Genomic DNA, 288,358 nt, shown 5'->3' on the forward strand with positions numbered 1-288,358 from the left:
TGCACCTCCTGCTACCCATTTTACCCTACAAACAACCCTGTGAGGAAGGTTTGGCTGGGCGATGGTGACTGTCCCAAAGCCACAATATGAGCTTCATGACTGAGTGGAGATTGAAAACAGAGTCTGCCCAAGTTGTGGCCTGCATGTCCGAAGTGCGGCTTCAAAAATGACGTCCTTCCCCCATTATATAGCAAGTGATATCATGCTGAGTTGGGATGCCCTGGGATTTCCTGATGCAGCACATTCTACAGACGATAGATGGGAATGAATACCTGAAGCAGCCTTCCTTAACATGGGGACCTCCAGATGTTTTGGACAACAACCCCACCAGCCCCAGAATTGTAGTTCAAAACAACTGGAGGTTAGGTAAAAGGTCCTGGATGATTAAGTCCGGTCAAAGGTGACTATGGGGTTGTGGTGCTCGTCTTGCTTTCAGGCTAAGGGAGCTGGTGTTTGCCCAGCATGACTAAGGTGCTACTGGCACAACAGAACACCGTGACGGAAGCCAGAGCGCACGAAAACACTGTTTACCTTTCCACCACAGTGGTACCTATTTATCTACTTGCACTGGTGTGCTTTCGAACAGCTAGGTTGGCAGGAGCAATGGCAGCTCACTCCATCGCAGGGATTCGAATCACTGACCTTCTGACTGGCAAGTCCAAGAGGCTCAGTGGTTTAGACCACAGTGCCACCCGTGGGGAAGGCTGTTCAAAATAATCACCATTGCTGGGAAAGGAAGGGAAGGTCTCCATCCATCTCTGAGACCTTACAGATGGCCAAGAGGAAAGTGAGTCACTGAGAGGTGAAATTAACCAGGAGCAGATCTACACTCATGGTTTTTAATGTTAAGCAAGGGTCAAGGTTTTTAATGTTAAGCAAGTAGGACACATGACGTCCTACTTTTAACGTTCATAATGTGTTATTAAAATGTGACATTAGAGGGCGCTGCAGAGCAACCAGGAGGAGGGAGACAGTGTTTCGATGGAAAAAACCCCAAAGGTAAGAAACACTTTAATTTGCAGGTATGCCCTGTGACATTTTAGAACAATATAGCCCAGGATATCTTATGGTAACAAGTAGGAAGTCTGGTCACAGTTCTGGGAGTTTATAGAGAAAACATATATTTTGGGGTTAAAGACTGAAGTGCATCTCTAATAATTGTTCAAAACTGGAGACGCGTTTAAATCTTTTCAAATATTCGAGACTTTTGTTTTACCACAATAGAAAAGTTCAGAATTTGGGCTTTGGCTGAATCTGGTGCACAGTCCTAGGATTTACATGCAAGCAAGTATATCTGCATAGGATTTACTATGTAAACATAATCCCCTACAACTCCAGAACAGTCAGTATTTACAATGCCGGAGGAAAGGGCGTATGGGGGATGCGGGCCGCTCTGGGTGTCATCACTGAGAAGGTGACAAAATGACAAAAATATGAGTTTTTAACCAGATTAAGCAAACCCAGGAGATGAACCACCAGAATTGGACAAGCTGCAAGAACCTTTGCAACTTTGGGGCATCTCTGCCAGATGTGGAAGAACATTCCTCCCACTTCTTCCAGCACTTAAATGCTCTTGTATACTGGTCTTCAACCGGTGGGTCTAGATGGACTACAACTTTCATGCACTATATAATGTAATGCATACATAAAGCCAGGAGATGGGCGGATATGATAAATTGTTCATCTGGGCAGTTAATCAAAAGCCAAGATCTTTAGCAAGCGTCTAACACAAATGGCGTTTTTCCATTTCCAAAGGGAAAAAAACAAAAACACTACATGTTTACTGTATCAATGAACCCGTGGGAAAAAATGAACAACTTGACCCACAAGCCTTCAGCTGTGCATTTACACACCTTTGTGCAAAACATCCAGTAATAAGCTTTCCACCTCCTTTTCATGTTAACTTCAAGCACTTGCCTCTTGGCCATCACTGAACCCATCGCCCTTCTAGGGACCACTTGTTTTATGCAGGTCTAGTCCCCATGAGCTCTCTCTCTCTATGGGCAACAGGCATATTTAGCAGTTTCCTTATTGCTTTTAAATGTGCTTTAATGGGCCCTGAAACATATATATATATATATATGCGCGGAGCTGTTTACTGTGCAGCTATGATAGATATACAGTGGTACCTTGGTTTAAGAACAGTTTAGTTTATAAACAACTTGGATTAAGAACGCTGCAAACCCGGAAGTAGGTGTTTTGGTTTGTGAACTTTGCCTTGGAAGCAGAACATGTTTCGTTTCCTGTTGAGTGTGTTCCATTTGTAAATTGAGTCTCCCGCTGCTATCGGAAAGCATGCCTTGGTTTAAGAACGCTTTGGTTTAAGAGCAGACTTCTGGAACGGATGTTCTATTGAGAGTGCGTGATGGTGGGAAGTGGAGAGGGCCAAACAGTGGATCATGAGCTACGTGCAGCTCCCGGAAACAATGGTCCATCTAGCTCAGAACTGGTCGAGGGGACGGAGCATCTCCACTTTGTGGTTTTTTCGTTCAGAAAAAGAGATGATTAAGACGCAACACCACAGAAGTGCATACAATTATGCCTGGCATGGAGAAAATGGATAGAGGAAAGTTTTTCTCCCTCTCTCAGATCACTAGAACTTAGAGACATCCAGTGAAGCTGAATGAATGTTGAAGGATTCTGGGCAGACGAAAGAAAGCACTTTTCCACACAGCACAGGAGGCAGCAGATTCACTCAGCCTGCTTTTTGCAACAGACCAAGCTGATCTTACACTCCCAAACTTGTTTGTGGATCAGAATGCAGGTTTGAGTCAGACTATAGACTCCTCTGGATTTTGCCATGCATTTTTGCTGTTGCAAAGACTGTGCACAAAGACGTCTGTAAAAGAGGCACACAAAACGCCTCTGGCAAATGCATTGAGAAGTCCCTATCAAATCCAAAAAAGTGAACAAAATGAGTATGATGGGATGGAAAGAGAAACCAGAGGATTGATGGAATGAGATAGAAAGGGACAGAATGGAGCGATGACTGAATGCCTGTGAGACTGGAATTTATTTATTATTTATTTATCCCATTACTATACCAGTTTATAAAAAATATCTCTAAGTGGGGTACAGAAAATCAAAGCAGCACCAGCATCCCCTTAAAAAATTAATAATTATTATTACTAATAAATATAAACCCGTATCAATTATTTTGCCTTTAGATACCCCCTCTCAGTGGTCCACCCATCCACTTTGGATCTCACCCAGGAGCCAAACAACTCTCAGATCACCTGCAAAAGCCTCACAGAGAAGAATCACTGCTGACACCACCTTGTTCTCTCACTACAGGCTTGCTTAGAGGGCTGAAGTATGAAGAGCAAAACCTCTATCCCAGGCTTCCTCAACCTTGGCCCTCCAGATGTTTTAAGCCTACAATCCTCATCATCCCTGACCAGTGGTCCTGCTAGCTAGGGATCATGGGAGTTGTAGGCCAAAAACATCTGGAGGGCCGAGGTTGAGAAAGCCTGCTCTATCCATTTTCCTGCAAATTATACACCGTTGTTGTCCAGTTTCCTCTGTAAAAAGCTGTTAAGATTTTTCTTTCTGCATTGTTTAAGTGACTTTGCTAACAGTTTGAATATTTAAAAACCCTACTCTGTTAGCTGCCTTGTATAGAAAGCCTCTGTAGACATTTCTTTTATAAAATAAACATTAAAAAATGAGTGCCTTTTGGAGATATTTATGAAAATGTAAGGTACCTTATAATTTTGAAAAACCAAAGGCTGTCATTGTTAGAAGGAAAGCCTTGTCTTTGTCTTTTATTTTTCTTTCTTTCACACACCAAAAGCAAAATACAGTCAATAAATAAACAACTTGCAGCTCTCCTAAGTAAAAATGAATTTTCGCAGATTAAGATTGGTTACTATTTATTACCAGCTCAACTTGCCCATAAAACAGATCTTCAGATGCAACCTGATTAAAAGATAGCTCATTATTATTGTAAAATATCTAAAATTCCAATGAAATCCAACATTCTGCTCTCAGAAAGCCCTTGCTATAAATTGTTGGGTGATTATAGTGACATTTGCTGCATATACTATTGAAGCATATTCTTTCCCTCAAAGAATTCTGGGCATTGTAGTTTGTTAAGTGTTGCTGGGAATTATAACTGTGAGGGCTAAACTAAAGTGCCCAGAATTCTTTGAGGAAAAGATTGTGCTTCAAATGTATGTATGTAAAAAGTGTGTATGCAGCCTTAGTTTTAGTTTATTCTTTTAATTATATTTTGCATTTTGCATATGCTAACCTTCTCTGGTTAATGGGTAGTATAGACATGTCATAAGTAAGTGAATATGCACACGGTCTTTTCATTTGTTCTTCTCTGGTTTTAATTGCTTTCGTGTGTCCTAACCTCTCTGGAATAAAAGTTTCCTTAGCAACTGCCTTTTCCTCTTGCACGTCTTTGTGGGACGAGCGGGTGACGTCCACACTGTGCAAGGATGCTGAAAAGGACAGCATCCCATAAAAAAACAAACAGTGAAGGCCATCTTGCTTCCTTAAGCAAACATCACAACATCCCATGGAACTAATGTATGCAAGCTTTCACATTTATGAGGAGGAGGTGATTTCCCCCATCTCCCCCTCCTCCATGCTTCCAGCTTTTCAAAGGTCAACAAGAAAATACCTTGGCATTCTTATTTTTTCCAGGGGCGTCTGCAGTGCCAACGCATGCCGGCATTGATGAGGTCACAAGGGGGGGGGGGAGAGAGAGATGCTTACGGGAATCTCTGACTCTTCAGGCACAAGACGGGATTTGTTACCAGAGTACCAAAAGCAAGTGCTTTGATTTTACACTGCTTTGTGCATTCTTGACGGGAAAGGAGTTTCCTGGATGTTGTTTTTTAAAAACACACACCTGGTAGATGATGTGATTGATTAGCACTATTACAGACCTTTTCCCATTTGACATGCAGGCCATAGTGTGTGTTGTGTAAAGGGTACCCATTTAGTTGCAAACCCTCCCTCTTTCTAAAAACAAACAAACAGAGATGGGTGACGTTGATATGAATGAGGGAGTGTCTGGGCCTCTGTGTGAAAAGTGGACAGGCGTTTCCATTTAAAGGGACTCCAGGGAGTCATAGTATTGGAAGAGGTTACAATCAGGATGCAGCCTCCAATGTTGGAGGCAGTATGCCCACAAACGTCCACTGCTGTGTATCACAATGCAGGGGGTGGGGTGGGGGTGGGGAGTGCCCTTGTGCTCCTGTTCTGCTTGCAGGTTTCCCACAGCTTTCTGGCTGGCCACTGTGAGAACGGGTTGTGGGACTAGATGGGTCACTGGCCTGGATCAGATGAAAAGTCCATGTAGTTCTGCATCCTGTTCTCACAGTGGCAGAGGCAGAGTCAGAGGAGCACAACTACCGGTAGTTTGGTTGCACAGGTCATGGAGCCCAGTGTATGCGCATGCATGCCGAATTTTGGGGTTGCACAGGGTGCTGCTGGAATTTGACACCCCAAGGTCCACCCCTGACAATGACCAATCAGGTGCCCATGTAAGGCTTACAACCGGGATCTGAGTGCAACAGCATTCTCCACCCTGGCTCCTGCCAAAAACCAAAGACTTACTTGCAAGTAAAAAGGTGAAAAAAGTGAACTTTTATCATAGCAGCCAACAGTACAGATACAGTCCCAAGGAAAGAGCAGAATCTAGTCCAGGCACTCTTAAAGGCCAGATGGCTAGATGGTGAGGATTTATCATAAGTCAATAAGTCTGGTCCAAGAGCAAAGGACACAGAGTCTGAGATTAGTAACATGAGCTCCAAAACTGCACTGGGGATGTGAGGTTGCTCCAATGATTTCCTTGTGTATCTGCCAAGCAGAAGTGGAGAATGCCCAGCTGCTTGTGAGAACTCTTGGCCTGCTCCAACTAGAGGGCAGAGCCTGGGGAGAGTGAGATGGCCACCACAGGCAGCAAATGCTGGGTGGGGGTGGGGGATAAAAGGGAGGATAACACATTGTGCTCCTTGCATTGTTATTACTACTACTACTACTACTACTACTACTACTACTACTACTACTGTAGCCACTACTACTACTACTACTATTTATTGAATTTATATACCACCCTATACCTGGAGGTCTCAGGGAGGTTCTCAGAATAAAATCAAAATATAAAAACACAAAATAAGCTAGCCTGCTGTCCTCATGTGCAGTAGACCTTTATCAATGCACATTATCAATGCACATGTGCACAATGATTTAAAGGAAGTAGCGACAAATGATCCACAGGGGCTGAAAGCTGCTGCAAATTACACTCCATGCAAACGTCAGATGAGTGTTGGAGGATTCCTAATACATCCCCTCATCAATGCAAGCAGACCCAGGTCATGACATCAACATCTGTGGAGAAACGTGAATGACAAGGACTTCAGAAGCATCTCTAGGGACTAACCCGTTTCCCCATTTTGTTGATTCATTAATGCACAGCAAAATGAAGGTGTTATAATGACTTTACAGGAAGTGGGTGAACTCCAAGTGCAGGGTGACCTCACTGTGGTGGCAGCAAGGAAAGCCTGGCTGATGCTTCTGCCAGTGGCTGCCAGCTGCAAGTCACCATTTGTATTCTTATACAAAAAGATTATTTTCATAAAGCATATCTAAGCTCTGGTTAGCATGCTTTGAGTCAGGGACCTGCTCGACCAATACAGCAAGGTCAATGCTAAATGCAAATCTTTGGCCATGACTTATAGATTTCCTTTCTTTTGCGAAGGAACATGTGATATAAAACATACACAATGGCAAACATACAACCCCCGGTTCTAATCTTTGGATAGAATCGTGCCTCTTAGATTTTTTCCACCATGGAGCATTTATGAGAAAGTTTATTTGATTATTTTAGATAAGATTTCCAAGCTTGTATAAAAAGGTCATTTGAAAACTCACCGTTTAGCTTTAATAATAAACACAGCTTCAGGGAAAGAGAGAGAGGGTGGTGAAAATGTTTGACTCAAGCAATGAGGGGCAATTGTGAAGTGGGGGGTGGGGATCCATTTGTGTTTGATGGATACATAAGAATCATTTCACATGCATACCAAACAGCATGTGTCTAGTAACACAGAACTTTGGAAGCTTATAACAGAGGGATGCCTGTTGCACAGGTGGGCAAAGGTCTTCTCACATAGCTTTAATTTGTGAATAGAAATGTTTCGACTTCTCATGGATATGCGGATACATACTTGAGACCAGGGTTGCCATATTTCAAAAACTAAAATTTCTGACACTCGCACGGTTGTTGAGCTTTTTTTAGGAAGGCCACTAAGATTCCCCAATGCCATTTTTACACCCACAGAAACCAGGACATGTCAGGGCGTATGGCAAGTCTACTTGAGATCTATGGTATCAGAATCATAAAACAAGGAAGCAAAATGCATTTCTTTACTCAACTGATAATGTTTATATATTCAGGTTTTTCAAAGCCTGGTTTTCTGGTTACTGCTTTAGAGGTGAAAATTCTATAGAATATAGCTCCTTAGATTGTATTCAGTTAAGTCCTGGACCTACTGAAATTAATGAAGCTATGTTATCCAGGTCCATTAACTTTAATGGGTCTACTCTGAGTAGATCTAGCACTGAATACCATTCCTTTTTAGTACTTAATGCATCCCCACCTCTGAGCATTTCAGAGAAGGCACTGTCTCCTGGAGAGAACTGCATCAGCTCTTAACAGTGACTTGGCACGATCCCTTATTAATGGGGCATGACCACCAACACATAGATAATTTTTTTCAACTTGTGAAAAATGCACAATGCTGTATGCTTGTGGTGGCCTTGCAGCCACTGCAGTAGTGCTACTGCAGCCTTGGTTACTGAATCTTGCACTGAGACTCAGCTAGTTGCTTCCTTAAGTCTCAGACGGAAGCCAAGAGAGGGGAATGGGCAAGCAGAAAGCTGTGCCTGGCAGAAGAGTTTGCACGTGTGTGTGTGTGTGTGTGTGTGTGTGTGTGTGTGTGTGTGACCATTCATTATGAAAAAGTTCTGCCTGTTTAAAGGAGGGTTCTCTCATTGGTAGGCCAGCTCCTCAAAGGTCTGGAAGGACTTCTGAGGCTACTCTGAGGCTTTGAGAAGAGGCATAAGATCATAACAACCAAGTGCCCATGGGAAGCCCATAAGCAGAAGAACTCTCATCAGTGTATTATTGTGTAAGATGTACACTACACTGTGACTTCCAGTTGGAGCGAGGTTTATTTTTCTCTGCACCCTCCAATGACTGCAGTTCCAGGGCAGTCCTGGATGCAAATATGCTATCTGAAACTGTCTACTTCTGGTAGGAGCAATGCTCCCCCCCCCCCATGAAAGAGGGCCAGGGCTGGTGTCAGTGGTGAGTCCTGCCATGGCATTGGGGCCCTGGAAACAGCCAATGATCCTGATCAGTAAATCCATCTGAGTGTATGCACACAGCTGTTCTTTAATATTTACGTTGTACTCCTGATGACCCTCTCACTGACAGCTGTGAAGACTGCTGTGAACTGCTTGACCAGAATGCCAAAGGAATCAGCAATTAACTTCTCTATTTGATGCGGATGGCGCTGTGCTCTAAAGCCCAGAGCCTAGGACTTGCCGATCAGAAGGTTGGCGGTTTGAATCCTCGCAACGGGGTGAGCTCCCGTTGCTCGGTCCTAGCTCCTGCCAACCTAGCAGTTCGAAAGCATGCCAAAAGTGCAAGTAGATAAATAGGTGCCGCTCCGGCGGGAAGGTAAACGGCATTTCCGTGAGCTGCTCTGGTTCACCAGAAGCGGCTTAGTCATGCTGGCCACATGACCTGAATAACTGTCTGCGGACAAATGCCGGCTCCCTCGGCCAGTAAAGCGAGATGAGCACCGCAACCCCAGAGTCGTCCGCGACTGGACTTAACGGTCAGGGGTCCCTTTACCTTTTATTTGAGTAAAGTGCTTATCTTCACTGTTTCTTGCAATTGTTTAATGTGGTCATTGCCCTCTTCCCAGCTGCCAATCCAGCTCTAAAGCTCTCTTTTTGGTCTGGAACGCATATTGGAGTGAGCCTTTGAATTTCCTAATGGCTTTTCTGCATTGCTGGCATCATGGGGAGAGTGCAGCCAATAAACACTTCGAAACATGATGACATGCACAGCACTATCAGTGTACATGACTCAACATTACAACCAGAATAAAATCTGCAGAAAGCAGAGAGGCAGCTTCCTGAGGAAGCTCATAAATACTAAGCTGATTCTGAATCAAGCTGAAGGGAGGTTGTCCACCAACAGAAGTGTTTTTCAATCTTTGGGCTTGAATCAAATTCATCAAACATGCCTCAGATATGTTATCTTGCCCCATACGGCTTGTTTTCCCAAGTGCTTGGTTTATGGCCAATGCCTTAAAGGAGAAAGACAGCCCAGCAATAAGGTTGGCCATTTCCAATTCTTATCTCTATGTTACTATTGCAAACCAAAACTTGCAAGGGCTGGCTTCTTATTTGATTTGTGCCTAGTCCAAATCTCCCCTCTGCTATAAACTCCTTAGGTTGCTATTTTTTTCTCAGGCCCAGACCCCTCACCCTTCTATAATATAGGGACAATACGGATTGAGGGAAAAGTGGCAGCCTTACAGGGTGGTTGTGAGAATTACAAGATAATGTGACACACTAAATAGAAATACTCATGTGTTTTTACACTTATAAACTGATTTTCCATAGACTGAAGCAGTTAAGAAATTATTTAAAGAATGCTGTTATTGTTGTTTGGAAATTTGCTTATTATTATTTTAATGAAATGTTTGGTGTCTTTTACAACCACTAGAGAGCAAGGTGGGGAAGGACAGAGAGAGGTTAACCTTCTGTCACAAGGGAAGTGGCATTTAATTCAGAAGGCCCAATTTGTGCTGGGTGAAAGGGCATTGTTTTATATGGTCATCCCTCTTTACTAATCAGATGACTCTGTCAGATGGAGCTCACTGGAGAGGGGAAAAAGAAATTTGTTATTAATCATAAGGGTACAGCACAGTGAAGATTAGTCCCTGGGGCAGTTTTCCCCCAGTGCATGTTCCCTCAGTAGCCTGCCAGCCACCCACAGACACTCAATCAGATAACCCAGAAATTGATGCCAACATTTTGCCCACAAGCCAGCAAAGCTTTTGGGTTTATGAAGGAGGGATGGATCTGTCGATTTTGGTTTCTCTTCCTTCCTTAATCTTCCAGGCTTTAATTCACGCCTCCACAATTCTGCATCAGTTTGCGCCTTTTTTTAATTAAAAAGACCTCAAGACAGTTAATCAGTATTTTAGTGCATTTTTCTCCTCACACAAATGTTTGTATGCAATTTTGCCTGATAGCCATAAGCATTTTTGTACAAATTGTTTGGTTGGAGAACTGCATAATTCAGGGAAGGGTGAATTTTAAAGGAGAGCTCTATTTTGGTACACAGATGGTTTTTGGAAAGTGCAGATTAGGTGGGTTTGCCCTAAGATATGAACCAAATGAAACCCCACCCCCCATACCTAACCATCTTCCATGCAATTTCCTCCTCTCATGCTTCCACATCCACCAGATGATCTGCTGACTGAGTATTCATCCGGATTTGCTTGCAGAAAGCCTCTGTGGAGGCTAGATTGCATCAGGTCTTTATTGAGCTTCCATCCTGATTTGCTGGTGGACTGCATATACATCTCACTATTAATCATTTGTTCACCCCACACTTTTCAATACATATACCTGTCCCTTTCCCAACAGCAAAAATGTCTGTTTCTTTCCCCCCCGAAGTGAATTTGGTAGGGCAACAGAGTGCTTTCATCCACCTGAAACGTCAAATCCATCCCACAAAACACTGACAGCCTTAAGGCATCCAGAGTTTCTATTGATGTATGGACCTCCGCACCTTCATCACCTCCTGATAGGGATGGATGAATCTGTCAAATTCCATTTTTCTGAGCATCCAGTTTTTCTAATTTTCAGTTCACTTGACCATGTTTCTGCATCAGTTTGCTCTTTGTAGTCGTTGGAAAAAATGTCCTCACAAAAATTGGCACATTTCTCCTAGTATGCATCTTTTCAAGAAATTTCCCTTATAAAATGCATTTTTGTATGTTATTTTCACTAGTGTATTCTTTTTATTTACACTTTCCCTTAATATATGAGAAGAGCAAATTAGGAAGATTTGCAGTAAAATGCAAACTGAGCTGAATTTCTTCCTCATCCCTACACTTGGCAGCTGTCCTATCCCCCACCCACAAGAAACCCAGGAGGCATTACAGTGGTACCTCGGGTTGAGAATTTAATTCGTTCTGGAGGTCCGTTCTTAACCTGAAACTGTTCTTAACCTGAGGTACCACTTTAGCTAATGGGGCTTCCTGCTGCCGCCGTACAATTTCTGTTCTCATCCTGAAGCAAAGTTCTTAACCCAAGGTACTATTTCTGGGTTAGTGGAGTCTGTAACATGAAGCGTATGTAACCTGAAGCATCTGTAACCCAAAGTACCACTGTACATGCATTGCAAATTAAAGATTAAAAACATCGAGTACAAATGCTAAATGAAGTGGAAAAAGAAAAAAGCTTTATCTAAACAATTAACAAAACAAATGTAATCTTTATGGTTAAATGAAATGCAGTCTTGAACAAAGCACACAGACACACAAACAAACAAACAAACAAACAAACACGCAAATGGAATAAGAAAACAAAAGAACCTGGCATATGCTTTGCTGGAAGTAGGTTTACAAAGTTTCACTGATTCATTGATCAGTGGTTGAAAAATAGTTCCTTAAAGCATTCTTAATATATTTAAGAGCATCCCATGCTATTATTTTTTATTCCTGCTGCTGAGTTGATGGAAGGTTGGGGAGGTAGAGGAAGGATATGGTGGTCTTCAGAGCTGAGACATAGGATCACTAGCCTTACAGAAAATTGTGTATTTAAATCCTTTGTTTGAACTGCAACAGGCATAATGTGGTCATTTGGAATGAATTAAGTCCTGGCATGAGGGAAATGATTCCATAAAATTGACTAGGGAAAAGAAAACAGCCACCACTGCTTTAAAGTGTCACTGAACCTGAAAGTCTAGATTTTCTCAGGATCACTGTTCCATGATTCCATTTTAAGTGATTGAGAGACTGATGTAAATCCCAGTGGTTAAAGCTAAGGGCCAGACTAAAAGTTCGTGTGAAAGCTTTCATTTCAGATGATGGGGACTGGAGGCAGAGAGATTCCCTGGAACCACCCAGCTTATCTTTTCCGCCCTTGCCACCTGCTTCCCTGGCCTGGAAGGGGCTGTACTGCTGGGGGTTGACAACCACCATTATGTTTTCACAACATGCCCATCAGAGTGAGGGCAGATGCATTGCCCACATTCTGATTGGCTCCAGAAAGTTGCTCCATCATAGCCCTTTTTGGGCTGCTCACATGTAAGTACTATAAACCAACAGAGGAGAACATGCCTCACTGCAGCAGAACCAGCATGACCTTTGCAAGAGCAAGTTCTGCCTCTTGAATCTGTTATTTTAGAGTGTCAACAAGTGATACAGTTGACATAGTGTAGTGGGACTTTCTAAAATTTTAACAAAGTCCCTCACCCAAGACTCCTGAATAAGCTTAGCAGTCAAGGAGGAAGAGGAGAGGTCTTCCTGGGGATCAGGAATTGGTTAAGTAGCAAGAAGCAAAGAGTAGGAACAAACAGAGAATTTCTCCAAATGGAGAAAGTGGAATCACCCAAGGATTGATATTGGAACACGTGCTTTTTGAATTGTTCACAAATGATCTACAGTTAGGAGAGAGCAGTGAGGTGGTCAAGTTTGCTGATGATACTAAATTGTTCAGGATCATCAAAACATGTAAAGGTGAACCTCCCAAATTTGCACTGTTCAAAACAAAACACAAACTGAAACACAAGCCATTCTTTGAGAGTAAGCTTCTTGTGTGGCTGAATGGACGATAGAGAGGTGTGTGGGTGTGGGTGTGTGGGTGGGTGGGTGTGTGTGTTTTGAAGCTAGCCTACTGTACAAATGTAAAATCCACATTTGTTGATCTGTCTACTTTTGCTTGTGGCCCCACCCACACTTGGCATGTGGCCCCCAGAATCTTGCCCAAAATGGAATGCAGCCCTTGGGCTGAAAAGGCCCCCACCTTAATCTATACTGCACAATTTTCAAACAGGAAATAGTTATCCACCAGCCCCAGCCCTACATGGATATAACTCTCACTTTATCCATTCATTTATGCATTGAATGCTACAGTCTCTCACATGTGCCAGCTAGTGATGCCTGCAAAGTTTGATAATAGCTGGCTAGTTTGCACAACGCAAATGTATTTCAAGACTCTTCCTTTTGTCCATGAAAATGATCATCTGCTTGCAATTTAAAAACAAGAATATGATGATCTTACAGTAAATGCTTATTTTGCACCTTGACAATCTGCACCCATCAAACCAGGCACTCAAAAGGCAGCTGTTGTGTTGACGGTTGCTGCAGTTTAGTTCACTGCTAAAATTGATTTGAACTTTTCAGAATGGGTCTGTGATTGCAGAACAATACTGTGACTCCTCACGTACTCCCCAAGGGCAGGGCAGGCATCAAGGAAATGTGACCTTTATAAAAAGCAGATCACGCAAAGTCCAGCTGTTGGTGAAAAAACTATGACTGTTTGGGGAAAACAAAGGGCAAGAATACCGTGTCTCCATTATAAAACATTCACAAAGATAGCATGAGTTGAAATGTCTTTCCTCACCCAATGAAATTGCAAATATATGCCTCCTTTCTTTACAAAATGAGCCCCCAGGATCAAAGCTAAAGAAGTTAATGGAATACAGGTGGGGTGACCTCAGGGACTCCTGCAGGATTGCCCTTCTTTCTGCGCTCTGCTATTTTCTCCTGAAACTGGGGACAACCCAAGACATTTGGCTGCTTGAGGCAATGGACAAGGTGGCATCCTTGTCACCTCTTTCAGGTACAGAAGCTGAGTAGAATGGAAGATAGACACATACATAATTTTATTTGCATGCTGCTTTTCCAGAGTTCAAACCATGCCCAAGGCACCTTGCAACCTGAGAAAATAAATAACTATAACATAACAAATGTAGTGATAAACAATAAACAGAACATTAAAAAATACACAACCAAACTGAAAAATTTCCACATAAACCACAACATCATCTAAAACTCAAAGATACAGAATCCCAACAGTATCAACCCCCCCAACCAACACCCCAGCCCAAGAGTCTTGGCAGCCCCAGCTTTTGTAGCAGGAATCAGTCAGGTGGGGAAATGCCTGCAAAGCAGGGAGCAGGTCTTCCAGAAATCACAGCCAAATATCATCTTTTAGCAAAACTTTCTCTGCACTTGCAGGACACACCAGGCACAAATTCAAGAAAATTTCTAACTTCTTGCTGTGTCCTCTGTCTTCCTCCTCTGCCTCCTACCTCAGTTGGGGCTGGCCAAGCACTCAGTGCATCTGAGGCCCAGCCAAAGGGAGCCTCCTTGATGGCTGGCCAGGCCTTCTGCCCCCCCCCCCTCACAGCCAGATGATAGATAGATACTGCAACCAGCCATTGCAATTGAACTAGAAGTTGAATTTGAGTTCAACACTGGCAATGGATAGTGGTGTCAGAGAAGCAGGAATTGTCATTGTTTGCTTATTTGTCCCATGTCCAGAGTGGAAATCAATTTAGTGAATGTGAATAGTATTTGATGCAGTTGCTTTCAGTCCACAAATGAGATGTAATTCATTATGCCCCCTCAACTGTACTGTATTGCGTTTCCTTTGGACTGAAATGAATGGAGTGGAATAATGTAATGAAGACATCATTATATAATGTACACAATTAATTACGTACTTAGATTACACAAGTTACATCATTTCACCACAGTAGACAGCAAGACGAATAATGTAGGTTTTGAGAAAAGGTGAACTACAGGGGAACAGAAGCAGTGCTGCATGTGATGAGTACAGAGCAGAACAGAAAGTGATGCCTTCTTAAATCCCTCGGGATGGGACAGTGTCCCCACACTTGTGTGACACACATAGTTCTGTGTGTAGGAATCCCCTCCTCCTGAATGCCATCATAATCAAATGAGATCCTGTCCACTATCAGGTGGAGGTGCTGTCCTAGCTCACAGGCTGTCCTACCTGCAGTAGGAAGATAATGTTTTACTTGTAAGAAACTATAGATTCTGGCAAGACATTACCATGAAAATAGTGTTGAAGAGAGTTAAGGTTACAGCAAAGCCACTGGAGCCCTAGTGAGAACAACGGATTGGGAAGAGTATGTTTTAACAGAAGGCAAATTATGACGCTAAAATGTTGTAAACTGCTTTGAGGGCCTGCTAGTTGGAATGTTAAATATATAAATGTTAAAAAATTCAAACTGCAGCACTTGTGAAGGGCACTATATTTCCCCTCAAATCATAGGGGAGACCGGGGCTGGGGGACCTGTGGCTGAACTACAACTCCCATCATCTCTGACCATTGACCAGGTTGGCTAGAGCTGTTGGGAACTGAAGTTCAACAACATCTGGAAGTCCACGGATTCTCCAGCTGCAATCCCATGCCCACTTATCTGGCCAAGAGGCCCTTTGAGCTTGGTGGAACTTCTATTTCAGGAGACACATAGGTTTGCAATGTTAGTGAATCAAAGCTTGCAATGCAGTTTGGCACTGTGATCATCAGCTTGGATGTAGGTTTTTTTGGAGCGTGGGAGTTTGGCAGGCTGAGCACACAATATATCCCCTTCTGACAAATTTAGTAGCATGATTTTGAAGAGCTTGAGAAAACACCAACTGTGAGCTAAATCAGTGGGCAGTTGACACCAGTGAATCACAGGAAGTGCTGCTATTTCAGAGGCTTTACACATTTTGAGGTTTCTCACAAATGCTGAGCAATCCTCTCTCTGCCAGTGTCCATTTGGGGAAAAAACCCACCCTAAAACTTGTTTGTCCACTTACTTCCCCAATGTAAATCTGATATTTGCACCAACCTTTTGTGCAGAAAGAACCATTTCACGTTTTGGAGGGGGGTGGGAGGGATTTCCAAAAGTGTGTGAACATTTGTGCAACAGTAGCCTAGGTTTCTTACTTAGGAGCCAAACAAGGTAACAGAAGAGTAAGTTAAACACACACATTTCCATAGATGCCCCTTTTCACACAATTTCTTTTATCTAACTAAAGCAACAGACTGGGGTGGGGAGAAGTGTGGTGTTCCTTGGGAGTAGGAATGGAAGGATATGTCAATTTCACTTCTCTTTTTTTCTGGCTTAAATTCAGTTCTCCACATCTCTGAAGCAATGTCCTTAAAAATAAAAAACTCACAAAAATTCACCAGTATTTCTCCTACATTTTTTGTATGCTGTTTTGACACATTTTTTGTATTGCTGTTTTACCCATTTTAGGGAATTTTCAAGCAAACAATTTTCCTTAATGTAATACCTTTTTGTGTGGTATCTTCACTAATATATATAATCATAGAATGATAGAATTGTAGAGTTGGAAGGGACTCCCAGGGTCATCTAGTCCAACCACCTGGATTGCAGTAACTAATATAATTTTTAATATGCACTTTCTCCTTATATATGTGTCAGGCGTGGAGAGTCCTCCTCTCCCTTCCATAACTTCACAGATAAGAATTAATGAGCAGTTGATATATTTATAATCCTTTTATTACAGCATCATGTTTCAAGCACAAATACACAGCTCTCTGCAAGGAGGGCAGTTGGCTGCTCTAAATCCGACTTCCGCAGCATTTTAAGTTCCAACGGGAAGTTCCTCCCTCCCCCGACTCCTTTGCTCTCTGATATGTTCAGACTGCCAAGTCCATGGTGAGGGGCCCCCCTACTCTCAAGTGACGTCTCAACTAGCTGCCCCCTTCCTTCTGGTTCCCTTGTCATGATCTCGTAGCTGGGTAACTCCTCTGTAAGCTGCTCAGCTTCTGTCTCTCTCTCTGCTTCTGAACATGCTGTGGACAAGGGGGGGCACTCCCCCCCCATCTCTCCATCAGAGAGAAGCTGGTCTGCCATAGAATGCACTGCCCAGTCCTCGTCTTCAGACCATTCCCTGACAATCTGCATCCTTGTAAACATTGGTTGGATTGCAAAATTTGACTATGTGTGAATTTTGAAGGAAGACTGCAATTCCCTTCTCATGCTGTTAGGGCTGCCATATTCCAAATAGTGAAAATCTGGGCAGAAAAGCTGTTGAGCTTTTTTGGCAAATTTGCCAAAAACAGAAGTTTTTGAGCTATTTTTAAGGGAAATCGCCAAAAACAACACTGCCAACATGTTTCCCCAGACATTTTAGTGATTTCCATCCAGACACTGCTTCTGACTACAGTATTCCAGATATATAGGGAATTCCAGACATACTGTTGCAGAAAATGCAGATTTCATAGATTTGCCTTTAAATGAGAACTGAATTTAATTCTTCGCTTCTTGGGAGAAATCAAAACTGCTAGGCTGCGTGTTCCTTTTATTTTTAAAGTAAGGCTTCCACCTTCTACTTCAGATGTGAAAGAGTTGGTCATGTGGACAAATTTGGTCCCAAGGTACAAAAATATTTCAGAAGTTGGTCATTGGTAATTAGAGAACTTTGGTCTCCAGTATTCCTGGCAGGAATGTACTTTTGCCATTATTTTGAAGGGGGAGACTACTTCTGCCAGATTCTATATCCTCCAACATTTCTCTGATGAAAATAGGGATGTCCTATTTCATAATAATAATTTTATTATTTATACTCTACCCATAAGACTGGTTTGCCCCGGTCACCCTGGACAGTTTCCAACATATATAAAAACATAGTAAAACCTTAAACATTTCAAAACGTTCCTATACAGGGTTGCCTTCAGATGTCTTCTAAAGGTTATATAGTTACTTATCTCCTTGGCTCGGTGGTCACATAACTCCATACCCAACATTTCTTCAATGAAAATAGGGGTGTCCTGAGGAAAAGCATGACATTCCAGGATCCAATGAAAAACCAGGATGGTTTCTGTAAATCGGGCTGTCCCTGGAAAATTGGGACACTTGGAGGGTCTGAGATTGCCTTCTTCTGAGTTGACTCATAGAATCATAGAGTTGGAAGAGACCACAAGGGCCATCGAGTCCAACCCCCTGCCAAGCAGGAAACTCAAATGTCTGTTGGCTGAAGCCATTCTTGGAGGAGACAGGGGTGAGTGTGATCTGTTTTGGCTAGTTTCCTCATTGCATAAATGTCTCTCCAAATATGTTGCAGAAAGCTAGAGTGAAGGGAGACTGGCTGTACATGCCGCAGACGGGATTTTCCCTCTGTAGTTGAGTCACTGACCAGATGTGCCAACATCTGGATCACATGGAGAATGCAAAGGGGTCATTTGATGTCTATAGACTTAAAATAACTTGGATTCCACCCGAGAATCTTTGAAACCAGAAAGCTTTTCTGTTCAGCCAACCTCCCATTGAGTTCTTTGACTGTTTTGCTGTGTCCTCGAGATAGCTCTCGTGAATGCTAACATTGGTTGCTGTCACCACAGCGCCAAGTCAGCCAAAACACTTGGCGCCAAAGTGAGGTGGAACCTAAAATGAAACAGTATAATTGGCAATTCTGTTTCTGCAATGGCTTTTCACATCACGCTTTGGTCCACACCAGAACAACACAAAGCATGCAAAGCGAATGCAGACTTTCTGGAACTGTCGCTCCAACGTGTTTTATAACTGTGGTCAGGAGATATGATCATGTATGAATGTTTCCTGACATGGCATCATGGATGCCATTGGAAGCTCAGGTGACAGAAAGCAGGAGAAATGCCTTGCTTATATTAGGTAGTGGTGACTGCCTACTGCTCTGCCTGCTGACCTATGCCTTATTGAAGCCCTTTCCGATTCTCTTAATATCTCACAGATGTTCCTTGGGAGCAGAAATCTTTGAGTTTGATTCAAGATAAAAGCCAGTGACATTGAAACTGGGAACAGCATTGGTTAATAAGCCTTCCTTATGAGAAAGGAAATCTGCATTCAATTTCCTGTATCTTTCACTATCTCCCTCGCATTTTGCTTGCCTTCTCTCCCCCGCTATTTGTAAGGCCTCATTGGACAGCCACTTTGCTCTCTTGCATTTCCCAATGAAATTGATTGAGGGCTCAAGAAGAAGGGGACAACAGAGGACGAGATGGTGGGACAGTGTTCTTGAAGCTACAAACATGAGTCTGACCAAACTGCGGGAGGCAGTGGAAGACAGGAGTGCCTGGTGTGCTCTGGTCCAGGGGGTCACGAAGAGTCGGACACGACTAAACGACTAAACAACAACAACAACAACATGAGAAAGGACTCAACTCTTAAGAAGAAGAAGTTTGTTGCACTGAGATACTACTACTGCTATTACTAATTATAACAACAACTACCGTACCACATGGTCTGTCTTGCCCAATTCTACCTTATGAGGGAAATTTCAGAAAGGTTGATATTTAAGTTACTAATTTTCAGTGGGTATGATTTTTCTTTTAATCCTGTCCTATTGCTTTTCCATTAACAAAAGCCTTGGTAATCCTGCTGGAATCAGCAATATCTAAACAAATGAAGACATCCTAGTGAAACAAATTTGATTATTAAATGTCTCCTTCATGAGATGTTTGAATCTCCAAAGCCCCCATGTGACTCCCCCAGTATTTCTTACTCTATTTTACTCTGGCCACAGATTCAGCTCCTGAAAGCCCTCTAGGCCAGTGGTTTTCTAGGGGTGCTAGCGCAGCTGTTTGTTGCAGCAGCTCTGGCTACAAGCTCCCAGGCGAATGGTGCTTCTGGGGCTGGCCAGGGGGGTCTGGTTGCCAGGAGCTGAGGCAACCTTGGAGCCCAGCCAGCCAGTCCACCAGCCCTTGCTCTTGGGAATGGACAGACATGTGGGAGGCTGGGCAGGCAGGCAGGCAGGCAGGCAGGTGCCATGCTGGCCTTTCTTGTGCTTGCTCACATTCACCTTGGACCAGTTTCTGTTGGGCCACTATGTCTGCAGGCATCCTCTTCCCAGGCCCTTGGGAGGCGGCTGGGGGGGGGGGGCTCAGAGTCCAGGGGTGGTGGTGGCTGCTGCCTGGAGGACTCTCAAGGAAGGGGAGTGGCAAGGAGGCTGAGGGAACGCTCCACAAGGGAGGGTGTTTGAAAAGGGGTGAGGGGCTGCTGGCTCTGCAGGCAAGGGGTGACCTAACTGGGCTCCTGAGCCCCACAGAGGAGCCACAGAAAGAATGTAGTTGTTTGATAGGAAAGCAGATCCTGGAGGAGTGGGTCATAGTCCCCCTAGAGCGAGAGGCCCTCTGCTTGTCTTGGGTGGCGGGGTTTGTTCACACTCCACACCCAGCCCCTGCTCCTGCCTGGTCCATGTGTGCGTGCCCACCCTGAATGCCAATAAAGGATGCGGTGCAACTATCTGGAGATGACAGAGATGGAGCCTACAGCCTTCTGCACGCACAGCAGATGCTCTTTCCCTTTACCTGAGAGGAACTGAGAGTCAACCATTTGTTAGGAAATTGTGATAATGTCCTGTATTTTTTTAAGTACAACTTTTTGTTCTGCAGTGTCCAAGGGGCTGAGAGTCCCCTACAATGGGATAGAAGTATGTGGAGAAAGAACATAGCAAAAACTCTGTGGTTTTCTGAGCTTGGTGGACCTGAGACCAGCCAAGTTGGACAGCAGTTGCACAAAATTTGGAGTTTGGGAGGGTAGTTCTTGGCAGCTTACAATTTTCCATTGCAAAAAATGAAATAGAAGGATGGGAAGCCAAGGTGTACTTCTGACCTTAAGGAGGGTTAGCATGGGTAAATTTTCCCCTGAATTGTAGTCAGCACTAGGGAAGGGAGAGACTTTCAGTTCAGTTTCCAATTTAATGTGAATTGACCTAATACATGATACAGAGATGCAGATGTCTATCAAAATGTTCATTTCTCTGAATTTTGAAATGCAGTTCTCCAACACAAAAGTGTAGAAAAATGTGCTTTAAATGTTTACATTTTTCAAAATGAATTGTTTTTTGTTGCGTGCTACCCTGGACTGCTTTGGGAGGAAGGATGGCAGAGGAGAACAGCAACAATTGCATATACCAGTGAAAAGAGCATAACATCCATTATATTAAGGAAATTGCTTGCAGAAATGTGTATAAAGCAAAACTGCATTTAAAAATGTTTATATTAGGGAAAATGTGAGTTAAAATGCTGGCAAATGTCTGTGGGGACTTCTGAAGCAAAGTTCTTAACCTGAAGCACTATTTCTGGGTTAGCGGAGTCTGTAACCTGAAGCATCTGTAACCTGAGGTACCACTGTATTGTGTTTTTACTAAAAAAAAAAAATTGTTGGGAGCTGCCCAGAGTGGCTGGGGCAACCCAGTCAGATGGGCAGCATATAAATAAATTATTATTATTATTATTATTATTATTATTATTATTATTAGTGACCAAATATTTTGCATTGTATGTCATGATCTGTCAGGACATCTAAAATGAGCTTCCATTTGTAAACCATCCTTTTTAATTGACACTTAAGTGATATCCTTAGTGATGTATAGAAGTGAGAGCTGGACCATCAAGAAGGCTGATCGCTGAAGAATTGATGCTTTTGAATTATGGTGCTGGAGGAGACTCTTGAGAGTCCCATGGACTGCAAGAAGATCAAACCTATCCATTCTTAAGGAAATCAGCCCTGACTGCTCACTGGAAGGACAGATCCTGAAGCTGAGGCTCCAATACTTTGGCCACCTCATGAGAAGAGAAGACTCCCTGGAAAAGACCCTGATGTTGGGAAAGATGGAGGGCCCAAGGAGAAGGGACGACAGAGGACGAGATGGTTGGATAGTGTTCTCGAAGCTACAAACATGAGCCTGACCAAACTGCGGGAGGCAGTGGAAGACAGGAGGGCCTGGCGTGCTCTGGTCCAGGGGGTCACGAAGAGTCGGACACGACTAAACGACTAAACAACAACAAGTGATATCCTTGCTTGTCTACAGAGAACCCTCATCTGTACAAAGTCTATGCCTTTCTTTTGACAACCAAACAGTTTCATTTTGATTCTCAATGTTGAAATCCAGCCTTTCTAGTGATTTCTGTCACATCTGCTCAACAGGTAAGAAAAATGTAAGAGACGAGAACATTACAGAGTGGTACTTACCCCCATGCAACTCTCTGGTCATGATAACAGGGCCTGTCTATAAGGGCCTATCTAGAGTATAAGAGGTTTTGGAGTAACAGATCCCTCGTCCCCTTTCCCCTTTCCTCTCTTTACTTCACCTGCAGTGACTGGAGAGGAATCTAACACTCAAGTCCTGAACTGCATGTTGAATGCAGCTCACCCAAAGGAATGAACTACTTTTTCTTAGCCTGGGGACCAGGAGTCCAAGAGAGCTGCTCCCCCTCCCCCACTTTCTGTTTTCATTTTTAATCAGCAACAGTGAATGTCGTCCTCTTTCCTTTAAGCCATTGATTTGATGGCTTCTGTCCACAGTCGCCTAGCTAAACTCATAGCTAATAGATTGATGCTGGTGTGTCACTGCCCAGATTCAATAAGCAGTCCATGATGCAAACACTACCCTGTATGTTCCCAGATTTAGGATGGCTAAATCTAGTTATCCCTGGGGAAAATAGCCTTTCTAAAGGGTGAATTACTCAGACTGTACCTCTTCAGATGCAGATGAAAATGCACCTTTAGTGGTTTTTAATGTAATGACGCCAGCATTTGCAACCGCTGTCAGAGCCAGCTCCTGTGCAGCTGAGGGGTGGCAAAGATTCTCTAGCACAGGAGTGGGAAGCCTCTGGCATAGGGGCCAAATGTGGCCCTTCAGGACCCTCCCCAGGTCACACCCTTCACCAGAGAGGATAGAGAGGAGTGTATGAGTGTGTGCAGAAACTATCCTGTTATACAGACCCTCACAGAGAGGAGCTCTTTGACTTATCCTCTGTTCAGAATGGAAAGAAGGGTGACTGTCCACTTCTGTCATCCCATGAAATGTTGCCATATTTGGAGTGTCAGTGTGTGGTGTGTGTGTGTGTGTGTGTGTGTGTGTGTGTGTGTGTGAGAGAGAGAGAGAGAGAGAGAGAGAGAGAGAGAGAGATCAGTCTAGGAGAGACTGACCCAGTGCACACAAGAGCTGAGCAGAAAGAGCAAATACACATTTTCACACTGTGGATTTTCGAAGAGCTATCTACTAAGACCTTTCATGGCGACCACAGGAGGTGCTGCTGGGCCCACTGGCAGTTGCAAGCACCACATTGTCAACCCTTAGTCTAAGCTGGGCTAATAGTCAGCCTCCAGAGCAGGAAAACAAGGGAGAGATAAGAGAGTTCTTCTAGGAGGCCTTCAGGGCCCCTTTTGGATTCACAGATCACCTGACTCCTTCTGAGATGACTGGCTGCAGTTTTACTTCCAGCTCCTGTGATGTGTGTCCTTAGGAGGAGCAAAGTTCAGGTCAGTCACTCGCAAGAAGATAAGGGCCCTGCTGGGTCAGGCAAAAGCCTGTTTTGTCCAGCAACCTGTTCTCCAGTGGTGAACCTATGGGAAGCCCACAAACAAGACCTGTGTGCAATAGCAACTCTCCGCACCTGTGATTACCAGCAAGTGCTAGACAGAGACATGCAGCCTCCAAAAGTGGAGGTAGAACCAGTCCTTGTGTATGCAAGCAGTCTTGGCAGCACAGAGAGTGAAGTGTGAGAGCTCCATTGCCAAATTCGCTCCTTTGAGTGAGCTGGCATTTTACCCTAGTGTAGCTGGGTTCCTCCCTGTTTGACCAGAGCTGGGGAGCCATGCACAGGCTGGCTCTCCACTTGACATCCATCAGGTCCCCAGTTTCAGTGCCAGTCTGGAGAATGGGCTATTTTGTAGGGAATCCAGTGGACATCTGATAACCATTCTCTCTCATCATTCTTTCTGGAAGTCTATGGCAGCTTTGCCTATCACTAGTGCCCGAGCACAGAAGGGAAAGTGAAGATGCCAAAAAGGGTGGAGTGGGACACACACACACACACACACACACAGAGAGAGAGAGAGAGAGAGAGAGAGAGAGAGAGAGAGAGAGAGAGGGAGGTTAGAGAGAGGGAGGTTAGAGAGAGAGAGAGGTTAGAGAGAGAGAGAAGTTAAAGCCTGTTAAAGGGCATGTGAACTGATCGTTCCCATTTGGTGTTTGCTAGACTTGGATTGTTCTTGGGGGGAAAACCCAGTGGCTTCTTCTCCACACACAAGCTTTCATGTGTTTGGGACTTGCATGTAACTGATGTTTTTGCCTTTGGGGATGTTCCTTAGAAAGGAAAGGTCTTTTCTAGTGTGTTCTCCTCCTCCTCCTCCTCCTCCTCTCTGATTCCTGCTTTTGATTAGCAGGGATATTTGGGTTGCATGCAGGATGCATGCCCATTAACCAAGTCATGGAGCAAATTCAAAGCTGTTGTGTTTTCTGAGAAAATCATAAAAAATAGTGGCATTTATAAATGTTTAATCTGCCTGTAGAACATAGTGTGTCCTCTGAGCAAAAGGGAAAATGTTGCTCTTTGCAAAATGCAGAGACGGGGGTGCCAGCGGTGGTGAGGTGAAGACATACAGCTGAACAGAAGAGATCCTGAAGCCAGTTTGACAGCATTTAATTGTGATCAATAGGAATAAACGAAATTAAAAGTAGGTACAGTGGTACCTCGGGTTAAGTACTTAATTCGTTCCGGAGGTCCGTTCTTAACCTGAAACTGTTCTCAACCTGAAGCACCACTTTAGCCAATGGGGCCTCCTGCTGCTGCTGCACTGCCGGAGCACGATTTCTGCTCTCATCCTGAAGCAAAGTTCTTAACCCGAGGTACTATTTCTGGGTTAGTGGAGTCTGTAACCTGAAGCGTATGTAACCTGAAGCATATGTAACCCGAGGTACCACTGTACAGTAAATGAAGGCTGGAACATAGCAACATTGGGAGCTGCCTTCTACAGAGCCAGACCTATGGGCCATCCAGTGTGTTGTCTATACTGACTCAATATCAATGTTTATTATTACGGAAAACAACCAGCATATCTGACTGGCAGCAACTCTACACAATTTCAGACCGGGGTCTCTCCCAGTCCTACCTAGGAATGCCAGGGATTGAACATGGAACCTTCTACATGCGAAGAAGGGACTCTACTCTTGAGCTATGTGAGCTGTTTGACTAGAAAGCTTCGATTTAGCCAAAATTTTGACTTTAATGAAGAGGCAGTGCTCTCCAGCTGATGAAAACTTACATGAATGGCTTTGGACCAGGCCTGGCATCACTATTGGGCATACATGGGCAGCTGCTGGGGACTGCTGCTTCCAATAATGCCTGCCCAGACCTCTGCCACTATGTTTCTGTTGGTTTGAGTTTCCCTACAATGCAGGGCACTAAAAGCTCCACCATTGAGTGGCATTGTGGATGAAGAAAAGTTTCATAGTGTGTGGTGCTGCCATTTATTTTTATTTATTTTTCATTGATGTGGCTGGATGCCTGTCTTTGCTCCTCCCACTTCATGCCACTTCTGGTTATGGGAGATGGGGGGGGGGAGTGGAGTTTGTCACAGCAGGAGAGGGAGACATCCATGACTCTTCATCAGACAGATTTCTCTCTGCCTCTTGGCTGCCCTCCTTTCCTGCTTCAGCTTCTGATTCGGGACTTCTCTCTGCCACAGACTCTTCCAGCTCACTAAGCCCTGTAACATCTTCAGCTTTGGACACCTCCCCCAGTCTTCTCCCTCTTACCACTCATCATCGTCCCACCACCAATTCGCAGACTCTGAGCTTCTTCCCTTGGGGGTTCCCCAGTTGGTTCCTCCCACCATTCCTCTGTGTCCAACCAGTTCCTGACAGTGAGGCTGTAGGCGGCAGGTGTCAGGGAACAGAAGCTGGATTTCCCTTTGTTGCAAGATGGAGGTGAGGACTCCAAACCTAAAAGGGATGCAGAGCTAGCCCCATAGGTACTGCTATCAGATGAACCTGTGAAGCAAGTCCCCCCCCCCCAACTTGCCTTTCTGAGGATCATAGAATCATAGAATCATAGAGTTGGAAGAGACCACAAGGGCCATCGAGTCCAACCCCCAGCCAAGCAGGAAACACCATCAGAGCACTCCTGACATATGGTTGTCAAGCCTCTGCTTAAAGACCTCCAAAGAAGGAGACTCCACCACACTCCTTGGCAGCAAATTCCACTGTGGCACTGACATCAGTTTCCTCTTGTTCCTTGCTGAAGGAACTTCAGAGCTCTAGGGAACACCTAGCCCAGCCTGAGTCTTGTATCAAGCCTGAACCCTGCCTTGCCCTACATCCTGGTTGTTTTTTGCTTCGTTGCACTGTACTGCACCACAGAACAGAAGAAGAATGCAGGGTGTGGTGTGATTGCAGCTACCTGAGCTCACAGGAGAGCTTCAACACTGGCCTACAGCTGGCCTGACAAGTCCCAAAGGATGGAGTGGGCAATGATGAAGAACAGGGAGAGATGGGGAAAGTCCGGACCTTATGCACCCCGGGACATCCCAGATTAGGCATATCTGGCCCAATTCCCTAGAATGTGCTGGCAAAGTGCAGCGAAATGCAAGTTTGGCAGCTGAGTCAGGACCATGGAGAGCTCCTTGTGGAACAGGCTTCAGGATTAGGCCATATACCAGACTTACTGAGGGCCTATCTTAATTATGCAGCATGTATCTTTCCCTGCGTTTTAAAATGTAAATAAAATTTAATACTAAGTTCAGGATTTTTACTAGAACCTTCTCTTCCCCGCCAGAATCCCAGGGAGCTTGGGAGTATAGGGAATGAATGAGAGGGGAAAGATTGGCTATATCCTTCCCTGCAATGATGCATGAGGCTACTACTCTTTCCTAGGAATGGGCAAATCTGTACATTTCAGCTTCTTGTTTTTCCATTCTTAAGTTCACCTTGCCATATTTCCATATATGTAGTATGCATTTCTTGTAATATTCAAACTTGTCTGTGCAATTGTGCCTAATAAGTTTTTTGTAAACAGTGTTCACCGTATATCAAAAAACAAAATATGAGATGATCTTTTAGATATTCTGGTCCCATGCTGTATAGGGCTTTGTATACCAGTGCCAGCACCTTGAATTTAGCTTGGTAATTAATGTTCTAATTAAAGACATGGGAAATGCAAAGCCAGGTTTAAACACTTCTAGGTACAGCTAAAGTGAAACACACACACACACACACACACACACACACACACGCACACACACATCTTTATTCCTTCCTGAAGGCTCTGTTCTCCAAATTCCCTTCGGTACCTTTCAACTCCCCTAGAGGCCCAGTATTGTAACAAGAGCTGTATTTGAATTGTTATTGCCCTAAGAACCCAAAGACCCTCAAGTTATCAACAGAATCAAGTCACTGGATCAGCAGCTTCTTGCTAATTAAGTGGCATTTCCGTCATTGGTGACGGTTATTTTTAGCATCCTGGGGCTATTTTTAGACTTCATTTAAATACTGATGCACAATCTGAGAGGAAGTAAACCCAGGAGTGAGGGTCAACAAATGAAAAATCCAGTGCTGGGTCATGAATGGATGGAAACCATTCTATGTTTCCTCCATCTTTACACATTTTGCCATTTTGGAAAACAAAAGTCTTTTAAAGATTTCCATCATTTGAGACATGAATACTTTAGGAACCTAGATTAAGATTAGGAATGGTATATAAATGCTTCCTTGTCCTTTGCTGAAAAAGAAAAAGGTCAACTCAACAAAGACTATTTACAAGATATTGTAGAAGCTTTTCTCTGAAAGGTTTGTCCAATCCCCACTGCACCCCATTCAATAAACTGTTAGAGTTGAAAATCAAATTTATTTTTTTTTTTTTATAATAATATTTTATTAGAATTTTTCAAAAATTTAACATCAACAAAAATAAGCAGAAAGCCAAGCAAAAAAGCAATAAAAACAACAACAACGACAACAACAAAAAAACAAAAAACAGAAAACAAACAAAAAAAATACAAAGATAAAAGAGCATAAAAAGAACACTTTTTTATATTAATAACTTTCCAAACCTTATTCTCTTTACTTCCACCCGCCTTCCCTTCTTGTATTCTACTTTAAGAAATTTGATCAGCAAGATCGTTCATTATTCGTTTTAAACCTTTATCCCTCCCTTTTCAATCTAATTTATCTTAGCCGCTAGAACCCCTTCATTTCATTTTCAGAGCCTTCAACATTCATAAATTTTACAATATTTTTGTAGATAAACTTTAAACTTCTTCCAGTCCTCTTCCATCTGCTCCTCTCCTTGATCTCGGATTCTGCCGGTCATCTCTGCCAGTTCCATGTAGTCTATCACTTGTGTCTGCCACTCTTCCAAGGTGGGTAAATCTTGCGTCTTCCAATGCTTTGCAATAAGTATTCTTGCTGCTGCTGTAGCATACATGAAAAAAGTTCTATCCTTCTTTGGCACCAATTGGCCGACTATGCCCAGGAGAAAGGCCTCTGGTTTCTTCAAAAAAGTATACTTAAATACCTTTTTCAGTTCATTATAGATCATTTCCCAGAACGCCTTAATCCTTGGGCACGTCCACCAAAGGTGAAAGAATGTTCCTTCAGTTTCTTTACATTTCCAACATTTATTATCAGGCAAGTGATAGATTTTTGCAAGCTTGACTGGTGTCATGTACCACCTGTAAACCATTTTCATGATATTTTCTCTTAAGGCATTACACGCCGTAAATTTCATACCGGTGGTCCACAACCGTTCCCAGTCAGCAGACATAATATTATGACCAATGTCTTGTGCCCATTTTATCATAGCAGATTTAACCATTTCCTCCTCCGTATTCCATTGAAAATCAAATTTATAACTCCCCTTTCTAATGGCCAAAGGAACAAAAGCAATCTTTGTAAGCTCTCTCTCTGATGGAGCACTAACTTGTGCAATGTATTCCAGGAGGACTTTGGGGCTATAAAGGATTGTGGCTGCATGTCCTATTAAAGATTCTTTGATAAATTATTGAGCGTGTATCATAAATATGTCACACAGGGTGTGTTTATGAGACTAATGAGCACAGGGAGCTATACACGGCAATAAATGTTTGTAGTAAAGGATGACTTGCCAATTTCTATAGGCAATACAGGAAGACAGCTGCCCATTATCCATCATTTTAAGCCCCCCAATATCTTCTAGAGCTCACTACTCACAATTTTCCACTAAAGTTTTAGCAATGCCAAAATGGTTATTTTTTTCTAGTACCCTTTATGAAATTGTTTGCTTACTCCTATAAAAGCTGGGCTGAATTTCCACCCCTGGTTTACTTAATTTTTTCTCTTCCTATAAAAACAGGGGCTGATTTTCTGCTGCCTTCCTCCAAAATGATCTGAAGGGGGTTGCCATTTATCTTACCAGGAAGTATAGCTTTTAGCAAACTGGGGAGAGTGGTGTATGTTCTTCCTATCAGCCATGCTTCCCAGAATGGCTCAGGAGTGACAGCATCATTCCCAAAGCATTCTAGGAGGTGCTGAGTGAGTCTTTTGAAGTTAAAAAAGCAAAGAAGGAAAAAAAATCTTTGGCCAGTTTGTAAGGTTAAGTAAGGTAAATGGCAGTCACCCCTCCAAAAATTTAGATAAATTTCTCCCCCTCCCTATTATTTTTTGGGGGATGGTTTGGTTTCACCTCCACCCATCTAATGAATGGTTGAAAAAGGACTCTTTGCTATGGCTCTAATTCCTTTACATTGCCCTCAGCAAGCTTGTTTTACAGTCAAACCACACTGATTACATGGTGTCACATCACTGTGTGATTTCTAACTGAGCTGCTATCTCATAGAAACATAAAAAAGCCCTGCTGGATCAGGCCAGTGACACATACAGTGCAACATTCTCTTCTCATACTGGCCAACTTGATGCCCACCAGAAGGACCTGCCCACAAGAGCCCTCTTCCTTCTGGCGATTGGAAGCAGACTGCCTCTGACAGTGGAGGTAGAGGAGAACCACCATGCCTTATCCTCCATGAATTTGTCTTATCCTCCTTTTAAGCCATCCATGTTTGTGGCCACCACAACATCATGTGGAAGTGATCTCCATGTGGAAGTGAGTGCCATAATTTAAATCTGCCATGAAGAAATACAGTCTTTTATTTGTCCTGAATCTTCCAACGTTCAGCTAAAATGGATGTCTGTGAGTTCTAGCGCCGAGAGGCCATTTCTCTATCCATTTTACCTATTGTTGTTGTTTAGTTGTTTAGTCATGTCCAACTCTTCATGACCCCCTGGACCAAAGCACGCCAGGCACTTCTGTCTTCCACTGCCTCCCGCAGTTTGGTCAAACTCATGCTGGTAGCTTCGAGAACACTATCCAACCGATACTGTTCTCAAAGCCAGAGGACGAGATGGTTGGATTTTACCCATACCATGCACCTTTCATGTGACTAATCCAGGAAGGAGGAAGCAGCAGTGGAATCCCAGGGTAGTGGTGACCAGGAGTTGCCATGGGAAATAACTGTGTTAAACAGTACCTGAGATGGTCTATATTCACAGGAGCTGGGCCTTTTGCGTGTACAAGTGCATGTGGAGAGATTTTTCTCTATTGAAAGTTCCTACCCACCCCCAAATAAAATTGTTGAGTAGTTAGTGCAGCTGTAGTATTTTCAAAAGTGCAGAGCATTCAGTTGGCAACTGGCCATTATAGGATGGCAGGGCTCAGGGTTAAATCTTTTGGAGCCTCCTTGTTTACCCCAGACTGCTCACCACATCTCTTGTGCTTAGTGCTCATTTGTCTTTTTGCCTGCAATGCAACCCTTCTCTGATCATCTCTGACTTGCATGATAATTTGCTTAATGCAAGTGGGCTAGTGCACTTGGGCCATTCTGCTTATTTTGCTACATTTAAAAAATATCCTGGGTGTTCTGCCATAGCTTGCTGGCTTACAACATTGCTGCTGCACAGAGTCATAGGACAATGGAAGCTGCCTTATATTGAGTCAGGCCATTGATCCATTTAGCTTGTTATTCCACCTAGTTGATCTGTATCATCCACACTGACTGGCAGTGTCTCTCTGGGTTGCAGACAAGGTCTTTGTCAGCCCTTTGTTGATATGTGGGAGATTTCACTTGGGATCTTCTGGGTGCCAAACATGTTATACCCCTTTTACCTTGCAAAGCAGGCTAGTGGATCAGGCTCTGAAAAACCTCTGCCTCTCCAATTCAGCCAGCAAAAGGTCACATGGTTCCTATTCAGGTGAGTTGTGAGTGAACGGCTTGTGAATTTCAGATACCAAGTTTTTAAAGCTTGCATTGCAGGGCATACCAACAAAACTGAAGTTTAAAATGCATGCAGGTGGGGATGTTGAGGACCCATCAAGAGGAATGCTAGAAGGTTCACCCTATAATTTCAGTGATGGAAGGTGGTTATCTTGAATTAGCTTCCCCTGCAAAATGGCTTGCATTCCTAAATGACTGCTCAGTTCCCCCTGGAACATATTGCAGCTTTGCCAACAATGAATGATAAATGGGGTGGCTCAGCCTCTCAGTTGTTCTTAAACCTAATTATCAGCTCAAGAAGCCTAGGCTCCAGATACTTCTGCCAAGCATTCAACCCCTCTAATTAGATAATGTCACAAATGCATAGGAATCTTTCTGAGAGGATATTAAGGATGCATGGAGGCCTTGCCTATGTTTGGCATCATCAGGAATATCTTTACTTCCTGTGCTAACAGCTCATCTCCAATGGGTACATTGCTTCAGGAAGCATCTGATTGCTTTCATGAGCCTCTTTCATATGTCAGACGGCATATCTTAGAGTTCTTAACAGTTAGTCTCAAAGGACCTTTTACTGCCCTCAGTTGCACTTGCAACCCAGAGTGGTTCAAAAAAAAGACACTATGCTATTTATTTGGCAGTTATTGCTTTATTATACCATTGATACAGCCCACCTTTCCTCCAATTAACTCAAGGTGGCAGACATGATTATCCCTTTCCCCAATTGTATCCTTAAAATCTGCTGAGAGAGAGGGAGTGTGCTATTGGTCCAAAGTCACCCAACAAGTTTCATAGCTGATTGGCAATTTGAACCCACATCTCCCAGATTCCAGTTCAGCACTACAACACACTGACTCTCTAGTTAACAGATCTGTGCCCACTGGAACTGGTAAGGTGGAGGGCAGTGAGGGCAACAGGAGGTGGAGCTGGACCCAATGGCAGATGGAGTCAATACCATCTAGTGTTGTCCCCAACCTGCTGAATTCTACAAGGGTTAAGGGGGAGGAAGTGGATGGCCAGTGTCATCCCCTAGGCTGTTTGTAAATAAGAAAGCCGACATGTGGTCTGGCTGAAGGCAGACTGAGACTGATAGAGCAGTGCTCCATTTACACTAATGGAGCAACTTCCATTGAAGATAATACTGAGTTAGATGGACCAATGGTCTGACTCAGTATAAGGCAGCTTCCTAGGTTTGCTTATTCCTAACTTCTACATGCAGAGCATATGACATGGAGTGTACCTCTGGGGATGAAATCAAATTGCTGAGTTAGAAGTATTGAAATGATCTCCCGGGGCGCAAGCCTGGGCAGAGTGTCTGGCTGTCCTGGGCTGTCTGGATAACAAGATCACCCTCTCTGCCTTGCTGATGTGGTCCAGGGGGAAGCAGGGCAAAACATTTGGCACCAGCTTGGCTGCAGGAGTTGCTGAAACAAGGCGTAAAGGCACCATCCAACCATCTTTGTATACCACCCTTCATCCAAAGATCTCAGGGCTGTTCAAAGCATAAAAATACAAAATAAAAACACAAAATACATAATAGAAACAAGAACAAACAAGAACAAACAAACCCCACAACCCACCCCCCAATAGTTGTGATTACAGCCATATTCCTACGGCACACAGTGGAGGCTGGACCATATGGGTAAGGCAGGTGCTGCCCCACCAACGTCAGTCTCCACCAGCCAGCCATCACCTGCCTGCCCTCCTTCTTACATCCAGAGGAAGGCACTATCTGTCAGCACTATCTGTCAGCTTCCTTTTCCTCAGTCTCTGCTTCCCCTCTGCCAGGAGGGAGGAGGATGGGGGCAAGGCTAGAATTAATTGTCACTGACCCTGGCTCCACCAACTCCTGGGCTCTCTGCCTTCCACCCCACCAGTCCCAAAGGGCCCCAGCCACCACTGAGCATGCTCATCCCTAAAGTGAAGGGTAACATTTGGAAACCCTGAATTGATGAGGGAACCTTAATGCTGTCAGTGGGAGGAGAAAGGAAGAAGTAAGAGCTTGGCAAATCAAAACAGGGCTATGATAGCTACAAATCAAAACAGGGCTATGATAGGATACATGCAGACCATTGATTTCTAGGAGGCCAAGTTGTAATGTCAGAGCGTGATGTTTCTGCCTCTTTGGTCATCAAGCCAAAACGGCAATTCAAACAGAAATTTCCCTTGTTTGCATAGTGTAGGCACTATTTAGTGAAGGAAATATTTTGTATGGAAACCACAAAGGATTGCTTGCATGTGTGAAACTTGGAAAAATTAAACAGCCCAATGCTTGGGTTTAAAACCGTAGCAGCTTGATGTGCGGTAGAATGTAGGCAGTTCTGGCTTTGGCTCTGGTTCATCCTGCCACAAGGCATGGGGAAAGGACAGTGGACATGTGGTGGGACAAGGAAGGTTTGTCTGTCCCCTAAAAAGGTGAAGGAGACTCTTGTATTGGCCCATGATGGACCCCTACTTGCTATCTTGATCCATCCACTATGGTCTAGGGGCTGAACCTTCTGTCCTTTGAGACCTATTGTCTTCCTTCCTTCCTTCCTTCCTTCCTTCCTTCCTTCCTTCCTTCCTTCCTTCCGAAGGAGTACTGTCAAATAATGCAAAGTTAGGCCATTTTGTGCAAAGAAACATAATTTCCATAATTTAGTTTGATTTTCTTTGAAGCAATTGTACCCAAAACATTCTACCACACATCAAGCTGCTACGATTTTAAACCCAAGCATTGGGCTGTTTAATTTTTCCAAGTTTCACACATGCAAGCAATCCTTTGTGGTTTCCATACAAAATATTTCCTTCACTAAATAGTGCCTACACTATGCAAACAAGGGAAATTTCTGTTTGAATTGCCGTTTTCTCTGGTTTCTTGGATTTTCTGGGGAATTCAATAAAAGAAGTTGTGACAGCCTTGAACTGGCATTTCATCAGGTCTGCATGACACAGCAACATCAAAGACTCTGAAATATTTCAAGATTCCTTTCAATCCCCTGTTCTGTTCTAATAATCTGGAAATTGGTTAAAGGCAGTCTTTGGCACTGTTCAATGCATTTCTGGGTCTCCAATCCTGCATTGTATTACATCTGCATTGATCCCACAACAAAGGCCAACCCTTTGTGGCTAGGATTGTTACTGTGGATATTTATTTTTTTAAGTGAACTTTACTGCTTTTCAAAGGCAGTTTTAAATCTGCTGCTCAGGAGTTTGGGCCATCATTGAGAAGAGGCTGCTGATAATCAGCTGTGGCTGACCTTGCCTGGCCATGAGGCTGAAGTAGTTGCTGCAAGATACAGTTATTGAAAAGGATGAGTTGATGTGGAATGTTGGCGGTAGAGAAATATACATTGAAAATAAAAATCAAGTAAAGATAAAATCAGAATTCAGTTAAAATGTGTGCAGGAATAAAAAAAACCACACGTCTTCAACAGGCACCAGACTTTGGAAAGGGTTCCTTTGACAACTTTTACTGGGTATTACCCTTTGGAGCATTAGATACGAAAAAGGATAAAAGTCCTGTCGTTTTCCTGTCCGTCATCTGAGGTGATAGAAGAGAGAATGGATAACCACTGAGGGAATGGGTGGAAGAAGCTCCCCCTGTGTAGATGTGCAGTCCACTCCCTTTCCCACACTTCTGTGGTCTTGCTGCTTAGTCAATCTACAGTGAACAACTGAGCAGTGAGAGAGGGGGAGCCACACTTTCCCTCCCCCACTGCTCATTTGATTGGTCGGAAGAGACAGCACAAATTACATAAAATGAGACAGTGGGCTGTGCGAAGCCTATGGGCAATGAACTGCCCCCTTCTGAAGTAGAGATGGATGCAAGGGGCATATTTCCTTAAGAATATGCATATTGACCAAAGAGGAAACCAAGACCATAGAAGACAGGATTGGGATTCAAGGTGACCTTAACAGGTTGGAGAACTGGGCCAAAAGTAAGAAAATGAACGTCAATAGGAACAAATGTAAAGGTCTGCACTTAGGCAGGAAGAACCAAATTCACAAACACAGGATGGGGGACATTTGGCTTACTAGCAGTACATCTGAAAAAGGATCTAGGGGACTTAGTGGACCACAAGCTTAACATGAGTCAACAGTGTGATGCAGCAGCAAAAAAGCTACTGCTATTCTAGGCTGCATCAACTTAGGTATAGTGTCTCAATCAAGGTAAGCAATATTCTGCCGTGGTCAGACCACGCATGGGAATACTGTGTCCAGTTCTGAGCACCACAATTTAACAAAGATATTGACAAGCTGGAACATTTAAAGGACTGTCACATGGAAGATGGAGCAAGCTTGTTTCTCCTGCTCCTAAGGGTAGGACCAGAACCAATCAATTCAGGTTACAAGAAAGGAGATTCAGGAAAAACTTTCCGACAGTAAAAACTGTTCGACAGTGGAACAGACTCCCTTGGAAGGTAGTAAACTCTCCAACACTGGAGGTTTTTAAGCAGAGGTTGAATGGCCATCTGTCATGGAAGTTTTACTTGAGATTTCTGTATTGCAGGGGGTTGGACTAGATGACCCTGGGGATCTCTTCTAATTCTACAATTCTATGATTCTATAATGTACAAAATGCTGGGGAGATATGCACATTTCCTGTCACAAGTCCTAATGGAGATGATGCATAATGCCCAGTGAATGTACTACATCTTCTCAAGATATGCACATTCCCCAAAGCCTGCTGGACAGTAAGTCTAACCCAGGGCTTGTCAACCTGGTCCCTACTGCCCACTAGTGGCCGTTTCAGGATTCTTGGTGGGAGGTAGGAGGTTCTTCGGCCCAAGCTGAATCCTCCTTCCATCGAGCACTGGTGGGAGGTAAAGAAATTTTAGCAACAGGAAAGATGCATTAGCGGGTGGTAGGTATAAAAAGGTTGACTACCCCTGGCCTAATGCCTAGAGAATGTACAAAATGCAATCAAGATAGGCATAGTCCACAAGGCCTGTTGGACGGTATGTATATTGGCTGGGAAATGTGCACAATTTCCTATACATGGACAGATTCTGTACACACTCTTCATGAGCTGTGGTAGATGTGCACTATCACTGGTTGGTATTGCACATTAACCCACATTACACCTAATGCATATATGTATGGTTTCCCTCCAGCTGTACTTTCTATTTGAGAAACAACAGTACACCAGAACTAATCACAAATCTCCCTAATTGCATCCTGAAATCCTCTTTGGGGCAGACATCCCATTTGCCCAAGGGATTGAGTATGGCTGAATTATTTTCCTAATTGCATATGGCAGTGTAGTTTCCTTGATCTACTGAATAATCTTTAATTCTAATGCCATAGTCTGAAACTGGTATATTCTCTGTGCTACCTTAGTCGTAGCTACACATGCTTTCAATCTGAGCTTTCAGTATTTCTCAAAACTCCCAGCACTTAACCACAAAAATGCTACATTTATTTTTCCTTTATTCTCCGCTTAATCCACCCAATCTGATTTTATATCTTGGATTTCCTTTCTCATTTCTACATCATGCCTCCATCCCACAAAATACATTGCCGGCTAGTGCTAATCCCATAGAAATGAACTGGGATTGTTCCAGGGAAGTGGCTCAAGGATCAGACTTGTCTGTGCTTTAATGGAATAAACGGGAAAGAGCATGAATGATCTGGGAAATCTAAGAGCCTCCTTTTATTCCCAGTCTGCTTCCACTTTAGAATATTAAGCCATATTAAAGGACTGATTAACTGTGGATTCCTAGTCATAGTTATTGCAACAGCCACCTGTGAATTTATTCCATTCTGAGGGGGAGAAGGGGGGGATACCTAGGGTAAGATTTATGTAGCACAGAGGTGGCCCCACAACTTGCATCAGACATAACCAGCACAGTGAATGGTCAGGTACGATGGGAGCAATGTTTGGAGACCATCATGTTGGCCAACCCTGAGGTTGTGCTTTTGAGTTTTCAGAATGCTCCAAATGTATGATCTCAGTACTCGATACAACAACCCTGCAAAACACCCCGGAATTATAAACTCTGTAAAGGAGACTAGTGTTACAATGTAGTGAGGTAATTCAACAGTCAGTCTGGAGCACTTAGAAAAGGATACTATGATTATTAATACCCAGCATGGGTTTCTCAAAAACAAGTCAGACTTCAAGGAATTGGCTTCCCCCTTTTGGCTGTAGATAAACAGAACAAAGAGAAAACTCTCTTACCAGTTAGAATAGTCACCCATGTCACTACCGCGTCTTGTAACCTGATCTCGCAACTACTGTGCTTTCTGTGCTGCCACCTTATCTGTTCTTCTTGACCTTGGGCTGAGCGGATGAATACTTTCCAGTGACAGTGCGTCTGTTAACTCTCTCTCTCCCAGTTCTTCTCCTCCCAGCTGTTCACCACCCAGTTCTTCCCAACTTTGTCTTCTGAACTATGTCCCTCTGCAAACCACGGATCCAAATCTATACTGTCCTCCTGCTCCAGGGAAGATTCAGGATCCTGATCGGCAACAGGGGGAGGCTCCCACCATTCCTCCTCCTCCTCAGCACGGTCCCTGAAATCATGCCAGAGAAATCTCATTTCTTTTTTTGATGGAGTTACAAGCTTGGTGGATCAGGGGAATGTTGTGGACATAGTGTATCTTGTCTACAGTAAATTCTTGAAAGGAAGATGCTAAAATGTGGGCTTCCTCGCAATAATTGGGCTTCCTCTCAAGAAGGTAAATGTTAGGTGGATTTGTAGCTGGTTAACTGACTGAACCCAAATAGTATGCATTAATGGTTCCTTGTCATTCTGGGGGGGGGAGGAGTGACAAGTAGGCTACCACAGTGTCCTGTCCTGGGCCCAGTGTTGTTCAACATCTTTATAAATGACTTGGACGAAGGAATTTTTTTTGGGGGGGGGCGCTCATCAAATTTGCAGATGACATCAAACTTGGAGGAGTAGCTAATTCCGCAAAAGACAGAATCGGGATTCAGAATGACCTTAACAAATTGGAGAACCTTGCCGAAACTGAGAAGATGGGACAAACATAAGGTTCTGCACTTAGGCAGGTAGAATCAGATGCACAAATATAAGATGGGGGACACCAGGCTTACTAGTAGCACATGTGAAAAGATGTAGGGGTCTTGGTGGATCTCAAGGTTAACATGAGTCAACAGTGTGGTGCAGCAGCAGAAAAGCTAATACTATTCTAGGCTGCATCAACAGAAGTATAGTGTCCAGATCAAGCGAAGTTATAGTCCCACTCTATTCTGCCTTGATCAAATCACACCTGGAATACTGTGTCCAGTTCTGGGCACCAGAATTTAAGAAGGATGTTGACAAGCTGGAACGTGTGCAGAGGAGTGCAACTAAGATGATCAAGGGTCTAGAAGCCAGGCCTTATGAGGAACGGTTGAAGGAGTTGGGTATGCTTAGCCTGAAAAAGAGGAGACTAAGAGGAGATATGAGAGCCATATTCAAATATCTTCAAATGTCACATGGAAAATGGAGAAAGCTTGTTTTCTCCTGCTCTGGACACGGACCAATGGTTGAAGTTACAAAAAAGGAGATTCTGAGTAAACATCAGGAAGAACTTTCTGACAGTAAGAACTGTCTGACAGTGGCATGCTTACCTTTTCTATGGCAAAATCAAAGGATTCCTAAACCACGTTATAAGGTTTAGGACCTCATAATGGACAAGATACAAAGACCACCTAGAAAGGAACCCCCCCTCCCCAATTGGATATCCCCTACCAAGGCTGGGGCAGTGAAAAAATTAAATTTGGTTAAGAATTGGGGTACTTATAAGGATCTCCTTGATTTTAAAGAGTGCACTAAAAGATTTTATAAAGGAAAGAGATTCCAAATTGGGTCACAGATTGGTTTCAATATTTTCAACTGAATGAGGTCTTTAAAAAGAACAAAGAAAAAGGATTTATAGAAGGAGGATCAGAATTTGGAAAAACTGTATTGGGGAACAAGAAAAATATATATACCATATTGTTAGAATGGGAGAGCAGAGATGAAATGGTTAAGGCCACAATGACACACTGGGGAAGAGACACTGAACATAACATTGAAATTTCATGGAGGAAAAGCATGAGTTTTTCAGCCTGCTATTTGATAAAAGAAAACATGCAAAAATGCTCTATAGGTGGTACTTGACACACAGTAAATTGGTTAAAATGTAAAAAAGAGGATCCAATTTGTGTTAGAAATGTTCAGAGGTGGTGGGACCTTTTGTACACATGTGGTGGTTGTCTAAATATGCCAAAGAATGCCAGGAGGTGGTCTATGATGAGCCAAAAAAAATCTTCAAATTTACATTCTCCCCCCTCTAAACCTGAAGCCTCCTTGTTGGCTATAATTGGAGATGAGAAGGCTTGTAATCTCTTCCTTTATGCAACAGCCAGAATAGTATAGTATATGCTAGAAATGGGAAAGAAAGGGGAATTCCTATAAAAGAACAATGGCTGTATAAATTGACAGAATTTGCAGAAGTAGCAAACATGACAGCCAAAATAAGGAACCAGAACGACAAACAGACTAGGGGCCAGTGGGAATGCTTTGGGGAGTATTTAAAAAGACATGAAAAAGACTTTGTTACAGCTAACTGTAACAAAGGAATGAAAGAGGAAGAATAGGGTGGATAAAGTAACTGATATGCAGGAAAACAAGGTATAACTCAGAGTGTTGGGTTGGGAAGTCTGTATAGAAACAACGAATGATGGAAAACATGATGTGTAATCAGAAAACTGGAAAAGCGTAAAAAATAAGTTTGAGAAAGAACTGTTCAAAAGTGGAATGGACTCCCTTGGGAGGTGGTGGAGTCTCCTTCCTTGGAGGTTTCTAAGCAGAGGTTGGGTGGCCACCTGTCACGGATGCTTGAGCTGAGATTCCTGCATTGCAGGGGGCTGGACTAGATGACCCTTGGGGTCCCTTCCAGCTCTATGAGTCTATGATTCTATTTCACTTATGTTGATATTGCACCTCATATCTTCCAAGGAGATCAAGGTGGCGCACATGGTTCTCCCTCTTCTCACAGCACCACTGTGAAGAAGGTTATGCTGAGAGACGGTGACTGGCACAAGGTCACCCAGGGAGCTTCATGGCCAGGTGGGGATGTGAACCCTGGGTGGTCTAGGTCCTAATCCAGCACTCTACTAGAGTACACTGATATGAACTGTAGTTCAACAGCATCTGAAGGTCACTGGGATGGGGCACACTGCTGATTTACTTCTGTGTAAATGTTCAGAAAGTGTGTTATCTTTCACTGTTCCCCCTTACACACTTATCTTCCACAAGAGTCACTCTTTTGTTTTAGTTTAACTTGATGGAAATTATTATTATTATTATTATTATTATTATTATTATTATTACTACTACTACTACTACTACTACTACTACTACTACCCTTTTCCCCTGACAGGTTAAGTCACTTGTACCCAAAAGGGAATATAGAATGGGGCTTCCCCATCAAATCTAAATGAACAGAAAGTTACTTTGATTAACCTTCACTTGCTGTTTCATTGAAACCTAGATGAACTGTGGTGAAGCTTAGCTATGGTTAGTAGTAACAAGCCAACTTCAAACCATGGTTTATGAAGCTGGCTACTTTTCACTATTCACAATCAAACTTAACCAGACAGGATTTTCGACTAAATGAGAACAGAAAAATGGCAACAGAAGCTTTTGATTTCCTCTTCATGGCCATGTTGAAGGAGGAGCAGGGAGGAGTGGGAGTGGGAGAGCCCTGAGAGAACATGGACTCATTTTCACAATGCTAAACAATGGTTTAGTGTTACGTCCAAATGCAGCCAATATGGGGCATTTTCTTCTGTTTTTGGCTTCCAGTGACGAGAGTACTGCAGTTTTGCTTTTCTTTAGTTAACACACTTCGGTTAACTAGGTTTTCAAAATACTTTCCTCATGGGAATGTGACATTCCTCTTTTCATATGGAACAATGCAAGTGTTTGCTTTTCTCTTTACAATTAAACAAATGAATTGCAGGCAGCATATGCTGCTGTCATGTTCAAATAACAAACATCTCCTCCCCATCTTTCCACTCCCCCAGTTGTACAAACAACTCTCAGAGTAAATGTTCCTTTGGCATGTTCGGATGTAAATCCTAACAGGATGAGGTAGATGTGTGAATAGATGTTTCCTTGGGATTTGTCTGCTGAATTGGGATGGTTGCTGTCCCCCACATTCTCTCCCAGCCAAGAGAGAGAATCGGCAAAGCTCCATCTAGGAATGAGTGATGGGATGGTTTTTTGGTGACAGTTCCCTTCAGACCCAACGGAATGGATGGAAGTGTTCCAGCTTTATATATTAGCTAGGGAGGGGTGGGGGGCTGAAGCTAAAACAAATGGCTTATGTCAGGCAGAAGGCAGGGGCTAGTAACTGACATTCAACTCTCAAGTTTCCTCCCCCCCCAGCCTCCACCATCACTGCCAGCATTACCTGAGATCTCACCACAGATGCACTATGTATTGGCCTTCACTTGGACTTACCTTGAATGAATATGAATAGAAATCTATTTTATTTACAATCCTACAACCATCAATAAAAAGTTACAGAGTGTTATGCATTGTTGTACTTTATATTGTAAACTGCCTCATCTTCAGGTGAAGGGCAGTGTGTGTGTGGGGGGGAATCCAGTAAGTAATAATAGATTATCTAAGGGAAATTGCATTTTAAAAAGACATTTTGCAACTTGCTTAATAATGAAAAAATTAAGGGCACTCTAATAAAATGACTGACAGAGACTTTGAAGATCATCCTGGGAAGCACTGAGTAATGGGATATATCAGAATTCCTCTACCCTCCTGAAAAAAACCCTACATTTAAAAAGAATCTGTGACACTGACTTTGTTGAAATCAAAATAATGACCAATTGCTAAGCTGAAGTTCTCTAGACAAGCAGCTCACAATGTTGGGAAAGAAGTGCAGCTCCGTGGAAGAGCATCTGCTCTGCATGCAGAAGATTGTGGGGTCAGTTCTTGGCAGCTCCAGGCAGCGCTTGGAAAAGACAGCAAGCAGCCTGAAACCCTGGAGAGCCACTGCCAGCCAGTGATCCCGAGTTAGATGGACCAATGGTCTGGCTGAGCATAAGGCAGTGTCCTCAGTCCCTGACATGGAAAAAGTAATCCTAGTCAGAGCAGATACAGCTGGCATCAAGATCCATGATGGGGGAGAGTTTCCATTCACAAGTAAAGGTGAATCTCCTCAATTTTTATTTTTATTTTTTAAAAAACCTTTTGCCTCTTGAAACATGTACTGAGACATAGCCATCCTTCAAAATTCACTCTTTGAATTTTGCAATACAGTTCCCCAACCAAATAATCTGTGCAAAGAAGCACATATTTGACTAAGGGAAAGTGTGTGTATATGCATATATTAGGGGAAATAGCATACCAAAAAATGCATTCTATTAGTATAAATGGCTTGCAAAAATATTTATGTTAGGCCAACCTTCATACAAAAAATGTGTCTATTAGGAGAAAGTCAAACTGAAATACTAATGAATATTCATGAGGTTGTGTGTGTGTGTGTGTATACATGTAAATTGAAGAGTATCAGACTTTTAGAAGACATCTGAAGGCAGCCCTGTTAGGGAAGATTTTAATATTTGATGAATCATTGTATTTTAATATTCTGCTGGAGGATGCCCAGAGTGGCTGGAGGAACCCAGCCAGATGGGCGGGGTATAAATAAATAAAGTTATTATTATTATTATTAGGTGTGGAAATGTGGAGACCCCGCCCCCAACCACCAGCCCATAGCCTTCAAAGATTACAGGCTGCCCAGAAGGTATGGGATGTTTGGTAACTTGCAGCTGTCCAAGCCATTAAGTGACCCAACAGGGTCACACTCTTCAGTCCATGTCCTCTTATCCCTTGTGTGTAATCATGGCCACCTCAGTCCCAAATCCTGGTGGGGATCCAGACTGAGGAAGATCAAGATAGTCATGTCCATTCAGGGTGGGGGAATTGAAGATGAACTTGCACAACTCCTGATCCTTTCAATGGAGCTTGGTCAAGACCATGTCCCAGTGGATCACCCTTTGCCTGTTTATGGCTGACCTAGAGAATTGTTCACATTGGGCTGGTCGGTTGAAGAAACCTTCCGCCTCCAGCTTTGTGCTTGAGTAAATATGACCCAATGAATGATATTGATTAGCTGGGTTGGGGAAGGAGGTGGGGAGGGGAGGAAAGTGAGCCAAATTTTAAAGTCCTGGCACCCTTTAAAAATGTGTGAGAAATCATAAGAGGAAAAATATGAATATTAACTCACACCAAAAGAGAAAGGAATTCATTTTTTAAAGGGGAAAACATTGTAATGTTTTGCATGGAATGCCTTTGTTGCCCCCTGCCCCAGCCTTGGAGCTGTTAGGAATTACATACTGTAATTGGTCACTTGTTCTTATGTGTGTGTGTGTGTGTGTGTGTGTGTGTGTGTGTGTGCTCCATAATTCTGTTTATTCCTCTCTCTTTTATTTTCTTATTGTTGATCAAATAATTCTCAGCAATAGCATTTGTTCCCACATTTAAATGCTGCTGCTCTTTATGATGATGATGATTTGGGGAGGTGGGATGTTTTCCATCTATGTAGCGTCTTCCACTGGGAATCATGAAAAGGAAAGAATGGGAGGGTGAGGGAGAAATTAGATTCAGTTCACATTCAAAGACAAATCTGCATAATGCACACTTTCTGAAACAAGACGAGAACCGAAATACGGTCAGCCTTTAAAATTTGCAATTCTCTTAATTACGTTCTCTGGTTCTCCAACCATATACTAAAGAAAAGCATGCATAGAAATGCACATATTTCTAAATTAATAATAGGCAAAAGTACATGACTTCATAAAAATGTATGTATTGGGAACAATTGCATACAGAAATGCTGATGGATTTTCATATTAGCAATAAAATGCTGAGGATTTTTTAACCCCCCCCCCTGTGGAAATGTCAAGAACTGAAACTGAGATTGTGAGAAACTGAGAGAAAATGAAATCGACAGTTTTGCTAATCCTTATGTAAAGTGCCTGAAGAGGAGGTTTCCCCCAGCTCATGTTACATTTTCCACATGTAGAATTCATTCTCCTTCTACGGCTGGACCATTGAGATCTATTTAGGGCTTATTCACACTTACCTTTTGCCCAGCTCTTTCTGGGCACAGGTCCATGCTTGAAAGGTCCTTGTCCAAGTGCCTTTTCTTTCTTTCCCATGCATTGCCATTCCATGGATTGCTATTTGTCCAATTCAGCAGCAAAGAATGGGTTTTCAAGGGAAAAGCTCGGGAGTGAAAAGACAGAACCCTCAGACACAGAGCTTTGAAGTGCAAACCGTGCCTTGAAAGTGTGGAGGAAAGATAAGTGTGGACAAGCCCTTAGAGAAGCCTCCTTCAACTCAGTGCCCTCTTGCTGCCTGGGATCACAATTCCCATCGGTCTCAGCCAGCCACTTGCTCCTCTTGGACTCAATGAGGCTTACACCCAGGCAAGGGTGATTGGATTACAGGCCTACTTGGAAAGGCCAGCAAACAGGTACTGGATGACACAGCTAGACTCTGGCCAGTTGGGCAACATGGCAGTCCTAATGATGTATTTATTTATTCATTTATTGATTTGCTTGATACCTTCTATGAATCACTTCCCATAACCTTTAACAATTCTGAGGATTCTCCATGACTGTTAAAGTGGTGTAAGTGTGTTCAAACTATATGGTGTGGCTGTGACCTCAGTTGGCTCCACGGACCCCCTAAAAGGAAATAGTTTTTAAACTTGGAGGCCAGCAGCAAGAGGATAGGTCTTGTGTTGCATAGGCACCAGATCCAAAACCTTGGCACCACCATGGAGATGCCCCTCTTCTCAGTAACCTCCCATTGCACCTTGAGCAGCAAAGGCACCTGACACAAGGCCTCAGAGGCACGGAATGGGCTGAACTACATTTGGGCTTGCATTAATTAGCTGCTTTAATTGATTTTAATCAATCTAATAGATTATTATTGTAAAAATTTTGTTTGTGACCATGGTACATCAGGTGAGATTCAAATGATTGGAAAGCCCAAGAATTTCCATGCTTCAGTAACCTTAACAAGCCTTTCTTCTGCCTGCTTTCACAGACACCAAGAGTAGGCAGGGAAGATTCACAACGAAATCTGCCTTCTCAAGGTGAGTAACAGAGTAACAGGAGAGCTGCTCACTCGTGTGTAGGGCTGGGGGAGAAATTAGAGTCAGTTTACATTTAAAGGTGAAGCTTCTTAACATGTACTTTTTGAAAAATTATGTGAACTGAAACACAACCATCCTTGAAAATTCTTCCTTATCCTATTTTTGCAATGCCACTATCCAGACAAGTAATGCATTGTATTAGGAAACACTGTTTTGCATAAAAATATGTATTAGGGGAAATTGCATACAAATATATGTCTATAAGGAGAAATTTGCAGTAAAATGCTGGTGAATTTGCATGAGAATTTATTTTAAAATTGGGAACTGGTATGAAAGTGTGGGGAATTAAAATGAGAGAGAGAGAGAAACTGAGAGAAATTGATATTGACAGATTCACTCATCCATATGCTGTGTAATAAGTGCCTAAACTGGAGGTTTCTCCTTGCTGAGGTTATATTTTCCTTGTGTGAAAATTATCCTCCTTCTTTGGCTGGACTTAAGTAATGTATTTGGTGCCCTCCTGTGGTTAGTAATATTTATTTCTTCCTTTACCAAAGGTGGGATCTGAGGAGTCAGTTGGCCAGGTAGCCATGCCTTTTTCCAAGATCCTACCATTCTTTTCATACATTTTGGCTAAATTTCAAATATTGAACTAGGCTGACAGTTTCATAAGTGCCCTGCTTCTAGTATACATCTCCTGCTATGGAACCAGCCAAGTTGTTGTGAGTTGTGGGTTCTATTTCATGTTGCTCATGATGATGAAATATATACATGCACTACAGAGAAGTGATCAATAATGTCAGACATTGTGTGATTCAACAAGCAGCTGATGTGTGACATCCTAAGCCCCATATATTAATGTGTCCATAGCACCAGTTTTCAGGAAGTTCACTTTTAAAAGGGACTAGTTCTAGTTCAACATGTCCAAAAATGAACTAGTTCATCCCTTTACAAAATGAACTAGTTCAGTTCATGTTCAGTTCACTGTTCCCCCAGCATGTTCTTTAAGGTTAAAGGCCCAAAAAGTGGAAGTGTAAAAATTGTTTAAAGTTTAACCTCAAAATGAACTTAAGTCACATTTAGTTCACTCAGCAATTATGGGAACTTCATTCAGGCATAGTTCAGATTTTTTTTAATTGGTTCAGTAAATGTTGTTGGACGCGGGTGGCGCTGTGGGTTAAACCACAGAGCCTAGGACTTGCTGATCAGAAGGTCAGCGGTTCGAATCCTTGCCACGGGGTGAGCTCCCATTGCTCGGTCCCTGCTCCTGCCAACCTAGCAGTTCGAAAGCACGTCAAAGTGCAAGTAGGTAAATAGGTAGCGCTCCGGCGGGAAGGTACATGACCCAGAAGCTGTCTGTGGACAAACGCCGACTCCCTCGGCCTATAGAGCAAGATGAGCGCGCAACCCCAGAGTCGGTCACGACTGGACCTAATGGTCAGGGGTCCTTTTACCTTTTATATGTTGTTAAATCAAACCAGTTTGTTTTGAGCACAGCGGAAGAGTATTTTTGATAAAGGATGACTTGGTGAATATGAACCACATATCCATACATGAGCATGTGTCCTTTTTGGTAGTGTGAAGTCAATTCATTCAATGGTTGAGAGAGCAAATCCTGACTTCATTAATGCACAATTGATAAGGACAGCGCCTTCCACTATTGTAGGATAACTGACTGAAAGAGGTTCTGCCCATCTTGGCCTCCCCTTCATCTAACACTGTTTGAAAAGAAAATAACTTTAAAAATGCATTTTTCATTGCAAGAAATTCTGGGAGAATAGCTCTAGAATCCTGCTTTACTACCCATGTCACCCTAATATTATTGCTTCAAGTATTTGGTTTGCTTAGTTTATAGTTGGTGCGGTATTGCAGAACAGGACTGGAATGTAGACTGGTGGTGAAGTGACCTTGTGACCACCTAGTTGGTGACAAAGCATCTAAGAAGGTCAGCAGTGACACAGCAAATAGTCATCTTGCATTAGAACATGCCGTGGGACTTGTGGGACTGTTTTATGTTGTTGTTGTTTAGTTGTTTAGTCGTGTCCGACTCTTCGTGACCCCCTGGACCAGAGCACGCCAGGCACTCCTGTCTTCCCCTGCCTCCCGCAGTCTGGTCAAACTCATGCTGGTGGACTGTTTTATAGCATCCCACAAACAGAACCCACATGCCATCATCTGTGTGGAGAATTCTCTGCAGCTAATATTTCTGTGGAAATGTTTCCATTCTTAAAAATGCATCTCATAAAATTAATTAGTGACACAATGAATTTTTACAATGTAGGTAAAACTGAACATCTGGTATGGATGTAACATCAGCTATATTTACTTTTCATCAGGTGGCTGCCTTTACGAAGCAGTGCTGACTGGTGCCCACTGGCGCTGGTAGGACAGAAGGCAGGGAGGCCAAGTGCCAGGGACAGGGGTAGCCAGAGTCAAGGCCCACCAGAGTAACTAGTTCTACTTTTGACCCCTTCCTCCTCCATGCTGACTGAGGAAGAGGTAGTGTCACCCGCTAGACTCGTTGCAAGTAGGAAGGCAGGCAGGCCGGCAGGCCGGCAGGCCGGCAGGGGGCAGGCTGAGGTGGATGGGGAAGTTCTGCATTCACATGAATGGGTTTACTTTGCTCCACATGTGAGAGGGCACCCAAGGCTCCCCAGCCCTGGGGGGTGGGGGTGGGAGGATGATTACCCCCATCTCACCCTCAAAATATCCCATGCGAAACGGCTCAGATGTAATCAACAGCCTCTGCCATGGCAAGCCAAACCGGAAGTCTTGAATCCTTAAATATTAGTTTCTTTATGTTTCTCATTTTTCCTGTCTTTCCACATCACTTTGCATTTGTTTTTCATATGCTGTGTTGTTTGATATACTGTCATGCTCCACCAGACTGCAATTTCAGGACTGACCCTAGGATTCCAACCCTGGGTCTTTTTCAGATGGGAACCTGCCTTATGGTTTAACTTTGAACCTTTCTCATGGCATTAGACTCGAACCTGTATTTGATCATTGGACTGTCTGACTCCTCTCTAGGATTGCCTTTGGAACTGTTGTCAACAGCACTTCCTGCTTAGACTACGCTGCTCACTGTGTGTGCTATCAGGACTTGCCTCAGAATACGCTGGGGTTCAGGCAGATCCTCATTTGTTGGAGAGAGACACTAATATACAACCTCCCCTGTGCAACATGACGCTCCTCACTGATGACTCTCAGTAATAATAATAATAATAATAATAATAATAATAATAATAATAATAATTTATTTATTCCCCGTCCATCTGGCTGGGTTTCCAGCAGCTGGTATCCAGGGGCTACTGCCTCCAACAGTGAGGGAGAACGTAGCCATGGTGGCTTCTGTCCATTGCAACCTTATAAACCTGAAAGTACAGGTAATATCCCATTTGTGTGGGGATTACAGCCTCCCCACCCCACCCCTTTTTGGGGTCACTTCTGTGTTCAAGGAGATGGGCATGTATCAGATACGCCTGAAAAGGTTGCTGCCTGTAACAACTATTAAAACACAGTTTAGAGCCGTGGCACGCCACCTGCAGGGGTGTGGCACGCATTCTGGGGGCAGGGCACGCTGCCTGCAGGTGCATGGCGCCCAGTGTGGGCAGGGGGCAGCCGCGATGGCACCCTACTGGGATCGCGCTGCCGGGGGCAGTGCGCTCCCCTGCACTCTTCTTCCTCCCCCAGTGAATGGAACCTGGAAGCCGCAGCTGTTTGACCCCAGTAAGGGGGAGTGTCAAGGGGGAGGGGCATGGCACACTTGCAGGGGGGCACATTCTCATTTTGCCTCAGGAGGCAAAACAGGATGGGCCACCCCTCCATTCTCCTCTGTTTCAACCAGCCTTGGGAATTTTGTGATCTTATGCTAGTTAAAAATAAATGGTGGCAGTTTCATTGTCCAGTGCTGCTGCAGCTAATATACTGAGGTTCAAACAGCTTATACAACAGTCTGGGGTTTAACGGTTGCTACTGAGAACATCTCTCTCTCTCTCTCTCTCTGAGTGAGAAAGTAGCTGGGTGACTGGTAATGTAGAGTTCTCAAATGGCAGGAAGAGAAATGGTTAAGCAGGATCTCCACCTGCCCTTCCTGCTCTCAGCTGAACCTCCAACGCCACTTGTGGTTTCAGCCTAACTAGCAAAAGGCTATTTCTTTTTTCCCCTTTCCCTTTTCCTATTTTAAAAAAGCAATATTATGTGCACTTTGGCCAATGACCACTGGGTGGCAAAACTCTACCGCAGGGCATATTGAATAGGGGCATATTCCCTCAGCTGGCTGATCCCATTGTCATCTCAGTCTCCTGAAGGCCTTGCTGCTGAAGCGCCTCTTGAGGCCTCGTGCCACCTATTGAGAACTGGAACCCATTAAGTCAGAGCAGTGTTCAGGGATTACCATTCTTGATTATTGGGTGGCAAAGTTTATGGATTCTCAAACTGAGATTGGTAAAAATACATAGGAAGATACCTTATACTGAATCACAGCTCCATCCAGCTGAGTTCTGTCTATGCCAAGGGTGGGGAATCTCAGGGCCAGGGGCCAAATTCACCTTCCCTGAGTTTTGCCTGGAATGTGTCCTTGAGCTCTGATAATGCCTCATATTCGTCTGGATGGAACAGAGAAAAGGCTGAAGAAATACAACCTGTGCCATTGATTGCGCAACCTCTACAGCACATAGGCGACAATTATTCACACAATTAATATTCCTGTTCAAAAACAATTTTTCACCATTTATCAGACAAATGGGTCCTTCCTTACAGGAAAGCATTCTGGACAAGGCATCTGAAAGTGCCTGTGCAATAGTTTGCCATGATGGCTGGACATTCTCTACCTGGCTCTCAACTAGCCTCACGAAAGGACTGGCCCGGCTTAGCTGCCTTTTCTCACAAATCCTGCAGAGGTGCTCTGGATCGGCACTGAGTCCAAACAAAGCCTTCACTTTTTAGCTTATGATCTCCCCTATTGAGATCCTCTGTGCTTCCTTCTTTTTCAAGGAATTCCAGACTTTGATAGCCCCTGATGCCACTGTTATATAATTGCTCCTATGAAAAGACACCCATCCTACAGCCCCCAAATTGGTAGAGCTGGATATGTATAAAACAAGGCAGCCCAAATAATCAGCATGTTGGGGCATGTTCCATGGATTGCTTGATTGCAATTACAGTGGTACCTCGCAAGACGAATGCCTCACAAGACGAAAAACGCGCAAGACGAAAGAGTTTTCCGTTTTTTGAGTCGTTCCGCAAGACGAATTTCCCTATGGGCTTGCTTCGCAAGACAAAACGTCTTGCGAGTTCTTGCGAGTTTGTTTCCTTTTTCTTAAAGCCGCTAAGCCGTTAATAGCCGTGCTTCGCAAGACGAAAAAACCGCAAGACGGAGAAACTCGCGGAATGGATTAATTTCGTCTTGCGAGGCACCACTGTATCTCCCACCTTTTTCCCAAGGAGCTCAAGGTGGTATACCTAGTTTGAGGCAAGGCAAACACATTTGGGGCTTTTTAGTTAAGAAACAGAAAGTTGACTCAGGCTGCAAACCAAAACCCACTTACCTCTCGGGGTTCACATTAAATTCAGTTCACATTTAAAAGCAAACTTTACAAATTCACATTTTCTGAAACAATATTATTGTTATAGTTATCATCGCGCTTTCCCTCCAGAACCCAGACTCAAGGTAGCTCACAAAAATAAAGACAAACACGGATAAAAAACCACAGATGGTTAAAAACATATAAAAGATAATACAGTGGTACCTCGGGTTACAGACGTTTCAGGTTACAGACTCTGCTAACCCAAAAATATTACCTCGGGTTAAGAACTTTGCTTCAGGATGAGAACAGAAATTCACGCAGCAGCGGCGCAGCAGGCCCCATCCGCTAAAGTGGTGCGTCAGGTTAAGAACAGTTTCAGGTTAAGAACGGACCTCCGGAACGAATTAAGTTCTTAACCTGAGGTACCACCTGAGGTAACCTGAGGTAAAGTAATTAAACTCCAATAGAATTAGTAATGATATATATTTTAATTTCATTTATTAAATTTGGATACTGTCCTTCATCCATAGATCTAAGGGCCGTTCGCAACATAAAGTACAATACAAAAACACAAAATGCATGGTAAAAACAAGAACAAAAACACAAACTGATAAACCTCCCTCCCTTCCCCCACCTCTCCCCCAAACACATTTAAAGGGGTATAAGATGTTACTCAGCCCAAGGCCTGGTTGAAGAGGAATGTTTTTGCCTAATGAAGGCTCCCTGTTTGTGAACCTCCCGGGGGAGAGCATTTCACAAACAGGGAGCCAGTGAGGAAAACAACCCTTCTTGGGTTGCCGTCCTCTGGACCGCTCATAGGGCAGGCAGGCCAAGAAGGGCCTCAGAGGATGATCTCAGGGCCCAGCTTGGTTTATGTGGGGAGAGGCGCTCCTTGAGGTATTGCGGTCCTCAGCCATTTGGGGCTTTATTGTTGAAAACCAGTACTCTGAATTGGGCCTGGAAACTAATTGGTAGCCAGTGCAGTTGGACCAAGATCACTGTAATATGATCAAACCTACGACTTGGCCAACAAATTCTGTACCATCTGAAGTTTCTGATGTCAGTTTGCATTTTTTGCATTTTTTGGGGGGGGGGGTTTACAGAAAGCATTGGTTTAAAGTGTAGAGATCTTTTCTATTCTAATTAATTCAACAGGGTTCTGGAAGATTCTCTGTGTGATACAAGCTGGTAGCAAGCTTCTATTCTGCCTAGAAACAAGCAGAAGGTTCCTGATGTTTGGTTTATTCCTTCAGAGAAGCTAAACCGCTGGTTTAAACTGCTTTTCTTATCTCTTTCTGTCAAGGTCATGCTGACTATAATAGCAGGTCAAAAGGATCCTGAGTTTCACTTTCTGTCTCTCCTTCCTTCTGGTGTGGTGTTCTGTACACACAGTGGAACCTCAGGTTACACACCATCCTCCTTACGAATGCTTTGGGTAACGAGCTCCGCTAACCCAGAAGTAGATGCCCCTAGTTGCGAACTTTGCTCCGGGATGCGGCCCGGCAGCAGCAGGAGGCCCCATTAGCAAAAGCTAATGTTAAGAACGGTTTCGGGTTAAGAACAGACCTCCGGTAAAGTTATTCCTTCAAACTCAGCCTGATTTATTTGCTAAATTGTAACAGTTCCTCACCTGGCTCCAAAGGGCAGTGCTACTGCAGTGTGCCAGTAAGATGCAGTTAATTTACTGGTGTCAGATTGGGACCAGGGAGACAAGGGTATCGCTTCTGTTTTGCTTTCCTGGCAAAGGAGCAAAGGTCAGGTTGGCAGGGCTTGTGCAGTTGAGCCACCTAGAAGCTTAGTTTCACCAATGCCTCTGAATTCACTTCAGGATTTAAAATCTTGCAGGGGAACTTTTAATCTTGGAGCTTGGGTTTGTTGAGAGGGTTGCTGTCATACTTTGATCAAGTATGACAAGTAGAGCTTTCTTTAATGGCTGACGACACAGATAAGGAAACCACAGTGATGATGAAAGTGAAGAGAACAAAGGATATGCCAGGAAGAGAGGCGGGGTGGTGGTGGGAGGAATCTACCTTCAAATGGGGTGTCTTAAGTGGAACATTTGGTGTATCATTGAAAAAGATAAACATATCTTTTTCACACAATCTCTTCGTTTATTTATTGTTCTAAATCTTCTATTGCTATTTCCTCTATCCCTGCATTTAAAGAATCCTTTCTCATACTAGGTTCTCAGGTTAGCTGTCTATAAGTTTCTGCATGCGATTCAGAATTCTTGCCTTTGCCCTTCAGTGTGGTTTCCCATCTGTGTTCTTGCAAGTTCCTCAGAAGCTTGTGAGAGGTTTGCCAGTGAGATGATGAGCAGTAATGGTGGACAAAGTTCCTTAAAAGGACAGCTTGCCCAACACCAATGATCTTCTGCAATGTGCCACTGCAGGACTAAAGAACCTGGAGTTCCCATGATGCTCTTGGGGTTCAACTCCCATGAGCCACAGCCGGCGCCAGGGATGGTGAGAGCTGTAGTCAAGCAACATTCGGAGAGCCATAGGCTCCCCAGCCCTGCTATAAATGGCTTTGGACTGGAACAATGCAAGGGTCACTGGAACCTATCATGTTTCATTCGTCTTTACGGGACTGCCTCTCCTGGTCTGCCCTGCAGAGGACCTTAAGGTCCATGAATAATCATAGCTTAGAGGTCCCTGGCCCTAAGGAAGTCAGATTATCCTCCACCAGGGTCAGGGCCTTCTCAGTGATGGCTCCGACCTGGTGGAATGCTCTGTCCCATGAGACCAGGGCCTGATCTTTTATTCCTCTTCCTTCCCTTCCCCCCTTTTATGAAGATTATCCATTCTGGGATCCCACAGCTAATTCTCCCCTGGCATCCTTGCTGGCCCAAGTAGGACTAATTTAGCCAGCTAGCCCTGGTGATCATCTATTGGATGAATTTCCCCCCTAAATTGATTTTTGAATTCTGAATTTATTGTTATTCACGTTTTGTACTGTATTTTATGCTGTTTTTTGTTGCATCAACTAAGTGTTTTAAATTTGTTGTTAGCCGCCTTGAGCCCAGTTTTCTGAACCGGGAAGGGTGGGGTATAAATACAATTTTATTATTTATTATAATTATTCTGCTATGGTGGGGCTTTAGGGCTAGGAGTGGTTATGTGGCTCTGCCCTGTGCATGCATAGAGAGACTTTTGTAAGGCACTGACTGATGGCTGTTTTTTAAAAAGTCAGACAAATCTATTATACAGTAGTTTCTCTTGTGTTCAATGTGTTCACCTTTTAAAAAGTCTTTAAGAATCATACTTTACAATTGTGTCATTCAGTTTTGGAAAGCAATTTGCCACCAGGCTGATCATATTTGTAATGTGTTTATTTAGCCTAGCCTCTTGGTTGTTTGTTTCTGGATTGAACCTGCTTAAGAACATTCCGTGTTCACAAGCATTTTATTGATTACAGGACATTCAAGATGGTTTTGACATATGCAGCCGGGAGCTTCACTGATGAAGCTCATTGGGTGATCTTATATGTCTCAGCCCAAGCTACTTCATTGGGTTGTTCTGAGGATAAAACATGGGGACAGAAGAACTAGACGCACCACCCCGACCTCCTTAGAGGAAGGACATACAGCTCACAGCTTCCCAACCAAGGAAAAGCAGCAATAAATACCTGGTGTGGATTTTATTTAACGGAGCCTGAATCTAGAATTCCAGAACTCATTCACAAGGTGCTCCAGTCACAGAAAGGAGAGGAAGCAATTTTTGCCCCCCTCTGCACCTCACAAGATATGCTTTAGAGCAGGAGTCAAATTTGGCCCTCCAGTCATCAAACCTCTCCCTAGGCCACCCCCTTCAGTGCCCCTAATCTGTACCCTCCTCAAACGTGACTGGAATGTCTGCTTGGACTGTGTTAATTCATCTCACATGTTGGGGTAGAGGATGAAGAGAGGGTTGTGCACGTAGTAGGATATAGCCTATTATACAAAGATAGTGGTCACATCCACTCCATCTACTATTGCCTTGGGCCCCATCCACCACTGGCATGTGGCCCCCATAATAATAATAATAATTTTATTTATTAATTTTGTATACCACCTTTCATCTGCAGATCTCAGGGTGGTTCAGAAGGTTGTCCATGAGGGAATGTGACCCTTTGGATCCCCCATCCCTGCTCTAGTCTGTTTCAGACACTCTGGAACAGTGTGGGAGGTAGTGAGGGGGGGGGGCTGCAGAAACCTCTACTCCTCTTGTAAAAGCCTCCATTGGATTTTAGTCCCTTCCGTGAATGGAAGGATCCCTTCTGTTTTGTGGAAGGGCAAGTCTGAATCCAACCATATGCCATTAAGGTATTTGTATGCAGCCTTTCTGCCCAGCAACAGGCCTCAGTTAACAGGAAAAGGAAAAGGAAAAGGAAAAGGACCCCTGACAGTTAAGTCCAGTCACGAATGACTCTGGGGTTGTGGTGCTCATCTCGCTTTACTGCCCAAGAGAAACAATGTTTGTCCGCAGACAGTTTTTTTCGGGTCATGTGACCAGCATGACTAAGCTGCTTCTGGTGAAACCAGAGCAGCACACGGAAATGCCGTTTACCTTCCCACTGGAGCAGTACCTATTTATCTACTTGCACTTTGAGGTCCTTTCAAACTGCTAGGTTGGCAGGAGCAGGGACCGAGCAACGGGAGCTCACCCCATCGTGGGGATTCGAACCGCCGACCTTCTGATCAGCAAGCCCTAGGCTCTGTGGTTTTGCCCACAGCACCACCATCAGTTAACAGGTAGATGACAATAAAGGGCAAAACACATTAAAACAATGTGTGTGGTTGTTTTTTTTAAAAAAATGTTATGGCAACTGATGAAGTTCTCAGATCAGGGGGCCAGGAACCAGTGACCCCCCAGATGTTCTCATTATGGAGGCCTCAAAAAGTGAGCCTGGGGAAGCTGAGCAGGCGACTCCTCCTTCCAGCCGCCGTCCACGGCCATTTCAGAACATCTTGTTCTTGGTGTTATTGTTTTGTCCTTTAAAGAATGTGTGTATTCCTTCCAAGACCAAAGAAATGCAATGAATGTTCTATGTGCAGTAGCACAGTATAGCAAAGCTGGTGGTAATTGCCACTGGTTGCGTGCCGATCATGCACCCAGGTGAACTTTGGGAACATCCTTTTGTTTATATATAACCTTTCCCCATAGGTGCCAGGCCAAATGTGACTCATAGATGACAGGCTTTAAGGATCCACACACAGGCGCTATTATTATTTTTAAAGAAAATACTTGTTTCATTACTGACATCTAAGCATTGCTTAATGATGGTTGATGAGAGAAGAAGAGACACTCCAGGCTATGTGCCGTGGCGTCTGTTTGTATTCAGTTCCCCCCAAACATATTCTTGAAGTGCAGAGAGGTATGTTGAGTGGAGAGATTTTTACTTCCAGTTCACTGGCATTTCCTTAAAGCTGGGAAAAAAATATGCTAGTCAATATGTCCATATGAGAAAAATATCCATTGTCACTGGCTGATTGGACAGGGCCTCCAAACATTCTTCACACTATTTATGGGTGGAGAAATAGAAATAATAATAATAATAATAATAATAATAATAATAATAATAATAATTTTTATTTATACCCTGCCCTCCCAGCCAAGGCCGGGCTCAGGGCGGCTAACAACCAATAATAAAAACGAGTTGAATGAATACAACTTAAAAACAAGATTAAAATACAACATTTAAACATTAAACAATTACAAAAACAATTAATAAAAATTAATTTTTAAAAATTAATTTTTTTAAAAAAAATTGGGGTTGGTGGGTCTTTCACTGATTAGTCTCCAGGGGAGGCTTGGATTTCTTCAATAGCTAAGGAGTAGGAATGTAAGAAGGCAGAGATTACCATTCCAAATTGTAATTATTACAATCAGCATTGTTTAATCTTAAATGCTGATTCATTATTTTTAATCACAAATTGCTGCAGAAATGTGAACTGAATTTAAGACTGGAAAAATGAGAAACTGAAATAACAGAAAGAAAATAAATGGACAGTTTTGTGATGTGTACCAAACAGATCCTTAAGTTCATAGGACTTTTTCTTTCCCACTTCTCAGGCCAAAACACAAGTTTCCTCCCACCATCCCACCCACCCACCCACAGTAGCTTCCTCTTCATCTCCCTGCCTTCCTTTGTAAAGAAACAGGAAGGCATTTTTCTAAGTAATCAAAGGCCTTTTTTTCTTTTGCAGGCCAGTCAGATTCAGTTCCTGAGTGTGAATAATCTTTCCTCTGAGCAAGTGGGTGACCTCAGCAGACAATCATCAGAAACGTAGTCTTTGAGATTAATTAATTAAGCAAAAGCAGTCACTTGAAATGTATTGTGATAAGAGTACTTTCTAAAAGTGCCTGCTGTGCTCTCATTCATTTCCTCCTTGTCTTGGTGTTCAGTTGGACTTTGAGAATCTAGTAATGCATGAAAAACTAACATCCTAGTACTGCCTGATCTTGCCTTGTGTCCATTGTACATGTGTGTGCGTGTATGCTTATGTGTTTTTGTGTGTGCATTTAATTATATTTTTATTTGACAAGATTTATGGGTCAGATAAAAATATATAGTCATTAAAAATACTGATAAAATAAAATGTTGAAAACAAAGTCCCATAAACGTGATCAAAATTTATATTAGGGGCTCTACCATTTCTCACATTACTTGCTTTTTTTGACCAAATAAATTGTGTATTAGTTTCCCAGTATTTCCCCAATAATAGACCAATTATAGCAATACCAATTAATTTCCAATTAATACACTTTAGTTAAAGTGGCTCCCCGTGTGGTGACTTTGATGCATTCCCGATTTTACATTTCTGTGTTCCATAGTCTTATTAATTTCAGTTACATTCCAGTTAAAATAGTAATCTCTTATACAGTAGTTGCATTCTTAATTATTTCTGTTTGTGTTATTATATTATATAAATTTATAAAACTTCAAGTGGGAAGCTCTGTTATCATTGGTTGGTCCTATGTGTGAAAGCTGTTATGTCCTGTCAGGCGTGGAGAGTCCTCCTCTCCCTTCCATAACTTCACAGATAAGAATTAACAAGCAGCTGATATATTTCTAGTCCTTTTATTACAGCATCATGTTTCAAGCACAAATACACAGCTCTCCGCAAGGAGGGCGGTTGGCTGCTCTAAATCCTCCTTCTGACTTCTGCAGCATTTTAGGTTCCAACGGGAAGTTCCTCCCTCCCCCGACTCCTTTGCTCTCTGATACCTTCGGACCTCCGAGTCCATGGTGAGGGGGGTCCCCCCCTACTCTCAAGTGACGTCTCAACTAGCTGCCCCCTTCCTTCTGGTTCCCTTGTCATTATCTTGTAGCTGGGTAACTCCTCTCTAAGCTGCTCAGCTTCTGTCTCTCTCTCTCTGCTTCTGAACACGCTGTGGACAAGGGGGGGCACTCTCCCCCCCATCTCTCCATCAGAGAGAAGCTGGTCTGCCATAGAACGCATTGCCCAGTCCTCGTCTTCAGACCATTCCCTGACATGTCCATGGAGGGGGAAGAGCCCCCCCCCTTGTCCACAGCATGTTTAGAAGCAGAGAGAGAGAGATACAAAGGCTGGAAGCTCCCTATCAGGGATGCTATACTGAAATGCAGGTGTTGCATTGAACTGTGGGATGGGCCCAATGACCCCCAAGATCCCACAGCAATCTCAAAGGCAGATTCTGTTATGCCCCCTGTCTTTTTTTCTTTTTTCAAAAAATATTTTTATTAAGCAATTCCAACATAACAAATTATCAAACCATATAATCATGTACTTCCCCCCCACCCCTCTTCCATCCCTCCCTCCCCCCCAACCAGGGACTTCCCTCAGCTCCTCTCTCTGATTTCTCTGCACATATTATTCTCTGCATGTTATAAAATTATACATATCCTTGCGTTGTCTATCTATCATGTTATCAACCAATAAATTTGTGTATGTTTATTCAAAACCTGCCAAGGAGTCCAGTTCATTTTGTTGTCTGTCTTTTTTTTTTAAGTTGTTAATCAGCCCATCTGGTATGCAGATGCTCATTTTGTTGTTCTGCCTGAGGTCTCAAGTGAGTAGCCAGATGATTCAAGGCTCCTTGCAACAGCCTTCTGATAATTTAGAGTGAATAAGCATCTCCAAATAGACTCTCCTTATTGAAGCCTCTTTTTAAAAGCTCTCTGCCCACTCATCCTCTTTGTTTTCCAAAGCTTATGAACAGCTAAAGCTACTAAGTATGTCTTGTAAAATGAAGTCACTGGTGGATGGAATGGATTGCAAACAAAAACTGTCCGAAACTGTAACCCAGCTGAGCCCAATAAATTGGGACAGTAGTGACACAAAAGGTACCAGACAACATCACAAAGGACTGATATTTCAACAGCAATGAGAAAGCAATGAGCATCACTGATGCTGATGTAATTATCATTGGGTTGTCTCCAAGTAAGTCCTATTCAGAATAGACTAATAATAATAATAATAATAATAATAATAATAATAATAATAATAAATTGAATTTGCCATTCTTCCTTTTTAAATACAGTGGTGCCTCAGGTTACATACGCTTCAGGTTACAGACTCCGCTAACCCAGAAATAGTACCTCGGGTTAAAAACTTTGCTTCAGGATGAGAACAGAAATCATGCTTCGGCGGCGCAGCAGCAGCAGGAGGCCCCATTAGCTAAAGTGGTGCTTCAGGTTAAGAACAGTTTCAGGTTAAGAACGGGCCTCCAGAACGAATTAAGTACTTAACCCGAGGTACCACTGTACTCGATCTCATAAGAATGGAAATAGAATCATAGAATCATAGAGTTGGAATAGACCACAAGGGCCATCGAGTCCAACCCCCTGCCAAGCAGGAAACACCACCAGAGCACTCCTGGCATATGGTTGTCAAGCCTCTGCTTAAAGACCTCCAAAGTAGGAGACTCCACCACACTCCTTGGCAGCAAATTCCACTGTCGAACAGCTCTTACTGTCAGGAAGTTCCTCCTAATGTTTAGGTGGAATCTTCTTTCTTGTAGTTTGGATCCATTGCTCCGTGTCCGCTTCTCTGGAGCAGAAGAAAACAACTTTTCTCCCTCCTCTATGTGACATCCTTTTATATATTTGAACATGGCTATCATATCACCCCTTAAATAAAGAGAGACAAAATATCAGGAAACAAAATAAGATCTGAGATCTCAACATAGTACTGAAAAAATGAATATCATCAAGTAACAATAATAATGGTGAGAATAAAGGGGAGATGTTGTAAAACAATGAAGCGAGAAAGGGTACAGATGCTTATGGGGCCCACCTGATCCCAGGGGATGGCACCTATAGACATACCTGGTGGCCACACAAAGGAATCATCAGTAGGGATGTGATGGGGTGACGGTGGAGAGAAAATATCTGAAGCTCCTACTTCCCCAAAGAATAAGCAAACTGAAAGTCGCCTTTCCTTCTAAATTTGCACTTCTCTGAATTTTGCGATGCAGTTCCTCAACCAAGGAAAGTCTACCAAGAATGCATACACAGTGATACCTCGGTTGTCAAACGTAATGCATTCTGGAAGACTGTTCAATCTCCAAAACGTTTGACAACCGAGGCGCAAAGGGCGGTCGACAAACTCAATGGAGAAAAAAGAAGAAAAAGCAGCAGAAGCCATTCGACTTCCAAGGAGTGTTCAAAAACGGAAGCAATTACTTCCAGGTTTTCGGCATTCAGGTTCGATTTCCAAGACGCTTGAAAACGGAGGTACCACTGTACTAGGAGAAGGTTCACATAAAAATGCATATATTAATATACATGTGTGTGTGTATGTGAATTTGTACAAATGCATTACGTTAGGGGAAGTTGCTTGCAAAAATGTATGTTTGGAGGAATGCAGGCTAAAATGCTCCCAAATTTTTATGAGGATTTTTAAAAAGCAGTTTGCAAACTGATGGGGATATGTGGCAAACTGAATTCAAGAAATTGAAATTGGCAGATTTATCCATCCTTAACTGTCAACTAATTTCTTCCCAAAGTCTCCTGATGAAGTGTTTCTACAAAGCAGAACAATATTTATTTATTATTAAATTTATATACCACCCGTCATCAAGAGATCTCAGGGAGGTTCACACATTGGAAATCCCCCCCTCTCAATTCTCCTTGAGCACCAAGAGGAGCTCTGAGCGGTTGCAGCTAGCAATCAATCAATCAATCAATCAATCAATCAATAATTTAAAACCATCTCTCTGATCCTTCCTCAATGTTACTGATATAGCATCACTCTGAAGCAATGCCAAGTAGGGGGCACTGGGAAATTTAAAGGGCAGCTTGCTCACTGCAGCAGTGCAGCACTCCTCTCAGTCACCACCCACATTGCAGCTGCCCCCTTGCTACCCTCATTTCCCAGTATGTTCTCCAGAGAAAGGGACATTTGGAGGGGATCTGGGACACTTTGCTGACAGCCAGTCTAAAACTGATCTAGGAAATGCTCATCTCTACCTACTTCCTCCTCCTTGACATGCAAGCTGTGCATGTGGTCAAGAACCATTTACTGTGGAGGAAGTATCCAAACAGTCAATCTCCTCCCTCTAGCAGTCTGCATTTGTAGAGCATTTCAGATATAGCACATTATGTAGGGATTCTGCATGTCTGTCTTAGCTTTCATCTCCATAAATAATAGTGGCAGCTCCAGGTTTTAGAGAGACCTTGGGAAAGATACTCACTGGGCCCTTGTCCTTTGGGAAAGGACCATAGCCCAACCATAGAGAATCTTCCGTGCATGCAGAAGGGTCTCCAGATAGAGCTAGGAAGACCCTGGAGGGCCACTGCCAGTCAGAGTAGACAATACTGAGCCAGATGAAGAAATTGTCTGACTCATGAGCTGCATGAGGCAGCTTCTTATGTTCCTGTTTCCTGAGTGGACCCACCACCCCTTCATTTTTGCTCTCACTGTCCATGCACTTGATCTCTCCCCCCTGGAATCAACCTGTAGAATCACCCAAAGAAGAAGGGCATGGTAAGCAAAAGATGTTCTTCCCACCATGCTTAGGTGAATGACTCAAAGAGGAGGAGCAGAACCAGAAGGCTCCTGGTTTGGTTTGGTTTGGTTTTGATTGACAAGACATAAGGGATCAGGTGGTCCCTCACATATGCTGGACCCAAGTTTTTAAGGGCCTTACAACCTTAAAACTGGCCTGGGAGCTTATTCCAGTGGGTCTCCTGCAGTGGAGTGGGCCTTGCCAGGTGCCCAGTGATGTCTGCAACCCCTTTTCTCTCTCCCTCTTTCCCCACATTTAATATAATTTCCTGGTATGCACCATGTGAAAGTCTGTCACACTGAACGGTTCTTCATTACAGATATTTGACACAGATGGAATTTGCCATGGTAGATTATCTCTATCCATTCTTCCAGGATTAGAGCTGCCCCATTAGTGGAACTCTTGGCTCTTCAAGAGGTGGTGATTAGATTATAAAAAGAGGTTGTGACAATGATAAGTAAAGGTTTCATGTGATTACATAAGGCCACAGTGCAGCGGAAACACCATGGCCTGGCCTGTTTCCCCCCCAACAGGCAAGGTTGTGAACGCTACATCTGGCAAGGATGCCTTGTAATTATGTGATGGATGAGCGAACTTCAGTTTATTTTGCTCCAAAATGTGGTTTCAATCACCCAGAGAAGGCCAAACCAGATATGCACCCCAAAGTTGATCTTTGAGGAAAAGCTGTAGAGGAAACGTCCATTGGCCTGTCCCTCATTGCCATGGTCCTTATCCAAATTGCTGAGCATGTGTGCAGCTGCTATTTAACCACCTTTAAAAGTAAAAGACCCAATATATGAATCTTCCATTTCAGATACACATACTGGTCTGCCCTTATGATATGTTTGGTTGCAGCTTTAGGGAACAGCAGGCATTGGGCAGAAGGATTCTATTTCCCTCCCCCAGTGCCTTGGTCTCAACTGACTTGGGTGTTACTACAACTGCTGGCAGGAACTAGTGGGAATTCCAGTCCAAAACAGCTGAATGACACCAGGATAGGGATGACTGACTGAGACAGTGAATGTTGATTTGGTGGGTAAACACTGGGGAGCCCTGTTACCCAGAGATTAACTGCAGAACTGCTGGGTGCATGTGAGGAAGTGATGGGAAACCTGTGGCCATTGAGTTGTTCTTGCACTCCAAATCCCATCATCAGCATCTAGCATTGGTCAGAGATGATGGGACATAAAAGCCAACTCCAGGGGGCTATGGGTGCTTGGGCAATCGCAATAATATAGTTTCAACATCTGAAAGGTCACAGGCAGGTATGGATGAACCTTTCAACTTCAGTCTATCTTAGCTTCTCATTTTACTTTAGTTCAATTCACTACATTTTCACATCATTTTCCAATTAAAAAAATAATAATCAATGTCCCGATGAAAATTTATCAGCATTTGTTCTATTTTGCCTAAAATGCATATGTTTGCAAGCAGTTTTATCTAATGCAGTGCATTTTGAACATTATTTCCCTTCACATTTTTAACATGTTCTTTGGCCGGAGAACTGTGTAATATCCAGTGCTGGCCCACCCATGAGGCAAGGTGAGGTGAGTGCCTCAGGTGGCAGGACCCATTAGTTAGATCTGGTGTCTAACTAATGCATTGCCTGCTGCTACTTCTTCTTCTTCTTCTTCTGCTGCTGTGGTAGCAGTGTCATCTGCAGCATGCTTCTTGGAGGCCAGATCTGTCATCTCCTTGGCAGCCCCTTCCAATGCCACCAGTACAGCCACCTCTTGGTGAATAGCTGGTCTCCTCTCACCCTTGTTCCTGATGTAGATCTTCACTCACCCCTTATTCCTTGGTGGAGAGGCACTGTTTTGTGGTTCACCACAGCTGCCCAAATGTCTTGTGTTGGCCCTGGTGATGAAATATCATGTACGAAATGAAAACAGAAGAAGAGAAGAAGAAGAAGAAGAAGAAGAAGAAGAAGAAGAAGAAGAAGAAGAAGAAGAAGAAGAGTAGTCGTAGTAGTAGTAGTAGTAGTAGTAGTAGTAGTTTGGATTTGATATCCCACCTTATCACTACCCGAAGGAGTCTCAAAGCGACTAACATTCTCCTTTCCCTTCCTCCCCCACAACAAACACTCTGTGAGGTGAGTGGGGCTGAGAGACTTCAGAGAAGTGTGACTGGCCCAAGGTCACCCAGCAGCTGCATGTGGAGGAGCGGAGACGCGAACCTGGTTCACCAGATTACGAGACTACCACTCCTAACCACTACACCACACTGGCTCTGTCCAATCCTCTTTTAAAGCTACCCAAGTAGGTGGTCATCACCACATCTTAGGGAAGGCAGGCAGGCAGGTGGGCAGGACAAGGAATAAGGCAAAAGACAGAACCATTTAAACATCATTGAAATGTCTTTGAAATAAAAAAGTTCATCTGCAGATGGAAAGCCAGTAGGAAGAGAAGCAAACAAAGCACTCTGGACAGAGAGTTCCACCCAGCTTGGACTCCGTCACATTACATGCTGTTCATGCCAACTCAGTTGCAATGAAGGAACACTTGTATTGCTGTATTATTTCCTCTTAGTTGCAGGAAAGAAGCTTATGTGTTCCTAAGGCTTATTCTTGGCAAATCAATTCAACTCTTGCTCAAAGCTGGGTGTGTAACTAAACTACCCACTAAGCTCAGAGAATGTCCTTCCGTCCTAAAGGGGGTGACAGGGTCTCCCAATTAGGGATTACTCTGAAGCAGGGGTCAGTCCTGGGACACGTGAAGAAATATAGATTGGGAGTGCCTGTAGCTTTGTGAAGAGGACATTTCCTTCAAAGCATGAACAAGAATGAACAAGAATGCCAAATATTAAAGATTAAGGAACAGGATGCAACTGGCCCCAGTTTCAGCATGGGCTTTTAGCAGTTAATCACTAGTCCTCACATCAAGCCCACAGCTAGGAGCAACCTTTCCTTCTCAGAAACCTGGGGGGGGGGGCATATGCCAGTGGTGGCTGGGGCTAGAGGCAAAAGTGGGCAGATCAATGAATGTGAATTTTTCCTTTGTACAGTACAGTGGATTGATTTACACACACACACACACACACACACACACACACACACACACACACCCTTCTCTATCTTCCATCCATCCATCTAGGCAAGCAAGCAGCACTGTTTGTGTACAAGGGCACATTCCAGGCAGGCAAAGCAAGTCTGGTGAGGGTTGTGGCTGAGGAGGGTGTGTAGCCTGAGGAGAATCCCAAAGGCCAGATCGGAAGGCATGTAGGACCAAATTAGTCTCTTGGACCTGAATGATAGTATCATAGAATGATAGGGAAGGGACCCCAAAGGCAATCTAGAATGCCTGACAGATGGAAGTTTTTAATATGTAACGCTGTACTGTTTTTAACACTGATTGGGAGCCGCCCAGAGTGGCTGGGGAAACTCAGCCAGATGGGCGGGGTATAAATAATAAATTATTATTATTATTATTATTATTATTATTATTATTATGGCCATCCAACCACTGTTTAAAACCTCCAGTGAAGAAGTTCACACTGTCTGATGGACTAGATCAAAGGAGAGCTGGGTCCAAATTGCCATGCTCACTTCTTCATTTCCCCCTATCATAACTTCAGTTCTCCACATTTCTGCAGCAATTTATGGTTTGTTCATTGTTGTTTTTTTTAAAAAAATCCTCATGAAAATACACCATCAAATTTCTCCTAATGTGACTAATGTCCACATTTTTCAAGAAATGTCTCCTACTACAATGCATTTTTCTGTGTTATTTTCAATAATGCATTCATTTTTATGTAGACTTTCTCCCAGCCTATATATTTTTGTAAACACTGGCTGCCTTTCAGAGTTCAGAGAAATGGGAATTTGGAAGGGTGGCTGTGTGTTTTGGTAGCCATATTGTTCCAAAAATTGTGAATTTGATAGTTTTGGCTTTAAATGCAAACTGAATTGAATCCCCCTCACCCCGATACCTACACCAAACGAAAGGCCCTGGTCTTAGTGGGCATAAGACAAACCGTAAGACAGGGGTACAGAAAGTCAGGTGTTCATCTTTTGCAAGGTGAAAGGAGGGCAGTGCCATGCTGATCTGTTTTGCAGTGTTTGAAGAAGGCCATTAATAAGGCAAAGCAGACACCTAGCTGTCAGGGATGTCTTCTTCATCGAATATAGTGTTCTGGTTTGCTGCCCTGGGTGTGGGCTGCTCATCCCTCGCAATGCAATCGAGACCTGGTCACAGAGGCCACTTGAAATGGGGACAGGTCAGAATGGGATGCAAACACACTGTTCAGGTATGAATGTTCCAGGGAGAGTGATCTGTGTGATGCAGCCAAGAGCAGGGGGGTAACTTCAGGGAGATGTTTTTGAGGTACTTTGAGGGGTTTGATTAAGGACAATGAAAATTAATCAAGCTTGCTGACATGTGTCCCATATATCATTCTTTGTACAGCTCTGGGGTTCCTGTGAATCATGGAGAGTAAACAGGTTCAGAAAAGATGGACCAAATAAGAGCTCTGAGATTAATATGTAGGAAGAGAGATGCTGGTCATTTATTTAAGTTTAAGTTTTCTCTGTTGTTATCATTATTGATAAATTTATATATATATACCGGTACATATAAAAGATTTCATACATATTGTTACAATATCACAGCACCAGCCTGTTCCTTAAAAGCAAGTGGCCTAAGAGAGAAGCAAGATACAAAGGTTCACCCTATCTATACTTAAAAACACTTACAATACCAAGAAGAATGACAAGATAATAAAATAATCTTAATAATCATAGAAAATTGTGTTGTTTTTTTAAGAATGAGTGACATAAAATTTATGCCATGTTTGCTACAACTATATTTATTATTTTCATTGATGAAGGGACTTTGGGAATTTTAACTTCATGAGGGAAATGTTGTTGTTGTTTAGTTGTTTAGTTGTGTCCGACTCTTCGTGACCCCATGGACCAGAGCACGCCAGGCACTCCTGTCTTCCACTGCCTCCCGCAGTTTGGTCAGACTCATGTTTGTAGCTTCGAGGACACTGTCCAACCATCTCATCCTCGGTCATCTCCTTCTCCTTGTGCCCTCCATCTTTCCCAACATCTGGGTCTTTTCCAGGGAGTCTTCTCTTCTCATGAGGTGGCCAAAATATTGGAGCCTCAGCTTCACGATCTGTCCTTCCAGTGAGCACTCAGGGCTGATTTCCTTCAGAATGGAGAGGTTTGATCTTCTTGCAGTCCATGGGACTCTCAAGAGTCTCCTCCAGCACCATAATTCAAAAGCATCAATTCTTCGGCGATCAGCTTTCTTTATGGTCCAGCTCTCACTTCCATACATCACTACTGGGAAAACCATAGCTTTTCATGAGGGAAATAGGGGTCGCCTAACAACTCTCAGGGACACGGGTGGTGCTGTGGGTTAAACCACAGAGCCTAGGGCTTGCCGATTAGAAGGTCGGTGGTTCAAATCCCCGTGACGACTCTGGGGTTGCAGCGTTCATCTTGCTTTACTGGCCAAGGGAGCCGGCATACAGCTTCCAGGGTGTGGGGCACAGAGTCTTGCAATGCACTGTGCTAAATCCTGTATGGTTTTTAATTGCATTTTAATTGCATTATATTATATTATATTATATTATATTATATTATATTATATTATAATATTGAATTGTATTCTATCATATAATAATTTGAATTTCATAGAATTCACATAGAATTCAAATTGTAACATAATGAAATATAAGAAGGAATACAAATACCATGAACAATCAATATTTAATCCAATAGATGTGCCATCACCTGTCTTCAACCACAAATCCACAGACATGCCACAGACTACCTGAATGAAGCTTGTGGTCCACTGATGGCATACAAACCACAGTTTGGGAACCTCTGGCTTAGGATCTGGACTTCCTTTTTGTTTGTGGTCCTCCGTCTCTCTGCACTCCTGATAATGATTTGAGGCCCTGCCTCAAATTCCTCAACGGCAAGAGGCAAGACTGGAGTCAACCAGGGACAGGACATTTCTATTGAGGCACCTACCTTGTGCATTGCCAGGCTCCATCACTGTGTGCTTCAGGTGAGTGGTGAAGACCTGGATTTTAAAAAAGATCATGCAATTTTTTCTGGCTCAGGCTGATATTAAAAGACCCCACACAGACCTACTATTTCCAGAATTCACTGGAAAGAGAGGTTAAAGGTTAAACCACTATGAAAATCGTAGTTGTATGAGGGGAATAGGAGTCACCTTGCATCTCTCAGCACTCTTAACAAACAACTTGCTCTAGATCTTTGAGGGAAACAATGACTGGTATGATACAGCTTTCAATGTATGGAGTGGATGTAGCCTTATTACATGTCATTGCCAGTTGGCTGACTTTTGTACATGCAATGGTAGAAGACAGTGTGCCAGATTAATCCCTGGGGATAACCCTAGGCAGTCCAAATTTTTTGGGGGGTGTCTTGCAAATTATATGCTAACATGTTTTTGTAATTTTTTTTCAAGATCAAAGAAATATTATTTTGATCTGTTGTTGTCAGGCCCCTAAAAGGCTGGTGCCGACTCTGCCTCTTTGGTAATCCGGCACTGGAGACACTACCTTGTTCTTTGCCTCAGGCAGCAAAATGTCTTGAGCTGGCCCTCCAGTGCTGGCTTTCTTTAGACAAAAACATTTTTGTGTTTGAGGTATGGGTGTGCACACAGAAGATGTATTAGGTATTAAAAGAAGGTGCTGATCTCAGTACTGTAATATAATAGCCTTTCAAGGAGAAAGGTTGCATCCTTAAGAAGGGAACCCATAATAATAATTCACTTCAGCGAAAGCTTGATAATTGTTTCATAATTGTTTTGCTTGGCCTCCTGCCAAGATCTGATTCTGAACTCAAAGCAACAGACAAAAGGAGAGTCATGCCAAGTAGATTTATGTGTGTGATATCAGGAATGTTTGAAACCACATTTCACTCATGTTTTCACTTGTTTCTGGTATCTTCCTCAGCTGTCTAAAGTTGGCCCAAGGCTTATGTAGCATTAATGTTGTATCAAAACACTTTGGAGTCAGCCAGTCGGGGGCCAATTACTTTGGTCCCAACTGGACTAAAGTTATCTGCAACAAAATCTCATGGCAATCAACAGGAGCCAGAACTCACTACAGCCCCATTTTGATTTCACGGGAATCCAAACAAGGCTAACTTTAGCTGGATGGGGTCCTTTAGGTTCCATACTTTTCATCCTTTTTCTACCATTGATATTCTCCATCACTTGATGGAAGAAAATCATCATCATCAAACCTTTATTGACATGACTTACAAACATTCAGAATAAATAGGCCAATGTGATCTCATCGCCATTTCAACAGTACAGTCATTTGCCAAAGAGAAAAAGAGGCGAGCAATCTATTTCACCTCTGTGGGACTCCAGCAAGGGCAGGGTCCTGTAGCGTACTTATGTGGCAGAAAATCAAATAGAGGAACTTAGCTACTGTCTTGGTGAGCTTCTGGTCTCTCCCCTGTAATAAGAAGCGTATAACCTCTGTCTCTGGTTTCCATGTATGCTCGTTAGTTTGAATCTTTATGTACTGAGGATGTGGTACCTGGGGGAGTGGATTGATTATATATTCTGGCACTCTCGCTGGAAAGGCAAATTTACATTGAAGGGGGAGATGGTCACTAAGCATAGGATCACCCGTGTGGAACTCTGCCACGAGGGGCAGCAATTTAGTGGGGACCAGAATATAGTCTACCACACTATCTCCTTGTGGGGAGAGGAAAGTAAAATTCCCAGAGCCTTCCCAGTCTGGCAGCCCATTAAGCCACACCAAAGCCTTGGTGGTAGTCAGCTTGGTGAGCCGTAAGCCAGCCAGGTAGATTTCTAAGTCCCGTGATTCTTGTTCCCATAAGCGGAAGAGCAGTAGAGTCCAAGATCTCCCAAGCTTTTGTATATACTTCTTGCCCTTGGCCTAGGCGGGCATTACAATCCCCTGTCAGGACAATGGGTAAATTGGGGCAAATGGTGTCCAGATTCTCGAGCATGTGTGCAAGGAGATCCCATTGATGGTTCTTGGCTGTGACAGTAGAGGAGGGAGAAATATACACATTGACCAGTAACATGACCTGGCTTTCCATCTCTATCTTTGTTGCTAAAAGTTTGCAATTTGCATTGGCCGAGAGAATGTGTTCACATTTTATATGGGGAGCCACCAGGGTTAGCAAGCCACCCGAGGGGCTGCCTTGCTTGTGGAGTTTGACTGCCAGAACCGCAAAGGTGTTATAGCCGGCAAAGTCAATGTGCCTTGTCGACCAAGTTTCTTGTAAACAAACTATGTCGTGCTCTCTTATTAACTGTCCTCAAGTAGCCAGTTTGGGAGGCGAGATCGCTAGGATTGAGAGCATCAACAGGAATGTGCGTCCCAGAAATTGTTCCCGGGGGTTCTTCTTCTGTTGAGGTGTCCTCTAGTGCTGGCATAGCCAAGTCAGCATTTGCAAGGCAAGATGAAGGTTGATGTACTAAGATATTAACTTCTTGCAGATGGGCTTTGAGGCAGTCCTGGAACACAGGTGGGAGAATAGGTTGCTTTGTACTTTGTTAGGCATTATGTTACCTAGCGAAAATGTTTCTGGTTGGTCCTCGGCTGGAGGCAATTGCAGCTCAGCACTCGGGGCGATCAGCTTCCCAGTGTGTGTCTCCTGATCGAGTTCAGACAATCCCCCAGACATCTGTGTAGTTTCTGATCTTGCTTGCTCGTCCTCTGTAACTGTGGTCAAAGTCTGTTCTATGGACAGAAGTGTGGATGAAATATCTATAGTGTCATACATGTTGATTCGGCGTATAGTTGGATCCAGTCCCTTGGTCTGCAAATGCCTTTCTTGGTTGGGTGAGCATCTCCTCTTTGATGGAGGAAAACGTTACAAGTGTATTTTTCTCAAGTACACCGGAATTATACAGGAATTATATTAATGAGGTGAGGTGTTGTGTTCCATCAAAAACATTTCAAAGCAAGAATGTGGCCTCCGGGTCTCTCTATTCAGTCCTTGTGACTCTCCCAGGGCCCCTCAACTCCCCAGCCCACACCCTCTTTGGCCTTGTCTGCACCCTTCTTGAGTGCTTGGGGTTGGAATGTGCCCTTATAGGATGATAATGCCTTTGCCTTTTGCTGGCCTGGTTGTAGTGATGTGGGTGCGGGAGAGTGTGTGTGGAAACCTCTGACTTTTGCATAACTGGAACATAGCTTACGGTACAAAAGGAAGAGCCACATCCATTACACCACGCACTTCTGCCACACCCACCACAGCCCTCCATCTGAGAAAGGGGTCCCACCTCTGTTTTAAATGAACCATCTGTACACTTTTTCTAAGCAAGTGCCACTAAAATGGCTGGGAGCTGTGAAATATATTTTGATTATCTGCATGAATGGGTGAGGGGGCACTGGTGGTGGCAGAAGCAAAGGAATCAGAGGCATAAGATGACATTGTACACGTGTCTACTCAGAAGCAAGTCTCACTTATTTACTCCCTGATAATGGTGCTTAGGATTGTAGTCTCATGAAGGGATTTATTCCATGGAAAGTAAAACCTTGAAAACTGTTAAACAACAAACGAATGAGGTATATTTTTGACACCTTCATACTCAACACATTCATCCAGAAGATAGTATTTCACTGGACAGCTCTAGCAATAGCATCCTTCTCATGAAGCTTCTGTAGAAGACAATACAGTATCAAGTAAATGATTTCAATTTTGTTTTTCATTTATTGTTCTTCTTTATAAAGGCAGAAAAGCTATTTTGTATACAGTGGTACCTCGGGTTACATACGCTTCAGGTTACATATGCTTCAGGTTAGAGACTCCGCTAACCCAGAAATAGTGCTTCAGGTTAAGAACTTTGCTTCAGGATGAGAACAGAAATCCTGCTCCGGCGGCATGGTGGCAGCAGGAAGCCCCATTAGCTAAAGTGGTACCTCAGGTTAAGAACAGTTTCATGGTTAAGAACGGACCTCCGGAACGAATTAAGTACTTAACCCGAAGTACCACTGTACTTGTGCGCCTTGCTTCATTAATCACGGGCACATATTACTCAAATTCCATTGAAGGGCAGGTGGAGTATGGAGTAACCGATAAATGAAGTACTTTCTCTAGTTCTGATTTATAATGGCACACAGGAGTCAGACCATTGATCCATCTAGCTCAGTATTCTTTACTCTGACTGGCAACAACTGTCCAAGGTTTCTTGCCTTACCTAGAAATGCTGGGAATGGAAGCAGAAACAGAAGCTCTGCCCTTCCCAAATAATGGAGGGAGTACTTGGCGGATGTGCTTTTCTGTGTTATGTAATATGCTAAGCATTCTATGAATTTTATCTCTCTTCCTGGTTTCAGTAAGATAGGCTTGTACTGTTAGAGCAATACTGCAGTTGTGGGAGCTGAGTCAGAGAGAACGGCGGCTTGGCTAAGGCCACTTCATGAGCTCATAGCTGGGGTGAGATTTTTGCTAGTGCTGAGCTACAGACGCTACCCCATTCCAGTGGGTCCATTCACCTGCCACAGAATGAGGGACATCCATGGGAATCCTAAAATAAATATGCTTATGGGGGCTGACTTTGACAGGGGACAGCAGCTTCTCCTCCTTCTTCAAACTGAGAGACAGAGTGGAGCAACCGCCTCAGGTGGCAGAGGCTAAGGAGCAGTGGTGGAAGCCCCCCACCCCATTTCTCCTGAACCCCACGACTATTCCTCCAAATTAGTTTGTTGCTCTCAAGTGTAAAAGAGGACATGATCCCACCACCAGAGATGCAGTAAGATTTAACTGTCAATCCTGTTGCCTTCTGTATACAGTGTAGAGGTTAGAATGAGCCAATGTGGTATGGTGGTTAGAGTGTTACACTACAACCTGGTATACTAGATCTCAAATTCCCACTTGGCCATGAAACACCATCAGTCTATCTTACTGCAAAGGTTTGTTGTGATTTTTGATGATAGAAGGCAGCTATTTCCATTCTGACCTGTATTTGTCACTATCAGCACTGTTTCCATTCTGCAATAATTCAGCTACAGTGGTGCCTCGGGTTACATACGCTTCAGGTTACAGACTCCACTAACCCAGAGATAGTACCTCAGGTTAAGAACTTTGCTTCAGGATGAGAACAGAAATCATGCTGCAGCGGCCCAGCAGCAGCAGGAGGCCCCATTAGCTAAAGTGGTGCTTCAGGTTAAGAACAGTTTCAGGTTAAGAATGGACCTCCGGAACGAATTAAGTACTTAACCCGAGGTACCACTGTACCACTGTAATGGGGTAGGAGAGCTGAAAATAATGTCAATATATTTCACATCTGGCAACCAATGCACCCCTTCAGTTTCAGATAGTACATGGGTAGACAAGTCTAAAAAGCCCGGGACACAAATTTTCACAGCTCTCTTGCCAGACATAATGTATTGGAAGTGTATACTCAATTCTGACCAAACTAAGCCTCCTAGTGTTTATTTTACTCTGGGGGGCTTATGATAAAGCCCCCTCAAATAGCAGGGGCACAAGGGATGGGTGGATCTATTTGTATTCAGCATATCTTTTAAATGCACTCATTCATAAATCAATCCGATCCCAGTTCTGCATTAGTCTCTGGAGAGAGAGAGAGATTCCATTCAAACATGAATGTTTTTGAACATATATGATCACAAAACACACATTTCTAAAGGCATTTTATGGAGAAAATCCCCCAAACCCATGCATTTAAGTTGATCCCTTTTTGAGCTCAGAGCAGCACTGCAGAATTTCCAACCCACACATTAGCATGTGAGCTACAGATCAGGAGAGTTCATACTGGAATTTGCACAGAACAGATTTCTCCAGCATTGTGCGTAGAAGGGTCTCCAAAATGCATCTCATTGTGGCAGCAGGTTATTCTGAGAACAGGCATTCCTTCAGATGCTTAGGTTCCGAACAATGAATGGCTACAAGCACCGGCACGTCATGCTTCATGTACAATAAGAGAGATCTAAATGGCCACAGCCGGATCTGGAATGCTGTGATTTGATGAGGCAGAAATACTTCCTCAAGAGCTGCAAGAAGTCATTCATTTATACAGTAGAATCTTCTTGAAGCCTTCAGATATATCCAAGGGTGTGTTACATAAGTTGCTTTGTTCCTTGCTCTTGCTCTTTGGGATTCAGCTGTGACTGTGGCCAACAGCATGCAATTTCTGTGCCCACACAGAATTGTTAAGGTCTCTTTGACTTGGAGTAAAGTTTACCTTGGTTGCACAGTTGGGGAGTTGGGTCCAGAGGACTCTGCCTTCCAGAAAAAAATGTGGCACTCCCTAGACTTTCCCCCTGTGCTCACCTCCTTAGGAAAACTGCAGGAAGAGAGAGTGATCCAGCAACATTTGAGCATTTTGCATTATCTTTGGTTCTTCCCAACTTCCTATCCTTTAGAGCAGCCAGATGCAAAAGTGCAAGGCTGCAGAATCTATAAGTGTTCTGTAGAAGAGGCCATTTCAGCAGGTAGAATCACAGACACTTAGGTTGGCAACTAAGTGACTATTTTAATCACAGAGTATCCAGAACCTTCTTTTAATACCTAATGGTTTGTAACACCACACAAGTCTCCTTCCACTGGCAGTAAAACAAAGATGTAAAAAGATTTCAAATGACTTAAAATAAAAGTACTTGATTTTTCTAAAAAGGATTGTGCATTATTGGGTTAATGAAGATGTAGGCTGCAAAATCTTTCTTTTGGAGAAATTAAGTTCACTTGATTTTTCTTGCAGCTGGGAGGCATCAGCCACATGACTCCTTCTTGCTTGTTCCAGGAAGCATGAAGAGAAGAAGTAAGAAGCAGGTGCTGCTGAGAGCCTGCAAAGCCACACCCACTTGCAACCTGAGCTCTGGGTCAGGTTAACTCTTTTGTGCATGCAAGTGTGAGTCAGTAACTGTATATTTCAACACTTTTTATATCAGCTGTGCAGAAGTGAGATAACCAGATCAAAATGTTCAGTGTATAAACTAGTGGGTTGGGAAATAATGTGATCTATCAAAGAGGACATTTTGACAAGCCAGCTGGTTAAAAATATTTGTTTCTCTCTTTGTGGGAATTGGATTAGAAGCAGCTTTACCTGTGAGAATAATTAGGGAGCAGGGCATTAAGGGGGAATGTGTGTGTGTGTGTGTGTGTGTACATTAAGCTAGGAGAAGGAAATCAGGCTTCCAAGGTGAATGTGAAAAAGCAGAAAGGGTAAATCTACATGAGTGATCGCAGTGCTGGTATATCTCCTAGTGCATTGTTAAAGATAGCAAATGAAGTTGCTGGATTGGGACCTACAGCAAAACTGGAAAAAGCAAAGCTGGGGTGGGGGAAGATAATGGTATGAATGAATGGGTGCAATTTACCCATTATATTCAGAGATCCAGTGTGTTGTAGTGTTTGAAGTGTCGGTCTAGGAGCTGAGAAACAAGGGATCAAACCCCACTCAGCTATGAAGCTCACTGGATGATCTTAGGCCATCATTGTTGCTCAGCCTAATCTACCTCACAGGGTTGTTGTGAGGGTAAAATGGAGGGAGGAGAAATATATACACACCATTTTGAGCTCATTGGAGAAAGATAAGTACAGCCATACCTCGGGTTAAATATGCTTCAGGTTGAGCGTTTTCAGGTTACGCTCCATGGCGACCCAGAAGTAACGCGTTCCGTTACTTCCGGGTTTCGCCACTCGTGCATGTGCAGACGCTTAAAATGACATCACACGCATGTGCAGAAGCGGCAAATCACGAACTGCGCAGGTGCAGACGCGCAGTCGCGGGTTGCATTCTACTCAGGATGTGAACGGTGCTCTGGAACGGATCCCGTTTGCATCCAGAGGTACCACTGTAAAAAAAAAAAAGCAACAATTGATTGTCTAAAGAAAATTGAAATGTTTAGAAGTTTTGCAACTTGTTTAGAAATTGCAAAAACATCTGTAGGATACCAGGATGGTGAAAGCTTCTCTAACCATGATTTTTGCTCTATCCATAGCTGAGATTATTTGTGTGTGTAATTTATTATTTATTTCAGTTTTCAAACTATAACAACATGCAGATAAACAACTGAACAGAGTATGTGACGTTACAGCTTATGAGTCTACTGAACTCTTCACACCTGCTAAGATCATGCTGCTTTTTGTATTTTTTCTTTGTTACAGGTTGTGTTTCTGGAGTGAGGTATACAGTGCCATATAGTCGGCCGGGGGGGGGGGGGGACTAGTTCTCTCAGACTTTCATGCAGTTCAAATTCTTGGACTGATTGCCAATTAGCTACTGGGTGCTACTTTGGGTGTATAAAGCCATGCACAGCTTGGAACCGGGATATCTGAAAGATCGCCCAGCTGATTATTCTGCAGGTGAGGACCACTTGCTTGTGGCACCTTATCAGAAGTTCCATTGTGAACAGTATGAGAACCAGTCCTTCCATGTCATTGCACGTTCCCCTTGGAATTCCCTCTCGTTTAATATTAGACAAGCACCACCTCTGTTGTCTTTTCAGACCTTCTGAAGAACTTCCTCCTTCAACAAGCCTTTTAAGCTGAGATCTATCCCAGTCTGCATCCATATTGGAATTCTGTTTAGGATATTTCAAATATGCTTATATTGCTTTATCACTTGTTGTTTGCTGACTGAGCACTTTTGGGAGAAAGGGCAGGACATAAATTCAAATCACCACCACCACAAATTGGGTTGGTCTTTGTAAAGTAAAATTGTGAATATGCAGTCAAAACAAAAAAAGCCAAATAATACCAGTCAACAGGGGGAGGATGTGTGGGCAAGTGAAGCTGTCTTGGAGGAGCAGGTATTTGGGGCCAACCTCTACTCTAGGAGTGGGAAACCTTCTCAGTCTGAGGTCTGCATGCCAGTGCTGGGCAAGATCAGGCACAAAAAAGTAGGTATGGCTACAAGTGTACAATTTTGCCCTTAAACAGGATGGTGTGTCCTCCATCCAGGTGAGCAAAAGCCTTCCCCACAAGGACACATCCCACCCAGGCAAAACTGCTCAAAGAGGATGCAAAGCTGGAGTGGTAAAGGACACGGCCTGAGGGCCAGATAGAGAGGGTGGGGGAGGGGCTGCTGCATTTGGCCTCTGGGTCAAATGGGGTGAGATCCCCACCCCTGCTTATTCTGTTGCAGGCTTCAAAAATCATTATGTGCAGCCATAGCTACAGCTTTGTTTTGTGCCAGAGGTTCATGATATTAGTTCCCCATTGCTTATCTCTTTAAGAACTGAGATTTCTGCACCTTTCTGCAAGGAGTGCCAAGCAGGACCTTGAGGCAAGATTTAGCTAGGCCTGTGACCTGTATGTAGCTGGGCACAACTCCCACCATCCCAGAAAGGGTTTTATTAAAGATTTCCTTGGTTTACAAAAGTATGTGCAATGTCTCTCTCTTTTCAAGTAACATTTTTTTACAGATCAGTTTTGTTTGTTGAGACATTAGGAGGAAAAGGGGGAGAGAGGTGGAGGTGGGGAGGTGGGGTGGTGATGTTTCTATTTTATATAATATATGTGAGGGTTTGTGTCAGCCTGTTCACTTGTGTTCCTTTGGTGGTGAGAGAGGTTGGGGTTGGCCTAGGGTGTGGTTGTTCATTTGTGATTGGTGTGGTGATCTTTGCTTTCATGTGTGAGTGGGGTGGGTGGGTGTTTTGGATCAGGTTAGCCATATTTATTTGTATGCTGTTGGTGGATTTTTGTCATTGTCTGTGTTGGGCTGTGTGTGTGATGAAGGGGAGCCATACCAGGGTGAAGGCATCTTCTTCTATTTGTCCCCGTGTCAGTTTCAGTTTAACCATCCCAGAAAGATGTCCATGCTGACTGGGGCTGATAAGACTTGGAGTCCAACAGCTGGAGGGTTCTCCATCTGTGGCTTAGACCTTCCTTTCCAGACTCAAGGCCTTTAGAATAGGTTTTAGCACATAGTGCAGCTATGTGGATACAAGATGTTTTGTTCCAGCAGTGCAATGGACATATGATGTAACAGGCAGATGGGAACTAATGACGTGAGTGGTTTGCAAAATTACCTAATCCTTACGCTATGTCTTGGATCAGCTGTACTGCTAGTTCCAGTAAGGAGGACAACGGAACCAACAAGGAAGACAATAAACATTGTTACCATCACTATCTTCATTCAAGGAAGAATGGCAGAAAGTTTTATTAATGAAGTACTGTGGTGTCCAAAATGGACACGAATGAAAGGAGAGGGAGGAATGGGAACATGTCATGTAGATTTACATCATTTTTACAAGAAATCAAATGAGGAAAATGACAGATATTATGAAAGGTGTCAATATGTATCAGCCTTCCCTGATTCTGAGTCAGGACATACAAAGAGAAGTATTTCTTTATAAAATGCATAACAAATGTCTGAAATTTAGTACTAGATGATGTGGCAATTGCTTATCAGATTAAAAAATCAGGCAAATTCATATACAATAAGTCTATCAATGGATATTAGCCATGAGTCAAAATGATGACTGCAGGATAGGAAATGGACATGGGACTAATATAGGAGGGAGGGACTGGATCTGGTACATGGGCCTGATCTTTCTCCCACCCTCAGGGGGCCAAATTGGAAAGGTGAATAGATCAAAGTGAGCAGAGCAGTGAATGTGGGCTTGTCATTTTGGCCCAGCTCTAGACCCCCCCCTAAATATAATTATTAACAGCTACTAGTAAACAATCGTTGCATTTATCTGGAACCCCTTCTTTACAAAAATTGTGTACTGAACATACAGTAGAAAATGTTTCTGATCCTGAAGAGTTCACATCCAATTCTCAAACCCTCTTCAGGTGTTCTTACTCAGGCAATGAAAGGAGGGGATTGAAATGAGAAGTTTGGCCCTGCTCCCTTTGTCCATCCTTGTTACCTGTCTCATCACCTTTCACATGTTGGGAAGGGAATGTCAGCAGTGGAGAGCTTTCACTACTCATGCACTTAGAGCTCCCCATGCAGTTCAGACCCATAGAAGGTCAAGGTTCTAAATCTCATGGGGAACGCACACAAATGAAGCAAGCTCCCAGCTTCAGAAATCCAGGCTTCAACACATTGAACGTGATAGAGTCAGTGATGAGAACATGACTGAGGGGGTGGTGCCAATGGTCTCATTCCTGCTGTCCTCCTTCCTTGATGATAATCATGGGGATGAGTGTCAGGATTCTGGACAGGAGAATAAACAGCTGTTGATGGCTTAAATGTGTGCTGCAAGTAAGGTTGGCTAGAACACACTCCTGACAATTTTATTTTATTTTTTAAGTTTTTATATCATTTGATTTCTTTAAAAAATAAAACACCTATGAAAATAAAATATTAACTTTATTAATAAAAACTGTTTTAAAAATATTCAAAAGATGATTAAAATCAACAGCAGCTAAAAAGAAATAAAGCACATGTCTAGACAGTCTTGCCAAAACAATGTTTTTTAAAAGAAGGCACCAAAAATAGTGCAGCAAAGGTGCCTGCCTGATGTCAACAGGCAAAGAGTTCAAAGTGTAGTTGCTACCACACTAAAAGGTTGTTTTCTTGCAAATGTAGAATAAGTATGACATGGCACCTGCAACAGTGCCAGTCCTGCAATTCGTGTGAGCATACATAGGTTAAGGGGAATCTGCAGGTAAACTGGTCCTAAGCTGTGAGTAGCACCTTGAACTTGTCCTGGTAGCAAACAGACAACCAGTGCAGCTCTCTAGGCAGAGGGTCTCACTCCTGCCATCAACCAGGCTGCAGCCTTCCGCACAAAGTATAGCTCACCAGTCCAGTGCAAGGATAGCCCCGCATTGCTGTAATCCAATGTTTAAGTCACCAGTGCCTGGAGTACTGTAGTTAATTCCATCTAGTGGCATCCTAAGTGTATAGGGGACTCAATGGGAAATTTCTCAAGTCTCCTTAAAATTCCTTTGGATTTTCCTTGAAATTTGTCAGACATTTTGTCTAAGAAACCCCTACATTTGATTTTTGCTCTTGGTGACATGTTGGTGGCAAATCAGGAATTATTTGGCATGTTATCTCAACCTCACAGCTGTGACTGCAAAGTTTCCTTAGATATATATTCGCCAAACAAAATGGCAGAGCCACGTGACCCAACATGGAGATACAGCACCAAAAGGGATAAGTGAATTATCTATGCACATTTGATTGATTTTCTTTTTATGTATTTAGGTCACATTACATAAACAGGGAAATTCAGCTAGATGTAAAACCAATGAAATTTTTAATGGGGAGCAAAATGCAAATCCTTAGATTATCTTGATAGATTGCAAAAACAAATATTGTTTACAACCTTCCAAAGATTCTCCATTTCAGTTCTAGTAATGTCTTGTTTTATGTAAGAGAGTGATATCAAAACAACATTCCATTGCATCAAAGCTCTTTGTTGCAACATGTTCTTCTGTGGTTTCCAGATCTGCTCCTTTTTTTATCAGCGCACCAGACACTTTCAAGTTCCCCCCTTTAGCTTGTGAAAGTACAGTTTGTTGCTGTTTTAAATTACAAGAAATAATTATGAGGCCAGCATGGACATTGCAGCAATAATGATGGCAATGATTCAAATACATTGATTTTTTTTTAATGACCCTGGAATCATCTATGCATCTTTATGCAAGACAGTTCATATTATGGTAATATCAAATATTTGCCCAAGAAGTTGACCTAAGAATAGAATTGGAAGGAACAAGGGGTCATACCAAATTTTAACTCCATGGATATACAGGAAAGCCTGACCTGTGATTAAAGGTTTGCGGATGGTCTGGTGACTCGGTTTGTTACCTGTAGGTCATCTTTGTTTATGGGTCATGGGATGCAGCAGGCAATACTATTTCAAAGCAAACTTACAAAAGACGTAGCAGATGGAGCTCGAGAGGATGACAGATGCAAAAAGCTTGCATGGGTAGAATAGGTGGAAGGAACTTGTTTGGCTAGAGCGGGAGAGAGAGTCTTAAGTTAGTGGGTAGATGTGGTGGGGTGTTTTTTTAGCACCCCCACATGTGAAAGGCAGTAGCAGGAAGTCATCTAGTCCAAGAGCAGAAATATCTAGTAAATGGTCTTCACTGCTGTTGGATATGATGTCTGTGTATATGATGTCCTCCAGTATTTGAAGTGGTCTGCTTCTGAGAATACCAGGTGTGGGAAATGCATATGAAAAGAATGAAGATTGAAGTGTTGAGTGCACAGAGCAACTTAGAAACAGATCCCAACTTTTTAAATGCATGGATACAAGGTGAATCACGAGGGCCATGCACACTGCTAATCCTCTGCATGTTTACCCAAAAGGAAGTTCCCCAGTAGTCCATACTTACATGTTGCTTTATTCACGTTTGCATGGCATGACACTGTTATCAAAGAAAGCATTATTGGTTCCAGGTCCCAAGTTCTGGAAATATGGGGATTTGTGAGCACATTCATAATGCCTTCACGTAGTAACAACAGTCAACCCACACAGATCTGAGATTCTAGGTGATCCAACACCTCTTCATTTAGTAAACTATACATCCAGAATTTCAGCAGTGTGGATTATATCTGCTGAATTACAAAGAAAATACAGATAACTTGTGCTCCTGAATGCTACACCCTGTATGTTCTACACTTATGGTACATTTATGCTATATAAAAATGAATAAAGTTGGAATTCCTTCCCTCTCTCTCTCTCTCTCTGTCTGTGTGTGTGTGTGTGTGGATGCATGACAGAAACCATTTGAAGATACTTAGTCTGTATGACAATAAACTTTCTGCGTCATCTGGATAGAAAGTCTCAATGTACTCACCTACAAAGATTGTTCCTATCCCAGGGGAGTCATGTTACAAGACTGGGATGATGAAAGTTCATTCTTTTTTATCTACTGCAGGAATAAACCCTGTCACTCACAGCATGGACGTATGTCATCTTTTAGAGTATTATATCTGTAAATAAAGTGACACATAGCTGTCGTTTCAGTTACAAAAAATACATTTTTGTTAGCATCTGTCTGTCTCAAGAGACAATGGAGTGCTTACAGGGAGGAAGATAAGGTTGGCATGGTGCAATCAGACCAGAAGGAATGCTGCATTGGCTCTGCTGGTGCATTTGCACTGCACCAGCCTCACTGCTGCCTCACTCTTCTCCCTCTACCTTCCAGGAAGCAGCAGTGATGTAACCAACCAAAGGTCAGGTGAGCGGTGACACCCCACCATGCTGTCTACAGTTGGAAACATTTCCCCTCAGACACTTTGATTGTCAGAATATTCACCTTTTCCCAATCTTGTTAGCTGTCCTTTCCTCCCAAACTGTTCTTGTCTCTGTGCGATATCAACACACACCCTTCCTAGCGACCGCTTCTTCCTCCTTCTTCAAGGAATTAGTGAAATGGACAATCCCAGGCAATTATTGATCACGTACTGAAAGAATACCATGATGCTACATATTCAGTCAAGTGCATTTATATGATGATGTCACTGGGAATGACAAATATAGTTAGGGCCACAGCGTCCTGTTTTACTGCTTGAGGCAAAACATTAAGTACCACCCCCCCTCCACTGCCACGCTGGCCTGCTCCCACACCATTTGCCCTGTTGCCTCCATCACTGGCAAAGAAGTGGCATGACATCTCTCACACTATGAGATCTTGTGAGATTTTGCTAGAAATTGGCGCTGATGCTGCTGGTGGGGGAGCAGTCATGGGGGCTTCTGCTGCCCGAGAAGGCTGCTTCTTCCCAGCTCATGAGTGGACCAGGCCTGAATATAGTTATATGGAAGTGAAAGCCCTGCTCAACTGATCAGTCATATGACTGATTCCAGCTGATCAGGGATAATAACACTACATTACTCAATGAATCAGATTTATTCATGTTTTGAAATCACTAATGAAAATCAAAGCCAACTGAGAGCAAAATCGGGCAATCGAAATGAATAGCTGAACATTTTTGAAGACATTTTTGAAACATCATCAAAGTGGAAAGGGAGTGTTTTTCTGATAATGTTTCAAAATAAAATGAAGAGCTGTGGGCACTCCTTATAAGAACTCAACCATAGTATATAATTCTGGGTTTCAAACCCTAGTTTTATCAATGCACAGATTCTATTTAATCATGCAATGCTGAATTTTCTCTGTGTTTAAAACCATGGATCTAATTCCCCCCTCTCCACAGTGCATTTTCTGGTATTGTTCATTAGCTGAGAAGCACAATGGTGAACAGCCCAGCATGGGTGGTTAGAGAAAAGAAATTATGCAGAGACGTCTGGAAATGGGGGGTTGGATAGACCCCCCTATGCAGGGATGTTTGGACTTTTCAAATCTGGCAATGGGCCGGGAGATGTTTGGAGTTGTGGGGGCTCTTAATTTTGGAGGGACTTTGAAACATGTTCTTAAATACCACATGGAGTTTAGTGTGGACCATGGAAAAGGGGCTGATTTGTCGAGAAGGGTCAAAAACATTGTTAAGCTGGAGTTCCCATGAGTGAAAGGAGCAGGAGACAAAGGAAAATATAGCTATAAATATGAAGAAGAGCCGCGGAAGGGACATGGAAGGGACTTAAGGGCCTCGGATATAAGGCTACCAGGTTCATACGCTAGATCGATGGGACAAAAAGGACTGACAAAACCCGGGACCAAGAGGAAGGGACGCTGGATGAAGATTAGATTCGGTTTTTTTCCTTTTTTTATTATTAGGATTGTTTTATAAAATGGATGAATGTTAGAAAAATGTTGGAATGAAATTATTTGGCTTTAGTAAAAATGTTTAAAGAATTATGCAAGAATATTATGGTTATGAGAATAATAATTTAATTTATTGCATTAGCATACAGCCATAGCAAAATAAGACAATACAAAAATACTAGAGACAAGCAACCAAGCAAAATTCAAGGCGATATTGCTGGCGTAATGACATTTAAATTACCCTAAGACAATAATACAGAGATTTAGTTGCCAGCGCCAAAAAATCTAATATGCGGATATATATAAAGCATAAATGGCCCCAAAATAGGCTCAGCACATTGAGTTAAAAAAAAAGGTAATAAAAGAATTAAAACAGGTCCAGGACTAGGACACACTACCCTGTCAGAGTAGCCCTGAGTTTCAGAGCCTGCACTATGAAGATTGCCACCCCACGTGAAATTTGGGGATTTGCGTCTACAAGAAGTGCTTTCAAACAGTCTTCCTTAGATGTAATGGTGGACAGGATCAAGAGGAGGAGCTTAGATCCTATTGGCTCATAAATAGGGCAGTAGAAAAAGAAATGTATGAAGTCCTCTACTTCATTCATTGTGCATGGACATAGACGCTGAGTAATAGGGGTCTTACAGTAAATCCCCTGCAGGAAGGCCGTGGGTATAGAATGGAAACGGGCCATAGTAAACGCTCTTCTCAAATTGGGCTCCGTCAGGTCTATCAAGTAGTTGGCAAGTGATCTTACCACTTTCACTTTAGGGGGCCACATGGAGAGGCGAGCTGTGGTGGACTGTGCCCGGTCCATGGCCTCATCTCTTGTAAGAATCCAGGCCCGGATTTTATGTTGGTCCCAAGATGACAGCGTGTCGAGATCTGGGAGGGAGTAGCGTGCAGTAATAGTCTCCATGGCCTTGGACCATTTGTTGGTATGAGAACAAGTTAAAAAGGCTTTCCTGGCTAGTAGGGAACCTGGGGCATTGATTAATTTACAATAAAAACTAATAATTCTAATGTGGGCTCTCGCAACAATGGAGGGGAGGCCCAGTTCTGTTCTTAACTGTGCAGCAACCGAGCCCTTGGGGAGACCCAGTATCTTTCGTGCAACAGAGTTTTGTAGAATCTCCAGCCGTTGTAGTGTTTTTAAATTTCAACCAGATTTCAACCCCATACATTAACATCGGGAGGACTTTGCTGATAAATGCTTTTCTGATTGGTGGAACAAACTGGCCGCCTTTTGCATAGAAGAATTTCTCCAAGGCTTTGATGGTTCTACGGGCAGCCAGGATGGTCATATTTAGGTGAGCTGACCAGCTAAGCCCATGCTGAAAAGTGATGCCCAAATACTTGAATGCTGAACAATATTCAATAGAGTGGCCCTCAAAATTCCAGAATGACTTCCGAGTTTTCGTGCCAAAAGTAAGAATTTTGGTTTTGGCGAAATTGATTTTGAGGGAATTGGTATCACAATATGTCATGAGCCCTCTGAGCATGTTGTTTAAGCCCTGCTTGGTTAAAGACAGTATCACCATGTCATCCGCATAGAGTAATATGGGGATCTTGAGCTGTTGTAGAGAGGGGGCAGATTGATTTAGGGCCTGCATAGTTGTAACGATGTCGTGATATAGAAATTGAATAGAAAAGGGGCCAAGAGGCAGCCCTGTTTGACCCCTTTATTCAGAGGGAAAGAATCAGAAAGAGCTCCCAGAGGGCCGAATTTTACTCTGGCCGATATGTCATTATGAATTTCCATAAGAAGGAGGAGGAGTCTCTTATCTATGTTGGTGTGACTAAGCTTCTGCCATAGCCTATCTCTGGGAATGGAGTCAAAAGCGGAGGTCAGGTCCACAAAAGCCGCGTGTAGTTTGCAGTTGAACCTGTTTAGGTATTTATCAATCAGGGTAAATAGAACCAGACATTGGCCCGATGTGCTATGACCTTTGCGGAAGCCAGCCTGTTCCGGGTGGAATAGCTTTGTTTCTTCTGCCCACTCGATTAATTTATCTAGCAAGAATCTAGAGTAAACCTTGTATGATATGTCTAGCAGGCTGATAGGTCGATAGTTATGCGGATCTTGTGGGTCCCCCTTTTTATGTATTGGGATGACTATGCTCTGTTTCCAATTAGGTGGAATCTTAAGAGTAGCATTAATAGTGGTAAAGAGAGATGCTAAAATAGGGGCCCACCACGTCTGGTTCAATAAGAATACCTCGGGTGGTATCATATCCTCCCCCGGGGATTTATCCCCTGAAAGCGTGCTGATTAGTTGTATACATCTCTCTGGGGAGACTGGCTCCCAGGTGGGCAAGGCAGATGCTGGAAGAGTGGAGACTGTGTTTACGTCGGAATCTGGGGTGGAATACAGCTGAGCAAAGTGAGAGTGCCAACTGGCTGCTGTGATGTTATTAACGATGAATGAGGGGGGGTCTTAAACCTGCATTAATTAAATTCCAGAATTTCTTGTCGTCACGGGTTTTAATGGCCACTGACAGTGCCGTCCAGCGTTCTTTCGCAAAGAGCAATTTCTTATGTTGGAGCAGCTTCTTGTAGTATGAACGGAATTGGGCTAACTCCCTGATTTTGCTCTGGGTGCTGTCTGATTTCATATCAGACTGAAGAAATCTAAGCCTACTACTGCACTGTTTGCATTCTTGGTCGAACCAAGTTTGATTCTTCCAGGTTAGAATCGCACGGGAGGGTTTCATAAGTGAAGGGAGCAAGTAGGCTAGAATTTGTTGGAAACTTGAGAAATGATTCACATTCATTGTTAACAGCTGAGCTTTCAGGGCTAGGATTTCAGGGGGAATTTAGGAGGACTTTAATGTCTTGCTCCAGATAGATATCCCACTTCTTATGACCGGGGGCTAAGATCAGTGAATCCTGGAGGTGGGGTGAGCTGGGAAGTCCCAGCTGTGTGTGGCGGAAGGAGATGGCAATAGGAAGGTGGTCACTTTCGGTTCTGTTGAACACATTGAAACAATATGCCTTATCATTAAGTGCCGAGGAGGACCAGATGTAATCTATAACACTTGCCCCTCTAGATCCTAGAAAAGTATAGTATCCCCCGGACCAGTCTTTGGGTGTGCCATGCAAGCTGTGCAGCCCACAGTTTATGGTAAACTCCAGCAGTATGATGCCAGCCCTATTAATGGTCTTGTCATGTGAATTCCACGTAGGAAACCACTTCTGGTTATGAGAAGTTGGGAAAAATAAGATTTAAGTTTTAAACTTTAAGGTTGTTGTTTTTTATAGTAAGATAAGATTAAAACAGATTAAGGTAATGTAATGACAGAATATTATGGAATATGGAAAGGATTTGCTGTGACAATTAACAATTAGGATACAAAAAAAGGGAGAAGAGAAGAAGAAGAGTTTGGATTTGATATCCCGCCTTTCACTCCCCTTCAGGAATCTCAAAGCGGCTAACATTCTCCTTTCCCTTCCTCCCCCACAACAAACACTCTGTGAGGTGAGTGGGGCTGAGAGACTTCACAGAAGTGTGACTGGCCCAAGGTCACCCAGCAGCTGCAGGTGGAGGAGCGGAGACACGAACCCGGTTTCCCAGATTACGTGACTACCGCTCTTAACCACTACACCACACTGGGAGGGGGAGGAGGTCAAAGAAAGAAGGTAATATCAGTTAAGGATTTGAGAATATTGGACTTGTTTTTAATTGTTTGTGATATATTTTTGTGTTTTTAATTTGTATTGTTTGATGTGGTTTGTTTTTTCTTTTTTCTTTCTCTTTTTCTACTTTGCTTTTTTTTGTAACTCTAAAAAATTTTCAATAAAGGTCGGAGAAAAACAATATAAACTGAAGGCTTTTGCAGACGATTTGGTTTTGACATTACAGGAGCCAGAAATTAGTACAAAAAGAGTTCTAGAACTAATTTCTGAGTTTGGTCGGGTGGCGGGATTCAAGTTGAATAAACAAAAAACTAAGGTTTTGGCAAAAAACTTGACACCTTCAGAAGTAGATGGGTTCCAGAAGGAAACAGAATTAAATGTGGTTACAAAAGTGAAATACCTGGGGGTTAATTTGACCGGGAGAAATTTGAATTTGTTTAAGGATAATTATGAAAAATGCTGGTCGGAAATTAAAAAGGACTTAGAAACTTGGTCAAGATTGAAACTTTCCTTGTTGGGAAGAATTGCAGCAGTTAAGATGAACGTATTGCCAAGAATGTTATTCTTGTTTCAAACCCTTCAGATCGTGGACAGAGTGGAATGTTTTGGAAAGTGGCAGAGGGACATTGCGAAGTTTATCTGGCAGGGCAAAAAGCCCCGAATAAAATTTAAGATACTAACAGATGCAAAGGAAAGAGGGGGGTTTGCCCTGCCGGATTTAAGATTGTATTATGAAGCTGCATCCTTCTGCTGGATGAAGGATTGGTTTTTGTTAGAAAACACTGATGTCCTAGATCTGGAAGGGTTTAACAATGCTTTTGGGTGGCATGCATACCTATGGTACGACAAGATAAAGTTTCACAAATTGTTTAAAAACCATATTGTCAGGAAAGCTTTATTCATTGTCTGGACTAAATATAAGGACTTACTTGAAAGTAAGACTCCGAGGTGGTTATCACCGACGGAGGCTAAGGCCATAAAACTACGTAACATGGAGAGTGGCTGGGTAAAATATTGCGAAATAATAGAAAAAGATGGTGATACCTGGAGGTTGCAGAGTTTTGAAAGACTGAAAGGAAAGGTGCGAGACTGGTTTCATTATGCCCAAATTTTAGAGATCTTTAAAAAGGACAAAAAAATTGGTTTCCAGGTGGAAAAATCAAAACTAGAGACAGAACTACTTGAACCTAAGACGAAAGTGCTTTCAAGAATGTATAACTTGTTGCTTAAATGGAATACTCAAGATGAGACAGTTAAATCAGCTATGATAAAATGGGCACAAGACATTGGGTACAACATTATGTCCGAAGACTGGGAAAGGTTATGGACCACCGGTATGAAATTCACGGCATGTAATGCCTTGAAGGAGAACATTATGAAAATGATATATAGGTGGTACATGACCCCAGTCAAGTTAGCAAAAATATATCACCTGTCTGATAATAAATGTTGGAAATGTAAGGAGGCTGAAGGAACATTCTTTCACCTCTGGTGGACATGCCCGAGGGTGAAGGCCTTTTGGGAAATGATTTACAATGAGTTGAAAAAGGTGTTTAAGTACACCTTTAATAAGAAACCAGAGGCCTTCCTCCTGGGCATTGTAGGCCAGAGAGTGTCAAAAAAAGATAGAACTTTTTTTCTATATGCAACTACAGCAGCAAGAATCTTATTAGCCAAACACTGGAAGGCGCAGGAGTTACCCACGCTGGAAGAATGGCATTCGCAGCTGATGGACTACATGGAATTAGCTGAAATGACCGGCAGAATCCGAGACCTGGGAGAAGAGGCAGTGGAAGAGGACTGGAAAAAATTTAAGGACTATCTACAAAAACATTATAAGTTATATGAATGTTGAGAATTTGCTAAGCTTTTGGGAAAAATATGCTTCAGTATTGAGATAAGTAAAGGATGGAAATTAAGTTATGATTTTGAAAAGTACTAATTACAGATTATATAACTAAATGAAAGTACAAAAACACACAAAATAAGGTATTAATTTGCTGTTTATTTTTATTGCAAAGAAAGCAGGGGATGGAGGACGTGGGGAAGTCCAGTTGATTATGAAAATAGACTTGAAAAAGGGAATTTTCTTTTCTAATCTCTTCTTTTTTTTCTGTAAAATCGCTTTTGTTGTGTTACTGATGATGTATTCTGACCTTGGAAAAAAAGCAATAAAAAAATTTATTTAAAAAAAAAATAAATTTTTTTTCAATAAATATCATTTAAAAAAAAGAAATTATGCAGAGAGATTGTGTAAAAATTAAGCCTTTAGTGTTACCGGTGATGCACTTGAGATATATTTTGGCATAGTTTTCACTGGAGGCCCAACACTGATCTAACATTGACAAATTCTTTTTTACTGTACAAAGAATTATTACTCATGTCTACAAAAGTGACTTTAGCTTTAAAGCGGATATGACATGTTCCTGATTGCCAAATAAAGCCAAGTGGTATGAAAAATATCTGGGTCTTGTTTTTTTCAACACAGTTGCTATTAGTTGCAGCAGCTTAGCCTCTCCACCACCACCTGGTTCTGGGCCAAAGACAGAACCTCAGAATATAAACCTTATCAGCTAAGCAATTCTCTTTGCCACAATAATCTGTAGTGGGCAATCAGAATTTAAGAGCATCAGTATCAGGCTTACTCACCAGTCTGAGCAACAAAGACACCTGCTCTTTCTACCAGAATATTACAGTAGTGCTAAAAACTACGCATTGACTGCCAGTTCCATGTATTATTGTCAAATGTATCCATTCTTCAGGAAATCAGCCCTGAGTGCTCACTGGAAGGACAGATCCTGAAGCTGAGACTCCAGTACTTTGGCCACCTCATGAGAAGAGAAGACTCCCTGGAAAAGACCCTGATGTTGGGAAAGATGGAGGGCACAAGGAGAAGGGGACTACAGAGGACGAGATGGTTGGACGGTGTCCTCGAAGCTACAAACATGAGTCTGACCAAACTGCGGGAGACAGTGGAAGACAGGAGTGCCTGGCGTGCTCTGGTCCAGGGGGTCACGAAGAGTCGGACACGACTAAACAACAACAACAATATAAAGAGAGAGAAAATGCCCAAGATGGGTTACCTGAAGGTCCTTCCTCTCCCTTATACACCAGCCAGATAACTATATAAACTGGTGAAGCCTTCCTTCAATTATTCTCATATATTTGTTTGATTTCTATGCATATCAAGGCTTTTAGCAAAGTGGCACCAGTTCTTTGGAACACTGTTCCTATTGAAATCGGACAAACCGCCTGCTGAAAATATTCCTGTTTCAACAAGCACTTTTCAAGAATTAATTTAATTCAGTATTGGCCATCTGTTCTGTGTTTCATGATTTTATGATGTTTTCATGATTTTATTGCCTGCTGCCATGATTTTCTAAAATGAACTGTCCGTTTGGAAATAGTTCTTATAAATAAATATGTCTACGGGAAAAGCCACCAGCTATGTTGGGCCATCGTATTTACAGTTCTCATCACCACTTTCCCTTGCTGTTGGGGAGAGGAAGGCATATGTAGGCTGCTTGTGCATCTTCTTCTCCCATCCCCTCTGGCAGGATCCCCCCTTTTGACAGCCCCAGACAACTCTAGGTGGGCCTGATCTAACCCAGGGTAATTCAGGGCTGCCCCAATCGGATCAGGCAAATCCATTTGGGATCTAGGTTTTGGATGGATCCAGTGCAGTGTGTTACTGGACACAAGGTGAGATCCGACTAGTGAGGAATAAAGTGGAATTTAGAAAATGCTGCAGATTTTTCAGCTCATGCTCCCCTTCCCTCCCCATTAAAATCATTAACATAGATGGGAAGTAAAAACTGAAATAAATGTTCAGCAAACTGTGCTATGCTCAAGGTTTGAAATTCAAGAATAATTTAATAATGCACAGTTGCTTCCATTTCAGAAACAAGAACAGGGATGGATCAAATCAAATTGATCAGATTTCTTTCCTACTATCTACTAGATCTCAGTGTGGTTTCTTTTTGAGAATATTTAGCAAGCTGTTTTAAGATCCTCTATAAAGTGGGATGTAAATATCCTAAATAAATATCACCTGTTTATTTAGTGCTGAAGGAAACTTGATAGGCAGGAAGAGCTCCATCCAGCCTCTTTGGCTGCAGCAAGAGGACAAAATTACATGACTCTTGCCTATTGAATTGCCATCCCATCCTGGGGTTGAAAAGAGGAAAGATTTGCCCAGATTCTGTTTAGAAAATATGATGGGCAGTTCCCCATATTTGTACTGCAGAACTTGCAACAAAAGAGGAAATGAATCAGCCAAAATGGCATAAACACGACACAGATTTGCATAACTTTTGCACAGACTAGATGCAAATTTAGATGCAAATTTAGAAATATTTAGATACAAATTTGGAAATAATTACCATAATTTAATTATATAATACACCTCCCCATATGGGGGAAGACTGTGCTCAGGGGTCCTGTGTGCCTGCTCAGTCTGCTGTCCAGACAATTTCAAGGCCCTCCGACTGGTTCTCTTATCATTCTTTTGCTTATTTATCTTTAAACTAGATTCCTTTGAATTAAGTCCTCTGTAAAGGAGGAGATATTGCTACCCTAGGAAAGGGTTAAGCAGCCCTTCCCCCAGCTCTGCTGCCTCATCCAAACCACCCCAGTTATCCACATATCTGCATATAAATTCCTTTGTGTTGAAGTTGAAGATCCCAACATGGTGGCTCTTCCTCTTCACATGTATTTTGATCTTGCATCTATCTCCCTTATTTTCACCAGTTCCACACCATACCTTTAAAGCACTCTTATAACACTTCAACAGTCATGGCTCCTCCAAGAGAATCCTGGGAACTGTAGTTTGGCCTCAAAGAGTGACAGTGCCTAGCACTTCAGTTCCCATAATTCTCTATGACTGTTAAAGTAGTTTAAGATTTCTTTGAATGTACGGCGTCGTTTTGACCCTAGTAGATTAAAGTGCTCTGTCATTCTGGAACAACAAGATTAGACTTTGATTACCCTCCAAGTGTCCTGATTTTCCAGGGTCAGTCCCAGAATTACAAAACCATCATGGCTTCCAATTTGATACCGGAATGTCCCTTTTTTTTCCTGCCACTGCCACCAAACTTGGAGAGCAGAATGAGCCAGTACTTGTCCCAAGCGAGAATGGTGGATGTGGCAGCGGCTGTGAGAGCGCATCCTGTTGCCTCTCTATGGCCTCTCCACGGCTGCGGCTGGCCTCTGCTCTCGGGCAGCTCATAGCAGCTGCTGGAGAGAGGGCAAGGAGAAGGAGAGGCTGCCGCTGCGAAGGCCCAACTCCACATGATGTGCCAACTCTGAGGGGCAGGCAGAGGGCAGGGCCACCCTGGGTGGGAAGAAAGGGGGAGTGCAGCAGAGTGTAAGGAGTCTTGATATTATTATATATATATATATATATATATATATATATATATATATATATATGCTTTCGTAGATTTTCACGGGTACAGGAATGTAGGTTTTGGTGTCTTCGGGTGTCTTCCCGTGTAAGAGTTGGGGTGTCTAGGCGACGTTTCGACGAGGTCTCACTCGTCATCTTCAGGCTGGTGCTTTCGGCTTCTTGTTACTGGAACAGGGCTCTGTTCCAGTAACAAGAAGCCGAAAGCACCAGCCTGAAGATGACGAGTGAGACCTCGTCGAAACGTCGCCTAGACACCCCAACTCTTACACGGGAAGACACCCGAAGACACCAAAACCTACATATATATATATATATATATATATATGCTTTGTGCATCCACGCCTAATCCTGCTGCTTTCTAAAATTTATTTATTGGTGTGTTTTTCATTTTGTAAATCTACAAAAAAATAAAATAAAGGGATTAAGGGGTTTTCTTAGGACAGTGGAATATATGTGTGCTGTGTCCTGTTGGCATAGTGATGGTGGCACTTGCCCTTTTTCTGATAGGAAATGCTCTGTGAGGAGCACAAAAATTGGAGGGTCCAGGAGGCTGGGGGGGGGGTGAGAGACTGAGAAATGTCCCAAATTTCATCTGAGAAATGTTGGAGGGTATGTCAATAAAAATGTGAGCAGAATAAACAGGGATATGCACTGTTTTCATAAATTATGAAATGTTTTATACACATTGGTTGTTTAATTGGCTTGTGCATTTAACTGTGTGTTATCTATTTTATGTGTTTCTTGCTTCCCATCCTCCTTTAAACACCAATGTTCAATGGAGGATGGAAGGTGCTTCAGAGAGTAGTTTGCCAAACTGCTCTCTGAAGTGCCCCTCTGTTTGCCTGGGCCTCCTGCCACCTGCCCTGCTTGCTTGCTCACTGGCCTGCTGGTCTGTCATTATGCTGGAGTTGCCATGGCCTCCTGCTGGCAGCCATGTTAACTGCAGCGTGATGACAGCCTTACTTTTTTATTATACCATAACATAAAAGGGCAAACATAATGTATGTGAGCCATGTCCTTAAGTAGCCATATAAAGTAGGGCTGTCAGCAAAGATTAGTAAACTGCATAGCTCATTAATTAATCAGATTTGGAGAAAAAGAACATATTACCAAACTATAAGCCTAAGGCAATTTAATAAACATACAGTGCAATCCCATGCAACTTTACTAAGAAGTGTCCCACTCAGTTCAGAGAAATTTACTTTCAAATAAGCACACATTGAATTGCTTCCAAAACCTGCCACCTATGTTTAGAACAAAAGACCATTGTTAATGTTTACATGTGTGTGTGTTTAAAAAGTCCATACTACCACCCAATCGTAGAACAAAAGAATCTCTCTCACCAAAACAGATTCAAGTTTGCAGACCTCATATAAAGTAGCTGAAACTAGATCTTCATCTTTTCCTCTCTTTCCCCCCATTCTCTGGAGATTTTCACCTTGCCTTTGTTAGGATCCAGATGCTGATCATTCTTTCACACCCACTTTAATTCTGAGCCTGCTCCTGAACACCCAAGATTTCTGCTGGAGATGGGGGGAAGAGAGGGTGTTGGGGGAAATCACCTTGATGCAGTCAAATGATTCAGTGTGACTTGTCTCATGTCTATTGCTCAAGCCCTTCCCTTTCCCTCAAAACACACATCAACAGAAACTGGAACTCACAATGCATGAACAGCAAATTCCAGGGGGGAAATTGTGCTGAATCTGTTGTGGCAAAGTCTACAAAGAGGTCCATTAAAGAAGACAAGATTTATTATGGCATAAGATTTTGGGGGCTAGAGCTTGCTTTGCCAGATGCAACTAGTCTTTAATCCACACCATGATAACTCTGTTAGCATTTAAGGTGCCTCAGAAGTTGTCATTGTTTATTCCCCTGCCCCCAAGCAACAAATGGTGATATAACCAGAACCTAGTAAAATACTTCCTGAACTCTTCTATACTTTATTAGAAAATTTGTTGTTTTCAGAACATTGTAGGAATTAGAACCCTCTGCTGTCCTCTTCCCCTTCCTTTACGTTTAATAGCCCCATCAACAACAAAAAAGGTGTGTGGGGAGGGGGCAAGTCCAATAAAATACCCGCTCTATTAACATCCAGGCCAAATAAAACCTCAGACATTGCCAATTTAATTTGGTCTTTGGGGCTTTCACTTGCAAGAAAAATGCCTTGCAAGAAACTACCCGTCACCTGTCGACTGACCCCAGGTAAGTCAGCTTGAAGTTCTGCCCTGCAGTGGCACTGTTGCAACTTGGAAGTTGAGCAACACCTTTGGTAAACACTTCCTCATGTAGCAGCAAGAATAAAGCCGAAGCAGTCATTCTTTGCTTTGCACAGTCAAAGGCAGGCTGGAGGCAGCTCAAGTTGGCACTTCGGCTTCTGAAATCAAAGGGCTACTCTGTCGCCTCATCAACCCCCTGCCCAAAATGATCAAAGGCCTCTTTGTTACGACTTGCATTGTACTTCTTCACCATCAAGGTAAGGTGGGTTTTTTTTTAAAGAAGCCAAACAAAACCAAAATGCAAAACTCCATCAGAACTTTGAAAACTTGTGTAGTCCCTGATTAGCTTCTATAGCTTTGTCAGTGTTTTTAATGATTAACAAGCCAGCACATACCCAGGATGAGTTTCTACAGCCGCACCAAGGAAAGTTTCCTAGAGACTTTGTTTCTGTTCCTGAGCGGATGCTTTTCTTTTCTGCTGTTTTATCTTTTTACATCTTGAAACAGGGCTTGAGAATGTCAGTTGGAAAGTCCTGAGAATGTCACAGTGTGGAACAAAAGAAAGTATTTCAGTCATTTGGGAATGAAGAGTTCCAAGAAACTAGAAAGGGAGGGTTGGTTTGTTGGAAGAAGTTGGAAGAAAGCAGCATTTTAACAGGAAAAGTGTGTTCAGTTTTAAACGGGCTGCAAGGGTGAGATATAAATTATAGGCACAAACTTGCATGATATCAGTGATGACGAGCAGCTTGATAATAACTAAACTATATTTTGAGTAACAGTGGATTGAACTGTATTCAGGCCATTGTGACTCCAGTTACTTTGTGCAGCAGCTTACAAGAATGGAAACCCCACAGTTCTGATCTGGCACAGACCACAGGAATAAAGGAAACCATTTTTCTTCCCTTCAAAAATGTAAGAATAATGCTACATAGTGTTTTATATAACACTTTAGAATGCTTGAGGCAGCTTGCACACATTATCTCAATAAAGCGCTTTCTTAATATTCAGACTGTCCAGATCCATTGCTCAAAATGTTTTAATTTGTTTAGTGAGAAGCCATGGGAGTGGGTGAGAGCCAAGGGTGGTGTGTGTGATTTGCTCAAAAAAACAAACATTTAATAAGATTAAGGAATGACAATTGTAATGTTAAATCTGTAAGGCTGTAATCCTATACAGTGGTACCTCGGGTTAAGTACTTAATTCGTTCCGGAGGTCCGTACTTAACCTGCAACTGTTCTTAACCTGAAGCACCACTTTAGCTAATGGGGCCTGCTGCCGCCGCCGCGCCGCTAGAGCACGATTTCTGTTCTCATCCTGAAGCAAAGTTCTTAACCTGAAGCACTATTTCTGGGTTAGCGGAGTCTGTAACCTGAAGTGTATGTAACCCGAGGTACCACTGTACACACTTAGCTGGGAGCAAGGGCCACTGAATACAGCAGGAGTCCCTTCTTGATAAATGTGCATCGGATTGCTATGCAAACAATTTTCCAGTTTAGAGGGATGTTCAGAACACTATGGCACAGGAGGAAACCCCAGTAATTTCAATGGGCTGTCATGACGATTATTTCTTTTGCAAGAGCAATCCTGCCTGCGTGCTGCAGGGAGGGACTGATGGCAGAGGCTCTGAGAGGTCCAAGGTCATAATGGGTACATGGCAGCTTGGGATGAAGGAGAAATTAGATTTGGTTTGTGTTTAAGGGGGAATCTACTTTGTTCACACTTTTCAAAATGATGTGCAAATACAGCTATCCTTTGAAATTAGCATTTCTCTGAATTTTGCAGAGCAGTTCCCTAGCCAAAAAAGATGTACAAAAATGTGTATTGCAGGGTAACACCTGCCTAAAAATGCACATATTCAAGAAAATAGCACAGCAAAATGCATTAGGTAGGGGGAAATGTATTAGAAAAAAAAATGTGTGTATTAGGAGAAATTAACACTGAAATGCATTTACCTACTGATGTGGTAATGTGGAGAACAGGAAAATGAGAAAATGAGAGAAACGAAAATTGACTGATTCCTAATTGCAGCAGGGTGGAAGGAGGTTTTGCATTTGCTTTTTGCTTTTCATTTTTTTCTAAATAAAACTGATGCCTCTCCTGTGGGAGGGTGAATACATATGTCAGGTTAGGATATGACCTCTCTCCATTTGGAGGGGCATGATGAGGAACTGGCAAGGCTTCCCCTGATCCATCTCCTGCACACCTCCAAAGTGCCCACAACCTGCCCTTCCACCTTCCGCTTTCCTTCTCAGGGAAGACTTTCACACATTGATATGCATCACAAAGAGCTGTCACATTGAATCATAGAATTGTAGAGTGGGAAGGGACCCCAAGGATCATCTAGTCCAACGCCCTGCAATGCAGGAATCTCAGCTCAAGCATCCAGGGCAGAAGGCCATTGAGGCTTAAACATTGTGGTCATCTGTCATGGATGCTTTAGTTGAGATTCCTGCATTGCAGGGCGTTGGACTAGGTGACCCTCGATGATTCTAGGATTCTATTATTCGGTGCAGTTGGCCATTTACAGTTAGCAGCAGGACAGTATTCCTGGGTAATATTCAATGCTACCCACTGAGTAACTTGGGTTCATTAGTTTCGATGGGTGTACTCTGTGTAGGACTTAGTGGAATACAACCCTATGACTTATTCTTAGTTGACATCAAAATAACAAAACCAAATGGTAAATTGAAATACAGCAGAGATTTTTTAAAAAAACAACATATTGCATATTGTCAACAATAAGAATAAATTATAAATTCACTGATGTTGATAGTAGTGCAAATAAGATTAATGCAGTAAAGTTATTCATGCTCCATCAACCAGTATTTTCCATATTAGGTAAGACTGTACTTTGTAACTCACATCCTTCACTTACATAATAAACATGCTCCACACAGATATCACTCTCCATTTCCCTTATTTTAACAACATGAATAAGTGTGATCATACTTAAAATATCCCAAAATTTCACTAGCTGTTAATGAATTGTCATGTTCCTCTTTTTTCTAGTTCTAGTCTTGAAGCTCTCTATCTTCCTTTTTTAAAATATGGCCCAAAGGGCCACCAATAGGTCTATTGGGAATTTCTAAGTTCTTTCAAAATTCATTTACAGTATTTTGGATAAGTCCAAAATAGATGACCTTTTCTGATGGTGCGGTTCCTTTCTTGATGCTATGCATAAATGACCAGGCTTCTGACTGTGCTGAAGGAAATGGCCCCCATATGGAACACAAAGATGGTGTCCTATGAGCCCCACCCACATTCTGAACTAGTCCAGCCCAGATACAGACTTTTCAACCTCACTGAGCACGCTAAGAAACATTGTTCATACTTAGATGCTGAACATGAGTTCTGAACTCCTTTGGTCATTATGGAAAGAGGCTTGTATGCACACCCCAGCTCTGGACCCTTCTCCATTTGTGCTTCAGAGTCCTTCTTCTCAGGCTTAAATGGCCCCATAAATATCTCCCTTCAGTTGGTATGATTGTCTAAGGCAAATTGAGGTACCTGCTCCATTCCCATGCTCTAGGGACACTGTTTACATGCCATAAGAGGCTAAGTGAACAGCCAGTGATGACAAGGAGTGCGGGGAGCAAAGGGTCAGGAAGCTCCAGGAATTGGTAGTGGGTGTTCTGCAGGATTGTGGGCCTTGGCAAATGCCTGCCAGTGCTGACCCCTGGCGCTGGCACATTGCTATTAAGAAATCTCTGATTTCCCATTCAATTTTTCAACGTTCCATGTGGCAATGTGGTAGCCCTCCTAGTGAGAAAGACTGACTATGGCCCTAGCTGCCACTTCTCCCTCCTCTTTCTCCATTCTTCCTTGTAACATGTACCACGGGAACATTTGGCCTGAGACCAGCCCTCCAAATCTCAGAACTCTCCCCAGGCTCTCCTCGGGTCATACATCTCACTGGACCTGCTTCACACTATCTTTGAGTATTTGGGCCGTGCTGGATTATATCTCATACCCTCCAACATTTCTCTGATGTTCTGTTTATATTATATTATATTATTCAATACCCTGTCCATCTGACTTTCCAACATATATAAAACACAATAAAACATTAAACATTAAAAAACTTCCCTATACAGGACTGCCTTCAGATGGCTTGGGGGCTGGATAACTCCATACCCTCCAACATTTCTCCACTGAAAATAGGGACGTCCTAAGGAAAAGTGGGACATTCCAGTATCAAATCAGAAACCGGGATAGCTTCTGTAAATCTGGGACTGTCCCTGGAAAATAGGGACACTTGGAGAATCTGATATCGTTGAACTCTGATAATGCTTTTTGGATGGCAGAGAAATTAGTCTACAGTACAAAAATAACATTTGCATTCATTGCTCCACCTCCCTCTGGCTCCTCCTACCCCTGGTATGTGGCCCTATAAAGGTTGCTTAGAAGGGGATGTGGCCCTCAGGCTGAAAAATGTCCTCCACCCCAGTGTACTATAACACAACTGTGCACCTTTATGCCCCCAACTGACAGTCAGTTGTCTGATGAAGGCCTGGAGGAAAAGCACAACGACCGCACACCATATTTTGTGCAATACTGCTTGCAAATGGGTAGATCAGGGAAATCATGCAACGGTGGCAGTTCCACCTATCTTGCACCCTGTAGTTTGGTACAAGCTGCTGCAGCTAAAGCAGCAGCACACTTCTTGTTTCAAGGATGAGGGGTTGTTGTTCTGCCAGGGTCCTTAAATAGCTCTGAGTGAAGTCGCCCACACCCTGCATTCTGCTAATCAAGTCCTATGTTAGTTGTTGGCATGTTCTGTTCTCCAGGTTGCTGTTGAATAATTTGCCTTCAGGTTTGGCATACCCAAAATAGGTCTGCCCGCCCACACAGAGAACAAGATCCATAACGCACCCTCTTACTCATGCCATCTGAGATGGAATAAATCCAGATGGAGTCCACCATCAAAGTATCTGTGTGATATTCACAATTCCCAAATGCCTGTCCCTAGTCCATACTTCACTTACATGGAGCACGTGGCAAACCCTCTAAGCAGTGGGTGGTTCATTTGATCACTAGATTCGTCTGTGTCAATGCAGTATCATTTCATCAGTTGAATGAAGACTGCTGACTTTTGGGTCTGCTAATAAGCAACTTTTAAAACAGGCTAACCAGCAGAGCCATTTACTACTACTACTACTACTACTACTACTACTACAGTGGTACCTCGGGTTACATACGCTTCAGGTTACAGACTCCACTAACCCAGAAATAGTACCTTGGGTTAAGAACTTTGCTTCAGGATGAGAACAGAAATCGTGCTCTCATGGCGCAGTGGCGGTGGGAGGCCCCATTAGCTAAAGTGGTGCTTCAGGTTAAGAACAGTTTCAGGTTAAGAACGGACTTCCGGAATGAATTAAGTACTTAACCCAAGGTACCACTGTACTACTATATTCCCCCCTCATTCCCCCTCCTGGAATATTACTGAAGAATCCTGTGCACACTTACTTAGGAGTAAGCCCCATTGAACACAGTGAGACTTACTTCTAAGTAGCAGCCCTTCTTGCATTTAAAGAATGCACTCATCTCCCCCACCTCAGTCTTTTTTTCTTCTCCAGGCTAAACATACCCAGTACCTTCAACCTTTCCTCACAGGCTTATTTCCATTTTCATGGCCTTCCCCTGATCTTATTGTCATTTGTCTACACCAGGGAGGTGCTTCTCCTCCTCCTCCTCCTTCTTCTTGTTGTTGTTTTGGCCTGGCAGACCAGATTGTTTATCTGTCTATACCTTTGTGAACCAACTTTGACAGGTAGGTGGGTGGGACAACCCACCTGCCACTCACCTGACATCATTATGATGTCACATGACTGACTAATGGGCCGTCCTGCTTGCGATGTGTTTCCCAAGCACCCAGCTGGTTGTGGAGCACTTGGGAACTGCAAAGGGGGATTTGCCACCCATATGCTATGGGTCTGGGAAGCACTGAGCAATAGGTTGGCAAAACTACTATCGAAAGGGATCTACTGCATGATCAGTTTCCCGTGGGAAACTTAGTTATGCAACTGATCCAGCAGGCTTCAAGTCCTTGCCCTTCAGCTACACTCTTCTTAAAGTGAGCCATCACAGAGCTGCACACCTGGCACACTTTGACCCATTTCTGTAGCATGTGGGAGACACACTCTGAATAAGGGGTGTGTATTGGGGCAAAGTTATCCAGCATTCTGATGCACTGAGTAGTGATGAGGCCTCATTTGCTCCCTAATTCATTTCCTGTTATTCAGTAGGAGTTTAAGTTCTATGCATAGCCCTTTCCAGTGAAAAGCTAATTAGTCACTACTACTACTACTACTAGCATTTCATAGCCTAAGGCCAGTCTTATGTCTGGGCTGTGGTAAACATACAGGCAAGTCTCTGAAAGTAGTGATTTAATGGATGAACTTTATACCTGGCAGGCATGCTCACACATTATCTATGCAGATATGAATAGTCCTGAAGAAAAAACAATTCTGAATTAAACAGCCTTGGCCTCAACAAACTGTGACCAAAAAACCTTGATTCTTAAAAAAAATATTAAACCAGAGAATCTGGAAGTTCTGAACTCAATAGTTTCATGCAAACTTTGCAAAGATAAATATAGTTACCGTAGTATTTGGCAAGCGGTTGGAAACTAGGCATGCAAGAGAATATGTGTGAGGATAATCCACATCTGTGAATGGTACATATTTTCTTACATTTATATCCCACTTTTCATCTACCATTGAACTGAAGGTGGCATACATGTGACCCATGTGTTTGTTCAGCTCTGCCTGCAGAGATGTGGGTGTGAGTGTGGAGGAAAGCAATAATGTGTGGGACATATGGAACATTTTAACTAGAATGCCCCTAACTCATAGTGTCCAAACAGGAGAATATTATTGTCTTCATCAGTGGCCATTGCACCGGGCTCCACCCTTCTCAGAAGCCTGTGGGGCTGCTGAGGTGAGCAACAACAAATGCAACTAATCCAACAGATTCCCAACATTTGGTGGAACCTTTTTGCTAACGATGACATACCCCACAAGTGTCCTGGTACAACTGAGACATCCTGTTTTTTTTATCATGAGACAACAACGGCCATTTTGGTTGCCATAATCTTGTGTGATTTCATGCTGTGATTTCCCTCCTAAAATGCGCTTTTGGGGGCCGCAAGGCATGATACCCCAAAATGTGTGTTTAGGGGTGTCATACCCAAAAAAGTGCTTTTGAGTGGGGGCAAACCACAGTGCAACCAAAAGATGGGAAGATGACGTGTGGGAAGATGGCGTCCTGGATTTTGGCTTCAAAGTGTTGGAGGGTATGGGAGGAGGAGGAAAAAGGAGGAGAGGAGGAGGAGGAGGAGGAGGAGTAATATGTCTCCAGCACATGCATGATTAACCTTATCATTTAAACCACATGAGCCCTCATAGCAATCACGAAACCATAAAGTAGAATAAAGATCCAACAACAAAATGATCCCAAAACTGAGATCCAAAGCATTTGTCTAACAAATAAATTGTTGATCTAACAACCATTTATAGCCCTAAAGCTTTCTGAAAGTGAAAAGTATTTACCATTCTTCTAAAAGCCAGGAAGGATTAATTTGGCAGGGGATGGAATTCCATATGGTATCTTCATTTTTGGTGCTGATTGTATAAAAGTTTCCCCAGTTGTTATTTTTCACAGGAATGAATATCTGGGGATATTCAGGATAAGTCTGCCCTGAATTGACAATACCCATTTCTCAGCAGTTTTGCCCACCTCAAATTTGACTAATTTGAATTTGTTTACGGCCTAAATTGTAGGCTATGGCTTTTCATGTGCATGGCATGGGAACATAGGATACTGCACCTTATACTGAGTAGCATTCTTTTCCATCTAGCCTGCACCAACTGGCAATGCATTCCAGGACTTCTGACCTACCTGGAGATACCAGGGATTGAACCTGAGACTTTCTGAATGCAGAGCAGATGCTGTGCCGCTGAGCTATGACCTTTCCTCCATGTGGAAATAGATAGTTTTTTGCCATAGTCCACATACAATTTAGTAGCAACTTTGCAATTTTGTGTCTATTTCAGCTTAGGGATAGAAGAGAAATTCAATTTGGTTCACATTTTAATGCAAATACTGTATATCTAATTTGCAGTTCTCAAAATTATGTAAACAGAAATGCAAACAGTCCTTCAAAATTTGCACTTCTCTGAGTTTTGCTATGCAGTTCTCCAATGGAAAAATGTGTATGTTAGGGGAAAGTGTGCACAAAAATGCACGTATTAATTGAAATGACATAATCAAATGCACTCTATTAGAGAAAATTGTTTGCAAAAATGTGTATATTAGGATAAATGCACACAAAAATGCTCACTTGGTCACATTCTTAAAGATATAAAATAAATGGCAAACCGATGCAGAAATGTTGTTGGAATGTTGCAAACTGAATTTATGATTGGGATAGCAGAAACTGAGGAAGACTAAAATTGAAAATTTGGTCCATTCATACTACGGACTGTGGACTTATAATCATCTGGATAAGCTCCATCACTGATTTGTGCTGAACCATTTCTGGAGTCCACTTCTAGACAGGAAAAAAAGTATTTGGCAGTCAGCATACAGAGGTACATTTTCAGGTTTAGGATGGGGTGGCGGAGGCAAGATTCACCACAAGAGATAGTTGTTTGCTTTCAGATAAATTTGATCTGAACATGCCCTCACTCCGCTGTAAGGCAGACTGCTGCCCTCCAGACTTCCTAAATCAGGGATGGGGAACCCGTGGCCCTCCAGATATAGGAGGAGTACAGCTCTCAACATCCCTAACCATGCTGGCTGGGGTTGATGGGAGCTGGAAGGACCACAGGTGCCCCATCTCTCCCTAGATACCTTGTTGGTGTCTCAGGCAAACTTTGGATTTGGATTTACAATCCTTGGATTATGCATGTCCTCACTGGTGATTGTGGGTGGGTGGCAGGGCAGGGTGTGTTCTAGACACAAGAGGCTCTTGGCCTCTGAACAAGGTTGTTGACAGGTTGAACTGAATGGAAAAGTTTGCAAAGAACATGCTCTATAACATGAGAGTGAGTCATCACAATTTCCTCTCTAAGTCACCTGCTCCTTAGCTTTGCATCTTTATAAACCAATGCTTACTCATCCATAAGTCAGTCCTCACTCAACCTCTTTCTGCTGAGCCCACTTTCAACCCAAGCTGGAGGCAGAGGGATTTTCCTTTTCCTGGCCTAGTCACCGAGGCTTCACTCAGATAAGATGGAATTGCTGCTGGTCAGTGGGAAGGCTGATCCAGGATTAGGGAATATAAATTGTTCTTTATGTGGGGACAGCTGTGAAAAAGGTGAAGGCTATGCTAGGGACCATTAGGAAAGTAATTGAAAATAAAACTGAAAATATCACAATGCTGTTATACAAATCTATGGTGTGACCACACTAGAAATACTGTATATTGTTTTGGACACTATGCCTCAAAAAAGATTTTGTAGAGTTGGAAAAGGTTAAGAAAGCCGCAACAAAAATCAAGAGAATGGAGCAACTCCGCTATGAGGAAAAGTTACAACATTTGGAGCTTCTTAGTTAAGAGAAAAGGCAAGTAACCAGATACATGATGCATAAAGTGGAGAAGTGGACAGGGACTCGTCACTCATAATACAAGAATTCAGGGCCATCCAATGAAGCTGAATGTTGAAAGATTCAGGACAAAAAAAAAACCACCCTTCTTCATAGATAAACTATGGCATTTGCTCCCACAAGAAGCAGTGATGGTCACAGATTTGAATGAATTTAAAAGAGGAGTAGCCAAATTCATGGAGGATAAGTCTGTCAGTGACTACTTGACACAAGGACTATGTTCTACATCCACTGTCAAAATCAGTATGCCTCGGAGTGCCAGTTTCTGGGAATTACAGGTGTGGAGAACGCTGTTGCACTTGGGTCTTTCTTGTGGGCATCTGGTTGGCCACTGTGAGAACAGGATGCTAGACAAGATGGGCCATAGGCCAGATCCATAAGGCTCTTCTTACGTTCTTATGGATGGGATTGCTCTCCCATTGAAATACCACATTCACAATTTGAGCTTGCCTCTTGATTTGACTTTGCTCAGGTAGCAGCAGTGTCCAGGAGTGCCTTTCTGTGGCGTTGACTAGCACGCCAGCTGTGCTCTCTCTTGGACAAAGCAGATATGGCCACAGTTATGCATATCTTGCTCACACCCAGCTTAGATTACTGCAGTGCCCACTTTGTGGGGCTGCCTTTGAAATGGGTTTAGATTCTTCAGATGATGCAAGATGCAATGGACAAGGCATTTGACTGTGGATTACTGGGGGGAGGCATATCACTCCAGTAAGTTTCTGGGGACAATTCAGAGTGCTCCCCATGATTAAGAAAGCCCTCATGTTTTGGACCCTGCCTATTGAAAGAACCATCTTCTCCCACATGGCCCTGCCTACCCACTGCATTCATCACTGAAGTCTTTGTTCTGCATTTCTTTGCATTCAGATGGTCAGCTGAATGAGGCATTGGATGGCAAGTCCTCAGAGACGCACTGAGACTGTGGATCTCCTGACGTCAGGAAGCCAGAGGGCTTCCTCTTTTGTGGCCTTCAGCTGCAGTGTGAAGGCATTTCTGTTACTTCAGCTGTTTGTTTTTTCCTCCTTAGTAATATGAATGTTTTCAGTTGTATCAAGTTCTGCCTCTCTGTTCTGATCTGTAGCTTATTTTCTAATATAATATATCTATATTATGAAATAGATATATGTCTTACCTTAGACCACCTGTGATGGACAGCTGAGTCTGGTGATGCAGTGCCTCGGAATTCCACCAGAGGGCTGGAGCCTCTCTCTGATTGGCTACCAAGAGGAGGTAGAGCCAGTGCTTTGGGAGGGAAAATAAAAGGAGCCATTTCTGAGATTCAGATGGGGAGGTGGATTACGAGAGAGCAATTAAGTTTAAAGAACTGAAGTGAAATCACTGGAAATAAGTTGCGCATTTACCATGTATTCTAGAAACCTATAATATATTTAACTGAAGAGTAATAACTTAAAATAAACAACTGAAGTTTAAAAGAAGCTGTGTGTTTACTACTTTGTTTAGAAGCCTGTAATATCCACAAGATTTAGCATAATTATTAATAAGTTAACTGTTCCCTGAAAGACCTTTATCAACTGACACCACCTTTGTTTTATCAACCTTTATAAATCTTTTCTTATTTGGACAACTTCTCCCTGAGTCTCCAAGGATCTAAGTTCACCCTCACACAAAACCCAAAAGATAACCCATGGTGCTTATATATAGGAATCCATCACACCACCTCCAAGGCCTTTATGGCTGGAGAGGCAAAACGTGCATTTTTACAAGTGCCATATAATCTTTGCTGGGGTTTCATCCTTTCGTGTGGCACCAGCACACCTTGGAACTCTGCCTATTTACATCATGCATGTATCCTATTCAAAACTTTTTTTCAGCAAGGTTTTTCAGATATGTACTTTAGTTAGGTATACTAGGGTTTAATATTTTCTGATTTTATCTGCATATTATTTATAACTGTTTTATGTACACCACTTGAAGGTTTTTGTTTCTAATTAAGAGGTTTTTATATATATTTTCTGAATATAAATGAACACCAAAGTACATAAATGAAAAATTCTCTATCACTATCCTAGCACACAAGCGCACACACAGAGATAGGCAAATGCAGCAACAACTATGCAACAAATAGTAATTAAAAGTGGAGTGGCGTGTGACTAGTCCCTATGTAGACCCTCCTTCCCAAGCAGTGTGCTAATTTTGAAATGTTTGCATATAAGTGTGTATACTAGCCCTCCCAAACCAGATATTCTCCAGATGTTTTTGGACACCAACTCCCCTCAGTCACAACCAGCATCATCAATAGTCAGGAATGATGGGAGATGTAGTCAAGGAGCATCTGGAGGATGCCAGGATGGAGGAGGCTGGTATTCATTCATGCTGTGAATGTCACAGAATGTTCAGAAGTATTTTTAATGCTGCAAGGGGAAGAATGAAAGGTGAAAGTCCATGCAGCTGCTGTGAGTTAAGTGGACAAGAATTCCATTACATGGATGCCACAATGGAGAAGGTTTTGTCCAATGTATTGGCTGATTGAGCATGCAAAGTAATATGTAGTGGTCCTTCATGTATAGTGATCTCAAGCTGTTCAGGCTTTCAATGTAATATTGGAACTCTGGCCCATGGGCCAAATTAGACCTGTTACAGGACCTAATTTGGCTTGCAATGTCATTTTCACCAAACCATCCCCACCTGCCCCACACAACTGACACCATATGTGGGGTCGGGCAGGTAAGGACATGGCTGCAGGAAAACAATCAAGAGCTTGAAGTGAACTTCTGGTTGTTCCTATGCAAGTGTGGCTTGCTGAAGGTAATCCCCTCTGTGATCAGGGAGTGCCCATCAGGAACTTTTCAATGCAATTAGCAGAGCTTGCTGTCAACAATCATAGGCTAATTGGTCCTAAGAGCAAACCATCTGGTGATTGACAGGCAGGCAACTGTTTCCACCTGGAAGCAGTTCTCCAACTCTAAAGTAGCACTTTCTGTTGGATTTGAAAATAAATTACAAGCTGATGAATCTAGTAAAATAGGGGAGGAGATGTCACATGATCTAAAAAAAAGCCCTGATCAAAACTTTTGTTGCTACTTTTCCCACCCACTAAGTGTTCAAATTCTTTTCAAAGATGATACTTGTTGAACATGGATCACCATCATCATCTTCAGTACTAATGGGATTTAGACTTCTTTGCTTTTTGAGACATTTTGACTCTTCTGTGTCTCAGTGCTAGGAATATCCTATAGTCTAGATTTCCAAATTGACAAAAGATAAAACATTAAAGGGGGCTTTGTGTTCTAACCATAACCACTTTGTTTACTGGAACACAATGTTTTATTTTGCACTTGTGAAATGTTGCCCTTTCATCCTGGAGTGACACTTGTGAAATGATGTCCTTCCTTCCTAGGTTGAGATTGTTGTGATATGTGTATGCGTAAAAAGGTTATCACATCAAAGTTGCCTTGCACTGGCTTCCCGTTGCTGTAGATTGGCCTTTTCAAACAGCAACAACAGTAGCGTAATACTGTCAAGATCAACTGAAAGACATGAAGTAGGGAGGTGGCTTCCACAAAACTCTTCCACTGGCTGAATGGTAAATAAAACAAGGGGGAGGGAGAAGAGGAGAAGATGCTGGTACGAGAACATGGCCTGAAGGAGCAGAAGGCCACAACCTTGCTGAAAAGTAAGCTGCCTGAAGCAAAGAGGTTGCAATGGAATGTTACACAAACGCTAGCAATGTGGAGCACACTCCATCATACTGAATGCAGTGGGATACTTAAGGGAGTGCAACAGGGGGTGCATGATGCACACAGTGCTCCGCTTCACCCCATCTGTCCCTGCCCAGCAGCTGCACTTGTCAGGTGGGTACTGCTGAGAGTATCATATGTCCCAGAGGTGCTCTTAGCTTGTATTAAAAACTGGGCTCTTATTGTTGCAGCTCCAGCTCTCTGGAATCAATTGCCAGTTGAAATTAGATAGATAGCATCGTGATTTTTCAGCCCCTACTGAATACACACACACCCAAACACACACACGTTTAAGAAGGCTTTCCCTGAGGTGTGAAGAAATTGTTTTATTGCTTTCAGAGTTTGTAAAGATGGTTTGAATGTTTTTAGAGTTTGCTGAAATCATAGAATCTTAGAATTGTTGGGTTGTAAGGGACCATGAGGGTAATCTAGTCCAGCCCCCTGTAATGCAGGAATCCTTCCCAAAAATGTGGAGCTTGAACCCAGCATCCTGAGGTCAAGAGTCTCATCCTTCTGACTGAGTTAACCTGATTGTATTGTTTTTAAGACTTGTGTGTTATTCTGTTTTTATCTTTCACATCGCTTGTATGGCTTTATGTTACAAAGTGGTCTATAAATTACTTGATGTTGATCAGAGGCGCCGAGTTGTGCCCAACATTGTGGGGGCCCGTTGTGCATGCGCAATGCACACCTGTGATGTAGTTTTAATTGCTTCTGATTGTGCATGGATTTTTGCTATACTCTTATTTTTAAAGGCACCATTTGTATAGGTGTTTTCTCTGCTGTGATTATTTTGATAACGCTATACTGCATTTGATGCTTAAGACCCTTGTACAGTAGTCCAAATAAATGAAACTGAAACTGAAACAGAGCATCATTGTGGGAAGTGAAGCGGGGTTAGTCCAGAACACTTTAGTCTCTCAGTTTGCTTTTCACTGGCTCTCACTCAGCTGCTCACCGCCATCATGCAGCCCCAAATGGACAGAAAAGAAGGGTGTTTGTGTGCTCACACATTTTCTGCATGTATGTACCTTGGGTGCAGGATTAGCTGAAATGAACAGACAGGCCCAAACAGCAAGTAGTCTCCTCCAGGCTACATCTTGTTAGCAGGTTGCAAAACTTATGGGAGGATCCTATGCATATTTCCTTGTAAGTAAGTCCCATTGTGTTCAAAGCAGCTTACTCTCAGGTAGGCATGTATAGAATTTGTAGGTTTGTCACTGTTGGAGGCAGTGTGCCCCTGAATACAAGTTGCTAAGAATCACAACTAGGTATAGTGTTGTTGTGTTCAGCTGGTAGGCCACTGTGAGCACAGAATGCTGGACTCGATGGGCCTGATCCTGCAGGGCTCTTCTTATGTTCATTTGTGATGTTGCTGGGTTTTGGTTTTTTTGCTGGCTTCCTTCAAATGGCCAAACCGTTTCCTTCAGCAAGGGAGCAAGGGTGTGTGCATTTGTTATTAAGGCTGTTAAATCAGCCATTTCAAGAAACAAACCATGCAAAAAGAAATTTGTATGGCGAAAAGGTCGTTTAATGGAGCTGGGCTTCATTTCAGTAGGAAATAGGGTCTATGCTGGACAGTTCACTTAAGTTATTATTATTTTATTATTTTTGATTGATATACAGCCCTTCATCTGAAGATCACAGGGCAGTTCACAACATGAATGACAATTAAATCATGTGTGGGAAAGGGAATTTCAGAATAAAGCAAACATTTCTCTCTTTCCTCCTCAATGAAGGGAACTCCCTGAAGGAACTTCCTGGAGTGAAGGACTACGAAGTAGTGTATCCACAAAAAATCCATGCATTGCACAAAAGAGATGTCGGAGGAAGCCAGAACCACAAGGTAAAAAAGAACTGCCTGTTTGGTTGTGTACACACAACAATTCATGGTGCATTTGATGCATCAGACATGTACATGTTTTTTGTGCCTTTCACATAGACTCATAGAATTGTTCAGTTGGAAAGGTTCCTGAGGGTCATCTAGTCCAACCCTCCGGCAATGCAGAATTCTCAACTAAAGCACCAAAGACATGTACCTTCCAACCTCTGCTTGAAAACTTCCAATGAAGCTCCTTATGCAGTCACATCAGTTTCTTTAGATGCCTCCCACTTTTCATTCTTATTGGAATTGTCTGCATTTGTAGCTTCCATATTTAACCTTTAAGAAACTCCCATCCATCTTGAACTCCCTTCTCTTTGAGTTTTTGTGACCATGGGGTCTCACCCAGTAGCTCCTAAAGCTTTTTGAAATCAGTCTTCTTAATGTCCAGAGGGCATGTCTCAGCTTTCTCTTGCCTCTGTGTCATGAAACTCAAAAGGACAAGATCATTTCCTCCCAGGATTTCCAGTACTTCCACTTTGTCAACCAGTTCCTCCCTGTTGGTGAGGTCCAGGTCCAAGATAGATGATCCCATTGTTGCTTCTTCTGCTTTCTGGGAAACGAAGCAACTGAGGCAACACAATAGCATCCTTGTCCAAGTGGCAGACTGCATTCCACCTTCCCTCCCCCCATTTAAATTTTATTTAGCCAATCTATGGATTATGTGGTAAGGGACAAAGTCCAACATAAAATCACATGTTACTCAAGTGTGGATGCACTGAAGTGCACCGTGGGGGTGGTTTTGTGGTTTTCTACATGTTTGGTGCCGTCTATCTCCACCCCTACATCCTTTTTCTCAGCACCTGACCACAATCTGGCCATTTTGTTTCCATCAGCGCAAAGGAAATGATGCATTGTCCATTTCCACTGGCATGTTTACAGTATTTTTTTATTTTTAGAACAGCTGCTTTGTGCAGGACTGCTCTTGTGCAAAACAGCTGCATTGAGAATAGAAGTAAAATTGGCCTTTGCAGGTACAGGAGGGAGGGAGGGAGGGAGACACTTTCTCCAAACACCTCTCCAGCAGATAGTTATTCCCATCCAGACTTGACTATGTTTGCTTGTGTGGGAAACATGCTGCTTATGTTACTCTCCAGTGCACACCACAGCTTCCTGTGTTGGGGGAAGATAGTGTGGAGATCAGAAGCACTGATGCCTCTGCTTGGCTGGCCAGGGCCATGAGGTGGGGTGAAGCAGTCGTGGCAGGCACTGGAAGCCAAAGATCTTGCTGGAAACCCCACTGGTAGCGGGATGCCCATGTGGGCAGCAACTCATTGGCTCTCCAGTGGTGGGACAGGGGCACCTTCCCATTTCACCCCCCCCCCCCTGTTTGTGGCCACAGAGCTAGCAGTCTGAAGAGTGCCTTTGCTAGGCGTTCTTCAGGCTGCTAGCTCTGTAGCCATTGGGCTCAAACATGACACACAATTTTAAACTGCTTTTTTGCGAATCTGGAAAATCAAACAACATGTATTTCAAATATATATATATATATATATATATATATATATATATATATATAGTAATTTCAACATAACTTTTTATCAAAAAACATATCACCCTTAATTTCCCCCCTCCCTATTTTTCCCTCCCCCTCCCCAAAACATAACCCCCTCCCCCCAGACTTCCCTCAGCTCCTCTCTCTAGTTTATCAACATACGTTATTTTCTGCATGTTACAAAACTGTACAGATCCTTAATTTAAATATCCAAATGTTATCAATAAAAAGTTTGTGAATGTTTATTCACACACACACACACACACACACACACACGCCATTTTGCTCATTGTGACACATGAGCAAACTCTGGGTTTGGTCCATGTTCGCTAATGCACTAATCCAGGGACAAAAGCATTTAAAAAAAAAAAGATTTGTGTACAAATGGGCCTCAGGTTTACAGGTTGGGGAAGTAGCAATTGAGGTGGTAGTTAGTAGTAATTGAAATTGTACCTTCCCGGATCTGAGGCCTTACTGTGGCCTTCAAGACGCAAATTAGTGACTTGGGACGAGGTCTTCAATTCAGCAGTATTTATTAGCAGTTGTTGTGATGCTATAGCAGTTTTCCTTTGTTTGCCTGTCCCCCGCAAAACCCCCCACCTCTAATCAACAGCTACTCATCCACCCTTTTCAAATGCAGGCCAAGTATGAAGATGCTGCAGACTATGAAATGAGAGTGAATGGAGAGAAGGTGGTCCTTCACCTCGAAAGAAACAAGTAAGTTAGAATAAGGTTACCAGACGTCCCATACAAAATCCATTGAAGCTGAAAAGTGTCCCCGGATTCATTGAAAAAAAATCTGGTAACCTTAAATTACAACTGCAGTTTTCTTAACATATTCAAAGTGACAACGTGGCAGAAAATAATGGAGGTTATAAGGAGCACATTCCTGTGGCGATATTCTTTCCCCACAGTTATTATGTTTGGGAGAGGCCTCAGTCACAGTCAGGGTTAAGTTAGACATTGGAAGAGATATGGAAATGCTTCTATAAGAAACATAGAACCAGTGGTGCCACTTCCGGTCTCTGTTCTTTCTTTCTTTCTTTCTTTCTTTCTTTCTTTCTTTCTTTCTTTCTTTCTTTCTTTCTTTCTTTTTCACAACATATAGCAGCAACATGGAGGGGTGAATGTGTTCCCATATGACACAAAGCACATGCAAATTTTATGCAACAATGTGCTTTCTTTTGTGAACAGTTCAGAGTGCCCATAAAGTATACCTGCCCCCCAAATGCCTGCTGGGTTTGGAAACACTGTTTTGAAACACTGACCGGTTTCCTATGGAAGTCACCACTTGCCGGTTGCTGAAATTCTTGCAAAGAACACTGGACTGGTCATTGGTTTGATCCAGAAAAACATTTTTCATGTTTTTAAGAAATAATGCATACTCTAGAGCAGTGAATGAAGGTCCTTTACTATAGTGGTTCGTACACTTGCTGGAAACAGGCAGTGGCAGAAGGCAGCAGGACTCACATGTCCTCCCAACAGCTGAGTCTCTGATGCTTACTGGGAAGGAGAGGGAGAGGAGGGGAGCTGGCACAAGGCCAACCCACCAGCAGAGCCATAGGCTAAGTGATCTTGCGCCACTGGCAGAACCGTCCAGATTGCGCCCCCTAGCCCTGGACAAATTAGCTCTTCTTTCTGCCTCTTCTCCAACACCCCCTCCACCCATTCAATTCACCCTCTATTAAAAATCATTTATTATGAGGTAATAATCGGTATTTTCCTGCCAACCTAGCAGTTCGAAAGCACGTCAAAGTGCAAGTAGATAAACAGGTACCACTCTGGCGGGAAGGTAAACGGCGTTTCCGTGCGCTGCCCTGGTTTGCCAGAAGCGGCTCAGTCATGCTGGCCACATGACCCGGAAGCTGTACGCCGGCTCCCTTGGCCAATAAAGCGAGATGAGCGCCGCAACCCCAGAGTCGGCCATGACTAGACCTAATGGTCAGGGGTCTCTTTACCTTTGATAATTGATATTTATATTTATGGACATATTTTTAAGCTGATTTTGCGCCCTCCCCCCATTGCCTGTGCCCCTCGCCACCCCCTAGCTACGGCCCTGCCCACCAGCCAGGACCACAATGCTCAACAGTGCATTTGCACCACACCTCCCCCCCATCGCAATGCTCCGTCTCTCTTTCCTGGTAAACATACCTGTAGGTGACCCAGCTGCTGGGAAGTTAGGTAAGCACCCCCACTGCCCCAGGCCATGCATTCCTGGCAGTGGTAGCTGTTGCCCATTGGGACTGGTAGAGCAGAAGGCAGAGCAGCTAACAACAGGTGGAGCCAGAGCGAATGACAGGCGGAATCAACTAATTCTGGGTTTGTTCCCATCCTCCTTCCTGTTGTATTCTACTAGGGCAACCCTGTGACAAAGGAGGAAGGTGCCAGTCAGGGCCACCCCATGAACTGGCTGTAAATGAGGAGTTTGGCAAGTGAGAGCTTGGTGGGGCAGCGCCCCATTTGTCCTACTGGGCCAGCCTGCAGTGATGTCTGGAAACAGTTAAACAAAACATGCCCCCAAAGAAGTATTCTGAAACAAGACTACCCCAAAATAAATATTTCCAAACACCTGGAGTTTCTTCTGCACCACTCTCTTACTAGTGGTGGCCTTTGGTCTGCTTGAGCTGACAGCCTCTTATTTTTTAAAATTCTTTTTCGCTTTTAAGTTGTTTTTAATTTTTTAGGATTTTATTGTTTTGTTTTTCAATTGTAAGCCACTGTGATGTATCTTTATGTCACAGTGGTATATAATTTTTTAAAATAAAAATATTCTTTTGACTGAGTTCCAACACACAAACGCCCTCTACCTCACTCAGCGTGGCTAGGATTTAAAACTGCACATGTGGCCTTGTTATGCATGCATGCATGCATGCGTTGCGTGTCGAGGTCCCCAGGGCCACCCCAAATAACTCACACATCACACCAAAATTTTAGTTTAAGGTCTTGGCATAATTTTGGCCACAACTTTATTAAAATACAAACATGTGAGTGGTTGCTTAGGCATTGGTTGCGACTAGCTGCCCCCACCATGGGGGACAGTCTGACATTCCGCACGCATGCGAAAGTCAGAAAAGGGGAATACACTTGGGGGTAGCTACGGAGCAGGGAACCTGCCCTCAGCCCACCCCAAATGCAGCCAGGGGCTCTTGCAGTGGCCCAAGCCCCCTTGACAGGGTGGACAAGCAATAGTTAGCCCCCGATTCCTTTAACGGAATCCCTTGCAGCAGCAGCATTAGAGGGGCAGGCACAGCCAATCCATGCCCCTCAACCAACCAAACCATAAACCAATGCCTAACCGCAACCTTACAAGTTGTGACGATTTGCTACGCAGTAGGCAAAAAACCAACTGGCCCCAGCCAATCAGCCAGATGGACAAAATTCCTACCGGGCCCCTGCCCCAAGAGCAGACGACCCCATGACAGGCATAGCAAGGTCAAAGCGAACAACCCTATTCTAGAGAGGGAGGGATGGGCAATCCGATGCACGGGCAAAAAGAGGAAGCCCTAGCCTCGTGCAAGGAGTTTTAGCATTTCTGGCTGTCAATCAACAAATGGCAACATTAACTTCATCCCAACAACAAGGGAAGCCCCAATCGTATCAGTGGCCAACGATCAATTAGCCCGCCCCACAACTTTGGAGTGTCCTGGCGGCCCCAACTGCAACACGTTCTCTCCATGAAGGAGAACACGCTTTGTAGGCCAAACCCATGTTGTATGCATGCCATTGCAGGCCTAGACCTTGATGCCTCCAGGAGCTCAGGAGCATCAGCTGCATAGCAAATACAGGAAGGATTCTAAAGGGCTCCAATGGTATTTGCTGGTAGTGGCAGGCAGCCAATCCCTGCTGTGATAGGGCCAATGTTGTGATTCGCTAGTGGCAGCATAAGGCAACCTATCACAGGCGGCGCAGGGGGTGTGTTGCCGGGCTGGCTTAAGGTGTCTATATACTGGCTTGAGTGCCCCTGTTTGTCATTCTTGTTCCTGCTGCTTCAATAAATTCTTTTGAGCTGAACCCAGGGCTTGGGTCATGCATGAACCCACCTACACTTCAGCCTTGTATAAAGAAACCCTAGCAATTTGCATATTGTTTTCTAAGAGCCTTTTAAAAATGTTGACCCTGCATCCGAGTTGATATATTATACAGGCAAGGCATAAGAGGAAATGGCCAAGAAATATTCCAGATATTTTTCTTTCAAACTGATCCATTGGCAGCATAGCGTTTTAGTCTTGTTAAGGGTGAGGAGTGCTCAGCTTGAACTATAAATCAAGATATTAATAAAGATAATCTTCAATAGAATTGCCACTTGGCCAGTTTCTGCATAATAACTAACCAGCTCAGCCGGTTTGTCTCTCTGTCTCTCCTCCTCCCTGCTACTGGCCTGGCCTGGCCTGGGTTTTCTTTTTATTAGCTTGTTTCAGTACTGGACAGTAGGCATGCATTAAAATGAAATTATTTCCCACCTGCACTAATGACCTGTGGCAACAGCCTGATTTGCTCTGCTAAAGAGGAACCACCTGCAATCAGTTTTTCCACTACAATATAACTGATAAATGTTGGGAGTATGCACAGGCCCCGAGATTCACTTTACATTTGTGCATTTTAAAAAATTCCAGTTGATTTCTGAGTCTCTCTTTGTACTCCCTCGATTTGCATTTCACATCCTGTGTAAAACAAAGCCCTGTACTTCTCCCATTTATTATACAGTAGCACCTCGGCTTACATTACCCTCGGGTAACGTAAACTTCAGGTTGCGAAAGCAGCAACCCCGGAAGTGTTTCGCTGCGCATGCATGCCTAGAAGTGCTCTACCGTGCTGCGCACATGCGCACAAGCAGCCTGCCACCGCATGCACAAAAGCGAACCCTCCACTTGCGGAAACGTCAGGATCCGACCGGAGCTCTGGAACGGATCCTGTCCGCAACCAGAGGTACCACTGTTATGGGGAATAAAATAGCAGCTCTTTCCCCTTGAAGCCAAAATGGATTAACTCTAGCAGCCAGAGTACCTCCAGAGTGGATTAAGTTTGCCAAATTGTAGACAAATAGGTCCAGACTTATTGTGGAAATACAGTGGTTCCTTGGTTTTGAGCATCTCGGAGGTCGAATGTTTCAGTTTTCAAACACCGAAAACCCAGAAGTAAAAGCTTCCGTTTTCAAATGCACCTCTGAAATGAACGGCTTATGCTGAGTGCTTCTCAATTTTCTCAATTAAATTTGCAGACCGCCCTTTGTGCCTCAGTTTTCAAACATTTTAGAAGTCAAATGGTCTTCTGGAATGGATTACGTTTGAAAACCGAGGTACCATTGTGAAAGGAAATTCACTTTTCTCTTTGCTGAGGCTAAGCAGGTCTGGGACTAGTTAGTGCCTGGGAGTAACATGAACACCATCTTGGGTTCCATGATGGATGGAAGACACACCCACACCCACACCCCTTTTCTCTTCCTATGATAGGCTCATCTCCACCGTGTTGCGTGTGAGCACTTATGTGCCTTCAGAGGTATTCCTTGGCAGTAGGCAGACCCAGTGAAACTGGTCCTACCTGCACTATACATTTAAAGCAGCATCATGTCACTTGAAACAGTCGCGGTTCCCCCACTGTAGTTTGTTAAGACAGCTGAGAGTTGTTAGGAGGCCCCTATGCCCCTCACTGAGTTCTCTGGGAAGAGGGCTTGAATATTAAACCATTCTGGGAATTGTAGTTCTGTGGGGGCAATAAGGGTTTCTTAACAACTCTCAGCACCCTTAACAAGCTATACTTCCTGGTATTCTTTGTGGCAAGCCATGGCTGTTTAAAGGTGCATAATACTGCTTTAAATGCACAGTGCAGGTGGGGCCTAGATTGTGGCATGTTCTTGGTTGTGGGGTGTGTGTGTGTGTGTGTGTGTGTGTGTGTGTGTGTGGTGTCAACAACTGTTCCTTCAGTTTGCAGATTTGCCCATGACCGCCCCCTCCCCAGTTGGCAGCCCCTTGATCAAAGGAATCAAGATTTGTGTGCTTTGTAAACACTGTTGATCCCCTTTCCTTTTGTTTAAAAATATGTACCGTGGAGAAGCTTAAGTGCCTCCCCTCCCCTTTGATATCCTACTCTGAATCTAAAAATAGACATACAATGCCATTGGGGAAATATAATTGTAGGCTTATTATGCAATTATCTCTGGCCCAACTTAATTTTCATCTTGAATAACAAACCCATTGTATTCTTTGCAGGGATCTTCTTTCCAAAGACTACACTGAGACCCATTACTCCCCTGATGGCAGAGAAATTACAACAAGCCCAGATGTTGAGGTAAAGGCCAGAGCATCTCGTTGTAAATGTCGTGAGAAGGGCGGGTTGGGGTGCACGGCTATAAGTGCGACTCTCAAAGAAAGGTGGCTTGCAAATGCATGAGGATCCACTGAGCTAGACCAGGGATGGATGGATGGATCAGTCTATTTCTGACCCACCTCATTTTTGCACCTCATTTTCATCACTCTCCCACTCCCTCCCAGTTTGCCCAGCAGCCCTGCTAGTGGGAGGGCGCATACACAGCACCACCCCTCTCAGCTGGTTGCTCCTTTGACAGATGCTGTTTTTATGTCCTCACTTGACACTACTGCTGAGTGGATGCAGCTGACCGATTAACCATTCATTTTTGTCATATCTCTGCATTTGATGTATGGTGCAGTTCTCTTTTATCACTTGGGACGATGACAAAGCCCAAAGATGTTATCATGGTGCACCCAATGTGTGGTGGAATTCTCCTTACATGTAACTTCTGTGTGCCATTGTTTGTTTGTTTGATTGTATATCTGAGCAAACCTAAACACAGATATACCTATAGATCTCAGGGTGGTTCACAACCTAAAATGTTGCATGTAATTTGTGTTTTGTGGCTAGTGCTTTAATGATGGCTGTGGGGTGTGAGCGCATTGTTCCCATGTGGGCACCAGTGAACATTTGAAAGCATCTCATGCAGGTGATGCAGCATATCTGTTTTCTGTTGCTACCTGTTCAGGGTAGGACTGAACCAATAGGTTAAAATTACAAGAAAGGGGATTTCAGCTAGACCAAGCATGTCCAAAGTCCATTTTGGTGCCCTAATCCAGCCCCTGTGGCAGTTTATTTCCTGTTTATAATCTTAAAAAAGCTCAACAACTCCAACCCTAAAAAAAGCCCAACAACTTCAATCCTAAAAAAGGTCAATAACTTTGGTTGGCCCTTCGGTCGGCCCCCACAGTCCTTCACTTCATCAAATCTGGCCCTCTTTGAAAAATGTTTGGACACCACTAAGCTAGACATTAGGAAGGCCTTCCTGATGGCATGAGCATTTTACAGTGGAACAGATTGCCTTGGAAAATGATGGACTCCCTGGTTTTTTTTAGTTGGCAGATAGATGGCTATTGTAGCAGTGGATTTCCTGTATTAGCAGTGGGTTGAACTAGATGAGCTCTGAGATCCCTTTGACCTCTGTGATTCTGTGCTTTGAAATGGTATCAATGTGTGGGCGAATGGCATGTCTGAGGGTTCATTCTGCAGATCTTGTTGTGTAGCCGTATTGTTGACCTCCAGGAAGGCAAGTTTGGTGGGAAGAACGGCTTGTAACCTGAACAGAATGTCCCACAGTCCCTCCGCTTTGATTGCCTGCCCTTCCCCAGAACTTGTTAGTTTCTCTCAGAGACGGTTTGCAGTCAGCTGTGCTCTCAGTGGACTGATCTTCTGTTCTTCCAAATAGCTATGGAGTTATGAGCTGTAACAGCACATTTGTTTGAAAGTCAGTGTAACCAACATCTTTTATCATTTGCTTTCTGTCTGTGATGTTTCTCTTTGTTATCAACATTAGCTTTAGAACAGTTTTGACCCAGCTCTGTTTGAGGGCAAGTATTGGCATACAATATCTTACTCATAATCAGCACTGTATTTGGTACTGTTTAATTTTAATTTCTGTGAGAAAACTTTTTTAATCTTTGATGTGAACTGTGGGTACATGCCAGCTTGTGTTTGTCTTTTAAACTCCACATTGCAGAAGCTCAATAAAAATGCCTTGATGTGCATCTGCATGAAAATGCTGAGTCAATAGCAGTACAATCCTAGGCATGTCTATTCAGAAATAAGCACCACTGACTTTAATGGGACTTACTTCCAGGTAAGTATGTAGAGGGTTGCAGCATCATTCAATTTACTACAAAGGTCTTGCAATGCAACAAAGAAGGCATTTGCACACCAGAAGTGAAACCCAAAGACCTTGAATTCGCACTGCCTCTCATTGTCTTTCCAATCCCTCCCTTCTCCCTCGTAAGTACCCTTTGGCTCACACATAATGCTAAGTCATGGTTTGTTAAAGTATGGTTTCATAGACCATGACTTAGTGTTATGTGAGACTTCTGCTGGCTGGCTGAACTATGGTTTGTTTACTGCCAAGAAACCTGAAGTGTTTGTTGTTGACTTACAAACCTTGGGTTCTAGTCAATTAACTTTTACTCAGAGCAGACCTATTGAAATTAATACTCATTCCAAACTTTGGTACATTGATGTAAATGCGCCTACTCTGAATCAATGTTAGTGGCACACAACCATTTGATTTAACTGTGTCACATGTGAAATCAGCGCCTTTCTTTAATCATGGTTTGGATGGTCACCAAGCTGCAAAGCAAAAGTAGTTTTTTAAAATCTGCACTCAGCTAGATTGGTGAAGAAAAACTGTTTTATATGCGTTGTATATGTGATATAACACTGCAACACTAGATGGCACTGTGGAGTCCTGTCTTTCCCTACCAGATTTCCCTGTATGAGTTTACAACGCGTTTAACTCAATCGCTTCTTTGACGTGTCTAGATCCAGCCTCTGTGGGACAACTCATAGTTAACACATAGTTTGTTAAACAAACCATGGCTTAATGGTATGTGCAAACTAGGTCAGTATAGGTTTCTTCTGGATGAGATCTCCTTCAAGTGTAATTTTTACTACTGTTTTTCTCTGGGGGAAAAGATCCCATTTCTGAAATGTATACAGTGGTACCTCGGGTTAAGAACTTAATTTGTTGCAGAAGTCTGTTCTTAACCTGAAACTGTTCTTAACCTGAGGTACCACTTTAGCTAATGGGGCCTCCCACTGCCACCATGCCGCCAGACAACGATTTCTGTTCTCATCCTGAAGCAAAAGTTCTTAACCCGAGATAATATTTCTGGGTTAGCGGAGTCTTTAACCTGAAGCGTCTGTAACCTGAAGGGTCTGTAACCCGAGGTACCACTGTATGTTGTGGGCTTCATGTCCTGCCTTCTTATGTTCCTATTGCCTTTAATAAGTCCTGCTTGTGAACTTCCCAGAGGACTGTGGACTAGAGGGATCTTTAGTTTGATTCAGGAGGGCTCTTCTTATTTTCTTATGTTTGATTTCAGAAGGTGCCACTGCTGAGCAAACATAAATACAGATTTACAATTCACACCACAAAAGGATTAGAGATTAGTGCGCACTAAGTATAGGTCTGACTACAACAGAGTTATTGCCTCAAATGTTTGCCTTTAAGTAGAACTAGCTGAGAGCTGTTCTAAGCCATTGATGGAGCGAACATATGTACGTAACAGGCGGAAACATAGGAAGCACATGGCCACAGACAAATGATGTGAAGGTACACCATGGAACAACCTTGCTGAACCTAAGTAGCTTTGGATCTTTCTAAAACCTGCATGAGAGAGTGCCTAGAAATGCTCTGCATACAGAGTTAGACCCAAAATGACCCATACTGAGCCACAAGACTGTGTGACTTCCAGCGTTTGGCTTCATTGGATGGTTCTAGTATTGCGAGAGACGGAGGGGAATGTCTCCTGCACACCAAACATAATCTTGTACACCTCTATCACCTCCCACACTTGCTCACCTTTCCCCCATAAATGAAGCCCTCGCCAACTCATATAGTTATTTCCCTATCCCCTATCAGATTACACTAATTTGTGTAACTATCTGGAACAAACCTTTTCTCATAAAAGAAATATTTGTCCTGCTCAGAGGTTGATGGGTGTCACCTGCACCTTCTAGAATTCCCAGAGAAAAAAAGGCATGGAGCTGCTTGAGTCACATGCCTTAAGAAAATGGAGATATTCATTTCCAAAGGTTATACCTCAGCAGGCATCCCTCACAGCAGATGTTTTACAGGTTATTCCAGATGCTTTCCTTGGACCATGATAATGAGTTACTCAGTTATAGGCACAAAAGCAGTCACTGTGTCAAGTTCCCTGAGAATAAATAACTAACTGCATGTTCTAGCAGTTCCTGTTTCCAGCATGTGAAACTGGTTGTTTTTAGCCTTGTGTTCACTGTCATGTTTCCTACAATGAACAACTCTAATAATACACTAAAAAGGTTTTTTTAAAAAATATAAACTATTATATGGTCAAAATCAAACCAGATTTTATTTAACTGCATTTAGGGTATAATCCTGTGCCTCCTGGGAAGGCATTTCAGCAGCTATAGGATAGAGCAGATCTCCCTCACCTCGGGTTGGGGGAGAAATCCAATTCAATTTCCAATTAAAGGTGAATCTACTTATTTTTATTTAATTTTATTTATTAAATTTATATACTGCCCTTCATCCAAAGATCTCGGGGGGGGGGGGGGTTCAAAAGATAAAAATACAAAAAGAAAAGGACAAATAAATAGTTAGAATAAAAACAAAACAATACCAACACATTTTAGAATATTAATCAGCCAAAGGCCTGGTCGACAGGGGCGTACAAAGGGGTGTGTGGTGGGGGCGGTTCGCCCCGGGTGCCAGCCCAGAGGGGGGTGACAAAATCCTCCCTGGGCAGATCACGCTGCCTCGCCGCGATTGGCCCCCCACTGGGAGGATCGCACCACCGCACCGCGATTGGACCCCCACTGGGAGGATCACACCACTGCGCTGCGATCGGATCCCCCCCTTGGGCGGATCGCCCCACCCCATGGGTGGATCGCCATGCCCCGCTGCTCTGGGTGCAGGAGCAGCTAGCTCCGCCACTACTGGTTGAAAAAGAATGTTTTTACCTGGTGCCTAAAGATGCATACCATCCATTGGCGGGGGGGGGGGGAGTGGGACACCTGTGCACTCTTTCTGTCCCCCCCCCATCCGCATGGTCTTTCTCCCACCCCACCCTGCCCAAGCCGTATGCTCTGTTTGCCACCACCCCAACTCCTGATCCGTATGCTCTTTCTCCAACCACCCCACCCAATCCGCACATTCTTCCCGCTGCCCAATCTTCGTGCCACAACGGCCTCCTCTCACCACAGCCTCACCTTGGCCGGCTCTTTCTCTGCTGCCACTGCTGCCACATCTAGGGCCTGGCCTTCTTGTGGCCTGCTTGGCTTCTCTGCAGCCACCAGAAAAGGTGCACCTGCGTCCGGAAGTGTGCTTCCAAATGTGCTGCACCCAGTTCTGAGAATATGGCGGCACAACAGCAGTGGTGGCTGCCCCAACCACTCCGGAGGAGGAGGTGGTGGTGGTGAGGCAGCAAAAGTGGGATAGCAGGGTGGCTTTTGAGAATTTCTGATGTCCCACTTAATTCAGGGCACTTGAGTGATGAGAAGATGTATAATGAAGGTGCCAGACAAAACTTCCTGGGGAGAGCATTCCACAAATGGGGAGCCACTGCAGGGAAGGCCCATTCTCATGTTGCCCCCCTCCGGACCTCTTGTGCAGGAGGTACACACAGAAGGACCTCAGAGGACAGTGGCTGGTTTATATGGGTAGAGGTGGTTCTTGAGGTATTGCAGACTTCAGCCATTTCCAAAACAATATGCATGCCAAAATGCAGCTATCCGTTGCAGTTTGCACTTATTGGAATTTTGCAATGCAGCTCTCTAGCCAAATAATAATAATAATAATAATAATAATAATAATAATAATAATAATAATAATTATCAATACCCTGCCCTCCCCAGGGTTAGCTCAGGGTGGCTAACAACCACTAATAAAAATGGGTTGAATGAATACAACTTAAAAACAAGATTAAAATACATGCTGGCATTGGGGCTAGAACCTGCCACTGCTGCTGCTTTGCAACCAAGTAAGGGATGCTTTGGTGGGAGTGGGGTGGCAAGGCAGGGTGGCACTTCCCATTTCACCTGATGCACCCCCCTGCCATCCTGTTGTCCTGGTGGCCAGCCAGATTTCTTATGGGGATGATGCATGCAGGATCTGAGCATAACTGTGCTCTCCCTGTAATGTTTCTGCATCCAACAGTGAAGGTAAAGGGTAAAGGTAAAGGGACCCCTGACTGTTAAGTCCAGTTGCGGACGACTCTGGGGTTGCGCACTCATCTCGCTCTATTGGCCAAGGGAGCCGGCGTTTGTCCACAGACAGCTTCTGGGTCATGTGGCCAGCATGACTAAGCCGCTACTGGCGAACCAGAGCAGCGCACGGAAACGCCATTTACCTTCCTGCCAGAGCGGTACCTATTTATCTGCTTGCACTTTGACGTGCTTTCAAACTGCTAGGTTGGCAGGAGCAGGGACTGAGCAACGGGAGCTCACCCCGTCACAGGGATTCGAACTGCCAACCTTCTGATTGGCAAGTCCTAGGCTCTGTGGTTTAACCCACAGCACCACCTGCGTCCCAATGAAGTCCCATTGAAGGTGGAACAACACAATTGTGGCCTTGTGCTTTCCCCTTTAATAGGAATCAGTGGGAGGGAATTGGAACAGAGCAGAACAAGTAAGCACTGGAAAAACCATGCAGATGCCAACTTTTGCTGTGGCAGGCTTGGATACCGTGGTTCCTCCACCACAGATCCTCACGGATTGTCTTGCCATTGTTTCTGATGGTAGGTCATGGGGAGGGAGTATAGCTTAGGGACAGATGACACGTTTAGCATGCTAAAAATCCTTGGTTCAATTCCTGGCATCTCTGGAATGAATGATGAAGTCTATCTTACTAATGCCATAGGGTAGGCCTGATTTGCTGACAAAGTTTTTATGACAGCTTCCAGCAAATGTATAAAGCAGAACGGCAAGCATTTTAAAAAATATTGCCTAAATATTAGACAGGATGAACAATAGTGAGCAAAGAACTCTTACTGGCATTGTCTATGAATTAGGGATTACAGGAATGTGGAAAATTCCCTGTGGCAATGTTGTACATGTTTTGTCTTTCTGTTCATTAAGTAAGAATTACACGTGACAAGTTCTCTATTTTTAACTATTGTCTTAACTGTGGTCAGCAAAGTTCTTCTTTGACATCCTCACATGATGCGCAGTCAAGCTGCTGTTGAGCCAGATATGCTGTAGGGAGCAAAAGACTGCTGTTCACTGGATGGCAGCTATTGTGGGATAATGTGAGGTCTTTGACTGGGCCAGCATTTGTTGCTGCTGACACTAGCGATGTGTAAAACCTGCCCTTAAATTCTGTGGCTGTTCCAGCCTTTTTGCATACTTGCATTGCACTTTACAAAGACTTTTTAGGGGAAATTGGTGCTTCACAATTCAGTCACAATGCATTTAGAGGATTACATTCTTCCACATGAATCTGTTTACCCACTAGCTTGATAGACCTTTCTCCAGGTGCTCCTAACTTTGGAGTTTAGGCAAGTGGCCAGCAGGGAGAGGGGGCCTCTTCACTGGGCCTAGTGACCTTTTGGGTCACCTCCAAACATCAACTTTCAGCAGGGAGGGGAAAGAACTCTGATGTTGTGTGAAGTTTGCAGTTGCCCTTACTTCCTCTGCAAGAAGATCAAAGGGAAATATCTCCAGACTTTAGTACTTTGCAAAAATCTGGAAAAAGTAACCCATGCATTTTGCAATTGCTATTGCAATTGCATCCCAAATATGACATGCATGTCTTCTGACGTTTGAGGCATTTAGATAGTTGTTAGGCAGGGTGTGCAGCTCTGATATCCATTGCATTTACCGGTATTTGCATTCTTATGCTGGGATCACTGAGTTCTTTTTGCTTTACACACAGTCAGGAGAGAATAAGAGTGTTGGAGAACTTTCTTTTACAACTTTGTAAAAACAACAACAACAACAACAACAACAACAACACATTTTCTCCATAGAGAAAATAGTGAGAAGAGTTGTAAAAAAAATTTTTTTAAATGAATATATATCTTTGCTGACATTCTAAGTATTGGTGTTGACCTTTAAAGTCCTAAATTGCTTCAGCTCTGTATATCTGAAGAAGTATCTCCACCACCATTGTTCAGTCCAGACACTGAGCTTCATCTCTGAGGGCCTTCTGGAAGTTCCCTCACTGAGAGAAGTGAAGTTACAGGGAACCAGACAGAGGGCCTATTCTGTAGCTTCACCCGCCTTACAGAATGTCGTCCCATTAGATGTCAAATAAATAAACAATTTTATGACTTTCTATGGACATCTGAAAGCAGACCTGTATCCAGAAGCTTTTAATGTTTGATGTTTTCTTAATCTGTTGGAAGCATTCTTCTTCTTCTTCTTCTTCTTCTTCTTCTTCTTCTTCTTCTTCTTCTTCTTCTTCTTGAAATAGCTTTGTGTGTATTTGTGTTAAGGGTGTGTGATTATGAGGCAGTCCAGCCCTTTCCACTTTTGCATCTGCCCCTGACAGTTTTCCACTGGAGTAATGCAGCCCTTGGTTTGAAAAGGTCCTCCATCCCTACACTATACAATCCTGGCTCAGTTGTACAATGCTGTTCCTGCTCATGTCCTTCCTCTCCTTCCTGCCACCTCCCAGATACTTGTCCACAACAGCATACTGTATGTGTGCTTTTCACAGCAGGAGTGCAAAATTGCAGATATTCATGGCTATCATGTCATGTCATATTATGTCATCATATGATATAATGTAGCTTCCCATCATACTATGCCATATATGTCATGACTTTTTAGATTGCTTTGGCAAAAGTCAGTGGAAGTTAATGGGAGGCTTTCACACATTTTACTGGGTGTATAAGGAGGCTTCTTTAGATGTAAAAACAAAGAAAATGGCAGCCCTATGCCAACAGGGCATGCAGATAAGTGGTGGGAAATCTGAACCAGCTGGATCTGCCAGTTTTAAAGCTGCTTTGTGGTTAGCAGCCAGCCAGTAATTCCCTTGGACCCTGGGTGATTAAGCTTCCTGTTTTTAGAGGGTAGAACTCTAACCCATGGCTTCAAGTTACAAGAAAGGATATTCTGACTAAACATGTATGCTCCCAGTACGTTTCCGAGCACAAGTCAAAGTGCTGGTGTTGACCTTTAAAGCCCTAAACGGCCTCAGTCCAGTATACCTGAAGGAGCGTCTCCACCCCCATCGTTCTGCCCGGATGCTGAGGTCTGGCGCCGAAGGCCTTCTGGTGGTTCTCTCATTGCGAGAAGCAAAGCTACAGGGAACCAGGCAAAGGGCCTTCTTGGTTGTGGCGCCCACCCTGTGGAACACCCTCCCATCAGATGTCAAAGAGATAAACAACTACCTGACATTCAGAAGACATCTGAAGTCAGCCCTGTTTAGGGAAGTTTTTAATGTGTGACATTTTAGTGTATTTTTGGTCTTTGTTGGATGCCGCCCAGAGTGGCTGGGGAAACCCAGTCAGATGGGCGGGATACAAATATATTATTATTATTATTATTATTATTATTATTATTATTATTATTAGGAAAAAAACTTTATGAGGGTGAGAGCTGTTAAAAAAACCGAAAAAACAGTGTAATGGTCTCCCGCGGGAGTTTGTGGACCCTCCTTCCTTGGAGGTTTTTATGCAGAGGTTGGATGGCCATCTGTCAGGGATACTTTAGCTCAGATTCCTGTATTGAAGGGGGTTGGGCTAGATGACCCTTGGGGTACCTTCCAACTCTACAGTTCTATGAGTCTATCAGTGTGCTTCTCTGTCTCTCCATACAGGACCACTGCTATTATGAAGGTTACATCCAAAATGATACTGGCTCTACAGCAAGCATCAGTGCATGTCGTGGGTTGAGGTAAGATGGGTCATTGCCATTTCTTGACATTGTTTTTGTTTATACTCTGATAACTCTTTGGAGCTATATCTGATGGGGGCGGGATCAGAGGGTGTGTGTGATTTCTTCAGGAATGCCTTGTTGGGTGGAACATGGTATCTACTTTCTACCAGGTCAGATGATTTGTCCATCTAGTCCAATATTGTCTGCTCCAACTGGCAGAAGCAGTTGCAGAGGTTTTCCCCAATTCTTTCAAAACTGGAAATGCAAAGGATCGAACCCAAGACCTTCTGCTTGCTATGGTCCTTCCCAGCCACACTGACAATTAAATGTAGATATAGAAGAGCATAAGAATCTGCCTTCTTCCAGGTTGGTAGAAGCCCAATATTCTCTATGCTGACCAGCAACAGCAGAATTATTCCCTCTCACCTGTTACCTGATCTTTCCTTAACTGGACAAGCCAGTGATTGAACCTGGGGCCTTCTCTGTGCCCTGCCACTGAGCTATGGTCACTCTTAGATGAGTCTGTGTGTATTTTCCAGATCTTCTATCTCTGAGTTGTGATATTATCCATGGCTTGAACCAGAAACCTCATGCTCTCAGGCGGGGATTTAGCCCAATGAGCTACCCAGGACTGCTGTTTGTTCTTGGTTCCCAGGTCCATTTTTATGCAAGGGAAGGTTGCACAACATCCACTTCTCAAAGCTGTGGACTGGTATGATATAAATATTAGGAATCTGGCCACCTTAAGAACGTAAGAGGAGCCCTGTTGGATCAGACTGAAGGTTTATCTAGTCCAGCATTCTGTCCATGCAACAGTGGTCAACAGTTGCCTCTTGGGAAGCCCCCAAATAGGATTTGAACACAATAGGACTCTTCCTGTAGCATGGCTATCAAAGGAATATTCGTAACTTGCAGGGATGCTAGGTTGGTTAGGAGAGGCATGTACTTCAACTCTGAATTGTGACCTCGCCCCCTTAAGGCCTGATGCGACAGCAGCCTGACTTGGATGTTGCAGGAGAAACAGGCTGCATGCACACCATACATTTAAAGCTTAATCAGGCAATCTGAGTGAAGGAATTGTGATCCTTATTTCAATTCTGGTCTTGGAAATAAGTAACAGTTTATGCATTCCTACATAAAACAGTTGATTTGGTAGGTATAACATTGGGTGCAGGAAGCTAGAGCAGGAGAGATGTGAGGAAATACAGGAAAATAAGATCTAATGTGGTTTCAAGGGGAATTTAGAGTAGAGGAAACGGCTTAGTAGTTGATCTTCATCAACTTATCTTGAAGCGGTCTTCTCATGTTTTCCAGAGGGTATTTCAAGAGTGGTGGTGAGAGGTATCTTATTGAGCCTCTGAAGCTCTCAGACAGTGAAGCACATGCAGTCTTCAAGTATGAAAGCCTAGAAAAGGATGAGACCCCCAAGATCTGTGGGGTAACCAACACTACTTGGCAATCAGAAAACCCCACCAGAAAGACCTCCAGGATGAGCACAAGCGCAGAAGTAAGTGGGGCATAGTGGATGGACAGTGGGTTGCATTCATTCCCAACATTTTAAATTGCACTGTTTGTTTTCAAATGAGTGAATAACTGCAAATGTATTTAAATTTAGTAAATTAATAATTGATTCATGTTAAAAAACAGATTACTATCCCATCCGCTCTTACAAAATCTTAAATCAGCTGCTAGGCTTAGAAATAGTAGTCAGGTGTTTTTGCCCAAGAGAGGAGTGTGGGAGAAAAGCTTGGTTAAGAATAAATAATGCAATAAATAAATAAATAAATAAATTCTCTCTTGAGTTATTTCTGGAAGTCTGGCTCGGTGATGGCAATTAAATTCCATTGGCGTTTGAAAGAAAATAAACCTAGTTTTTATCTGAAAGTTTGTCACATGCGAACCAGACGACAGTTTTGCAGAGCTGGCAGAAAAAGTGTCATTGACATATGATGGCAAACACTGACATGTTCAGTGCTGTTGAGGCTGGAAATTGGGAGAAAGGGCTAAGAGACAGTTAATACTTGCATAGTGACTTGTGCAAATTAAATTCATAGTTCTGCTTCTACAAATATTAGCCTGACCACAAATGCAAGATAATGTGCAATGTAGAGCTCAGACCAAAATTGAGCTAAGCCATACTACTTGGATGTGGATTAATATTGAGATGTAAGTTTTATTTGTATAGTTGTGCATATTTTCTGCTACTGTATAGAGATGGGTATGTCCTCCTCAGATCACCTTACATTATTTCAGAAATTATCTTAGCTTTTATAAAAACAATATATATATATATATAGAGAGAGAGAGAGAGAGAGAGAATTGAATTTATTAATACGGTCACAGACCAGCGTCAACACACACAATATCACAGATCATAAAAATATCAGAAATACAAAAGACAATATGAGTATAACAAGGATTTAAATATAAAAATTAAAATTGATTATTAGCGTGCTCCCTGTAGTTAGCATTTGGGGGTTTGGTCATTATGGGATACCACTTGCTTCCTGCGATTGATTGCAGACACACAGAATTTGGCTACATTTAATGTAGTCTTGGGATTCTTATCCTCTAGCAGTAGTTTTAAACTATGGAGTTCTGATTCTTTCCTGGACTTTTGCAAAACAGGTGTAATAAAAGTCAAACGTATATCCTCATAAAGAGGACAACGTAATAGTACATGTAGAGCAGTTTCAACTTCCAACGAGCCACAAGGGCAGACCCGTGCTGTATATGGTTTACCCTCAAATCTGCCCTGAAGTAAGGCAGAAGGGAGAACGTTGAATCTGGTGAGAGTAAAAGACCGTCTGTATTTGGGTACCTGAAGACCTGACAGATAGTTAGCTGGAGAGAAACCTCTCCCATGGTCCCTTATTGCTGGGTGTTTGATCATTTCGCTCATGTGGCATTGTAATTCTACATCCCAGATACGCTAATGATACTTAGGAGGCTGATTGGCCTGTAATTAGCCGGATCTGATTGGCTCCCTTTCTTGAATAAAGGGATGATGATTGCTAATCCCCAGTCCTCAGGGATAGTGGCCGATTGATCTATGATGGTAAATAGGGCAGCTAACACAGGGGCCCACCATTCAACATTAGCCTTGAGGAGTTCCGGTGTAATGTTGTCTACGCCGGGTGCTTTTCCAGGTTTAAGGGATTGAATGAGCCTATAGATCTCTTCAGTTGCTACTGGGGGCCATTCAGCGCCAATATCACTCGGAGCTGGGGGCAGGGCCTGCAGATGTTGATGTGATGTATATAAAGATAGAAAGTAAGCCTCCCAAATCCCAACTGGTATAGTATAATAAATTTCAATCGGGGAGTCTTGCCAAATTTTCGCGACTATTTTCCAAAAAGTGGCCGAGTCTTTCCTTCGAGAGGCCTCTAATAAACGTTGCCACTCCCCCCTTTGGGCCTGAAGCTTTTTCTTTTTAATCAGATCTTTATATTTACGTTTGGCTTCGAACCATTCCGCAGGGAGCAAGGGTAAGTTCGCTGATTTGTAATCCCTGTACTTATTCAACAAAGAACGCTTCATAGCAATACATTCCTGATCAAACCAGGGTTTGGATTTGTTGAAGAATAAAGGTTGGCGCGATGTCTTTTTTTGGGTCAGGTGGGGTTGCAATAGTAAGATCAGATCCTGGAACAAGATTATTCTAGATTCAAAACATGGTGAGTTTAAGAGATTATCTCTTCTCATGAGGAATGTGTCTGAATATAGCCTTTCAGATGTTTCGACATTCATATATATATATGGGTAGCCACTGTTTCAGTCCAGTAATTCATTTCATAATGCAAGTCCTGAAAAATGGAATCTTTACATTCTGTACATTCAAAGATTTTAACAAGCTCTCTAACCTTATAAATGTCTTATCACACACAGCCAGCATTACCCAAGGTTTATGTGCTTTAACCAGACTATAAAACAGCAATCCTTAGTTTATCAGACGATCCAATGTTCCTGTGACCCAGGGCTTCATAATGGGCTGCCAGACCCAAAACAGGCAGCTGCAGGGAGATCAGAAATAACATTTAGGCAGTGAAAAAATCCAAGTCATGCAAAAGTTAAATTATGTTAGGTGATCTAAAAAGTGAGTGATGGCCATGTAAAAGAGTAAATTAAATGGTCCAGGCTCCCCTACAATCCCAGACCTTGATCAATCATACACGTTTTTCTTCCTCCCAAATACACTTCCCATAAACACGATTGCTACTCTTTACTAAGTAGTCACCAATGTTTCTAAGATGACGCAAAAACGATTTTAGAACTTGGAGACCCCTTTCCCAACAAGGCATGCGAAGTTGTGGTGGTGATTCCAGCCAATATGAGATTCTTCTTCACAGGGACTTTATAAGTGAAATATTTAAAAAGAGAGAACTCTACCATTTAGATTTATGTAGAACTGTAATGGGAATCAGCCACATATTGACCTCAAAGTGGTACTTCGGAAGTTAGTATTCACAACTCTCCCAAGACTCTCTTCACTCTTGGTGTCAAATTCTCAGTTCTGAGGATTTTCTGAGCAAGAAGCCATGTATGCACACACACACACAAAAACAAGCAGGTGTGTTGTAGTGATGCATGCACTGAGAGTGAATTATAATCACATTCCACTGGGCACTTCAACATTTTCCTTTTATAATAATAATAATTTATTATTTATACCCTGCCCATCTGTCTGGGTTTCCCCAGCCACTCTGGGGAAAACCCTTTTAAACAACCCTGCTGTGAACTTTGTGTGGAAACTCCGGCCAATCTCCACTTTCTTGTTCCCTTTAGAAGCAGGCATACCTGAAGGCCAGGAAATATGTTGAACTTTACATAGCTGTAGACTACACAGTGGTAAGTATCCCAAGGAATGCTTTTCTTCTTAGTTCTTTTGAAGCATTCGCTTTACAATAAGGTTACCAGATTTTTTTCAATGAATCCGGGGACACATTTCAATTTCCTACTAAATAGATGGATTTTGTCAGGGGAGTGATTTGTAAATCTGGGGACTGTTCCTGGGAAACGGGGACATCTGGTAACCTTACTTTACAGGGGGAGCACTGCAGTATGTGAACTGCCCTGTTAGACCAGAGCAAAGCGCAAGCTTCCCTCTAGTCTTGCATTTGCTGTTTCTAGTCGAATATCTCTGAGAAGCTCACAAGGAGGGCATGAAGGTGATGGCCTTATATTGTTATTTGCCCGCAGCTTCTTATATTCAGATGTATATTTCTTCTCAACATGGAGAATGCATTTAGCTATAATGCATAATAGTCAATGACTGAACCAGTTTTCCATCTTTTCCTCAGTGGTAACAAACTCCATAAGATAAACCCTATTTCAAATTCTTTGCTCCTGTGCCCATACTTGAGGTTGTGCTCAAACAGTGTACACTCAGGTGTACACAAACAGTGTTAACTTCTGGAATAATAATAATATCAAAGGAGGTGGTGGAAGGTCTCTCCAATTACAGATTTGATGTTCTGCTAACCCTTTTACAAAAGGGAACAGCTGGTCTTGTGAAAAATTAGAGGAAATTGATATTGTGCTGATGTCATTTAATGATGCCATTTGTTGTTACTTCCTTCTAACCACGGTGACACCATTTCACTACCATATATAGCTACAGCCTTGGAGGTGATGCTTCTTGCAAGAATGGAAAAAAGGCATTTGAATGAACAAAGTTTACTGTGTTTCCAGTCTACTGTAAAGTCCCTGCACAATTTCCCATATTTAATGAGAAGCAGCTAACCGCAATTACTGAGAAGCAGCTAACCTCATCAGTTTCATTATCATTCAATGAGTTTTCAGTGAAATCCAGAACTTAATAAGGAAGATGCAAACCTAATCTTTGTCCTGCAAATATTTATCTGCATGTTACTGGGGACAGTAGGCACAGCCACACTATGCATTCAGTTTAATTTAAACCAGTTTCCAATATCTTTAATTTCCCTGAGTTGGAGACCATTAGTAGTTGGGAAGAAGGGTGAGATATTAGATAGATGATAGGCAGACAGATAGATAGATAGAGAGATAGATAGATAGATAGAGAGATAGATAGATAGATGATAGATAGATAGATAGATGATAGATAGATAGATAGATAGATAGATAGATAGATAGATAGATAGATGATAGGCAATATGGATAATTTTTATTTTTTTAACCCAAGGGGATTTTTTAATTTACATAATTTGGGGAACTTTACAGTTTAAAGTAACACCTTGCATTTCATGTTTTTGTTCAACAAATTCTTGAAATGTGTTGGGCTTTGTTGGTTTTTTAATGTGCACGTAAGTGACATTGCAATGGTCATTAGCTATTACACAATAAAAACCTGACCTACAGACTGACAGATAAAGGAATTTTTGTCCTTTGTATAAGGTACCACAGGATGCCACTTTCACAGAAAAACAACAGTGAGCTCCCACCCCAAATTACATAGAATCATAGAACTGTAGTGTTGGAAGGGACCCCGTGGGCAAATCTAGTCCAGCCCCTTCAATGCAGGAATCTTTTGCCTGACATGGGGCTTGAACCCACGACATTGGAATCACATAAGTTAAGAATCCTAATACATAGACACCAACAAAAGGTAACCAGTGCTTTTCTTCTGGGGGATACAGGAGCTCGCATACCCCTAAACATTTTGTGAATCTAAGTTTCGCCTCATTGAGGGGCAGTATTTGAATACGAGTAGGAAAATGAGAGCACCCCTAAACATTTTTTCACAAAAAAGGGACTGAAGGTAACTAACACCTCCCCAAAAGAGGCATCCCCAAGGAACTAAAAAAATTGGGAGGGGCCCTGATGGGCTTCAAGGGGGGTGCCTGAGAGTGCTCTTGTCCCCACAGGGGCCATGTTGGGGACCCAGGTTTAGGAGGTGAGCTTGTAAGAATCCACTATGAAGAACTTGTCATAGGTTGTAAGTTGTCAAAAAAAGCATTTTCTTCCTATATGTAGGTTCACAGATTCTTTTGCTGCAGCAAGGATGAGTTAAATGCCTTCCTCTTTCCCTGTAACCCAGGCATCCCCAACCTGCGGCCCTCCAGATGTTTTGGCCTATGATCCCTAGCTAACAGGACCAGTGGTCAGGGATGATGGGAATTGTAGTCCGAAACTTCTGGAGGTTGGAGGTGCCTGCAGTGTAACCTGTACCCCACTCTGCTCAATCTGTTATTGATACTTTCATCTTTTTCTTTTTGCAGTTCAGGAAGTACAGCCGCAATATGACTGGCATTAGGACAAGAGTATTTGAAATAGTCAATTACATAAACATGGTAAGATATAATGGCAGTGACCCTGAGTGAACAATAGCGAGGTGTAGATATGTTTTTTTAATGTTTTAAAACATATGTTTTTAACCATATGTTTTAATATGGTTAGATTGGTCTCGATTAGGGCCAGAGCCTTTTCAGTACTGGCCCCAACTTGGTGGAATGCTCTGTCACAAGAGACTAGGGCCCTGTGGGCCTGCAAGACAAAGCTGTTCCACCTGGCCTTTGGTTTGGACTCAGTCTGACCCTTATGTCTTCCCTCCCCTTATGGTTTTGATTTATGGGCGACTTTTAAAATGAGGCTGCTTTTTAAATTGCATATTAACCTGTATTTTATGTTGTTTTTTTCCCCTCCCCCTATTATGTTTTTATTGTGATTTTATTGGTGTTAGCCGCCCTGAGCCTGGCTCTGGCCGGGGAAAGCGGGGTATAAATAAATTTTTTTATTATTATTATTATTATTATTATTATTATTATTATTATTATTATTAAAGTCTGCATTAAATTAGCAATGGTCAGAATCCTCTTAGCTTGTTTCTCTCTGATTTTTGCAATTAGTGTTCAAAATCTGGGCATTTAAAATTAGAAGAACATTTCAAATTTCTATACAAGTCACTCAGTTATTCAATGGAAGTTTCTCTCTTATTCAACAGACTTTTTCATTGCATGTACCTCAAAACTTCTTTAGGTCCATGTGAAGAAATCTTGTTTTACACTCTGAGCTGACAAAATGATGTTTGATGTGAACGCATCTCAGCATTACTAGATGAACAATTTTTGTATTCCTGACCAGGTAGTTTTAGAGCACAGCAACATCACTTATCACAGAGATGGCCACCTTTTGTATTCTTAGGAAAGAAGTGCAGGGCCTAGAAGTATATTTAGGAATGGGGAGAAATTAAATTCAGTTCGCATTTAAAGTGAAACCTTCCTAGCAATTACAATATGTGTAGCAAAATGTAGCCACCTTTCAAAATTCATACTTCAGGTTTTGCCGTGCTGTTCTCCAGCCAAGGAATGTGTATAGAAATGCATATGTACATTAAAGCAGTGTTTCCCAACCTTTTTTGGGCAAAGGCACACTTGTTTGATGAAAAAAATCTCGAGGCACACCACCATTACAGCCCCGTGACGTCAGCGCGCAGCGTCACGCCGGGAGGGACGCACGAAAGTCTAAGTTTCAATTTTTTTCCCTCCCCCTTGCCGGGGAACCTCCAAGCTTTGGGGGTGGGAGGAGGCAGCAAAGCGAGGCAGGAAGGAGAGCGCAGCTTGGCTGGGTGAGCTTTGGCAGGGGCAGGGAATGAGAGCCGCGAGGCGGGCGCTGCCCGCCGAGCTCGCAGGCAGCCAGGCAGGCAGACGGCGAGAGCCCCGCGCTGGGCGGCCTCTCCTCGCCGCCGCCGCCCCGCCTCTCGCCGCCCAACTCGCCCGCCTCCCTCCAGGCAACATCTCGCGGCACACCAGGCAACATCTCGTGGCACACTAGTGTGCCGCGGAACAGTGGTTGAAAAACACTGCATTAAAGTGTACATTCAAATGCAAAGAGCAGTGAACACAACAGACAAAAATGCATTATATTAGGGAAAATTGCATTGGAAAAATGAGTGTATTAGGCAAAATTGCAGACAAACTTTGTGTATATTTGAAAGAATTTGCAGTAAAATGCTGATGAATTCAGAAACTGATATGGAAATGCAGTTAAATGAATTTAAGATTGGATAATGAGAAACTGAGAGAAGCTGAAATTGACAGATTGGCAGATCCCTAATTTTAATGCCCTCACAAGTGCATAAAACATTTGGGAGTAAGGGTTGCCCACATGTGTTCTTCACTGTAACATTATTTAGAAATATGCATGTTTATATTTTGAAAACAATGTTTATATTTCACATGCATGTTACAATATCTGAAAATGTCATTCAACATGAAGTGTGAATTATCTTTGTTGCCTACAAACTATAATAATTCTTTGCATTTGTTAAAAAACCCACAACTTGATTGAAATTTGATTGTGATACCTACATCTTTGCATACTGTTGTTCCGTGCTGCTTGTTTGTGATTTTGTTGTTGTTGTTTTGTGCTTTTGTTTGGGGCTTTCAATGGAAATTTTACTTGGTTTCAGGAGTCTGTGGAAGCATTTGTGGATTAACCCTTTCTCTCCCCTTCTCAGCCCAGCCCTATCCCCGCCCCCCACAAAAGCACCCCATGGCTGCTTTTAAAGAAAAAAAGACACCAAGAGATAAGAACCTTGGGCTTGCCTCCAACTAAATCCTACAATGAGTAGACACATTTGAATGAATGACCACAACTTAAGCAATTTTCATCAACTTAATTGGGTCTACTCTAAGTAGGACTAGTATTGGATACAATTCTGGAACGTTCGTATTTCTTTTAATGTTGTCCTAACACCCTGGTTGGGACGCGGGTGGCGCTGTGGGCAAAACCACAGAGCCTAGGACTTGCCGATCAGAAGGTTGGCAGTTCAAATCCCCGTGACGGGGTGAGCTCCCATTGCTTGGTCCCTGCTCCTGCCGACCTAGCAGTTCGAAAGCACGTCAAAGTGCAAGTGGATAAATAGGTACCACTCTGGTGGGAAGGTAAACGGCCTTTACGTGCGCTGCTCTGGTTCGCTAGAACCGGCTTAGTCATGCTGGCCACATGACCCGGTAGTTGTACGCCAGCTCCCTCGGCCAATAAAGCGAGATGAGTGCCGCAACCCCAGAGTCGGCTACGACTGGACCTCATGGTCAGGGGTCCCTTTACCTTACAAACACCCTGGTTTCAAAGTATATATACAATTTAATCTGCTCCAAGTTGGGGTGAGGAGTATAAAATCTATTATCAACTTTTCCCTAAGGTATTTCTTAAGGTATTTTGTGTGTTCCCTGATTACAGTTTGTTCTCCTCATAGGTTTACAAAGCCATAAACGTTCATGTAGCATTGATCGGCCTAGAAGTTTGGTCTGATGGGGATAAGATTGATGTGAACGAATCTGCGGGCAGCACTTTAGACCGGTTCTCAGCGTGGAGGCAGGCAGTTCTGTTGAAGCGGAAAAGGAACGATAATGCTCAGCTTCTCACGTATGTGTCCCTGTGGCAGAAGGTTGTGGGCGGAGGTGGAGTGCCTTTAGTGAGCCAAACACTTCCCCCAAATGCTGTCAAGAGTGGGGGGGTACCATTGCCCCCAAATGGCCTCCTCAGTTTTTCACCAGCCCGTTTTTTCTGGGTGTCATTGACATGGTACTGGAGTGGGGGGGGGTGAGGGGGGATGGTACACCATATTTTCTGCAACATTTGAACTTTTGGCTAAATTTGTGGAAGGGTTCAAATAACCTCTACCATTTTCAGGGTGCAGGATGAAAAACGGGGGTTCTGGCAAAACTCATTGATTCCTACTCTTCTTGCATGTGCCTTAGTTCTGAGACTGAAATATTAATAGTCTGCAACTCCATTGGGAAGAATTGCCAAAGGCTTCTTTGCCAAATGCAGCAATAGATTCTATGAATGATAGAACAATGGAGTCTTTCTGAATGAGATCTCACAGTCTGTTCTCTATCCCTCCTTTCTTTCAGAGGAATTGACTTCAGTGGACCAACAGTAGGACTGGCCTATGTCGGAACCATGTGCAACCCTGCTCATTCCTTGGGAGTCGTTCAGGTTTGTGAAATTAGATAGGAGGAGGAGGGAAGAACATTGGGTTGCAGGCAAGGAAGGCTTATAAAATGGCATTTCCTTACTACAAACATAAACCAACTTATCGGCGGTGGCTTCCTCATCCTGGGAACTGGCTTTTGCATGTGGCTGAGTCTTAGGAATTTGTTGTTGTGCACGGCTGAGTTGGCTTAGAGTGAGAGCAGACTTTGCTCATTCTGTTCCGGGATGCTTGAGGAACTCAATTCCTGTGAATTCCAAAGTGAAGAGACCGAATCCACACACCCCGTGTTAACTGTAATGTAATTATTCTTCTGTTTTCACATTTCACTGATTTTTGAAACACACATCTCCGCTCAAAAATATGCCCAAATGCTTTAAAATGTGTATTTAGGATAAACTACACATAGGCCAGGGACGCAGGTGGTGCTGTGGTCTAAATCACAGAGCCTAGGGCTTGCTGATTGGAAGGTCAGCGGTTCGAATCCCCGTGACGGGGTGAACTCCCGTTGCTCGGTCCCTGCTCCTGCCAACCTAGCAGTTTGAAAGCGTGTCAAAAGTGCCTGTAGATGAATAGGTACCGCTCCAGCGGGAAGGTAGACTGTGTTTCCGTGCACTGCTCTGGTTCACCAGAAGCGGCTTAGTCATGCTGGCCACATGACCTGGAAGCAGTTCTGCAGAGTCATTCGCGACTGGACTTAACGGTCAGGGGTCCCTTTACCTTTACACATATACATGTGTAAATTTACATTTACTGTTGCTCCAGAGCAGGGTTAGCCCATGTGGCCATTCTGGCTAGGATGGATGGGAGATGGAGCCTAACCGCATAGGGAAGTTACCACATTGACTCCCCCTACTCCAGGAAAAAACCAGAACTAGATCTAATGTGTGGAAGTTGCAAGGGAGCAGATTTTGGATAAGTGTTAGTAGAAGGAATGGCACTGTTATTTGATAGTGGAACAGGCTTTCCAGAGAACTGGTGAGTTCAATTTTGCTGAAGGTAATTACACAGAAGCTGGAAAAGGGGTTGGACTGGATGACCTCAGGGATCATTTCTACCTCTAAAACTGAACGATGTAGGCTGCCTCTGTGGAAGGAATGACCAATGACAGCAGCTGAATGGCTGTGAATTGTGGCCTGTGGGGTGCTTGGAAACTTGTTCCACTTTGCAATCTGAGGCAGGGAGCAACAAAGAGGTTTTCCCTCGAGCCTTTGGTGAGTCACCACATGTAGCTGTTAGGCTGTGTCAGCCTTGGAAGAAGCTCACTAATTCTGGAGGCCTAGATCTTGCTGAAATATCCTGGGAAGGAAACAGAAACACCACCAGCCTCCACACATGCTGTTGGAGCATGCCATGCATGCTGTTAGATTATTAATTTCATTTACTTTTCCCCTTTGCCTAAACGCTTTGGCCTGCCTGAAAGCAATGCAAATTGGAAACAGAACATATGAATAAAAGAAGCTACTCAGAAGCAGCTCGCCTGGCAGGGCAGAACCACAACCCCAGCTTCTTGGTGACACCATTCCTGCTGCTTCCCTAGAGGGAGGGGGAACCCTGGTGAAGCTGATCTGGGACACCAGATAATTTGGGCAGCCTCCTTGGGGATGGGGAGGGATTGCAATAGTGGGTGGATAGTGGGCTAGTTTCCACATATACTCACTTCTGCACATATCTATACATTAAGTAGCCCTCTCCACCCACTATCTAGACAAGCAAGAGACATTAACAAAGATCAAGGACAGGTTGTAGCCAAGCAAAAGCACTCGGCTTTTTTTCAGCTGGAGCTCACCGGAACTCAGTTCCGGCACCTCTCAGGTGGGCACCACTGCCTTTCTAAAAGAACAAAGATGGTGTTCATGGTCAGTTCTGGCACCTCTTTTTCTTGAGAAATAGCACTGCAACGAGGGTGCAAAGTAGGGCCAGTCAGGGGCATGGCTGGGGGGGGCATGTGGCCTGAGAAGATAGAGAGGTCTGGGAGGCTGCGTTTGAACCCTGGGCCTGATGTTCCCCATCCCCTATCCATTGAGGAGCCGTAGGTCTGTCTAGTTCAGTATTGTCTACGTTGACTGGCAGCAGAGTTTCAGAAAGGGGACTTATCTCTAGCCCTGTCTGGAGATGCCAGAGATGGAACATGGAACTTTGCCCCTGCAGAGCATCTGCCCTCCAAGCAAGTTGCAGCCCTTTCAAAAAATGCTCTCTTGCATGTGATGCATAAATAGAGAATAGAGCTGAGCAGAAATGTTTTCCCCCAAATTTGCTTTTCCATTCAGAAGTGGCCATTTTTTTGGGGGGGGGTTCCAGAAACTGTTTTTCTGAAATATTTTACTGGACTGGTGGCAGCTGCTACCTCCCCTCTGTGCTCCTAGAAGGAGTATACATCACAATATAGTTTTATTCCAAGGGCAGAGGTGTGGAGGGGAATTGGCAGCCAATGGATCATCAACAGAACCACCATGGCCACTTGCAGCAGTGATAAAACTATGGGTTTTATCCAGTGCTTCTCCTACACAGAAAAGATCCATTGAAGTTAATGGGCATGGCTAACTTAGGCCCAGCGGGACGCGGGTGGCGCTGTGGTCGAAACCACTGAGCCTAGGGCTTGCCAATTTAGAATGTTGTATTATTTTATTGTTGTTAATAAAACCCTGAGTCCGGCTTCGGCTGGGGAGGGCGGGATATAAATAAAAATTTATTATTATTTATTAAGGTCAGCGTTCGAATTAAGGTTTGAATCCCCGTGACAGGGTGAGCTCCCATTGTTCAGTCCCAGCTCCTGCCAACCTAGCAGTTCAAAAGCACGTCAAAAGTGCAAGTAGATAAATAGGTACCACTCTGGTGGGAAGGTAAACGTTGTTTCCGTGTGCTGCTCTGGTTCGCCAGAAGCGGCTTAGTCATGCTGGCCACATGACCCGGAAGCTGTCTGCGGACAAACACCAGCTCCCTCACCCTGTAAAGCGAGATGAGCACCTCAACCCAAGAGTCGTCCGCAACTGGACCTTCGGGTCAGGGGTACCTTTACCTTTACCTTTGTTGTTGTTGTTTAGTTGTGTCTGATTCTTCGCGACCCCATGGACCAGAGCACGCCAGGCACTCCTGTCTTCCACTGCCTCCCGCAGTTTGGTCAAACACCTTTAACTTAGGCCCCTTAATTTTTTGGCAACTATTCCATATTTTTTTTTAAGAAGTGAAAAAATAGCTGCTATTAAGAAACAACAGACCCTTGAAAATGACTAGATTTTCCTCCCCTCCCTCCACCCACCTCCAGAGCCTAATATTCACTCAAAATTTCACTGAGCTTTTCCACGCAATGCTAATAACCACCATCATCTTCTGTTTCCTGGAAGACTAACAATAGGTTAACTGTTCTCCGTTCTGCAGGATCACAACCCAAACCCAATTGCTATTGGTGCAACCATGGCCCATGAAATGGGGCATAACTTTGGCATGAATCACGATGCAAGTTTCTGTAAGTGCAGTTCTGGATCATGCATCATGGCGGCGCAACTCAGGTGAGTCCCCTGTACCTGCCAGAGGAGTCTGGCAAAACCTGTGGTTGCTTTTGAATGCAATTGCTGCTAAACAGTTTTGAATTAATAATTCAACTATGTTGCATGGGACTGTTGCCAGGATGGTGCAGAAAACTCTGCTGGAGAGCAAAAGTGCTTAACCCATCGTCTGCTGAAACTAGCACCTGCTTCTTTGTTATCAGAGGAGAGATTTAGTTAAACTGGGCATAAAAACTGGGTTTTCTTACAGCCAAGTGGTATATAAATTTTGTTAAATAAATATAATTAGAGAGAGCAATCTTGAACTGATAAATGGTGGGAGTAGAAAGGGTTAAGCAGCCCTCTCCACCGTTTCTTCCATTTAAAGTGGCAGCACTTTGCAGCTGCTTTTCATTTTTTAAGAAAGTTGAGAGACTGTTAATGCATTCCTGACTAGTTCCTCTCTCAGTGAAATCAGTAGATCACAGAATTTTGTTTGCTGGCTGATTGATGTTGTTGCTTTGCTTAGGCTCAGAAATAGGTCTTGCTAGACATGGCTCTATTGCAGACTTCTATTGCTGTCTTTTGTGTAAGCCTCTTGCAGCCTTGATAGAGCATGCAGTTGTTTGGGAAGTTTCTGTACTTGCTGCAAAAAGCCCAGGGTGCTCATTCCCTCATGTTCAGGGAGTTATTTGATGGAATTTGTGCATCATATGCAGTTTTAATATGTGAAAGGATTTCTTTGGTGTTTCACACAGAAGCACTTGCTTCAAGAATGTCTGCTTTCCCCCAACAAGCAAGTGCTGAGGTTTCTGGTGCAACTTTGTTATGACCTTAACAGAAAACCGCGTCTGGTTGTGAGTGGTTTTCAGTAGATCCCCTTTTGCTTTCATGATGTGACTTGGTGACCATTGCTCACCCACATGCCTCTCCCCCTCCCTCCCTTAATATGTGCTTTCCGAAACAATAGAAACATCCTTTGATATTTTCCCTCCTCTGAATTCAGCCACGCAATTCTCAAGCCAAGCAATGTGTATAAAAATGTGTATGCTAGTGTAAAATCTGCACAAAAATGCTTATATTGGCAAAAGTAACATACAAAAATGTAAATAAACCTGAGAAATTCACACTAAAATGCTGATGAGTTTCCATGAGGACTTTTAACATTTAAAAAATGACAAAATGATGGTGAAATGTGGAAAACTGAACTTAAGATGGGAGGAAAATGAGAAACTGAAAGAAACAAAAAGTGACAGATTGGTCCATCCCTAATCTCTATTTAAGTGTTCCTTTAACCCTAAGCAAATTGTTTCACAGTAGGGCCAAATGAGACCTTACACTGGAGCTGTGTGGGTGATTTTTTTTATTTCTGCAAATGCAGCCATGAGGTACAATTTGGATCGAGGCCATGCATGGGAGGTTTATCATGGACCCAAATCAATTCCTTGGAGCTTTTCTTAGCCATGGAGGGGGAAAGCAGAAAACTTATATTTCAAAGCCAACACATCTTCCCCTTCAAAGCTAATAACAGGTCTGGAGGAGCAATCTGCATTGGGGCCATGATATTTCAAAGAAGAGTTAGATCATTCTTCCTCTAGCCATGGCCCTGATAAAAAACAACAGCTGCTTTAAAAAAAAAGAAAATTACATATGGAATTCCAAACACAGAGCTTTAATGTAACACATAGCTTGGCTGCTAGTTTGAACAGGAATAGAATCATAGAATCATAATAAAGCTTTTTCAGATGAAGTGACTGAATAATAATAATAATAATTTATTTATTTATACCCCACCCATCTGGCTGGGTTTCCCCAGCCACTCTGGGCAGCTTCCAGAAAAATATTAAAATACAATAAGGACTGAATATTGACATTACATATAAACCCCTTAGCAGTTTGGGACCAGTTTACTTTTCGGATCACCTTACCTCATATATGCCCAGTTGACTGCTTAGATCTGCTGAACTGGCACTGTTGCAAGTAATCAAGACCTTTTTTCAGCCGAAACTCACCAGAACTGAGTTCCTGCTCCTCTTAGGTGGGCACCATTGCCATTCTAAGAGAATAAGGGAGGTGTTCATGGTTTCTTTTTCTAGAAAAATAGTACTGCAGATAACACTCATTCTATACTTGAAAGAAATCAGCCTTTTAATGTGGCAGGACCTACACGTTGGAACTCCTTGCCTGTTGTCATCAGGAACCTGCTGATGTTTTTTATCCAGACATACAGATGTTGGCATGTTTTGATCTTTTACAGTTAATTTTAATTATATTTCACGTGTTTTAATTACTTGCCTTTTGTACTGTTCTATTGATGAATGTAATATGTCTTGTAAACTGCTTAGAGACTTTATTTTTTAAAAAATGGATGTGCATTGAGCAAATCAGTTGCAGTCTTCCCTGGTTTGGCCTCTTGATGGAATGCACGTCTCTCACGGGCATGAACATTGGTCACCAAGTCACGCTGTGCAAAAAGGGATCTTGCATAATACTAGTGGCAAGGAGAAATAGGTTTCTTAGAAGTCTATACAAAATTCTGCAAGAAAACTGCACCACAGAGTGAGAATTCTTGTCCTGACTGTGGTCTTAGGTTTTGGTTCTCATCCAAACTACAACTTTCATTGTATTTTTCTTTTCTTTTTTAAAATGACTATAAAACCTGGTCTTTAGACTTGTGCAGAATCTGTGAGAACTGGTTGTGACATATTGAGGGGAAAGGTGTGTTTGCATCTTATAAAGACTCGGGGTAGATGTGGCCAAAATTGACACAATGGGAAAACAAAATTTGCACCACTCTAGTCCATCCATGCATCTGCTGTGTTTCCTAAAGAATTTGAGTGAGTTAGTGATGATGAATCTTTGCTTATTTAGGACTATACTAAGCCACACTATTTAAATATCTGTGCAGCTGGTTCTTATATTTTAGAAGCCTGTTGTGGCATTAAGCAATTCATTGATTCCTGCATTGCAGAGAGTTGGGCTAGATGACTCTACAACTCTATGATTCCAATAGATATAGTCCATCCATACCAGTATTCTCTGGCGGACTGAGAATGTAGATCCCTTTGGTTCTTTGCTAAAGGCTTTCAGCTTGAGGTGGTGGCTGTGATCTGATGCAGAGGCCTTTCTCCTCACCTGTTTGCTGCTGCCAGACCTGTGTTGATTGGAGGTGCCCTTCTGCCTGCAAAGCATGCATTCTACCACTGCACTATATCATCCCTCCCAATTATTGGCTAGAATAATTTCCCACATATCTTTTCATCTTTACAGCTACAAAACTCCCCGGGACTTCAGCTCCTGCAGTTTGCAGGATTTTCAGAAATACATCATGGACCGGACCCCATCCTGTATAACTAACATTCCATCTCCAAAAGATATCATTGCAACCCCCGTCTGCGGGAATGACTTTGTTGAAGAGGGAGAAGAATGTGACTGCGGCTCTCCAGAGGTATCTGTTAATGAACTGCTGGGAAAATGAACTTGTCAATGGGTGAAATTCTTAACAGAATCTTATGGCTGTTTCATGGCGTAACTGGGTGCACTTTCACATTAAAGAACACATGGATTGGCAATGCAAGATATCAATGTACCAATGTCCCAATTTCAAATTTGGAAATTTTAATTTTGAAGTGAAGGTTGCAAAAGTTCCTTTAAAAAAATATTATTAATGCAGATAGAAGTGGTGTATCCTCTGTTTGAAGGAGCAGGGAAATGCAAGATGATACCAAATTGGAAAAAGAAAATGATGTGTGAAGGGAAATAACTGCAATTTGGGGGGTTGGGCAGGGGGGTAATTACTCAACCTGGGCAGCTGCCCTCTCCCTGGCTCTGAGACAGGGTCCACAGCTATTGACTTCTGTCCTGGGGCCTGTGAGTTACCATTTAAATTTTCCACAGTGCTCCTGCCATCGTGTCACTTGGGCATTGTGGGAAAGTTAAATAGCCACCCGCTGCTCCCACCACTTCTGTAAGACAAATCCACTGATGTAGGAAAGAGTCCATCCGAGGATATGTTGCTGAGGACCCCATCAAACCTGGATCTTGTCCTGGGATAACTACGTAGCAGCAGCAGCAGTGCCTTTCCTTTTCCTTTTTCCTTTTGCCAGCACGAGCCCAAACAATGCACCTGGAATGATACAATGCCATGATGTAGTATCTTTCCAATAGGGCCTTACTTAAAGTAACAATGTGGTAACTACTCATTAACTCTTCTGTGGGAACATAGAAGAAGCACTGACTATGGCACTGGGTGCTGAACATTGAACATTTCAGATTGTTTTCAAATGAGAAGCCAGAGACCTGCTCTGAGCGTGATTTGCAATTGGCAGGGAGAGGGTGACAGTCTCTTGCATAAACCCATGAGGAGCTAGACAGAATAAATTATACAAAAGAAAAGGGGGGAATATTATGCAAATATACTTGGTTTGCACAATTTATGCAGATTGCAAAATTAAACTTTTCTTGACACCTCATTTAAATTAGCTTAGTGCAGAATTTTCATTTTTCATTTTGACTTTTTTTAACACCAAGTTCACACAGCTCTGATTAAATAAGCACCCGCCTTTCAGTTTACAATCATTAGTATTTTAGATGAAGTGTGCTGAAGAAATACTTCCCTCCTTTATTAGTTACCCATCTGAAAAGATACTAATTGGAAGAGATCAGGCAAAATTAAGTTGATAATACAGGACTGTTCTTGGTTTTAAGGAATGCAAAAATGACTGCTGCGAGGCTGCAACTTGTAAACTGAAGCCAGGTGCTAAATGTGGATATGGGGACTGTTGTGAAAATTGCCAGGTAAGGCTTTGTTTCCTACACTGAAAATAATACCTCTCAATCCTGTTGCACATTGGTCAAATGGGGATGTAATCTCTGTTTCTCTCTATTGCCCATATTGATAGCAAGCATATTTATATTCTTTCTGGGTTGCTTTCTAAAGCTCAGTTGAAACTTATTAACATGTCTGCATAGGAATTTGTGGGGAGGCTGAGTAGTTCTGTTGCCACGAGAGGAATGGACCTCTTATGGCAACCTCTTAGCTCTGGTAAGTAACACAAGTTGAATATGATGGTCTCCACTTATGACATGAATGCCATTGTGCCTTTCAGGCAATGTAACACCATAAGTTGTAGCCAATTAACTTTACTCAGACTAGATCCACTGAAATTAATGGACCTAGGTTAGCCATGTACATTAATTTCAATGGGTCTGACTTAATGTTGGGTACAACCCTATGGGCTCAGCCGGGAATCCATGCTATTTCTGGACTTCTCCAGATGACCTGTTTATTGAGCATTCATTCTGATTTGTTTGTGGAGAGCTTATAGAACAATGAGCATTCATACTTCTTGATGCATTTCCCTGCCTCTTTCCTAATTGAAAAAATAGTTCTTTTCGTGTTTAACAGTGGATTTATTGCAGTAGAGCACTTTAATCCACATTGACTTTGCGAAACTACATTTTCCAGTATGTGCTTGAATCCCCTCCCACAAACACTGAGAGTCTTGTGGAAACCCCTGGAGCTGTTTGGGCTGGGATGCCCATCCTTCCCTAGTTGGTAGCCAGCATGGCAGAGAAGAGAAGGCTTCACTGTAGACTGGACGAACCATGATCATTTATATTTGATCTCCACTGCTAAATATGATAAATAATGAGGGATTGGATGACCTTTCCCTTTCCCCTACAGATTAGAAGAGCAGGCGCTGTATGCCGGCCAGTGAAGCATGACTGCGACCTACCAGAACTGTGCACAGGGACCTCTCAGCAATGTCCCATGGATCGCTTCCGAGTGAATGGATTCCCTTGCAAAAATAATGAGGGTTACTGCTACATGGGGAAGTGTCCCACTTTGCAGAACCAATGCCTTGCACTTTGGGGGCCAGGTGAGTGAACCCTGGAGTTACTGAACATCTAACTTGAAAGAGGCTTACAGATTTGTATTCAGTTTAACTTGATCTTTCCTGCTGAGCCGGAGCTCAGCTGAGGATACATGGGTGTAATTCCTGCACTGTAGCGCAATCAGGGCTCAGCTGCCTCTGCTGGGACTCATCCAGGAGAACCGAAGCTGATGTGACTCCCTGAAAAGGGGTGGGATGGGGGAAGGAGAGACTTACGCCTATTCCAAACCTCTTTCAGCTCAGCCACATCACCTAGCAACACAGCAGAAAAAGGACTGGTCAAAAGTTGTGACTTATGATGTGCCTTTGGCTTGATCCGGCACTGTGTTGTGCTCACGTTCTGCTTTTGCGATTCATACCATTATACTGCTACATGCTGAAGATTTTATTTTATTTCTTTTGCCTTTTCAGGTGCCACAGTGGGTGTGGATTCTTGTTATGCTATAAACCAGAACGGGGTTTATTATGGCCATTGCAAGAAGGCTAATGGCACATACATACCATGTGGAAAAAAGTAAGCGCCACAAACACAAATCAGTCCCAGGGCATAGTTGTCTGAGAGCACATCACCTTGGGTCTGGTCTGACCAATTCCTGGGGACCCTATGCATACCACCTTGGCCTCCGGAATGAGAGAAAGGTGGGGTATAAAAATATCCAATAGGAGGCATCATGAAAAATTAAGCAAGGGCTCTCTAAAGGTCAGCCGTCTCTGCTTGATTTCTACAAGGAGGTTCAGGTCAGGAAGCGCAACCTGCTGCAAATGGTCCTCCAGTTCTGCTCGCAGACACCATGGCTCTGCTCTCCCCTTTAAAGACAGGCAGATTATGTCAGCTGCGGGTGGTGGGAATTGGGTTCTTTGAGTATTCTTTCGTACCGTGAACCGTCTCCTAAATGAGCTTCAGAGTTCCGCTGGGCTACTGCAAACAACCCAGTTAACTTGGGGGTGGGGTGAGCATAAGGATGAGGGAGAAACTAGATTCAGTTCACATTTAATTAGCACATTCGGAGACAATATGTGAAAAATCCTTCAAATTTTGCACCTCTCTGGATTTTGCAATGCAGTTCCCAGATAAGTAACGTGTTCAAAAATGCATATTAGGGTTAAATGCGCTTATAAATGCATATATTAGTGAAGATAGCATACAAAAAAAGCATTAAATTAGGGGAAACTGCATGCAAAAATGTGTATATTAGTCAAAAGATCATACAAATAGGTGTATATTAAATTTGCTCTGAAATGCTGACAAATTTTCATGAGGTTTTCGTATAAAACCTTTTTTGGGGAAACTTCTTATGGAAGTGCAAAAAACTGTATTTAAGACTGGAGGGGGGGATGAGAAGCTGAGAGAACCGAAATTGATAGGTTTATCCATCCTTAGATGAGCAGTCTTCTGTTTATCCTATCTCTAGTAATGAAATAATAATAATAGAATCATAAAATTGTAGACTTGGAAAGGTCCCTGAGGGTCATCTAGTCCACCCCTGCAATGCAGGAATCCTTTGCCCAAGGTGGGGCTTGAAACCACAACCCTGAGATGAAGAATCTCATGCTCCACCAACTGAGCTATTCCAGAAGGGCAAACGAACATCAGTTAATCTGGTGATGCATGAGGATTCCAAATGAGAAAAAAAATATGACTTTCCCAATTAGTCTGTTCTTGTTTAAAAGAAAAACTCAAGGTAACCGTCTGCTTCCTTTTCAGAGATATAAAGTGTGGCAAGTTATATTGTACAGGAGGCTCTCGAATGCCTTCAACTGGAAGTCTAGTGTCGTTTGATACATGCAAAGGCAGTTTCCCAGGCAAGGACCAAGAAGATGGTGGAATGGTTGCCACTGGAACAAAATGCGGAGAAGGCATGGTTAGTGACTCACATCCTCTTCCTTTGATCCACAGGTGTGGTCGGGGGGGGGGGGAGGTTTCTCAAGCACAATTTCTGTAATGCGGTTGTTGGAATTGCTGCAAGAACAGAGTGAGCCGTTTCACACCGGTAGCTTGCCAAGCAGGGCTGCACCTTTGGGGTTCATTTGTCAGCCATGCTTCTGATCCTGCCTGTGAACTGAGCCTGTCCAAGTTATGTTCACATACTTCAAATGCCGGCACAATAATATCCTGAATGCTACAGCTTTAAGATTTAATTCCATTACAATTTTTCTGAGCCTTTTTAAGGAGTGAAATTGGCATGCCCTTATTCTCTGAAAGCAGAAGTCACCTACCTGGCTCCCACTGGGGCTCTGGGGCCCTTGAATTCCTCTTGTGGTGCCTAGGAAGCCCTCTGACCCCACACTCTCTGCTTCCATGAGGTGATGAGGGTGGTTACCTTCTTCGTCCCTTGAAAAATGCCTAGAGCTGAAGGAGGAAGCTGGAAGAGTGATGTTCTTTTCCTCTCCCTTTACAAGGTTCAGATTAGTTCTACTGGATCTTTTCCCAGATGCCTTGGGAAAAGGAAGTGTGTGTGTGCTTCTGTCTCATGTGGGGTGCTCAGTGCTTTTTTAAAAAGGGGTACTGAAGGGTATGCAGTACCAGCACCTCCTTTTGTTGTTGTTAAAAAGTGTGGCACTTACTGGAACATCTTCATGGTGAGTACCAGCACCTCTTTTTGTAGAAAAGAAGCACTGGGCTTAGAAGAAGCACATCTGGCCTAGAAGGGAGAGAAGTGACCAGAGGAGGTGTCACTCACAGCATCCACTCAAAAATTCAAATGTGCCCATGAGCCTAAAAAACGTTGATGATCCCTCTTCTAAAGTGACATGGATCTTAAGATGGAGGTCAGAAATTAGTATAGCTCAGTCATGACTGGCCATCTCCTCCCCAGCCAAGCAGGTCTCTAGACTCACAGGCTCAAGAAACTGACAAGTACCCCTTCTTTGAGGACACAACAAAGCTAGAAAGCTGCCATATCAGACTGTGATCTGAGCTGCCTACCAACATGGCGGGTGGGAGCACAGGGTCAGAAAGTTATATCCAGTCACACTATTTGTACCGTAAGCCAGATATTATCTATACTACCTGGCTGAGGCTATCCGTGTTCCCACACAGAAAAGGCTCTTTCTCTTTACTCACTACTTGAACCTTTTAACTGAAGCTTCAGTGGTGTTCGGTTTTGCAGAAAAGAAAAGAACCGCCCCACCCTGTTGATCATCTTTGGCATTTTGCTTTCAGGTCTGCAGCAATGGGCAATGTGTCGAGATTGAGAGAGCCTACAGGTCTACCAACTGTTCTTCCAAGTGCCAAGGACATGCTGTAAGAGTTACATCACGGTTAAGGGAAGAATAATGGTGGCTGCTCTTTAGTGGCCTTTGTAAACGTTCTGCTTAGAGACACAAACCTTTCCTTCCTCTGTTGAGCACGTATGCCTGTATTCTTCACCCTTCCTCTCACAGTATTCTCCCAGGACCATGTTCCTCAATGAGTCACTGAATTTCTGCATTGGAGACTTTGGTTCTTTTGCTTTCCCCCACCTCTGCCCATGCCCAGTATTTCTTCTGTAGCTTCCAGTGCCCCAGTCCTGGTTGTCAGTTACAAGATACTGTGTATGCTGCTCTCTGATCTGTCTCTACCAGGGATGGGGAAGAGAAATGTGTTCAGTTGCATTTTAATGAGAATTGGAATGCAGCTATCCTTCAAAATTTTAACTTATCCTAATTTTTGCAATGCAGCTCTCTAACCCAGATGTGTATATTGGGGGAAAGTGTGCACAAAATAGACATATTACTGTGCAAAACTGCATTGTATTCGGGGAAATTTCCTTCAAAACTGTATACATTAGGCAAAAATGCACACAACAAAGTTTATACTAGGAGAAGGAAACAAAAATGGATAGATTCACCCGTCCCTACTTTATACTGGAGCCAATGAAGATGTATCTGGACATGTACTTGGGCTCACTGGTTGCGGTTAACCCTTGAGTCCCATGGCATGAAGAGCCCAGAGTTTGTTGCACTAGCCAAAATGTGTGGAACTGGATGCAAAGTCCTCTCTTGCTGGCAAAACCTGATGGTGAAAGCAAGCCCTGAACCCGATGGCATTTCAACAGTGACCGTTAAATGTCACCATTATTATTATTATTATTATTATTATTATTATTATTATTATTATTATTTTATTTATTTCATAAAATTTATTTACCACTTTATTGTAAAAACCCTCAAAGTGGTTTACAAAAAAGAAATTATTAATTGCATATTATTACTATATTGTTGTTAAATGTGTTATTCTGTTTTTTAAAATATTATTTAATATTTATATCTTTCTACCAATAAGTAAAAGGGACGCGGGTGGCGCTGTGGGTAAAACCTCAGCGCCTAGGACTTGCCGATCGCATGGTCGGCGGTTCGAATCCCTGCGGCGGGGTGAGCTCCCGTCGTTCGGTCCCAGCTCCTGCCCACCTAGCAGTTCGAAAGCACCCTTAAGTGCAAGTAGATAAATAGGTACCGCTTTATAAGAGGAAGGTAAATGGCGTTTCCGTGTGCTGCGCTAGTGCCGGCTTGCCAGAGCAGCTTCGTCACGCTGGCCACGTGACCCGGAAGTGTCTCTGGACAGCGCTGGCCCCCGGCCTCTTAAGTGAGATGGGCGCACAACCCTAGAGTCGGATACGACTGGCCCGTACGGGCAGGGGTACCTTTACCTTTACTTTTACCAATAAGTACCCAGAGAAACTTACAAAAGAAGGAAAAAAGGAAACCCTAATAATACATTGAAGAATAAGCATGTATTACTAAAAAACTTACAGCCATGAAAAGCAGCAATTAAATTAACAGTCTGAAGACAACAGGAAGGGAGCCAGGTGATGTAGGCCCAGTGTAGGCCATCCACTGTCCTGAGCAAGACAGTTTTGGTCCTAAAACCAGGACAGGAGCAAAATTGGTTTCATCCTTAAAATCCTGGTGCTGAGAAGTGACCACACACTCAGGCACCTTGCCCAAATCAGGAAGATTGGAGACAGGATCATAGTTTCTAAGGTTAGCCAGGTCATCATAGCAGGAACATAAGATCATGAGAAAAGCCCTGTGGAGTCTGGACAAAGGCCCATCTTCTCCAGCATCTTGTTCTCACAGCAGTCAAGCAGATGCCCATGGGAAGCTCACAAGAAGGACAGCAGCAGTCTCTCCACTGCTGGAGTCCTGGCAATGGGTGGCCAGAGGTCTTCTTCTGTAAATTGTGAGGGCCATTCCTTTCCACAAGGAGGCCTTGACCACCTTTGACTCTCAGGTAGACAAGACAGTTTTGAAAGTTTCCCCCTTCTCAAAGAAGTCCGCGTGTGTGTGTATGTGTGTTCAGTATTTTGGCTAACAGCTGATGACTTACACCAATTTTGGGATTGACTGCAGTTTTGATAATTTGTTGGAGCTGTGCCTTTGTTATCTATATAATTTTGTATTTATTTTAAAATGTTTGTTTTATGACTTGCACTGCATTGAATAACAGACCTGATCAAAAGGCAGGATAGACATCTTTCCAATAAATAAATAAATGAATGAATAAAGCAAGCATGGTCTGCTTCTTTTCCATGTGCCCATTTTAGAGACTAATGCTAGGTCTGTGCTATCACAGGTATGTGACCATGAGCTGCTATGCCAGTGTGAAGAAGGATGGGCGCCACCAAATTGCGATGACCCCACAGCAAATAGATGTGAGTTAAAGCAAGAGCCCCTGCCACACTCCCCCTTTCTCTTCACCTAACATAACCGTGGACTCTTTTGTCATATGGCTAACAAAATGGCCTCTTCCCCAAATTTGCCACCCAGTTCACAGATGATTAATTTTTTGGGGAGGGGGATTTGGGTCATTGGGTGAGGACTTTTGAATGGATTTGGAGGCAGGCTTACTATTTGCAATGGGGGCGGCCATGAGTGTCTACCCCTTTTAAAGCTCTAAACGGTAAAATGAAGGCAATGATGGAGCTCTTCTCAGAAGCTACTAGTTTGCAGCTGACATGTTTTCCTCAGAATGCCCCAGATCCAGCATCGTTCTGGAGTATTCTGGGGTGAAAAATGGCATCCACCAGCCGCTAAACAGAGCTTTATTGTTACCTTATTGGGAGTTGGGAGTTGGGGGTGGCGGCGGCACACCTTCTCTGCCACAAATGGTAAACCTGCCTCACCATGAACTCTTCCAAAAATCCCACCTGAAATATTGGCCACTATTTCAGGGAACAACCCACCCTGTCCCAATATTGTTGAAAGTTTGCAGCTGCAAACTCAGTTTGGCATAAGCCACTTCTCTGTGTGTTCTCCTGCTCCACATAGCTGGGCTAGTGATGGAAGTGAATGGTCATTTAGGTAACAACATCAGGACATCAGGTAAGTTCTGTAATACATTGCTGGAGTTGTGATGGGGGAACTCAGTGCACGGCTGTCATTTGGGGTGACCCACCTTTGCTTCTTATAAATTCTTCCCTTACTGCTGATTTCAGTGGCATTAGGTTGGCCATATTTACCAGTTCTCTCTCCAGGACATGTAGCAAAGTGTACACCAAACTCTCTTCTGTTGCTCTGCATGACTGCAAGTTTCTCCTGATAAAGTAGTAAACTCAGGTGCCCCAAAGTATTAACAAGTTTATAAAAATATTGGGGGGGGGGTTAATAACTAGTACAATCTTAACCAAATCTACTCAGTCCTACTGAAATCCATGGGACTTACCCCAGGTAAGTAGGGTTAGGACTGCATCTTATGTAATTTGGGGAAGGATCCTTGGGTAGCAGAAAAACAGGTGCAATCATCCTAGCATACAGTGTGATATCATCCTGTTGAATTCTTGCTGGCTTGATGATGGCCAGGAAGAGGAGACTAAGAGCTCTATTTGAAGAAGGATGTAGTTCATTACTTAGCTGCAAGATGACCCTTCTCTGAGCAAGAAGTTGTAGGCAAAGAGGATGGTGGCCCATTATTTATTTACCTATTATCAACACATTGCCTTATTATATTTTTATCCTGCCCTTCACTCCAAAGAGCTCAGAGTGACACACATTATTCTCTCTCATGCACACATTTATCCTAGAACAGCAACTACAAGCTTTTGTGTATCCAAAGCAATTCACTTACAGTAGCTTGTTTTAATCCTTACAATTTCTGTAAGATGGGGCAGTATAATTAACCCTATATTACAGATGCCAGGCGATTCTCTAAACCATGGTTTAGATGGTCATAAATGAACTGCAGCAAAGCCTCAGGTAGGTTCATATGCAACCTCCCCTCTTCTTCTTTCACAAAAGGAGGTGAATTTATTCACCTTGGACTAAACCATGCTCACCTTGAGGTGATTGTGGTCTCTCCATAGTTACAACAAACCAGGGTCAAACCATGCATTGATATTCTGGTTTGGTAAGTAACTAGAGTTCGAATAAACCACAGTTCCCTCATGGTTTAGTCAAAAGTGAAAACAGAAGCTTTAAGTCACTTTTGGATATGAAGGAGAAGAGAAGGGAAGGTGTGGGGCTTTCTGACACACTTTTGTGAAAATCTAGTTCATCACGAACTGGTCCTCAGGCTGACAGAATGTGTTTTGGATCATTTCCTATGTCACACATGAGGAATAGGGAGTCTTTGGGGAAGCATGATTTCCAAGAATTGTCTCTCAGTACAATCTCAGATTTGTTTATGGCCTGTTCTTTTTTTGCAGATATCATCATCATTGTTGCAGTGTTGTTAGCCATTTTAGTCACAGCAGTCACCATCATTGTCTTGTTCCGGTACAAAATTTCCAAGAAGAAAAATAGTCCAAGGTGAATCTTTTAAGTGAAGAATTGTCAGCCAAAATTTTGCAAAAGGGTTTAACTGCTGGATTTGCTAAGCGCTCAATACTAGGAATGGCATGTGTGGCCAGATTGAACATTGGGATGGAAAGCCAACTCTGGCTAGTTTGAGCAGTAGAGACTTAGATTTTGGATACCAGAAACCTGCTGATTTGGAGCTATAATTCGCCTTGATTAAAAGCAGGGCTGGAGGACTTGCAGCTGTTCAGATTAGGGATGGCTAGTGCAGCCTGTCTGTAGGCACTTGCACCATAAATTGTATGTGTTTTGTATTTATGCATTTCTCCATAAAACACAGTTTTGTATGCCCATTTCCTGTAAAGTAATGCACATTTGTATGTATTTTGTACCAAAACGGCAAGGCAAAATTCAAAGCGGAGAATTCATATGTGTATTCCAATTCGCATATAAGTCTGAAACCAGTTTGGTTTCCTTTAAAATACTGTAGAGCTAGACAACAAGCTCTTCTGGAATCAGTCCTCCTGATCAGGTATACCTCATTTCCCCTATGCTTCAATGGCAAAATCCAGAGATTCCCCTCCAAGAGCACTGTGTTCCTTTGGAAAGAAGGACGGGATATTATTATTATTATTATTCTGGACCAAACAATATATGATTCAGGAGAGACAGTGAAGGTCTCCATTCTCTGTCTCTTCTGCATCCTATATTGTTTGACCAAGACTTCTACATTTCTGGGTACAGAACACAGATGTTCTAAGTTATGAATTCAATCCGCATGCTAATATTTACTGTTTTTTGATAGCACCCACAAGAGTGTGGCTGGATCCACAAACCATGCCTTCTCAGGTCAAGATCAGAAGAGAAGACAGCATCTTGGCCCTGTGCCTGGCCCTCCAGAGGTGAGAAGCAACACAAACTGTTTAAACATCTGGGCAAAAGCAATGATCCTGTACCATTTGCAGTCCATTCACTTTGAACAAGGTTATCATAAACATTCTTCCCAATAATACTGGCCCTCAGGTGGCTGAGTTGTTGTCAGTTTGGAAGTAAAATTGGGCTACACAAAATTTCTACATAATTAGAGTACTTCCTAGGCAACCTAGGTTCCTAAGTTTGTAAAATAAATGAACAATATTTTTTAAAGAAAACGACAAAAAAACACCCTTACAAGGAATTGTAAGTTTCCAGGATATACAAAATAGTGAGGAAGCTGAAGATGGCAGACAGGGAGATAAAATTGAACTAAGAAGCCTTTAATGGGTTACAGTAAGTATCAAGAAGAGGAGGATTAGGGATGTGAGTGAGCATGCTGTCAATTTACCGCATTTTCCACTCCATAAGACGCACCTAGTTTTTAGGAGAGGAAAACAAGAAAAAAATATTCTGAACGAAACAGTGGATGTATGATTTTTGTGGTTCATGCTGTGGCCACAGACATGTGATCTGATGGTGAATTTGGGGTGACCCAATGCAAAAATCCTGAGGATCCATGTGGATCCATGCTTTGTAAACACATTTTTGCACCATTGCGGCCCCAGGAAACAGTGGATTCGTGGATTTTTTTTAATGCAGGCTGTAGCCATGGACATGCTATGTGATCTGATGGTGAATTTGGGGTGACCCAATGTAAAATCCTGAGGATCCATGGGGTTTTACCTCCCCTCTCCCAGGCAGCCTCCACTAACTTCCCTTATCTCTCTCCCAATCCCACTGATCAGCTGCTTCCTTTCAACACTCCCTTCCCTCTTGTTTGCCTTAGTGTCTTTTCCTTAGCTGGAGCAGTTTTTTGCTCCTCCTTTTCTTCTAATTTCTCTCCTAATTGCTTTAGTCTTCCTGTTTCCCCCCTTTGCAAGTTTGCTGTCTTTACCTCCCTCCTCCCAGGCAGCCTCCTTTATCTCTAGCGTCCCTTAGCTCTCTCCCCGATTGGCAAACAATCAGCGGCTTTGTTTCAACACCCACTTCCCTCTTTAAAAAAAAGGGGGGAAGCATGATCTGCTTTTTGCCCCTGGGCAATTCAGCTCCAGGGACCACACATTCGCTTCATAAGATGCACAGACATTTCCTCTTACTTTTTAGGAAGAAAAAAAGTGTGTCTTATGGAGCGAAAATAACACCCTCTCCTGGCAGTATGCAAGAATAATTCAAGTGAAAGGAAAGCAATCTTTTTTTTTTTTTTTTAATTTTCCCACTCCAGGGAATCCACCCCATGCTATATACCAGAACTGTTTTGGTTCCATGGTCCAAATCCTTATCAGGATCCACCATACTGGCCAAATTTGATAGGCGGGTGAAGCTACCCACCTTTCAATTTCATGATGTCATGGGATTTGGAGCGAGGACACTTTGCTCCAGTGGGCTTTGGCAAAGCACCGCCCTTACCTGTATGACATCAGGTATAGGGCGGGCCAGTATGGCTTATGGGTCAAATAGAGAAGGGTGATGAGCCCAGATTGGCTCATGAACCAGAGGTTCCTTACCCTGCTATATAGCTATGCAATGCTCAAGTTCTCAGCAACTCCAAAACTGAGCCCCTAGCATGGTGCATTTATTTCATTCTTTATTTTGTTTGTTAGTCATTTTACACTAAAAAGTCTCAAAGTGAATTAACAAGATATAATACAAAAATAAAACCAATTAAAAACCAGAAAACATAAAACAATGTACCATATAAAATATCCTAAGATGTTCACCCAACAACACAAATATAAAGGGTGAGTCTTGCCCTACCTCACTGTGTTTATCTTGTATATGTTTTAATTTTCTACTGAAATATCTCTGATTTGTATCCAACTAAGTCACACTGAGAGTAGACCCACTGAAATCAATGGACACGACCTGTTTAACCATCCACTGATTTCAGTGGATCTGCTCTGAGTTTGTTTTAATTTGATACAACTCATTGACTGTAGCACTTGCACGTCTACCTTCAGTCCTGAAATTACCGTCTATATGCGTCTCTAGCATGCTTGTGTAATGTGTGAGATTCATGTGACAACTGAGGATACCTCATTGTTGTTTTGAAAAGCAGAGCTGGCACACTGTTTTAAAAGCTGTTTGCTGCTTTTAGGTCACTTCTTCCAGAGTTCTGCTCCCTCCACCTCCACCCCAAGCAAACAAACCACCAGTTTCTGTTGTAAGTAATATTAAATGAAATAGTTATTCCTTAAAATATGGACCACAACAACACTGGAAACTAGAATGCTTCTGGAATTCATTGTTTGTGAATTGCAGCCTGAACTGACCAATCAGCACCAGCTAGATTAATTCACATATCAGAATACAGTTGTTCTTTGTATTTTACACTTCTCTGAATTTTGCTCAAGAATGTGCAAATGTGCATATTTTGTGATAAAATAAAATACATTTAGAAATGCATCCTTTGAAAAAATGTTCAAAAATACGCATTGAAGTACACGTTTTCATGTGGGTTTCTAAAAAGAAAATTCACCAGATTAAATGCACAAAGGGGTTGGAACAGAAAGCCTGCTAAATTGTCTCTGACCCAGATTAGATGGTACCATCCTTTCCTCCTAGTAACAGTAAAATCTAAAAAAAAAAACCCAGCAAATGTAATGCAATATGCAATCTACACAATTAGATCCCATCATTCTGACAAGGAAATATATTTATACTAATGGCAATGCTTAAAAAAAGAATGAAAACGATGTCAAAAATCCGCAATACAATTGTATGCATTTCTGGTCAGAAGTAAATTCCACTGCATTTAATGTGACTTGTTTTAGAGTAAACATGTGTACTATTATGTTAGTTACTTTAAAACACACACACAACCACACAAAAAAATATAACATGTCACAGATAAACTTGAGGCAAAAACCTTCCTCTCCAGCATGGTGTTTTTCATGTTCATGGAAAATTTTGTTCTTTTAACCTGGGGAATGTTGAAACGTGTGTCTTTGTGATTTGTTGGGGTTTCTAGAAAATCAGGTGGCATGAAACTGTATTCAACAATTCCGCTTTATAGAAACACTAATCAAATGTTGCTTCCTATAATTCCTCAGCAAATTCCAGATGAACCGTGCAACCACATATCAACCATGTATCAAAATGCCAGAATGGTAAGTTCCTAAATGAGCCCAAGAAGGATCCTTCTGGAGTGTGGGGGGGGGGGGGGAGCTGAATCAAGAGTGCTATTATTTCCCCAGTAATATTGACCACTGGTGTTGCATTGGAGTTCCAGGGGGATCATATGACACCATTTCTCAGCTTCCATATCTCAATCCATAGAAGAGTGAATAGGGTGTTAAATCCCATGTTTTTGAGGTCAAGGAAACAAATGGGCATGTTTTAACTGGCTGACAAATAGAGTATATTGAATCAGCAGTTTCTTCCATCCAATTTATTTATTCCATTTATTCGAGGGTTGGACTATATGACTTTTTGGGTGCCTTCCAATTCTACGACGATTCTATGAGCCTAAAAGGGATGCAGGTGGCACTGTGGTCTTGAGCTTGCTGATCATGAGGTTGGCAGTTTGAATCTGCATGACGGGGTGAGCTCCTGTTGCTCTGTCCCAGCTCCTGCCAATGTAGCAGTTCAAAAGCATGCCAGCACAAATAGATAAATAGGTACTGCTAAATGGCATTTCTGTGAGCACTCTGGCTTTCGTCACAGTGTCCCATTGCACCAGATGCAGTTTAGTCATGCTGGTCACATGACCCAGAAAGCTGTCTGCGGACAAACGCCAGCTCCCTTGGCCTGAAAGCAGAGATGAAAACCGCACCCCATAGTTGAATTTGACTGGATTTAACCATCCAGGGGCCGTTTACCTTTTTACATGATTGTGGGATGCTTGTCTAGATGAATAAAACAATGAGTTGGACTTCCAAAGCCATTTCACCCTGAGTTAGCCCATTGGTCCCTGCAGCCCAGTATTGTCTATACAAAGGCTGGGGAACCACTTTTGTCCAGTGAGCCAGATCAACTAGAGCCACTCCTCCACAGGCCACTGTGATTGGTGGGTAGCTCCATGCACCTGTCAGTCACCTGCCAGCATAGGACATCAGGTGAGCCTGCTGGAAAGCAGCAAGACTTGTACCCGGTGCTGAATTTAAACAGTTATTGCCAAGGAAAAATTGGGAACACATTCCTGTGCTCATGATTGTTCCTTGGCAGCTTAGGTTTTACCTCCTTCACTCCAGTAGTTATATGCCATCTGGTGAGTGGGCATGGCTTGCTTCAGCGAAGGTTTTCTTATGGTAGAGTTCACATAGCTTGTTGCATGGCCAGCACACAGTAGTAGTCCCTTTGAGTAGTCCCTTTCATCACACATCTACACCACCAATCTATATAGGTTTTACCTGTGGCGGATCTTGGGGTGTCAAATTCAGCAGCGCCCTGTGTGACGCAAACGTTCAGTGTCCCTGGCATCTTGCACTCTATTCTAAATCATAGTTTCAGCATCCCCTATGGTGTCCCCGAGGCTCTGTGCCCAGTGTGACTGAACCAGCTGTGCTCCCCTAAACCCACCTCTGGTTTTATACAGATTTAATTGTTACAGCTTACTGCAAAGAATCCAGGGCATTGTTGTTTGGGGAGATTGCTGAGAATTCTCTGTGAAGAGTGCCCTCTCCTAAAAGAACTGCTGTTTCCAGAGAAAAGGAAATGAATGTTAAATTGGTATAAGTCTATGTTGCACACATAAGCCCTGACAACAAGCGCACTTAGCTGGCAATTGCTGCAGACAGCTGAGTCAAATTCTGAGTATGAGCAAAACGCAGAAAGCACCGCTCCTGCCTGGTTTTCTGTCCCCTAACAAATTGTGCCTTCTTCAGATATCCTTGCCTGCTGTCTTGATATCTTTGTTGCTTACTATGCGGAAATGTTTTAGATAATCTCCTGTTTTCTTTTCTTCCAGCCAATTGTAAAGCCAAACATTCCTCCACCTCCAATTCCAACTGCCAAGACAGGGTTTTCTTCTGTCAACAGCAATGCAGTAAGTAATTGCTTCAGGATTTTCTCTCTCCTTTCTAACTGAATGCTGGTGCAACTATCACCAGTGTGAATCTTCTTCAGTCAACTAGTTGTCCATTTTCACTTTTTCCCAGAGAGAGAGGCTGCAGTTAGAAAAAATGGCAGAGGTAGTTCAGATGCCATTACCCCCAAGGTTAATGAGGCCCTCTGTTAACTACAGAAGCAGCCTCAAATCCTGATTTCAAATCCTGGTTAAGGGGGAACCTTGGTAAAGGTTGACAGGAAAAAATTCAGACAGATTACAGGTGGAGCCTGCAGTCCTATGCCTCCCACCCCACCCTGCTTTTTGAATGTGAATTGGTTGTAAATCTCCTTGAGATTTTGGGTTGCATCCAACTAAGTTTTATTCAGGGTAGACTCACTGAAATTAATGAACCTAAGTTAGCCACATCCATTAACTTCAATGGGTCTTCTCTAAGTATGACTGGTATTGTATATACACCACTTTTAAATAAAGTTTCTAAGAAATGCAAATCATCCTCACCCACTGCTTTTAAGACTGTCGTTTGTTTTTACCTTATTTTGTACTGTGCTGATTTTGTGCACTTTTGCAGAAGGCAGGATAAATCTTCATTATGATTAATATCATATTTATTTATTCATAGCGTTATATTAATTGGAATTGGAATTTTCAAATAAGCTCCAAATAAGCTTCCTGGGTGGGTTGGTTGTGTTGAAGAGAGAAAAGGGGGTGACTGACATCTGATCAGGAAAATGTGGCACTTCTCTTACAGGCAGCAGCAATGACGGCAACTCCTTCTCCCCATTTCAAGCGTAAGACAGCTCCTCCACCTCCGCCCCAGGTAAGGAGCCCCAAGGAAGATACTGAGCTGCAGAGTGTCCTATCGCCCGCTGTTGGAGGCAGGAGGTCTTTGAATGATGGCTGCTGGGAGCAGCAGGTTGGGAGTGTGCTGTTGTGCTCAGGCCCTGCTTCTGGGCGTCCCCTAGCTTGGCCACTGCAAGGACAGCATGCTGGGCAAGAAGGACCCTGTGGCCTCATCTCTCAGGGGAAGACCCAGCAGCCATTTTCTTCATTCCTGTGGCAATGTGCTCAACCATAACCTTTTGTTCTCTGAGGCAAAAAACGTGAGGGAAGGAAGCCATTTGGGGAGCGTAGGGCAAGCTATGCAGGCCTGCAAGCGGAACCTGAGCACAACCGTGCTCCCCCCACTGCAATTCCCAGCAGATGTTGTTGAGAGCCATGGGGCCCCAACAGTGTGCATAGGACACAGCCGTTGTGGCTAATAGCTGTCTAGTTTTCTTTTAAAGCCATCCAAGTTTGTGACCATCCCTACCTCTTCTTCAAGGGAGAAAGGCAGGAATAATTTGAGGATGTGGCACACCACAAAAATGGATGGTGGAGATGTATACATACATACAGGCCCCACTTACTGAGCACAATGTGTTTCCTACAAATCATTCAGTCTGCAAGTGTTTACATGAGTCCAGTATTTCTACGTATAAAGGTAAAGGGACCCCTGAGCATTAGGTCCAGTTGTGGCCACCTCTGGGGTTGCGGTGCTCATCTCGCTTTACTGGCCGAGGGAGCCGGCATACAGCTTCCGGGTTGTGTGGCCAGCATGACTAAGCCGCTTCTGGTGAACCAGAGCAGCACACGGAAATGCCATTTACCTTCCCGCCAGAGCGGGAAGCACTTTGATGTGCTTTCGAAGTGCTAGGTTGGCAGGAGCAGGGACTGAGCAACGGGAGTTCACCCCGTCGCGGGGATTAACCCACAGCGCCACCCGCGCCCCATCATTTCTACGTATACCTATGGGGAAATTTCTAATGTGTTCCTGACCATGGAATTTTGACCCTGCCCCCCAAAGCCAAGAAAACCTGGGAAAGCCTAGAAAAAAGGCTCACTAATTTGTCTTATCACTACCCCTCCCTCCCTCCATTCCTCAGCTAACCAACAAAAGGCAAACAAGGAAGTAAAAGGTGCTTTCCGTCTGGATAGCTGAATCTGTGGGATCTGCATGTGTGTACAAATATATCAAAGCAAAGGTGAAGAGCATATATCAATCTACGTAGCCAGAGAAATATGATGGAGGAGTTTCATTTTTTGTTTTTTGTTTTTAAGATGCTATTTTCACACTTCTTATCAATTTGTATGTATAATGATTTTATTATTGCTTTTATTGGGCTTTTATGCAAGCTGTCTTGAGCACCTCCATTTTTGTATAACTAGCTTAATCAAACTAAAATAGCTAAAAAAAATAGGTAGTGTGCTTAGGACTGCGACATGGAGAAACTTGGGAAACTTTTTCTTTTCTCTGACTTCAGCATCCCTTTGCTTTTGTCTTAGGCATTGAAGCCCCCAGGTAACCCCAAGATATGAAGCAAATGAAGGACCAAACCAAATACTGTTCTCCAGTTTCAAGGAACCTCCCCCCCCATCACCAATCCCCATGGCTTCTCCATCTGTGAAGAAAACAGAACAAGCTTTGTTTTAAAAGGTCTAATGGTTTTGTCTGCAAAAGGAACTGAAGTATTTGTGTTCAGAGTATTGTTGCCTGCAACCCTCCTGACTCTTCAGCAAGTAACTGAAAGGTGCAATATTCAAGCATTTTGCAATGTATCCGTAGTGATAGAATCATGATTTAGGAGATCCTGGTACAAAAGAAACGGTGAACTGAGCCACGTAGTTTTAAGCAATGAAGTTTCTTTCTGGGCCAGTGGTCTCCATGCCAGTTGTGATCGCCCATCACTGCCACCTGTGGACAAGACCTGAGGTTTTTGGAGGCTGCTCAAAGCTTTATGGGATTAGGAGTGGGATTTTTCCCTGACTACTGAACTGCTCATCTTATTTTCATGGAGTGAGAGCATACCACCATGCCTTGAACAATCCCTCAAAGCAATGCAGGCTATTAAAATGGGGAAAAGTCAAACTGTTTGACCCTTCTCTCCACCTTGATGCATCCACAAACCTTCATTTTCTCAGGATGCTCAGACTCCAAATCTCTTGTGCTTCACACATTTACTGCAAAACAGCTTCCATAATGTGCAATGGTACTAGTGTTGCCAGCTTCTTTTACCAGCACTGCTCCTGTGCATTTAACAACAGCTTGAACTGCAGATATGTGCAGGTGACTGTGTTTCTCTCTCAAATGCTGATTCTTTCCATCCAAGCTGCTGTTAAAGGCAGAGGAGCAGGGCAGTTGGCAACCCTAAATGATAGAAGGCATCCTTGTTAGCACTTGCTTAGACTAGAGTTCCATTTTAAATAGTTTATTTATCATAGAGTGTAAACTTAAGAAACACTACTATTCAAATGCTCACATATGCTTTAAGCACCTGATTTGTATGTGGCTGTGAAATAAGTTGGAATACAACAGTATATTCTTTCTTTTTGGGTTAACTCTATGAAAAGGTCAGTAGTGAAATGATTACTGTAGAAATTAGCGGGGGAGCAATGGGATCCAATGTACTTCGTGCAATATTTAAAAAAAACAGGTACACCAACACAACTAGAAGTATAGACTTGTTAGGTCAGAAGAATTACCTTTCACTGTTTTTGATAAGGATTCTCCATTGCTTGCTCTCTCCTCACACGGAACACTGTGTGCCCACAGTTTGCTTACTTTTCAGTTAATTCATGTCTCCTTCCCTCTGCATCACCAAAGAAAGCATGATGTGATCATATGCACAGTTGCATCAGGATTCCTTGGGATCCATGCATGCATCAGTAACACACCCTGCATTGTAGTGAGGGATGGGGTCATATCAGGATTGCTTTTCTGAAGTGTTTTACTGAGAGATATGCACATCGGGACCAGAAAAGTGGTAGACAGAAGATGCATATGAACCAAAACAAATGGTGTGGTTTGATTCTGAAATTAATTACAGATTTTTCTCTGGTTAAATTGGAATTTGGAAAGAGCAGAACTCGGGGCTGGCTGGAACAGAAATGCCACCAGAGCAGGACTTTAGGGCAGGTGACGGGGGTTTGACTCAGCAGAATGAACATGACTCCAGAAGGGCTGGTTTAACCACATTTTGAAGTAAGCACATTACAACGTAAAACCAGGGAACAGTCTAAATTGCCTAAGTGGAAAGCTCACCTAGATTCCTTGACCCGTAAGCTGTACAGAGCTCTCTGAAGGAAGATCAGGTCGAAAGAGTAATCTGTGAAATTAAAGGATACCACGCAAGGCACAGAATCAAAAATCCATAGCACGTGTCTCTTCGTGGACCAGCATTCTCAACCACCTCTTCATGTATTTTGTTACATTCACAGCACAGATAAGACCTCAAAATACCGTATTTCTGATACAGTCTTCAAAACTGAGCACAGTGCTTGTCACCAGGCAAAGAGTACAATCAGAATACTGTGCATACAGAGAGCTGTAAGATGGTCTTTATTTATCAGTAGTTCAGATGCAACCAGAGTTTGGGCCTTAAATACAAGAGTTGTGAATGTGGAGTCATGGTGAGCATTTATGGAAAAGCAGCAGCAGCAGTGGGGAAGGAGTTAACCGTCGCTGCTGCTTTTTTCCCTCTGCAGCCAGCGCCAGATTCAGGGTTGTGCGGACAGTTCCTCCCCACAAGGCACTGAGCAGACAGGGCACAAAACTGAGAAGATCCATTTGGGGGACAGAAAATTTTAGCCTTGCACATGACACCATGTTACCAACTCCCCCCGTAGCCCCTTCTAATCTTAGTATCCCCACTGCTTAGCTCAGAGGTAATAGAGTGGCGAGTGTGTTTGAGAAAGAGAGTGATTCCCTGCAAGTAGAGCAAATAAAGCAAAGAGACAAGCTGGCCACAACATTTCCCCGGGTGTGCTGCTTTTCTGCTTGCAGGGAGTGCTTCGACATGGGGAACACACTCAAATGGCACCTGCCTCCCACCTTCAGCCTCAAGTAGTCCCATCTATTCTGCCATCCCCTTCAGGGCTCTACCACCTCATCCCACTGCTTGTGGACATTAAGCCTTAGAGATCAGGTCTCTTGGCCTGAGGAGAAGGAGCAGGCAGGCAAGAAGAGGGAAAGCAGGGCTAAAGGAATCATTGGGCATCACCATCTCTCCCTTGCGGCTGTCCCTGCCTATGAGCCAGATACACAGATAGAAGATTGCCAAATTTCAGATACAAGTCACATTTTTAGAGAGTGATAATGTTTAAATATAAAGATAAAGCCACCGCCCTGTCAACTCTCTACTCTGCTTTTAAAGCTCAGGTGTCTGGGGACAGCATCCCTGCTGCCTTTGCTGATGACACAGCATTACCAATCAGTTGCCTCTTGTTTTTCAGTCAAGGACACATTCCTGGCAGGAAAAGAGCTCATGGAGGGTATGGAGCAGACCCACTGTCTTTAGCAGCATATATGGAATCTTCTGCAGTTGTACTCTCAGATGCATCCTCCATGCATTTCAAAGGGGGCAGGTCAAGAAAGTTTCTTGCTAGCTCATATCACTTTTCTCCAGCCATGAGTTTTCTATTGATTATTTCTTCTGTGCTGTGTTTCCCCACCCCACCTTGGTGGAGCTATTTTTTTAATGTACTGTAAGTGATTTTGCAGGATGTGGGTGGCGCTGTAGGTTAAACCACAGAGCCTAGGACTTGCCGATCAGAAGGTCAGCGGTTCAAATCCCCGCGACGGGGTGAGCTCCCATTGCTCGGTCCCTGCTCCTGCCAACCTAGCAGTTCGAAAGCACATCAAAGTGCAAGTAGATAAATAGGTACCGCTCCGACGGGAAGGTAAACGGCGTTTCCGTGTGCTGCTCTGGTTCGCTAGAAGCGGCTTAGTCATGCTGGCCACATGAGGGAGCTGTACGCCGGCTCCCTCGGCCTATAAAGCGAGATGAGTGCTGCAACCCCAGAGTCGGTCACGACTGGACCTAATGGTCAGGGGTCCCTTTACCTTTACTTTTTAAGTGATTTTGCATCTGGTGAATGGAGATTTTGAAATGTTATATTGTTATCTATGGAGAAAGTGTATTTACAAATATATCTGTATTTAAAATGTTATTATATAAAGTCTAAACTTTTCCGGGGGAGACAAAACCCCTGCAGTAGAGTATCTTGTCTATTTATCCATCATTTTATTTTGTTTAAATTGCTTCTGTGCCAATTTACATTTCTGAAAAATGTCTAGGTTTATGACCCTATCTCAGCATGGCAAATAGAGAACATTGCAGAATGTCAAAACAAAACCTTAAGCATGAAAAATAAAATTAATATTGACCCTTAAAGCAGCACAATTAACGGGGGGGGGGGTGCATACACACACAAAACATTCTATATTTTGTTTTCATTTGTAATGTAACAAATGGTGTGAAATACAAATGTGTTATTGTATTGTGGCGATTTGAAGGACTTATGGTGCTCCAGAACAAACACAACTCAGCCCAGGCTGTTAATTTGTCACAGAACAAGATCTCATTGGGTGGGTGTGCCACTGGGTGAGACGGGAGTCATGCTATTGTGCTATCCTTCCTCTCTGCATTCCCCCACTCACTGCTTTCACTAGGCTGAAGAACCCTCTTCCCACTTGGGATTCTGAGCATATTGCTGTGACAGTGGAGGCAGAACATGGCCTTCCCCTCCATTATTTTGTCTAATCCTCTTTTAAAAGCATCCAAGTTGGTGCCCATCACTGCTTGTGGGAGTGAATCCCATAGTTTAACCAAACACTGTGTAGGAGAAGTACAGTGGACCCTCTAGTTACATACCGCTCTGGATACATAACTTTCGGATTACGAATGCAGCAAACCCGGAAGTGTATACTTCCATGTTTCACCACACCTGCATGTGCAGAAATGCTGAATCGCGCTACGCACATGTGCAGAAGGAGGACCTCTGCCTATGGACTTTTTGGGTTGCAGATGGACAGGGCCATCTTAAGCATATCCAGTGCCATGGTGCAAAGCTTCCTCTGCCCCCCCCCCCGTTTCCCAGAGTTGTCGATCTCCAGCAAGGCTGGAGGAGGCGGGCAGTGGCTGGAGGGTGGCTCCTCTGGTGGAGGCTGGGCGCAGCACCTCCCGGCTCAGCTGGCCGCTTTGTGCTGCGGTGGCCATGGCAGGCGGAGGCTCCAGGTACGGCGCTGCTTTGGCGCGGCATGGCAGAGGCAGGCAAAGGTGGCGAGCTGATGCTGGGAGCCACCGCATCCAGCCTCCGCCTCTTCCCTGGCTCCCCACACCACTAGCCTCTATGGGCAAGGTGCCCCTGTGGATGGACCCCCAGAACGAATTTAATTTGTATCTGGAGTATCCAATGCACTTTCTTTTGTGTGTCCTGGATCTTGATCAGCTTCAATGGGTGTCCCCAGGTTCTAGTGTTAAGAGAGAGGGAGAAAATGCTTAACTGTCCATGTTCTCCACACCACGCACAACTGTGTATGGAACAATTAAAACCATTTCAACATATATAAAACATGTTTAACAATTCCATTTAAAAAAACAATTCAAACAAGTTCAACACAGATTCAGACGGACAAAATGTCCACTTAAAAGACTTGATGGAAAAGGAAGATCTTCATTAGGTTCCCAAAATGGTGCTGATAATGGTGCCCGTTGAATGCGTAGTGGGCAGGGGTTCTAAAGGGTGGGTGTCACCACACTAAAGGCCCACTTTATACATCACACAGAATGGTCTCCCCTGATGAGATGGCATCTGCATGAGGTCTTCTCTTGCAGGACACAGTGATTGGTTGGGTGTATAGAGGGTGGGGCAATCTTTCAAGTATCTTTCAAATTTTGATGGTACTCAAGCTCCCATCAGCTGCAGCCAACTTGGCCAATATTCAAGAATGATGGGATATTTAGTCCAATGACATCTAAAGGGCCCTATTCCTGCTTCAGGTGGTATAGTGGACAGCAACTACTAATACAGAGTGCAGAGGGTGAAACCATTATTCAGTGTTGTCCTTGTTAAAATAGAATAGATTACACATGTCTCACAGTACTGAACAACTCTCTCTCTCTTAAATAATAACAACATGGGGGGGGGGAGAGAAAGAGATCAGGATTGGGATGGCAGGACTCTCCTCACTGCACTGCAGTCCCAACAAAAATCACACACCCCTTTCCTGCAAGGCCAGATTAAAGTGATGGGGGTGGGGCTTTCCTGTTCCCTGCTGTGCCTCACCTAGACTTTAGGTCAAAACAGTACTTCAGAACTGTACACCTGTGTATCTGCAAAGCAGCCCTGACATCTACTGTTTAAAATCTACAACTACCGGTACATTCCAAAAAGAGATGTAGCATTTTCATATTACTTTTTCTTCTGGGTGAAAAGAGCTGTGAGCAACTCAAATGCTGGAATGAAGCATGAAGTGCAGAAGACACGGGACAGACGAAAAAACCTAAACTATATGGAATGTGTTCCACCAAGATGTAGTCACCAGTTTGGATTGTCTATAAATGGATCATTAGACAGATCCATGGGGGATAAGGCTACCAATGACTACTAATCACAATGGCTATCTTCTACTTCCACTGTGGAGGCAACATGCCTCTGAATGCCACCTCAAATAATCAGTTATTATATGATCACAGACCTGCTAAGCAGAATACTGGTCACTGGGAATTGCAGGTGGGGAGAGCCCTGCTGCACTCACTTCCTGCTTGGGGCATCCCATAGGTACATGGTTGGCCGCTGGACCATCTTCTTATATTCTTATGGATGTAGCTAAACAGAGCTCCCCACTAGCCATGTGAATCCTGCCAAGAGAGGCTCAATAAACTTTTTTCAGTTGGCATCCAGAGACTTGGAGGTTTTTAAGCAAAAGCTGAATGGCCATCTGTCATGGATGCTTAGCTAAGTTTCCTGCATTGCAGGGGTTGGACTAGATGGCCCTTGGCATTCCTTCCAACACTACAATTCCGTGATTCTATGATTTTATGACTGCAAGGGAAAGGGAGGGCCCAAGTGCCAAGACCCTGGCAGGCCACAGGACATGGTTGGTGGGGATTGTTCAGCCTGGCAAGTCACATGTTGTGTGGGCCTGCCTTAGGCATCTTCATATGTTTTGCCACTACTCTGCAGCCTTCCCAGCTGCCCGAGCTTCCTGATCTGATAAAGTCCATGGGAGGAATTACCTCTTGATGGCATCCCATGAGCTTTAACCGAACCCTGGGCACCTGGAAGGCTCTTGACAAGCAACAGCATAGAACTGAAGCCCTCTGCTCTCAGTCAGTTATGCAGATGCTGCTGGACCACAACTCCCATCATCCTGAATCATAGGACATGCTGTCTGGGGCTGAGAGGTGTTGTAGTTCAACAACATCTGGAGGCTACAGGCTCCCTACTCATGTTCTAGTGCAGGGGTCAGCAACCTTTGGGGATTGGTCCACCATCCCTCAGACCACCATCCGCCAGACCATGTGGTGGGCCAGACTAGATTTTGATGGGGGGGAGAATGAATTCCTATACCCCACAAATAACCCAGAGATGCAATTTGAATAAAAGCACACATTCTACTCATGTAAAAACACCAGGCAGGCTCCACAAATAACCCAGAGATGCATTTTAAATAAAAGAACACATTCTGCTCATATAAAAGCACAGATTCCCAGACTGTCCACAGGCCGGATTTAGAAGGCGATTGGGCCACATCTGGCCTTTGGGCCTTAGGTTGCCTACCCCTGTTCTAGTGTCTACATTTCACCTTTTTCTGCATCATGACCACAAGGTGGAGCAAGAGGATGACACCAACACAGCCTGCAAGGAATCTCACCCACCTACACCAGTTTTGCATTACAGTAACAGCCTGCCTCTTGTCTGACAAGACTTCACTTACTCTTAACTAATTATGAATCTTGGTACATTTCCTGTTGGAGACATGTGCATTAACCATGACAGCTTTAACCTAAGAGCACAGAAGTCTCAGACAGTCTGGCACCAAAAGCAATCAATAGGTAAAGCCCATTTCTTCCAATAATGCATCACCACAGGAATTATACGTGCAGGAAGACCGGGGCAAAGAAGGAGCTGTGATCTTGCATCTTTTCAGAAACTTAACCTGGGCTCCAGACTATCTGACTGACTGCAGAGTTCAGAAGGGAAGAATGCGATGTTGCAGGGGATATTTTTTCAGGCCAAGGGCCACGTTACCTTCTGGGCAACTTTTGAGGACCACCTGCCAATGGTGGACAGGGCTAGATGCATAAATAGATGGAGCAATGGATGTAAATGTGTCGTGGATTGGCAGAAGAGTGGTGGGAGGCAGCAACTGGGGAGGCCCCAAGGAAAGGCGGCTTGGAGCCAGGAGATTGGTGGTGGGATGACGATGAGTGGTCAGAGTGAGAAGAGGAGGTGTCGGAAGCTAAAGAGGTAACAGGGCTTAGTGGGCAGGAAGAGGCTGTGGCAGAAAGCAGTCCAGAGCCAGAGGCAGAAGTGGAGGCTGGAGAAGAGGGGAGCCAAGAGGCAGAGATCAGGCAGACTGCTAAAGAAGCCAGGGAGCCTTCCCCTTCTGCTGTGACCAGGTCCCCTCGCTACTGGTCTCCCAGAACAAGAAGAGGAGTGAAGAGGGTGGAGGAAAGAGAGAAGACGAAGGAGTCCCAGGTTGCTTGGGAAGGACCTCAGAGAAGAGGAGACTTAGGGAACTGTGGGAAGGCAGGGGCCTTCAGTCCTCACAACTGCCTCATTGGAGCAAGATCTACTGTAGAGAGCTACTGGGCTCATTAGGCCTGGACTGTTTTGTTTCTTTGAATAAAGAGTTAACCTCACTGGCATCATGTGAGTTATTACTTACCTGACCCTGGCACTCTCCTCTGACAAAAAGTTACCTCTGTACAATAGGTTGGGGTTTTGACATACACTCAGATGTCCCTCTGCCCTCTGTCTGGGCAACCAAGAAGCATTACCAGGGTTCAATTCATTCCAGCCTGGCAAAAGCATTTGGGGTGTGAAGCAGGGCTAATAATGCATGTGAGTTCTAAGAGTCAGATATAGTGGCCTGGAAGGGCAATACAAGAACTGAAAGACAGCCATCTTTCAAAATTTGCAGTTATTTAAATTTTTTAATGTCCCTCTCCAGCCAAGTAATGTGCTTTTAAAATGCACAGAGATTATGGGGATTGACCCTGGGATCTTCATATTTATTTATTTATCTTATAAAAGTAATGCTATATTCCCATTGTCAAAATATATCAGTGCAGCATACAGCATTAAAACATAGAACAGTGTTAATATTTACAGAAAATCATTAAAGCAATAGGCTAATTCAGAGAAAAAAAGGAAAAATTAGCTTCCAAAGCATAAAGAGATCCACAAGCAATACTTGAAAGTGGAAAGTGAAGGTGCCTGCTTTTAGTGACTCCTAACCCTGATGCCTATTTGCTACCTCCAGCATCATAAGATTCTGAATACCAGCTGTGGAAGATCACAAGAGGGAAAAGTGCTGCTGCTCTCAGGTCCTTCCCATGGGCTTCTGGTTGGCCACTGAGTGAATCCAATGGGCTCTTCCTACATCCTTAATCTCTGCTGGAAGAGTCTTCCACAGCATGGGACCAACAACAACACTAAATGCCCTCTGTAACACAGGAGACAACCAACACAGGGGGGGACTCCTCTGGAGTTTGCACACCAGTCACCACCACTGGAAAGGGCCCCCCTCTGGTGCCCCTTTCTTGTCAAGGCAGGGGCACAGGGAAAATAATCCCTCTCTTCTGAGTGTTGTGTGGTTAATAGAGCCATATTTTCTTTCCTCTGCCTCTACCCACATCCCACAGCATGCCAAGCTATTACCAGACGTAGAGAATCATTAGAAACTCCTAAATGCCCAATCAGCATTTGCTTTTATTCAAGTACGAGTTAAGCAAGCTCTGAGGTCAAGTGAATTGCACCTCAGCTAGGTGGGGATTTGGGGGAGTAATAGAAGGGGGCGGATTCCTAACAAGTTTCATAGCAATCCCTCTAGTAGTTTGGACAGGAATCTCTACCACAGATTATTACCTTCCTTTCTCAAAGCCTCTCAGGGTACGTGCTTCTTTTTTATCCTCACAACTACCCAAATCAGTTCAAAGCCTGGATCTGAGTCATGTCAGCTCTGGATTGGCCCAGGTTGGGGTCAACCTGAAGTCCTGGACTGGAACCCAGATCAGGTCAAGAGGGTGTGCACAACCCTAACAACAACTGTTCTAGGGCAGCCTTCCCAACCTGGTGCCCTCTAGATGTTTTGAACGACAACTGCCACCAGCCTCAGGCAGCATGGCCAATGGTCAGGGATGATGGGAGTTCTGCCCCCAACAGTATCTGGAGAGCCTAACCTAGAAACCTTTATGACTCAGATGGGGTTTAAACCCAAGACTTGAAGCCACTACACCACACTTGTGTAAATCAGTGGATGGGTCACCAAAGCGATTCAGTGAAATGGGGGGCGGTGTTGACTCCTCTATTTCTTTTTTTTAAAAAAAAAATTCCAAGATAGTTATGCAATATCCTAGTTTGGAACCTTCTGCAATTGTCAATCTCAGCCATCAGCTATGTATTGCTGATAGATAAAGGGCATTCATGGTTAATTACAAGCTTATTGACAGCCTCCCCAGGGTTGCCTAAATGGGGCCTCCCATCTCCATATGAGTGCCCGTGCACTCAAAGACAAGAAAATGGGCCAGCCAGCAAGGACTGGGACCACCGGATGGCTTTTAGAGTATTCTTCAGAAAAACAACCAGGATATTGACACATAGTAACTGACACGAGATCCATAAATAATTCTCTGTAATATATGACCTCTGCCTTTCAGGAGTCTCTAGAGTGGGGAAAGGCAAAGGTTAGAATATTGACTGATACATCGATAACCACTATTGGGAAAAAGAAAATAAGTTTCTGTGGGATTTCTCTCTCCCCCCCCCCTCCTTTGAATAGTAGAATTTTTTTTATCCTCTAACAGAAAAGATAAGAACCATAACAGCAAACCACTGGAACTTTGTCTTGGTGTGATAGACCTCGGATTCAGCAGAGAAAGACAGAAAAGGATGAGAATGCTACTGTAGTTGCCACAAGTTCTCTCCCCCCCCCCCAAAAAAAAATGCTAAGCTAACAGCAAAGCCATAAGGGCACTGGAACCCCACAGTCTTTTCAGAAAGTGTGTCCTCTGCAGCAGCAGGAAAACCCTGTCCTTAAGAGAACTGCTGACGAGCCCTCATGTCTGAATCATCCGGTGATCACCCGATCTTTGGGACGCCTGTAATTTGCCAGAAATTATCATGCCAGCATCAGCCGTGTTCTGCAGTGCAGAGTGATGTGGAAAACAGAGCTAAAATATTAATAATACTAGAGTGCAGTTCAGGCAGAACACATATACAGTTTGTATCTAAAAGAAGCACAGGAAAGATGAAGGGAGGTGAATCACCCATTTTCATGCAAATGCAGTCATAAAGTTGTAGAGTTGGAAGGGAGCCTGAGGGTCATCTAGTCCAATCCACTGCAATGAAGGACTCTCATCTTTAAGCATCCATAACATTGCAAGTGTGAGGTCTGTTTATTACTGCCATATGATAAAATCTGAATCAGTGCAGCAGAGGGACATCTTCTTTCCATGGTGCTGATCTCTGTACCATGATGAAACTGGCTGCAAGCCCTTGCTGATACTAAACCTACCAACCCCTTGCAAATGCTATTTGCCACATCAACTCCCATCATTACTAATTTTGGAAAGTAGAGTTGAGTCAGGACTACCCACAATATGTCACAAATATTTTCAGCAAAATACTCCCCAACCCTCTCCTTCTGTTGCCCAACAGCCACCATTGGGCAATCCTCTCCTTTTAGTGTTTCCCCTCTGCAGAACATGTGCTTATTCATTTACATTACAAGTACTTGCCCACACTTTCCGTGGCCCTCACTTGCCCTCAGTGATGCCCTCACATAACTAACTCTGCTTATAGCATCATGGCATCATCCCATTCACTGCATGGATCCTCCCTGACTGAGTAGCATCACGTGTGACAAACAACACAGAACATATCCATAGGAAAGTGGTGCATAATGCCTTGAATTGTGACCACCAAACTTCTTGGGCACATCTGGAATGTTGAGAAGGTGCCGTGAGCACAAGTTCCAAAAGGGCTGCCATGGGAGTGTAGCTTAACACAAAATGGCTGCTATGGAAGGGGTGTGCAGGAGAGGCTGGGTGAACAGGAATTGAGCAGGAAGAGCAAACAACTCCCCATGTAAGAGGAGATCTGAGGGGATGTTTACTGAGACCTTTAGCAGGCACAGTAGAAGGCACTGGTGGGCACAGTGATGCCCACAAGCACCACATTGGTGACCTCTGCCTTAAATGAGCCAACATTTAATAAGCCAAGAAGGAAAATGAAGAAACAGCTGGAGAGTGGGAGAAATGCGCAGATCCAGCAGCAGGCAGAAGAAATGGTGGCTTTGCAAAGTACTGAAGGGAAAGGTGACCATCCACACAATATAAAGGGCAAGATCCAAATCAGCTGCAAGGGTGTTGTCCATACACAGAGGATTCTCATCATCTCAACATATCCATTTCCTCCCTTTCTCCTATTCTTCCCTTGCACACCCAATGTTAAAGCCACATTTTAAGCTCCTCTTTGGGTGAGATGCATGTAATCTCCGCCTGCCCTGCCCCCCCCCCCACCAGCAGCAGCCTGAAAGCCATGGAATGGAAGCTCCTCATTACTTATTTAAAAGATGGAAACCAGAATGGATTTTTTCCCTGAGATATATTTCAGCCCTTTGGTCAGAGAATCAGCTAGGGAGGACAGAGAAAGAAAGACTCTTTCCCACACCTCCCGAAAATGACCCCTCCCCTTATGATTTGTGGGAATCTCTCATCTACTCTCATGACTGCTAAAGGCTATTTTAATGAAAATGCGCAGGGCCAAGAATGCTGCTAAAACTTAAACAGTAACCAAGAAATCACTCTATTATATAGCAATCCATGACTCTGGAAACAATGTTTTAAATGAGATCTTGAAGGGAGGGGTTAGGGGAAGGGTTAATTTCTGTTTGTATTTTAATGTGAGCCTATCCAAATTGTACATTATGCAAAAATGTGCGAACCCGCCGTCTTTCAAAATTCACACTTCTCCAAATTTTGTGATGTGGTTGCCCAAAAATGTGTGGAAAAATGCATAAGACCCCCCCTTGATTTGCGTGGAGGTTGTGTTCTGGGCAGGAGCACCAACTCATGGGAGCCAAGCTGTTGTGCACCCCAATAACTCTCAGAAGGGGGCCGGGGGGAGGCAATATTGAGGAGGAGGAGGAGGCTGAGAGCGGAGTGCACTCCTCCTGCTGCTGTGGAAGGAGACCAAGTGTGAGAGAGGAAGAGCTGCACTGGGATCAGCTCAGCCTTCTCCCGATGACACTGGGTCCCCTCAATCTTTGGCACAAGTTGGTCCCCTGGTTCTGGGTGATTGCACACGTCAGCAGAGCACACCTAAGGCTGCCCTGCCATCAGCCGCCCTTGTTCCGCCCTCTGCTGCCTGTATATTTGTGTAATGTGTGCATAAAAGTGGATGTGTTCATGAAAATAATGCAAAAAAAAAAAAAAATCCCATGCAAAAATGGGAAGCTTCTTGCAAAAATGATACCGTATTTTTCGCCCTATAGGACGCACTTTTTCCCCTCCAAAAATGAAGGGGAAATCTGGGTGCGTCCTATGGGGCGAATGCAGGCTTTCGCTGAAGCCTGGAGAGCGAGAGGGGTCGGTGCGCACATCTGCGCCGCCATCCCAAGCGGGGCGCTAAGTCCCGCCCCGCTCTGGATGGCGGCGCAGAGCTGTCTGCCGTCCCGGGACTGCAGGCAGATCTGTGCCGCCATCCCAAGCGGGGCGCTAAGTCCCGCCCCGCTCTGGATGGCGGTGCAGATCTGCCTGCCGTCCCGGGATCAGCGCACTTCTCCCCATCGCCAGCCCCACAAGCGTGCCTTCCCACTGTTCCCCGAGCTGGTTCTTGCAGCCCCGCACCTGGGGGGAAAATATATTTTTTTCTTTATTTCCCCCCCAAAAAAACTTGGTGCGTCCTATGGGCTGGAGCGTCTTATGGGGCGCAAAATACGGTATGTTAAGAAAAAAGCACACTAAAATGCGGACACAGAAAAAATTCATGAAGACATTTTTGAAAAATTGTGAAGTGATACAGAAATGTGTATCACTGCCGTGATGTTGCCTGCTGTGTACAGGCCTTTGCTGTGATCCAGTAGGGCCCTTCTTACGTTTTTCAACCAGAGAGGGGACCATAAGCCCTCCAGATGTTGTTGAATGGCAACTGCCTTTCAGCCCCAGCAATCAGGGCCAAGGGCTGGGGAAGGTGGGAGTTGTAGTTCGGTGACATCTGGCGCAGCGGCAGTTTTAGGGTGGTGAGGGCAGTTCTGCTGCACAGGGGGTGCGAAATAATAGTAGTAGCAGTAGTAGTAATAACACCTACCTATAGTAGTAATAATAATGATAATACCTATATTTTATGGACACCTACCAAGAAGATCCATAAAAAAGCAACTGTACCAAAAGGAATTATTGTGAAAAGAAGGGGGCAAAGGGGAAAAAAAATTCTGTCCTCGCTCAGGGTGCCACATTCAGTGGCGTAGCGTGGGTTGTCAGCACCCGGGGCAAGGCAAGTAATTTGCGCCCCCTAACCCGTGGATTTGCGCCCCCTAACCCTAACCCCCAGATGTTGCGCCCGGTGCGGCCGGGCCCCCCTGCACCCCCCACGCTACGCCACTGGCCACATTACCAAAGTCTGACCTGTCTGGAGGGCTAAAGGTTTCCCACACCTGTCTTAAGCAGAAGACCATCTTAGATTTGTTAATTTTAAAATCTGTTACTTTTAAAATATGTTTTTCCTAAAAAGAACACAGGCAGCCCTGACTTACTACATTTAACTTACATCAAGCCTGCTGAACTTCAGGAAGGTTGCCCTCTGGCTGAAAACATCTCCCCACTCCTGAATAAATCCTATCTCCTCCATCTGCTGTTGTGGTGTCAGATTAATGGAACTGAAATTGCACTAGTACATTAAAACAACAACAAAAAACAGCAATCTAGCATAAGACTAAGGCCTCTTTTTCAAAGCAGAGGGCATCTTTCTTGTTGGTAAAAGTGATGTGAAGTAAGGTCATGGCGGGCAGCATTATAATCTGGTAGCTCTCCTGCTAAACACATTACAAAGCCATGATATTTTATATAGCTAAGAAACAGTTAAGTTATAGATCAATAAAGATGCTATCTATATTCCATTATGCTCTGTAATGGAATATAAATAATTTGACGTATGGGAGGTTAGAAGCAAAAAGTAAAAATGTGAAGAACACGACTATCAAGTCCGGATGGTAATGTTAGTTATATGCATTTCATGTATTATGTTTAGGGTCTTATCCAGTCAAAGTCAAGTAGCTTTCAAACAGGAAACTATTCTTGAATCTCTTGAAAGTAATGGAACTTACTTCTGAGTAGCCAGATATAGGAATCTACTGTAAAGGTTGCCCTGTGCCCTGAATTAATTAGTCTATCATCTTTCCCTTGTCTTTGCTAAATGACATATAGCAGCTAGGGTGGAAGGAGATGCAGACAGATTGGCACAGTGATCAGGGCCAAACCAGTCCTGATGCCCACATGAGATGGCACTGGGGCCAGCTCATGGTCCTTTCAATGAGGGAGGGTTTCCTCTGTAAAGTCCTCTGCGCAGGCCAACCGATTGCAACTCAGCAGAACACACACGATGCTCCTGTGGAGTCACTTACCCAACTGGTTTCTTCAGCAATGGAAATGTATCAGTATTGAAAAATTTGGATTGCCTAACATGCCAAAATAATGTGAGTTAGGGAGAGAAACCTTCAACTAGCCAGTTGTCAACTTCATCATCTTTATTCATTTCAGCAGCCCCATTGTATTTATCATGGGTGAGATCCAACAATAGTCATACTCAGAGCAGACCTACAGAAATCAATGGATTTAATTCACTTTATATGTTTCCCTCCCCACTTCAATTTACATAGAAAGCTCTAGGACAAAAGCCTGTTAATGTCTGAAAAGATCTATGCTGCTGCCTACGTTGTGCAATCAAATCACAATGCCAGTATGTCTAATACTGATCAAGCTTAATTTGTTCCATACTTGTTCAAACCAGCTGGAAAGAATGGTATAAAATTAGGTACAGTACTACAGATGACTGGTTTCAGTCCCTGTTTCCACTGTGAAAGACTTCACTTTCTACTCTTTGGTGGCTATGTACAAAGGGTAGGGATGAGTGAATGTCGATTTTCTCTGTTTCCCATTTTTCCAATCTTAAGTTCAGTACTTTTTTCTACAGTCTTCATGAAAATTCACTGGCATTTTAATGCCATTTTGCAAGCTATTTTCCCTAAAATAATGCATTGTTTTATGCTATTCTCACCAAAATATGCGTTTCTATGGGTACATCACCTTGTACACATTGCTTGGCTGGAGAACTGCATTGCCAAATTCTGAGAAGGGTTAATTTGGAAGGATTTCCCTGTTTCAGTTCTTTTTTTTCTTTTTCTTTTTGGAAAGTGTGAAGTGATTAGAAATTCTCCCTGATCCCAACCTAGAGCTCCTATTTCTCCATGTGAGCCTCAAGTTCATACTGCTCCTTGTTAATTATTTTTATACATTAAGTGGAAGTATTTCTACACTGCAATAATTATGAATAAATATATGTTAGAGTGATGACAGTGCACATCTAAAAAGCAAAAGTATTATTGTTTGTAAATGGCACATGCAACAAAATGTTGCAGTGTGCAGTGCTGGTTCCAACCACTCCACTCCATTCCAGTGATTCCTCCCACTCCACCCCTGATAGTCAGCATTCTATGACCGTTGACCACACTCACTCCTCAGTGGGGTGCTTTGGGGTGTATTTACACCTTAAGGTTCCTTCTAAAGGTTTTTCTATAGTTTTGTGAATCTTGTAGTTCTTCCAAGCCTGTTGCACCTCTTGTGCAAAAGTGGTGCTGCTGTTTTGAAACTCAGAACCTGAACACTGGCAATAGAGGGGACAATCCATTTCATTATATTTCTGTCTTAACTTCTGTGATTGATATCAAAGCTATATGTCTATATATATATACTAGGTGGTCCAGGCACTAACCGAACCTAGACCAGTATAGCTTAGCTATAGCAAATTATAACATGTACCTTTAGATCAGGAATGGGGAACCTGTGGCCCTCCAGATGTTGCTGGCCTACAACTCCCAATCCTTGCACATTGGTCATGTGGACAGGAGATGGTGGGAGTTCAAGTCTAATGATATCTGGAATACTACACGTTCCCCACTCCTGCTTCAGATGATATAAGATAAAACAACCTTGCAGTAGATGCTGTAGAAATGTAATGTGTGCACGAGTTCATGCCTATGGAATTCTTCTAATCTTCCATTAAAAATCTGTAGTCCTCATTCACAGAATCACATAAGGCAAAAGCTCTCATGTCAGTCAGTTGAAGACATGTCAGGTATTTCCACCACTTTCCCTCTAGAAGGAGGCATTCAGTTTTCAGTGAAGTTATCACATTTTATGGCAGGCTTCCTCAACCTCGGCCCTCCAGATGTTTTTGGCCTGCAACTCCCATGATCCCTAGCTAATAGGACCAGTTGTCAGGGATGATGGGAATTGTAGTCTCAAAACATCTGGAGAGCCAAGTCTTCCTGCTTTACATAGCTGTCAACGTTTCCCTTTTTAAAAGGGAAATCCCCTTATTCTGAATAGGATTCCTCGCAAGAAAAGGGGAAAGTTGACAGCTACAGTATGCTGCTTTATGGGGTTCAGTAGACGGGAGGCACAATGGACATATAGGGGATCAGAAACCAAAAACCTTGACATTTAACACACTATGATACCACTTTAAGAGTCATTGCTCCCCCCCCTCCTGTATTAAACACTGTGATTCTACTTCCACATTTTTCAGAGTTTACTTTTGATGATGAACCTTAAAAGGTATGATACATTTAGCTGCTGGGTTTTAGATCAGAAGAGCCATCGCAATTAAATTTCCCCCATGGAAATCAACCATCACTGGGTATTCAGATACAACCTAACAGTTTCATTACCAGAGGACACACCCAGCATACAGCTTGCAAAATGCCATTTATGCATACAGAGTGGAAATAGTGCTGCATCCGAGCACGGCTGCCAAGAATAATGCTGCACAGAAAATCCCATATGCAGCTGCTGGAACAAAGATTGCACACTGACTGTGCATGCTGTGCAAAAAGAAGGCAAGCAGAGCTGGCAACAGAAAGGCAGACAAATTCTGGAAGAGTGTCCTGTTCCTGAACTCTTTTGTCTTGTGTACTTCTTTCACATGCATCAAAGGGCACATGTGTTCAGATGCCAAGTGACATACACTGGAACTCCAAGGCTGGATCCAGACACATCAAAGAAGCGTTTCCTTTTAAAGCGTTGCAAATTTAAACAGCGAAAACAGGTCGAGAAAAATGGGACTCCACTGGTGACACAGTGTTAAATCGCATATACAACGCATAAAAATCGCTTTTTCTTTACCAGTCTAGCTGAGCCCCAACTCATATGCAATGAGTGACAGACCCTAATGTCACAGACACCCGAAGCAAGAGAGGGGGAGAAAGGGGAAGGGGCTAGAGAAGGTGAAAGAAGGACTAAGGGGAATGAACAAGCTGTTAAAAATTAATTGCTCAGTATCTTATATATGCAGTGGAGAACTCACTGGAAATTTTCAACCTGGCCTACAAGGATACTATGAAAAGGGCAAATTCAATGCTAGGAATTATTTTAATGTATTCATTTCATAGCATCATCTACTTGTGGAGTTCAAAGGAGCCCCCAAGTGTTATCCAGCTCAACACACACAAACATTAATTAGGACTGTGAATGGCCCCTAATTTCTGTACTTTGGGGTGGCCCCAATCTGACATGGACCCTGAACTGAATCAAAGGCTTTACATAGATTTAAAAAGGCAATGAGACGTGGTTGTGGAGGGGGAAAGGGGCAACCTGGACGTGCATTTTAATCCCCTTCCTCTCCTCAGCCCCTTACCAAGCCCCTTCCCCTTTTGACAGCCCAGATCACGTCAGGTGGGCCCAATCTGACCTGGGGTGTTTCGGGCTATTTCATCCCATTCTGGTCCAATCCCAAGTTGACCCAAATCAGCTTGATTCAGTTTGCAATTAAAAGTACAATTAAAAACTGCAAATGACACAAACCTAGGGGAGTGAAAAAGACCACCAGAAAGCAGAGGAGAACTCAGTGGCACGGAATAAACAAAAAGAGAAATAAACAGAAATAAAAATTCATACTTATTATGTTTAATTCACCTTACTATTGATGGCATGCAGTCATATAGACTTTATTTTTTGTATTGAAAAACTCAGTAAAAACTCTTTTAAAAAACCAATTCACAGAAGTAAAACAGTACTGAACGGCCACATAAATAAAGTACATGGGTAGGGGGAGGGTATTTGCACAGCAATGGAAGGACATTAAGTTGGCGCCAGGTATATATGCCTCTGCTGAGGTCATTCTACACCCTGGAGGGCCAACTGAAGGTGAATTTCATGCTCACCTGCTTTGTAATATCCTGGAGGAGCAATTCATGTGCAAAATGTGTGTAAACGAACTACATACAGCATGTGCAGAATATAACCGGAGCTGAAAGATTTCCCTTCCTTCCTGTTTTAATCACATCATTGGTCATTATTGCCCTCCCTTTTCATTACACAGACTCATTTACTGGAGCCCCTCATTTTACTGGCACTTATATTTTCCCATCTATAGTCACATGAAATCCAATTCATGATTTATGTTTGGTTTGTTTAATAAAATCCCTTTTAAGATGATTTGCTTCTTTTCAATTAGGCCATATCTAATTTTCTCCTGGAGGAAAAAAGAAGAATAAGATTGGCAGCCAGCAAAATAAATATGTCCAGGATTTCTTACCTTGTGCTGAATTGCAAATCAGCTACATACATTTATGGAAGTGCAAGAATCACCACAGGCTGCAATCCTAACTGCACTACCCTGGGAGTGAATTTAATAGGACGTAAGGCTGCAACCTGACACTCACTTACCTGGAAGTAAGTCTGATAGAACTCAGATTTCCTTCTTAGTAGACATGTATAGGATTCTGATGTAAGGCTGTATTCCTATTCACGCTTTCCTTGGGGTGAAACCCACTGGATTCAATGGGGCGTATTTTTCAGTAATGGGCCAGAATCTTTCATATCCCTATCCATAACAAAGCTGAATCCCAAGTCTGTATCCATCACGACAGTTGTTCACATTGATCTCATTGCCCTTCTCATTACTCTCTTTCCAACCTCCTCTGCTGCCAGTATTCAAACTGGAAGCTCTATTGGGGCAGAGAATGTTGTAGAGCAAAGGATACTTTTCACAAATGCTTGGCTGTCATTATTTTGGTCCAATTATTTTTTTTAAAAAAAATCCAAGATAAGGATTGCCTGAAATGTGACATGCCCTAATCAGAGCACTATCATTTTCATCTGCCCAAGACTCCCTTGGCTGACTTTATTAAAACAACAAAAAACAGAGGAAATGTGGACAACCCTGTGGGTTTTGTATGTTGCACTGTGTCATTGTGATGTGTACTTGTGTGATACACCCCCCACCCCCACCCCACAGAGACACTGAATTATGGAGAGCAACCAAGCCTGCACTTAAGCGGTGGGCAGGACACCAAAGCCCAAAAGCTTTCATCTTCATTAACCATGATTAGATGTGGCGGGTCTTTTATCAACCTCCATCCTCTGATATTCACTTTATTAAAAAAAGTCCATCATGCCAAGCCTCATAATGGAATTGGCAAGGAAGGAGAGTTAATTTATTGTGGCTGAAGAGGCAAGAGGGAGGTGAGAGGGAGGAAAATCCCCCGCCTTCTCCCCACACATAGCAGCTTCTTCTGTGAGGAAGACAGATTCAGGAGGACACACAATGTTTGTGGTTCTGGTGAGCTTGGGACATTGCTGTACAAATGAAAGCAGCAAGTGAGGAACATTTCTAAGGCAGCAAAATTAACACCCAATGTCCTCATAAATCCAGGGATGTACTGGATTCCCCTCCCTCTATTTCTCAAACGAATAAAGCAAAATTGAGTCCAACCCATGAAATAGCAGCCATAGCTCAGTGGTAAAACACGTGTGTGTTTTTCGTATGGAAGGTAGAGATGGATAATTAGGTCAATTTTCCATTTTTCAACCTTATGTTCAGGCCTCTCTATTTCTGCATCAGTTTCCAAAAATTCATAATCATTTATATTTATTATAATGTTTATTATAATAACTACAGTTTTGCGAGCACTTCTCTCTAATGTACATCGTTTCCTCTAATCTAAGCATTTTCTGTAATCTAGGCTTTCCTGTACACATGCCTTACTTGAAGAACTGTCCCGCAAAATTCAAAGAGGGATAGCTGTGCTGCCATTTGCAGATTGATTTGGGAAGTACAAATAACTAGGTGCGCTCAGATTGAGCAGGATCCTATGCACTTGTTCCAATGGTGCAAGGATTTATGCTTTCAGAGCACAGCTTTCCCCCTCCATCGCCTCATGCTTGTACCCCACACACTCCCCAAATCTCCTCTAGAGGGTTATGGAACCCCTAGAATGTTCCATTGTACAAGCAGCAATCACTGTGTTGGTGGGGCATTCACATAGCATGACTTTGGATTCAGCCCATTAAAATATGAACTGGACTAATTTTCTCACTCATCCTCCCCCATCTCTAGTAGAAAGTTCCTGGTTCAAGTTCTGCCATCTCCACTGAGTGGGTCAGGAAGCAGATGAATTAGATTAACATCTGATCTCTTGAAAGTATCTGGACCGTTACAGACCACCAACTGTGAATGCTGCAGAGTAGCTATCAGGCAGATTCGAGAAAGATTAATGCATTAAGGAGTGTCACCAGCTGTAAGGAGCAATGCTTAATTCTTGGCAGGGGAAAGATTTCCATCAAGCAGAGCTGTTAAAAGGTGTGACAATTTATGTTCTTGTTTGTGCTCATATGTTTTATATATATATAGAGAGAGAGAGAGAGAGAGAGAGAAATGTAAGGTTTATATTCTATTTCTCCTGTTTCATCCCTTGCTATTAAAAGAAATTGCATTTGAATGAGAGAAGAAATTTTGGTAAAATTTTTGTGAGCAGGGTGCAGGGTTTTTTGGTGTGCTTTTGGGGGTAGCCAGGGCATGTTTGTGAGCGTCCATGCTTTCTTTTCTTTTTTTTAAAGAATCTCACCAATAGTCTGCATTCTGCAGCCTTCCTGGGTGCCAAGACTTTAGTTAAAGGCATGGGACTTTTCAGATCAGAACGTGTGGGCAGCTGGGGAGGCTGCAGAGTGGTGGAGAAATGATTTTGTAAAAGAAAAGCATACAACACCAGCCTTGCAACAGTGAGGTAAGCCCCAAAAGTCTCCCTGACTGAAATTTGAAAGAAATGTTCAAATACCTTGTGAACAAGGCAGCAAAAATAGTAGCTTCTTTGACAGGGGAAGAAACCTTCCAAGAAACTGCAGGACAGATCTCAGCACAACACCAGTTCAACCTTGTCATTGGTGCTTTCAGGACAGGTTTGATACAGACTGGAGGCAGGGGAACCATGCTTTTTGTCCTGAGTTACTTGAGGAAGGGGTGGATAACAATGAAAAAAACAGATCCTTGCATCGTCTTTTTTGTATTCCTCATATAGCTTGTGTTGGTGCTGAGATGTCTCTGTGCAATCCAGATCTCCCGTGGGAACTGCTTTACAAAGGATTTTGTTGAGTCAGCCTTTTTTGGGTCAATACAGGTCTAAATTTTTCTCAGTTCTCCTCTTGAGGCTAGATTTCTATCTATGTTGGCAAAGGTCAAGGAGAGAATCATTACAAAATTTCTCCTTTCTCCCAGAGACCAACCTGGTAAGTTGTCTTAGTTAATTAGGGATCAGGGGGAGGGAATTTGATTCTGTTCAAAACAATAAATGAACCAAAACACAGCCAACCTTCAAAATTTGCATGTCTCCAAATTTTTCAATGCAGTTCTCCAGTCGAGTAATGGGTACCAAGATGCATATACTGGAACAAAGTGTTTGTATGAATGCATATTTTAGTGAAAATGACATACAAAATGTAATAACGTGACATTGCATTAGGGAAATTTGCTTTACAAAAGTGTGCATATTGATGGGGGGGGGGTGACACACAAACACCAGCACTCATGCCACCTTCCAAAGCCAGCTAAGCAAGGCGCCAGGCTTTGGGAAGGTGGCATGAAGCTCTGGCAGGATCCTAGAGCCTTACCATCTCTTCCACAAGCTGGGCAAGTGCTAACTTTGCTTTGGGAAGGAGGAGGGAGGACTCTAGGACCCTGTCAGAGCCCCACCCCCACTCCTTTCCCAAAGCAAGTGCTTACCAGGGTTTGGGAAGGAGGTGGGAAGGTACCCTCTCTGCTCAGCACCCTGTGTGGAGAACCAGTTGCGCTGCCCTAAATCCACCTCTGCTGAACTAAGAACAAAGTGTAAAACATCTGTCACTTGAACTTACTTCATGCAAATATCCATCTTCTCTGTGCTCCAAAGTACACAAGACACTATTGGTGGAATTAACAATACAGCCTTCCCTACTTTGTGCCCTGAAGATGCTGTTGGACTCCATATTCCATTATCCCTGGCCACCAGCCATGCTAGCTGGGGCAGATGGGAGTCCAACAACTTAAGGAGGACTACAGGTTTCTCATCCCTGGATAAGTGGGAAGAAAGCTGCAGCAGGTATTATTAAAAATCAAGCACAATGAAAGCATTATCAAGCATGATCATGGCACCAGAATCTCTTGAAGGCCTGTGGCCCTCCAGATGTTGCAGGACTACCATTTCTATTGGCACTGGCCATTGGCCTTACTGGCTGGATTTGACGGGAGCTGGTGTCCTACAACATCTGGAGAGCCTTGAGTCCCCTATCCCTGGATTAGGAGAAAGTAAGTTGCAGAAGGCAGTATTGAAAATCAAGGCATTTAAGCACTTGATTTGCAAAAGCATTGCAGACCTTCCTTGGCTGCCTGTTTCCTGTGTGCAGTATGACATCTCTCATCTTGTTGGTCATCTGGGACCAACTGCTTTGGCAAGTGACAAGCAATTTGGCATCTGACAGATGGAAATGTCAGTATGATGATGTCTCATGCAGTCAGCAGCAGGAATTGCAGTCTCTCCTCTGACTTGCACATCATTCCCAGTTGCTGTTGGGGAAGGTAAAAAGCTTTGGCCTGTGCCTGAGTTTACCTTCCATCTCAGTCTATTCACAGACATAGTAACATAGCCAGATGATGGGAGGGGCTCCATGATAGTGGCATTGCTTCTGCATAGGGCAGGGGTGATGAAGATCAGTCCCATGCGCTAAGGGGCTTCTCCAAGCCTCTCTCTCCAGGCTGTAGAACTCTTCCCATGCTACACACCCTCCCTAGACAAGGCCCTCGCTGGCACTGACTCACAGTCTCCTTGTGTGTGTGAAACATGTCCCTGAATTCTGCCAATGCAGTTTGCTTGCCAAGATGGAGGGGACAGAGGGTAGTGTGAGAAACTAGCCTGTTGTACAAAGAAAAATATAACTTCCGGGTTAGTGCGAAAGGCAAATGGCGGATTCCCTCCGAGCTCCGGAGGGAATCTGCTCCGTGGAAGACGGGTCCTGCCGCGGCGACGACGCGGGGACCCTTAGAAACCACAGGCGCGGATGCCTGTGGACTTGGTGACTCAGCGGGCACCATTTGCGCCCCCCCGACCCGCGAAGAAGCCCTTTTGAAGGCTTCGGAGCGGGTGATGGAGAGCGGCGCGGTGCTGTGCTGTGAGTAGACTGCTTCTTCTACGGAGTGAAGCCGCAAGCCATGGCCGGAGAGCGCTGACTTTTTTCCTTGAACATTCGAACTGCAAAAGTAACAACCCATGAGTAGTACGGAAATTGGACTTAAAAATCTCCTTTCCTTTGAATTCGGTACGATCGCGGGAAGCGTTAAAAGGAAGTCCGCCCCCCCCCTTCTTGCAGACAATTTAAAGCAAGAATTGGATAACTAAGGTCAAGAGACCACTTCTCTCTGTGTGAGACAAAAGTTATTAATTCCACGATTTGGCATTTGAAGTTTTGTGCTGGAGGATGAGAATTGATTTTTAGGAGCTGACGTGCAACCCTCCGGGATCTGGGAGCGATCCGCGAGAGAGCCTGTTGAGGAGATATAAAGAGTTTGACAGCTGTCAAACGAGCTGTCAAAATTTGGAAAATTTGTTTCTTGCTATTTCTGCTGGTTAGTTTTGATTTACCTGACTTTAAGTTGTTGAAAATAAAGAAGATACAAAATAAAAACCTGACTGTTGGAGAAAGCAGTGCCCTGAAGATGCTGTTGGGCGGCTTGAGAGCAGTACATGTGAAAAGGATCTAGGAGTCTTGGTTGACCACAAACTTGACATGAGCCAACAGTGTGACGCGGCAGCTAAAAAAGCCAATGCAATTCTGGGCTGCATCAATAGGAGTATAGCATCTAGATCAAGGGAAGTAATAGTGCCACTGTATTCTGCTCTGGTCAGACCTCACCTGGAGTACTGTGTCCAGTTCTGGGCACCACAATTCAAGAAGGACACTGACAAACTGGAACGTGTCCAGAGGAGGGCAACCAAAATGGTCAAAGGCCTGGAAACGCTGCCTTATGAGGAACGGCTAAGGGAGCTGGGCATGTTTAGCCTGGAGAAGAGGAGGTTAAGGGGTGATATGATAGCCATGTTCAAATATATAAAAGGATGTCACATAGAGGAGGGAGAAAGGTTGTTTTCTGCTGCTCCAGAGAAGCGGACACGGAGCAATGGATTCAAACTACAAGAAAGAAGATTCCACCTAAACATTAGGAAGAACTTCCTGACAGTAAGAGCTGTTTGACAGTGGAATTTGCTGCCAAGGAGTGTGGTGGAGTCTCCTTCTTTGGAGGTCTTTAAGCAGAGGCTTGACAACCATATGTCAGGAGTGCTCTGATGGTGTTTCCTGCTTGGCAGGGGGTTGGACTCGATGGCCCTTGTGGTCTCTTCCAACTCTATGATTCTATGATTCTATGAATACAAAGTAACTAGAATCCCTCTAGAGGGGGTTCTGAGACATTACAATGGCTGCAGATGGAAAAATACAGGCTGAGTTGGATAGGATGTTCTTTCTCCTGGGAAAGTTGCAAGATCAGAGTAAAGCTTTGGCTACAGACCTAACGACCTTGAACTCTAAAGTACAGTAAATACATTTGTGGATTGTGCCAAGGACTTGACTCAAGAAAATTCTGCAGCTAAACAGGAGGAGATACGTGTTGATTTGGAGGAGTGGGAAGGAGGAGCTGAAATGCCGCAGGTGAAAAAGGACAACCAGAGGCCTGAAAGAATGGATTATAAAGAAAACAAGAACTGGATGATGAGAATGTGGTCTGAATTTGAGAATGGAGATTGGAGAGATCTTCCTATGGGGAGATCAGAAGACTTATGGATTACAAATTTGATTAAGACGAAAATTGGAGCTCTTGGGACACTTGGGACATTTGGACTTGAAAGGAACAAGAAACATGATTTGGGCTCCGATTTTGAATATGGAGGTCTGGTTGGAAGAAACATAGATCCCACTGGGACAGAGCTTCTCCGAGATTCGATGTCCAACATAAAGGACTACCAACAAAACCGGCAGAGAGGGACTGAGAGAGATTTGAGGGCCTCGGACGTGAGGAATCCAGGCTGAGAACTGATAGACTGATGGATATTCTTTGGGGATCGAAACCGGGAAAGGGGGGGGGCGAGAGTTCTGGAATCCAAAGGGTGTATAATTATATCTTGTTTTATGTTATTGTGTTCTTTTTTCTTTTAATTAGTTTAAAAATTGGGAAATTTGTGGAAGGGAATGTGGGTCGACCTTAGAAAAGGATTTAAATGATGAGCATCGTGGTTTAATTGAGGTTTATAACATAAATCTGGTTAATTAAGAAGAATTAAGTAAAATATTAATAAGGTAAAAGTTGGAGATAAGAACTTGCTGAGTTAACTATTGGAATTAGGATGCAAGAAGGGGAGGTGTGGGGAAGTCATGGAAAGTGGTTAAGAAAATAAGGTTTTGAAATTATGCATGTTTGTCTTTGTGTTTGTGTGTTTGTGTTATGTCTATATAAACTATGAAAACCCAATAAAATTTTTATTAAAAAAACTGCAACACAGATTTTGCAGTTCCAAATGGCAAAAAAACACAAAGAAAAATATATACTGTATACCTCTGTTGCTTTTGCCTCTGACCCTGACTGCCACTGGCATGTGGCCCCCAGAAGGTTGTCTAGAAAGGAACGTGGCTTTTAGGCTGAAAAGGTTTCCCATCCACAGCACTGGGTAAAGAGCAGCCAAGCTCCCCATCACCTCTGGGGTTTTTCACTGCTGTATCTCTATTTGATGCTGCCAGCAAGCAGCAGTTGCCTCTACTTGTACCCAGTTTGGGGCCTTGTTAACTTCACAGCCTGAAGAAGGAGTTTCTCTTCAAAATGCGATCACCAGGCTCCATTCCTGTTTGCTACAGCTGCCCTACCACTCAGAAGAATTTACTTGCGTCAGAAATAATGAAAATATATCATTAATTGTAATATTGTACTTATTTTGATGATTCTGGAGTACCGCTTGCATGTACTGTATGCTTTCTAATAGCGGGTAACATTGTGAAGTATACATTCGTTGTATTTTGTTTTAACTCCTGTTTTTTTCTATTTGTGTATCTTTATCTGAGACAATATATTCTTTGTTTAAACCTCTATTTAATCGTTATTGAGGGGCCAGCCACTGATATTAAGTTAAAATAAATAGCATTGTGGCAAATTGGAGACTTGTATTTATATTATTTTCAAGAAATAAACAGGTATCCTTTTCCAGTTCACCCTTGGCTCTCCAGCTGGGCATCATACTGATACCCTCCAACATTTCTCTGATGGAAACCTGATGCTCACCTGCAAAGAAAGCCAGGGAGCGGCATATAAGAGGAAAAGCAGAGCAGAGCAATCAGCCTGCCTCTCAATGCCAGATGCTGGGAATTGCCAGTGGGGGGGGGGGGGGATGGTGCCGCATGTGGGTCCTGCTTGTGGGTTCCCCATGGCCTCTCTGTGAGAACAGATGCTGGTCTAGGTGAGCCATTATCCTGTTCTCGTGTGCTCTTAAGCTGAAATGCCCCCTCCCAACAACGACTCAGTTCATATATAAGTAATTGAGAGGGCATTTTAATGATATGGGGGACAGGTGTGTGAACAAATGCAAAGTGTAGGGTGGATTTACTAGTAGTTGATCATGTGCGCCCTGTATCCTTTCACATAAGGGTCTGGAGTGAGGGCAGAGAACATGAGTTCATGACAGTGCCGTGCAAATGGTGCATCATCACAGTGAAGTCAAATCAGAGTGAAGACAACATTTCTTGACCTCACTCTGAAGCATTCTCTGTGTGTGTGGAGTGGGCTACGACTGTGTCAATGGGAGCATAGTTGCTTCCGCCTAGACCATGACACAACTGAGAGTTGGGCAAAAGATTCCTACATTGCTGGGCATTGGACTAGATGACCCTTGTGATCCTTTCAAACCCTACAATGCCATGATTTTATTATTCTAACTGTGACTCCTTAAAGTGCTTTAAATGTGCAGTGCAGATGAAGCCTTGGTAAATCAGGAGTACTGGAGCATACAAAGATCTGGAAGAGCCACTATATAAATTATTGCTTTTTTCTCTGATATGCTGCTCTATGAGTTCTATTACCAATGAACCCAACTATTATCCAGGGGCTTGTTTGCTTGTTTTTTGCATATCGCAGCATTCTCTATACTGGCAGATCATTTTTAAGTCCTCCTTTTAAAATGTAGGCTCGACACCACAGAAGCCCAAATCAATATGAATACCATTTACTTCTTTATTGATTTGCAATACTGACAAATGATGCATGAAAGATTGGCAGGGCTCTTGCCTCTGGCCCATAAAACTGCAACAGTAATCAAAGCTGTGTTGTTTTCAGCAGTTCTTGAGCCCTTCCTTCTGCACTGACTCTGTGCTTGGAGGAACCTCTTCCTCATCTTAAATCGTCAATGAGCACTTAGAGGTAGGGGGACATGGGGGGGGAAACCAAGCCACTTGTCATATGTTTAATGCTTGCCAATGGCAACTAAATACAGTGGTACCTCGGGTTAAGTACTTAATTTGTTCCAGAGGTCCGTACTTAACCTGAAACCATTCTTTACCTGAAGCACCACTTTAGCGGATGGGGCCTCCTGCTGCTGCCCTGCCGCCGGAGCACAATTTCTGTTCTCATCCTGAAGCAAAGTTCTTTTTTTTAATAAAATATTTATTGCAAATTTTAAACAAAAGAAAGATTAACAAGCATATATAATACCATTACCATACAGTCAAACAAAAAAAGAACAGAAAAAATTTAAAGAGTAAACATAAAATAAAGAGAAAGAAAAAAAGTACATAAAAATCAATTTATCCATAAATCATATTTCCTTAATCTTTGGACTTCCTCGCATCACCCTTTCCTGCGTTCTCAGTCATACAGTTATAAACAGCAATTTATTACCTTGTTTCAAATCTTATTAATAGTTCTCGAATATTATGTCCCCAATTATCAATATTTTTATCATATATTAAACTAATTGACTTAAGCATAATATTACCTCAAATATCATCATTTTCTTAAACATCACTTACTCATATCTCTTATAGCTAAATTACTGATGCCATATTATTTTCTGTCATGCATTCTCCTAACATTCATGCAGCTTATAATGTTTTTGTAGATAGTCTTTAAATTTTTTCCAGTCCTCTTCCACCGTCTCTTCTCCCAGGTCTCAAATTCTGCCAGTCATTTCAGCCAATTCCATGTAGTCTATCAGTTGCGTCTGCCATTCTTCCAGAGTGGGCAAATCCTGTGTCTTCCAGTGCTTTGCGATGAGTATTCTTGCTGCTGCTGAAGCAAAGTTCTTAACCCAAGGTACTATTTCTGGGTTAGCGGAGTCTGTGATCTGAAGCGTCTGTAACCTGAAGCGTATGAAACCCGAGGTACCACTGTATAACGTCTTTCAGGAGCTAAAGTATTCCTGTGATTGTAAAAGCAAGAGGTTTAGAAGAATGGTAACTGGCCTGAAGATTATGGGTGTTAGCCTGGAATTATATTATTAAAGGGTGCCAGAGGCCTACATCATGGTTAGACAGGTGTATGGGAAACAGCCTTATATGGCGTCAGATCATTGGTCCATTTTGGTCAGCTTTGTCTACACTGACTAGCTCTCCAGGGTTTCAGAGAAGAGACACTCTCAGTCTGACCTGGTGATGGTGGGATCGAACCTGCAATCTTTTGCTTGCAAAGCCAGTGCTCTACTATTGAGAAACCCCAGTGCCGTGAAACTCCCTTTTTGTGGGTACCATATAGGCATTGACTGCTTTGGGATTTGGGAGCATACTGAAGACATTTTTATTCCTACAGGCTTCCCCAGAAGGATAACCCTGCCTGATCACTGTTAATTTTGGAACAGTGTTGTGTTATTTTAATAGATTCCTATCTGATTCTTAATATATTGTATTGCATTTCTGTTTTCTTCATCTCTTTGAGGCACTTCTGAATATAAAGCAGTGAATAAACTTTCTGATTTGATACACGAACAACTTAAGAGCTTAAGAGTTTCTTCCTCAGATATTCTTTGGGGCAGAGGTGAAGGGATGGGGGTTCTGGGCTCACTTTAGGGGGTCAGGAGTAACCTTCTCAGCAGGCAATCACAGGTGTCACAAAGGTGCACTTCAGATATTCTCCTAGCCATTGTAAAAGCAGGGTGAGCATGAGCTGGGTGAACATAGATCTAGCCCATAATCTGTGATGAGCAAGGCACCAGATGTTATGGGGAAAACTAGGAGGTAAATGATTGTAGACCACTCAAGGGACGCGGGTGGTGCTGTGGTCTAAGCCACTGAGCCTAGGACTTGCCAATCAGAAGGTTGGCAATTCGAATCCCCACGATGGGGTGAGCTCCTGTTGCTCGGTCCCAGCTGCTGCCAACCTAGCAGTTCGAAAGCACGTCAAAGTGCAAGTAGATAAATAGGTACCGCTCCGGCAGGAAGGTAAACGGCATTTCTGTGTACTGCTCTGGTTTCAGTGTTCCATTGCGCCAGTCATGCTGGCCACATGACCCAGAAAAATTGTCTGTGGAGTGGACAAACGCCGGCTCCCTCGGCCTGTAAAGCAAGATGAGGGCTGCAACCCCAGAGTCATTCACGACTGGACTTAACTGTCAGGGGTCCTTTACCTTTACCTTTACCTTTTTAAGCCCTACTCAGGGCAGACTAATTGAAATTAACCCAATGCTCATCAATTTCAATGGGTTTACTCTGAGTAGGAATAGATTGGATGCAAGTCAAGGTCAAGGAGCAAGTCCAAAGTGAAGACTGAAGTTGACAACATTGACAAAAAACATAAAAGTTAATGGCTTTGTCATTAAAATCTACCCCCTCCTAAATAAAATGAAATTAAAAAGGAGGTGGTCTCACAGCTGTGACATCTGGAATATGGAACCTGTTGTGTCCTAAGTGACTCAAATGTTCTGAAATAATTAACAATTTTTTAAAAATAACCAAGGACAGATTATTAAGGAAAACATGGCAACCCAAACTAGAAGTGACATTTTCAAGAGGTGTGATTGCCAGTTTGTTAAGGAATATTAATGTTCAGATTTGGTTTATAACCTGGAAAAGGACCAAGAACAATATTACAAACCTGTCAGTCCAATCCAATAATAACTTTTCTGCAAGAACTTCTTTTCCCAGTGGCTTCATCTGTCAACCAGGAACATAATAAGCTGTAATGGCAAACCAAACCATGTCTTAGCACAAATGTACCTTATGAGCAAGAGGGTTCCTGGGGTGAAGATGGCAGCTGCTTTGTTCCTTCCCTGGTCCTCCTGCTGCTACAATGCTATGAGCAACCTACGGTTTGTCTTAGTGTGTCATCCAGACTACAGGTCATGGTTTTGTCCGCCAGAAAAAACACAAGTTCTAAGCCCCAGAACAAACCTGGGTTGCAACTTGTGGTTTGTCTAGAGTGAAACAAACCATAAGGTTCATGGGCTCATAAGCCTAAAAAAGATTTATCTCACAGCTAAGCAGCAGCAGCAGCAGAAACAGAAACAGAGGAGAAGCAAAGTCATAATAATCCATTCAGAAGCCTGCACACATGTGCATTCTTATTAAGCCATAGTTTGAACTAGATTAATTGTGTATTTTCCACCCAACATTTTATGGTAAACCATTTCATCTGACCCATTCTCCCCCAACCAAATAAATTTCATTCTTAATATTATTCATTTCTTCTGGCCTAAGGGATTCTTCAGCTACTGTACTCACAGTTCCAAAATGATTAAGAATTCTTTAGCATGGATATTAAGCAGTATTAATGTTTCATAAAGCAAGTACAAGCAGAATTAGCACTGCAGTTGCTGATAACATTTTCTTTAAAGAATGTCTAATACAGTATTTAAAGCATGTGATTCACAATTATCACAAAAATCAATGAGATAGCATGGCTTTGATAGCCTATACGTTTGCAGAGAGACTCCCTGCTTGATTTTGCTCTTAATTTTTGAAGGTTGTTATATTATGTATTGCATTTATTAATCAACTCCACCCTTCTTCCAAGAAGTTCATGCAATATACACAATTCATTTATCCTCACACAGCAACCCTGTGAGGGAGGCAAGGTTCTGCAATAGTCACCCAGCATAGGAGCCAATTCCTAGAAGCCATGGGGGTTTCCGCCTCCACAATAAAATTTTGAGGAGGCCCCCACAAAGTTGATAAGCATTCTCATTCAAATGGTGTGTGTGCACTGCGTCATGTGGTTGATTATGTGTGCCAGGACCTTTCTGGGCCCCCACCATCTTTATTCATGTTGGCACCCCGTTACCCAGTGAACGTCATGGTCAAGTGGAGATTTGAACTTGCATCTCCCCTGTCCTAGACCAACACAAAATCCACTGCACCACATTCAAGATGCTTGTAAATTGCATTTTCACATATAGCTGGTTGGATTTCCCCCCTAATGAATTCATGAACCACCCAAAAATCATGAGTGGCTTGGACAGAAGCACGTGCTCGATATAAGAAGGGGTTTATTGCAAGAAAAGCTCAATCAGATCAGAACCACCAAGTTCTGTGCATATTTCCATTTACAACAGAGTCCTCCTCCATTCCTTACTCAGTGCTATCTAATGACTTGGTGGGGTGAAAATAAAGCCCATACACTCAGAATTTAAAGTTCCCAGTCTGCCCTATTGTTTCTCAGCAGAGGCTGGTTCATTATAGCAAATGAGACACTGTTTCGCCAACCTCCATCTGCACTTAGCCAGTGCTCACTTGCCTGAAACTTTATTTACAAAAAGTCAGTGGGTGTCTTTGCCTGCTGCTGGTCTCCCTGCCTTCTGCCCTACCAGTCCCACCTCTGCTGCTTCCTAGCTTTGCTAACTGAAATTGAGAACGTAAGATGGACCCTGCTGGATCAGGCCAATGGCCCTTCCAGTCCAGCACCCTCTTCTCACAATGGGCAACTAGATGCATGTGAGGAGCCCACAGGCAGGACATGAGCACAACAGCACCCTGTCCAGCCGTGATTCCCAGCAACTGGTGTTCAGAGGCATGCTGCCTATGACATTTGAGGGAGAACACAGGAAGGATGGAAGGATGAAACCAGAGACCTGGGATCTTCTGAGTGAAAACATGTGCCTTTCAAGGCCTGATCACCTGTTCATGTATGATTCTCCCTTAATTCATTGCACACTTCATTTCCCATGCAGAGCTATTTCCACACCACCTCACAAACTCATTTCCCTGCTTGCACAGCTAACCATAAGAGTGAAATCTGCTTGGTATTCAAAATATTAAATGTTTTATTCCATTACAGCTTTGCATTCCATATCACCACTTAGGCTGTCAAGTTTTAGAAGAGACAGTGGCATTAGCTCCCCCCCAGGGCCCAGACAAATTTTGTGAGGGCTGGTAACTTATTAATATATTGCTAAGCCTCATGGGGGGAGGGGCGATGAAAGGGAAAGGAAGTAGTTCAGGGAATAAACTGGGGAAAAGAAAGTACAGGACGTGCTTGCATTTATTAGCATTCCCTGTATTGCAAGGAACAGACTCTTCCCTTGATTTCTTGGAGTAGGCAATGTTCCGAACTACAATTCCCATCCACCCCAGTCAGCATGCCTAATAGAACAGGAAGAAGGGCACCAAGTTGCCTACCCCTGGCTTGGATTATGGAGTAATGCTGACACCATCCCTCAAATATTTTCCATGATCTGCACTGAAGGGAAGAGGCGTCAAAAGGGTACTTTCCCTAATCCCCACCCCCATTTTACAAGAAGACTTTGTTCTCCTCTTAGAGAAAATCAGTGAAAAGAGATAATTTTGAGAGACCATTTGGACATCTTGGCATTCCCTCTTAAAAGAGCTTTTGATTAATGAAAGTCATGCAAAGACAAAGTATGCAGCCAGAGCACTTTGCGTTCCTTGTAGACAAGAACTGCCTCATTAAGTAAGAAGTGATCATACATTAACTTCAAACTTTGTCCAGTTTCCTATCCCAAATGGGTTTAATCTGGATATTTATTTTGATTTCATCTCCCCCATTTTATTTTATGCAATGTGTAAGAATTCAGTATTTCATTGCCCGTTCAAAGACATCTGAAACGTTTCCCCCCTTTATTGAACAAGCTTATCTGTGATGCATCATATCAATGCACTCAGCAGAGTTGATGCATCTTAAAAAAAACCCTCCTGATCAATACTGATCAGCCCTGGCAACACAGAGAATAACACTATAGCTGAGCCATAGCTCAGTGCTAGAGCAACTGCTTTGCATGCAAAAGGTTCCAGGTGGTCCACGCCTCAGCATCTCCCAGCATCTGGGAGAGACCCCAATCTGAAATCCTGGAGAGTTGATGCCAGTCAGTGTACAATACTGAACTAGATGGCTCAATGGTCTGACTCAGCAGAAGACAACTTCCTATGTTTCTAACAGCTGCCATTCTAATCAGAGACATGTGTAACTCAAGGATGAATCTCATCTTTCAATCCATTTTCATGGCACAGAGCAATGGATGCAGAAAGCACACCAGGCAGAAGGCTATGGCATGGAGGAAGGCGGATCATCTTCAGGCCAAGGAGTTGGTCCTTTAAGGAGGCTAAAGTCCTCCATGAGGGGCAGACCCCAGAATAGTTTGTCTGGGTGCAACCTCAAAGGCCTCAAGTCTGCTCTCAACCTTTGTTGGAGCACGTTGCTCAAGTTGAAGCTGCCTGTGGTCCTGCAACTTCTGAGTTGGCTTTGCTGTTGGGTTCAGCAACATGACAGAACAGGACATCCTGCCTCCTCCATCAGTAGTTGTCCTCACTGCCACTATTACCAGGTGATGCTCCTCATCATATATACTACCTGCCACTGGCTTGCCTAGCAGAGAGCCTGAGTGAGAGGTGGATGAACAAGGAATGAACAATCCAAGGATGAACAATCCAGGGAGCTCTTTTTCAACCCCCAACCCCCTGCTGGTGTGTGGGCTCCTAACAGCAGCCTGGCCATGTTGACCCTTGACACCAGCACAGGATGTCCATGCAGTATTCATGCACCTAAATGACACTAAATGGATTGCTTTCTAGATGCATTTCCCCCATGTCATAATCTTGCTGCATGTGGAGGCATCTGGGAAATGGTTAATTGGCTGCATCCTAACTCCACTTGCTTGAGAGTAAGCCTCATTGAATCCAATAGGTCTTACTTCTGAGTTGCTATTTTAAGGCTTGCATTGCAGGCTACAACTTTTCTATTTGGGAGGTTAGTTTCACAGTATTCAACCATTCACTAACATTCTCATTGTGGGAGTTTACTATAGATCCCCAAGCCAAACGGAGGACATAGATGATGCCTTCCTGGAACAGATGGCCAAGCATGCAAAAGGAAGGGAGATAGTAGTAATGGGGGACCCAGATATTTGTTGGATGTCAAACTCAGCCAAGAGCATAAGGTCAAACAGATTCCTCACTGGCCTTGCAGACAACGTCATTGTCCAGAAAGTGGGAGAAGCAGCCGAAATATTGGGAAATTCTGGAACAAGATAGAGAGAGAATAAAATTGCAGAGCTTTGGAAAATTGAAAAACAAAGTGCGAGATTGGCTCCATTATTATCAAATAATGGAGGCATACAAATTGGACAAAAAAGTTGGGTTCCAGGTGGAAAAATCAAAATTGGAAACAGAATTGTTAGATCCAAAAACTAAGAATTTGTCAAGAATGTATAACTTGCTGTTGAAATGGAACACTCAGGATGAAACGGTGAAATCAGCTATGATTAAATGGGCACAAGATGTTGGACATAACATAATGATGGCTGACTGGGAACAGTTATGGACCACAGGTATGAAATTTATGGCATGTAATGCCTTAAGAGAAAATTTAATGAAAATGATTTATAGGTGGTACATGACACCAGTTAAGCTTCAAAAAATTTATCATCTGCCCAATAATAAATGTTGGAAATGTAATGAGACTGAAGGTACATTCTTTCACCTTTGGTGGACGTGCCCAAGGATTAAGGCATTCTGGGAGATGATTTATAATGAAATGAAAAAGGTATTTAAATATACCTTCCTTAAGAAACCAGAGGCCTTTCTCCTGGGCATGGTCGGCCAAATGGTGTTAAAGAAAGACAGAACTTTTTTTATGTATGCAACAACAGCAGCAAGAATACTCATCGCGAAATATTGGAAGACACAAGATTTACCCACCAGGGAAGAATGGCAGATGAAGTTGATGGACTACATGGAATTGGCAGAAATGACTGGCAGAATCCGAGACCAGGGAGAAGAGTTGGTGGAAGAAGATTGGAAAAAGTTTAAAGACTATTTACAGAAATACTGTAAAATTAAAGAATGTTAGAAAGATGTTGGAATGAAGTTTTATGGCTTTAGTAGAAATGTTATAAGGAATTAAGTATAAATAGATTATTAGAGTATTAAAGGAAAAATAAGGTTAGAATGTGTTAAGACAATAACAGGATAGAAAACAGAGGAAGATGGAAAGGAATTGCTGAAACAATCAATAGAAGTGGAATACAAAAAGGGAGGTGTGAGGAGGTCGTAGAAATTAGTGAAAGAAAGATAAGATATTGAAACTGGACTGTGTTTTAAATGGTTTTTGTTGTGTTTTGTTAGTTGTATGTTAATGTTTCACAGATTTTTTTTCTTTTTTCTTTTTTTAAAGATATTTATTGCAAATTTTTAAACATCAAACAAACCACCAAGCATAGAAAATACCATCACCATATAACAAACAAGAAGATCAAAGTAAGATTACAAAGTAAAGAAAGAGTGAGAAAAAGAAAAGAAATGAAAAGATACAGATAAAATAGGGTTGTTCATATATCGTATTTTCATAGTCTTCAGATTTCCTCACATCACCCTTCCCTGCGTTCTCAGTCATGTAGTTATATGCAGCAATTTGTTACCTTACTTCCATTCTTAATTTATAAATCTCAGATTTTATGTTCCAACTTTTAAATGGTTTTATCATAGATTAAACTACTTAGCTTGAACATAATATTACTTCAACTTTCATCATTTCCTTAAACATCACTTATTCTCATATGTCTTACAATAATAATTACTGCTGCCATGTTTCTTTCAATCGTGCATTCTCCTAACATTCATACAGTTTATAGTGTTTTTGTAGATAGTCTTTAAATTTTTTCCAGTCCTCTTCCACCGTCTCTTCTCCCAGGTCCCGAATTCTGCCAGTCATTTCAGCCAACTCCATGTAGTCTATCAGTTGCATCTGCCATTCTTCCAGTGTGGGTAAATCTTGAGTCTTCCAATACTTTGCGATAAGTATTCTTGCTGCTGTTGTTGCGTACATAAAAAAAGTTTTATCTTTCTTTAACACCCCTTGGCCAACAATGCCCAGAAGGAAGGCCTCTGGTTTCTTAAGGAAGGTATACTTAAATACCTTTTTTGACTCATTATAAATCATTTCCCAGAAAGCCTTGACCCTTGGGCACATCCACCAGAGGTGAAAGAATGTTCCTTCAGTTTCCTTACATTTCCAACATTTATTATCAGGCAAACGATATATTTTTGCTAGCTTGACTGGGGTCATGTACCACCTATATATCATTTTCATAATGTTTTCTTTCAAGGCATTACATGCCGTGAACCTCACTCCAGTGGTCCATAACTTTTCCCAGTCAGCAAACATAATATTATGCCCAATGTCCTGTGCCCATTTTATCATAGCTGATTTGACAATTTCATCCTGCGTATTCCATTTCAACAGCAAGTTATACATTTTTGAGAGTACCTTGGTCTTAGGTTCTAACAGTTCTGTTTCTGGTTTCGATTTTTCCACCTGGAAACCTATCTTTTTGTCCGAATTAAAGACCTCCTTAATCTGAGCATAGTGTAACCAGTCTCACACTTTATCCTTTAATTTCTCAAGACTCTGCAATCTCCAAGTATCTCCTTCTTTTTCTAATATTTCCCAATATTTCGGCCATTTGGCCTCCATATTGAGTCTTTTCTGGGCCTTGGCTTCCATTGGTGACAACCACCTTGGGGTCTTGTTTTCTAGTAAGTCTTTGTATTTTGTCCAGACATTAAACACAGCCTTCCCGACAATATGGTTCTTAAAAGCCTTATGGATTTTTACCTTGTCATACCACAAGTATGCATGCCATCCGAAAGCATTGTTAAACCCTTCCAGATCTAGGATATCAGTGTTCTCGAGAAGAAACCAATCTTTCATCCAGCAGAAAGCTGCAGCTTCATAGTACAACCTCAAATCTGGCAGGGCAAACCCCCCTCTCTCCTTAGCATCAGTTAGTATTTTAAATTTTATTCGGGGCTTTTTGCCCTGCCAGACAAATTTAGAAATATCTCTCTGCCACTTTGTAAAACATTCCACTCTGTCCACAATCTGTAGGGTCTGAAACAAAAACAGCATTTTTGGCAATACATTCATCTTTATCGCAGCAATTCGCAGCAATCTGGTTTCGCAGATTTTTTTTCTTTCTTCTCTTTCTTCTTTTTTGTATTGTATTGTATTATTGTATGTTTTTTCTTTTGTAGTTTTTTGTAACGTTGTGTTCAATTTGTTGGAAAACTAATAAATATTATTATAAAAAAACAACAACCAGAAAGTGGGAGAAGCAACAAGAGGAACAGCCATTTTAGATCTGGTCCTAACCAATGTTGATGACCTGGTTAGTGGGGTAGAAGTGGAAGGATCATTAGGCGCGAGTGATCATGCTCTTCTGAAGTTTACTATACAGCGGAAAGGAGCAGCCAAGCATACTAGGACTCAATTTCTTGACTTTAAGAAAGCCGACTTCATAAAACTTAGGGAAGTGCTGGGTGAGATCTCATGGACAGTAATACTAAAAGGAAAGGGAGTTCATGATGGCTGGGAGTTTGTTAAGAGGGAGATAGTAAAAGCACAACTTCAGGCAATACCAATGAGATGGAAACATGGAAGGTGCCTAAAGAAGCCAGGGTGGCTATCTAAAGAACTTTTAAATGAGTTAAGATTAAAAAAGGATGTGTACAAAAAATGGAATAGGGGGGGAAACCACCAAAGAGGAATTCAAACAAATAACCAGCACATGTAGACACAAAGTCAGAAAAGCTAAAGCACAGAATGAACTCAGGCTTGCTAGAGAGGTTAAAAGCAGCAAAAAAGGCTTTTATGGGTATGTCCGTAGCAAAAGGAAGAACAAAGAAACAGTGGGGTCACTCAGAGGAGAAGATGGTGAAATGCAAACAGGGGACACAGAAAGGGCTGAACTCCTCAATGCCTTCTTTGCCTCAGTCTTCTCCGATAAAGAAAACAATGCCCAACCTGAAGAATTTGGAGCAAATGATTCAGCGGAGGAAACACAGCCCAGAATAACTAAGGAGATAGTACAAGAATACTTGGCTAGTTTAGATGTATTCAAGTCTCCAGGGCCAGATGAACTGCATCCAAGAGTATTAAAAGAACTGGCAGATGTGATCTCAGAACCACTGGCAGTCATCTTTGAGAATTCCTGGAGAACAGGCGAAGTCCCGGCAGACTGGAGGAGGGCAAATGTTGTCCCTATTTTCAAAAAGGGGGAAAGAGAGGACCCAAATAATTACCGCCCAGTCAGTCTGACATCAATACCAGGGAAGATTCTGGAGCAGATCATTAAGCAAACAGTCTGTGAGCACCTAGAAAGGAATGCTGTGATCAACAATAGTCAGCATGGATTTCTGAAAAATAAGTCATGTCAGAGTAACCTGATCTCGTTTTTTGGCAGAATTACAAGCCTGGTAGATGAAGGGAATGCCTACCTTGATTTCAGCAAGGCATTTGACAAGGTGCCCCATGATATTCTTGTAAAGAAGCTGGTAAAATGCGGTCTTGACTATGCTACCACTCAGTGGATTTGTAACTGGCTGACTGACCGAACCCAAAGGGTGCTCATCAATGGTTCCTCTTCATCCTGGAGAAGAGTGACTAGTGGGGTGCCACAGGGTTCTGTCTTGGGCCCGGTCTTATTCAACATCTTTATCAACGACTTGGATAATGGACTCAAGGGCATCCTGATCAAATTTGCAGATGACACCAAACTGGGGGGGGGGGGGTAGCTAACACCCCAGAGGACAGGATCACACTTCAAAACGACCTTGACAGATTAGAGAACTGGGCCACAACAAACAAGATGAATTTTAACAGGGAGAAATGTAAAGTATTGCACTTGGGCAAAAAAAATGAGAGGCACAAATACAAGATGGGTGACACCTGGCTTGAGAGCAGTACATGTGAAAAGGATCTAGGGGTCTTGGTTGACCACAAACTTGACATGAGCCAACAGTGTGACGCGGCAGCTAAAAAAGCCAATGCAATTCTGGGCTGCATCAATAGGAGTATAGCATCTAGATCAAGGGAAGTAATAGTGCCACTGTATTCTGCTCTGGTCAGACCTCACCTGGAGTACTGTGTCCAGTTCTGGGCACCACAATTCAAGAAGGACACTGACAAACTGGAACGTGTCCAGAGGAGGGCAACCAAAATGGTCAAAGGCCTGGAAACGATGCCTTATGAGGAACGGCTAAGGGAGCTGGGCATGTTTAGCCTGGAGAAGAGGAGGTTAAGGGGTGATATGATAGCCATGTTCAAATATATAAAAGGATGTCACATAGAGGAGGGAGAAAGGTTGTTTTCTGCTGCTCCAGAGAAGCGGACCCGGAGCAATGGATCCAAACTACAAGAAAGAAGATTCCACCTAAACATTAGGAAGAACTTCCTGACAGTAAGAGCTGTTTGACAGTGGAATTTGCTGCCAAGGAGTGTGGTGGAGTCTCCTACTTTGGAGGTCTTTAAGCAGAGGCTTGACAACCATATGTCAGGAGTGCTCTGATGGTGTTTCCTGCTTGGCAGGGGGTTGGACTCGATGGCCCTTGTGGTCTATTCCAGCTCTATGATTCTATGATTCTGAAATGACACATGGAAAGCTGAAAGGGCCCACTTATGCATGGCCAAAATAGATCTCCCCAAAAAGAGGTTTAAAAATTGCATAACATTTCCATATTATTATTTGAATGAATTTAAATTGACATACATCTCAGCCTAGTATATGAGCAGGTGATTGTGTGCCAACTCAGTCTGCTGTCCACATGTGAAATGTTGATAGCCAAATTCAAGACCCCTACCCCACCTGCTCTCCCTTCTGATGTTAATTTTTGTCTTTCAGATCTGGACAAATAAGCATTCAGAGAAAGAGGAATGCTTTAAAATCTATTTTATTTAGTTAACAGATTTACATTCCCCCTTTCAACAGATTTTATTCACAAAACAACATAATAAAGTACAGATCAAAATATAACTAAAATATATTTTTAAGGCCATCAAGAGAAGACAGTCCTCTGTAAATTGAGAATCAATGTCACCCTAAGCTTGATCCATCCTCCATTCTGCTCTTTTGGCACATGGAAAAATGTTTTGGAGGGTGAATTAAGTCACTTAAATAATGCAAGCAGATCCCAGAGAGAAAAGTACTGGTTACACTTTAATGATCAAACTGACCAAAAACAGAGACATATCTCTTAGTACAGGCTCTGTACAGATCAGAGAGACATCTATCTAACTAAAAGTAGGAAAGGAAAATGTCTCTCAGAACTACTCAGTCAATCAGTGATCATTCTAATCAACCTGGTTGCTAGTTGACTTTAATAACTAAGGGAACTAATGCTTCAATTGCACAATGAATGATACCTGCTGTTGCACTTCCAGCATTAAGGATCACAGAAGTGGTCCTTTTGATGTGAACAGAACTGTTGCTCGGGGATTCACAGAAGCCTGAAGGAGCCCGCCTTTTGGGGTGGGGCTGTCCTATCTGGTTTTGTTCTGTTCTGTTTGTAACATTTTCATTGGCTCTCCGTAAGGGAGAGATAAGAATCATTCCAGTTGCATCACCACTTTCCATTATGAATTGCTCTTCTGAATACCAGCCAGGTGTGGGTGCCAAGACTCACTGTCTGAAGCTTTCTGAAGAAGTACCCTTCAGAGTGTAATGAGAGCACATTTCATCTTCCCCCTGCTTTTTGTAATCAGAGGGTTTTTAGTATTCCAGCAAACCTTTTGCCAGGCGGCTCAAGATGTAGCAGGAACTTTGAGAAAATGATTCACTCCCTCTCAAAACACAAAACACCACTTCAGTCTCCGAGATTAGAAGGAAGTAATAATTCTTTCCTTCAAACACATAATCAACCACTGTAAACCAACTGAGGCACAGATTCTAAAAGTATAATTTTTTTTCAAAGGGGCAGATTACTGTGGAAGATGTGTCTTTCAAGTGGGTTTGAACTCCGTTAGCCGGAGTTGCTTTTTCAGAGGCAGTAAATTTCTCTGATCACATACTTGAAAATAACAAAATGAGAGATGTGTGGATCCAGGGGTGGAGGGTGTATACATAGCTGATGGCATTGTTCTGGAAATTGTATGTGTAGTGCTTGTGTGTGTTTGTGTGTGAGAGAGAGGGGGGGTGCATGAGAGAGAATAGGAAGCTGCTTTATACAGAGTCAGACCATTGGTGCATCCAGCCCAGTATTCTCTGAACAGACTAGCAGTGGCTCTCCAGGGTTTCTGGCAGGGAATATTTCCCAGCCTTGCCTGTGGATGCTGTGGACTGAACCTGGAACCTTCTCCACGCACTCAGATGCTCTGCCACTGAGCTACAGCCCTCCCATCACAACTCTGAACTTTACCCTGTGTCAGTATGTCACCTGCTAAAGGCCTTCACTTGAGGCCTTCACTTCAGAGCCTCCTGCTCACATAGCTGCTTTCCTGTTGCACTACATACTTCAACAGGCAGGAGCAGCAGTGTTCAGAGTTCCTAAGAATTCAACTTGTAAATAATGAAAGACAGATTATGCAGCATTGCCAGATTTAGCCTGCAATGCAACCCCAGGGGACTACAGTGGTACCTTGGTTCTCAAACTTAATCTGTTCCGGAAGTCTGTTCCAAAACCAAAGCGTTCCAAAACCAAGGCACACTTTCCCATAGAAAGTAATGCAAAACAGATTAATCTGTTTCAGATTTTCAAAAACAACCCCTGAAACAGCAATTTAATATGAATTTTACTATCTAACTAGACCGTTGATCCATAAAATGAAAGCAATAATCAATGTACTGTACTATAAAATAAATAAGACAGTATTGTAGATGATTAAAAAATAAAATTACTTTTTTTTTCTTACCTGCGCTGATGATAGTCATTGTTTGGATGGGGGGCTTTTATCCCTTTCCACAGTCACACAATCAATCTTTTTTTTTTTTTTTACGACGGCACATATTTCTTTTATTCATAATTATAACAAGACATATTATCCAAAAACATATCATCCTTGTTTTCCCCCCATTTTTCCTCCCCCCCCCCACAGAACCCACTCACCCCCACCCCCCTCAGTTCCAGTCTTTGGTTTCTCTAAGAATGCTGTTTTCTGCATGTTACAAAGTTGTATATATCCTCAAACTATTTAGCTGATTATTATCAATAAAAAGTTTGTGAATGTTTCTTCAATGCCAGCCAAGGAGTCCAGTTCGCTTTGTTGCGTCTTCAGATACTTTGTAAAGGGTTCCCATTCATCTTTAAAGTCACAGTTATCCTTGTCCCGTAGCTTATATGTCAGTTTTGCCAGTTCTGCATAGTCCATCAATTTTTCTTGCCATGATTCTTTAGTTGGGGTTTCTTCAGTCTTCCATCCTTGTGCTACCAGAACTCTCGAGGCTGTTGTCGCATACATGAAGATGTTTTTCAACTTTTTTGGCAGGTCACACAATCAATCAATCTTCCGGGTTTTGGTGTTTGAGAACCAAGGCATGAGAAAACCAACTGTATTGGGCAAGTTGCATGGATGCCCTCTGTAAAGTGAGAATGCATAGTCTGTATATTTGTGGCTCAGGAGAAAAATAAATCACTCTAATATCATACCCATAGAAAATGGCTTTGAGTACTGTTGTATTTAGATTCTGCTTGTGGGCTTCTCTTAGGCATCTGGTTGGCCAGAAGCAGCTCTTCTGATCTTCTGGTTGGCCAGAAGCAGCTCTTCTGATCTTCTTATGACTGATTTGGTAAACCTGTGACTTGGTATCAGGGCTCCAGAGCCCCAAAGGGCCACTGCTGATGTCTGCTGTGAATGCTCTGAGTACCAGGCCGAGAGCTGCTATTTAAATGTCCCTTGATGCTTTGAGATAGCATGATTCCAATGCATTGTGGGGCAGCAGCCCCCAGTGGAGGAACCCCCCCCAATGCCTCAGCGATGTTACCACTGATGTCACGTAAGCATACTAGGAGGCCCACTGATGTAGAAAGGGGTCCATCCAAGATGGCTCCACCATGGAGCCACCTCTGGCGATTGCTCTTTCAGACTGCACACTTGCGCCCACATGACGGAATGCTGCTCCCTATGACTGATCCCTCCACATTAAAACAAACTGACATGTCTTCTCTCTGACCTGCTCTTTTCTATATATAGAGTAAGAGCCTTTGATCCAGTGAAAGCAAAACCACCTGCAGTCTGAAGTGGTACAGCTCAGGAACCTTAGTAAGGACCTGAACAATGTAGCATTCTCTGGAAATGCTGCTTTCCCCCCTGCTTCTGCTGAGAGAGTGGAAAACAGAATTGTTTCTCCACAGGAGCTACCTCAGCAAGGAAGGGGGGCAATGAATTTGCAGCCCACTGTTGTGTGGGCAAATGCTGCAGGCTGATGTCAGATCTGCTCATTCCTGACCTAGACATCCCAATAGGCTTTTAAATTCTTGCTGCAGCCACTGCAGAGATGTGGGTGGGGCTCAGCTTTTTATTTTATTTTATCTTTTTATCTTCTCGAGCCAAAGGATAAAGGTACCGTATTTAAGGATGGAGCCATCTGCCTCCCCTCCCAATTAGTTAGAGAGCTGCTGGTTTGAAAATAATACATGACTGCTTTAAATACATTTATGTAGATGAACCAAGGGAAAAAGACACAATTTTAATTAGAGTTAAAACATTTTCACTCTCTTTCCAGTTTGCTTGATGAAGCTGAAATTTAAATGGCCCCATTTACAAGACAAGGCTTCCAACAGATCATACAAATATGCCATATAAATGTCACCTGGCACATGAACTGCAGTCAACAAGCAAGAAACCATAAAGACGGCGGGAGATTTCCCCCTAGTAAGAGCTCTGAGGACTTTCAAAAGCCTGTCGCGAATGAGACAAAAGCTTTAGAAGCCCCCAAATCCTCTCATACAGATCAGTGACTGAGCCAGAGAAGAGCCCTCCGCTTCAATGCACTCTTCCTCACAAATCCTTGCTATCCCTCTCTCCTGGTCCCACCTGTGTTTTGCACCCTGACACTCTGCTACCTAGCAGGGGTCTTGCCTTCCATGAGTGCACAATTTATGTACACAATACCTGAACGGCATAAATTGACAAGTGTTCACACAAACACATGAATAAGCTTGTGCCTGTTTTCAGTGTAATTCATGAACAAGCCTATTGTGTTTCCTGAGCAGGAGGGAGGCTCCACCTGTGACACTTGTGCTGATTCTGTGGCTGGACAGAAAGAGGAAAGAGAAGGCAGAGCGGAGGCCGGCAGCAAGGGCTTTTACTGACGGGAATGGGCAAGGACATTAAATAAGTGTGTGAAACTGAAACAATCATTTACCTTGATTGCAATAAGGTATCAAAGAGTTCAAACTATTTCACACTGCCTGGGGCAAGTGAGAGGGAGGAAAGAGACGATGCATGCATTTCAGAGACTAGAGGGAGGAGAGCAAAGGGTTGAAGATCTTGAAGGAAGGCACAGATTTATGAGATGCTCAGATTCCTGATCACATGAATATTTATTCTCCCAGTCTCAGTAATGCAGCAGTCGTAAAAGTTCCTATTTCTTTGCATCTCAGTGCTAACGAGATCCTTTATCGCTGAGGCCAATAGGGCAGTTTTGATGCACCATGCACACGTTTCCGTATAAGTCGGTGTGAGCATCTTAGGACATACCCATTGGCTGCACATAAGCCAAGGCAATGAGTTCGGAAACAACAGAGAAATGCCTTCCAGACTGAATGGCTCTGGCGTTGTCAATAAAAACTTAATTTTGCAAGAAATTAAAGCAGAGGATGGCGTATAGTCTTGCAGGGCAAAAGTCGTGCCGAGTGTATTCTATGCCAAAATTAATAAATAATTTGAAAATCCGCATGAGGAAACAGTGTATTCTGCAGCCTATATATATTGTGCACATCAAGCAAGATTTGTATCATTTCTCTTTAATTTTTTCCATATTTTTCATTTATAACAAACATTTCAACAAATAAATTAAAACAATTCTCACATATTGAACTTTGACTTCCCTCCTCCTCTTTCAGCAGTTCCACAAATATACCCTCTTTTTTCTGCATATCCCAATTAACCATTCATTCATTTCCTCATCTATTTCATATGTTTTAAAAACTGCAAGTTTTTAAAGAAATCCTGCTAATCCTGTTACAGTGTGAACAAGCTGTAAGAGCTGATTATTTTCGCCCAGATAACGTTCCTGTGGGAGTAGCCAGGCCACCGGGCTCTCCATGGATTACTATGCCTCCAGGGAGGAGGCGAAGGCGGCGTAGAGACAGGAGGCAAAAGCGGGGTTGTCGGGCTGGCGTCCTGGTAAGATTGCAGAGGAGTCCATCTAAACCACCGCTCCCTAGCATATTTCTTGCTAATGTGAGATCTCTTACCAACAAGATGGACGAATTGAGGCTGCAGGCAGCAAAAAACAGCCTTGTAAAAGATTGCTGCGTTTTATTTGTCATTGAGACATGGCTTCAACCGTCCATACCAGACACAGCTATTCAGTTGGAAGGCTGTGCGGTACATCGTCATGACCGAGGCATGGACTTCGGAAAAACCAAAGGAGGGGGGCTGTGTGTATATGTGAACAAATGCTGGTCCAATAATTCGAAGACTGTGGGCAGTCACTGTTCACCGGATTTGGAATATGTGGCTGTTAAATGTAGACCAGCCTATCTCCCTAGGGAGTTCACAGCTGTTATGTTAACTGGTGTGTACGTGCCACCAGATGCCAATGCCAACTTGGCTTTGGGATGCCTGCAGGACCTTATCAGCAGCCAGCAAGACAAGTATCCTGAAGCTGTGCACATCATTGCGGGAGACTTCAACCATGTTGAACTTAAAACAGTGCTCCCAACGCTCTATCAGCATGTGAAATGTCCCACAAGAGGGGACAAGACACTGGATAAAGTTTATTCGAATGTAAATCACGGCTATAGGGCTTTACAGCTGCCACACTTGGGCCAGTCCGACCATATGTCTCTGTTCCTGGTACCAGCATATATCCCACTCAGGAAACGGGCTCCCACAATATTAAAATCTGTTAAAATCTGGCCTGAAGGTGCTATTCACCAGCTGCAGGACTGTTTTGAGAGAACCAATTGGGATATTTTCGATAGTTCAGACCTGGAGGAGCACACGGCGGCAGTTCTGTGCTATATCAATCACTGCACAGACACTGTCACAGTAAATAAATCCATCCGGTTTTATCCTAATCAAAAACCCTGGATGAATGGAGAGGTCCAGTGCCTGCTGCGGGAAAGGAACAGGGCTTTCAGGTCAGGCGAGGTGCAGCTTTACAGTGTAGCAAGAGCAAACTTGAGGAGGGGTATTCGACGGGCAAAATTGGATTATAGGCTGAGGATTGAGGATAATTTAAGGAGCAACAACACAAGACAGATGTGGCAGGGGATTCAGCATATTACCAACTACAAACCTAACCTTGGTGCTGTCGACGGTGACCCCTTGCTGGCAGAGGAGCTTAACCTCTTCTTTGCTCGCTTCGAGAAGGAGCCACCTGAGACGCCGGTATTACAGCCACCAGCCCATAGGGGCCCCTCATTCACGGTAGAGGAACATGAGGTGAGACAGGCTTTGAGGATGGCGAATCCGAGGAAGGCGGCTGGACCTGATGGCATCACTGGAAAGGTGTTGAAGGGCTGTGCGGATCAGCTGGCGAGGGTCTTTACTAAGATCTTCAATAAGTCCTTACACCAGTCTATTGTCCCACCCTGCCTGAAGTCGTCAACTATTGTCCCTCTGCCTAAAAAATCCACAATCAGTAGTTTGAATGACTATAGACCAGTTGCACTGACTCCAATCATCATGAAGTGTTTTGAGAAACTGGTGCGCCGTCACATTATTTCCTGTCTTCCATCAACTTTTGACAACTACCAGTTTGCATACAGAGCAAATAGATCCACAGAAGACGCCATCAATACCACTCTCCATGCTGCTCTGTCCCATCTGGAGCAGCCGGGGAGTTATGTGAGGCTGCTGTTTGTGGATTTTAGCTCTGCTTTTAACACTATCCTCCCCCATAGACTGGTGTCCAAGCTAGAGGCGATTGGACTCTCCAACTCCACCTGTCTCTGGGTTTTGGATTTTTTGTCAGAACGTTCCCAGAGGGTTAGAGTAGGGTCACACATGTCCACAGCCCTTAGCCTTAACACCGGCTCACCACAGGGTTGTGTGTTGAGTCCCCTGCTCTACACTCTCTATACGTATGACTGTACAGCCATCTATTCCAGCAACAAAATCATCAAGTTTGCTGATGACACTACGGTGGTAGGGCTCATTTCAGGAGGGGATGAGTCCGCCTATCGGGACGAGGTGGAGCGGCTCTATGTTTGGTGTGGAGAGAACAATCTGGCTCTTAATACGGCTAAGACCAAGGAATTGGTGGTGGATTACAGGGAAAAAAAGGCGGACATTCAGCCCTTGTATATCAACGGGGAACGGGTGGAGAGGGTGGCGGAATTCAGGTTTTTGGGAGTAGCTATCGATCAGGGCATGACTTGGAGCGCACATACCACTGCTCTGGTGAAGAAGGCCCAGCAGAGAATTTATTTCCTCAGACTTTTAAAGAAGAACAATCTGAGTGAGAGACTGCTGGTGTCCTTCTACCGAGGCTCCATAGAGAGCATTCTTACATACTGTATTTGTGCTTGGTTCTCCAGTTGTACAGCTAGGGAGAGGAAGGTGCTCCAGAAGGTCATAACCACAGCCCAAAAGATTATTGGTCATCCTCTCCCATCTTTGGAAGAACTATACGGTTCCCGTTGTCTTAGGAAAGCAAATAACATCCTGCAGGATTCATCTCACCCGGGACACTGTCTGTTTGCACTACTGCCTTCTGGCAGGAGATATAGAAACATCAAGTCAAAGACAAATAGACTGAAAAACAGTTTCTATCCAAGAGCTGTGGCCTTTTTGAATGCTGTAACTCGATAGTGTGACCTGGGAGTTTGATGGGTGTGGTGTGGGTGTGGCTGGAATGTGGTTTGTTTGGTTGTTGTTGTTGTTGTTTTGCTTTTGTTGTCTTAAGGGATGGCATCCAATTTCGTTGCACTTTGTGCAATGTTGCACTTGTGTAATGACAATAAAGAATCTATTCTATTCTATTCTATTCTATTCTATTCTATTCTATTCTATTCTAATGTCTTAATTTGTTTGCAATTGGTTTGTAAATATTCAATAAACAATTTCCATTCCTTAGTAAAAAGTATGTTGCCTTGATTTCTTATTCTTCCAGTAAGTTTTGCCATTTCTGCATAGTCCATTAATTTCTGTAGCTATTCTTCTTTCGTCAGGACTTCTTCTTTCCATTTTGGGGGGAATATAATTCTTTCAGCAGTGGTTGCATACATAAATAAATTTCTATATTGTCTAGGTAACTCTGACCCCATAATTACTAAGAGAAAAGTTTCTGGGGTTGTTGTTTTTTACAAACGTTAACTTAAAAATCTTTTTTAATTCATTAGGGGGGGGGGAGCTATGGGAACAGGACACAGTTACAACATTCCTCATCCAGCAATGTCTATGCCTCTCTCACTTTTTCTAGGTCTGCTGCCTTGGCTTCAAGGGACACTATGTGTTCCTGAGGAGCCAGACGTTCATTGCACACCAGACATACCCATGATTTCTGTCACACATATGGAAAGCCTGGATAGCTTCCCCACCCCCATGCTTGTGTTCTAACTGCATGCTTGTTTTTGTAGTTTAAATTAATTATCAAAAGTTTTTCATTAGGTCAAAGAAAGAGGAGGCAGACTGGTATGCCCTGACTCTCCCCCTGCTGCTGAACTCACACATCTGCTGAACTTGCCATGATACTTTGTCATCCGGGGCTTCTTATAACTCATGGAATGGGCTCCCTTTGCTAGCTGGCAAGGTTGATAAATGGGGATTGGGCAAGGACTGGTGAGTAAACTAGGACTTGACTCCTTGGGGGGGTGGGCCTTCCTTCCTTCCTTCCTTCCTTCCTTCCTTCCTTCCTTCCTTCCTTCCTTCCTTCCTGGAAGTCTGTTTTACACACTCTAGCTTTTACTTTATTTTTGTTTTATTTACCGGCAACAACACACTTTGAAAAATGCCAATTACTCTGTAGTTTTTGATACACTAGACTAGATTTTAGCTGGTTTTAATCTGCATTGACATCTGGGACTTTCGGTTGAGGTTTTTTCCACGTATTACAGTGCTAACCTTTATAACTTAGTAAGGCAGAGCTTGCAGGGTGGGAGGTGTTTAAAGAAGGCTAAGCCTGCTCATTCTAAAACCAAACTGGATCCCCTAGTAGCTAGATCTGTGCTGTGTTGAACTATGTATATACATAAAGATAAAACGTGGGTGGCGCTGTGGTCTAAACCACTGAGCCTCTTGGACTTGCTGATCGGAAGGTTGGTGGTTTGAATCCCAGCGATGGGGTGAAATCCCATTGCTCTTTCCCAGCTCCTGCCAACCTAGAAGTTCGAAAGCACAGAAGTGCAAGGAGATAAATACAGAAGGTACCACTGTGGCAGGAAGGTAAATGGTGTTTCCGTGCACTCTGGCTTCCATCGCGGTGTCCCGTTGCACCAGAAGCAGTTTACTCCTGCTGGTCACATGACCCAGAAAGCTGTCTGTGGACAAACGTTGGCTCCCTCAGCCTGAAAGCGAGATGAGCACCACAACCCCATAGTCGCTTTTGACTGGACTTTACCATTCAGGGGTCCTTTAGCTTTTACCCTACCTATGCATACTCTCCAGCATTTCTCCAACGAAAATAGGGCCATCCTTTTCCATAATAATAATTTTACTATTTATACCCCACCCATCTGACTGGGTTGCCCCAGCCACTCTGGGCTGCTTCCAACATATATAAAAACATAATAAAACATTAAACATTGAAAAACTTCCCTATACAGGGCTGCTTTCAGATGGCTCAGGAGTCAGATAACTCTATACCCTTCAACATTTCTCTGATAAAAACAGGGACGTTCAAAGGAAAAGTGGGACATTCCAGGATCAAATCAGAAACTGGGACAGCTTATGTAAAAGGGACTGTCCCTTGAAAATAGGGATACTTGGTGAGTCTGGTATATGGAGTGGAGTTTCTATTTTACCCCTTCTCCAAAATTGGGGTTTTCATCCTTGTTTACTATGCTCCTTTAAGTTCTCATGTTAGGATAGAGCTGAGCACTAGCTTTTCTAAATTTCATTTGCTTCTGTTCTCTAGATCTTATTTCTTCATGCTTTTGCTACCATCCCCTAGTAATCACAGCATCATTTTGTGTTTCTTCAACCATCTCCCCATTTTTTTGTCTGCTTGAAAGCCCGTTAACACCTTGAAGCTGTCTGCAACCTCTGATTATGCAGACTGGTCCCTCCAAGTCTAAAATTAATAGCCCTTATTGGCAGGATGACTCAGGGAACTGCAGCTCCTGCCGTCTCTTCTTCCTGCATTTACAATGAGACAGCCCTGATTTATCTCATCTGCAGTAATTAAAGCAGCTTTCCCACCCTTCCAGCATTGCTGCTGCAGAGATTTTTAAAAATAACAAAATGACACTAACCTTGACAAGAAAAGGAATGGTTATTCAGTTGCCCCACCTGGGAAAAACCACCCTTTGCTTCTTAATTTATGTGGACCCAGCAGAGGGCTGAAGTACATGCTTTAACCTGTGGCAGCAGGGTCAGCCTGCAGACGTCTTACATTTGCAGCCCTTGCTGCAGAGCAATCTGCTGGTTTGGAGCAAGCTAGACACACCCAGTGCTGCTGCATTCATCTCATTCTCCTTGCTGAGCTGCAGCCAAGACGATGGGACAATGGAGAGAAACTTCCCCAAAGCCAGAGAAAAGTAAAGGAATTTCAGTAATGTATTATTAGAAGATGTAGTCATAGATCTAAAAAAACTAGTGTTGATTGATTGCCATTGGGGATAATTATATATGCAAGTACTTGGATGTCTGAGACAATTATTAGCTGATCATCTGCAAGAAGGATTTTTACTATCTCTGGAAACAAAGCAGAAGTATTACCTCAAATATAAATATTAATTGCTCATCTCCAAGTAATGTTGGATACAACCCTAATGTTTTATTTAAAAATGGTCCATATTTATTAACTATTAGAACAATGAGGTACAAGATCATTCTCAATGATAGTTTGTTAGGAGTTTTGCAATTTTTAGGAGGTTAAAGTATTATAATAATTATTATTGTATAAAATATAAAGGTTACTCTCTGTCATTGTAGGATTGCATCAAGATTTGTTTCCCGTGCTGTTTTACTGGTGTCTATATGAGTTTTTCTGTATGTATGTTGAACACCAAAGAAAGAACTTTGATGCAGTCGCATCCTCTACCACCCAAAAAGAACCATGCATGTAGAAGTCACATTCAAAAACTCAATCTAGATGCTACCCTCTGCTTGTTTGTTTTCCCTTTTGCGCATTCATATGCTTGCACATTATCATTTTATTAACAATAAAATATTTCTAAAATACAGCAAATGAAACAAAAATGATCAAAATCACCATATACTAGAAAAATGGGAAACAAACTAGCAAAGCCTAACTTCTAAACTCAGAAGGAAATATTATACTATAATACCTATCAGCAGCAGCTGAGCCTGTTTCACATTTAATTCTGGCATGCTAAGTATTTAGCAATGCACATCTTTCTGAAAAGCTGCCAGCCTTGTAGCTACTCTCCAAAAGTATTGCCAATACAGAGAAATCACAGATGAGCTCTGCTGAGTTCATCCTAAGGAGAAAGAAGCAAAGAGTTGTGCCCATTCTTTGCAAGGCCATGCATATAAATCTCTGCTATAGCCTGTCACATAGGTGAAAAATCCAATTATTAAGCCCCCCATAAACAAACTGTAACACACCCACACCCTGCAGCAGATAAAAGGCTGGTGAGGAGGAAAAGTATATTAGCCAAGTCTCCTCCTCTGTCGGGGGTGCATCACTGAGCTTTGAGATTTAGTTCACACACCCATGTTGCATACAGGTTTAAAACTCTTTGCTTGTGGGCTCCTGGCTGGCCGCTATGAGATCAGGATACTGGACTAGATGGGCTTTGGCCCTAATCCAGCAGGGCTCTTTTCATGTTCTTATGACTGTTGAACCAGGACTGGGAGACATGGGGCGATCCTGGGCCAGCCATTCTCTCTCAGACTAAGGAACCATGCAAGATTGCTGTGGCTGTAGGAACTAAAAGTGTGCATCCACCATGTGCAGAACCCTGGACATCTTGGCTGTGGCTGCATGTACACTGGCTCTAGCAAGATTCCTTTTTATTTTATTTTTACAAATAAAATGCAATTGATCAAACATTTCCCAGTATAAGGTAAAGGTAAAGGTACCCCTGCCCGTACGGGCCAGTCGTGTCCGACTCTAGGGTTGTGCACTCATCTCACTCTAGAGGTCGGAAGCCAGCGCTGTCCGAAGACACTTCCGGGTCACATGGCCAGCGTGACGAAGCTGCTCTGGCGAACCGGCACCAGCGCAGCACACAGAAACGCCGTTTACCTTCCCGCTATAAAGTGGTACCTATTTATCTACTTGCACTTAAGAGTGCTTTCGAACTGCTAGGTGGGCAGGCGCTGGGACCGAAAGACGGGAACTCACCCCACCGCGGGGATTCGAACCGCTGACCATACAATCGGCAAGTCCTAGGCACTGAGGTTTTACCCACAGCGCCACCCGCTAATTTTCCGGTATACATTCACTTTAAAAGTTGACTTCTCTTCCACCCTTCCATGGTTTTCTCATAATTATCTTTTGCTGTTGCATATTGTAACTAATCTATACCTTCTTTTCTCATCTTTATTCTCAAAATAACTTTTACTGCTGAACTTGCTTTTTTTTAAAAAAAAAAATATTTTTTATTAACCGACCAATCAAATCAAATCAAATCACATCACATCACATCACATAAATTCCGAATTACAAAGCCGAATTTTAAAACTTGCTAGCATACTAACATATTTACAATATTTTTTAAAAAAAATCTACAAACATTTTCCATTCCTCCTTGAAAACTTTCATTTTGTTCTCTGATTTTGCTACTTAAACTTGCTTATTCTGCGTATTGCCTTCTTGGTAGTGGCGCCTGCCCTGTGGAACGCTCTCCCATCAGATGTCAAAGAAATAAACAACTATCTGACTTTTAGAAGACATCTGAAAGCAACCTTGTTTAGGGAAGTTTTTAATGTTTGATGTTTTATCATGTTTTTAATATTCTGTTGGGAGCCGCTCAGAGTGGCTGGGGAAACCCAGACAGGTGGGCGGGGTATAAATAATAAATGTTGTTGTTGTTGTTTATTGCATCAATTTCAACTGCCACTCCTCTTTCGTGAGTCCTGTCTCCTCACACCACTTTGGGCCATATAATACTCTTGCTGCAGTCACATACATAAACAAATTCCTTTGGCTCTTTGGTACATCTGATCCAGATATGCCTAAAAAAAAAAAAAAAGATTCTGGTCTTTTGGGGAGAGATCTCTTAAATATTTTTTCATCTCGTTGTATATCATCTCCCAGTACCCCTTGACTACTTTACAGGTCCACCACATATGATAAAATGTACCTTCTGTTTCTTTACATTTCCGGTATATATCATATTCTGACATACATTTTAGCCAATTACTACCTATAACTCATTTTCATATAGTTTTCTCTCAAAGCATAACATGCCGTAAACTTCATACCCATGTCTCTAGCCCACTGAATCATGGCAAATTTAACCATTTTGTCTTTTGTTTCCCATGCTAACAGTATCTTATGCATCCTAGAAATATTTTTTTCCCTATTTTCTACCAATTCCCTCTCAAACTGGGAACTTTGGTCCATAAACCTATGTTGGATGAGGTCATTTTAAAAATAAGAATTGACAAAGACTAAATTCCTTAAGCAACTCTACTCAAGGTGTGCTGCTCCACAGGTAAGGAAGGGAATGGGCAAAAAAAGCAGGAAAAATGAGGTGGAGAAACCAGAGCTGCAGGGTTCAATTTAAAGTTGTAGCACAAATTTCTGGATTTCAAGCTACCAACCCTATCACCTGGGAAATGGCAGGAGCAGGACTTCAAGGTGCAATTCAAAGCCACTTTGTGCCAGGCTTCAGAGGAAGTTAGATGGGCAGAGGCATCCTTCTACCCACCACTGCTGGCCTCTGCCCGCTTGCAGCTTCAGACAGTGACCAGCATCGCTAAGAGCTGACTTTCATTCAACACCAAGAGAGCTGAAATTTCTCTGAGAAGAATTTTCGGGGGGGGGGACAACTGTTGGGGCTTTTAGCTGGTCAGCCAAGAAAGTTCAGCAGCAGCACCCCCCATTCTAAAATTTCGCTGCTCATAAATAGCATGCACATTTTGGGCATGTCATTTTTGCTCAGCCCTAAAAAATAATCTTCCACCTTAATATTCAGTCCTTAATAACTGATCAATCTTTGATCTGACAATCATTTCCTTACATTGCAAATGCATAAAATCCTCCTGAAAATATCACACTGATAGATTGCTTTCATATGCAGACATGAAGAAGGAAATATATTCCTCTGTCAACCTCCCTCTTTATATAATTCTTTTTTCATTGGAAAGAAATAAATCTTGGGCAGCAAGAGCAAAAGCGGACACAAAGGCCAGTTGATGAATGGTGGCATATGCACTGTTCCTCTTGAGCTCCTAATTGAATCAGTGCTTGAGTTTTAATTGAACGATGTTGTGATGCCAGAATCACTTGTTAAATGGCCTGAGTAGGCCATGTGTGATGTAAACCAATATGGCAGCAAATCTGGTAGACAGGTCCTGCGGTGGTAAAGCTAACGTGCAGCTTTAGAGGATAAGTAGAACAGAAATGGGAACCTTTTTCTGCCCAAGAGCCACATTCCCATACAGACAATCTCCCAGAGGAGCACACGCCCATAGTGGTGAGCGGGGTCAGGAGCAAATCAGTGTATCTACTGTACATTAGGCTAGTTTCTACACACATACTCCAACCGGCAAAAACACTCAGGGATGGTGTCAAGCAATGACATCAAAGGATGTGGAGGGGCAGGGGGGAGAGGGTGTTGCTGGGGGGAGAGAGAGAGAGAGACCTGGTTCCCTTACCCCTCTGTATAGACCAATGGAAATTTGGGGTCTGTGTATCCAATTTCCAGCCAAGAGTATATCCAACTAGCTCCAGCCATGGAGCTAGACTCAGTCCAGGTTAGTGTTCACCATGGTAGGTAACTTTTGGAGGCCACCATTTGAGGGTGGAGTGAGGGCTAGCACAGCTGCTTGGATACCACTTACTAACCATATTGATGAGAAAGGTGGGTTAACTTTGGTTTGTGTTTGTCCTAGGCAAGGGATGTGTGATGGCCTGGGATTCCGAGTCTGAGAGCGATCCGGAGGAATCCCAGCCGGCACAGGAGTCCCCGCCTCCAGGGCCGGCTGAACTGGGGCAAGGCCTAGATGCTGAGGAAACTCAAGAGCAGGCACCAGGTGAAACCATTCTGGCCCCAGAGGTGCTGGATGACTCAGTGGCCACAGGTGAGCCTCCTCCAGGGCCCAGTAACCCTTCGGCCTCTCCTGATCTGCAGAGGCTTAGGGCAGAGAGGCGAAGGGAACTGGTTGCCCCCAGGAGGAGTGCTCGCCTTAAGGCCAGAGGAGGCGGGGCTCCTGGGGGTCGGGACCGCCCCTGACCTTAGAAGAGGATAAAAGCCCAGTCAGGCCGGCCCCAGGTTGCGGGAGCAACGTCGTTGTTGGCTACGGACCTTCCTGTGTTCTTGATCCCTGCTCGGCTTCCTGTTCCTGACTATCCAGTACTCCTGTTCCTTGCTCGGCCTCCTGCTCCCAACCATCCGGCGTTCCTGTTACCTGCTCCGCCTTCTGTTCCAGCGTTCCTGTACCCCGCCCGGCTCTCTGCATCGGACCTCGCCCCTCTTCGTGTGGACTCTGCTACACTCACGGTACCTTACCCCCGGGGCCAGCACAGTTTGCTCCCGCCACACCCGCACTCGCCCTTCGTAGGGGTGCGTTCGGGAAGAGTCAGAGGCCATGGCCGACCAAGCGGCTACACCATTGGCAATAGCCCAGGAGAACCAGGCTTTGAGGCACACCGTGCAGCAGCTCAGTAACGCGGTTACGGCACTGCAGCAGCGTTTGGACGCCCTACCGGCTCCTGGGGCCGACGCCCCGGCTTCTGGCAAGTACCCAGTGGCTTTGCCTGAGAAATTTGATGGGGCCCCGGCCAGCTTTCCCATGTTCCTTGCCCAGGCCAAGCTGTATATTCAGGGGCGCGCCCGGAATTTCCCTGACGACCGCACCAAGGTGCATTTTTTGATTAGTTTGTTAAAGGACCAGGCGGCCAAGTGGGCGTTGCCGCTGCTCAGGCAAGACTCCCCCTTGCTGACAGACTACGGGGGGTTTTGCAATCTGTTGGAGGCCGCGTTCGGCAACCCCCAGAAGGAGAGTCAAGCCAACCGGGCGATTCGGCGGTTGAGGCAGGGCAAGACCACGGTGGCCGCATACACCACAGAATTCCGGCTGCTGGCACAGGACTTGACCTGGAACGACTCGGCTCTCCGGGACCAGTATCTCGAGGGGCTTTCAGATGAGATACTGGACCAGCTGGCCACAATGGAACGCCCCACCACGCTAGACACTCTTATTCAATGGAGTCTACAGATTGACGATCGGCTAGAGGACCGGCGTCAGGCTCGGGACCGCCGGCACCTCCAGTTCTTGGCCCCAGTGTCTACCAGCAGCCCCACGGGCCCAGCTAAGTCATTGGAGGTACCTATGCAGCTTGGGGCAGTGCGGCCACGCCTCTCCCCCGCAGAGAAGTCGCGGCGTCGGGAGGGGAATCTATGTCTCTATTGTGGCGGAAGCGGACACTATGCAAGGTCCTGTCCTGAGAAACGCCAGCCGCAGGGAAACCACCAAACCCCAGTAGCTGATGGCCCTGGCTACCTGGGGTCCCAAACAGCACAGAATGGGGCCGCACCAATTGAATTACAACACCTTATGGTTCCGGTACATCTGTACCCTCCAGGAGGGCCATGGATTCTTACCCATGCGCTGGTGGATTCGGGCGCAACCCGCTCTTATATGGACGCTGCTTTTGCTGCCCAGCATCGGGTGCCACTTCGGAACAAGCCAGAACCGGTGCAGGTGGAGGCAATCGACGGACGGCCCCTGCGTTCGGGTGCCGTCACTCAGGAGACCCAGCCCCTGGTCCTGTGCCTCCAGCAGCACCGTGAGATGCGAACTCTGGATATTGCCTCCATGCCCCGGTTCCCCCTGGTGCTTGGGATGGACTGGCTGGAGGCTCACAATGTGCGGATCGACTGGGTCAAACGGACTGTACACTTCCCAGACCCCAGTTCTCCTGCTGAGACTGAGATGCTAGCAGCTGCGCCCACTGAGGAGGTTGCTGCAACGCTCCCCGCTGAATACCGGGAATATCACGACGTGTTTGAGGAACGGGGGGCAGACCAGCTGCCGCCGCATCGGTCCTTTGACTGTGGCATAGACCTCCAGCCCGGAGCGCCTCTACCGGTGAGTCGCTTATACTCGTTAACAGAGCCAGAGCGCGAGGCTTTACAGGACTTCTTGCGCAAGAACCTGGAGCGTGGGTTCATTAGGCCTTCTACCTCGCCCACTGCTGCACCAGTGCTCTTTGTTAAAAAGAAATGTGGGGAGCTCCGCCTTTGCCATGATTACCGGGCCCTGAACAAAATTACCATCCCGGACCGGTACCCCTTGCCCCTTATTTCGGAGTTACTGGAGCGGGTGCAAGGGGCGCAGGTGTTCACCAAGCTAGATCTCCGGGGTGCCTACAATTTGATTCGGATCCGCGCCGGGGATGAGTGGAAGACCGCATTTGGGACCCGGTACGGACAGTTCGAATACCTGGTTATGCCCTTTGGTTTGTGCAACGCGCCTGCTGTGTTCCAACGGTACATCAACCACGTGTTCCAGGACTTACTAGACAAGTACGTGGTGGTGTACTTGGATGACATTCTGGTTTACTCCCGTGACCCGGCGTGCCACGAAGGCCATGTCCGGACCGTGCTGCAGCGCTTGCGCGAGCATCGTCTGTATGCAAAGCTCAGCAAGTGCGAGTTTCATCAGCGGTCAGTGGACTTCCTGGGTCACCGACTCTCACCAGGTGGGGTGCAGATGGATCCTGGGAAGGTGGCAGCGGTTCGAGAATGGGCGGCACCTCGGAACCGCAAGGACCTACAGCGTTTCCTGGGGTTCGCCAACTATTACTGGACTTTCATTGCGGACTATGCTCACCGCACCACCCCGTTGACCCGACTACTGCGCCCCAAGACGCCGTTTTCCTGGGACAAGGAGGCGGAGGAGGCGTTTCAAGGGTTGAAGGCCTGTTTCCAGAGAGCGCCAATCTTGCAACATCCGGATCCTTCTCGACCCTTTGTGGTAGAGACTGACGCCTCCAGTACGGCTCTCGGTGCCGTCTTGTCTCAGCAGCACGGACCGGAAGCGCCACTTTTACCCTGCGCCTTCTATTCCCGCCAGCTCCTCCCAGCGGAGCGTAACTATACCGTGTGGGAGCGGGAACTACTGGCCATCAAGGTGGCCTTTGAGGTTTGGCGCCATCATCTTGAAGGAGCACGACACCCGGTGGAGGTGAGAACCGACCACCGGAACCTGGAATACCTCCAGACCACCCGCAAACTGAACCAAAGGCAGATCCGGTGGGCGTTGTTCTTTTCCCGGTTCCAGTTCCGGATCCGCTACATCCCTAGCTCCCAAAACCAGAAGGCGGATGCCCTGTCCCGGAAACCCGAATACAACGTAGACACGGTTCAGCAAGCAGCACCCACCACGATCCTACCACCAGCTGCATTCCTGGCCACCCAGGAGGTTGAGCCACTGCAGGCTCGGGTGCGGGAACAGCAGCGGGTCGACGCTTGGGCCCAGGAACGACTCCGGGAACTGGCCGAAGGATCATGCCCTCAGTATCCAGGGCTGGTCTCGCATCAGGGTCTTCTGCTGCACCACGGGCGCCTGTACATCCCATCAGGGCCGCTGCGGGCTGAGATTCTCCGGATGACCCATGATGCGCCAGCGGCGGGGCACTTTGGGCGGTATCGGACCACCCATCTGGTAAGCCGTGAGTTTTGGTGGCCCCGTTTGAAGGCCGACGTGGCTCGCTACGTCGCTGGTTGTGACGTCTGCAGGCGGGCCAAGGGGCCTACCGGGCGACTCCCCGGCCTTCTTCAGCCGTTGCCGGTTCCACCACGTCCTTGGCACACAGTTTCTTTGGACTTTGTAGTGGAGTTACCCCCGTCTCGTGGCTGCACCTGCCTTCTAGTTTTCTCCGACCACTTCACAAAGATGGTGCACTGTGCCCCCTGCCCATCCGTACCCTCAGCTAAGGAAACCGCGCAGCTGTACCTTCAGCATGTCTTCCGCCTGCATGGCCTACCTGAGCGTGTAGTGTCCGACCGTGGCGTTCAGTTCACGTCCCGGTTTTGGCGTGCTTTGCACCAGGCCCTCGGGACAGAGGTCTGTCTCTCATCTGCTTACCACCCACAGACGGATGGCCAGACGGAACGGGCGAACGCGGTGCTGGAACAGTACCTCCGGTGTTACTGCAGCTACCAGCAGGACGACTGGGTCGACCACCTAGCATTGGCGGAGTTCGCTTATAACAACGCGGTGAATGCGTCCACCCAGCAGACCCCGTTCCAAGCCAGTTATGGTTTTCATCCACGGTTGTTTCCGGATGTGCTGCCGGCATCTGCGGTCCCTGCGGTGACAGAGTGGCTTCAGGAGCTCCAGTCCCAGCAACAGCTGTTGATGGAGCAGCTGCGCCAGGCCAAGGAGGCGTACAAGGTCCAGGCCGACCGCCACCGCCAGGTGGGGCCGGAACTTCACGTCGGTGACCTGGTGTGGCTTTCCACTCGCCACCTCCACCCTTCTCGACCTTCGCGGAAGCTGGACGCCCGGTTCACCGGCCCGTTCCCTATCGTGAACCAGGTCTCACCTGTAGCTTTCCGTCTCCGGTTGCCAGCACACCTGAAGGTTCACCCGGTATTCCACAGGTCCCTTCTGAGTCCGGTGGCCCCACCCGACGAGTTCCACCCGAACCGTCCCCGACCGCAGCCAGTTTTGGTGCAGGGAGAGCCTGAGTACGAGGTGGAACGCATTCTGGACTCCCGATACCGCAGGGGAAGGCTGCAGTATCTCATTGACTGGAAGGGGTATGGGCCAGAGGACCGTTCCTGGGAACCAGCGGCCAACGTCCACGCGCCTGCCTGCATCCGAGAGTTTCATGCGGCGTACCCCAGCAAGCCGGGTCCGGACCCTCAAGTGAGGGGGGGGGCCTGGGAGGGGGGATGGTGTGATGGCCTGGGATTCCGAGTCTGAGAGCGATCCGGAGGAATCCCAGCCGGCACAGGAGTCCCCGCCTCCAGGGCCGGCTGAACTGGGGCAAGGCCTAGATGCTGAGGAAACTCAAGAGCAGGCACCAGGTGAAACCATTCTGGCCCCAGAGGTGCTGGATGACTCAGTGGCCACAGGTGAGCCTCCTCCAGGGCCCAGTAACCCTTCGGCCTCTCCTGATCTGCAGAGGCTTAGGGCAGAGAGGCGAAGGGAACTGGTTGCCCCCAGGAGGAGTGCTCGCCTTAAGGCCAGAGGAGGCGGGGCTCCTGGGGGTCGGGACCGCCCCTGACCTTAGAAGAGGATAAAAGCCCAGTCAGGCCGGCCCCAGGTTGCGGGAGCAACGTCGTTGTTGGCTACGGACCTTCCTGTGTTCTTGATCCCTGCTCGGCTTCCTGTTCCTGACTATCCAGTACTCCTGTTCCTTGCTCGGCCTCCTGCTCCCAACCATCCGGCGTTCCTGTTACCTGCTCCGCCTTCTGTTCCAGCGTTCCTGTACCCCGCCCGGCTCTCTGCATCGGACCTCGCCCCTCTTCGTGTGGACTCTGCTACACTCACGGTACCTTACCCCCGGGGCCAGCACAGGATGAGATGTGTGGTGGCCACCAAATGAGATGATTTGGTCAGATTTTTGTGGGGGGGGGACAGTAAGGGAGGAGTACCATTATATGCAAAGGATGTGTACACTTCTGAATAAATCCATGACCAGGAGCATGGCAATGTGCGTGCCCCACATCTGAACTGGGACATGGTCTGGCAGTTCGGAGCAGCCCTGAATTCACACAGGATTATTTGGGAGTGATCTGATGAGATCCAGGCTCTGAATTGAACTGGGGGTCTTACAAAGTCTTAAATTTTTAAACCCGGCTTCAAGATGTGGACAGGGGGCAGGGAGACAAGGAGATAAACACAGGCACATCTCCTTGCCCTCTTTCTTTGGCAGCCCCAGACTGCTCTGGGAGAAGCCATTCTGACCTGGGGCTGTGTCACCCTGCTCTTGCTGTATCCTGGATTGACCCAAATAAGCCCAATTTGGTTTGGGATCCAGGATTTGGCTGGAGGTGGTGCACACCTCTTATGACTAGCAGTCATGGTGTCTATTACTGCTTCCAGTCTCAAAGTCAATGTAATGCTATATACCAAATTCCTAGCAGTCGTGAGTGACAGTGTGCTCTTGCACCCAGGTCCTTCTTGTGGGTTTCCTATTGGCATCTGCTAGGCCGGTGTAAGAACAGAAGGCTGGTTCAGGACAGGCCTTCTTATGTTCTGCTAACTGACAAATGTTCTTTTATTATTCTTCTTCTGCCCCGGCTCCCCAAAGAGCTGAGTATAAACACCCTGGCCTTGCTTGACTTATCTTTACCTTAGTTATCCTGTGTGCAAACCAGGGATGTTTTCTTGCTCTCCAGAGACACGCAAGGCTTTTAAGTTCAGCGGCTCACCTTGTGATCTCCCAACCAGCAATGCTAGCAGAGAAGCAAGAGGCTATCAATTATGAATACTTACTCTTCTATAAATGGACAAAGAGGAGCCGGGTCTTCCTTTCTCATTCTATCCTGCCAAATGTGCCGTTGGCCTTGTTCATGTGGAATCTGTCAGGCAACGGGAGCCTGTTCTCTCAAAGCAACTTTGACGTCACTGAGACAAACATGCTCGGCAGGTGCACAACATCAATATTTTAGCTGCCTAACCGAGCCATCAGCAGAGCTCTAAGAATCTGCTGTCACGCAATGTGGCAAAGAAGCTTTTAGTTCAAGCAAGTCCACGTTACCTCAGCAAACCTTGCCTGCAACTCTGCCGCCTTTCTTCTTATTTATTTTATTTATTTATTTGCATTTTCTTGCTCAATTTGGTTGCTTTGAAAGGAGCAGAGTGAATTTCACCCCTTTCCCTTCCTTCCTAACGCTGGGACTCGCAGGTCCCCTTTGTGTATTCCTCCAAAGCTCGTAGAGCTGCATCTGAACGATTTTCTACTTGGAGTAGATGCACTGAAATTAAAGAACCTAAGTTAGTCATTCGGGACTTGGGTGGCGCTGTGGGCTAAACCACAGAGCCTAGGGCTTGCTGATCAGAAGGTCGGCGGTTCGAATCCCCGCGATGGGGTGAGCTCCCATTGCTCGGTCCCTGCTCCTGCCAACCTAGCAGTTCAAAAGCACGTCAAAGTGCAAGTGGATAAATAGGTACTGCTCTGGCGGGAAGGTAAACGGTGTTTCCGTGCGCTGCTCTGGTTCGCCAGAAGTGGCTTGGTCATGCTGGCCACATGACCCGGAAGCTGTATGCCGGCTCTCTCGGCCAGTAAAGCGAGATGAGCACAGCAACCCCAGAGTTGGTCACGACTGGACCTAATGGTCAGGAGTCCCCTTTACCTTTACCCTTTAAGTTAGTCATGTCCATTCACTTCAATGGGTCTACTCTGAGTAGGATTGGTGTTAGTGGAAGCTAGGCCACACCCTCTGAGCCTGCCTGCCTGCAGCTACTTGCAGGTACACGTCACATGAATTGGCCTTTAACTACTTGCCCACTCAGCCTGCTTTAGTCAGTGGAACTGGCACTTTTACAGGTGCCGGATAATATCTGCACCATATCTGTAAGAACTTGGTCATTTAGTGTGACAGAACCAACACTTTGAAACTCCCTGCCTATTGATATCAGGCAAATGCCTTCACTCTATTCTTTTTGGTGCCTGCTGAGGACATTTTTATTTAGACAAGCTTACCCAGATGTTTAGAAAGTTTGTATGAGTTTTGATCTGTTTTAGTCTATTCTATTGTGGTTTTAACTTCCAGTATGTTTTAAATTATGGTTGTCAATATTTTTTAACTTTTTTGTAAACCACTTTGAAGTTTTTCTACAATCAAGCAGTATATAAATTTAATGAAATAATAAAGAAAATACATGGGATAGGTGACTGCCCATTTCAGTTTATTTTTGTTGTTATCTTAAGCTCTGTTTGTCACAATTCCACACTGGTATGTGACCTTTTAAAAAGAATTCCGGTGAAAATCCGTCAGTGATTCAGGGTGGATGGGCTGCTGTTGGCTTTGGGTGTGCTGGATCTGTAGCCCCACACGTCTCTCTCAACTACACCAGTCTGGGGCTCTGGAATGAAAAAGAAAATAAAAGCACCCCCATCTTCTACCTTGGCTGGTGCAAGCCAGCAGATTCTAGGATACCGTGACGGATACGCCATTCTCCCCACCCTTCTCCCAACGCTTCCTCAGGATTGCTTGGCTTGATGGTGACCGTCTTGCTTTCCATATGCCCTCTCTGAAGAAGCCACAAGCATTAATCCTCCTGCAAGTGATCTATCCATTTAGAACACCACTTGCAGAATAAAAAATTGTTCCATTCCTTTCTTCAGACAGAGGAGCAACTCAGGGTCAGCCAGCAAACCTGTGGCAGTGCCAAGAGCAAAACCAAACAAGTCCTAATGGAAGGAGAAAGCTTGAAAGAGTTGGACCTTCCTAGCTTATTTTCCATTTGTGTTATTAATAAAATTGCTCTTAGTAAGTAAGGAAGGCGAGGGCTGGGGGATGATTTGGACCTCCAGTTCAGTGAGATCTAATCTTATTATGCAAGGTGACATTGCTGTGAAGCTGGCTGGTTTTTTTATCATGGTGGTAGATGGCAGTTTATAACTTAAACTTAAAGGGAGAGGCACACTGTGTGTAGAAGTGGGTACAAGGACTTCAGATGAAGGGCAGCTCTGAACTTATGGGAAGAAAACACCCACAGCAAAATTATTTCCCCTGAATTGCAACCCTTAAAATTGCTGCCCCTCATTTCATCACCTCAGAATGGAATGACAAACTGGTACAGCATTAAGAGAAAAATATTGGAAGTGTAACCTCAGGGTTAGTTATCTTATAAGCAAGCTAAGTGGGGTGGAGGTGTTGCTTAGCAACTAGGCAGAGTGACATGCATTCTAGTGAGGTAGCGTATGCTTTCATTGGCTGTGTAGTTCCCCCACCCTCTGTATATTTGGTTGAATGTTTATCTGCTATGTACAAGGCCTGAAGTAAGAAAAATCAAACTTCTATGTTTATTTCTCACTATTTTTGTTCAGTTTCCTGAGCAAAGGAAAAAATCAGGATTTTTCTCTCTCTTTGGACTCTCTGTGTTATTTAAGCGATTTGATAACAAAAACCCCTCTGTCTATATAGGGATTATGACTTCCAACTGGCCTATATCTAATGGATATTATTTCTGCCTAACAATCCTTTGCTTAGCAGTATTGCTAATTTAAAGCCATATCATTCCCTCTCATAGCAAACTTGGGTGTTGTATGTACAGTAGACAGAAATGGAGCAAAAATGGGACAGGAGTGATGAAATTGTTATTTTCAGTTTTGCATTATTTCTCATTTATCTAATCTTTAGTTATTCACATTTTTACATTGGTTTCCATTTTTTTAAAGCCCCTAAGAAAAGTCAAGTGCAAATTTATTCTAATATATACATTTTTGTCTGCAATTCTGCCTAATGTACACAATTTTGCAAAGCAATTTGCCAATATGTGATGCATTTTTGTATGTTGTTTTTGTCAATATATGCATTTTAATGCATGCTTCACCCTAGTATATGTGCACCTTGCTTGGCAGGATAACTGCATTTCAAAATCCGAAGAGGTGTACATTTTAAAGGACAGCTTTGTTTTAGGATATATGAATTATGTATATTTGCATTTCAAAGTGAACTGAATCAAAATTCTCCCCTATCCGTATATGATTAAAAAGAGGAGGAGGTATCGGTATGCTCAGAAGTTTGCAGAAGGGTTTAAAAGGGAAGGGCAATTAAAAAACAACAGCCCGATGAGCATTAAGCATGCTTGGTAGCCACAGACTGCTGAGTGTCGTTTCAAAAAAAGAATGCAAAATGAGAGATGAATGACCACTGGGAGCTTACATTTTATAGAGTTTTCTCCAGTGCTGCTCCTACTCAGAGTGGACCCCTTTGACTGAAAGGGTTGGCTAATTTGAGTCCATTAATTTCAGTGGCTCTACTCTGAGTAGGAGAGAATACGCTGCAACATTTTGCTACATGCCCTACATGGGCGATTACTACAATTTTAGTTGAGGACTCACCAATGGGAAATGTTTGAAATTAACAGGAGAAGCACGTCCACACTCATAGCTTATTTAGAGCAAAAGTGTTATCTTGCCAGGTCGGCAGAAGGAAATATAATTAAGAGCTACACTTCTGTATGAGAAAGTATAAGCTTCCTGGTGATCTAAAATGCAGATTGATGACAGTGTGGAATGTGCAAACATGCAGTCTTAGGTGAAGGTCTAAGGTAAAATCCTCCTTGAGACTGATGGCAATAAGTATCATCTGAAGGAATGCAAGCTTGGGCAGTTGACAATCAGGCTGAAACATTGTCTGTCTTTTGGCAGAAGAAGAACCTTTGACAGCATCTTTCAGACCACTAATTGCTTTACAGCAGCCTAACTCAGTGGTCTTGCTGTGCCAGTAAGTTTTATGAAACTGTAGTTTTAGTTAATGGCTTTTCTTTGTCTTATGGATTTTTCAAGCTATTAATAAAATTAGAATCTCCCCAGACATATTTTTTGCACCCTGGAAGTGAATGGCTGAAATTTAGCAAACAGCAATTTTCTCTCTGCAAGACACCAAGAAAAGCAATCAAGAAAAAAACAAACGTGTATTTTTTATTTATTTATTGGTCTTGATGGCTTGGAGATCTTTATGCATCGCAAGTAGCACTGAAAACTATTACTTACATGAGTAATGGGGAACCTGTGACCATCCAGGGGGGTCATAACCAGTTGTACTCCAACTCCCATCAGACCCAGCCAGCATGGTCAATGGTGAAGGATTATGGCAGTTGAAGTCCAGCAACATCTGGAGGGCCACAGGCCAACACCCCTGATTTAATGGTTTTGTAAACTGTCCAGAGAGCTGTGTTGTACAGCTGGGTTTCCTAAACTTGGGTCTTCAGCTGTTTTTGGGACTGCAATTCCCATCATCCCTAGCTAGCAGGACCAGTGGTCATGGGAGTTATAGTTCAAGAACATCTGGGGACCCAAGGTTGAGAAAGGCTGGTCTGTACTGACTGTTGGTAGCTCTCCAGGGTTTAAGGCATCTCCCAGGCCTACCTGGAGATGGCAGGGACTGAACATAGGACATTCTGCATGTGAAAAGTATATGTTGTACCAGCAGTGGCGTAGCGTGGGGGGTGCAGGGGGGGCCGGCCGCACCGGGCGCAACATCTGAGGGTTAGGGTTAGGGGGCGCAAATCCACGGGTTAGGGGGCGCAAATCCACGGGTTAGGGGGCGCAAATTACTTGCCTTGCCCCGGGTGCTGACAACCCACGCTACGCCGCTGTGTACCAGTAGGCTATGGTACTTTCCCTAAGAAATCCCCCTGGAACTGTGGGGTTATGGGGATTGTAGTCCAAAAACAGCTGGAGACTCAAGTTTGGGAAACCCTGCTATGCAGGCACTAGCAGATGGGATGGTGGAACGCAACTGTTCACCTGACCTCCAATTGGTCACATTGCTGCTGTCTGCTAGCAAGTAGAGGGGGAGGGGTGAGATAGTGGTGAGACCAGCACAGTTCAAATGTACCAGCAGGAGCCAATCGAGTACTCCCACTGTTGCATTTGAACTGCACTGATCTCGCTGCTCCATTGCTCCATCCATTATGGTGAACCAGTGGTATATAAATTTAACCAATAAAGATTATGATTATATAATTCATTACCACTGTTTAACTAGTAATTCCTATTCCTAGGCTGCCAGCCTGGAATGTGGCTGTTTGGCTGGCAAGTGTGTCAGCCCAAGGGGAGCATTTGACATTCATTCATTCATTCATTTTTATTTCTATATTTTTATAGTGCTTTTTTGTGGGGCGGGGGGAACCAAAGCATTTTACAACCTACACCAGTCCTGAAAGTATTACCCTGGCTGCTGGTGAGCTACTGGGCCAAATTTAAGATGTTAGTGCTAGCATATAAAACCCTAAATGGTTTGGGACCCCAAAGTGACCTCAACCATCTCTGCCCCTAAAATCAGCAGGAGAGATGCCACTACAAGGGTTGCCCAGCTGACCCATGACAGGGCCTTTTCACTGGTGGTTCCCCATCTGTGGAATGCCCTCCCTGGTGACTCCCTTATTACTGACTTTGACAAGGATGCTAAAAGCATTCCTGTTAACACAGGCATCTGATGACTGAAATCACTGGTTGAATCTTTTTATAATTTTTCAAATGGCTTACTGAATGCATTTTTAAAATGTTTTATTGATATGCTTGCTGTCCTGGGTTTCTTCAGAAGAAAGGGTGAGAAATAACTTAAACAAAAATGTGAATGAATGAATGAATGAATAATATTTGTACAAAATGTTAAATAGCTGGGGTGGTGTTACAATTTTCAGTAGCCATCCTGTGTTTTGTGCAGTGTTTAATTGTGCCATTGGTGCTTTGTAGAATGAGGTAGGAAATTCAGCACCTGCTAAGGGCATTTCACGAAGCCCAGCCTTCAAGAATGCAACATCTCAGGAGAGCTACTCCATCATTTCAAGAATAAACAAATTTACAGCAACAATTAGAATGACACCACAGATTTGTAATTCAAAAGAGTATTGCAGCTCCAGCAAAATTGTGCTTCTGTGCAATCATTAAGGCAGATTTGCAATAGATTAATGCTGATGGGATCCTTCCCCACATTTTAATTTATTCAGCTGGCTGCACAGCAATACTCAGGGGACTGGGAATAACAGTATCGGTGCACACATATAAAAATGAAACGGTTCTACAAAACACACATGGCACATAATCTACTGCACTGAAGCTTCTCTTCTTCCTCTTGACTGACTGTCCTTATCTATTGTCTTTAGAGAAGCCTGATAAAAGAAAGAGGATTATAAATTTACAGAGGGATGAGATAGGAGTCTACAGGGCAGGGCAACTGGGTTTCAGGTAATGCTTTTTGGCAGTGCTTTTCTTCTTAAAAATCTTTAGGGGTATTCTCATTTTGACTCAAGAAAATCACCATATTATAGTTCAAATTGGGGAAAATAAATACAGTAAATGGACAAAAGTAGAAAGATTCACAAAATTTAGGGTTATGTGTATCCCTGAGTCCCCCCAGAAAAAGCACTGCTTTTTGGACTTCTTGGGATTCAGTGGTTTGCATACTGCAGACCTCCAGAGTGCAGTTTCTTTTCCTAGTTTTGTTATGTAGGAATAAAAGACAATTGTGTCTAAGAGGCCTGTTTCCTCTTGATATTTCTTCCTGCTACCTCAACACAAGATGGGGAACCTCTTCTGACTCAAGGGCTGCAACCTTCTGAAGGCTGCGTGCCAGTGGTGGTTGGGCCAGGAGCAAAAGTGGGCAAAGCAACAAATTAAATGTTCCCTTTGCATAGTGTACTCTGGGTGTAACCAGAGTTCAAGGGCACCTTCCAGCCAAAGCAAAAACTCTTGGGGTGCAAAGCAGGACCAGTTATGGTGTGACTTGGAGAGAGGAGGTGTGGCCTGGGGAGAGGGACCTGGCCCTTTATCTTGCATCCATCTTGGTTTTTGAACAGACTTATACAAGCTGTTACTCATCAAGACAAATACCCCCTGCTATTTGATACACCTGCCTGCCTGCCTGCCTTTCATTGCTTGTCTGTAACTGGGGGGGGGGGGGCAAACAAGGCAGGCATGTCAAGCATCTAGCTGCCTGCAATATGTTCTTGGTATGCTGCATTCGGTTTTGTAGGTCAAAAGTTGTACAGGGACATTTTAGCTTTGGAGAGCCAGGCTGGCCCAATACATGTTTCTGCTAGAGGTTCAGCCTGAGATCTTGGTTCCCACCCCAATTCAGAAGCTGATCAGACTGACACAGGCAAGGGGACACCATCTTCTACTGCACCTGAGGACAGCAGGATAGCTTGGCTGTGGTGGCTGACTTTCTCTGCCTAATGCTAGGGCTTGTCCTATAAGCAGCCATATTTGTTCATTGACATGTCTTTCCCATTTTACATTAAAGGGATGAGGCTATAAGTGGGAGGGGGGTTATTGTCTTGTTTTTGTTCTTGTTTTTACTATGTACTTTTGTGGTTTTATTCTGTGAACCACCCTGAGATCTTTGGATGAAGGATGCTATACAAATTCAATAAATAAATAATAAAATAAGTTTTACAATTCAAATGTAAGTAAAATCAAAACACAGTAATAAATTTGAATGCAGAGGAAAATGATCTAAAAACATTTATAAAATTGAGCTGTAATCAAGCTAAATTAGACTCTTAGATTAGCAAGGAAAATCACACCAGCATTAAACAAGGTTGCTGATTTGGGGACAGAAGATTTAGAGAGCAAATACTAGCCTACATAAAAGCAGATCAAACTGAAATCCAAACAACCAAAGCAGAGTCCAATCTTATGGGCCAGAGAAAGCCTGGGCAATTAATATAAGTCTTTGCAAGATATCTGAGGCAACCAATGGTTGATGCTTCATGTGTGGCAGAGGGGAAGAAATGTCACAGTAGAGGGGCAACAGCAGAAAATGTCTATTTTTTTGAGTCACTGCATTAAAATATTCTGTTGGGTGTGGTGGCATGAGTAGAATTTTCCCCAGATGATCTACATTATCTTGCAGGTCTATAGAAGTGCAGCTGTTTGAATCCCAGTCAATTCAACTGTGTTTGAACTAACCCAAGTAGCTAGGTGTTGTTGTTTTTTTGGTTTTTTTTAAGTGCTACCACATACTGCTGAACCAAGGATACATACAATCCTATTAACTCTGCCTGCTAAATATTCAATTCCTTCCCCGCCCTCAGCGGCAGCCTCAACATGGGTTGGACCCGAATTCCTTATACTCTTGAATGGGGCTTTATACACCATTGCACCATAATGAGCCCTGGATCATGCAGCCAAATAATGGCTCTCCATCTGGCTACTGGGTGTCTATTGTCCCTTTTGCACACCTCCCCTCCCCCATTCCACCCCCCGATGAGACCTTTGCATCATCTCTTATGGCCTTGTCTTAGCGGCCGCAGGTGTCTCTGCCTTTAAAGCAAATTGATTGCATTTTCTTTTTGTACACTGAACCACTTTAAGCCTGATCATTAAGACAGATGAATATGCCCTCTCCATGGGAACGGGACTCAGGGGAGGTGTAAAAGATGATCTATAATATATTTTGTTAAACTGCCAAGACAATGTGACACAGAGGAGCAAGCATCAGCATTTTGCTGATTCCCCCCCCTCCCTAGGAATATCTACATTTTTTATTACAGAAATGCATCAATCTGAAATATTGCCCCATTTTAGCTGAAGGCATCCATTTAAAGCCAATTTGGAATTCTTATAGAAGCATCTAGTTTTTCTATTAACTGAGCCACATTGATAAGGTCTTATACTCATAATGTCTGCATAGTGGTACCTCGGTTCTCAAACGCTTGGTACTCAAACACTGAAAACCCGAAAGTAAGTGTTCTGGTTTTCGAAAGTTTTTCGGAAGCTGAACGTCCGATGCGATTGTTGGCTATTGTTTCTGTGGCACCTGCACCAATCAGAAGCTGTGCCTTGGTTTTTGAACACTTTGGAAGTCAAACGGACTTCCAGAATGGGTTAAATTTGGTGGTTTTGTTTTTGCTCTTTATTTTGCATTTTTGTTTTTGAGCCTTTTTCAGTTGATTTGTTTTTGTGACTGTGTGGAACCCATTTCAGCTACTGATTGATTGACTGTGTGACTGCAGAAATGGATAACAGCCCCCCATCCAACCAATGACCATCATCAGTGCAGGTAAGAAAAAAATAATAATTTTAATTTTTATCATCTACAATTTTTATCATCTTATTTTATAGTACAGTACATTGATTATTGCTTTCATTTTATGAATCAATGGTCTTGTTAGTAAAATTCATGTTAAATCGCTGTTTTAGGGGTTGTTTTCAAAAGTCTGGAACGGATTAATCTGTTTTGCATAACTTTCTATGGGAAAGCACGCCTTGGTTTTGGAACGCTCTGGTTTTGGAACGGACTTCCAGAACGGATTAAGTTTGAGAACCAAGGTACCACTGTACCATAGCTGTCAACTTTTCCCTTTTCTTGTGAGGAATCCTATTCATAACAAGGAAATTTCCCTTAGAAAAGGGGGAGCGTTGACAACTATGCACTGTACTACGCTCATAAAGTTCAAATGGAACCAATTGTCCTTTAAAGAAAAGAAAAATACAACCCATTTGTGATAAGCTTTATCAGTATAAAATTGCCAGAGACCTGGTGGTCCCAAGCAACCACTAAAACCCAAATAGCTTCCGTAAGAATATATTGAGAAGAGGCATATCCATTACACTGTGAATCAGATTGCGTGGCAAGTCCCCTCCCCCATGTGAAATGAAGACCCTGGACACGTTATTTAAGGTTAATGGGCATAAAAAGGCCACAACTTTATTGATTACAGAATTGAAAGGTATTGGCCTTAGGCATTGGCTCCTATCGACTACCCGGCATGGAGACCGGGAAGGGTTATCCACAAGCCGTGGGAGTCCTGTTGAAGTACGCCAACTAGGATCCCACGGGTGTCACCGCTCGGGGGCGTGCCGGAGGCCCTTACTTCCCTAGGTTTCGGACAAGGCAACGCCCCCCCCCCCCGGAGTCCTCTACTACCCTTTTCCTTGGGAGAAGGTGATGGCGCTTCCTCCCCCCCATTCATTTGCATAACAATAACCCCTGCCAATGCCTAACCGCCAATACCGCGGAAGTTGTGACGTTTGCTACGAGGTAGGCGAAAAAACCAAAAGGCTAAAAGAGCGCCAAGTTGGAAGAATTCCTACCAGGCCCCATGCGGCGACCAACCGGAGTCCATAGCAAGGTCATAGCTATCTAAGCGTAAGGGAGGGTGGGATGGGAAAACCGCTCAGCTGGAAAGGGGAAAGAGGGCGGTCCCCGGGCGTGCCTGGCCTTAAGTAGGCTAGGCCACGCCTCCCCAGCCCGCCGATTGGTGGGCCGGGTCGAAGACATGCCCGGGGATTCCCTGGATCTCGCGGGGGCAAAAGGCCAGCCCCCGTGTGTGTGGGAGGGGGTAGCCCGCAATCCCCTCTCCTCCCGAGCTCGGAAATGGCTTTCTCAAACTGAATTGTGCTGAATCAAACAGGATCCATAATGAGATAGCCTGAGGTTGGGCTGCCCTTAGTGATCTGGAGCTCTCAAGGGTGGGGCACTGGGCTGTAAGGAGAGCCAGGCAGCCCCAGCATGCTTCCCACAGAGAACACACCGGGGAACCTGAACCCAGAAGGACTGTATCCTTCACTCACCAGCTAGGTCAATCTTGCAGTCTACAGGGATTTGTTTTTCAATTTCCATGGGCTACGTGACACCAGCTAATGTCCAAGTGTCTGAGAAGCATACAGGACTGCCAGCTGGTCCCTGGGATGTTTCCCAAATCCCCCCTCCCAAGTTTCTCCTTGGATTTTAGCCTTAACTATTACCACTTTTCTCCTTTTAATTGTAGATTATGTGTATGTGAATACAATCCTTTTAATTGTAGATTATGTGTATGTGAATTGATAAAACACTGCCTCCCCCCCACAAAAAAACCCCATTGCAATTGTTTCATGATTCTGTTGATGCAAATAGTGGAAACTCAATAGAAATCTATGGAGAGAAATTCATTCAGTTTGTATTTTAATGCCACCCTACCTAATCTGAACCTCCTGAACTACTGCATAGCAATCCTTTGAAATTCAAACTTCTCCAGTTTTTATGATGCAGGATCCAACCAACATTGTGTGTGCGAAGGGGAAACGGCACACAAAAATCTGTGTATTATTGAGAATAATATACAAGTTATTGAGAATAATATACAGTACAAGATGTATTACATTGGAGGAAATTACTTGCGAAATATATGAACGTTATGTAAAATTGTGTGCAAAACTGATTACCGTATTTTTTGCTGTATAAGACTCACCTTTTCCCTCCTAAAAAGTAAGGGGAAATGTGTGTGCGTCTTATGGAATGAATACAGGCCGCGCAGCTATCCCAGAAGCCAGAACAGCAAGAGGGATTGCTGCTTTCACTGCGTAGCGATCCCTCTTGCTGTTCTGGCTTCTGAGATTCAGAATATTTTTTTCTTGTTTTCCTCCTCCAAAAACTACCGTATTTTTCGCCCCATAAGACGCACTTTTTCCTCTCCAAAAATGAAGAGGAAATCGGGGTGCGTCTTATGGGGCGAATGCCTACAAGCCTCGCGCGCCCGGCAGGAGGTCCCCCCGGTGCGCGAGGCTTGGGGCGGCAGCCTGTCGCCCGAAGCACGGGGAGCCCTCAGGAGGGCTCCCCCTGCTTCGGGCGAGTGTCTGCAAGCCTCGCGCACCCGGCAGGAGGTCCCACCGGGTGCGCGAGGCTTGGGGCGGCAGCGGACTGCTAGCTTCTAGGTGCGCGCAAGCAGTCCGCTGCCGCCCCAAGCCTTGCTCACCCGGTGGGACCTCCTGCCGGGTGCGCAAGGCTTGGGGCGGCAGCGGACTGCTTGCGCGCACCTAGAAGCTTGGGAAGCTCAGCACGCCCCAAGCTTCTAGGTGTGCGCAAGCAGTCCGCTGCCACCCCAAGCCTCGCGCACCCGGTGGGACCTCCTGCCGGGTGCGCGAGGCTTGGGGCGGCAGCGGACTGCTTGCGCGCACCTAGAAGCTTGGGAAGCTCAGCACGCCCCAAGCTTCTAGGTGCGCGCAAGCAGTCCGCTGCCGCCCCAAGCCTCGCGCACCCGGTGGGACCTCCTGCCGGGTGCGCGAGGCTTGGGGTGGCAGCGGACTGCTAGCTTCTAGGTGCGCGCAAGCAGTCCGCTGCTGCCCCAAGCCTCGCGCACCCGGAGGGACCCCCTGCCGGGTGTGCTAGGCTTGGGGCGGCAGCGGACTGCTTGCGCGCACCTAGAAGCTTGGGGCGCGCTGAGCTCAGCACGCCCCAAGCTCCTGGTATAGCGCAGCGATCCGCTAGCCCTGGGAGAGCCCCGCGGCTCTCCCAGGGCTAGCGGACTGCTTGCCGGCACGCAGAAGCTTGGGGCGCGCTGACCTCAGCTTGCCCCAAGCTTCTGGATTAGCGCAGGGGTCCGCTAGCCCTGGGAGAGGCGCCCGGCTCTCCCACGCTAGCGGAGACCTTGCCGGCACGCAGAAGCTTGGGGCACGCTGAGCTCCGCACGCCCCAAGCTCCTGGTGTAGCGCAGCGCACCTGGGGGGGAAATAATTTTTTTTCCTTTATTTCCCCCCCAAAGATCTAGGTGCGTCTTATGGGCCGGTGCGTCTTATGGGGCGAAAAATACGGTAGGTGCGTCTTGTGGTCTGTTGCATCTTATAGAGCGAAAAATACAGTATATAAGGAGAAATGAGCACCTGTTATTTATTTTTTTGGAAGACTTTTGAATGTATCAGATTTTTTAATGAAGACCTTTTTAATTTTAAGAAATTGCAGACTGATGCAGAAATGAGATGTACTGGCCTCGAGATTGTGGGGTGAGGTGGAGAGAGAGAGAGAAACAAGAGAAAATAAAATTGTGAGATTTGCCCATCTCTCCTATACAGTTATTATCAAGATGCTTTCTGTGTGGTATCAAAACATGGAATCAAAACATTGGCTGCAGTGAGCTCATCTCATCCCTTATACACCCAACTGAACACTATCTTTTGCAGGAGAGGGCACCCTGCAGATAGCATCTTTACAAGATGTCAGAATTAGGCCTTTAGTGTGGCGACACCGACCCTTTGGAAATTTATTATGGAGTAGCACACACAGCTTCAACCGAGCAGGATGGCTGGGGCATCTGTGGCCTGAGGCAGTTGCCTCACATTGCCTAATGTTAGAGCCAGCCTTGTCTTGAACCCTAATACTTCAGTACATTGCAAAATGGCTTCATATTTCAAGTAATCTAAGACTGAGCTGTCTCCTTCATTTCTTTCCATATTTGTAAGCTTAGTCACATAATGCCCCCAAATTCTCACAATATGCATAATCACAGCAGTTCATAGTGGTCAAGATGACAAGCTGATGGGTATAAACAGCATCTGTGTGGGAGTGTTGCTCAGCAGCAGTCCATGGAGGCTCCATGTCTTCCTGAGGTCCTTTCGTAGGGGTGCTGATCTATTTTCACAAGTCTGGCTGAGAGAGGGTGGTGGTTGGAAAAACTCATTGCCATCCACACCCTTCAGATATAGCAGTGTTGGGAAATTGAAGCCAGTCATCAAGACCAACTATACAGAGAGGAAGGCAATAAATAATAACTTTTATAGATCATCTTCACCATGAATACACAATAAAAGGGAAAGCTTTGAGAGCACCTAGTTTACTGAGATAAACCCCAAACCATTTAAACTGTTTCTTAAAAAAACATCTTTGGACCCAGCCACTATGGCCAGCTATCACCCAGTCTCAACTCTTCCATTCTTGGGCAAGGTGCTTAAGCAGGTGGTTACTAAACAACTCCAGGCACGCCTGGAGGATGCAGAGCTTTTGGATCCCTCCCAATCGGGATTCAAGCCTCATCATGGGACTGAAACTGCTGTGGTTGCAATTGTCAATGATCTCTGATGGGCTAGGGACAAAGGTGAAAGCTGTTTCTTAGTTCTGCTGGATCTCTCAGCAGCTTTTGATACCATTGACCATCTAGTGGAATTGGGAGCTGGGGGCAGTGTTATACAGTGGTTCTGTTCCTTCCTCCTGGCTATGTCCAGAAAGTGGTGTTGAGGGATGATGATGATGATGATGATGATGATAGGAATGAATGTGCAGAATGAACACCCCGAAGACCCAGAAAGTAAAACAACAACAAGATGATAGAGATTTCATTAAGTTTTTGAGTCCTGCAGCATAATTACTGTAAGTCTTTGATTGTCGCTTCCAATGATATGTGGTGGCTAGCATTGATTGAGACCGGTGGGCTGGAAGGCAAAGAAGTCAACAAGTGGAGCAGAGCCAAATAATTCTAGTTTTGCCCCCATCCTCTGCCCTATTGAGTTCTATAATGGCAATGTGGAGATTGAGGAGGAAAGTGACAGCCAGTGTCATCTCCTGGACTGGATATAAGGAATGGGAGGCTGGCTAAGGGCAGCCTGAGATTGGTGGTGCAGTGCCTTATTTGCCCTAATGCAGGGATGTCCAACAGGTCGATCACGATATACTGGTAGATCCCCATTTTGTTTTGGGAGATTGCAGTCGATCTCTGGCTCCCTTTCCTCAGCGTCGGTAAATCTGATTCCTGCCCTGTCCCCTTGTCCCGCCCTCCTTTGTTGTTTGAAGGGAAAGTGGAGCTCCCTCTGTGTGGCTGCTTTCATCCATAGCAATGTTTTTGTGAGTGACTTAACCCCAAATTCCCTTGCCTTCCTCCCCCCCTCCAAAAATGGAACTCCCCTCCCCAAAAAGGCCTGCACCTACCCCCCCTGAAAACAGGGCTTTCCTCCTCCCAAAAAAACTCAACACTTTGAGCATAACCCCTAAAAAAACCGGGAGTAGATCACTGCCAGATTTTAGTTCTGAAAGTAGATCGCAGTCTCTTGGGAGGTGGCCACCCCTGCCCTAATGAATCCATCCTTCCTGCCCTGCCTCAAAATAGTGCGGTATGTTTCTTTAATACACTACAGAATGTACATGAGCTAAAATATGCAAATGTATGCATTTTCTGCTGCCGTTCCCAGCTTGGAAAAGGTTGCTACTCAATGCACAGGAAGATGCACTATTTTATTTAATATCTCTATTATTATTTCATTGCACACAGCCATCTTGCCCAGGCAGCCTGAGAAATGTCTTTCTGGGTGCAATTAATGAGTGCATAAATTAAATCTGTTTCATTATTATCACTTCAGCACGTTATCACTGTGCAATATTTACTCATGCTCATAAAGCTGCAGAATTGCTGCACTGCTGTTAATGGTTTTCCATTTAGGCTGTGCTGGAATTTCTTGCCTGACCTTCATTGCATTCAGACCAAGGGCAGTGGGCATCTCATTCAAGGGAGGCTGGCCATCTGTGGGGCCCTTATTACTGCACACGCACACATGTACCTATAATAGGCCATGTCCCCTGTCTCTTAGAGCATTTGGGACTTCTTATTTTTTTGAAAAAGGCATGTAAGGGAGTATGAAGATTATGCATGATATGGAGAAAGTTGGGAAAGACACATTTTCTCTTCCCTCCCCACAACCATAGGAACATGGGAAGTATACAGAATCAGACCACTGGTTTATCTAACTCAGTATTGTCTACACCAGTGATGGCCAAACTTGGCCCTCCAGCTGTTTTGGGACTGCAACTCCCATCGTCCCTAGCTAGCAGACCAGTGGTCAGGGATGATGGGAATTGTAGTCCCAAAACAGTTGGAGTGCCAAGTTTGGCCATCACTGGTCTACACTGATTGACAACTGCTCTACAGGGTTTCAGACAGGAGTCTTTCCTAGCCCCACCTGGGATTTCTGCATGCAAAAACCCCAGTGGTGCTCTACCACCAAACTGTTCTACAGAAACCCAAGTAAAAGAGCCAAGCCATCCCTTGCTGGTGGAGGGTCATACCCTTGATCCACTCAGCCTTTCTCAACCTTGGGTCCCTAAATGTTGTTAGACTACAACTCCTGTCATTCCTAGCCAGCATGGCCATTGGTCATGGATGATGGGAGTTGTAGTTCAAGAACATCTGGGAACCCAAGGTTGAGAAAGGCTGGTCTTTACTTACTGGTGGTGGCTCTCCAGGGTTTCATGCATGTGTATCTCCCAGGCCTACCTGGAGATAGCAGGGATTGAACGTGGGACATTCTGCATGCAAAAAGTATATGTTGTTTCAGTAGGCTATGGTACTTTCCCTAAGAAACCATCCTGGAACCGTGGGCTTCAACCTTGCTTAGTCAGACCTCCCGGAAGGAAGAAGAAAAGACTGAACACGAACTAGATTTGGTTGGCAACTGAACAAGCTGTATGATGCTAATTAATTCCAATACAAAGAATGGCACTTCCCTCTATATTTGTGTGCCTGTTTCCTTTCCAGCAACATAAAAGAATCTGTCATCATTAACAGGGGCTGTTTTGTAAGTGTCGGAGTGCATGTGGGAGAAAAGGCTTAAATGGCTTGGCTTAAAGCCGTGTATTGATGCCCAGGAGCAAAACTATTTATCTCACTCATTTGTGAGGAACTGATCTAATTCCTGCATTTTCATCTCTTCCACTCCATGACAATAGAGCAGTTCGCCTCCTGAATTTGATATATATGTTGCGCAAAGGCACACAAAGTAGCTCTTGCCTGTACTTGGCCAATTAACCTAAGCACCATTTTATACCCACAACAACCTTCTGAGGTAGGTTAGGCTGAGAGAGAAGGGCTCAAGGTCACCCAGTAAGATTCATGACTTAGTGGGGATTTCAACATGGCTCTTCCTGCCCCTAATCTGACTAATCTCCTTTTAAAGGCCTCCAAAATGATGCTTATCACTACCTTTGGTGGGAGCAAATTCCATAACTATTCACTGCACAAAAATTGCTTTGATTTGTCTTGAATCTTCCAACACTCAGTTTCAATGGATGTCCCCATCATTATATCCCAGTGTCTCTATGCACCTGCATTGCTCATCTGCCATATGCAGTGTTATATTCACATGCCTCTAATTTCATCAGTGAAGGATATGGCTTTCCTTTTTTCCATTTGGAGTCTTAAATTCCTCCTCTCTCCCCCCCCCCCCCGCTCCAAAACCTAATTGGCTTCTCCCCTTTTAGGAGCTGTGGCTCTTACTTAGTATTCAAGCCTCCATGTGCCCATTCAAGAAAGCGAACATTTCAGAAAAGCAAAGGCAAGCCAGGAGTGACTATAAACTACCTTGTTAAAGTGCAAATCACCAACTCTCCCCCATCACCCTGTTAAATTACTTACTTGTCGGAGAAGGCCAAAATGCCTCAAGACAGCTCAAGCAATTGGCAACTTAGATGTCCAATATCTTCATCTCTTCCATATTTATTCCCCAGTATTCAAGTTTTCCAGGGGTACACCCTAGAGATTTATCTAGCAATTTTAAAGCTCAGGATTTAAAAATCTGCATCCCAGCATCCTCACAAGTACACTTTAATTTTGTTACATATGAAAACCTGCAATTTCAGTTTCTTATTTCCCCAGTATTTAGGTCAGTTTGCTACATTTAAGGTTGCAGAAGTCCTCATGAAATCCTTTCCATAAACTGCAGCTTGTACATAGGGGCTATGTTGTAAGAACAAAGGGTGGACAAATTTGTTGATTTCAGTTTCTCTTCTGGTTTCTCATTTTTCCAGTCTTAAGTTCAATTTGTCACATTTCTGCATCAGTTTGCTTTTTTTTTTTTTTAGGAAGTCATTGTGATAATTCAATGGTATTTCAACTGACATTTCTCTCAATACAGTATATACATTTCTGCAGTTAGTATTGCCTAATATAAATATTTGTGCAACAATTTCTCTTAGTATAATGCACTTTTTGTTATTTCCAAAAACATATACACTTTCCCACAATAATACACAGTCTGGTTTTTTGGATGCAACTGCATTGCAGAATTTGGAGAAATGCAAATTTCAATGTATAGCTATGTACACCTATTGTAGCAAGAAGTGAGAATCAGGTAGGTTTACAATAAAATGCAACACAAGCTGGATTTTTGCCGCATCACTACCAGCCCAGAGTGCAGGACACACAAGCAGAAATGTCATCCAAAGGCTGCTGGCCATGATCGCTATGCTCTGTCTCCACAGTCAGAGGCTGTTTGCCTTTGAATACCAGTTTCTGGGAAATGCAGCTGGTGAGAGTCCTGTTCTGCGCAGTTTCTGTTTGCAGATTTCCCACAGGCATCTAGTTGGCCTCTGTAAGAACAGAGTGCTGGCCTAGATGGGCCATTGGCCTGATCCAGAGGGATCTTCTTAATGTCAGAAGGGGCTTTAGTACAGTTTGCAGTGTTGGCTACAATGATCTAGGGCTCTTAGGAAAGGCACCATCTGTCACCCCCTTAGCTCAGACAAGAAGATGCTTCTCAGCCTCATACTTTTCTCCTTACTATGAGAGGAAGAGAGGAAGAATCAAATAAAGAGGAGGAACAGCAGGCTTCATTGGTGCTGGCTATTGACTCATCCTCTCTGTTTTCATGGAAGAGGGAGGGGAAAAGCAAATTGGGTATGTTCCCCACATTGCTGTGCTTTAATGTGCTAAATGACTTGGGTAAATCTAAGTGCTTTATTGATGCATGTCAGCATGGGGGAGAAAGAAAAGTCCTGCTGAATCAAAGCAATCTAGTCCACTCTCCTGTTTCCCACAGTGTCCAATCAGATGCTTATGGAAAGCCCACAACCGGGACAGAACTGCAATAGTTCTATTCCACTCATGCTCCTCAGCTGGTATTCAGAGGCGTGCTGGAAGCTCTGATCTTACAGACAATATGTAGCCATTGTGGCAAGCAAGAGACTTGAGAAATAAGAATGAGGAAATAAGTTTTTTCTCCTCCTTTCATATAGCTTGGGAAATAGTTGTTAATGTCATTCCACACATCCCACCCCTAACCCTAATTTCCAGGGCTGCTGTTTACGGGAGTGGGAGAATTTCCTTCTTCCTAAAACCTCCCAAAATAGTGGGGGGGGGGGGAGAGACTGTATTTTTGAAACTTCATGACATTCTCAGACGTTCACTTCCATTTACTGAATTCTGACAATTGTCCAGATCCACAGACCCACGGAAAAGCTATACCATGTCAATTTCAGATTTGAATAATTTGCTTTGTGCATATTTTCCTGATGGGAAATACTATTAGCTCATGGTCTTCCCAGGGAAGGCTGCCTGGTGGCTACTTTACATCATTCCAGTGCCAGGCAAGGACATTTTGGGGGGGGGGGGAGGGTTGAAGGCAACAGCAACAATTGAATGTTTTGTTTGGATGTTCTGAATATATTAATGTATGTTTAGTATTGATTTTTATTGTTGCTGTTAATCACTTTGGGACTTTTTGTGGTGGGAAATGAGAAATTCATTTCAGTTGGAATTTAAATGTGAATCCACTCAATTCACGTTTCCCGAAGTAGTATGTGAACATTCAAAATTTGCACATCTCTGAATTATGCAGTGCAGTTCTCTAGCCAAGTAATGTGATAAAAATGCATATCTTGCTGAAAATAAAATGCAAAGTATGGAAGGCAAGGTTGCATAAAAATGTGTATATCAGGAAAAATTCATTCTAAAATGCTGATGAATTTAGAGAACTTTTAAAAAATAATGAATAAAATGCAAAATGGTTTGGAAATGAGGAGGACCAGAGGCTGAAAAATGTTTTTATGTAATTCTTTTCTCTGAAATTTTAATAAATATCATTAAAAAAAATGAAAATCAGAGAAACTGAAATTTATTGAAACACCCATTCTACTTCTTCCTGGTAATATCAGAATTTGGAGAAGGAAACCTTGTACTTTACCTTTTTTAAATGTACATCTTCCCAGCCCTAATCTTTACTTCCAGGATGTTTTATTATATTATAACAGTTAGGGGTATAAGTAAGCCACTTCCCTCTCTTCCACATCGCTACCCAATACAGTATTTGTTGGTTAACACTGTCACAATGAAGAGGCTCAGACTTACCTAGCCCATAGGGACAAATTCTTCATTAAAAACAGAATTTGTTAGGTAGGTTCTCAGGAAAGTGTCATTGCCAGTCAGCATTCCGCACTTGGATTAGTTTATTAAAGAGAGATTAATATTTTCAGCCATACTTTCAGGTCACTTTTGTTACTCCTATAAAAACTTCTCTTTTTTGCCTTTGTTGCTGAACAATGCCTTCAGCCTATTTTGGAGGGAAAGTATAAAGGGCAGAGTGGACAGGTATTTATGGTACTGGGGAGGTGGAAGACCTAGTAGTGAATTACTATTTGCAACGTCCCTTGTAGAGAGTTCTCAGAGCTCATTTTTTGGAAGACCTTCTGAGAGAAAGTGCTGGACTGATATTATTTGTAGTCTGTTGGCAGACCACAATAAAACCATTGCAAACAAGGCTGCCACCTTTGCACTAGCATCTAAAAAAATGGCTACGGTTTGCTGCTATGGACTGTACAAAGAACCATCTGCAATACTAGTTTGATGTTGTTGTTTATCTTAGTTTGCATATATGACTTATTAGTGTTATATATTATTAGTTTTATTATTGGTGATATGTTTTGTCCATGTTTCCTTGGTGTTTGTCCTAGCAGGAATTCAGTTTTGCTACCAATTTGTGATTGTAGATATTTGTTGTGTCCCCATGTTTTGTAATGGTCATTGTGCCACAGGCAAATCAAACTGATAACTCTGTTACTCCATAAGTAATGGAAGCTCACAAGTTCTTGTCAGGTTTTTGTTTTTTTAATTGCCAAACAAACCATTATTTCTTTCATTTATAAAGTATTCTGCACACCTAGGGAGTTCCTCAGGCCTGTGGAGAACACTGTTTCATTCTTCAGACTCCACATTTTCTGTGCAAACGAACAGACACACAACCCAAGCTTGGTATTAGAGAGAACATTGCATCAGGAGATTTAGGTAATCCAAGTATTTATATGCCTTTGGAAAAGTAAAATCAATCAGTTTTCAAGGAGGGTCTTCTCAGTGGTGGCACCACCAGAAGTGACTTGCTGGTTAGGGTGGAGCCACTACTACTATAGTTTTCAGCAAGGTGAGACACTGTTGATTACTGGGAGGGGTGAGGTGGCATAGAGCTCAGTGTGGCACAAACACATTGACAGTGTATTTTCACTACCCCACCCTCCCTGCTACATCCCCTGCCTGGAAGCAAGTGTAGCTGCTCTGTCACACATAGTGAGCTGCTTTGGGGCATCACAATTATGAAGGTTTGCCAAGGTGGCTGGCCAGGTAATATCTTTATGTAGATTCTATTACTAGTTTCCATTGCTACTGGTGGTGATTTTTAGAAAACTGTGGGGAACTTGACTTGTCTAACATTGAGGAGAGTCAGGGTAGGGGACATGTGGGTTCTGTTTAGAAGCCAGCAAGACACATAATAATTTGAGCACTGTCACAGAAAAGTGTTTAATGTATATTTTAAAAACAATTTAAGCAAGCTATGGGGTTGTATCCAGCTAAATCCTACTCAGGGAAGACCCACTGAAATTAATGAACCTAACTTAGTCATGTTCATGAACTTCAATGGGTCTACTCTGAGTAGGACTAGCACTGAATATAACCCAAGGCTTTTTGTAACAGAATGAATGTTGTGCAGTTTTAATGGCTTGTTTTTCTAAATTATATTGTTATTTGCTTGTTTTTATTGCAAAGCACATGGCTTGTGTAAGATATAGAAATATGCTGAACAAATAAAATTCAGTCCTGCACAAAAGGCCATTGGGGATGAGGTACACATCTATAACTTTTTTAGACCCACTTGAAATTTCAAGCCCCCTCATTCTTCCTGCCATAAATCATTTGAAAACAAACAAACAAAAACCACCTCTGAACATTCCTACCAAACGTCTCTCCCCTCCCCCCAATTGTGCAGGCAGCTTTTTAACCTTCACCACTGAAAGGATCTGCTATTTACTTCCTCCAGCAAAGTCAAGTTCCTTTGTGGCTGCTTTTTAAATAATGAATAATGGCAGTATTTGTCAAGGGTAAGGATAAAAATATCCATCAATTACAGGACTAAAAAAAGAAGCCAGAACAAAGGAAGAGTTTGGACACGGAGAAATATGCTGCTAATGCAGCAAGACTTCTGTAGTATCTGCATACTGATAATTGATTATTTGCTCTTGATCTGCTCATTTCTATTCTGCTGCTTGGTGCTGGATGACACAATTAAACCACAGTCTTCCCCAGGAGAGGTGCTCCATGTTAAGGGTCAGGGAGCAAGGATGCACAAGTAGCCATGGGACTTGAAAGTGTGTGTGTTTTTAATGGCAATGGAAATATGAAAGTCTGACTTCTTCTATGTAGAGAATGGCTTAGATGGCAGCATTGTTCTAACAAATTGGGTCTATATGACTCAGAAGTTGCATTCACACATACCCCCCCACACTTGGGATAAATGGTTCTGTCAATTGTGATTCTTTCCATTTTCCATTTTTCCATTCTTAAATTCAGTTCTCCACATATCTGCATCAATTCCTGTTTTGTTTTTTAAAAACCCTCATGAAAATTCACCAGCATTTTAGTGTGAATTTATGGTACACATTTTGGCAATGAGTTTTAACACATATGTTCATTAACAAGGAAAACTTACAAAAGAGGTGGAACTTGCCGCCCAGCAAACTTGTAGAAATGTATAAAATGGGATCCAATATATTCTGGAAGGGTCAAGAGGTAGAAGAACTTTTATACACATGTGGTGGTCATGTAAACAAGTCAGAGAATACTGGGAAATGATTTATATAGAATTTAAAAAGATATTTAAATTCACATTTTCCCCCAAACCCAAGGCCATTCCACTAGGCATAACAAACGGAGATATCCCATAGAAGGCACCTAGCCTTTTCTTATACGCAACCGTTGCAGCCAGAATAGTAGATGCAAAAAAAGGGAAAGAAAAAGAAATACCAACAAAAAAAAGTATGGTAGAACAAATTGATAGAATATGCAGAGTTAGCAAATGTGACTGTAAAAATAAGAAACCAGGACAAAACACAGATAAGACAAGTGGAAGTACTTTGGAGAGTATCACATGAGATATAACTCTCAAATTAACCTACAAGTAGGAGTAAGTATATGAGCAGCAGTTAACATCAGTGAAGGAAATATCGGTGATGAAATGGGGTGGAATAACAGGATATGCAGCAAAATAAGATATGAATAGAATGCCATAGAGAGATGGACTGGGAACTCCTAGGAGAAATGACAATGTTTGATGTATATATATAAATTGTGGAAAATGTATAAAATAAATTAATACACACACACACTCATTCATTTTTGCAAATCATTTCCCCCAATACAACACACACTATTTTAATTTTATGCACACTTTCCACTAATATATGCATTTTAACACATTGATTCAAGAACTCCATAAGAAAATTCATGGAGATAAGTTAGGGATGAATAAGAGTGTTTTACTTACCTGGATGGAGTAGTGTGTGTAGAAACCGTTTGCACAGCTGGAATGTAGTGCAAAGATAAGATTAACATTCATCATAACAACCCTCATTAATTTTGACTGATTAATTTCTATACTATATTTTAATATACTAAAAATATTTCTGAGTGGTTACATAAAACTGAAATAACAACAGACAACTTATACAAAATATTGCAAATAGTCAGCTGCATATAAAAAGTAACATTAATACCAATATTATATAACTCAATATCATTCCATTTTTCTTCTTGCACACACTCCCACTCAGCTTCCAGGTTCTCACCCACAAAAGTCTCACAGCAAGAAGAGTTCCTCAAAACAACAGACATGACCCCACTCTCTCACTCTATGCTCTCTTGCTTTTTATGAGTAGGTCCAAGGTGGATGGTATTTCCCCAGGCTGTCCACAGCTGTGTCCCATTCAGCTGCACTCTCCACACCCAGGTCCAGGTGTAGCAGGTTTGTTGGGTTTTCTATGAGGTTCAAAGAGAGGGCTCCCTTCCACGCACAGCTCTGTCGTGTCCTCCCCCCCTTGCTCCACTTGGGGGGATGGACGTAGCTCAGTAGTAGTGTGTATGTTTTTCATACAGAAGTTCCCAAGTTCAATCTCCAGGCAGGGCTCAGAAATGACCCTTGTCTGGAACCCTGGACAACTAGATGGACCAATGGTCTGACTCAAAAAAGACATCTTCTTTATCCCTATGCCATATTCAGCACTGCCATTGGACCTCTAGAAGGCTGCTCATAAGGGGATGTTGCCCTCAGGATCAAAAGGTTCCCCACTTCTGCTATATGGATCAGAATCAGAAGAGTATGGATAACAGTATGATCTAATATGGCAACTGTCATGGAGGCATAGAGTTGCTTTGAAGATAACTCTTTGCAGCAGAATGCTGACAGGTTGTGTATCAACCTCTTTATTTAATAGATGCATATCCAATTAAACTGCCAATTTCATGGAGAAAACACTGCCATCTGCTACCTGTCAATAAATAATGTAATTGGAATAAGAGGCTCAAAACATCTGTTTCACTATGAACCATATTTTTATCTTAGCAGATGGAACCAATGGAACCAATATATGTGATTTATTTAGATTCCTTCCCTCTCTTGGTTTCATTGTATCTTCACAATAATCCAGCGAAATAATAAATAAGAATTGCTACTGAATTTCATTGAAAGCAACACTTTTTTGGGGGGGGGGGAATGAGGAGGGTTGGGTCAAATATTCAAGGATTCTGGGCCATAAAAAAGAATTTGAGGACAAGTGAGTGCATCTTTATTTAGAAACTAGTCCCAGTGACATTAATTGGACTTATGGATTCAATTAAAATTGAAAGTATTTTCAAGCGCATTTAGGATTGCAATGGATTGGAGTCAAATTAGAAAAGATGTTGTAGAAGTACGACTGGATCTGTCTCTTCTGTAATTGGTTCTGTCTTTGGGAGGGGGCATGAGGAGGCAAATTGTACCAGGGACTTATTTGCCCTGTTTAGGAAAACATTCAGTAGGCATATGTCATGTGAATGAAAGGTGTGCACCAAATCTGGAATGTGTCAAGGGATAAAGAAGCATTAACCAACCTGATGGACTATAACTCCTGTGAGTCCCAATCAGCACAGTATAATGGAGCCTTTTATTTTGAGAGACCACAGCAACTTGGGGCAAAAGTTGCCACCTGGATGATAAGGTCAGTTAAATTTAGAAAGTTCTTGGAAAGAAAGCTGGGAAGAGTCATAGTTCAGTGGTAAGAAAATATACTTTGAATGCAGAAGAGCCAAGCTCAATCCCCAGCATCTTCAGGTAAGTCAGAAAGGACTCCTGCCTGAAACCCCAGAGAACTTCTGCCAGTCATTGTAGACCCAATTGGTCAATCTAGCTCAATATTGTCTACCCTGACTTGCAGCTGCTACCTGGAATTTCAGACATGGTTGTATGGGAAAACCCAACCAGAAGACCTATTGTATATCGAGGAGGTAGTGATTCTAACATGGTTACCCTTCCTGCCTCTGTTCCTTCTCCCTCCCTCCTTGTGTTAAGTTTTGATGGTGAAAGAACCATTTTTTGATGTCCTAATCAACCGAGAGCTGGTGAAGCCCAACTCACAGCTGCCTGAATCAGTCCAGGAAAACAATGCTGGGCAGAGGCGGGGAGTGTCCCACGGGAGCGTCGCCCACGGCAAGCATCCCGGGGCAGTGGTGATGTCAAACCCTCCCCCCCAGGGATGACACCCAGGCGGACCGCACCCACTGCACCCCCCTTCCTCCGCCAGTGAGGCTGGGAACCTTCTTTGTTGTTGGAAATTGTTATTGGAGCATGGGGCATCGAAAGGAGGTGGCTACCTATAAAATCAGATGGTTTGAACAGAGAAACTGAGAAGCTCATGCATGGACTGATCAGCTGCAGGGCTGTGCAATCCAAGGCTACCCGGGGGAGTCACTTCGCCACTTCTTTGAGGCAGATGGTGACAGCAGTCACGAAATTAAAAGACGCCTGCTTCTTGGGAGAAAAGCAATGACAAACCTAGACAGCATCTTTAAAAGCAGAGACATTACCTTGCCGACAAAGGGCCATCGAGTTAAAGCTATGGTTTTCCCAGTAGTGATATATGGAAGTGAGAGCTGGACCATAAAGAAGGCTAATTGCCGAAGAATTGATGCTTTTGAATTATGGTGCTGGAGGAGACTCTTGAGAGTCCCATGGACTGCAAGAAGATCAAACCTATCCATTCTTAAGGAAATCATCCCTGAGTGCTCACTGGAAGGACAGATCCTGAAGCTGAGGCTCCAATACTTTGGCCACCTGATGAGAAGAGAAGACTCCCTGGAAAAGACCCTGATGCTGGGAAAGATGGAGGGCACAAGGAGAAGGGGACGACAGAGGACGAGATGGTTGGACAGTGTTCTCAAAGCTACCAACATGAGTTTGACCAAACTGCGGGAGGCAGTGGAAGACAGGAGTGCCTGGCGTGCTCTGGTCCAGGGGGTCACAAAGAGTCGAACACGACTAAACGACTAAACAACAACAACAACAAAGTGGCAGATAGAAGTACATGTCCTGGTATGCATGTACAGTGGTACCTCGGGTTAAGTACTTACTTCATTCCGGAAGTCCGTTCTTAACCTGAAACTGTTCTTAACCTGAAGCACCACTTTAGCTAGTGGGGCCTCCTGCTGCCACCGCGCCACCGGAGCACGATTTCTGTTCTCATCCTGAAGCAAAGTTCTTAACTCATGGTAATATTTCTGGGTTAGCGGAGTCTGTAACCTGAAGCGTATATAACCTGAAACGTATGTAACCCGAGGTACCACTGTATATTGTTTGCTATTTAGGAATAAAATCTTCTCACCCACTTGTGTTTCATATTGCTTCTGAATCCTTCACACAAGAATCACCTTGCATTTGGCAAGACAATGGGTCTCTGAGCCGTACCTGGAAATGCTGAGGATTCAACCTGGGACCTTCTGCAAACCAGACAGATGCTCTGCCACTGAGCTATGCGCTTTCATAACATTTTTTCAGCAGGGCCTGTCATCGTAATGAAGGGGGGGGGACCTCTGAGAAACAGTAATGGAAGTGGGTTTGATCAGAAGCTCCATCCTTGATGGCAAGTCACTGATTCTTCTATGGAAGTGTGCATCCTCTTCCTAGGAATGGAGCACAGTCTCACACCAGATGGTTCAGAAACTGCTTTGTCTCCAATGCTAACATTATCTTTCTACCCTCCTTGTCCCCTGCCACTCATGGGGGCTGAGTAAAACAAATCAGTCCTTAAGCATATGGCAGAGATCATTACTTTCCTTTGAATGTCACACGGGGATATCTGTTTTGCTGATCATCTGCAAATCATCCTAAAAAATGCCCTTCTCATTTCACATGCCAAGTTAACATTTTGGGGGCTGCTGCAAAAATCTCCTTTATTGTTTTGGTTTTGAACAATGGTTGGGGGCACAGAGTGGGGGGGCTTCCAGGGAGATACTGTATAGGGTTGGAGGAAGAAACCTTGTTATTAGTCCCCTGGTCTTCATCTTGGTGGGTTAGGAACCATCACTGGGTCACAGTCTGATCCAAGGTGTGTCACAGCAGCAGGATTACTACCCTGTAAATATGATACATCAAGAAGTGTGATGCCCTAGGTACCCTAAATACATGTTTGGGTTAAATATGGGTCCCAGATCTAAAAAGGTTCAAGACAATCTGGGCCAATATTCTGAATGTTACAGGAAAACTTGAACAACAACAACAACAACAACAACAACAACAACAACAACAACAACTATTATTATTATTATTATTATTATTATTATTATTATTATTATTTATTATTTATACCCCGCCCATCTGGCTGGGTTTCCCCAGCCACTCTGGGCGGCTTCCAAAAGAATATTAAAATACTATGATACATCAAACATTAAAAGCTTCCCTAAACAGGGCTGCCTTCAGATGTCTTCTAAAAGTCTGGTAGTTGTTGTTCTCTTTGACATCTGGTGGGAGGGCGTTCCACAGGGAGGGCGCCACTACCGAGAAGGCCCTCTGCCTGGTTCCCTGTAACTTGGCTTCTCGCAGTGAGGGAACCGCCAGAAAGCCCTCAGTGCTGGACCTCAGTGTCCGGGTAGAACGATGGAGGTGGAGACGCTCCTTCAGGTATACTGGACTGAGGCCGTTTAGGGCTTTAAAGGTCAGCACCAACACTTTGAATTGTGCTCGGAAACGTACTGGGAGCCAATGTAGGTCTTTCAAGACCGGTGTTATATGGTCTCGGCGGCCGCTCCCAGTCACTAGTCTGGCTGCTGCATTCTGGATTAGTTGTAGTTTCCGGGTCACCTTCAAAGGTAGCCCCACGTAGAGCGCGTTGCAGTAGTCCAAGCGTGAGATAACCAGAGCATGCACCACTCTGGCGAGGCAGTCCGCGGGCAGATAGGGTCTCAGCCTACGTACCAGATGGAGCTGGTACACAGCTGCCCTGGACACGGATTTAACCTGTGCCTCCATGGACAGCTGTGAGTCCAAAATGACTCCCAGGCTGTGCACCTGGTCCTTCAGGGGCACGGTTACCCCATTCAGGACCAGGGAATCCCCCACACCTGCCCGCCTCCTGTCCCCCAGAAACAGTACTTCTGTCTTGTCAGGATTCAATCTCAATCTGTTTGCCGCCATCCATCCTCCAACCGCCTCCAGACACTCACACAGGACTGTCACCGCCTTCACTGGTTCTGATTTGAAAGAAAGGTAGAGCTGGGTATCATCTGCATACTGATGAACACCCAGCCCATACCCCCTGATGATCTCTCCCAGCGGCTGCATGTAGATGTTGAAAAGCATGGGGGAGAGGACAGAACCCTGAGGCACCCCACAAGTGAGAGCCCAGGGGTCTGAACACTCAAGAGCACCCCAATGGATGTTCGTCCACCCTCTGCTTGAAGTATTGAACTCATTCCTTGTAGCAGGCCCTGCGGCCATCACAATTTCTCCCCCCCCCCCCAACTTAATGGGGAGGGCAATCCAAGCCATTTGGGAGCACAGACTGAAGCCCAGATGCATGGCAATGACTTCATCAACACATGACAGGATCAGTGGGCTGTATGCAATGGTAGTCCAGCTCAGAGCCGACCCATTGGCCACAGCTAGCTCAGATCCATTGATTTCAGTGGGTCTGCTCTGATTATAACTTAGTTTGCTACAACCCATTATTGCTGAACATCCAGTGAGAAATTAACCTAATGACTTCAGATTAACGCCAGACTGAAATTGGACAGGACTGTCCAAACAAGATCAATCTGGTGTGCATGTGTGGTTCTTCAGGCTTGTCATGAGTGTAGTGATCAGGTGGGATTGCTATGAGGAATTATAACAAATATAGAGTAAGCCATCTGTGTCAGCAATGAAAGCATTGCGTTGACTGGGTTTAAACTACCGTATTTTTTGCACCATAGGACGCACCGGACAATAGGACGCACCTTGTTTTAGAGGGGGGAGAACAAGAAAAAAAAAATCTCCCCCTCTCTGCCCAGCGCCCCTTCAGCGAAGCAGCAGGAGGCGCTGCGCAGAGAGAGGGAGAATTTTCCCCCTCTTGTTTTCCCACTCTAAAACAAGGTGCCGTTTAAGGTGCGTTCAGGCAGCTACCTTGGAAGCCTGGAGAGCGAGAGGGGTCGGTGTGCACTGACCCCTCTCGCTCTCCAGGCTTCAGGTTCCTTTCGACCTGCTCTTTGGGGCAGGGGAAGCCCACCACCAGCCCCAAAGAGCAGGTCAGGGAGCAGCGGAAAGGCGCAGTGAAGAGGCTCCTGCCATGGCCGCACGTCACCTCTCCAGCCGGGAGAGGGTTGCGGAGCTATGGCTTCTTTAGCCCCGCACACGCTCTCCCAGCTGAAGAGGTGGCGCGTGGCTAAAGAGGCTCCTGCCATAGCCACGCATCACCTCTCCAGCCGGGAGAGGGTCGCGGGGGGCTGCTTTAGCCCCGTGCGCGCTCTCCCGGCTGCAGAGGTGACACGTGGCTATAGAGGCTCCTGCCATAGCCGCACGTCACCTCTCCAGCCAGGAGAGGGTCGCGGGGCTATGGCGTCTTCGCTGCATAGGACGCACACACATTTCCCCTTCATTTTTGAAGGGGAAAAAGTGCATCCTATAGAGCGAAAAATACGGTATTTTGATATGATTCTTGATCAATCTACACCTCTGCATCTCTGGCCATTTCCTCTACTGCCCATTTCTCTTGTCACATACACAGCCCAGTTGCTTAGACAGGCAGGCTCCTGGGTCATCAAAGATAGTGGGCAAGTTTCTTTGAAGTAGCTTTCTTATATATTAATCTTAAGATGTTAATCTTAGGGCCAGGAAACAGGTTTCACATTAAGGTGATAATGGTCACTGTCCTCCTGGCCATCCTTCATATCATGTGTACTGATTGTTTATGACCTCCGGGGTTGCTGTATTCGCTCCTTTGTAGTATTCGTTCATTTACCCAAAAGTATGTATGCCTAACTAGTGTTTATAGTTTAACTTTGTCCCCATTTGAGGTTTGTTTGAATGCTCCGAGGAAATCTGATTGGTTCTTACGAGCACTGTGTAAAGGATTCTTTTGCTAATAAAATGGCCTGGTGAGGGGTGTGGTGTACGCACTCCCTCCGAGAGCCTTGCTGGTCAAAGCCTCGTGTCTCATTTTAATCAGGGTCCAGTCCTTCCTTTGGCCTCAGAACGCAACAATGAGCCACTTCTTACTTCTCTTATCCACCATTCTCAGTGTTGTAATAGCCTGTTCTCTTGTGATTCTGAATTTACTTCAGTGCCGGATAATAATAAATTAAGACTGAAATCCTAAACATGTTTACTTGAGAATAAGCGCCATTGAACTCTGTGGGATTTCCTTCTGAGTAACAGAGGATTGTGCTGTCAACTTCTTCTTTCATACTATATGGAGCAGGTCCTAAAAATAAATGAGGCTTCCCTGCTCTGCTATCTTCTGGCCAAGGCTCTCTTCTCAACCTGCAACTTTCATTTCATTTTTTGCTAAATGACCCCCCTCCCCCCCAAAGGAAATTAAAACAAAGGAAGCTGTGCTCCAAGATAATTAGGCTTATTTCTCCTCCCACACCATTTAAATTCCTTTGAGGTCTTTTTCAACTGCAGTGCCGAAACAAGAAAAATATGCTATTTGCTTCTTTTATTTCCATTTTAAAATGATGCATGAAGGGCTTATGAGTTAATTGTGCATGGCATTTTTACTTTCTGGATTACGTACTACAGCTCTGCTGAGAGCTGGGGAGTGATGATGTAGCCAAAGAATTACTATTATGATCCCACCTATAGTGGTCATGAAGCCCAGAACATCAAGAGATTGTGGCAAAGGGAGGGAACCTGCAGCCCTCCAGATATTGCTGGACTGCAACACCCTTGTACTCTGAGCACTGGCCACGCCAGAAGCATCTTGCCCAGTGGGGCATGGTCAGAGCCATGGCCTTCTAGACATGGCAGCATTTGCCACACACCAAGAAGGACAAGGTGGCGGTGAGGTTGGGGTTGCCTGGGCACACCAGCAAGAGTGGAGTAAACAAAACCTCTCATAGATCCAATTAGTTATCTGACCTTCAGCATGAACTCTAATTTGTTAAGCATGCTGAAAATGGTTAAGGAAACCCCCTTTCTTCTCTCAGAGTTACAATTACCAGAGTGAATCAACAAATAGATCCCTCTCCCTAAGGAACACTGGGAATTACAGCTCTGTGAGGGGCAGTTGTTGTTGCTGTTGTTTTTGCAAGAACATGCCAGAGCACAATTCTGCAACCTTTTTTGCCCTTCTGTGTCCAAGAAGTCCACTCAGATAGCAAAGGAAGACCGGAGCAGGCAAGGTGCGCAGGATGGTGGTTGAAGTGGCCTTAGTGGGTGGAGTGGGGGCAAGTTGCCAGGTGAGCACGGACATGATGGCAGCTGTAGTAGCGTGAAGGAGGGGGTGCAGTGAGGTGCGTATGGGCATGATGGCAGCCAAAGCGGCTTTAGCGGGAGGGCCAGCGGCGAGCCCAGCAGGTTGTCATGTGATTTTCATTTCAAGATGGTGGTCGGCATCATCATCTGGGTCGGTGAGTTCTGCAACTTTTTTTCCTAGAAAAAAAAGCACTGGGTGAGAGGAGTAGAGGTCTCCTCAGCACTCTTTGCAATCTACAATTCCCAGGATTCTTCGGGAGAAAGTCACAACAATTAAAGTGGTATATTGCTGCTTTAAAGGTATGGTGTGGTTGTGACCTTGCATTTTATACAGACCTCTGAATTAGCACATCCCAAGGTAGGCCTCCTTCCAGAACAGTCCCTGTCTGCCTCTTTCTCATCTAAAAGGCCAGAGATTAAGGCCCATCAAGCCAATCAAACTAATTCATAAACCATGAGGATCTAAATTTATTTATTATTCAGTTTTGAAGCCAGATTGAAGCGGATCTAGGTAATTACCGTAGTCTCATCCAGGAATACCTGCAGTTGCTCCACACACACCCATCACCTTTGCCCAAAAAAGGGTATTGGTGACCAGTGTGCAGTTCTTACACGCCATCTGGTCTAGAGTGAGCTTTTAAATAAATGGGTACAGGCAGTGCACCATCATGCAAAGATGCATTTACCACACCTGTGACCCACTCAGTCACTTCACTCTGCTAACTTTAATAATCCAGGATTGATGAGGATCTAATGAGCAGGCAGCAATGTGAGCATGCTGTCCACATTAACTGGATCTGATCCTACAACACTGGGCTCAATGGTGCATTGGACATCTCAGCTGGCACTGTCACAATAGTGTCTAAAGGAGTTGAGTGACTAAATGTCAGGCTAAATTTGTCCAACTGACTTTGACCTCTTTACTCAATATCCTCTTCCCCCCACATGCACTAATCCAGAATATTTAACAATCAGGGTAACCAGGTTAGGAGGCATTTCTGACTTGACCACCCCCCTCCCTGCAACTTGCAATACTGTTTCAGGAGACATTTTCGAGCTTTTAGTGTGTTGAACTGAAATAATGCAAAGAACCTGCAAACTCTGCCATGCATAACACATTTTTCCTTCCTGCATCTCTGGCTATTCAGAGCTGGCATCATTAATTAATGAAACCAGGGCCCACCTCACACACTCATCCAGACAGAAAACTGATGTGTGCAGCAGATTATGTGCCAACATGCAGAAGAGTTTCCTTTTATAGCAAGCATAAATGCATATGCTTGCTATACATGCACCACTTGGCTCCTGAAATCCCTCTTCCCAGTTTTGAAGGTGGAAAGTGTGGAATTTAGCAGATCCATACCTGAGGTTATGGGGCATGTGCAGTGGTGGGTGCATATGGGGCAGAGATGAGAGACGTTTTTCAGCCCAGTACTTACATCCCCTTCTGGGGTGACCTGCCAGTGGTGGACCAGTTCTTTTCTCTAAGAAGCTCAGTGTCAGACACCCCCCTCCCCAATTGTATCTTCAAAACAAGCTTGTGAGGTAGCTCTCCTCACCCCTAGTCTAACACTCTGATTGCTATTTGGTTGTTTGCTGGGTCAAACTCTAAATTTGCTCTTAAATCAAAGCCCAGGGATGCCCCTTATCAGTTTCTCTTTGGCAATGAGCCCAGCTAAACAAAACCAGGAAGCAAAGACTTGCAGCTGGAAGGTAAAACTAACAAAGGGCTTTTCTAAGCTTTGGTCTTCAGATTATTCAGTCAATGGAAAAACAAAATATGTTTGTATGGTTAACTTTGCTTAAAAAGCTCTCATAGTAAGTGGGGGAGGATTCCTCTTTCAGTCCGTCTGGAATACAACAATTTCAGTGCCGACCAAGGGTTACAAATGAATGCAGCATTTCTTCTGGCACAGGCTCTCTCCAGCGGATGCTGTAAGAGGCTGCACTTAAACCACTGATGCATTGCAGAGAAAACATTGATCAGTGCTGCTGCTTGGCCAACAGCCCACCAGGATGAAGGGCTAGCTAAACATTTTCTTCCAGCTGCCATTTCTTGTCTTACAGCTCTATAAAGCAAATTTTCATTAATCTGGACACAAGCATACTCTGCACTTGTGAAATCTGGTTTCCCACATCCATTTATTCTTCCTTCCACATTAAAGAGAACTAAAGTTGTACTTCATCTATTTCATTTGAAGCCATATTGGATTTCAGACTCTATAAATGGGTAAATTAGCTGGTGCCACAATAAGGGCTATATCAATTATAGCCAAACCCAGCTGTTGCAAATAGGGTTAAATGAATCTCTCAAATTTAGTTTCTCTCAGTCTTTCATTTTTCCAATCTTAAATTCAGTTCTCCACGTTTTAATATCAGTCTGCAATTTTTCAAAAAGTCATGAAAAGTCACCAGCATTTTAATGAAAATGTCAATGTAATTTTGTATGCTATTTCCATATGTGTATATATGTGCTAATTTCCATGTGTGTATATTTATGCATCCTTTACATGCATATGTATGTGTTTTTGTCCATCCTTCTTGGTTGGAAAGTGCCAGCTTATGTTTGGGTTCACATCTTATTTCATAAAGTGTCAATTAGGTATGTCTGCTTTTAAATAAAAAGTGAATGAAATTTCACCTCCATCCTTAGTTGCAAAATATTGCCTGTCTGAATGTAGTTCCCCAAAATACTGAGCAGACGCTGAACCTAGGGCTGCAATGGGAAACAAATTTGACCAAAAAAATCATAAAATTGAGCCAGTAATTCAAAGAGAAAGGGTTATATGAAACTGCTGTTTGTCTCAAACTTAGTTTTGCCAAATCATTTTGCCAATTCATCAGCATGTTTCCTTAGGAGTAAATCCCACTGAACTCAGAGACTTATTTCTGATTACATATGTGTAGGACTCCACTGTTAATCTCTGATCGTACAACACACAAGCACGCACCAAGCCAACATTTGGCATTTCACACCTTTTAAACCTTTGGATCTGCTTTAAGTTTTGAATGTTTATACATTTTCAAGAAATTCTAATTTTTTTATTTTCAAGAAATGTGAAAATGTGGTTGTGTGTGTGTGTGTGTGTGGTTTAAAAAGTGTATAATACCATTCAGTGACTTTATATTTTTACTAAGCCTGATCCAGTTATTGCCTTTTCAACATTGAATTCTCTGGTTTCAACTCTGTATGCATTTACTTGGGATTAAACCCCAAGAATTAACTCCCATAATACTCACTGAGATAACAAACCCTCTCAAGCCACACCCGCTTGAGAGTAAATAAGGTGCTGGGCTTTGGGAAAGAGGCATCAGGGCTCTGACAGGTTCCTAGAGTCCTCCTGTCTCCTTCCCAAAGCCTAGCTAGTACTTTCCCAGCTTTGGCAAGGAAGAAGGGGGGCTCTAGGACCCTGCCAGAGCCTCACTCTTCCTTCCCAAAGCCCAATGCCTCACTTAGCTCACTTTGAGAAGGCAGCACAAGGGCTGGGAGGGGGCACATCACATTTTGGGCTCACTCTCCTGCCTGCGCTACAAGGCATTGTATGGCTCATGGGTATTTTGTCAAAGTACTATTGCGGCCCACTTGGATCACCCTGCCTGCAAGGTTTCCCAGAAGGGAAAGTGGTCCGTGGGATGAAAACCCACTGTATCATTCTATACCTTTTCAGCACATGATATTCCTGCAAAGAATCCTTGGAATTATACTGTAGTCTGGAGGTGCTGAGTGTTTCCTCCTAGACATCGCTAGCCCAGCCTCCTATAGAGCTACTGTCATCAAGATTCCCTGGGAAGAGAATAAGCCCTTTGACTTGAGAAGGACTTCTGCATTTGACCTTCTGCTACTATCACAGTTGCCTCCTCAGCCACTTTGGACTCCATCTGTGTATTACTCCATCATAAGGTCCCTTTTGAAATTCAAAAATTGCAAAGTCAACTTTGCTCCCTGCCAAATGCTTTATGCAATTGTTCTCTGTCTCCTGCCACTTGGAAAACAAAAGTTATTTATATGGACTCCTTGACATGAAGACAGTAGAAATCAAGGTTTCTTGTGGCTGAGCAATGAAGTCTGAAGCAAAAGGCCACCTTCACAAAATTAGACTGCACTGAAAACCAGTTTATTGGATTATGCATTGCACCAGCCCTACCCACGAATAACCACAAAGAAAATCCTCTCTCTGATTCCTGGTATAATGCTATGAGCCAATGTGGTGCAGTGTCATTAGCTCCTGTGCTACCCAAGAGCAGGTGTGGGGAACCTGAAGTCCTCCTGCTGTTGCACACCCAACTCCCATCTCCCATCTGCCCCAGACAGCATGGTCATTGGCCATGCATGCTGAGAGTTGTAGTTCAGTAACATTTTGAAGACCAAAGCTTCCCAACACATGGTAAAGTGAGAGGAAAGAACTGCACTATCCCCCTTGCCTGGATATTGTCACCTGCTCTGTTTCTGGATCTGACCTTGGTGGGAGGGAGGGTGAGGGAAGAGTGCATCCAGGAAGATGAAGACAGATAGTACTACTGACATTGGCAAGGGAGGAGGGTAACACAATCAAGCCATAAACACTCAGATTGTGTTGCAGAAGTTGCCCTCTCCTCCTGGCCTAGGCATTGTCATCCACTTTGCTCCTGAATCTAATGGTGGAGGAAGGGCACTTCCAGAAATTCTGGGGGAGGGGAAGACTACTATTTGTCAAGGGCACAACACCCAGATGCACCAAAAAGGAGGTGCTACTCTTAATTGCATTATAAGAAATGCAACTTTAAGAACTTATGCTTGAGTTTGCTTTTTCCTCCTCCCTCCCATTTCCCTTTCCTTGTGGCTTGTGCCTTTAAATCTGTAAGCCTGAAGGCAGGAACCTGCCTTAATACTGATTTCTGCAAACAGCTCTAAGAGTCTCTTTGGCTAAAGAGTGGTGTATAGATGTCATAAATCAACAAACAGTGACACACAGAGAGAACCTGTACAAATAGGCAAAGACTTCCATGGAATCTGGAATCCCAACCACTCAGTATTCCATAGAATCATAGAACTGTAGACTTAGAAGGGTCCAAAAGGGTCATCTAGTCCAACCCCTGCTAAGCAGGATTAACAGCTAAAGAATCTCTGTGAACATTTCAAGAAAGTTTTCATAAGATCCTCCCTGTCTTCCTTTTAGTGCCCCTCAGAAAACTTGTTATCTCCACCTTTGTGATCATTTTGTAGATTTGCCAGATTGAAACATATGCCCTTGAAATCATTCCAGGATCTGAGGGACAAAACCAGGACAACAGGAGGCAATGGGAGCTTTTACCTGGTACACTTGGCCAGTAAATGGATCCCCCATGCCTCTTTGTTGATTGCTAGACTGTGCAGAATTCTCCTCAGCAGGAGGATGGTAAGTGGTGCATGCACAAAGTGGTGTTATGTTATACGAGATGATGTTTCAGCACTCAGGACAGTTCCACCTGCAACTGCGCAGCCAGGGAGCTTCATGTAGTGCAGCTGCTTCGCTCAGTCTCCTTTCTTAATGATTCATAGAGAAATGAATAAAATGGAATAAAGCATAGGACAAGGCAGAGGAGGAAGGGTGCTGCAGGATCCCATGAATGGGAATGCAAAGGGCTGTGCTGCCCTTTCTTATCAGCTGCTCTTGGGGGGACTCAGGACTACAGATGTGCTTCCTAACTTGAGGTGTGCCGATGTTTCATCACAAATGAAAAACTGGACCATACTTCAAGACTGAACATGTGCTCAAAAGTACTCTGATGTTTGATTCTAAGTCTATTTCCTTCCTTCTAGCTCACCATTTCCCACCTGGCTTCACTTGCTCAAGCTTGGGGTTCTAATGGAAAACAAAGTAGATCACAGAAACCGTTGAAGTTTGCTCAACCCTGTCCCACAGGGTGACTTGTGTCAGAGGAATGGGACAATAAGGGCCATGTCTCACATTACTGTATCTTCTTTAAAAAATAAATATACTTTCATTCCTAGGGTGACCCCCTCTATCTCTAGGGTCACTTGTTCCTATGCTAATCTTCCCATTTATCATGAGTTTTAGATCACTGCTGACAATGTTCTTCATTGCCCATTCGTTCAGGGATAGGGAACATTCATTAAACTCCCATGAACACCAGGCTGCATGACCAATCATAAGAGATTATGAAATCCAATTATATCTGGAAGGCCACGCAGTCCTCATCTCTGTGTTAGATGTGATGCTGGTTCACTTTTTTTGTTCCTGTTGGTAGTGTTTGTTTGTTTGTTTGTTTGTTTGTTTGACTACTGCATTCTCTTCTCTTTTGTAGTTCTATTGTTTTATTTTGCAAATGACCCTTTTTTGGTTTCTTCTATGAGAAGAGGGTGATCAAGATGATAAAGGGTTTGGAAACCAAGCCTTCTGAGGAATGGTTGAAGAAATTCCCTGTTTAACCTGGAAAAGAGGAGAGTGAGAGTTGATATGATAGCCATCTTCAAATATCTAACAGGTTGTCACATGGAGGATGGAGCAAGCTTGTTTTCTCCTGCTCTGGAGGCTAGGACCTGAACCAATGGCTTCAAGTTATAAGAAATGAGATTCCAGCTAAACATCAGGAAGAACTTTCTGACAGTAAGAGCTCTTCAACAGTGGAACAGACTCCTTCATGAGTTTGTGAACTCTCCTTCATTGAAGGTTTTTAAGCAGAAGTTGAATGACCATCTGTAATGTATGCTTTAGTTGCGGGGAGTTGGACTTAGATGACCCTTGGGGTCCCTTCCAGCTATAGAATTCAATGATACTATGATCAACCTTGAATTGTTGACTTCGAAATATTTAGGTAAAAGGTGAGATAGAAATGTTCCCCCCAAAAATAACAAATATTTATGCTATGAATTTTAAGGACCTGAAGAGGCTCAGGATAACACATTAAAGATTTAGGTGCTACCATCTGCAGACACTGTGATCTATCACTGAAGTTCAATACCACATTAAGCAGCATGCTTGGCTGGGTGGGTGGAGGAGATAACATGGGACAAACAAAGCATTGCAACAGACTGGATGAGTAGTGTATGCTGAATAGGAATGATGCTTTGCTGTTACTTTGGCAAGAGAAGATGAAAAATTATGCTTTTACTAATTGGCTAACATTAGGGTAGAATTGTGTTGTGCATTTTCATTGATTGGCATACATTCACTGGAGCAATCAAGTCCTGCATTTCCGTTGGCTAATTACACAACATTACATTGTACTGCCTTCCAACAGGTGATCTTCCAGGGGAGACTGTGCTTCTCTGATCTTCCTCGTTCACATTGTAAACACAGGGTTGGGCAGGTTTTCTCCTCATGTGGATTTGCATGGCTGTGTGTCATGAAAGAAACATCCAGAGCACTGGGTGATACTGGGTTGATGCCAAGGATCGCCTGGTGACCTTGCCATGCCGTTGTGCCACTTGATCCATTTCACCCAGTGTTGCAGCAATAGCTTAGTGTCTGGATAGCACTCAGTGGGAAATAAAAATAAAACAAAAAACCTGCATGAATCAAATTTACTCTTGGATGAAAAAAAGAAGCCCTGTTGTTGCTATGCTCATCTACAGACATTAGGAAGGAAACAGTTGATGGACCTTGGGGATAGGTAGTGAGTCAGAGCTGGGGGCTGATGGTGTGTTGGCACTGCTATTGTTGGCACAGTTCTGTTCTGGAGTGAACAATTAATGGGCTTCACTGCTGTGCCTAATTGCTTCCCAATCTGCCAGTGTGCCCCAAGCTCCCTCCACCCACAACCACCCGGTAGGCATCCAACTTGCTCCTGCTCTTCAGGAGATGGAAGATGCTGGGTTTTAGCCATGCCGGTGGATAGACCAATCTGTCAATTTCAGTCACACTTAGATTCCTTTTTCCATACTTAAATTCAGCTCTTTGCATTTCCATCACTTTGTGCTTCTTTTTTTGTTCAAGTCCTTGTGAAGATTCTTCAGCATCTTAGTGCAAACTACAGTATTCCTAACACATACATTTTTGCAAGCAATCTCCCCTAGTATAAGGCATGTTTATGTGCTCTTTTCACTAAAATAACAACAATGAGGTAGCTGGTGTTTGTAAATCTAGGAAGGAGAAAATTATTTTCTGTGTGAATGTGCTTTTTCTGTAAATATGTTTACATTACAATGTATTTTTACTTATGCTTACGTTGTTGTTTTTTAAAAAAACTTACAAGTTGCTTGAAGAACTTTTTGTGTTACAAGTGACTAACAAGTATAACAACAACAGCAGCAACAAAGGCATTTTCATGCACAATTTCCTGTAATATACATATTTTGTACATTATTATTTGGCTAGAGAACTGCACCAAAAATATGGAGAAAGTTTGAATTTCAATGCTTAGCTGTGTTTCATGTTGTGTATTATGCAAATTAGATAGGTTAAAATCCAATCCAAACCAAATTTCCCGCTCCTCCAACATCATGGCAGAATTCGGACAATGATAGCTGGTGTTTATGAATCTAGGAAGGAAGACTTTTGCACACCTACACAGCTTTTTCTTTGCTTGGCCATCTTATTTATTTATTTAGAGAATTGGTACTCTGCTATTCAGCCCAAAAGTCTCCCATTAAAACAAGACAGTGTCTGCTCACAGGTCTAAAATGCGCGCGCGCACACACACACACACCCTACACACAGAGAGGGGGGAGTGGTGGAGATGGGGGGGAGGGAACAAAGAGGGAAGAGTCGGGGAATTCAGGCACCAGTTCTCAAATCAGTTGTACTTATAATGACTAGTTGGCACAGTTCAGGGGCAGGAGGTGTCTGATGGAGATGTGCCTCCAGCAAATCTGCTGAAAGGAGCCCAGCTTCTTCCCTCTTCCGCTGAGGCTGTCTGGTGGAATGGCTGCCCCCAGATGACAGCTGAGGGAAATGAGGCCTGGTGGAACTGGCAGTGGGCCTCTGAATATGTAGGGAGAGTACTATTGTACTCCTATTCAGCTTCTGGGGTTCCCGTGGGCATCTGATGGGCTAGGGTGGAAACGGATTGCTGGACTAGATAGGGCTTTGGTTCACTATGATCTCCCTATGTTCTTCGGATAGCCACCATAAAGGTAAAGGTAAAGGGACCCCTGACCATCAGGTCCAGTCGTGGCCGACTCTGGGGTTGCGGCGCTCATCTCGCTTTATTGGCCAAGGGAGCCTGCGTACAGCTTCCGGGTCATGTGGCCAGCATGACTAAGCCACTTCTGGTGAACCAGAGCAGTGCATAGAAACGCCGTTTACCTTCCTGCCAGAGTGGTACCTATTTATCTACTTGCACTTTTTGGTGTGCTTTCGAACTGCTAGGTTGGCAGCAGCAGGGACTGAGCAACGGGAGCTCACCCCGTCGCGGGGATTCGAACCGCCAACCTTCTTATCGGCAAGTCCTAGGCTCTGTGGTTTAACCCACAGCGCCACCCACATCCCACCATATTTTTTCTTAAATGCATTAAGTGAGAAGAGAGGGATTTTCCCTGGGATGGCAAATTAATGGACCTAAGTTACTCATTTCTATTCATTACCATGGATCTACTCCGAGTATGATTAACACTGAAAACAACACATAGGAACCAACGGCATGCATCTGAGGTTGGATAAATTAAGAGGAAAGCTCTTTCATTAAGTGCTTGTTTCACAAGCTGATTCATAAATGGGGTGTTTGTTTAATTTGTTTGTTTTTGCAATGCAGAATTGATGAGAATAATCTACTATACCAAAGAGTTGCTGCCTTTATTTGACGCCTGTCACAGCCGTTAAAATTTGGTGTGTGATTCATGATTTGTCTGCTCTCTCTCTGTCTCTGTCTCTGTCTCTGTCTCTGTCTCTGTCTCTGTCTCTGTCTCTGTCTCTCTCATATGCTAGGAAAAGTTTCCCAGTAACAACGTTTCATCCTATTTAATCACAACAGTATTTTATCACAGCAAACAAAAGTGCTGGACCAAAACAGAATAAGAATACCAACAGCATAACAGAGGAACAAAATCATAAATGAAATGATCTCATGCTTTGATTGGCTGCTGGGCTCCCAGCCAAATCCTTAGCAAGGCTGTGTTTGCTTGGGGGAAGCATTCTGTATCCTAAAATTAAGGGAATTGGATCTCTGCAAGGATATTCAAATGGAAAACCTATGGATTTCTTGGGGGAGGGGAGGCACTGACCCTCAGTACCCTCACAAACTACAATTCCCATGATCTTTTGGAAAACACTTTGAAAGCAGTATATAACCAGTATGAGTATGTACTGAAGAGAGATCAAATATTGAGCCTACAGGGATGGTTTGTCTGGGTGACTGATTTATGGCAACTTCCCAACAAAAATGCCTCTGAGAGCAGATTAGAGCAGCAGCAACAAAATTTGCATTGCAAAGTAACTTTGAGAAACCATCAAGCACAATACAGAACTTTTAAAATGCACATGTAAGTCCAAGGGGCTCACAGAAGTCTTGATAGAAAAAAAAATGGTTTTTCACAAATTCTGCAAACATTCCAACAGAGTGTAGCTAATGGATCTTTCTTTGAAAGAAGTTCCATAATGCTGGTGCTACCACCAAAAAAGCTCTGCTCTTAGCTGACACCTTAAACAGTGATGATCAGGTTTAGCTTAAGTCGCAAGGAGGGTGGGATATTGGAGTGGGCACTAAATATGGTATCCCAGGTGCAGGCTGGTTAGGGCTTTATACGTCAAGTTTGGTTCAAAGAGAACCACTGTTCAATGAAATGTGTGGTCAGCGTCAGATAAAGTAAAATGTGCCACAAACTGAACATTATGGCCTGGATTCAACTAATGGGTCTCATGCAAAGACTTCCACTAATGCAACATGGCATCTCCCCCTTTCCTCCCCCCTGGATGCCCTACATGTACACACCCTCCCCAAATTGGCTCCCACTGAGAAGAGCAGGAACATCATTCTATGCAAGCTGAAATAATTGCACCAATCAAGCAATCTCCTTAACTGAGGTCCTCCCAAAGTTTCTGACTTTGTAGTCCCATGTACAGTACGTTGCAAGAGTCAAGCTGAGAATGCAGAACAGTAGTTCCATCCTTCTTTGACTATAAGCACCAAAAGAATAGCTATGAAAAGGTGCACTTTGGAGCGTGGATGCTCAGGGGAATCTTCACAGACACCATCAAATCCCCCTTTTCACTCCAACATATTCACTCTTTGGGGCACTGTCAATCAGAGGAAACAATAAGGAAGTAGATTGACCAGTGTCCAGACTCACTATCATGAGTTTAACACTTACAAAGTGCTTAAAATTATCTAAGCATTGCATATATAAATGATGACAGGCCCTGCCCACAGGCTGACAATTTAATAGACATGATATAAAAGGAAAAAGGAATGTTGAGGGCAGAAAGAAGGAAGCACTGGAGCAGCAGCTGGTTTGCTGACCAATAGATGGGGACAGCTTGGTCTCTACAGTGCCATGATGTTCTTCCTAGCTGTATCATTTGTGCAAAATGGATGTTGAATAATACCAAAAAATTAATTGCAAGGGCACAACCCAATGAACATTCTTCCTGACTAGAAACCATGCAAGAGTACAGTATTATCATCATACATTTTATCTCTATGGCTTGGTCTCTCTCTTTTCATTCATCGTAGCTTGAGGTCATTGGGGAAAGTATACCTGTGGTTATTAGATTTAGCCCATCGTGGCCAAGTGGGCTGGCCTGATGAAGATACACATTTCATAATGCTTTAAAAGCACAATTGTCCTTTGGCAGGGCAACTATCTATCCTGGACCACCAGTCTTGATGCATTGTTTGAATTGGGTCTGATTAACTTAGCCCAGATACAAATGAATCAAATAGGCTTTATTAGTTGGAGGAATGGGCATACATTTATCTTGTTTGTGTTCATTAAGAAAACCCTGCAGGCACTTGATGATCAATGTGCACTAGGTACATTATAGTGCCTCTCCTGCACATATTTCAAAGAATGATATTACTAGCTGAACAAATGAACTAAATAATTGCAGTCAGCAACAACTACATTTTAAAACCTAATTAAAAGTCAATGGGAACCATCAGACTTGCATATGATGAGTTAGGGATGCAATGTCTGGGAAAATCTGGACGAATGGCAGCCCTAGGTTTGAGGAGACGTTTGAAGGAGTAAAGTGTAAGTTGTCCTAGGCGGCATACAAAGCTGCAACTGAGAAAGGCTAGAGTTACTTGAGAAGCAGGGGGATTTTGGATGGCTAGGGACAGCAGAGGAGCAGAGGAGCAAAGGGTTAGGATATATCAGGAAATAAAAGCAGAGTGATTTGTGATAAAATACCACAGAGTGCCTTGAAACTGAGGGCTAGGAGGTCATCCAGGATTCAGGAGCAGAAAGGTAACCAGTGTAGGAATTTTGGGAGGGGGGGTTCTGTGATTAACGTGACAAAGGAGGTTAATGATTTTGATTGCAAAGTGAATGGATTGGAAATTTGATATTCTCAGGCAATGGAAATGGAACCCACAGTGTAGGAGTGCAGCATGGAGTGCTCCTGTTTCAGCTAATCAGCCATTCTTTCTTCCAGGATGCTCCATTTGATTCCTGCCGCTCCCCCACCAAAAAAAGCCAGACAGCATTCTGTGGCCACCTGAGCATGCTCAGTCCTCACTGGGCCTTTTTGGGGAGGTGCTCCTTTCATGCCCCCCCCCATAAAGATTTGTTGTATTTCTGCAACTCTCAAGGTTCCTCCATGCATTTTCCATAAGCAACTGAAATACTTGACCAGATACTGGCTCTGTAATTCTTGTTTCTACCTGCTCCATGATAGTACACTGTGGTTTGGACTTGTGTACATTGATTGGGAGGAGGAAACTGGGACCTCATGTCTCATGCCACGGAATTAAGCTTGATAGTCTTGGGTTCTTTCTTTCAGCTTTAAGATTTAACACAACCTGACCTTTAACATCAAAGCCATAGTTTGAAGCCACTAGAAAACAATTTCAATACTCTTTATATCACCTTTTCTCTCAGCCAGCTCCAGCAGGAAGGAAGTCCTCAGACAAGTGCCACCTGGTGGCCCTCTCTGCCTCCTTCCCACATCCTTGCCTCTTCCCCAAATTAATGGAGAGCCAAGCTTGTGATAATTGTGCAGACAGGTAGAGCTGTGAAGGGTTAAAAAAAATGCAAAGTTGTAAAAAGAATGTAAATATGGCTCATCTCCATTGCCAAGAAATGCAGGTGGGTGGAGCAGGTGAGAAGAAATGTTTCAGGACAGGAGACCCATTTAGGAAGCAGGTGCAGGTGGGGAAGTTGTGTGTTTGATTATTTCCTTTTATTTACAAGTACATGATTGTTTGGGACAAGGCTGTAGCTTAGAAGATTTGCTTTGCATGCAGAAGGTCCCCTGTAAGAAACCCCTGCCTGAAAGAGAGTTGCTGCCAGTTCAATCAGTCCATGGTCTGGCTGGTGCAAGACAGTTCCTATGTTCCCATTAAATCATAAATAATTCTGGGTAGTGTTTAATAACTCTGGCTGATATTCTCTTAGCCCCCCCCCCATTTATTCTCCCAACCACCCTGTGAGGTTGGTTAGGCTGAGTGAGGGTGACTGTCTAATGGCAGCCATCCTCCCCCCCCCCCATTGTACATTTGTTTGGGAGGCAGTTATATCAAGCCACCACTAGCCTTCAAATACTATGTCTGCATTAACCCTGGACTCTTGAATCTTTTCACAATCCCCAAACTATTTATCAAATAAAAGGAAGCGTATTTGACGTGCCATCTTGCAGTTCAAGATACGTGGGTGACAGCATCAGGGTTACTTGCTCCCCCCCCCCTTTAACTCTGGGGAAGATGTTTATATTTAGCAGCAGATACAATGGGGCATATTTTTCATCCATTGTTAGTTCAGAAAGCTTTTCCAGCCTTCCAGCAAGTGTAATCTTTTGTCCTGTGATTTATCATCCCAATAGACTTATCACATTGACCAGGGCAGCAGCAGCAACACACAGGATAATAGCCACTTAGCCAATGTCATGCCATAACTTTTATGACAATTTTATCTGGGTGATACTGATCCAATTCTTGTAAAAACAAATAGTTTTTAAAAGGAAAAGATAACTCTATCTACTTTATTTTTATTGTTTATTATTATTCCTAAAGTTTCTATTCCACCCTTCCTTCCAAAAGAGCCCAGGGCAGCAAACATCTAAGAAGACAAACAATGCACAATTGAATTAAAATAAAAGCATCTTAACAAACATTTAAATATTTTAAGAACATATAAAAACAGATTTTTAAATGCCTGAGTGAACAGGCATAGTTTAATTTCAACTTCCTTCTGCATGTTTTTATAGTGAGGGAGACAAGATGCACCTACCAGAGAGCTTTTTTCTATAGAGTTGAGTCTCCTGCATGTGGTGTCACTCAAGCAGGGATATAAAGGAAAATGGAAGCCCACCCCCTTGGTAGCCTCCATCCCCCTGCCCTGAAGGCACCTGCAAACAATGCCAGAAGATGACAGGGCAATGTTCAAGTGTACTTTGAAGGTGGAAATGGAGGCTCCCAGCTGGTGGCTGCTGGGAACAGAGCTGTTGCTGTTATCACCTCAGAATATATTGCAACCAAAGGACCAAAGATGGAGAAAGAGAGATTTTCTCCCCTTTAAGCCCTCAGGTGCTCCTCACAGGTACTGAAAACTGGAACTATCAAACTCTTGATCTACCTTGATGTGCAGCTGATACAGGTTTTTGGCACAGATCTAAGTGAATGATGAATGCAGTTTTCAGGTCTGGCTAGGTTTTCTTGGCTTTCTTCATCTACTTATTGAAGATTTGTCTGTCATCCTGACCTCCATAGCTCTGTCTCCTAACTATCTCATTCATAATGTAGAAAAAAATTAGTTTGATTGGATGTATAATTTAAAAGCCATTTTGTTCCTTCCTTCCACTCAGTTTCTGGAAGCGGTAAAAAGAATAAGAATGCCTGTTTCTTTATCATCCTCTCAATCCACCAGAATTCATTTGCTTGAAATCTATTCTAATCTTTTTTTCCCCCCCAGGGTGCATGAGATCACTTCTTCTTTTATGGCACCACAGTTGGAAGAAAAATTCTACAGCAGTTATGTAAAATGAATGACAAGTTATATTTAGATATGTCTCATACTTCTGCTCTAAGAAGTGTTTGGAGTAATTTGGGAGTAATTCCCATTATTCTCAGGGGACTTCCTTTTCCAGACAATACCTAGGATCAGGCTGCATGCTATTGCCGCTTACGGACATATTTGCATAGCTGTCAACTTACAGATTTGAAAATAAGGGACCAGCAGCCTTGAAAATAAGGGACCAGCAGCCAAAATAAGGTACCTGCAGCCTCACCTGTTCCAGGCACTCCAGTCTTCCTGTCTTCCTGCAGTCTGGTCAAACTCATGCTGGTAGCTTTGAGAACACTGTCCAACCAACTTTGTAACCAGAGGTTCAACTGAATAGAATCTGAATCACATGCACCACAAGGCCTATGCAGCCTCCCCGGTCTGGCTTTGCACTGCAAAGTTTGCAGCAGCACGTGCAACAAAATGGCGCCCAGCATTCAAAAACCCCCTCAGCTTGCATTAACTAGCCACACACAAGGCATGCAAGCTCCACCCCCAGTCGTTCTTAGACTTCTTATTGGGTGAGCAACACAGCCAAGCAACACAGTTGGAGCCTCCCTCCTCCCTGGCCAGCAGGGAGGGAGGGAGAAGAGCTGCTTCCTTTGAAATTTAAGGGACATCATTTAAGTGATATTTAAGGGACATCTATCAATAAGGGACAGCAGCGGGACATGGCGCTGTAATAAGGGACTGTCCCTTCAAATAAGGGACACTTGACAGCTATGCATATTTGTGCGTCAAGGCCCCACCCCCACCCCATTTGATGAATAAAACACGTGGACACCAGTATTTTAGGTAAAGGGGCTAATAAAGGCCACAACTTTATTGGCTTCCTCAAACCTGGCCCTCCAGATGTTTTGAGAGTACAATTCCCATCATCCCTGACCACTGGTCCTGCTAGCTAGGGATCATGGGAGTTGCTGGAGGGCTGAGTTTGAGGAAGCCTGGCTGGACCCAAACTGACTATATCCGATTCCTGCCCGCCATGCAGGTAGTCTCACAAGGATTAACCACCAGTAGGGGGAGCTCTGTTGATGTACATCAACTCAGAGCTCCCCTCAGGGTCACCGGAGAGGTCGTGCCATGGCCCTAGCCTCTACCCAGGCTTTGGACAGGAACCACAACCCCCGGATTCCTTTAATGCAATACCCTTAAAGGGGAAGGGCAGGTGATGGCCACAGCCTCCCCTCCCATCAACCAAGCTTTTCCAATGCCTAACTGCCAAACCTTACAAAGTTGTGACGATTTGCTACGAGGTAGGCAAAAACCAAGTGGCTGGTGCCAATCTGCCAAGTGGAAAAATTCCTACTAGGCCCCTAACAGGCAACCAACTGAGGTCCATAGCAAGGTCAACGTGTCGAACACAAGAAGAAAGGGCGGGAGATCCGCGGAAGCAGGAAGCAGAAGGAGGAGCTTGCAGCCGTCTAAATGTGGCAAACCATGCCTCCCCAACCAGCCAGATTGGCTGGCTGTGGCCATGACATGGGCTGTGACTCCCCAATGACACGGGGGGGCTCGTCACACCTCCGCTAAGCACAGGGAGTGTGAGGCCAGCACAAAACCCCTCCCTCCTGTGAAGGAGAGCGGCTTTGTATGATCTGCTGTGCTAATGGGAGGACAATCAAAGGTAAATTTCAAATGCCTTTATGAGGACCAACCAAAATTTCACAAATACCCTTGCAAGTTCTGGGCTCCTTTGGGAAGAAGGGCAGGATATAAGCTGAATAAATAATAATTTATTAATATCCTTTTGTCTTAAAAGGACTGATTCTGATCATTAATCTCCTGATGACTTGGGATGAGGACTTAAGAAATCACATAAGGATGTGTGAGATATTTTGTTGGGTTCACGTTCTAATTCCTGAAATGATAGCATGGGAAACAATAAGCTACTTATGTAGCCTGTGCTTCTCAGCCACTGGTATGCAGTGGTCGCGATTGTATTGTGCAGCAGCAAATTCCAGAGCTCAGCTATACACAATGCAAAGCAGGTTTTGCCTGTCCTAATTCTTCCAATATTCAGGCCTCAGGTTCTAATATTATGAGAGCAGGAGGAAAATGTCACTTTTTTATGGCACAGCTACTCTACTCATCCAGACTCTGCTCTGCTCATGCTTATGCTCACCTCCTCACCCATCTCTCTCCAAGTAACCAACAGCAGCCCACCTGTTGGGAAGTTTGAATAGCAGCTCAACCCCACCCAGGGAGCCCCTTCAGTGGGATTGCATTGCTAACAACTATTTTAAATTCCCAGCCTTGGTCTCTATAATCAGGTTTTAGCGGGTAACATTCACTAATAAATGATGGTGTCACTCTGTCTCTTAAGTTAATATAGGTCTTCATCAACGCTCACAAACAACATCAAGAAAATAAAGATGCTTAATTTTTATAAAACATCATTATACTGTATTTATCATAATTTTTGTGACTGTCATAGCATGTCCTCAGGACATTCATTATAGCCCTGAGTTTTGGATTAGCGTGGGATTTGGATTACACCCTAAATAGCACAACTTGATTGAGCCACCTCTGAGCACCCCAGCTTCAAAGAACTCCCAAATATGCCCACTTTTGTTCTGAATCCAGAATTTCCTCTGAGGCCAACACACACATATTTTCTCTCTGCAAAGGTGTCCCAACCTTGCTTTGCCTGCAGCAAAGTAATTCAAAGAACCAGTTTATATGTAATTTCTTTTTCTTTTTCTTAACTTTGAAATTACAAGTGTGTGGACCCACCAACATTACCCCAGACTTTCTTGTGCTTTCATAGAATCATAGAATCATAGAGTTGGAAGAGACCGCAAGGGCCATCGAGTCCAACCCCCTGCCAAGCAGGAAACACCATCAGAGCACTCCTGACATATGGTTGTCAAGCCTCTGCTTAAAGACCTCCAAAGTAGGAGACTCCACCACACTCCTTGGCAGCAAATTCCACTGTCGAACAGCTCTTAGTGTTAGGAAGTTCTTCCTAATGTTTAGGTGGAATCTTCTTTCTTGTAGTTTGGATCCATTGCTCCATGTCCGCTTCTCTGGAGCAGCAGAAAACAACCTTTCTCCCTCCTCTATGTGACATCCTTTTATATATTTGAACATGGCTATCATATCACCCCTTAACCTCCTCTTCTCCAGGCTAAACATGCCCAGCTCCCTTAGCCGTTCCTCATAAGGCATCGTTTCCAGGCCTTTGACCATTTTGGTTGCCCTCCTCTGCACACGTTCCAGTTTGTCAGTGTCCTTCTTGAATTGTGGTGCCCAGAACTGGACACAGTACTCCAGGTGAGGTCTGACCAGAGCAGAATACAGTGGCACTATTACTTCCCTTGATCTAGATGCTATACTCCGATTGATGCAGCCCAGAATTGCATTGGCTTTTTTAGCTGCCGCGTCACACTGTTGGCTCATGTCAAGTTTGTGGTCAACCAAGACTCCTAGATCCTTTTCACATGTACTGCTCTCAAGCCAGGTGTCACCCATCATGTATTTGGGCCTCTCATTTTTTTTGCCCAAGTGCAATACTTTACATTTCTCCGTGTTAAAATTCATCTTGTTTGTTTTTGCCCAGTTCTCTAATGTGTCAAGGTCGTTTTGAAGTGTGATCCTGTCCTCTGGGTTGTTAGCCACCCCTCCCAGTTTGGTGTCATCTGCAAATTTGATCAGGATGCCCTTGAGTCCATCATCCAAGTCGTTGATAAAGATGTTGAATATGACCGGGCCCAAGACAGAACCCTGTGGCACCCCACTAGTCACTCTTCTCCAGGATGAAGAGGAACCATTGATGAGCACCCTTTGGGTTCGGTCAGTCAGCCAGTTACAAATCCACTGAGTGGTAGCATAGTCAAGACCGCATTTTACCAATTTCTTTACAAGAATATCATGGGGCACCTTGTCAAATGCCTTGCTGAAATCAAGGTAGGCTACATCCACTGCGTTCCCTTCATCTACCAGGCTTGTAATTCTGTCAAAAAACGAGATCAGGTTAGTCTGACATGACTTATTTTCCAGAAATCCATGCTGACTATTGGTGATCCCAGCATTCCTTTCTAGGTGCTCACAGACTGTTTGCTTAATGATCTGCTCCAGAATCTTCCCTGGTATTGATGCAGTTCTTGGATGCAGTTCATCTGGCCCTGGAGAGTTGAATACATCTAAACTAGCCAAGTATTCTTGTACTATCTCCTTAGTTATTCTGGGCTGTGTTTCCTTTGCTGAATCATTTGCTCCAAATTCTTCAGGTCGGGCATTGTTTTCTTTATCGGAGAAGACTGAGGAAAAGAAGGCATTGAGGAGTTCAGCCCTTTCTGTGTCCCCTGTTTGCATTTCACCATCTTCTCCTCTGAGTGACCCCACTGTTTCTTTGTTCTTCCTTTTGCTACGAACATACCCATAAAAGCCTTTTTTGTTGCTTTTAACCTCTCTAGCAAGCCTGAGTTCATTCTGTGCTTTAGCTTTCCTGACTTTGTGTCTACACGTGCTGGCTATTTGTTTGAATTCCTCTTTGGTGGTTTCCCCCCTTTTCCATTTTTTGTACACATCCTTTTTTAATCTTAACTCAGTTAAAAGTTCTTTAGATAGCCACCCTAGCTTTATGGAGTTTTGCTTCCCTTAAAATTATTCTTTAATTACCTCATAATTTCACTTCAGGTGGCATTCAGTAACAACTCTAACCCCAAGGGATACACTCCAACATGACCCAGCAGAAAACTGGAACGCACATCTTCCAGGGCCATGATCTCACAGGAGCCAGGTGACTTGCAAGAGAGCACAGTCCCCTAAAAGGGGATTCCTTGCATAAATCAGGGCAGTTGAGGGCTGTGCAGAAGTAGCCCAATGTCTGAATAGCAGTGGTGACTGGTGTTTGTTGCGACTGTTAGGACAGGGAAACCAACCATTGATGGTGCCAGAGGCAGCTAATGCTGGTTTGTCTCCATCCTCCTCCTTGCCAGTTCCCCAAGGAGTAAGAAGCTGACAAGTCAGTGCAACCCCCATGGAGTGGTTATAAATCAGAAGACGGCAGCTGGAGGCTGTCTGAAGGCAGACTGGGGTTGATGGGACAGCGCCCCATTTACCTAGGGTTGCCATATTTCAAAGTAACCACCCAAATTGTTGACCTTTTTTTAAAAAAAAAAAACACCAGTGATTTTAAACTTTTGGGGCTCTTTCTGCTGCTTTTTCCATTGTGTTGTCATACATCCCGGTTTTCCCTAAAATTTTGCGTGGACAGGTGAAGTCCCCCCAACCCCAGGCGACCCCCCCCCCCCGAGTGGAATAATGACTCAAGACAACGTGCTATGGGATTAAAATTGGCCACAACTTTATCAAGTTTCAGATGTAGGGAGACCTTGGCTCAGGCATTGGGTGTATATCCTTTCCAGTCCCTGGCTGGGGTTCTGGAAGACATCAGGGTTATCCAGAATGTGTGGGGATTGGGCTGGTTCTGGAGAACATATGTTCAAGCAGAGAGCCCGCCCCCTGTTTCACCGCTGTCGCAGCGGAGAGCAATGACAACCTCTTGGCGTATGGCCAATGCCTCCCCTCAAGACCCCTTTAACCGGGAACCCTGGGATCACCACCGCAAGGGGGCATGGCTCACCGCTTCACGCCCCCCCCCCTTTTAGGAAGATAGACTAAAGGATTCCGCCCAAGGCCTGAAACCGCCAGAGTTGTGACATTTTGCCATGGGAAAGGCAAAACCTGCCAATGCAGGAAAATTCCTTTCCGGCCCTTCAATAGTGACCATGATGTAGCAGCACCCGCATACCTGTGGAGAAGGGGGGGTCTTAACTGAGGGAGGGCAGGGTGGGAGCCAACTGACGCTTCACAGGTAAGATTCACCTTCCATTGTGTGGGCAGGGCGTCCCTCCCCCTACCTGGCCGATCCCTTGGCAACACCTCCCCAGGCGGGATTGGACGACTGGCTGAGGTAGGCAGAGACCTCCAGGTATCCAGCCTGGGGACAGTGAATCCAGCCCGTGCTACCAGAAGCCGCACTGGGATCCAGGGGGCTGCGCATGACCACACAAAATGCACCCCCTATTTGATGTGGGGAGCGGTCATTGTAGAAAACCAGGACATGTTGGGAATTTTCCCGACATATGACAAGCCAACGTTTACCCAAATGGACCATTCTTCAACCTTGGGTTCCCAGATGTTGTTGGACTTCAGCTCCCACAATCCCTGACTCCTGGGCAAGCTGGCTGTGGGTGATGGGAGTTGGAGGCCAGCAATATTTAAAGAACCAAGGTTGAAGCACACTGGCCTAAGTCTCCCATTAACCCTGACCATTGGCCATTCTGACCAGGGCTGATGAGCATCTGAATGGCACCTTAGCTTAATCACCTCACAAAGTTGTTGCTGTGACAGGCTTGCTGTTGTAAGCTCCTTCAATGAAGGGCAGGGTAAAAATGTAATAAGGAAAAAGAGGTAAAAATAACCACAACAAAATGAGTCATAAACATGATGGTGACCTAATCAGATTGTGGAAAAGGATTTATGTCGTAATTATAAATGCTATCACAAAACATTTCTTGTCTTGCAAAATATAACGTAGAAGACAGAGTTTTCTTTATGTAATAAAATGTCACAAAGCAATCATGAGATCTTAGCCTTTTGTAATTGCATCTGTTCACTTGAAATGTTTCCATGCCCTCAAATATCATTGCCTTACACTAAACTCTATAAAATGGAGTGCCTTTGCAGGAAAGAGGGTTTATTTTTAGCTACCATGAAGTAATAAAAACAGTATGGAAAGATCAATTTCCCACTTCAAGATCTGTACGGATATTAGAAAAATCCTTACTACCCACAGTGTCAAATAAAGACATGGGCTGGGAGGCAGCTGCAGCCTGCCCTGAATGCTAAAGAGATGTAGCCTGCTGACTCAAGAAAGTCCCAGTTGTTATTTTTGCTTTTGCATAATATTAATTAAAGGAAATGTATGCATTTTCAGTCCTGTTAATTCTTTTCAGCAAAAGGCACTCATGATGAGATGCTAGCTCTGCCCCGCCATCCATGCCTTTCCTATCCCCTTTCAGCTCAAGGAGTGGGCACAAGAAGCTGCCTTATATTGAATCAAACCATTGGTCCATCTATCTCAGTACTGTCCACACTGACTGGCAGTGGTTCTCCAGGATTTCAGACCAGGTTCCTCTCATCCCTACCAGGAGATGCTGGGGGTTGAAACTGCAGTCAAAGAAGTTGCTCTTCCAGTGAGCTATGGCCTTTCCCCATCTATGAGGAACCTTCTGTGTTCATGGAGGCTCTCCATGCATTTTGGAACGCAGGAAAATCACCACTCAGTTGCAGTACGGTGGACATGGTGATAGGGAGTGGAGCTAGCACACACTTGACTTATTATAACTCTTGAAGTAGTTTAGAAAATATCTTGAAGCTGTGTACTTTGCCTTGGGGAGCAGAGGTGAGGAAGCTCAGACCTAGGAGTTAGATGTGGCCCTCCAGACCTCCCCATCTGGCCCTTGGAACTCGCCACAGGCCACACCCAAAACTGACCCAGCTTCATATGCTGAACATTTTTGCCTGCCTGTAATGCATTCTTCGACTCTGATAGCACATCTTCTTTGCCTGGATTGGGGATAGACAGAGATGTGTGGTTCTGAGTCGAAACTAGCCTACATAAAAGTAAATTGAATATTTGTTGCCCTGCTCACTTTGGCTCTGAGATGTGGCCACCAGAGGTTTGTCCAGAAGGGAATGCAGGCCTTGGGGAAAAGTTTGCACATCTCTGTTGTAGAGAAACAAAGGACTGGGGGTTCAACAATGCAGGGGAAGTGGGTTAATTCCTCACTCCTCCAGCTCTGTGAAAGTCAGTGTGGCATAGTGGTTAGGTGCTGGTCTATGATCTGGCTGGATTCTCAATCTGCCATGAAGCATCTTGGGTGGCCTTGGGGCAGCTTCTCAGCCTAATTCTCCTCAAAGGGTTGTTGTGAGAATAAAATGAGTCAGGAAAGAATGATATACGCCACCATGAACTCCTTGGAGGAAAGATGGAACGTAAATAATAAATGAATAAATAAATACTGTCCCTCTGCTGCTGTTGCTAAATGATGTGTTTTGAATATTCCCTTGGGCTATGTAAATGGATATTCTCTCATGGTCATGGTTGTTGTTGGGGCTTTTGGTTTTTTGGTTTTGTATAATTTTCTGTTTGAGGAACTTGGCGTGAGTGGCTAGCAGCAGAAGCTGCTTGCTGGGTGGGGTGGAGCTGCAACCCCAACTCCCCTGGAGGCACAAGGCAGCAAGGAGGCTGGTCCAGGGCAAATGCAGCAGCACAGCCCATCTGGCACTCCTTCCAGTGCCTTTTCGGCACCTTCATTATATATCTTCAGGCGCCAGGCAAAAATGTCCCTCTTCAGCCAGGCCTTTGGGTGCTTAATATCACACGGCCTTTTAAATATGTTCATGGGAGGGGTTGTTGTTGTTGTTGTTGTTGTTTTAACTATTTATTTGTGCTTTTACCTTGAAGGGCAGTATGCAAGTCTAATAAATAAATCATTAATAAGTAGAGGCTTTGTGTGTGTTTGTGTGTAAGGTAATGCTGTTGCTTTGGGAAAAACCCATTTGTTTTAAAGATTCGCACTATCACTCTGAGAGCCTATCTACCCACTTCCCCTGCTCAACTTGAAAGTAACTACAAGAGCAAGTGTCTCTCCTCACAGGGGAACAGCTAACTCTGTAAAATCAGGGGAAAGGAACATGTGGTCCTCCAGATGTTGCTGGACTACAACTTCCACCATCCTTGGCTCAGGCTGATGGGCGTTAGAGTTCAACCATATCTGGAAAGGCATCCTTGCTTTAAAAGAGTGCCCTGAAACAGATACAGCATGGTCTTCAATGGATCATTTTTTGTTGCACCAGCTGAGAATACAGGCTACCAGATTTAAATCTAGAAAGTGCAAGTCCTTTCCACAGAAGGCAAATTATTCTAGACTTAGAGTAATTGCTTGAGATCTTCATTTCTTGTCTAGTTGGGAGGAATATGCACAATATCTCAGTATCTAATATTCTGCCCAAGTGAAGGGATGCTGTAGATTTACTGCTTCTTGGCACACTACCTATCATCCCAGGCATCATTTGCTTTTAAACTAATTGAGCTAATCTTGTGCAGATTCCATCTTAGCCCTTCCAACTATGATGATATATGGGTCTCTTGTACGTTCTGCTCCTAATATCTCACCAAGATTACACAAGAAGCCTGGGCAATTGGTTTAGCCATAAGTTTTCACAGCACTATTTCGTTCAGGTCAAAGAAGAATAAAAAAGCTATAGGATGAATGGAAGCCATTTGTTCTGATGCGAGAGACTAAGAATACAAAATATTTTTTGACCTCTGATCTATCTGAAGTATTCTTTTTGTCTGAAATAATAATAGCAAGTAGTATTAAGGCCTATTGTCTTTGTCTTTGCCTGTTGAAGCTACCAGCATGAGTTTGACCAAACTGCGGGAGGCAGTGGAAGACAGGAGTGCCTGGCGTGCTCTGGTCCAGGGGGTCACGAAGAGGCGGACACGACTCAGCGACTAAACAAACAAAACAAACAAATTAAGGCAGTGTCCAACCCTGATGATCAGTGAATTACATTCTGCAATTCTTATAGAATTCAAAACCTTCTCTCTATTCATTTTTATTTATAACATTTCTAGTCTGCAGCCCAAATTAATCAAACCAAATTCCAGGTCAGTGTACCACTTATTTGAAGATCAGAATGCAATAAAACACAAATGCAAATATGTATTATTTATGATCCACCAACCACACATAAAAAGTAAGAAAATGCAAAATACATAAAATGGGGGGGGAGAGAGAGAGAGATTGGAAATAAACCACAAATTATCTAAGGGAAAAATTGCAATATTTAGAAATTTCGCAACATGTAATTAGTAATTAAAACATTAGAGCCCTGCAATAAAGTGAGCAACAGAAGCTCAGAAGTTGTCCAGGAAAGGACTGTGTAAGGCCTCATTAAATAACAATGTCTTATTTAGGGATGGGCAAAACTGACAGTTTTGTTTTTTCTCACTTTCTCATTTTCTACTCTTGAGTTCAGTTCTCCACATTTCTGCATCAGATTTTTTGGGGGAGGGGGTTCTCATAAAAAATTATTAACAGTTTAGTGGAAATTTCTTCTATTTCACACTTTTCTGAATTCAATTTTCCCGAATAAATATATTTGCAAAGCAATTTTTCCTCATATAATGTATTTTTGTGTATTATTTCCACCAATAAATGCATTTTGTGCACAGTATATGCATTTCAGTACAGGCTACTTGACTAAAGAACTGCACTGCAAAATTCATGGAATGTAAATTCTGAAGGATGGTTGTGCTTCGGTTTGTTGATTGTTAACCTGAAAGCTTGTAAAGTAAGTTGGGATGGACTGAGCAGTTAAATTCCATCCTTTTCTGGTTTCACTAGCATTCAAATGCTGACCGTAAAAAATCTATATTGAAATTGGACACATTTTGTGCATACTGTTTACATAAAATACAGATTTTCCAATATTTTTTCAATGCATTTCCCATGCCATGAAATAAACATTTTGTTTGCAAATTATGGTGTGTGTGTGTGTGTGTGTGTGTGTGTGTGTGTGTGCTGACAGTACTGCAAATCCAGAGAAGTGCTTAATCCAACTCAAAGTTGCATGCTGAACCACAAACAAATTCAGGAGCATTGGAGTGGGTAAATAAAGATAAAGTTAAAGGACCCCTGTACGGTTAAGTCCAGTTAAAGGTGACTATAGGGTGTGACGCTCATCTTGCTTCTGGCCAAGGGAACCGGCATTTGTCCAAAGACAGCTTTCTGGGTCATGTGGCCAGCATGACTAAATGGCTACTGGCTACTGGAAGACATTGGTGGAAGCCAGAGCACATGGAAACATCGTTTACCTTCCCACCACAGTATTTATCTACTTGCACTGGTGTGCTTTTGAACTGCTAGGTTGGCAGGAGCTGGGACGGAGCAAAGGGAGCTCACCCCATCACACTGATTTAAACTGCCGATGTTCCAATTAGCAAGCCCAAGAGGCTCAGCGGTTTAGACCACAGTGCCACCTGCATTTCTTATGGATGAGTCCACTGTGATAAACAGACTGAACAAATCCCTCTTCCATTCATAAAAGTAAGGTCCAGGAGGCTTCCTTTTAGGGAGGTTGTGCTGGAGCTGTTTCACCAACACTGGAAAAGCTCTCTCCTTGGTGGTCATGGTACATGCTCAATAAGGAAAGTGATTCACATTTCCCTCCCACTTCACCCTACTTTATAGTCACCTTGTGGACTGTAGTGACAAATATTATTTGGCTGCACCACACATCCTGATTTGCAATGGGCTTGTTATTTGCAAGCTTTTTCAAAGAACAGTAAGCAAATATCCAAGGTTACTGTTAAGTCGTGGGTTGACATAGCAGCCGGCACAGCGATTTCTCCAAGTAGCTCTTTATTGTGGTAAGCTGAAATAGAACTGACTGAGAACAGCTCAGCCGGCCTGTATTTATAGGCAGCCGGCTGTCAACATTGTAACCACCACAGCCCAGAGTTCCCGCCTAAAATAACTGCCGCGGACCTGAGTGAAAACTATCTACAGACCTGAGTGAAAACTATATACAGTATCCCCCTGTTGGCCCAGGGGGAAACTACACTACATAACAGTTACTCTTCACAAAACTACATTTCTCAGGTCTACTTGCACCTGGCATGCTGCACAGCTGCTCATCATGCAATTGGAGGGAGGGGAAAGGTCTCACTCCTTCTCTCCCCTCTCCTTGTTACTTTTGGAATTAGCAGCAGCAGCCCGATACAGTGAGTGGGAAGGAAAAGGGTAGCAGTTTTGAGAATCATTGATGGATGAGAGGAGGGAAGGTGTGGGCTCATAATAGGTGGCTGCTAAGCTATGGCTTAGATCTTTTTACATCCTCAAGGGTTTGAAACATATTCAGATTCACTTGAACTAAGTCAAACTATTCCCCAACATTACAAGGAAAGAGCCCAGTAGTCTGAAATTCAGTTCTGTTATGAATTTGCATGTTACGCATGTTAACACAAAAGTACCTAATACACACTGAAATGCAACTGTCCTTTGAAATTCTGGCTCCTCTGAATTTTGTGGTGCAGTTCTTCAACCAAGTAATTGCACGTGAAAAAGAGGGCCAGGGAAAGTACGCAGAAAAAGTCTTAATTTAGTCTTAGTGTAAACCACTTAGAGATTTTCTTACATTTTGCTATATAAATATATTTGTTAAATAAATTAACAAATAACACACAAATGTGCATTATATTTAGAAAACTAGCTTGCAAAAATGTATAATGGAAAAAAATACACACTAAAATGTTGATTGATTTTTTAGCACTTAATAATAATAATAATAATCACAAACTGATGTGGACAGATGGCTGATTTTAAAATGGGGAAAATGAGGAACAGGCAGAAACCAAGCTGACAGGTCCCTCCATCTGCAGCCTTTGTCTGTGTCCCTGATGCCCCTGTGCTGTGAACACCTTGCTTTCTGCTACCAAGATCTTAACAAAAAACAAACTGTGAATCATCAAGTTGTAAGCCCATCACCTAAATCAGAATCCTCATATTTCAAAAGAAGGAGAAAACCTGGGGAACATGCTTATAAAAATTCCCCAGTGAATAAGCTTTTTAAAAAACATATGCACATATATATTCTAAAAATCCAGCCACAAAAGGCATCTGTACAAAATGAGATTTCAAATATCACTTTTAATTTCTTGGCGTGTCCTTTTAAAGGCATTCCTTTTCACTTCAGAGCAGACAAATAAATGAGATTGATTCTCAATTTGTGGTCAGAGCATCTCCCTATCCCGAGACTATATTTGAAAAGAAGGAGAGACAAAGGGCTGAAAAGAGACAGGCTGCTAAGCGATTCTCACTGGCGTGTGAAAGAGGCAACTCAATCAGCAGACTTGCCTCACACCTCTCAGGATGCCTCACTGCTTCTGTATCATGCTGGGGGGGGGGGGGAAGAAAATTAAGAAAACTGAGGACCCACATGGAATATTACACCTGAAATTGGTATTGACACTTTGGCTAATAACGCCATCAACAATTCTCTTGCAACCAAGCTGGGAATATTGTCAGTACATTTGATTAAGGGCTGATGCAGCTGAAATAAGAAACTGGTGCCAGAAATATTTCTTTAGACTATGTTAAGGGCTTGTCTAGACTGGCAAGGTTTATGTGCATTGGCAGCTTACCATGCATTAGTCTTAATTTGATGTGGATCTTAACACCCAAGTTATTGACCATGCTGGAGTTAGGCACAGCTGGTGCAGCGTGTGGTGCAGCCTGTGAATGTGTGTTTTCTAAACTGCTCCCTTGCCAATAGCCGAAGCTTATGGCAGAAGTAGAGAGAAGGTAGATCTGGATCTGGTGGTAAATATAGACATTGAATGTGACTCTTACCTTTGAATGGAAGGCCACATTCCACCCATGAAAGAACCAGAAGTTTCTGCCCATACCCATATCTCTCCATCCAGGAAAGCAAAAGCCCTGATCAAGAACATGATGACAAAAGCACCTGAGGAAGTCACAGAGCACAACTGCTGGCCTGGGGAGGAAGAGTCCTGAAGGATAGAGAGGCTTTGAGGCCAGGCCTGAAGTCCTTCATTCCTGCGATAGACCTTTGGTCTGATCCAGCAGGGCTCTTCTGATGTGGAGGCACCATAGATCCCTTATTTCAGCCAATATACGTAATTTCACATATCCTCCACCTCTAGAATATATTGGCAGGGTAGAAGGCAAGGAGACCAACAGTAGGTGGAGTCAGAGTCAATGACAGGCAGAGCCACCCTCTGACTGGATGTAAGTCAAAGCAAGCAGGTAGGGACTGGCTAAGAGCCAGCTGAAGTTGCTGGGGCAGTGCCCCAGTCCCTCTAATGGACCAGTCTCCAGTGAAGACACATAAGCCTTTCTTTCACTGGGGGAAATGCTACCCAAATTTGGCAGCTGCAGCTATGCACTGATAGCCTCCTTCCACTTTTAATTGTGCAGCCAGACCACATAATGCCATACTCAGTTTTCAGTGCACGTATTACTAAGGAGTTTATTTGCGCCCTTTTATTTCATTTAGGGAGGAATTTCTGGAGCCTGCCATGCAAGATCAATGACTTTCACCTTTACAACATAATTGGGTCACCAGAGAAACACTGAATAAATGAAAGTTCTAGGATCAGTTTGAGTATTTGTGGGTGTACATTTTAAAATAATTTTCTTGCGCAATGGGGAGAAATAGGGATGTGAGAGAAATTGGGTTTGGTTTGGTTTTTAATACGAACCTGCCAAATTTTCATTTCCCAAACTAATGTGCAGACTGAAATCCAGCCAATCCTTCAAAATTTGCATTTCTCCAAGTGTTGTGATGCAGTCCTTCAACCAATAATAATTCTTACAAAAATGTTTATATTCAAGAAAATAGCATACAAAAATGAATAGTAGGGAAAATTTGCTTGCAAAAATGTGTATACTAGGCAAACCTTCGGGCAAATATGTGGAAAAAATAAATG

General features: G+C 43.6%; 2 protein-coding genes and 1 long non-coding RNA gene across 12 annotated transcripts; 2 read left to right on the forward strand and 1 right to left on the reverse strand.

Moving 5' to 3' along the window:
• Positions 1 to 55,913: 55,913 nt before the first annotated feature.
• LOC310695848 lies at positions 55,914 to 93,841 on the reverse strand. Of its 10 annotated transcripts, none has more exons than XR_014520284.1 (5): positions 93,691 to 93,841; positions 81,874 to 82,021; positions 81,412 to 81,547; positions 67,690 to 67,741; positions 55,914 to 56,140 (listed from the first exon to the last, which is right to left on the reverse strand). It is a non-coding gene; the product is annotated as an uncharacterized lncRNA (long non-coding RNA). The 10 variants fall into 10 exon arrangements; XR_014520285.1 differs by lacking the exon at positions 55,914 to 56,140 and adding an exon at positions 59,836 to 63,563; XR_014520286.1 differs by lacking the exon at positions 55,914 to 56,140 and adding an exon at positions 59,836 to 63,563 and having other exon boundaries at positions 93,667 to 93,841.
• Positions 93,842 to 94,099: 258 nt separating this feature from the next.
• ADAM28 (ADAM metallopeptidase domain 28) lies at positions 94,100 to 167,111 on the forward strand. Its single transcript, XM_083480430.1, has 25 exons — positions 94,100 to 94,796; positions 109,586 to 109,692; positions 111,864 to 111,940; positions 117,430 to 117,508; positions 127,020 to 127,096; positions 128,393 to 128,585; positions 131,864 to 131,926; positions 134,278 to 134,349; positions 137,256 to 137,425; positions 137,917 to 138,001; positions 141,375 to 141,505; positions 144,752 to 144,929; positions 146,189 to 146,278; positions 147,168 to 147,363; positions 147,790 to 147,892; positions 149,084 to 149,240; positions 150,542 to 150,622; positions 152,933 to 153,011; positions 155,001 to 155,103; positions 155,897 to 155,993; positions 158,162 to 158,227; positions 159,117 to 159,173; positions 160,973 to 161,050; positions 161,823 to 161,891; positions 163,397 to 167,111. The coding sequence occupies exons 1-25, from the start codon at positions 94,745 to 94,747 to the stop codon at positions 163,427 to 163,429; spliced, it is 2,493 nt and encodes an 830-aa protein (XP_083336556.1). The 5' UTR covers positions 94,100 to 94,744; the 3' UTR covers positions 163,430 to 167,111.
• Positions 167,112 to 210,075: 42,964 nt separating this feature from the next.
• LOC310695895 (uncharacterized protein) lies at positions 210,076 to 212,909 on the forward strand. Its single transcript, XM_083480833.1, has 2 exons — positions 210,076 to 211,501; positions 212,599 to 212,909. The coding sequence occupies exons 1-2, from the start codon at positions 210,164 to 210,166 to the stop codon at positions 212,608 to 212,610; spliced, it is 1,350 nt and encodes a 449-aa protein (XP_083336959.1). The 5' UTR covers positions 210,076 to 210,163; the 3' UTR covers positions 212,611 to 212,909.
• Positions 212,910 to 288,358: the final 75,449 nt, after the last annotated feature.

Source organism: Podarcis liolepis (assembly GCF_965112155.1).
Source record: "Podarcis liolepis genome assembly, chromosome: 16".
Classification (NCBI taxonomy): domain Eukaryota; kingdom Metazoa; phylum Chordata; class Lepidosauria; order Squamata; family Lacertidae; genus Podarcis; species Podarcis liolepis.

Coding starts and splice junctions, on each gene's coding strand:
- ADAM28 (XM_083480430.1), top strand. CDS start 94,745: ATGATCAAAGGCCTCTTTGTTACGACTTGCATTGTACTTCTTCACCAT. Junction 134,350..137,255: donor TAGTCAATTACATAAACATG/GTAAGATATAAT, acceptor TTCTCCTCATAG/GTTTACAAAGCCATAAACGT. Junction 161,892..163,396: donor CTCCTCCACCTCCGCCCCAG/GTAAGGAGCCCC, acceptor CTTTTGTCTTAG/GCATTGAAGCCCCCAGGTAA.
- LOC310695895 (XM_083480833.1), top strand. CDS start 210,164: ATGCCTCCAGGGAGGAGGCGAAGGCGGCGTAGAGACAGGAGGCAAAAG.